Source organism: Amia ocellicauda, chromosome 8 (assembly GCF_036373705.1).
Source record: "Amia ocellicauda isolate fAmiCal2 chromosome 8, fAmiCal2.hap1, whole genome shotgun sequence".
NCBI lineage: Eukaryota > Metazoa > Chordata > Actinopteri > Amiiformes > Amiidae > Amia > Amia ocellicauda.
In genome coordinates this window covers 12,680,775-12,909,325 of record NC_089857.1, presented here as the reverse complement: position 1 = coordinate 12,909,325, position 228,551 = coordinate 12,680,775, and the positions used below count along the sequence as shown (strand labels likewise).

At 38.0% G+C, this 228,551-nt stretch overlaps 4 protein-coding genes across 5 annotated transcripts; 1 reads left to right on the top strand and 3 right to left on the bottom strand.

Moving 5' to 3' along the window:
- Positions 1-9,371: 9,371 nt before the first annotated feature.
- On the bottom strand, positions 9,372-27,494 carry snx18a (sorting nexin 18a). Its single transcript, XM_066712067.1, has 2 exons — positions 25,605-27,494; positions 9,372-10,284 (listed from the first exon to the last, which is right to left on the bottom strand). Exons 1-2 carry the CDS (start codon positions 27,139-27,141, stop codon positions 10,031-10,033), a joined length of 1,791 nt encoding a protein of 596 aa, XP_066568164.1. The 5' UTR covers positions 27,142-27,494; the 3' UTR covers positions 9,372-10,030.
- Positions 27,495-28,548: 1,054 nt separating this feature from the next.
- hspb3 (heat shock protein, alpha-crystallin-related, b3) lies at positions 28,549-30,007 on the bottom strand. The gene has a single exon (XM_066712070.1). It carries the CDS (start codon positions 29,940-29,942, stop codon positions 29,508-29,510), a length of 435 nt encoding a protein of 144 aa, XP_066568167.1. The 5' UTR covers positions 29,943-30,007; the 3' UTR covers positions 28,549-29,507.
- A 4,951-nt stretch (positions 30,008-34,958) lies between these two features.
- arl15a (ADP-ribosylation factor-like 15a) lies at positions 34,959-176,156 on the top strand. Of its 2 annotated transcripts, none has more exons than XM_066712068.1 (5): positions 34,959-35,317; positions 84,058-84,202; positions 85,488-85,547; positions 99,721-99,929; positions 174,156-176,156. In XM_066712068.1, the coding sequence occupies exons 1-5, from the start codon at positions 35,306-35,308 to the stop codon at positions 174,306-174,308; spliced, it is 579 nt and encodes a 192-aa protein (XP_066568165.1). In that variant the 5' UTR covers positions 34,959-35,305; the 3' UTR covers positions 174,309-176,156. The 2 variants fall into 2 exon arrangements, with proteins under 2 accessions (XP_066568165.1, XP_066568166.1); XM_066712069.1 differs by lacking the exon at positions 34,959-35,317 and adding an exon at positions 49,975-50,082.
- A 22,570-nt stretch (positions 176,157-198,726) lies between these two features.
- ndufs4 (NADH:ubiquinone oxidoreductase subunit S4) lies at positions 198,727-228,177 on the bottom strand. The gene is made up of 5 exons (XM_066712066.1): positions 228,023-228,177; positions 221,341-221,419; positions 202,463-202,635; positions 202,019-202,092; positions 198,727-198,938 (listed from the first exon to the last, which is right to left on the bottom strand). Exons 1-5 carry the CDS (start codon positions 228,103-228,105, stop codon positions 198,835-198,837), a joined length of 513 nt encoding a protein of 170 aa, XP_066568163.1. The 5' UTR covers positions 228,106-228,177; the 3' UTR covers positions 198,727-198,834.
- Positions 228,178-228,551: the final 374 nt, after the last annotated feature.

The following is a 228,551-nucleotide window of genomic DNA, read 5'->3' as shown; positions in this document are numbered from 1 at the left end:
CATGTTAAAAGAAGAATATCGCTACCTTGGGAAAAATTCAAAGAATAGTCTCAAAGGAATGTCTTGGACAGACAGATCAAAGGGAACTAATGTCTTTAGATACAAACTGTTGAAATTGTGAGTGTTAAATTATGCAAAACTGTGAAAGTCCACCCTGTGGATGAATTAAAATTCAGACTTTAAACAAGCACCTGAGGAAACAAGTGGAAATCTAGAGCGCTGTGAGGGAAATCTGTGAGGGCTGCAATTTACATAGAGCATTTGTGGCTGTCTGGAAAAACAAACTGCCCAGCCATGTAGGTGAAACTGGCTCTCTGGCTTTCGTGGAGCCACAGCTGGAAGGAATTCTGGGATTGATTACCCGGAGGCAACCAATCAGTGAGAGATAGGCCAAATGACTTCCCCTTGATTGGAACCATCATTATGTTCTTAAGCATTAAGCTGCTGCTAAAGAGATTAAAAGGTGATCTGAGACTTCCTTCAGAATTTAAAACAATCTCTGTAGCTGACTGCAATGGAGGTTGTTTATTGAAGTCCAACATTTAAATGCATTTTTATTACTTTTTAAATGTATTTACTTGTTCTGGAATGGGGCATCTTAAATTTTGAGTGATTTCCAGTTATTACATACTTACTGCCGAGTTAGCTGAAGGAATTATTATTATGAAGCAGTCAAATCAATCTGCAGGCTTTAAATTTAAACATATATAGATATACAGAGCAATGACTAGTGCAGACTGAGCCACTCATTATGGCCTTTTCTTATTTTTTTCCTTCTTCAGTAAAATCAATTTGATCTCTTCATTAATAATTCATACGATACCATATGGAGTGATCAGTCATATTTGGACATTAAGAGTCAATACAGAATAATGGAGAAACTCCCCCACCCCTCACAGAGTCCTAAAAAAATGTGTGGTCTACAAAGTAGCAGTCATCGGTTATACAATGACATTTAGCTTTTTCAGCTTCCTCTAATTTAAAGCTAAATTAAAGTGTGAAATGTAAAATCTTAATATTAGAAGACTCAACATGGTAAAATAAACTGGTTTCAAAAGATTGCATTAATATTAAATATTAGCAATGATCTAATTTTGTTAGATTATCACCTAGGAAAATTATTATACACTGAGGCCTAATAAAATGGGATTAAATATTTTTATGAAGCCTGCTTTATTGCATATTAGTGCATTGATTTCCTAACGGTTAATCAGAAAAAAAGGGGTAGTGATGTCAATAGTAACATGACTAACTTCCTATGTCTAAATAATAATAATGTAATATACTCCTGAAGAGGTCAAAGGTTATCCAAGGTCAAATGATATCCCAGATCAAATTCAACAGGAAGGAGTTTGTGGCAGGCAGAAGCCCAGTTTGAAGTTAAAAGTCTACTGTTACAAACACAAGAGCTAAGGTATCACCTTAAAAACACCACAAGTTAAAATTGCAGAGTCAATATGGGGGGCAAGGTCTAAAAACCAAAAGGAATCACTTGATGAGGAATTCCAAAGAGGCTATTAATGGTCTTCAAATGTCTTTTTCTAACATGTCTATATTAAGTGTGTGTCTGTGTTATTAAAATGAAAGTTGTCATGTACTAGTAATATTGACTTAGTCCAAGCACTAATGACCTCCAACGTCAAGATGAGCCCAATTACGGGAGGCCAGTCTCTGTGTTGTGACAGGGCATAACATTAACACAGCAAGATAAATGTCTAGTGTGTCCCAACAGCTTCAATTTAAAAGCATAACAGTGTCTGATGTCCTGAATCCAGCTTTACATTACAATGAAATCTAACTATTTCCAGAAAAAAAATTCCCAGCATGCTTGGAGCAAATGGAAAAATGCTTCTACAAAGCAATCCACAAAAGTCAATGATAAAATGAACGGTGCAAGTATGAACTTTTCCTCAATTTAAAATAACCGCTATAGTGACTCTTTTTGTTTGCTTAATGGAAATCTAAACATGATCAAACTGTAGTGCAGATTCAGGTTTCTTTACCATTTGCAACACAACTCACAGATGTTTAACTGTGTCTGCAATACTATGTGACCCAAAATGTAATTATGAGACAAGCTGGTGGTTTTCTCACTCACCAGGAACAAATACCACACTCAAGTGCAAATTGGACGATGTGTTCTTCTACTTAAACCATTCAGTGCTGCATTCCCCCTGCCTTCCTGTATATCTCGCTTCGCTACAGATAGTTGAGTGTTCTCCGTTCGTGTTTTCCCCAGCTCCACCTGAGTGACACACAGAGCAATTCAGCAGCAACACTGGGGTCTCTTGGCATCAATCTGGGAGTCACAGAGCCTTGAGCTTTTGTACCACTCATCCTGTATTCTGCTCAGGGCACTGAAACCTACAGCACTGCAAATCCATCTTAACTCTTTCATTTAAGGAAATCATGTACAGCTATCAAATACCTAAGGTTTTCTGACACACACACACACACACACACGCACACACTCATACATATATTTCAATTTATTGCTAAACTTCAAAAAGACTTGGTTAAATTCACTAGGAATAATTAGTACTCTGTCAGTGAGCCTTGGTAGACACTGCTATGAGGCATCATTATTGTGAATAGGGAAATTATTTTCACACCATTTGTGCACTGAAGTGATGACTGAAAGTGAAAGGCTCAGACTGTCTTTACCTCATAGAATTGAGATGTGAAAGTAAATGACTTACAAAGCTGCAGTATCTTATGGAGTGTATTGAACACAGGGCTCTCCAGATGTCTGCAATCTGAACTTTCGGCTACTAAAAAACTTTGGATACCAATTCAGAGACAGCAAGGAATAATAGCGCTCATGCTACCAGACTTTAAGTGCCAGCCAATGAGAGAATACTACAATAAGTTAGAAACAGTTGTGGAATAAACACGTCATCCATGTAATCTCAGACAAATTAACCCTGACCCATAAAGGGACAAGCTTAGGAAAAGATCTTGTGCCGAATGATTAGGTTTTAAATCAGGGATATCAGACCCACTTCCTGGAGAGCCAGAGTTTCTTTTGGTTTTCATTCTAGCTGGAGAACTCAGTTAATAAATATATAGAATTTTCTTAAGAAGGTTTATTTAAGATTGTATCATTTATTTATAGTTAATAGCTTAGACCATGCTGCTGGGTTGATGTTTTGGAGCCTGGAGAAGAGCACATCCATCTCATTGAGAAGCTGAGAGCTGGGCTGGAACCAAATCCCACAGACCCTGCAGACCTCCTGGAATGTTTGACACTCCAGGGTTAAACCAAACAGCACTATCCAAATACTGGAAATGCACTTTTGAGATGGCAAGCTATTTAAAGATAAGAAAGAGCTAAATCTGTAGAAAAATCTGTTTCTTAGCAACCAGAGAACTGGATTCACAGTAGAAAAATTCTCACAATACCAAACCAGAAAATATTCTCCTGTTCGCAAGACCCGCCACAAACTTTTGGGGGGTGCACAGAGAAATTATCCATATGGGAAACAAAACCACCTCCCAGAAACAAAAGGAGGCCAACACATAGGGGCCAGGCAGCCCACTCTCATCCTTGCACTGGGGGAGATCAAAGGGACTCATCGAAGCTGGATCTTACAGCACTTATTTATACAATCGGACATAGAAGGGATTCAATAATAAAGAATTCAACTGGGAAGTAAGCTGGCAGGGGTCTGTTGTTGTAATAGGACAGAGACTGGACTCTTGCCAGGAACAGAGGAGGGCACAGCGCAGGCATTCCAGTGTGCAGGATGTGAGCAAAGCCAAGGGAGAGGCAGATTTTACTAAAACCTCAAGTTTGAATCTCCATACATTGAAATGTTCTGTCATTTCATTTCATTTCTTGCCTGACAATTATATACTGAAGATGCTTTCAGGTGTCATAAAAACAGGAAACCCAAAGACTGCAATCTGTATTCTTGTGTATGACATTTGTTTCTGCTTTCCTGTAAGACTACATTTTGTTTAGAGAGAGAGAGAGAGAGAGAGAGAGAGAGAGAGAGAGAGAGAGAGAGAAAACTGTTTTCTGAATATCTGCATTTTTGTGATTCCACTGAGGATTCTGACGCAGTAAGAATACAGCCAGATTGCAATAAATGTTTAAAAACTATTTTTTTTAAGTTGAGACCTCTCCAAATTTCGAATCTTTAGAACCAGAGCTATAACTGAATTTTACACGGAAACAACAGGATGAATGCTTTGTGCTAATCATGTACTTTTGCATTTCTGTAGTTTCAAATGATTCAAATCTATACCCAGTTAATCTGTCATTAATTAATTGATTAATTGATTAATTGTGCCATGATCAATGCTATAGATCACATATACACGCACTTCTCACCCAAAGAAAAGCAGCTGGATTCTGAGGCTCAGTTGTTACCACTCAGTACTGATCTGCCTCATAGTGTCTTATCTTCATCTGTACCTGTGCACAACTGGAATAACCAACAAAATGGGACTGTGCCTATGGTTATGTCAAGCTAACTCATGCATTTATAAAATGCATCCACCTCTTGAGAAATCTTAATTCTGCAGAGAGATATTTTCATGTTTTGTTTTATTTTTTATTATTAAACATTATTGTGGATTATGGTTAGATTATAGACAATTCTACTCTTTTGAAAGCACCGGTTTCCAATGGTGCAAAAAATGTACTAATTTTGTGCCTCCACACTGCCAAAAAAAAAAAATCAACAAATCAAACCATCAAATAAAAACAAAAAACAGATCTGAAGTGAATTTCCCCATCACCACAAAAGCTTTTTGTTGTCAGGGCTGCTGTCTGACATCACACTGATGGGATTCTTTCACAGACAATGAGTCGCACTGAACTCCCACTAAATGAAACCTTTTACCCATAGTCACTGCTTCCAGCCTGCATCAGCAACTTTTCAGCGCTGTAACGTGTTTGTTTTCCTGCCATAGGAACTGACATTCTGACACACTTACAAAAATGTCCTGTGCCTTGATATGCCTTGGAAGCAAAGTCCTGTTTCCTGCCGCAACAAGTAAGACTCGCTGCTTTGTCAGTTAAAGGTTTCAATTCTGACAGATCCTTTGAATTCAAAGCTACTAAGATCTACTTAAAGCAGTGTTTATGCAGCTTAAAAACTACTAATAGGTGTTTAAATAAAAAATGATCACTAATGCTTTCTCTCTTGCTCTACAGGGTTTGGATGGAGTAGGTTGCCTGAGGAGGGCGATGTCACACAGACTCCATGCATAGCCCAGCAGAAGTAACTCAACAGACTGCTTCAGGTGCTGCCCACTCCATGAGTCGGGGCCTTGAACGCATTGTGCTGGGTAATGGTTGACCTTTTTCAGAAGTGTTGCACTAAATTCTGAACTGAAAGATGTGTCAGCAGACTAGTTTACTTTTCAACAGGTTTTTGATTTGCTGATGAAAGTGTTTAACAAAGCACACATTGACATGTTAATTAATACATGGTAATTAACCTTGAGTGAATAAAATCAGGCCTCTCCAATTTGCCAGTTCAGTTCACTTTTGTGACAGTTCACTTTGCACCGCCCACTTTGTCCTTTTGTCTATATCCAGTGTCATAGTTCGGCATTTCGCATGAGAAACAAGAGGGATGCATCTTCTCAGTTTAACTCATAGAAGACCAACCAGCAAGTAACTTCATTAATTACTTCATTAAGAAGCCTTACACCATTAAACACAACAAACTAGCCTGAAAAATCGAATTTCTTACTTTAGCTCTCAATTCCCGCACTTACCTACTTTCAAGAGCACTTTCACACCCAGTTAAATTGCAAATAATGAATTGTGGTTCACTTGCAAATAAATAATTAACTCAAGCTGGGTTCTGTAGACCACTTGCAGCTTCATGCAGACTAGAATTCTGTTGGCTTCACGTGATCCTTTACCAAATGCCAACTGAACATCATTTTTCTGAAGAGGTTTGGTGTGGTCTTGCTCTTACTTTAATTACTATTTAATTACTTTAATAACTTTATAGTAGTTTGTAGGACTTCAACGAAGCGACAAGGCCAGGCCATTTCTCTGAATTTGAGTACTTCACTTCAATAGTTTGGTTCACTGTTTGGAGCGGACAGCGCAATTTAATCAGCTCTGCAAATAAATAAAAAATGTTGTCACCCTATGCAAATGACATGATTCTCATCTGAAACTCAGTCAAACCATATTTACATTTTGAGGTGAGGTTCTTCCTGCTTTTGTATCGTTGCATTTTCAAATGGTTTGAATTGTGAAAAAAATGTAAGACAAAAGATCAGTACCTAATGTGTGGATTACACCACACGCACCTTTACAGTTTTAAACAGAGTTTACTCCTCTCAGCTTATTTTAATCGTCACTGTTGAAACCAATATAGCCAATGTGTTCAAACAAAAAGGGTTTAGCATCTTTATTAGAACTTCAGTAGATCCATTAATGAAGTGCATCTAAAATTGGGAACACCTATTTCTCAAAGCCATTAGCAACCCTCCTCCAGGCATCAGAGAGTTACATTTGGATGCAGAGTATCCCCCCCCAGTTAGCCCTTTCTGCTCCAAAGCCTCAGGACACAGACACTAGTTGCCAGAACAGCAGAGCAGTTTACTGGGAGCACAGGGTCCTCAATCTACAAGAAGCCATTACAAAACAGGAGCAGCTTGTGTGGTCACCATTTTCCAGCACCTATATTTTGCTTTTCAAACTTGAATAATTAACACTAACGTACTTTTACATCAAAATAAAATCTAGTTTAACACATATAGGGCATACAACCATCATTAATTCACTAACTATCCAGTGACCAGTCCACTCACAGTGAGAAATAAGGACTAATAACATCCCCTTCCCCCTCCAATGAGAATGTGTGTGTACTGTTGTACAGTCTTCTCTTAATATGTACAAAGATGTACAGACTCCCAGAATTATTCCTGAACTCCCCGTCTCACTTGTCCCACTTTTCATGCATCAATTGCTTTCCATGTTGCAGAAATGGACACACATCCTCTCTACCATGCAAGATGCCTGGAGATGCAATAAATCTGACCTCATTTCCTAAAAGCCACATCCTCTTAAATCTGGCACTTCGCGGAATACCTTATGAAGTTAAATTAAGTGTAAGACAAGACCCTTGAAATGGATTTGAAATCTATACTGCAGAGATGAGAGCACCCGGCATGGTAGTTTGAATCCAAATGAGCAGATGTATCCTATAGTGGACAAAAGATCTGAAATCCACCCAACACCAACACAAATCTGCACTTTATGGAAAATGATGATAAAAGTCCTGTCTCTGACCTAGAGAGTCAATTCACAGCATGAATTATTTTGGGAATATCGATATGTCAAATATTTGCTTTTACAGCCAGGCAGTAATCGTTTGATCATCTTTAGAGATTCAACAAACCTCACAGATGGCAATCAGATGGTGTCACAAGGCCTGAACACAGAGCGAGGGGTTTTAGAGAATCAGAGAGCACCCCAGCTCAAACAAATACCTTTGAAAATACATCATGAGAATAGTAATTTAAGATCAGGTCTGATTACTGGCATTTTTCTTCTTCTTCATTCTTGTTGATTCAGATTAAAATTACACACCCTTTAAAAAACTCAGTGGAATTCAATTCCATGATCTGTTTTCAGCACAATACTATACATTTTGCCCACCTGAGAGTATTTGAGCACATAGAATGATAAAATAAGATCAGAAAATACGTTTTTTGGTCCATTTAATATTGGTGGAGTTTCTGAAATGAAAATCCCATCTGAAAATCGAACACTTTCGCTCTGTTAATCCCAGGATAGGCAAAATGGGAGTCTCATTTTGTGTAGTTACTTTAAAATGAATGAGTGTGCACTTCATTGCACTGTGAAACTAAGCAGACGCTATAATGTTTCAGGGAGGTAGGCCTATACTCTACACTCTCGTACTGTGGGAGTGTCTGCACGACTGCAGGTTTAGCTTTTTCCCTTCTTCTTTTGAACAACTTTGTATTTGTTTTTCAGTTTAACAGCATCTGAACAGTTGGAGGGGCAGATTTAGACTTTGACCAAGAATTACAATGCATCTGTGTGTGCATGAAGAATGTGATAGAATGGGTTAGAATGGGTATTGCTCCGCTCTTCAAAACTTTTTGTGAATTTCACAATTTGGACATTTACTCCCTGCTAACAAATAGTCCCATGCAACTCTAATATATCAATACCCTTAAATAACATTTCCAGATACTCTTCCCACTAATACTTGTATTTAACAAAATTGCAGGGAATGCCACTCTAGCAGTAGAAAGACAAACCAGACAAATCTGAGAAGGAGGAGTTTATTTTGTCTCTCTCTTTTTCTTTTCTTTCAGTTTTTACACTAAACCAAGTTCTGTGCCTCGCGCACCACAGGTTACAGTAGAATAACTGAGGAGTTGCAACTTTCAATTCTTTATTAACTGCTAAAAAATACACAGAGACTCTTCTGTTTAAGAGACCACATACAGTGTTTCAGGAGCACAGTGCTAATCCCAAGGTGTGGATTGGCAAGATGTTCAGCCATCATAAAGCCCCGTTCAGTTGTGTTTAACTTCAGGGAAATGCAAACCGTTGTTGGCTTTGGTAATCAGACCCAGCATTACATCCACACAGATGAGCTATTACTGACTTTGTCAAGAGAAGAGGTGCTGTCCTTGGAGAGTCAGTGTCAGTGACAAAACACACCAAATCTGTATATATATATCCCACTGCTCTGTAATATTTGCTGTCCACTTGTCTTATTTTAAATCACCTACACTCCCTCCCAAGTCCACAGTTCAAACAGTTGGAATCCTGTAAAACATCTGTTTTGAATTGTCTTCTGTCTTCTTGAGTTGTGAAGGAGTATCACAGAAAAACCTACCCCACCCCCCCAAGGCACCTTACAGTCATCTTTGAACTGCTTGATACGATATTGGTGGGTCTTCTTCAGGGGTCGGTCCGGATGGTGAAAGAAGTCTAGCAATCTTTTTTCCGTTAGTTAAAAAGGTAACTGAGAAACAGATTGCTGAAAGGCACAAGATAGTGGCAATAGCTGCACTGTTAGGAAACTGTAAACATGACATTTTTTCTTAGATTTTGAAAGATTTTGTGGGATCAAGTTTCTCCAGAGGGATTATCAAAGGCAACTGAGGAAGGCCAGTCAATGGTGTGGTACATATATATATATACATATATATACACATATATATACACATATATATATATACACATATATATATATACACATATATATATATATATATATATATATATATATATATATACACACACATATATATATATATATATATACACACACATATATATATATATATATATATACACACACATATATATATATATATATATATATATATATATATATATACACATATATATATATATATATATATATAAAATCTGAGCATCCTTCTGTAAGCTCAGTAAGTACTGAATATCAAAAGGTTATTTTTCTCTTTTTTTCCTTAACAATGCAATAAGGCTTATAATGATACAGTCTTCAAATGTTACATTTGTAGTAGTGTAAGCAAAAATATAACTTGCCCTCACAATGTACTTCATTTATCTTTTTTTTTCCCCTAATACAGGAATATGATAGACATCCCCTCTACCCACCCACTTACATACCCACAAAACACTGCAGTATATTGTTTTGCCTTGCTAATAAATACTTTGCAGTTTTGCTGTTGCAAGGTTATCCTTACATAACCTCAAATGTCTTTGTCTTCCTCACTCTGGGGAAGGGCCGAAACACCATCTGTAATCCACTTTTGATTATGAACCATCCAATTCTCATAAATGAAAAAAAGGCCGGAGGAAATAAAAAATAGTTGTAAAAAGTCACAAATCCAAAATGCCGGAAACCAATCTCTGCTTGAACGTAGTGTGCAGGAGGAGTGCTTGTCCCTATTGGTCATGAGTGTATTGCTAAAGCAGTGCTCACTAATTCCATCTTGTTCAATTGTGTATTTGATTCCCCCCTCCCCCCCAGAAAGTGAAAGGCCACGAGTTGGCGTGAGTTTCAGAGCCAGGCCTGCTTTAGGCGTTGTCGTATTTCTGAAGGGCATCCTCCAGCTTGTGTGTTACCTTCTGGAAGAAAGATATCTGCTGCTGTAGGAAGTGCTGCATCTGGGCCTTGAAGTCCCGCACGCGGATCTGATGGAAGTGCTGGATCTCCGCCAGCGTGGCAAAGGAGATGATGTTGCAGCGTTCATTAATGCCCTCGGCGTGCTGGGACTCCATCTTGCCCTCCTCTACGTGCTTCTGGCTCTCCTTCACTTTGGTCAGGGCTCCTGTGAAACACACAATACCATGGGGTCAATCCTGGCAAAACATCATTTTGCATTTTTAATAAAATAAAAATACAAAAAAGTTTCTACATAAGCTTGCATTATCTTGAACAAAATATATTGTCCCCCAAATTTACAACAAAAATTAAATTCTTACTCAAATTCAATTTGGACTATAATGCAAGTAACTACCATAAATGCAGATTCTATTTAAAGCCTAACATTTAAAAGAACCGGTTTGCTATTTATTCTTCTCCTTATTCATTATTTTCAGTTTCTTGTTACGTCCTCTTTAGCACATTTCCTCTGATCAAACGTCATCCTGTTCAGAGGAAGAAAAACATCTTCATGGTCGTTTCTGGTTTGTTCTCATCATCTTTGTGATAAATAGTATTCTAGATAAGTATGAGCAGAGCTTAATTTGTGCCGGAGCCGAACCTCTGAATTTGACTGTCCACGCTCCAGCACTGCTAAGCCCCTTCCCTCCCATGAGTCATATCACATGATGAGACACATGGAATAAATGAACCGTACTAGTGGGGAAGAAGAGAGAACTGACAAGAACAACAATGGTTAAAAATGGAGGCTATCTTCCTCGTCCAATTGTTAGCATACTGTATAAGATCCCCTTTGGGACTGTTCCACATCACCACAATCTGGTTTAAGGGAGTGCCTCCTGTTATCAGCTCAGAAATAAGCTGCATTCAATTTCAATGTCTTGCTTTGTGCTCTTGCCTCTGTGTGAGTTTGAAGTAAAGATGTTATTACTGCACATTTGTGATGCTTTAACATGTTTCTTAGGGTGACATATTTCTAAAAGTCGTCCTGGATAAGGGCGTCTCTTGACAAACAAACAAATAATAAAATTAAAATGTGTGTTGACTTTTTTCAGAAAGGAAGAGTATTAAAAAGGCACAGATTTATTGGTTTGTTATTGTAACGAATATTTAACATCTGCACGAAGCCTGGGATTCACTGTGACCCTCTGTGAACAGCAATTTTGACACACAGTGAAGATGACTTTTCAACCAACTGTTCCTTTCACAGGTCTTACAGTGCAAACTGAGCCGGGAGTAAAAACAGATTGTTGGATTAAATAACTTATCAGTAACTGACACTGATTTACAAATGTAACTAACTTTACACGTAAGAGAAATCAGTCAATATGCGGAAGCCCTGCAAATATTGAGTGTCAAATCACAAATACCATGTTTGCTGAAAGCTGATAATTTTTGTATCCCATGTGCATTCATACCACGAGCAAATATTGCCAAATGTCATGAGCATTCCACAGAATATGCTGACCTTAACAAATCCCTCGGAAATATCGAAAGCAGAAGCCATTTTGACCAAACAGCATATTCAGACAATGAATTCTTCACAGGATCTCGCAGACGTCATGAATGATTTTCCACACCACCAGCTGTAAAGTTAAAGTTCTGTGCTCCAGTAATCAGTACACCTGAGAAGGCCAGCAAGACGCTCAGTGCGCAAGAAATTAGTAACTGGTATTTCAAGTATTTCAGTCAAATTAAATATGTATTCAAAATGCTCTGGACAGATAATACTTCAAACTAAATAAAATTAAATACATATATCAATACAAAAAGCAGAGTTATTCTTATCTACTGGAAAAATAATTGCTGATGTAAAACTTTATAGCACCATGGACAGCTCCAACATGTACTTTCACAAAGGTGCCATCCCTTTGTTTTCTTAGCATGACATAGCAAGTTAGCAAGTTTTTTTTTGGGGGGGAGGGGTGGTTACACTGGAGGTATTAATTCATTATTAAACAAGTCTACACCAATCAACCAAATGAATCACACAGAGGCCGTTTGACCTACTTTTAATGAAGTTTAAATTCTATGTTGAGTTGAAAGTTGGCCAGCTCTGGCCATTCCCTCACCGAAGAGGGGCTGCGGCTGCTTATGTTTTACAATGCTAACCTGCCAGCAGGAAAGCATTACAATATACGCAACAGGCAAAGTGCCACCAATCCTGGATTACTTTAACATGAACCCCCAGTCAAATGGTGTGATATCCTGTCACACAAACATGCATGAAGCCCCTATTATGCAGCTGAAACAGCACAGAAAAAAGGAAAGAAACTCGATAACCCAGTGTGCTCTCTCCCTTTGAAATTCTGCCCAGTGGACTTTTTTTTCCTCTTGTACAACTCTGTATACAGACTGGAAATGTGTCAGTGTAAAGTCAGCAAAAGAAAATCAAGGACTAGCATTTTTCCTACTTCCTGGACTGTAATGTCATGTTATAGTTTCTAACTATTCAGTGCATCTGGCATAATACAATACTTTTATTCATGGCAAAGTAAACAACATTTTCTCCACATCATGCAGCTCCTTGGGTGTATTATTACAAATGCATATACGAAACATTACAGGTCATTGTTTTTAATGATACAATGAAGATTTCTTTCTGCTATAGTTCCATTCAGCTAACAGGCATTTCCTAGCCTCTGCAGCTATATATTTGATGTGTGCATTAAATGAACCTCAAAACATTGTTCACTAACTCATTAGTTAGACTAAAATATAATATTCATATCCATATTTATCATTTGCTTTAACTGAGGAAGAATACTACATATTGTAACACAGTAATACTGAAATAAATAGATTGAAGACAAGAAAACATAAGTACAAATACTGTCATAGTTTATAAAAATAAACATTGGAGCTTGACAGATAGCTGACTTGTTCTGCTGTGCCATTGCAAAAAGACAGATTCAGCTACAATTAAAAAACAATACACCATATGTATGCCCTAGTGCATGAAATGAAGTTAATGACAGTCTATACTTGTGTTCCTATGGATAATGTAAAGGTCAAAGCCAAAAACTAAATCAGTTTACTTTTCCAGGATTAAATCTGCATTAAAGTTGTAGATCCATGGTCTAAAGCCTACAGTTTTGTCCTATAACAATATCCAGTGTCCAACTAACCAGAATATGATTTAAAGATTGGGTTTGATGGAAAGCACTCTGACATTTTTCCTTCACAGGGCAGGCACATCCTCCCATCCCCCATCCTCTGTGTGCTGGGCCCTGGGGTGCTCGGTCTCTCTCCTGTAGTTAACCCAGATCTCTCAAGTTCTTGGCATTACAACAGCAGTTCCAGTGAGGGCTGGAAAAGGTGGTTTTTGGCTCAGATGTTGTACAAAGTCACTATAACAATTCCACTGACCAATAACCACAGCTCGTTCACCGCAACAATGCTGGCTGCCTGCCCTGGCAAGGGCTCATTCCCTCCTCCGGCTTGTGATTAAAAGCTGATGGGAGCGGGAGGGAGGACAAGGCTATTGCCCTCATAGAAATACAAAGTGTTGATGTTGTGTCACAGTTAAAAGTTTACTTTGGTGTAGAGTTTCGTCACAGACTGAAATTGTTAGGAGAGGAAAGAGGAGAAGAGGAAACAGAAAGATTTCAGTTTGTGTGTGCTTGTTGGTTTGTCTGAAGTGCATGAGCTACAGTGCATTGTACTTTAACCTTTTCCATTGGATCATAAAGCAAGGCCTGTATTCAATTAGGAACTGCCTGCAACCAGGGCAAGATTTGAAGTATTTAAAAAGGTCACCAGCATTGGATCGTATTTAAAAAAACTAAACAAAAAAGCTTTGAAAAAGATCTCTGTACAAGGCAGAGAGCAGGGCTTTTTCGTTGATGATGATGGTAGAAAAATCTCTCCTTCACTTCACAGGCTATTCTATTGTAGAGGATTTTTTTTTTTTCTTCAAGGCCTGTGCTTTGAGATTGACCTTGTCAAGTGTGAAACAAGTCCAATGAGGCTCAGTGTGTGAGAAGGGGCTTTCGACACGGCCAGGCAGCAGCCTGGGACACCATGACTCATCTTTAGAGACTGTCCACCAATAAAACTGCACGAAGACCTGAAAGCCATGAGCAACACTGATAATGACATGGTGGTCTGGCTGGAACAATTATGGAAAGGCACTAATAAAACAAAAAATAAAAAATCCACAGTAAAGGTAGATAAAACCTTTTCAACACAAACCACTGAAGATAAAGGGAGGATTTTATATTCGTTTTATTAGCATCACCCACAACACCTGCCATGGATTTCAAAGCTCAATGTAAAGGCCTCAGAGACTAAACAATAACGACATTCCAGCCCAGAATCAGTTCAAGTCTATTTAAGTGCAGAGGTTACATTTCTATTTTAGCACTGAAAAGACTGTAAAACCTTGACAGTGAGAGGAGCCATAAGGGACTTTTTAAAGCACCGTCCCACCCCAAATAATTGATGGTCATAATAAGTCGTCATATCCGAGGATACAATATAAAGGAAGTGTTAAAGAAAATAGATCATGCTCTTATGACAGTTACCAGTGAGAGTTCAAGTTCACCGATAAAACTGCATGGCACTGCAAAGTACAAGATCTATTACATAACCGAGATTACGTAATTTTGCTGCACAAGGGGTTTGTATCATTTCTTTACTCATTAGCTCAATGTATTAATCAGATAAAATAGTTTCTCCCACATTTTGGAAATATGGAAAGTATTCCTCAGCACTCTACTAATACACTAAATACGGTTCAAACTTTACTGTGGTTGGGTTTATGTCATCTGTTACTTTGCTCATCTTTGACCTGAATATGAACCAATCCCAGGTGTAAATTGTACTGGCTTGTGCCAATATCATCCTTTCTTTTGAGAATGAAAAATTCAGAGAGGGTGGTGTCCATCTATAAATCTTAGAGTCCTTCCTAAAAAATTCCACATCTTTAATTCAAAACGAATATTTTCTAATCATCATAGATTTACATACCATATTTTCATCGTTGTTGTTTTTCCTCTCTACTTGCCTTTAACGGTTGATTATGGTTATTTACAGTTTCTAGCTGTTAAGGATACAATAATACATACTGGGCAGCAGTGTGGAGTAGCGGATTCAATCCCAGGTTGGGGACACTGCTGATGTACCTTTGAGCAAGGTACTTTACCTAGATAACTCCAGTAAATGCCCAGCTGTGTAAATGGGTAAAAATAATGTCATATACTGCAACAATCGTAAGTCATTGTGGATGAGGGTGTCTGCTAAAAAATCTAGTAATAATAATAATTATACAGCAAGGATACAGCTCCAATACTGAAACCCCCATAAATGCTCAACTTATGTAACGAAGACAGAATCACCAAAGGAAATGTACTCCAGGAAAGTACAGCACAAAGCAAACTGAAAACCACAAAGCTACATAAGGTCACAAAGTTACATACGGTCACCCTCTCTATAGAAATATGAGCACATACAAATCAATTACTCTCCCATTGTTCCAAATATATATGCAATACGCTGGCAACGAATCTCGTCAAAAAGCTTTTCCGAGTTATATAGAACATACTTCAAATTTTCCAGGATTCAGTTTTTTACTGGAATGACATTCAAATCAGTTTGTTGAGTCAAGCATCATTCAACTCAGAAATCAAGTGTAACATGCTTCAGATTACACCTCAGAAGATCTTGGAAATAATGGCTTTCCTGTGAATCAGTGAACTTGCCCATTTAAGAGCAGAGAAATACTATATTGAGAACATAAATCTGAATGACTCATTCAACAATGACTCATTGCTCTGCCAATGACTGAAAAACGATTAGAGCAAGAGCAATTTAGGAACATCTTTACGAGTTATAATTAGACCTTGATTTCATCTTACCCACGAAATTCAGCATTCCTGCCAGATAAAGAGGCAATAGGTAATTAATGTATTATCTTTAACTTGGATGTATATCATGCAATACAATACTGAGTTACTCATTCACAGTGTACATATACATAAGAGAAAAGATGCAAAACAAAACATGCTGTTGGATGGAGACAGATCAACAGTTCCTAAGAGACTAGTAGGTCTACTCTAGAAATTAAAGTTTCCATAACGTAGACCTACAAATAAAGATATTTTTGAATAAATATTTTGCATTTTACATTTCTGATATATGAATGAATGACCAGAATATTTAAATGTTCCTATTTTGTCTCTTGGACCTGTAGATCATTGCAGCAGAAACATGCAGCATTCAAAAACTGACTGGATGGTGGATAACATGCATCTTGTGTTTGGAAGGTGCTGGGTGGAAGGTCTGGAAAGATGCACCAGCTTTCCTATTGCAGGTGCTATTGCGTGCTGGGGGAGGAAGAAATGCTACAGGAGGGCACAGACCTCCATTGCATGGCACATATTCAAACTCTTGAGGAAGGAGCTGGCAGAATGTGACGGATTTCTTCTTTCACACAACTACAGTACTAGAGCTACTGCAGAAGGAAAAGTGTGCCAGGAGTGTACTGAAACCCGCTGTCGCTGCTTTCACTCCCAACTCATTGTGGATGTCTGGCGGTGATGTCACAGCAGAGCAACTCTGTGGTGTTCACAGCATTACTGACCACAGTGACCTTCTACAGAGAGTTCACAGAGGGCTCCGCCCCAACAGTTCTCACTTGGAAAAATGCAGCCCAAGTAATATCTGTTCGGTGCTGGGAATGTGAGGATGTCATACACACATCCCTGGGAGGTTTTATTTCTCATTAAGTAGCCCAGGTAGTGGAGTGGAGACTCCATGGAAGTAGTAAGCATGTTATGTGGCTTCTGTGCTGCAAAACACAGCAATGTAACGCCGTTTGCATTTTAAACTCTTCTGGATGCAGATTCCTATTCTCTCCTGTAAATGTGTTTTGGGATGTTCTTTGGGATTGTAATTTGTCGATCTGTCATATTGGTGCAGGGTTGCTACTTGTGCCATTTAGAATCTCAGTTCATCCAGTATTTTTTTCTTTTTAATGAAAGACTTAATGATCAGTTAATACAGTGCTGTCAAATCCAGAGTCTGGGATCAGGATTCAGACTACACAACAGGGTGTAACAGTCTGGCATAATACTGCTATTGCTCTTTGATTTTTAAAGTAGCAGGGGCCAGAACACATTTAGATTAAGCTTCCTTGTTTTAGTCTTGAGTTCCATCCAAGTGAAACCCAGTTTTGTCTCTTCAGCTGTAGAGTCCGTCGGTTATAATCGGTTTTGCTTTGAAGTCAAAAATCTTCACTCAATCAGTAATGAGTTGTATTTGTATTTATTTATTATTTAAACACATGCAAAATCATCATAATATTGCCTCTTTCCCAAAGAGCTGTTTTACACTAGGCAATTAAATATTCAAGTAAGGGCTGAAAGACATCACCACCAGTAAAGTCCATCTCTAAGTGGAGAAATTCTTGTTAAATGTAACCAATACAAATCACCCCCAGCCTTTATCCTGCTGCAGAATAACAAGTTTCTACTTGTATTATTGCTGTGTAATCCTGGACATTTTATAGCTTTCGCATTAGATTTCAAATTAGATTTCCACACTCATCAATTTATAACAGACTGATGTAACACAAGCTTCTTTATTTGATCATAACAATAGACCAAAATGTAAATCAATACCATTCCTCTTTATACTGTACTACAGTAGTAGTAGTAGTAGTAGTAGTAATCCACAGTAAATTCTTCATAAAAGCTAAATGCTCTATAGTGCCCTTTCACTTTGCTGCAGAGAACAGTCAACACCCCATGTGCAGTCAACACAGTTCAAGTCTGGGTTCAGGCACCTGCACCACATGACAGGGCTTTGTTTTCAGACAATATGAGATACAATGACCAGGGAAGGGAAGTCTACTCAGGGGGGATTGAGCAGGAAGTGACGACACAAACACCATTTTCAGATTCAAGCTCTATATTCATGTTATACATGCTGAGCTCTTACATAATAGAATTATGCAAATATAAATGTATAATTAGTCAAAGAAAGAATGCACTTTACCCTAACATCCACTCTAATTAGCCCATGCTAAATTGCTTTCCTTACGCTTCCCTCTCATCAACTGAGAAATGTTCAGCCACGTACAACTTGGAGTCAACTTGGAGTCTTATTGCAATTCTTTCCTTTGCAGCCACTGTAAGCAGCTTGCTGAGTGTTTTATAGTCTTTTGTGTTGTTGTTTGGTGTTTTACTGGGAGGTATTGGACCAGGAGAACCATTACAGTTTTTTTCCCCATAACATCATCGTGGTTTGCCACGAGGGTGGTAACTGCATGAAAAGGTCAATCCCAAAACACTGCCAGCACACCACGGCCACGTCTGTCAACAAAACCATTTTCTATGCATTTTACTCAGGTTAAAAAAAAAAAAATAGGTTCAAGAAGCACCCATACCTCGTAACACCTATGCACAGTGAGCACCATTGAAGATGCACCTTTAACATATTACACGTGCCTGTTTTAATTGCTGGGAATCAGCTTTCGTGGGACCTACTTCCAATGTAAAGCACTGAAGCTGCCAAAAATGTCACTTGTCATAAAGTAGCCCTACAGTTCATGGAGTACAGCATGTGTGTTCGAGAAAAAGAAAAAGCCTTACATCTCCCACAACTAGAATACCCAGCTACAGAAAGCTGTTTCTGCGACTCATCAAAGCAGTGGAGAAGTCCAGAGAGACCAGTGAATAGTGGGATTTGATATGGCAAAGGCAGCGTGGGTGTGTTGTTCTCAGGCAGCGTTTCAAGAACACAAAGCGGCATTTCTATTCTCCAGGTCCACATCACTGTGCTTTAAACAAAGACAAATTCTCCACAGAGGTCGGTTCTATTGCTTTACATTAAATCCACTATCCCCATCACATTATGTCTGAGCAGAATCATCCCATCAGGTTAAAAATAAAATAACTGATAGCTAGTGACAGACTATCTAGATACGTATGGCTTCTTCCTGAAGGAGCCTTCCTGTCTGTGAAATTGGAGGAACAAATTACCGGGGGTAATCTGTAACAGCAGGGGAAAGAGATAGAAAAGAAAATTAATTGGGAGGAAGGAAAACTTCCATGCACCTTCAGTTTTGGGAAGGGGGGGCTGAAACATTTTCTTGAGGTTACTTCAAAGTGGAAAACATAAGCACATTAAGGACGATGTGATCTAGTTGTCCGATATTTACTTAACACCTTGTGTGCAAGGCATAGAACAACAGATTCACAAATGTACAAGACTCCATAGAGATTCAGTTAGTCAGATGACATGATTCATATCCTGCCTGAACAAACAGGATCCATGTTTCTCAAGTGAGATTTACAGAAAAGTAGCAGCATTATTTGCAAACACAGCATTAACATTCAGACATTTGCACAGCACTGCACATTTTCTTAAAGCATATTTAGCAATGATTCCTATTTGTCACTTCAGAACCCTTCCCTGTAAATCCATTTGTTCCTTTCCCCCTTTAAATGCCCCACCACGTATAGCTTGTGCACCAACGTACAAGCCTTTTTTTACCCTTTCACAAAGACTGACATTAACTTTGAGCTGTTCGATTAGCACACACACACAGCCTGAAAAGCTTCTGTAATGCTTATCGAGATGCAATGGCCATAGGCTTCCCAAAGGTCTCAGCGTTTAATTACTGAAAGCTCTGACTCAGGCCTAGTATAGTTACTTTCAGTTCAATACATATATTTAGCCAATTTTAGGGAAGATCTAAGTTAAAGGAAGCATGTGCTGGAGTGGTCATCGTTACAGATGTGGTTAAACAGCCTCATTGTCTAGGTGTTAGACAAGTAATTCTCAAAAATTGTCTGAACAACTATAGTACTACAAGGCAGACAGTAGGGTGCCCTATTATAAAATAAAAATAATTTGAAAAGGAAGCTGTAGTGATGCCAATCCTTACAGTATCTTGGCCATTCACAATGCTCAGAACGTTTATGGTGTCCCACACTGTACTAGAAACCGAAGCTTCACAACATGCATGACATTTGACAGATTTCCTCATTGATGCTTAGAAAGCCTGCCATTCCTCTTTAATATCACTGAAATGGACCATTGATTTAATACATCTTTTCATCAGTGAAGCATTATGTCACATTTGACTTAAATAAATACATTAAAAATGAGCATCTCTGCCAAGGACATTACTACAAGCATTATTATTGTAAGTTAAATGGTCTTGAAGGTGTTTGGCTTGTGTAAGGCCTTAGCTGGACAACAGTGATCTCAGCATGATCTCACAAAATGTTATTTTTGGGGGTGGGGTGGTTTTGGGAGAGTTCCATCCCCTCATAAAGCAAAAAGCTTACCATGCTTTTTTTTCCTCTCTCTCTGCTCTCTCTTTTCTCCAGTCTCTGAATCAGGACTCAAATACTGCTCTCAGTATCTACATCTATAGATTTCTCTCTGCCAGGAGAGTGAACAAAATAACAGCCTGTGATGTTTAAAGACCTCAAAAAGTAGGTTTGACAGCTAATAGTCAGGGTACAAAATATAACCATACATAAAGCAAAATACAGTACAGGACACATTACTAAATCTAACACCACACCATGAGATGTTCTACTATATGTTGATTAGGGAGTTGTACCAGGGTAGGTGCTAAAACAGTAGCTGCACTGCTGTACTGTAGGAAGAAGCTTCACAACTTTATTTTAGGTTCAGAACCCAAAACTGATTCATGTAAACGGTGGTTCATTCACTCTGTATTCATTTCAGAGAGATGACGATCGTTAAACTAAAGATATGGTGCTGTCAAACTCAATGGAACAATTCAGTACAAAAAAAGGGATTGAATGGTCTCTTTTTCAAATATCTAAATAGAGAGACTGTTTGAATTACTTTATAGAGAGCAACATTTTAAAAACCTGCACTATAAACAGTGCATGTGTGTGTCATTTAAAAGACACACTGTGAGCAAACACATACAGTATTCACTGGATTCATTTATATACTGGTGTACAAGCACAAGCTGTTAAATGCAAGTGCTTTTTCCTGAAACATGCAGCTGTGCATTTACTGCCTGCTATCCAACCTTTATTAGGTTTTGTGAAAATAAAAAAATGTCCCAATTGGGATTAGAATCCTGTAGCAAGTAGCTGTGATAGTACAGTCACTGTGTACAGGACACCAAACACAACCCTTGTTGACTGTCTTGCTAAATATCAAAAAGGTTTGCTTGTAACAAGAGCCTTGTAAAGGCCACTTAGCGATGAACTGAACACTGTGGATCCTACCAAACAGGGTTTTGCACTCGACTCATTCATAAATTAAAAACATTTGGTCAAGCGTCAGTTTTAAATTTCTCTGAAACGCAGAGAAATCTTTTGTCAAATCTGGAAACTGGATCTATATGCAGCTGCAGTTACATTTACACACATCTCACATTTAAGTCTTCACTACGGTAGTGCAAGGTTTATTGTGCACATTACAAGCTATATTCTAATCCCCTTTGTTAACCAGCCATCCATAGATACCTAAATTCATATGAAAAAGACACTAAGAGGAACTGGATTATGAGAACTTCACTCTTCCCCTGAAGAACAAAACAGTCAACTGAAAACATTTGATGGTGCACTGTAACTGTGCTACCAGACTACTGTCTATCAGATTTACTGTACGTGCTTTGAATAACCAGAGAACAAAGAGATTACAAAATGCACATGGATTATTGGTAAAGTATAATCTGTTATCAGTGAATTCTGCAATATAATGCAAGTGGGTGCATGGCATTACGCAGATTGCTACTTGTGTGAGTGAAAACATGAAACATTATGGGGTGCTGACAAAACTTCCTCTGTGATCCTGTGTGAATGATCTGGGGTCTGTTGTAATAGAAACAACTGACATGGGCAGAAAAGTCAAAGTGAAAAGCACCACAGTATTTCTTAATGCAATATACCACAGGCTACTCCCTTGAGCCTGCCTGCTACATTACCCCTGTTTCAGAGTGTGCCACGTTATTGCAACACTGAGTACAAGGAGAGTCTACACAGTTTCTCTGCAGTAGCATTAACACAGTGACTGGTTTAATTCCAATACAAAACAAAACTGGTAGTCACAACTTTTTCCATAACACCACATTTTTTTTCAGGCTCAGAATGGTATTTCCTCCCTCACAGATGATAAAGCGAGGAGGTGAACCTTTCACCCTCTCCAGAATCTGAATTGCACAATTTCACAAATCAGTGTTTGTGAAAACATAATGCAACCACAGTGCTGAAGAGAAAATGTGATAAGGCCTCAATGTAGAGTATGTTTAGCTGCATTCAAATATTACATTGGCACTGCCTCAAGATCTATTCTGTCAGCTAAGCAACTGCAACCTGGTGTGAATCTTATTGACGAACAGGCCAAGTTTCTTAAACAGACTTGTTCAAACTGCAGTAGAAATACTCACACTGGAAAAACAAAACACGTTCCAGAAATGTCCACATTGTACACACCGCAGCCACCTTCAGCAAACAGTGCTAAACTTCACTTGATCCTCTATCACGTGATTAAACATTAGGATGGCACTGATTCTTTCATGACCCTCTTTCTTGGCTTCAAATCAAATTCAAATGATTTTGCGTTTACGAGGGAAGTGTCATGCAGTTGTTTACGGTTGCCCTGAAAGTAAAACCATGTTTCACAAGAGTGATGGGCCCGACATTCTTGAAAAAGGAAGTTTGGGGCCCACAGTTAATTTAGAAAAAAATAAAAATAAATTTCAAGAACTTACATACAGAGCCAGGTCTATGTCTCAACTTTTATTACAAAAATATTCAGAAACATCGACTCTCTGCTCTGGATAGAAAACAAAACATATTGCAGCCTAGGTATAATTTTTGACTAGATGTCAACAATAGTAATTCAGTTATATATTAAATATATATTTTTTCCATCAAGGGTAAACACATCAGTGTTTATTCCCTCATTTCTCACTAATTTTAAGATATGTTTATGCCCTTATGTAAGTATTGCATAAAAATGTTTTGTAATGTTCACTTATACCAATTAAACAGACTCCTTTCTCAGCCATTATGAATTCACTGGAATGCAATTAAAAAAAGAAAAAACTCAAGAGACACTGTTTTCAATAACCTGGTTTGGTCAAGACAGAGACTGTAAAAGCTTGTATTTCCTGGAAACTAGCAGCATATTCCGTTACCACAGGTCTAACAATTTAATAGTTTACCAGCCATGGAAAAACACATGGGGTGTCAGCAGAAGAAAATATTCAGCCCATGTGACTCAGCAGTCAGATGTTGCTCTGGTGTTACTGTGAGCTGACTTGGTGGTAATGCAAACATTTCAGTTTGTCATGCAAAAATTTGCTGCGATAATTCTGGAGAGTGCTGACGTGTTCACACTGGTAAAGGTTATGCAAACACAAAGGCAATATCAGAGTTACTATGATCAAATATAAATATACAGGCTATTTGTGCTCTAGTGCAATTATTTTATTTTGAAGAGATGTTGTAAAATAACCTTTCATAGGCCCAACATCCATAGGAGGATTCTGTGGTGGTCATCTCATCTTCCTGGAGTGCACAGGACAACCACAATGCATGCTAGTAATTTCTGCATTATGTTCAACTCATACCTGTATCATTCCTGTTGGTAATATAAAAAAAATCTGATCATTTTAAATATAGAAATGTATATATTCATGATAATGGAATATGTTGCCTTATTTTGATACTTTGCGAGAGACCACTCCAAGTTCAGAAATCAATGTTAAGTGGTCTTAATTTTTTCTGGAGCTGTGTTTAAACACATAGTTTTAAGTGTAAGTTTCTGGGGATTTCTTGCCTTGTGTCGCAGGTATAAACACATGCATGCTAAACTATAATAAAATATAGGCCTATTACAGGTGTTTTTAGTTGATGAATGTCGTGACTTTGTTCCACTGGAAATATCTTTCTATCCAACCACTGTTTTGTTTCTCAATTAAAATTATATTAACACCCTATCAGGGAGCATCTCAATGAGCCTACAAATACAAATCCCACCCCCCATCTGCACAATCGCCCCAAACATATGAAACCAGTTTCAGTCTTTCTCCTATTTCAATACTGACCCTTGTTGTCCTAATTCAAAAGAAATTTTAAATTGCAAAGTATTATCACACCCAATACTCAAACTGAGGAGAAGTTACTGCAGTTAAAGTACAGCAGACACAAAACCTACAGTAATGTAACTTAGATGCCGGATTTCAGTCAGTGACTGATGGACAACAGAGTCCAATTTAAGAATTTATAATACTTGCTTTGGTATAAAGGGACCATCGACTTATTCAGCTGGTCTCACAGATATCAATTAGCACTAGTTTGGACTACCCTGTCTAAAGTAACATTGGGTAGTCCAATATGTATTCTAATGTGGGTCATTGAAACCATCCCTTAGCATTTTATAAATATAGATAAACCTTTAATCATCAATGAAAGCATTATAACTAAAATAAACCTAATTATGTGGTAACTTCTTAGATACCATTACTGGCAAATACAATGTTGATCAAAATAGTAAAGAAACGAATGGCTAGTATAAGAGATCAAATTCAATGTTCCCTAAAGACACTTGAAGCCACAACAAATTAAATTCTGCATTTGGCAAACCATGCCTGTTTTAGTGCCAATATTGCTACACCTTCATTTTTGCTTTCTGGAGGGAAAGAAATCTGGAGTATGAATGTTTTCATACAATAATTAGAACAACTCCGAGAAACTTATCCTGAAGGTATCTTAAACCTTCAAATAAATCACTTTAATCAGGTTCCCAGACCATATGGACTTGCCAGAAACTGGGTCCAAATCCATTTAAAACTGAACTTATAGTCAATGCTTCCTTTAACAAGAGTGAATTCACATTAACAGTACACACACACACACACACACACACACAACTATGGCAGTTCAATACAAAAACTATCGTTTATGTTTGTTGAAAAACAAAAGAAATCCAGCCAATTCTTAAATAATGTCAATGAGTCATGTGTGCGCAATAGTGTTTGGACTGTTTTTATCTGATATGATCCCAACAAACTTCCTTACTAACCGTTACCCTCAATGCGTAAACTAGTGCGTATGTGTTATTAATTACACATTTTAACACTAATAGTTTAATTGTAGAATCTCGTCCAAGACCATTATAGGAAAAGCAATGTACAGCCAAAATGCATTTGCACATAAATGTGCAATTATTTTAAGAACCGAGAACTGTGTCCAGTGTAATACTCTATACTCACATTGTGTTCCCTAATCAATGGCAGTATCCTGGGATCCAAATCAATTAGTTATATTGATATATATCAGCAATACAACTGCCCAGACACTTAAAAGAGCAACGGGGACGATGGTATAAACACGACTGTATTGAATTGATGCGTTTCCAAAGCATGCACAATCTCTGGGCTCACAGACAGCGTGGGAAACAGTGTTGGCTACCAATGGGAGCTATGGAGCTGCATATTACGGTTAATTGAATTGAATTGGTTGATGTTATTAACTTTACCTTTCTGAACATGGATGATGTCTGGATAGTTGGCCAGATGCCCCTGGTAGAGCGCTAACAAGTCCATCACTGGGTCAAGGTCCTGTTTGGGCTGTTCTGCAAAATACTCCCCAATGACGTCATACGCCTCGCCGGTATAGGCAATGGCGTGGTTCAGAGCGGTGGAGTAAGCCTGCTGGTCCAGCTCGAAGGCCTGGCTGAGGGTTTTAAACGACTGGCCAACTTTCTGGTACTCTTTCTTGAAACCCGTGATCTGCTTCCTAGCGAACTCGTTGGCGGTGGCGTTGAGCTGCAGCACGCCGTCGTCCATCTTCTTGGTGAAGGCCTTGAAGCCGTCGATCTTGCTCTCCACCTCCTGCAGGTCGAGGGGCGCCGCCGGGGTGCTGATGGCGAGGAAGAAGTTGGCCCCCACCATCTCGTCCTTCTCCGCCTTCCTCTTGCCCTGCTTCCAGGCCTTCTCGTCGGTGCTGCTGCACGACAGAAAGTGCTGGAAGACGTCGCACCTGGCCAGCACCGGGTGGCTGGTCATGTGGTTCATCCACCAGATCAGGCCTTTCCTGCGCTTGGAGATGAAGTCCTCCTCGAACCTGCCCGTGGCCTGCTTCTCGGGGATGTGGGGCACCGAGATGACGGGGAACTTCTCCACCAGCCGGGCGTACAGCCAGTCGAAGTGCTTGTACCGCCGGTTGACTTGGCTCTGCGTGTGGGTGGGCGTCAGCTTGTACGAGATGTAGCTCTTCATGCCTTTGAATTTGGTCTGCTTGGTGGGGTCGTCGATGGTACAGGAGAAGGGGTAGGGGTTCTCCTGCCACTCGGGCCCGTACTGACCCATCACCACGCAGATCTTGTCCCCGTCTTTCACAAAGCCAGACGCCTCCCCCAGGACGAAAGCCTCGCCGCCGGACTTCACGAAGGTGGAGAACCTGTTGAGGTTGCGGCTGACCGTGGCCGAGCTCTTGGGCTGCTGCGCGTTGGTGCCGCCCCTCGACAGCGACGAGGCGGTGGACAACCTGTACGTCGAGGGGCCGGTGCCATCGTAGTCCTGGAAGTGCCCACCGACCACGCCGGGCTCGTCCGCCACCGTCGAGCTGTCATCCCAGTCGTCGTCCCAGTCGTCGTCGCTGCCCTGGCTGGCTTGGTAGTGCTGCTGCTGCTGCTGCTGCTGCTGCGGAGGGGCTGCGGGGAAGGCGGCGAAGGCTGGCGCCGCGGTGTGCGCCAAGTTCTCCAGCGGCGCCTGGCTTTTGTAGCCGGTGTCGTAGCCCCCGGTGGGCACGTTGGCATACCTTGAGGCCGGGTATCCGTCTCCAGCTGTGCTGCCGCTGCTGCTGTTGCTGTTGTGGGAAGGGGCTGCGTCGCTCTTCAGGATCTCCACGTAGGATGCTGGGAAGAGCCCCCTCTCCCCTCTGCCGTTCATCCCCTCCAGCCACCCCTCGATATCATTCTGGCTGTACAAGGTGACGATCTCGTTTTCCTGGACCGAAATCTCCCCTGGGTTCTCCGCATTGAAGTCGTACAAAGCCCTCGCCCTCAGCGCCATAGTTCCCACCAGCCCCAGCAACAGCACTAATGAAATAACTCCCAGGGACCAGCCAGCCAGACCAGGCAGGCGGACCAAACTCCGCGCAACTGTGCACACTTTATAGCAGCCCTCTTGTGTTTGGATTCCCCCCAGGATCCTTTCTTCTAGTTCAAAACGGCTCGCAAAGTAGCGCTCGTTTGTTTCCTTCAATGCATTTCGTCCTCTGCTCCGGGGAAAGTAAAATAATGCACACGTCCAGTAGTTTCGCCTGTTTCAATTGAAAGTTGCAGCTCCACTTCTGCCTATCCAGCTGCTGCTGCTGCCGCCGCGGAGCCGTCCTCTCCCGCACACTGCCACAGCGCCGCACGTCACCAGGCCGAGCAGTGGAGGGCGGAGCCTGGCCGCCTCGCCGGTGCAATCAGGCAGCACCAATCGACTGCGGGTTCCGCCTGCGTCTGCAGACGCGATTCACAGCAGAGCCTAATATATCCGAGGTGCTGTGTTTCAGTGCAGTTTAAAACACAAAAGCAAAAGTGCAATCAGTTACTTTGGCTTTGTGACCAAATGCGTCCTAATGAGCGATACCTAACATGTTTTATTGCAATAACAGTCAAAGATTGTCCTGTTCCCTATAATATTCCAGGAGGCAGCCTGCCTACATAAATTATCCTAATGTCTATTCTGCAGAAAGAAACAAGGCGGATTCACTTTTTTATGTACAATTCCTTGAACTAGTCAGTTGGTCAGGAATTGAGCTCGCCTCGTCAGCCATTGCGAAGGAGGAAATAGCAACAGGTTCCAATAGTTTATTTTTAATGAAACAATGGAGGAAGAAAACAAATTCCCTTGTAATGTCTTGTTGAATGGGTCCATTGAACCCGTTTCAATGACTCGGAGAATATGAGGAAACATTTATATCTGAAACATAATCCAAAGCAACCGACATTTAGGTCCCTCTTCACAGATGTAATTAATTTAGGTTCAAGACCAAATTTTACAATAAGTAAACTCTAGAAACAATTTTTGTTTAGGGTTATCTTTGCATTATTTTACAGATGTCCATCTACCCCCACTCCAACCACACACACACACACACACACACACACACACACACACAGATATAGGTAAGTACTTGCTTGTCAGAGTATGTGCCAGGGCTGTGATTTTATAAGAACAATGGATGTCACTAAAGTTTAATACAGGATGTCTTTGGTTTGATGTGCAGTTTGTGCATTAGGCCTCCCTTGATCCTATAACATCTTATTCTAAATTAAGCACAGCTGTCAGGATTCACGACTCTCTTCTAAATGATCATTATTTGCACACCAGATGTATTTGTAGCTCTCCTGTATGTACTTTACTCCTTACTGAGTTAAAATAAAATGTTTCCATCTGTTCACTGTTTAACACTCCAGCCCCACAATATGTATATTTGAGGTTTATTTTACAAAGAGTAGTTTGTAGGAAAATAAACAAAAAATACATAGACAAGTGAAGAACAATTAAATGCTTTAAGCGAAATGGCAAGTCAGGAAGTACACAGTGAAACAGTATTCGTGCAACATTTATTTTAAAGCATGACCATTTAAGTTTGATATCAACATCTGTATAAACGACAGTATCACAGCTGGAGTATATTATACAGCATTTGGCTTTAGCACAATACTCGACATGCCAATGCTATTCATAGATGTCCAATCACTCTCTGATAATGCACCAGACAGTACAGACAAAAATACTTCCTCTGTTCTCTCTTCAAGGTTTATCAGTTTTGAACAATGCTGACAAGGGCTGAAATTCACAGAAATAAAGGTCATTAGTTTAGCATAAACCCATCCTGACTTCTATTCAAAATCTCAGTCTAGTGCCTTTCTTAATCTGGCATGTGACCGTTACACAGTACAATATGCTATCTTTTAATTTGCCTGCACAGAATTACCATAAAGTATACTTTCATTTAACATCATATAGGTTTTCTGTTGCCGTCAATGTCCAAAGTGGGAAAATAAGCACATCTTTCTAAAGCAATAAGATAATTTCGTCATCTTGTGGTGTCTTTTGTATTTTAACTTAATTTGCAATCTCGGTCCTTTGTTTAAAACAGCCTTCACGTCCACCATCGTGTTAAAAAAAATATACAACACTCACTAGTAATTTTAACATGATCATAAGAATGAATAACAAGTATCATGTGGAATTCACTGTACTCTATCACTTCCTAAAAAAAAGATCAATTTCTCTGAAAAAGCATTCTTAACTGTGCAGAAAAAAAGAGGCAACAGCTTCCTGGCTTCCTGTGTAGGTGCTGGGTTTCGTCTCCTTTCATGAAGCAACTGCCAGATCTTCAAAGGATCTTTTGTGGTTGAAACAATTAATGTGACTCTTTAATTAGTTCCGTGGCCACAGTCTTTGGCTTCCACTACCAGAATCCCATCATGACACAGCATGGCTCTCAGGTCTCCCACCTGCAGGGTGTCTGGCAGCCTGTACTGTCGGGTGAAGCTCCTGGAGATGAATCCATGTTCGTCCATCCTGGGGCTGTGTTGGCCTCTGACCAGGAGCCAGCCCTCGTAAACCTGAATGAGGATATCTTCAGGGCGGAACTGAGCCACATCTAACAGCACCTGGAAAGCAGTCTCTCCGCCTTGTTTACTGTTACTGCTCTCCGTGGCAGTTTCACATCTTGGCCCAGCAAAGGAAGGCCCAGGCAGAGCAAATAAGCAGTGGTCCTCCTTGCATTCCTCCAAGTTCCTTCCCTCAAACAGAGCCTGGTAACGGACAGGGCTTCTCACCCAGTGTCTGATTGTAACTTCTGCCATTTTGCTTCCCCAGATCTGTGGCTATTGCTCGTTGGTGGACAGACAAAGATAGGAGTCAGTGAGGTCTATAAAAAGGCTAGCCTGTGGTGAATGTTTATCAGGGGTGTGTGTTTGGGGGGCGGGGGGGGGGTTTGTAGATAGCATGTCCTTTTTTTAGAGTTGGCACTGATGTGCTTTGATGATGAGGCTAAGCATACCCCAAGGATTCCCTTGTTCTTAATATAGTTGGTGACAAAAAGAAAACGTGGTTGCTGCCACCCTCGCAGAACGTTGCTGTTGAATCTCATTTTTCAATGCATGTATGAAAAGTGTTTTGACCACTTTTCCAAGAATCTTTAGAATGACATTTACTAGCTATCTAGAGGATTTACAATTATATCTACATTTTCACATTCTAATGCAAAGTCCTCTTCCACCTCATTAAGAATTATGCTTTTTAAGCTTAGTTTTTGTACTTTTTGAACACGTTAGGGATCTCTGTCTATTCCAGGCATATTATATACATTTCAACATTCTTCCAAGTTCCATTTTATTCTCAAGGAGGAGGATGCTTGTTATCAAAAGTACAGCTCATACTGCCAATAAACTGTGTATTTCATAAACATGTTAAGAACAACACAGTACAGATTTGAAATAGGATACGGTAGTGTTCGTGTTAAAAGTGTCCTGAAAGTGAATATTAGAATTTACAAATACATTAAATTGGTTATGACTTTTATTGGGAAAATGTGGCCACCTGTTCACTTTGTATTTTACAGGATTACAAATCCATTGTTCTGAACAGTTTCCTGTCATTTAAACACAGGTATAACTATGTCTGTACTTTTATTTTTTAGAACATTAAAAAATGCCTCAGTTCAAGGAAAAAAATATGTTCAATTTCTACACCATGAATTATGAATGCGAGGCTCAGAATTGTATGATTAATGTCCCACAACTGAATCAAAGATTAACCTTATTTGAGAAAGAATATAGTATATAGAATTAACATCTTAGGTCATGAATGTTTAATAGGTGTAATTAACTCTGCAGTGCATTCCCATCAATCTCTGTTTACAGTCAATTTTGGTTATAAAACTGGAAGGTATCATTATGTTATTTAACAATAATCTAAAATATGTAACTAATCGTTTGTATTTTGTACATATACAAATATTAGACATGTTGAGAGGTCCTCTATAATCTACTTAAGCAATATTTGATTCCATAATGTAATTATCTAATATTTTGTCATATAGTTTTTTAACTGAATATGTATTTACATTCTTTAGAAACAACTCATCCAAGAAATATAATTGGGAGAACATCACCATCTTGTGGATACTGATGGAATAAAATAATACGTCACATGTAAAGCTTAATAAGTTTATAAGATAGACTTATTAGATTGTCTTTAAAACAAACAAACAAACAAGAAATGTAAGCATATGTGTGCATTCTAAGTAATTTGAAAATAATCAATTTATAGACAAAATAATTCAGATAAAACATATTTTATGATCTGTAATTTTATCAAAGTACCAGTCTGCTCTAATAATGTACTGGACAGCTTGATCCATACTTAAGTTCTGCCATGACTTATTTCAGCTATCCTATCTAATAAATAACATATTACACACCTTTAAACACCTTTAAAAGTTTTGGCCTGAGAGAGAGTTCCAGGTTCCATATACATTCTAATGGAAGGCACACATTCCCAGTTATCTTGTTCCCCAAACACAATTCTGCTTATGTATTTATTTTGTCTCATTTAAATAATAGATGTATGTTTTAAATAACAAATAATTAATTAAAGTTGCTAAATATATATTTAATGATGTTGCCCAGGCTTGTGTATCTTGTGTCGTCAGCAGGGGTCAGTCATTCCTTCTTCATTGATTTCATAGCTTTCTCATTAATTTGTCACTGACCAACATACAGCCTGATCCTGAGTTAGTTAGTTAGTCTTTGGCAGTATTAGAGTCCGGTACATGATAAGGTATTTCTAAAGCTAGTTTTCCAAACTATGTGAAAAATGTAACAGTATTGGGCACTTCAGTGTTTGTTTGGTGTTTGTTTGACTGGCTGCAGGTCTAATAAGGGGAAGAATTCCTGGCATTTTCATGTTAGGAGTCTGTGAATTAGGCCTCCACCCAGCACAGACTTCTGGGAAGTCTTTGATTCACTGCCTGCTGTTTGGCTGGACCTTAAAATGACTGCTTAATTTCATCTTGAGTTAAGAAGAATTGTATCAAGAAGTTCACTGTTAAAGCTGTAAAGTACTGTAATAGTGCAGGGAGCCTAGAAAGAGATTCTAATAACTGTAATGAGACTGGGTGCTTTGAGAATTCTAGAAAAACCAGGTAGAATATGAAACGTGCTCTTCGTGATGATGATGATGATGATGATGATGTTTATTTATTTTTTATCAAGTCATAGAGTAGATGTTTTTTCTTTATGTACACTGTGGTTGCTGATGAAGCATGCAGTACTGTGTGCATGTTAAAGCTCACTCCCTATAGCCCAGCTAGCACAGTCAAGAGAGCACCAAGCTATGCACGTCAATGTTTCAAATAAATACATTGATTAATAAATATCTATATATGTAATATTTCTTTATTTATACAGGTTCTCTCAGTACAGTGCAGTACAGAATACACTCCAGAATTAAATGTAATTGATTCTCAGACATCCTGTCAGATAATTTTGCTATTCAGATGTGGTTTTTCCTGACCTTGGAGGTCTAAGGGAACATCAAAACTAGAATGGACAATATAGATGTCCAGAAACAAGCAATACTGAAAAATGCTACATAGCATTTGCAATACAAATCCCTTTGGAAGAGAATCCATTAAAATGTATTTGGGAGTGCCATAAATAATTGATAATGCTGCATGCAGTGTTAATCTGGCCATGTGAGGGGAGTGATGCATAATGAAGCTAAGGGAGGGACTCCCTTGAGATAAAGCGGGCAGTATGAATGTTTCATTCCAGCTTTTTTGACCAACAATTTCTGGCATGTCCAGGTCAGCTCCATACTCCAATCATGTTTCGGCAAAATACAAAACATCTCTATGCTGTCTGCAATTACAACCAGCTCTTGTGTTTGGTGTGAAATCTATTTTGCACCCCCGAAGAAATCTGATTTAATTTAATAAAATATGCTGACATTTTTCTCTGTTTCTTGCTATGTGTATTATGCATGCCTTTATGGTCAAAGGTTTGCTGCACACCTCTTGTCAATAATAATACATGACTAATAGTAGTCTAATCAAGAGGAAACATCAATTCTTATCGCACAAAAAACATAAAAAACAAAAGAGTATCAGAAAAAATAATATTACTAGGCCACATTTGGTATTATAATGAATGTGTATGCAAATGTTTGGACCCTGTTCACTTGATGAACGTTCTTTGCAATTGAATTAATTGAGAATAATGAGCTGTATGTAGGATTCAGCATGCCTGTAAAACAAAAGGCAGGTCATTTTTGTATCATTACCAATGTGTAAATTTCCTGTTTTGTGCTTACAGTCTTTTCCCCCCCAATGTGTCTGGCAGAAGTGTGATGCATGTGTTTAAAGATACAATTTTGACATTGATGTAAGAGTAATATCTAGAACAACAACCCATAGAAATAAAGTCAGCTGTTCAGTGCATGGTTTGATTATGCAGCATAAGCCACCTAAAAAGATGGATGCCCAATGAAATATATAGCAAAATCCCATATGTTGTATTCTAATCTCAAAACTAATCTTAACAATTAAATTATTATGTTTATTATTATATCGATGTAAATGATATTACCAAAGTGCTAGACGTGTTATACAGATACATTCAGCTATTGTTTCTGAAAAATATGGCTTCATAAAAATAAAAATGATATGGACTATAATGTCATGTAGACTAGCCTTTGATTTTGTGGATAATATGTCTGGTGTCACTCATCATTACTCTGTTTAGTTTGAAAAATCAGCAGCAAAGGAATACACATTGTAACATTTGCAGCGATCAATCATTAAAGGCTTGTTTGAGTTTAACAAATAAGTTTTTGTTCCCAGTTTTAGATTGAAGTCACCTAGAAAGGGCATGAGAACTCTACCAGAAGAAGAGCATTTAAAAAGGAAGACTATAAATCCACACTAGCCTAAGAGAGCTGTTATTATCTAGCCAAATGCTAGGTTTGTGCATTATGTATGATAAGCCTGAGCTGCCCAAGAAGCCTGTTAAGGAAGCAGATTGGAAACATCCTCCTTGGCTCTTCTCTCAGGGCATCGAGCCAGGAGTGTGTTGCCAGGATAGAAACAGGTTGTCCCAGAGCATCCCAGACATATTCAATGGGTTTGAGACCAGGCAACTGGGCCAGTTTATCCAAGTGATTCATTATTAGTCTTAGAGCATTTTGCCAACCCACAACTTGGACCTGCAAACACCCTGTAGAAGGTGCCTGTGGGCCAAATCTGTTAGACCAGGAGTCTGAAATGAAGACAAGGTGTCCTGTATAGATGAAAGCATATTTATTTTTGCTAATGGTAGGTTTGTTACTTTTTCTGTAATTGAAATATATGTATAAAATGCATACAAATTTATAAAATATATTTTACTGATTTTTTTTATTGGACTATATATATATATAATTTGAGAGCTTGATTTTTCATGGTTGTATATTTAAGTATGTATCTGACGAAAAATGTACTGTTTATTGTAGTGACAGTATTCACTACAGACTTCAAGCACCATAAAGCATTGCAATTGTGACTCCCAAACCTTCTCCTCCTTTTAGGCACGACCACCCTTTCAGGATACTTTAGCACTGAAAATAACACCAACATTATATGTTCCTGTGCGATGCAATGAGATGGAAAATACAGCAGCTATTCTTCAACCCCATCGCTTTAACGAACAGGGCTGTGACCCTGATCACATGACGGTGGTCGAGCCCCGCACGGCCTCGCAGCTGTGAGAGGCGTTTCCGTGAGAATGAAAATAGCACCACGTGTCTGGTCAGCTGACCGCGCTCCGCACAGCCAGGCTCGCTCAGTTCCTGTAACACTGCCTTTGCTCAAACACCGTGTTTAGTGGGCAACGTAGGGAGTGTGTCAAAAGGGGGGTCTGAGCTTAATGCTGCCAGAAGATTACACTGTCGAGGTGCAGCTTGCAACTGAGTAATAACAATTAGAGCTCCAGATCACCCGACTCCACAAAGCACACGGAATTATTATATATTTATTTGATTTCTCCTGTGGAAAGGCGGGGAATACAAAGCACCGTGCCGCCAATACAGTACTTTTGAATGCATCCATTATACACCAATTACACAAGCAAGAACCAACTTTGCCTTCAGGATTTGACTCGTTGGAAGATTACGGATTCTATCCCGGTACATGGATTATCTGGTATGCGTTTTGATTTTCCTTTTTCTAAATCCAATATTCACATGCACCTCCAGAAGGCTAAGGTGCATCTGCAACCCTGTGGTAGAAGCAGCTTTGCACCACAATGAAGAATGAATGAGCTCCTGTTTTCGAGCAAGGTCCTTTCGAGTCCTTATCGGGCTGCTAGATGCATTAAAGGCTGCGTTAATAGCAGTGTTTAGTATGGTCCGGCTGTTTTGTTGCCGTCTGATCAGGACGAGATAACGACTTGAGCGATTCATTTGGAAAAGCAGCACCATATGTCATGCTCGGTTGATTATGAATTGCATCCCCGGGCACTAACGTGGTACTGAACTCTTGAGTTAAACGCTATTTTATTTAAATGGCAAGTTCACTACCAGGCACATCTGAAGCTGGTGCTTTTTTATGTACAAAACAGACGACACAGGTGTTTCATAACGTCTGGCGTTATAGTTTTTATTTGTATTGCACGCTATTCCATTTTACTTTGCTTATTGTCCAATGTGTTGAGTGGTGTTGCATTATTGCAGGCGGTCAGAGAATGCATTTAGGAATAACCTATTCATGAATCAAATGCTGGTTGTTGATAAGGTTTACAGGGTAATATAAAATAACTAAATGTCCAAAATATCTTTTAAATATCCCCAGGTGATGGTGTTTTAAATCATATCCAATTCTTCAAAATGCAATAACTAACAGAGGTCTAGAGGAGGCTTATGTCAAAACAAAACAAAACAAAACAAACAAAAAACTACCCAAAAAGTTACATCTGTCTGCACAATATTCTTATGGCCTTTGACCAAGGAAGCAGGATGTGAATCTGTATTATATAAACATGAATGTTTCTGGAACCCCTGACTGAAGAGCCAGGTCACTGGGTGCTTTTGGGGAATGTCAGCTGTGATGTGCATTTCCTTCTCAGATATATACAGAACATCAGGTCAAGTTAAGAAAGCCATGCAGTTGATGTCAAGTCCGTGTTAGTTTACATAAATGTCTCTACTGTTCGTTTTTAAAGGCACTGTATAAACGGTCACATTATTGAAGAGAAGAATACAGAGTCGAGGAGAGGAGACCACTTCTGTTGCACTTCAGCCAAGTGCCCTTTTTGACTGAGCATCTTATCACCCAGACAAATATTACCCCTGTCTTCAGTGTAGTACATCGACATATGCCTGAGAATTCCTCTTCAGGAAGTGAAGAATAAGGTGACAATAAGGTGTGCCGTGGTGGCTACACAAGACGCAGGTCCTTGAAGTAATGGCCTAGTAAATTATGTATGAGTGGCTGTTAGAATTGCAGAATTGATTTTAAACTGTCTTGTCAGTGAAGGGAAAAAGTCTGGTCTTACTAGCATGGACTAGGACTCCAGCAAACAGTCAATTACACTGCAGTACTATATCCCAGTATTGATTTCTGTGTGTCCATAAAGAGATGGGAAGAATTTAAATTTGGAAGTATTTTTTAGACTTCATAAGATACCTAATATGTCGTATGAGTGTGGGGTTTCAAAGCTCAATTATCAATTTAAACTTGAATGTTTCGTGCTCAAGCTTTTTGCTTGCAAATGTTCCAGTCAGATCAAATCCATACTCACATTCCCACCTCTTTTCTTTTGTTTGCCAGGGTCTCCTTATGTTAACCCACCCAAAAGCCCCCTTGGAGCACTTGCTTTCTAATGTTTTTGTATAACAGATGGGTCAAAACAGTTGGCACCAGAAACCCAAAAGCTACTTCTGGATTTAGCTGTACAAAATGTTTTGTCATTCAACATTGACTATACAGGTATGGGCTTATATTGAGTTAGATAGGTGGCATCAAGTGGAAACACATTTTCATTTCAATCTTGACTAATCAAGATTCTAAAAAAATATGACATATTAATACTACTGAATAGGTTTCCCCATGAGTATGCAGACCTGATGCATCTTGCTTTTCCCTTTCTGCATGCTGGACATCAATATCACATTATAAGAAATACATTATTTAAATTGGAAAAAGGAAAGTTTGAGTCATTCCTGACTTACCTTCCAGGATTTCCATGTTGCATCACTGTGATAGAGGATCTTTGCTGTGACTGTATATTGTGTCACATTTAATATATCCCCATGGGAAACAAAGTCTTAATGGGCAGTGAGTTATTGGTTCCGTTGTGAAAATGATTTGCATTTGCTTTGTGCTTGAGTGTACATTTAAAATATATATGGAGTAAATCTAATGGTCATATTCCTCATCAGTGTACATAGATCTTTGTGAAATATAATCAGCTGATACAGAAAAATGCACTTGTTAAAGTAATTAACTAGTCCCATCATTTTTCAAGTTATAAGATTTGATAAAAATAAATGTTGTTTTTAAAAAAAAGCATAACTATACTGTTACAGTGGTTAAACACAACAAACCACATAATTAATTATAACAAAACATGAAGTGTTCTGTTTGTGCAATTATAGCCTTTATGTGTATTTGGAGTATTCTGGTATAAAGTCACACCTTTGCATGTGTGTTTAGTTTAGGTAGTGGAAATAGTCAAAATCTTATGTTTTAATTAAGATGGATGATAGGTATGGACTACTGAGATTGTCTATGCCGGGCAATCAGTAGAATTTCAGGCATATGTTGTTTAACTGAAGAGCTAAAGAAGTCACCCTACAAAAACTGAATGAATAACAGAAGGATTGATTAATTCAGTGCACAGTAATATAACCCATGGATCAGTCAAGCTTCCTTTAGGTAGGACATTTGAATGTTTGTTATAATGAATAAATAAATACATAACACATACTGCACTCTAAAGTTGATTATCTTCTGTGAAGGATTATGATAGCAATTCAAACATATGTAGTCACAATGTGGACATGTTTGTAGTACATCATGTAGTCAGAATTAGAAAAAGCAAGAAAAAAAACGAAAGCCAGCCACACTACTTTTACCTAGTTTGTAAAAGCCATGTCATCATGATGTAAGACCAAGGCACTAATATTGCTCTAATAAATAACAACATTGATCCAGTCTGGACTCTCGACCATTGGCAATATAGCAGCCTATCTGGACAATAAAGGCGTTAATCTGAAGATGGTGCCATGGCCAAGCTGTCAAGTGTTTTAGAAGTTGCACCTATCTATGAATGGTGGCAGGGAGCGTAGATGGACAGTGAAGCCATTTCAGCCTGAGCAGGCTCTGTCCATCCTGTTGTACTGTTCTGGAGCCTAGTACAACTGATGGAAACATGGTGCAAAAGACGCTCATTCCTGTTCATCTGTGTTTTCACTGACTTCACTTATTCTCTGGGCTGTAATCAGTCTGTTGTCAGCTGATGATAAGATACTTCAGGGCTTGGCTGATCAGGATGATGTTTATTTTCAACGTGGTTATCATTTCTGCGATAGCACAGACTTGAAGAGTACTTTGGAAAATATTGATTTTCCTTGACTCAATTTTTTTTTATATTGTACTAATTCAATTGTAGTTAATTTTATAGGAATAATAAAATCCAATGAATGGCTTTCAACTTCTGTGAAATTGATATGCACTTCCTCATCAGTAATGTTCAATATTGTTCAAAACTGTTACAATTTTGCCGTGTAAAAGTATTAAACTGATTAGAATAATGACCTACATTAAGCTAATTTAGTATATTTATTGTGGTTAGTTAATCCAGCTGAAGCTGTTTTCACACTACACCATCTAATCCCGGGTTGAGTGAACCCGGGGCGGCCCTGGGGTGACTTACCCCTGAGTTCAGCTCTGCTTGTATTCATGTTGGCTACAATATAAGAACATAAGAAAGTTTACAAACGAGAGGAGGCCATTCAACCCATCACTCTCGTTTGGTGTCCATTAATAACTAATTGAGTTTGTTCCAGATTGTGACGAAGTGTGTTCTGTTTTCTGTCTTGAAAGCCTTGAAAGCCAGTTTCCATTTGTGTCCCTGGGTGCGTGTGTCCCTGCTGATCTGGAAAAGCACTTCTGGTTTGATTTAGTCGATGCCTTTCTTGATTTTGAAGACTTGAATCAAGTCCCCACGTAGTCCCCTCTGTTCCAGGGTGAAAAGGCTCAGTTCCCTCAGTCTCTCCGAGTAGGACTTTCCCTTCAGACCTGGAATAAGTTTGGTTGCTCTCCTCTGAACTGCCTCTAGAGCAGCGATATCTTTCTTGAAGTGTGGAGCCCAGAACTGTCCACAGTATCCAGATGAGCACTAACTAGTGCATTGTACAGTCTGAACATTACTGCCCTTGTTTTAAATTTTACACTTTTGACAATATACCCTAACATTGTGTTTGCCTTTTTTATTGCTTCCCCACATTGTTTGGATGGGGAGAGTGAGGAGTCCACATAGACTTCTAGGTCTTTCTCATCTGTTACTTCATCCAGTTCTATTCCTCCTATAGTGTAATTATAGTGGACATTTGTACTACCTGCATGTAATACCTTGCACTTGTCCACATTGAATTTCATTTTAATCTGCCAGGCCCACAACTGAATGTTATCCAAGTCCCATTGAATAACCTGTGCTGCTAGGATTGTATCTGCTGAGCCACCTATCATCTAGTATCATCTGCAAATTTGACAAGTTTCCTGACTATCCCAGAGTCCAGATCATTATAGATTAGAATACTAATATTCCTACCCTAATACCCAATACTGCTGTTGTTGTATTGAAAGAAGCTCTTTGCATTAGTTTTAGCTCCAAGAGCTATGTTTCTTACTATTTCCCTCTTTGCTTTCCTGATCGCTTTTTAACATCTCTTTTGAGTTCTATTCTTGGTATTTTGTTTTGTCTCCATCCCTTTTGTATGCGCTATACAACATTTTCATTCTCTTGATATTTTTTTGATTACTTCTACTAAACCATTTTGGCCACTGTTTTTTGGTCCTCAGTTTGCTAAGTTTTGGTACAAATTTCTCCTCAGTATATTTTTGAAATGTAACCCTTCATTTTCTACTGAATCTGTATCCAATGGGCTCCAGTTTACCTCTTCTAAGTGCCGCCTCATACCTTCAAGGTTTGCTTTTCTAAAATTGTGGACCTTGAAACTTGGTCCTTATTTTTTTAAAGTATGCCTCAAAGCTAACCATATTGTGATCACAGTTTGCCATTGGTTCTCTAACTAGTGTCCTTCTGACTCTATCTGGTCATTTGAAAAGATCAAGTCAATGCATGCTCTCTCCCTTGTTGGTTCCCTGACAAATTGAGTTAGAAAGCAGTTATTTGCCATCTCAACCATTTCTATTTCTGCTTTTTTAGTCCCAACTGGGCTTTCCCGGTCTATGTTTGGGAAATTTAAGTCCCCCATTATAACACCCACATCCTTGTTACATGCAGTCCTGATTACACTGTACTATGCAACCTCTTTCTGAATATCTGAGTTAGGTGGTCTGTAACACACTCCTGCCACTAATCCTCCACATCTTTTATTCTAGAGTTTAAACCACAAAGATTCTGTTTCGTTACTAGGATCTAATTTGAGTTCTTCTGCCTCAATGTAATTTTTGACATATAATGCAACCCCACCACTTCTTCGATTTTGCGTGTCCCTCCTAAACTGTGTGTATCCTTACAACTTGTATTCATCCCCATCATTTTCTGTAAGCCATGTTTCTGTCATTCCTACAACATCATAGTCACATGTCAGCACTGTGGCTTCTAGGTCTAACATCTTCTTCCTTATACTGGCATTGAGGTACAAACATCTCCCATTGTCAGAGCTCCCTGCCCCCCTGGTCCCTAGTTTAAAAGATTCTCAATTACTCTGCACATACGCTCTGTCAATGCATTAGCCCCCCTTCTGTTTAGATATACACCGTCTGGTTTGTACAGGTCCCATCTATCCCAGAAGAAAGACCAATGCTTCATAAATCTAAAACCCTTTTCCCTACACCAATATTTCAACCACGTGTTAAACTTTCTTATCTCTGCCTGTCTCCCTGGCCTGGCACGTGGTACTGGAAGTATTTAGGAGAAAACTACCGTGGAGGTTCTGCTCTTTAGTTTCTTTCCTTAAATTTAAATTAAAAATGTAAGTGTAAATTTGTCTTGCAGAACCTCTGCCCTACCTTTTCCTATTTAATAGGTTCCAAAGTGGACCATGACCAGTGGATTCGCCCTGGCTTTGGCCAGAAGCCCGTCTGCTAGTTCAGGGAGATCTGCAACCTGAGCACCAGGCAGGCAAGATACCATGCGGGTCTCCTTATCACTAGAACACACTGTGTGATCTACGCCTCTAAGAATTGAGTCTCCTACTATAACTACCTCTTCTGGGGGGGAGTAGGCACCATGGTGCTCTGGTGCTCAACTGCCCTCCCATCACCCTCTGAGCTGTCACTGTCCAACTCGGTGTCCAGCAGTTGGAACCTGTTGGGCATTTCTAGCTCTTGGGGTGTTTCTAGGGGTTGTACACGCCCTTTTCTGCGGTTACGACCTACTGTAACCCAGCAGTTCTGTACACTTTCCTGCTCTAAGTTCTCAACTCTCCTAGGATTTGGCGTGCACACCATCTCTCTCATGGGCTGATTGACTAATTCTTCTATATCACTAATACAGCACAGATCATCAAGCTGAGCCTCAAGATCACGGACCTTGATCTTTAGGATTTCAACATGCCGACAACGTTCACAAATGAAATCTTCTTGGATGAGTTCATCCAGGAAGGCAATCATTCTGCAAACCTGACACTGTAGTGGCCACATACTGCTAAATGCTACAGTTTTTAGTCTCTTGGTTCCTGTTCCCTAGTCAACTGCTTAACTTTTTGTTACCGAGAAACAGCACAGCTGTGTCTCAACAGCTGCTTTAAGTAGCTTTTGTCTACCTGCCACCAATTCACACCTAACTGGCCCCACCTGGCTCCTCCTGGAACAGAATTCCTGCTAGTCCTTGACTAAATCTTCTTTCTACAACCTATTTACTTTCACCAACTCAGCAGCTGAACTGAATTGACTTCAATTAAGGCAAACTACAGAGAAGATTAACTTCAATTAAGGCAAAGTTAAAACAAAATGAGCAATGCCAAGACTGGTCTGAAACTAGGAAAACAACAAGATGGCTGCCTCTCACTTGTACTCTCCTGTGTCTGTCTGTGGCAACTTGTAAATACTTCTGTGTTATATATGGATTACGATTCACATTTAATGTTTTTCAACCCGATGTGAGCGCTTCATCTGGGTTGGAAAACTCACCCCAGCTTCAGAGTTTCAGCTCGTGTTCAACTGTCTTGTTTTAGAGCCTTTTGACTGAAGAATGTTCCATGACAACATAAGCAATATTGCAGTACATTCTTACCAAATTGTTTTTTGGCAATTACCACCAGGGCGCTAAATGAAATTGTATTAGCAGTAACACAGTAAGTGCACAAGGCATGCCAATGGAGTACACTGTTCATTGCTTAGTTTGCAGAGGTCTTTCAATTGCTCGTTCTGTATAATCTAGTTAATTGAACCACAGACACTGATATAATGTCCATAGTGCTGTTTACAACATATGTAATAAAACATAAATAACATTAATTTTAATTTCTCTCCTGAGACCCTTTAAGATAGCATGTAAATAAGTACCTATATTATTTGTTCCATCTCATAGAATTATAAAATTGACACTGACAAAGTAGTAGTTTACATGGGCAGAAGGGCACATCTTAAAGAAGAGAACATTTCCAGTGCTCCTTTGAATGAGAAACTTGAATGGATGGTATAATGTTTTGCCCAAAAGGAAAATTGGTCTTTAGCTCTTACATTTTTAAAGCTGCAAAGGTGTTGGGCTTTAAACCTCCCTCAGAATTCCGTTTTGCCTTTAGTCAGCACAGCTGTCTTTGTTTGTTCCTTTCTTTCTTTTTTTGCAAAAACTGAAGGAAAAATAAGTTGACTTTATATACATGTTATGAATAATTTAAAATACAGATTTTTCTGAAATGCTGTATTTTGTCTGTATCTTAGGTTTAGTTTCCCTGAACAGTTGAATACTAAGATCCCCACTGCGGGTGTCATCTCTCATAGAAAAGTGAATTACAGAACAGAGAGAAAGCAAATAATCCTGGAATGGCTGTTGGACTGGCAACATCTGTAATGATATAATTCATCAAAATTATGCACTGCAAAATTGTTTCATAAGTATTGTTTAATTTATGGTATATTTTGTTAATAGTCTGTAGTATTCTGAATATATGTTTGGTATTTATTTTTATTTTTAATTTGTAATAGTAACTGAAAACTTTAGGTTTCAAACTAAAAAAATAATTATTCAGTCCTCCATCTTCACCAATGAATTTCAGTGTGCCACCAAATATAATGCTTGACAGATACGTAGCAAATGGTATCTTATGTTGTTACTTTTTATGATGTGTACATCCTTATACTTATTAAATACATTCTTTTCAGTTTTATTTGTATATGATTTTCTGTCTAGTTATATAAACATTATATTATTCAATGTCAATCCAAACAAATTTAATCCTGATAAACTGTGTTTTGTGTTATATATATATTCAATCCCTTTTTTTGTTGTTGTGAGGCAATGGGGTATTTATGTCCTTGCTCCTGGCATTATGTGTCTCTCAGTTGTAATGTCACACAAATCTTGTTATTTCAGAGGGCTTGGTTAATTAATCAGGATGCTGCCCCACCTTCCCTTGGTTGCTTTGGAAATTTTGGGGCCTAAACGTCTATTTTGTATAGAATGAATCAAGTCAGAGGGCACAACTCTTTCCATTTGATATGCAGTGTCAATGTTTGCTTAGAAATGTACTTCACAGCTGTGGTTTTATTAATATACAGGGAGTAGAAAATTACCTCCATTTGAGGGGAAGCAGTGACTGTTGAAAGCCTCAATGGAAGTGAGCTTGTTTTCTTTAAATGACGTAGCTATAGAAACCCACTCGTAGTGTATATTAACTGTTTTAACATTGTTACAGTATTGCAGAACACTTGACTGTCCTCTTACTTCCAAGTTTCTTCCTTGTCTAAAGATCCCTGTTGATTGAACTGAGTTGACTGAGTTTGTGTGAAAACTTCATAGAAAACAATGCAGTAGTAGTATAAGTACTAATTATATTTATAATACCATCTCCTCTGATTGGGGGAGATGACAGCAGAGCTCTACTGAACCGACCACCAAAATAACTGAAAGGACTTCAGCAGAACGCATGTAACTGTGAAATGAAGGAGACACTCTGGTTGAAGGAGATATTGTTTAACTTATTAAGAGTAGGCACTTTTCTGTCATTAAAAAGGGAGGTTTTAAGCTGGGAAAACGTTCAACATTTGCCAGTCAAAAAAATAAAATAAGCAAAGATTCCACATTTTTTATTTAAACAGAAACTGCATTCTTTTGTTAGTGAGCTGATATGCTTTTAAAATAAAGCTGAGCATAGTTCTTATTTAAGTAAACAGGTATTAAGGCTGCTCCCCACATTTACTATTTTTGTGCAGTGAAATTCTTAATGAATGCATGCAATAATGTTAGTCTTGCATAACAACAGTGTGATGCAGAGCTTTGTTTTCGATTTTAATTTATGTCATACCAGTGAACCTACCTAGTCATCTTCAATATAATAAATATACAGCACTAAAAGGAAATAATCCATGACAGTACTGTAATTGCAGTGGTGGTGAAGAAACAATCGCCTAATTAATGACTCTTAGCCTATGTTGTTTTATCATCATGACTGGCATATATTCCTAACAATCTACCAATATTACTTATATTATTTAAAAAATACAGTCTAAGTCAATCTTTGTATGACAAGCATAGCCCTTCAAGATGTCTATGACTTGTAATGGAGTTGTAAACTGAGGTTTGGGAGGAGGCCAACCCCAATCTTGTTCTTGACTTCTGCCTTCCCAAGCATAAGTACCTGGCAACACATCACTTCCATTACTCATTCCATATATTGGCGAGGTGGGGATCCGATGGTCTTGATCTCTTGTCCAGGTCATTATTCCCTTAGTCAAGTGGGTCCAGGCCAGTATAAACTTTATTGGGATTTATTACGTCTATTGGGGTTGTCTGAACTCCTGAGATGTTTACAGCAGATGGACATGACGGAGGTTATACTTTTGTAAAAGCAGTGGTTGTATGTTTTTTGTTTTTTGTAATAGTATAAACCGGACAGTCTTACATATGTCTACCTCCAATTTGACATCTTTCTCTCAGCTTTTGTAACAAAATAAATAATAAAATAAAAAATCCTACATCACTGCTCCCTTTCGTGCAAAAGGGTTTGTTTTAAAACTATAAGAACACGTCCTGAAAGACCTCTTGAATAATTATGAAATGTTTTGCTTTACAGAAGAAATTATGATTACCCATTGTGCAAAGGTAGCATTCTTTCAGAAGACTCAAGCAATATCCCTTAACATGGAGTTTGGTGCTGTGTGTGATATTAAATGCTTTACCACACGTCATTGCATTTCAGAAAGGTCTTTCAGGAGACTAATATCTGTAGGTATTCGGGCAAATCATGGAAGTAATAAAAAAGACAAATAGGTTTCTCTGGTACAAAGCAAATCCCAATGACTACTAATACAAATGAAGGGAGTTTAGAGCATGTTGAAACTGTGTTATTGCAGTTGTCCTAATAATTAAAATAAATGCACAGAGGAGCTGTCAGATTTAGCCCAGGAGGTCCTGGTCTCTTCATCTCCTCAGTGGACATTGTTGTGCTCTGTCAGACTAAAGAAATGTGCTTCCAAAAGGTAGCCTATCATTGGTGATGAAAGAGGTTGGTGTTGCCCACTCTGGGGCAGAAGATCGCGGTGAGCGTGTCAGGCTTCCAGCACAGAGGCTCCCCAGGGCTCCAGCAGAGACTTCCACCTTCCTCAGCATCCTCGCTGTCATGTCCTGCTGCTTCTTGCAGACTAAGTTGTGCAATCAGCTGCTCTGCTTCAGTAACCTTCGTGTCCAACTGGTGTCACTCCACCAAATCAGCCAGGGTCAGCCAGTGTCGTTCCACAGTCTCCCTTTTCTGACAACAGTGTACCGGCTTTATGTCAAAGAACACAATCTTGTATACAAAAGATCTGGTCTTTATTAAGAAACTGCTCCTGTATACCTCTAACAAGAATCACTGGCTGGATTCTGGGACCCAGACTGAGACAGTCGGACACCTTCTGACTCATCCAAATTGTGATGGCTAGATGACTGGGTCAGAGCATCTCCAAAACTGCAGCTCTTGTGGGGTATTCCCGGTCTGCAGTGGTCAGTACCTATCAAAAGTGGTCCAAGGAAGGAAAAGCGGTGAACCGGCGACAGGGTCATGGGCGGCCAAGACTCACTGATGCACGTGGGGAGCGAAGGCTGGCCTGTGTGGTCCGATCGAACAGACGAGCTACTGTAGCTCAAATTGCTGAAAAAGTTAATGCTGGTTCTGAGAGAAAGGTGTCAGAACACACAGTGCATCGCAGTTTGTTGCGTATGGGGCTGCGTAGCCGCAGACCAGTCAGGGTGCCCATGCTGACCCCTGTCCACTGCCGAAAGCGCCTACAATGGGTACGTGAGCATCAGAACTGGACCACGGAGCAATGGAAGAAGGTGTCCTGGTCTGATGAATCACGAGTTCAAGGTGTTGACTTGGCCTCCAAATTCCCCAGATCTCAATCCAATCGAGCATCTATGGGATGTGCTGGACAAACAAGTCCGATCCATGGAGCCCCACCTCGCATTTTACAGGACTTAAAAGATCTGCTGCGAACGTCTTGGTGCCAGATACCACAGCACACCTTCAGAGGTCTAGTGGAGTCCATGCCTCTACGGGTCAGGGCTGTCTTGGCAGCAAAAGGGGGACCTACACAATATTAGGCAGGTGGTCATAATGTTATGGCTGATCGGTGTATATATATATATTTATATTAGTTTCTATTACATGTCCTTCCATTTGAGGAAGAAGGAAATGTTAAATATGTAAAATATTTGCTGTAACAAATGGTAGATTCAAACTTGAGGAGAAAGTTCAGATAGACCCATGCACATACACGTGCTTGAGCATCTCTGACTTCAATGTTATATCTTTCTGATCAGATTAAGTATCAGTGTATAGACTTTTGGGAATTTTAGATCATGATAGATTGGCTGTGACTCAAAAACAACATCCGTACCAGATTGACCTAGACAATTGAGGTAAATGAAACATTAAACCAAGTGTTTCTTCCTCGGGTCAGCACTGAGAACAACAGATGTGACTGAGGTAAATCATTAAGAATATGTATTTGGAACTTTCTTTTTTTTTGGTTGCAGCATTCCCTTTTTGTGTGAATTACTTTACCTTTTCATGGTATCTTGCTAACATGTGACTACAGAAGCAAACATCGCCAAGCACAGAGAGATTGTAAGACCAGAAAATGTTGTCGCTGACTTTCATACTTCTGAAAAGGGCACTGCCCACACAAACAATTCTCATAGGTATGTTTTTCATTATGGCCTAACAGAAACGTTAGATAATACAAGGAAATGCTGTGTTTGTTTGATATTTAATTCAACACAATACCCACGATGGAGATATATATATATACTCTCAGGAAGTCTAGATTTTCAATCTAAAAATAGAGAATTAATATTCAGGTTAGAAATCTGTAGTAACCCTGTGAAATGTGTTCTAAATCTACCACACTTGTCACAAGAGTGTAAGAACAGTAATTTAAACTCAACAAATTAATTCTGAAGCTATCCAAACATTAAAAACTAAGCGTGTTGTTTAATATACTTTATCAAATGCATTATGAAAAAATAACTAGAAAACGATCACATAAAAGATGGGAAGACTCTTAAGACTCTTTATTAACTCTTAAACTTTGCAGGTGTGACATGGAAAAGAGAAGCTGTAGATCGCATCATTTGGGTTTATCCACAAAATGTGGTTGTCATTGCTGTTTGACCTGTTTTGTCTTTACTTTTTATATCCTCTTAAAAAAGTTCTGGGAAGGCATGGTTTCATGACCCTGGATTAACCCTAACCATAAACTGTGTTTGTTTATGCAAATTGTGTACATTGTAGGTTTTACAGTATCTTTTTATCGGGTTATAAAACATATACTATAATTTATATGTTGGAAAATAGTTATGCATTAATTTCATGCTGTGTGGGTTCTGTGCCATCTTATCAGGGGGATATCGGTTGAAATACCAGAGGAGCTATCTATAGAATGGGCTTCTGATTTTCTCCTTTTCGAGACATTTATCAAAAATACAAATTCATTTTGATTTATTTTTAAGTTACGTTTTTTTTGTGGGGGAAAAACTTAATTTATAGGAAGTGAACTTATTTAACGTAACAGATTGTTATCATCTTATTATTCAGATTATTACTTTTGAACTTTTTTGATATGTAAAGTTGGAAACATCCTCTGTTTACTGATACATTTTAAAGTTCAAATATGACATTGTGCATTTGAACTGTTTTCTCACCGAAGACCTTTCCCGTTCTCAAAATAGCTGTGCTTTAATGCAATTGAAAGGGAAGTCTTTAAGGAAGCAAGCATTTCTATTAATAGTAAATTGTTGCTATTTGAATGTAGTCTTTTCCTGAATTGTAGGTGGATTCCTTTTTTGTATCCATGACAAGAAGGAGCAGTATAAGTAATGGATTAAAGTGAAACCATTATAAAGTTTTAAAATTATGGAAATTATGCTTTTGGCCATCTACTGGTTGTACCAAATGTATCTTATGATGAAAATCACTAATTGTTGATGTATATATATATTTCTTTACTTTCCTCTCTCTAAAATATGTAAACTTTGACACCTCTCAGGCTGAACAGTAACTGACCAATGTACTTTTTACCACATTGAATGTGTAAGAAACTGTTACTCATTTCCCCCAGTTCACACAAGAGCAAATAATCTTGCCGTCTCCAGTTGGTAACCTTTATTTATAACAAATACAAAAAATATACTTGTTTCAAATCAGTCCCAGAAAAAAAAAATATACATCAACAAATAGATAAAGGAGAGCTTAATAATAATAGGATTACAAATTAAAAACGCACAATTTACTGGATTTGGGTATAATTATGTGTAAACAGCTGCAATGATTTTAGGGAAGTCAAGTGCTCCCTTAAAACACACCCAAGAAGTCCCATCACAGTCAAAGACACACCAGAAGAATGTGTGCAGGTTAGAGATGTCCTGTTCTTATTTCCTTATAAACAACATCAATAATAAAAAAAAGCAATCATCCAAATCATATTTCCTACAACCTACATATTGCTGTTTAGAAGTAAGGTACCACGTCTGACTTTGACAGTGACAAATTATTGCAGATCATTATTCTTAATTATGGAGAAAAACAGAGGTGTGATAGTCTAGCTTAGTCCGTTTGATTTTCTGCCAGTGGGACCGTAAACAGCTGATGAACATTTCCCGCAGTGAATTCCGATAGGATGGTGTTTGGATTTGTTAATCTAATTCCTAGTTTTATTTTAGAACAAGATTTTGTCACTGATCCCTTAATCTCCATGGGGATATCCCACTCTAATCTCAAGTCTCTGATGGGTGTTTTTTTTTTTTTTTTTTGTGTTTGTTTTCTTCTTCAGCTTTCTGGTTGTGGTGCAAACATTTCCCCTTCTTTCCTTTTTCTTTTCCCTGTCTTCTTCATTCCTGAAGTGAGGTCGGGGACTCTGTTCTGGGATCTGTTACGCTGACTGTAGCCAGCTCGCCTCCTGGCCTCCTTCAGTTACTGTGTATCCCTTGTTTGTTGCTGCGGGCTGCACTGTTGCCTGGGACGATGTCTGAGTGTGTGCAGCTCTCCATAGCCCTTTGTAGGATTGGTTGTTATACGGTAAGATAACCAGCTGTCATAAAATGGTTATATGATAGAGGAGGGAGGTGTGGGGGGCAGGGGGGTTCTGTTAAATATATGCATTTTTGCTATTGCTTCTGTCTGTGTCTTTTATGCATATTACAGCTTGTAAAGCCGCTGCTTTTCAATGAAAGCTGCCTCCTCCCATAGCAAGTGTTTACATCTTATTAAGGTGGACCAGTGCTCTCGCATACTGTGCCTTGGATTGGTCTGCATGTACGGTAGTATCTTATAAACAGAATATATAGCAAATCAGGAAAGTCTGTCACAAAAACTGGGGTTGTAAGATTTTGTCATTTTTATTGAGCATTCACCACCTTAAGAGTACCTAGCAATGATGGATGCTGTTCCTGAAGGAAAAAATAAGGAAAGGAAGATGACCTTAAATTAAAGCCTGAATGTAAAAGGTTCTAGACGAGTGAAGTGGGGTGCACTTGGCCTCGTCCTTCTGGTCAGGCAGGAGCACTAACATGTCCCTGTTGGTTAATTTCACCAATTCTCAACCTGTTGGTTATTTGGGTCAGGTTTCAGGAAAACAAATCCATTTATTCTTTTTGCTAAACCTTGGACTACAGTTTTAAACACTCAGTCTGTTGAATATATAACATAGTTTTTTTTTTTTTGGGGGGGAGGGGAGAGGGGGGAGGTATTGTTCAATTGTTTGTTATCTGTGGTTATATGATATGCCTTGCTTATTTCCTGTTGTCTATAGGTCTTTTGTCCTGCAGAGGATTTGTTCTGTCAAACACATCGTATTGCATTTTCTGCTTTTTAAATAAAACAAAACAGCTTACAGTTTTGAGTGTTATGAATCAGATCGATATTTTCAGCACAGTCACACAATATTCGAGACACAATAGGAGCAAACATGGAAATCTCCACTTTAGATGGCTGAGACATTTTACAACTTGGTGTTTTACTTTGACAATGTTTTTGGTATAGATAGATTTTAAATTAACATTCTACTGAACTGTAATGATCATGTAGTTGAATGTCAATTGAATATCTATTTAAGATTAAACTGGGCTTTGAAATCTAAAGCGTTATTGAATTTACTTTAAATGAGATTTTGATACCGTCATAAAGGCAGTGTTAAAAGGCATAATACTCCTTTTTAAAAGCCAAAAATGCATTGTTATACAGTACAGCTCTTGCCATTGGATCTCCCATACTGTACCTCAATTTGTTTTTACAACTCTACCAGATACATTATTAATGGACACAGTGGGGCACAAACTGCGGTCTTCACAGGTCACCACCCTTCACCCTGCCGGCTGAGTTTAGAGGAAAAGACCACCCTTCATACAATGAATGTTGACTGGTGGAATATGTTAATAGTAGGTAACTGAAAACAAATCCCAATGTTTCAAGACATGTTCAGGAAAAATATTAGCATTTAAACATCACACTCTGTTAACTCACATTGCTGTTACAAAAAAAGGCCACCATCCCAATACAGGGTAAGGCTGTGGAAAGACCGTTTACCCTTAGGAAAGTCTGCCACAATCATTTTCCAGTGACATAATAATATAATAAATTATACAAATGTTCTGTATAATGCATAATATACTATCACACACAGACAAATCTTTTTAGAGACCTCAAGTCGTAGTTCTGTGATGGACTTCCTTGCTGGCGCATTGTGTATTAATATGAGGACAGGATGAAAGCCAGAGCAATGGTAATAGCATGTCAATTCAATATGTTTTCTTATGTTAAACACATACATTTTATGCTGAGATAGATTCTCACAGCTTGCTTCACCCCTATGCTAAACAAATCCTTAATATTTGTTTAAACTTAAAGGAGTTTGAAGTATAACCTAGTTCACTTTTCGCCATTGTTTTTGTTTTACTCCTAGATTCCAGTTTAGCACTCATGTGAGAACATGTTTAGGCACTGATATGAGTAACAGATATGTGCCTACGTGCATCTCCCAAAATCAGTTCTTACCATGGAACACTTTCCCCAGAGGAAAACCAATCAACTTTGATTAAAAATAAATAATATGAAATCATGAGTTTTTATTTCACATCTTCACAGGTACTGTACAGTTGATGTTATATGTCAGTATACGACACCTAGAAATGCCTAAGTGAAGTATCTAACCTTATCTGTAACCAACTAAAAAGTCACTGGACCAGATTGTTTTTGTTGTTTGACAGTCTTAAACCCTCACATGACTTGGTGAAGGACTAGAATTGTGGAAACTGGCTTTCTCTCGCATTTGATCTTTTGTTCTTTTTTCCCTGTCTGTGAATCTATATATTCCATTGTTTTTGTGCCTCCAGGCAAACTGATATTTTCATATGAAAATTAGGGTATTTTACTGCCTTAGTGATAATGTATGTGTATGTAGGCACAAATACAAAATGTGTAGGCAACAGACCTTGTAGGTGTAGTGAACCTGTAGTCAAGTTTGTTATAGCTTGTCATAATCCTGTTTACATTGCTAAGATCTGTTAACTTAGAATCAGAAACATCTTCCTAAGGACATTGTGTGGCTTCATATATATTTAGTGTGTCTTGAAGCATTTACAAATGATACTATGTGGCTCCATAAACACCTTCACCAGGTCCCTTTACCACAAGCGTGCTCCCATTCTCTCTGATCTAGCCAGCACTGCAATTACACCATGGTGATATCTGCAAGTGTATGCAGGTGTTAGAGGTTGTGTTAATGCAGCAAATGCATGCAGAAACAACACCACTTTAAAAGGTAACTTTGTGTAATTACTTTGAGTCTTGGGATATAGGCTTAGTTCCTACTGTGAATATCGGCATATATATAGTTTCTGCTGAAAATATTGCGATATATATAGTTCCTGCTGTGAATATTGGGATATATATAGGCCTAGTTCCTGCTGTGAATATTGTATAATGGCTTTTGGGTGTAAGTAGTTTATTCTGCTAAGTATTTTTAAGTCTCTAATTGCTGTGGCAATGATGCATAAAAAAAAGCTTAGTTAATAATTTCTAACTTTAGCATTTCCTTCCCTGTGCTCTGAAATCTGGTCCTGTGTGTTGCATTGCATTTTCCCCCTGTGTCAAAAGCCATCCAATGTATGCGGTATGCAGCGTAAATACATTTTTATTTGTATGATCAATCATTATTCTTGATTTGGAACGATGCCTGTCTTTCTGTGCCAATAGTTGACTGTCAACAAAACCAACAGTATTTTCAAGATTTGCTATGATGGCCTCCCTGCATGTTCTAGCAATGAGTTTGAGCTGAGCTGTAAAATGTGTTTTTTTAAAAACAAAGCGACGTTATTCTTTTTTATTCCATAGAACAGTTCAAGTATGTGTCTTTGAGCTGTTTACAGAAATGTTTAGAGTCATAATACTGTTTAATAAAAATGGCCAATTGCATGATCAAAGCGCCATTGATCAAAGTAAATATCGAACTGGTAGTATAACAACCTCTGTCTGAAGTGTAACTTGGTGTTCTGAACCAAAGATGACATTGTTCTTGGGTTCTGCTCTCTCAGTGGTTTTGGAGTGTAATTTAGCTCCAGAGAAAGTATCATGAACTTGGGCACTGGCTGAAATATTATCTGATGTTTGGCTGCCGTTGAGCCTCCTGTTTTGTCCTTCAACTCTCATTGTTCTTTGTGGGGCTGTTTCAGTGATGCTCGGTGTAAATTTGTCATGACAATGGCAGTGTAAACCTGAGAGGTGTCCATGCTTGATTTTTTACAAACTGATTTCTAGATCAGAGATGACATCCCCAGCACATTTCAGAACTGTCGAATCCTCCCTATCCTTTCTGAACTGTTGTCTTCACTACAAATCAACCAGTATCCCTCCAAATTCACAAGCAGGCTCTGACTCAGAAGTGAAGCCCTGCATTGACACACCTGTAACTTATCTGCATCTGTAGTAATGATTTAAATATTTTATCCAGATCAGTATGTTTTTTTCCCCCTTATTACTCCTTACATTAAGTTCCACATAAATATTTCACTTGAGCCACTTTCCATTTCTCTCAGCTCTTCGTCCTCATCGGTGCTGTTTGAGAGCCGAAGCAGGCTGAGGTTTTCATTGACATTCCTTGAAATGTCTCAACTGTCATAATATCATGTATTGTTCTCATCAGTTTTCAGTTTGCATCTCTCAGGCTGTCTATTAGTGGACTGCATTAAAATGTTAGAATATATCTGTTTAAGTGCTGGCCATTAATACAGCTGATAATAATATCCCTTTACAGTTCACAGAGTAAATTAACCAGCAGGGTTTGACATTTCTTTTGTGTTGTCCTTGAATACACTATATTATATATTATCCAATAGGCCAGTATTATATGTCTACAATATGTCCACTATTCTGTAACCTTTCAAAAACATAGACTGGAGACAGTTTGCAAGGCAAGATGATCTAATTGGCAAGATAATTAAATATTCATAGTTTAAATAGCATGTTTATATGGGACTGTATTCAATGGCAGGATCAGCCAGGAATGGATGTTTTTAGAGCAAGGGGTCAAATAAGAAGCCGGTTGCAAAATAACCTCATTCAGGTCCCTAAACTCAGTGGAACTTTTTATATAAAAGCATCATACATCCATTATCTGCACCATTACAATTATAAATGATCTGATTTGGATATGTAAATCAGGCTTTAAAAATCACTTTGAAAAATGGGCTATAAATGTTTTTTAAAACCGTTAAGTCTCTCTTTTTTTTTTTTTTTTTTTAAATGTGTGTTTTCTGGCCGAGCATTAATACAAATTCTCTGAATTTAGATCTTAAAATGAACCTAAATTACATTTATTTGTTTTCGCTGTTCATGCTGAATGTGAAAAGTCCTTAAGTCCTAAGCTGCTTAACAGTAGAGAAGGATATAGTTCAGGCTATATCATACACATAGTGCATTACAATATGTTCTTTCATCACCTGAAATACAGCAAGTGCTTTGCTTTTTGGGATTATTTTATAATATGCCATATAATCTAAACAAAACAACCAAAAAGGGAAAACATGACTAATTGCACTATTACAAATGTTTTGTTTGTCTGTTTCTGTTTTTACTAATTTTAAATGTTTGAATTTAAGCTGACACATTGTCACTAGCTGTGGTTCTTAATTTATTTCCCTCCACCTAGTACATTGAGCTTATAGCTAGCCAGTGTATACTGTAAGAAGCTTACATATTTCTCAATCTATTTAAAAAGAGCATGGAACAATTACATAAAATGTTTTTCTAACCATAAAATCAATTAATGTGATGTACATTCATCATCAATGTTTTTTTTTTAAATAATAAACTAGAGACTTGAATGCCTACAAGTCATTTTATTTGAGAAAATATATACAGTCGTGGCTGTCTTAAGTATTTTCATTTTATAGAAACATTATAACAATACAGGTCTGTACATTATTAACAGAGCTTCGTACAAATTTGTAGGATTTTCTTAACCTTGGAAGAAGAAGAATGCATAATAGGAGGAACCGGTGTTCAAATAATATTCACCATAGCTTTAGTCAGAGGGTATCAGCAGAGTATGTGTGCAGGGCATGTTTATGAGCAATAGAAAATTAATTATGGTACAAGGAGAGGACAAGACAATGGCAAATATCTGGTCCTGGTGTTCAGTGCGAGTCCCCTTGGACCACATTACAGCACTAATAGATTGGCTCTGGAAAGTCTGACGTGTGTTCCCTCAGGGCATTGGTGTTGGCTTCCTGTATTACTGATTAGTTACAGCAAGAGGAAATCTTACCAAAGGACAATACACACTACAAGGTGTTTTAGGGGTTAAAAATGAAGTATTATTGCCACTTCATCCCCACTGGAGTGAAAATGCATAATCACACCACTGTGTGCTGCTGTGTGTTCACGAGACACAAATATTAGGACAAGTAATGTTTTGTTGTTGTTGTTAATTATGCTTTATTATCTTTATTACTGGGTACTGCCCTGTATCAGCATTTCACAAGCGATTGTTTCTTGAATTGATCAACACAGTCTTTATTGTGAAACAAACACTAGGGAGAGGTCATACCTGCATAGCTAAAACTGCGGGAATTCTCCTCTCCCTCTCTCTCTCTTTCTCAGTATATAATTATATATTTCCCTCAGCAAAAATGAGTCTACTGGTTGTTTTTCTTAGATCACTAAACACAACATGGTCATACCTTTTCCGCTTCATGTCTGAAATGTTCCCAAACAATTCTCTGAATGAAGTGCTCCTGTCCACTGCACTGAACAGTGATGGTTCACTGATACCAGTGGAACAAGTTATAGTTTGCCCTTTGGACAGGTTTTCTTGCAGAGAGGTTACAACACACATGCATAGCACAGTGAGTCTCCTATTTCCCAGACAAAGCTACATGCACACACCTTATATGTGAGTCTGGGTAAAGGGACATATGAAGAACAGATCATATAGATGGGTGTTCTGACTAGATACAGAACATGCATCCTGTGTTTAGCATGTTATAATAACATAAGACATAAGGCGGTGCCATAAGAAAAACACAAAAAAGTGACCTGTTTTTAGGATTTGGTGTCCATTTTACACAATGTAATGATGTTTTGAATGTGTGGGATTTGTCTGTGTAGTTTTATTACACGAGTGGATGTGAAAACCATGGTCTGATGTGTATATATTTATGAAGTATTTCAGATTGAGCTTTTTTTTACTGAATACTTACCAGTTTGACAGTTATGACATGCATTATGGCTTGGTGATGAATGGAAAACTTGGTGATACACTTTTACTTAAAGAAAAGCTTAACATGCGGCATCAAATTCATGAAGTGTTTGAGGCAACATTTCTGTCTGGCAAGGCAGATAGCACATGTATTTCACAGCAAACTGTTAAAAAGTGATAAAAAATATTGTTTCTGTTCTGGACTTTTATTTCTTATTATGTAAATGAAAAAACAACCCGTGTGCTATTATTGAGATAACCAAGGGCCTATAATTGGTGCACTGTATGTCACCCTTTTTCTACAGGTATGATACAAACTATAGCTGAAAAACTAAAACTCTTAATATATTAAAAATGTAAAATATATTCTTCCCAATTCAATACCCAAACAGAAATGAAAATACAATCTTGTAAATACAGGGATACTGATCAAGCTTGAAAAGGCTGGACAGTTGTGCAGTTTTTACATGGCTAGCACGGCAAACTTGTGAATATAAACCTAGTTTAGAAAGATGCAATTAAATAACCAGTTTTTGGGAAGGCTGAGATTACTTTAAAGTTGCCTGTAATGTCTCTGTAATTTGATTTTCTTTAGGACCAGCTCAGCCTCAAGGTGCTTCAAAGGGGGGTATTTTTAGCTTAACGTTTTGGTGACTTGCTTCAATGATTTACAATTTTGACAGCTTCAGAAGATTATCTCTGGTACACCGATGACTTATTGTCGAAACTCCTTCTCTACTGCAACCCTGTAGCAACACGGTATACTGAAAAAAAAAAAAGGCAAAGAGTTTGAGGTTTTGATGCGGTTCGTATGTGGTGCTTATGTGTACGATAAATATTAACTTCACCAGGGGAAATATAGCTTACCACAGAGTAACACTAGGCTATTAGAAGGAAAATGGAAATCTGGAATGACAAAAAACACTTTATAATAGTTTAAAAACATAAAATAAACCAGCAAGAAAATAGGGGTGAAACCTGACCCCGTGCACATTGAGTTAAAAGTGTCTTTATATCGTAATGTGCCATGGAAAATTCCAGAGTCAGGGTAGAGTCTCGTAAATGTTCTCTCTGACAGTTTGATGGTGGCCACTGTGAAGCTGGGCTGCTGGGCGCTGTGACACACACATAGCGGGCTTCCGTGCTTTGAATGGCAGGATGTGAACAGCAGTTGCCTCCGTGTGTGCCTAAGTGTGCCACAGTCTGTAATAACAACATCGGGGCTGCACTGGATACTAAACTAACCTGCAAAAGAGTGCTGAGACCCTGAACTTTCCACAGACCTAAACAGGATGCGATTAGAAACAATTTGCTTTTTACTGCCCATTGAAACTAGATGCAGGGTGGGAGACAAAAAATGGGGTTGGGAAACAAAGAACAACTTCCTTTGAAACAAAACAAAACATGGCGTAAAATGTGGAGGATGTCTGCGTTCATGACTGAAACATTTTATTCTTTGTTGTGACCTTGGAAACCCCCCCAATATTTGTGGATCTTTTGTAATGTTTGTAACATTTTACAGAAGCTCTCAAGGTAATTTGATTCTTCTTTAATATCTTTGTCTTGGACACTGAAGACATTGGCTTTCTTCAGGTGAATTTGTAAATATCTTTTTCAGGTTGATATAAAACAGCTTACATACAATTTTGGTTGGTGTAGGTTTTATGGATTGACCTTGGGAATTTAGCACTCATTTCCAGGGTTTTGCAGATTATGAGCTGTCACACTAGGGCATATTTGAAAAAGAAGACAAAGCTTGATGACATATACAGTGAAATGGCTTTTCTGGTGACATAACAGATCATTATCAGAAATCACCTACTTGTGTTCCCTCCAGAATAATATGCTTAGCCCACAGCTCTTTTAATGCTGCGGGGGCTGACTTGCACTCGTTCACTGAGCTGCACCAAAAAGTGCACTTTTTTCAGGAAAACGTTAAAATTATGAAAAACGGCATCTATCTAGGCATATCAGTGATTCGTCAGGCTTTGCTGAAACCTAATGGTTTGCTTTAAAAAAAAAGATTATATATATATATATATATATATATACATATATACACACACTCACCTGAAGGATTATTAGGAACACCTGTTCAATTTCTCATTAATGCAATTATCTAACCAACCAATCACATGGCAGTTGCTTCAATGCATTTAGGGGTGTGGTCCTGGTCAAGACAATCTCCTGAACTCCAAACTGAATGTCTGAATGAGAAAGAAAGGTGATTTAAGCAATTTTGAGCGTGGCATGGTTGTTGGTGCCAGACGGGCCGGTCTGAGTATTTCACAATCTGCTCAGTTACTGGGATTTTCACGCACAACCATTTCTAGGGTTTACAAAGAATGGTGTGAAAAGGGAAAAACATCCAGTATGCGGCAGTCCTGTGGGCGAAAATGCCTTGTTGATGCTAGAGGTCAGAGGAGAATGGGCCGACTGATTCAAGCTGATAGAAGAGCAACTTTGACTGAAATAACCACTCGTTACAACCGAGGTATGCAGCAAAGCATTTGTGAAGCCACAACACGTACAACCTTGAGGCGGATGGGCTACAACAGCAGAAGACCCCACTGGGTACCACTCATCTCCACTACAAATAGGAAAAAGAGGCTACAATTTGCACAAGCTCACCAAAATTGGACAGTTGAAGACTGGAAAAATGTTGCCTGGTCTGATGAGTCTCGATTTCTGTTGAGAAATTCAGATGGTAGAGTCAGAATTTGGTGTAAACAGAATGAGAACATGGATCCATCATGCCTTGTTACCACTGTGCAGGCTGGTGGTGGTGGTGTAATGGTGTGGGGGATGTTTTCTTGGCACACTTTAGGCCCCTTAGTGCCAATTGGGCATCGTTTAAATGCCACGGCCTACCTGAGCATTGTTTCTGACCATGTCCATCCCTTTATGACCACCATGTACCCATCCTTCTTTCTATCAGAACCAGCATTCACTTTTTCAGCAATTTGAGCTACAGTAGCTCATCTGTTGGATTGGACCACATGGGCCAGCCTTCGCTCCCCACGTGCATCAATGAGCCTTGGCCACCCATGACCCTGTCGCCGGTTCACTGCTTTTCCTTCCTTGGACCACTTTTGATAGGTACTGACCACTGCAGACCGGGAACACCCCACAAGAGCTGCAGTTTTGGAGATGCTCTGACCCAGTCGTCTAGCCATCACAATTTGGCCCTTGTCAAAGTCGCTCAGATCCTTACGCTTGCCCAATTTTCCTGCTTCTAACACCAACTTTGAGGACAAAATGTTCACTTGCTGCCTAATATATCCCACCCACTGACAGGTGCCATGATAAAGACATTATCAGTGTTATTCACATCACCTGTCAGTGGTCATATGGCTGATCGGTGTATATGAGAAACCTGGTCAATTAATGCAACAATGATACAGCCACTGCTGATGACACAAAGCAGCATGGAAAGATTTATGCTTGGAAGAACAAGGAGAGAGAGAAGAATAAATGAATGAATCTGAGAACAAACATTGAAAGAGTGAAAATGTTCAAATTGCAATGGGCTGGACACACTGCAAGAAGAACAGATCAATGATGGACAAAGAAAGGTATTGAATGTATCACAAGAGATGAAAAAGAGAAAAAAGACTTTAAAGATGAACATATAGAAGATGGGAAGATGACATCATACACTTTGCAGGTGTGACATGGAAAAGAGAAGCTGTAGATAGAAGCAAGTGGAAACACCTTGTGGAGGCTAATTGTGATGATATATAGGAAGGGATCCTGTTGGGGAATGGACCTGGATTCTGTGGCCTTAATGCAGTGTGCAGTTTGTGTTTCCTGAAGAGCCCCCCGAAGCGAATCAGCAGGCATGCCGATATTTGACTCTGCTGTCAGGGCTTTGGCTGCGGACTGAATTGAGATAAATCATTACAAATAAGCTTTTAATAGATGTAACGAGTGCAGTGTGTTATACTGTAAATTCTGAAACAAGCAAGTCATTTTGCTGTTCAGCAAAGTTCAGGCCAGAGCAAGCTGTCCACACCACCATTGAATTGCTCATGTTTTTCTTTTTATGCCATGGAAATAGTCCTCACATGGACGGCAATGGATAGTCCTGTAAACCTGTTACTGTGGTTGAAGTATTGGATCTAGTGCTGAATGTAGAGAATGGCTTTTGACCAGTGAACTCTGACTAATCCTAAATAACAACACTTTTGTTTTAATTTTGCAGAGAGTAAGAATACAGCAAGGGTTTGACCTCAATGCAGAAATAGACAGGTACCATTTGTTATTTGCCAAGTGTGGAAATTGGTGGCAAATTTGCATTTAACCCTCTGTTAACATCAGTTCACCAAGTCTGTTTCTTCTTCCATGAGCATGTAAAATGCCCTGCTGTTCGGAGCATCATGCTTTCTGCCCCAGAGTACAGCATTCCCAGGTTGCTGGACATCATTAAGTAATACTCTCTCATAATCAGAGTGTTGAGAAGGCTGGATTATAGTCCTTCTTTACCAAAGTTTAACACTGCTTTTAATCTGCTTAGTGCCATCGACTGGAATATAAATAAACTCCGGAGGATGTTTTTATGCATGGAGGTTCGTAATCTGTGGTGAAAGGATGAATGCCCCGTTACCTTTGCAGGATGAAAACATGAAATCCATCTGATTCTCACAGTGGTCAGGATGTGGCTGTCATTTAGCTAGTGGTTTATCTGACACTACCAATTTGGCACTGAATGTGGTTCCCAGAAAATGAATCCAAAAACAAGCAAATGTTTTTAAAATCAGTTTTTTTTTATTTGAAAGTCAAATGATGGGCAGTTATGTCTCCTTTATTTCCCACCAGAATGGAACAAGGATAATTCTGGTTGTCAGGTTGATGTTTCTCCTGATGAAAAATATATTATGATAGACTAGTTCTGTCTCTTATTAGAGGAACCTTTAAGGTGATGTAAGAGTAGGGTGATCAGTACCTTCAATTATATTTCTAATTATCATTGACCTCAAAATCCAACTCACAATATCTGTGTACCTATGTCCCACAATTGAAAAATCAGTACAAATGGCATCCCGATAGTGCCTCGATCGGGATAAGGGACGAGGTCTCTAATATCAGAATGAACACGATTTTATGCTAGTGATAAAATAAATACATACAATGTTATGATCTCTACATAGCACAGTTAATCCAAGAACAAAAATCTTCGATTAACATGCCCGGGAATGGATGGCTTTCTTTTGCTGGAAGTTGACAATCACTGTCACTGCAATGGAATTATTGACATGGATTAATGATTGCAGAATGTCTGTTTTCTTCCTTTAAAAATGGTTTATTTCTTGTTCTTGGAAAGGGTGTTACACGTTTTTGTTCACATAATAATAAATATATAGTTGTGTGTTTAGCCCTTTTCCATCTATACTCATGCAGGCTATAAACACAAAAACATTAAAACCAAAAAATAAATGAGTGCCAAAGTAAGATGGGGTTAATCTGGAATTCTACACACAATGGTTGCTGGTTTTATATTCATGTCCTTAATTCATCCCACTGGGGAGAGATTGGACTTCTGCTCCTAGTTCCCATTCTTCCCTGGAACTCCACACTCCATTTGTTTGCTTTCCTTTTGCTGCTTTTTCGGGAGAGGAGAGTTACATACTTCCTGGCCGGCGACACGCTTTGTGGTCCTTTTGAAGTACTGAGGCTTTTTTTCGTGCCGTCAATCATAACACATCTGTTTCCTGTTTTTGGCATTCCAGCTGTTGAATGGCTGTTTGGCCTTCACCTGGGCTAGCTCCTCCAATCAGGCTGGCGCTTGCTATTCTTAGTAGTTTGCCCCTCAACTCCATTTAACACCTTGAACATAAGGGACTGCATACAGTATTCATTATTTTGTAGTTAAAGGAAATTGATCAATCTGTATAATGTCTGTTGATGCAGAATGATAAATATGTCATTTAGAACAAATACCAATATTTCCAGACCTGTTTAATAAAGATGTTGGCATCTAAATGTCAAGCTTTCATATTTTTTTTCCTGGTTGCTGTTATTTGGCCCTGTAGTTCAGTGTAATCAATACACACAAGGCAAGCAATCTAAACAAACCAAGGCAAGCAAACACCCTATTATTATTATTATTATTATTATTATTATTATTATTATTATTATTATTATTTAGTCTTTAGTCTTTTTGTGCCTGCTAAGGTTCCAGTGTAAAATTGTAACACTGCCAGGTAAATCCAGGGTTTGCATCAAAATTTTACAGGCTTTTTTTGTGAAGATCATAAAATCTGTATTTTAAATACATTTCCCCTGAATGGAAGCTATGTGCCATGGCAGGTGAATAGATGTGGACTGACAACATATGGTAAATTATTGATATTATAAATGAATGATAGGCTCATACAACCTGATATGGGCGAAGGTGCCTGATTCCTATTAAATAACTTTCTTCTTTGTCATAATTGATTGAAAATGTCAACATCCAGTGTTAAATGCAGCCGCTTGGATTGCTCACAATGAAAGGTGATTTATGAGTTAAAAGTTGTCCAACCACAATAGGCATTGAAAGGGGGGAGCCTATCTTTCTTCCTGCTGTGCTGCTTTAGTGGATTGTATTTATATTCCTTCGCCCTGGCGTGTCTCTCTCAGAATAATTAAAGTAGACGCAGTACCTTAAGAACAAAAAGCTTTATAATGCAGGAATAAGGCATCGCGGAAACAAAACTTAGAAGAACGTTCTGTCAGAATTATAAATTGTATTCTGATCTAATTGGACCCAAACAGTCTAAAAAAAATACTGCTGTCCTTGACTGAGATGAAGTGTTTTATTTCTGAAGCTAAGTATACCCTTTTTTGCTTCCCCAGAACCTCAGGACATAGTAAACTCTGCAATTAGTAGGATAGAAATGCCTTTTTTTGGTTGACTAAAAATAAAACTGATGTTCTCGCCTTCTGTGCTGCCAAACGATTCACTGAGATGAAAGGACAGAGTGTTCTCTAGTGATTCACTTGACGGCAACTTCCAGGGAAATGGAGTCGCTCCAGCAGGACACCGGTGAGATGGACCCAGACAGTACACTAGACAGTTCAGTTTGCCACACAATAATCTAACTTTGTGTAAAAAAAAAAATACAATACAAGTAGCTAGAGGGTCCTCAGTAGCAATGTGTGGGAAATTAAGTGCAAAAAAAGTGCAGAGTGATTTTTATGTTCGGGAAGCCACTGGCTCAGGGCCCAAACACATCATGTTGCCAGAGCAACTGGGAAACTACAGATGGACTTGGCAGTGTAAGGAGCAGGGAGAGGGAACCTGCTGGATCAGATTTTCCCTCCTGTGCTCTACTGTGTCCCAGTGAAGCGCGCTCTCCGTGAGGTTGTGCACACAGCCCAGGCCGAGCACGTGTCTCGTCGAGTTTGGCAGCATCTGCAGACGATCTCACTGGGCTAACGGGGCGTTCACAGCACAGCAGACACTGGCTCTGTCCCTCCTGTGCTGGGCTGTCAGGGGTGAAGTGAGGTTTGAATCAACATCCCAACTAAGCAGCAAAATATAATGGATATGCATAGCTAGTTATCCTAGTAATCTGCGTTATAGCCATCCATCTCTGTCCAGTACAAGAAATGTGTTTCTGGGCTCCTGAGTGGCACTAGTTATCTATATCAGGTGCATTGGTTGAAGATATGAATGTAAACCCCTGTCTGGAAAGAGCCCTCAATTAAAGTTTGCATTATTTAGGCTATACCTCATGTACCATATACAGCCCGAGGGTGTCCATGGTCTCCTGTTGTTGTCACGAGTAGAGTTGAGGTCATGGCTAGACTGGTGATAAAGCTAGGGTATATTGTCAAAAGTATAGAATTGAGAACAAGGGCAGTGATGTTCAGACTGTACAATGCGCTAGTTAGTGCTCATCTGGATACTGTGGACAGTTCTGGGCTCCACACTTCAAGACAGATATCGCTGCTCTAGAGGCAGTTCAGAGGAGAGCAACCAGACTTATTCCAGGTCTGAAGGGAATGTCCTACTGAGAGACTGAGAAACTGAACCTTCTCACCCTGGAACAGAGGAGACTACGTGGGGACTTGATTCAAGTCTTCAAAATCATGAAAGGCATCGACCAAATCAAACCAGAGGAGCTTTTCCAGATCAGCAGGGACACACGCACCCGGGGACACAAATGGAAATTGGGCTTCAGGGCATTCAAAACAGGAGACACTTCGTCACACAGAGAGTCATCACAATCTGAACAAACTCCCCAGTGATGTGGGAGAAGCTGAACATTTGGGAACATTTAAAATCGGACTGGATAGGATCCTTGGATCACTTAGTTATTAATGGACACCAAACGAGCACGATGAGGCGAATGGCCTCCTGTCATTTCTAAACTTTCTTATGTTCTTAATACTGTTGGAAGTGAAATTGGAGGAGTAATTGTCAGACACCATAATAATAAATTGCACTGTGGATAACTTCTCCTCCCACCCCATCTAGTGGTTCTGTTTAGAAGCACAACATTTGGTAAAATAGACTGAGAAAGGTAATATCATCATTGTCAAACATGGGGGAGAGAGAGTACTTTTTAGTTTGTTTGTTTGTTCACTGAAAATGAGCAGGGTGTCTGTCGATCTGTGATTCTTTAAGATACATCAGTCTGTCTCTATACAATGCTTTTTCTTTTTTCTTATTTTGTACAGGAAATAAGTGTAAATACAGTATCAACAATTATTACCACCAAATAATGCATAAATGGATGTTTTTAATATTTATGCTATTTCACCTCATAGTAAGCATGGAGTTAAGTAGCCTAAACAGATTGTGTCTAAATGGGGATGTTGTATGGTGGCAGGTCACTGTACTTGAATAAAAGCTGTCAATAGTGAGTGAAGGACACATAGTGTACATGTTGCTGAGAATGAAACTGCAGAGTAACTTAGTGATAAAAATAACTACACAGAAAGATAACTCAAACAATGCACAGCTTGTGATTAATGTATTTGTATGTGGTTAAGCTGGTACATGGCGCCCCAGGATCTGGCATGCATCATAGTAGCACACACAAGACCAATGTTGAGCTATATGCACAGCAGCGGTGTATGCAAGTAACGTGCTTTAATTGGTATAAAGATCATTGGTGTACTCCTACATTGTAGTCTGTGTAATGTTGGCACATACATGTACAGAAATAGGGAGCCCTGTATTTTGCATTGCCTATATTTTCTTACCTACAAAGTGGTGGTGTTGTGTATCCTCAGTGTGTTACAATTGACCTCTGTAGTTTAACATTTGTTCCTGGATGTTGTTTTCAAAAAGAAACACCTGGATAAGTGCACGTATGTAGTGAACCTACCCATGTTATGTGGTGCCCCGTAAAATATTTCATAACAAATAAAGGGATATGGGCCTGCAGTTTAAGAGCTCAGTGTTTAGAAAGAGCTACTGGTTGTGATTTCATGATTCTACAAATTGATTCATTTACTAACATGCAAAACAAAAACCCAAGACTGAATGGCAAGTAAAATGTATTCCTTATCTCTTGGGCCACATGTGACTGCTTTACAGGGTATCTTTGGCATTAAGACAATCTTTGTTTCTTTGTTTTTACGGACTAACAATAATACATTCCTGCCATGCCCTTCAGTTCCTGCCTGACATTGTTTTACCCAACGTTACTATGTTGCGTAAAGAACTGGTGCCGATCAGCCCAGCAGTCCTCCAATGCTCTTCTTAAGTCCTTCTTTGCGATCTTTGATTTGAAAAGCCTGTATTAAATGCATCTTTCCTCAGAAAATCCTACATTGTAAGTTGGAAAGGGCTGCACTTATGAATGTAACAAACAGGGGGCAGTGTAGCTCCATGCATGGGACCCTGTGTGTTCTCTATGGCAGTGGTTCTCACTCCTGGTCCTGGGGGACCCCGTGTCTGCTGATTTTCATTCTACCCTGAACTCCTAATTGAACCCTTAATTGTCTCATCAACACATTTTCAGTTGTTTTCAGCTCAAACAGGTGGAGATTATTATGTAACTCTTCATGGCAGATAACCAGGTTGGAATGAAAACGACACAGGTGTCCCCGGGACCGAGAACTACTGCTGTATGGCTCACGTCAAAGCCTGTTAAACATGCTGAAAAACAGTTATATACTCTTGAACCTTTAACACTATCACAGCTTCCTTTTTCACTAATCTTAAACTATCCCTTTGTCTCTTTACAGCACATTCTAGTGTGATTTAACTTAAATGTGTGTAAAACTTAAATGTGAACATCCATATAACAGTAATAAGTGAGCCCTGTTACATATGTAAGAAATCTTTTCCCTAATATAATTTCTATGAACTTGATTTCCTTCTACAGATGCACAACACACTGCATTTTGTGCTGTTCTGGCATTTAACAACAGAGGGCGCTCATTTGTTATTATTACTCGATGTCTTAGCGGAGACCCTTATCCAGGGTGACTTACAATTGTTACACTGTATCCCATTAATTTACATTTTACACATTTATACAGCTGGGGAACTGGAGCAATGGAGCAACATATGGAGCAATGTTATAAAGTTTTCAATGAAGAGAAAGAATGCAGCACACACTAAAGTTATTACACACAAATGCTGCCGGCTATAGGGTTGTTTATTAATGACTCAGTATGGTTGATTATATAAGTCAGGGCGATCTAATGGTTGTTATAAAAGTTTTAGCCTTTTGGGAAATTCTTATTGTCTTAACACTAGCAACAGGGTGAATTTTCCAGGATAAATGGAAATATTGCTGGAGATCTGTGGGCATTGCTGAAACTTGACATTTCAGAACTCTTAGGTGATCGTGATTGCGGTTTGTTTACAATGCTTGCCCACACAAACAAAACCATCTGCATCTGAATACCCTGCATGCATACATTGTGTTTTATTTCCCCGTATATTTGACTGGAAGAAAATATTAGGTTGTGTTTTGATGAATGCCTTACAAGGTTGAAATGTGTTGACGTGCGGTTGAGGTTTTTTTTTGTTGAAAGTTGCAGGTAGGTAGGTAGTAGAACAACAATCATGATTTCAATTCTTTCTCCTGGTTTTTTTTAAGTAAGTTCTCAATGCTTCGTGTTCTGTATTTATCTTTGCGGGGATTTGATTGAGATGTTTATTTCGTAATCCTGAAGAGATTACCAAAATCAGCCCCAACTATTACTTCTGACTCAACAAGGAAATCGCAGGACAAAATTAAAATTGTCAATTTCGAGACTGGAGAAAAGGTACTTATGACCAATTGATCAGGAGTGACTCAGTGGTGAAATTATATTCTCATCTAACCTGTTTTACGCTGTAATAAAAGAATACACTGTATGGCTACTGTTCATTCAACCACACTTCCCCTCCTAAAGTATTTGAATACAATTTTCTTTAGCAATTGTATTGAAAATAGTATATGAAAATATATGCCAGCATCTGTTTTGAAAAGATGAGTGAGTGTCCACTCGTGAATTTGACCCACCTGCCAATGCTAAATTACAACCCCAGTACTGTACTTCGCAGGTTATTGTTAGCCAGATGATTCTTGCTTCTAATGGAATCCCATCAATCCCATCAAGCCCTGGGATTGTAATATGGGATAGGCTGGTGGGCTGAAGTTTTTATTTAATCCGCCCTCTCAATGCTAACTCTGTTTACGTTGTTTGTATTTTGTTTACACCAGAGGAAGGGAATCATAAGATGTTCATCTTGGGTTACCAGCTGGCCCTGTAATAACAGAACTAAAATACCTTACGATTTAAGCCGATGATTTTGGATCATTTGGATTTTTCATTCAATAATCACAAAAAACAAAACAAAAAACGGGCAAAAGTGGACCTGTTTAATAAGTGGAATTCCAAGTTCAGTTTTTGACATTCAAATGTTGTATAGTGTAAGAAACTTTATTTGAAAACATCAAAAAGTGTAATTGAGTTCATGTTTTGTGCTAAAAATATTCATGTCCTTCCAAACATCTATTCAGGTAAACACATGAATGAATCAACAGACCAAAGATGTTGACTCTCCTGTATTTTAAGATTTTTTTGGGGTATGTTTTGGGTATGATTTAGTGTAGTAGCAGTCAAAACGTTACACACTGCCTGAGCCCCATTCAGCCAACTACAATCTTTATATTCTAGAATCATAATCACCAAACTCTCAAGAGATATTGTGGATAAATATGGATACTTGATAAAGAACAATATTTATTACACTGAAGGAACTGCAACATAACATTGTTTCAATGTGGGAGTCGCAGAATACCATTTCTGGGTTTCATGGTGGAACATTCAATTATTTTAAGCTCTCTTTGATGTGGCTCCAGTATGCCTTTGTTAATCTAGTGCCTGAATACTGATTAGGGCCACTGTTGCTGTGTGTTTCTCTAGGAGCCTAGCTTGGTACTTTTGGTTTTCATGATGTGGTCTGACTTGAGCTCAACAATAATCAAAATGTAAACCAAGTGGTACTGTGGAAAGTCCCCCAAGTATTGTATTAGCCTTTATTGTACCCCACCCAGGCCGAGGTTTAATGTATTGAGTGCTCCTGCCCAAAGTAGATGCTGTGCTTCGTTTGGACCTCCATTGCACTGACACTGAAAACCCATGACCGCATTTTACCTTTTTTTATTTCACAGTGGCTGATCACTTGGGCAGAGGGAAAAGGAGCAAAGTATGTGGGATGAACCTACACATTTTGCCTCAGACAAAATGAAGCTTTTGACTTTTCTGCAAAGTTTTGTTTGTTTGTTTGTTAGTTTGTTGTTTTTTTCCCTCCGCATAAGCGCTTACTGGTCGATCCTCCCACACTAGGTGCATCATATAGTTATAGAAAACGGATTCAACTTTTGTCGACTTGAAAAACAGTCTGTGCTGTGATTACGCGCTGTGGAGATTGTAACCTTTAAAAGGCACACATTAAAATTGTCTACACTACTAGACTTGAGTATTTTTTTTGTTTTAATATTGATATGTATACTGCAGCTCAGTCCAGGATTTGGCCTTATGTATATTCTTGTTGTTATGCATGTTTATAAATTAATATAATATCTCTTCTGCCTCCCCCTCGCCAGCATCATAAACCTCTAGGCCCCAGCCGTGCTTGAACCCCTCTAACCCCAAAATGTAGACATCAAACAGTGCCCCATGCATATTGTGTTTGCTTTTGCTCGAGTAAGTAACACAGATTAACACTGCGTGTAAGGTCATTATGAATCCTTGTGCATGTGCGTATGACCACGTCATTTCTGCGTGCTCTTTAATAACAAACCCGGATGTGCATGAGCCTATCACATCACAATCTCATTTAGCAGTGAGATTGTTCAAGTTTTGTGTGTGTGTAAGGGGACAGATGGATGCCGGGTTTAGATTTTTTTCGATTTCTTTTTCGTTTTAAGTTCAGGGCCTTCTAACAATTGTAGCAGCTACTGGAATAATAAGCATCAGCCTACATTTTAGATTTCTGCATCAATTCAGGACAGTGTTCCTCGTGGGGACAGGCAATTACTTTTCCTCCTCTTAATCAAGAAGTGACTATATTTAGTAATGTTCTTGGATCTTATTGAGTAAAATCATATAATATAGGGGGAAAAAGTCATAGTTGTGGTTTTGGGGCAGGATTGAGTCTCCGTTTCATGGGATTTTAGCCTTCATCCTCTAGTGCAAAAGGTAATGTGGAGTCGCACAGAAAAGAGCTTTAGTTTTCAGTGCTGTCCCATTTTTCGTAGTGCATAAATGTGAAGACAGAATATGGGTTTTCAGCAGTCAACAAAACAACAATAAACTCCTTGAGAGTCCTTTTCATTTTATTGTTAGCTAACTGTTCCACTAACTGACCAAACCAGAGTACATACACCAGCTTACCCTCCGCATGTCTTTCTCTATGAAAAGGGAAAAAAAAGAGCTTCTGGTTGCCACAACCTTATTTACTGTGAGGCTGGCTCTTAGCAATCTACAGGTGTGCCTCATTAACCCAGGTTATTTTCACTTGGCCTTAACGCACCCTGTGACCTTTTTGGAAAATGTAGTTCTAACCACCCCTGGTGGACACTACAAGAATTTCATACTTCATTTTCCTCCTATTCTTGTGAAAAAGGGGGAGCAGGCATTGGAATACATTCTGTGGGGCCAAATACCCCCAACCCCCCCCCCCCAAGTACTTAGATTTTTATCACTGCACACACATCCAGTGTGTGTATACATATATGCATTTATGTGTGATGATATGCAAATGTGTAGATGTATATATTCTTTAATGTGCAAACCGACTATTTTAAAATAGTCTACAACATAGTAGATTGAGAGAAATTGATATACCCCTCTCCCTAATATACCAGTCATATCATTAAACTACTACCCACATTGAATGTGCATTGCATTTAGTGTCTAGTGTTCTTAGGAAATAAGTAAATCAATAATATCTGTCCCTTACACACACTGACACTGGTAAATGAACACTATCCATTTTTGTTAGGTCTTTGCTAAAGCAAAAGTGAGTTTGAGTGGCTGGCAGTGTGATGCATGATGTCTGGTTATTTTAAGTGTGAAGTCAGAAGTAGCTGGTCTGCTTCTGGATTTTGTTTTCATTGGACAGTATGTGTTCAGGTGTGCTTTGCATTGAAGATGCTTTCCTACCTGAATCATTTTGTCGCTCCCTATATAAATGAGTCCCTGGTATTGTGTTTATGAGCCCTATAAGTATTTGCAAGTTCTTACCTAGGTTAGAAGCAGTAAACTTCAACAGAGCCCTGTAGTATTAGACACCCAGGCCAGTACCGAATGAACAGCTCCAACCTGCCTGGGTCTGTTTGGTAAATCCTGAGGGCTGGGTCCTTCATTTCAACACTGACTTGGGATTTTCATCTGTGTTTTACTGTCTTTTAATTAAATACAATTTTCAACTGAAGATCACAATTCCTGTAGATAAACTTACCAGTACAGCATATACTTCCATACATGGAGGCAGTTATGCATGAGGCTGATGGACCACAAATTTGAACTGGCAGCCTCTGTATCAGAGCAGCAGAGATTAGGACTCTACTTTGTATTGGTTTTTTATTTTTTCTTTCTTTCCCCATTTTATGTTCTACGTCTCTGTTCTACATAAAACAGACGATCATCTTTGGCCTGGGGAAGCACTGTGCAGTCTTGCTCCAGTGTATATGTGACCGTCAGTTTGCCAATAACAGGAAGTCTGCGTGTCATGACAGACAAAACACTCTATTGTGCTCAAACACGTGCATGTATGTCAGATGGCTCTGAATGAGACCCCCTCACCTCCCCTCCTTCAAATCTGGAGCAGCATTCACAGAGCAGCAACTAGTGGTACCAGATGACACAAGTCGACGGCAATCAGCTTATCGTGAAGTGGGCACTAGTTTATACCTAACATCCACCTAAGAGCTTCACTGACGGTGTGTAAATATTTATTCTGCTGAAGGTCAATATTTACCTCATGGGGTCAATCACTAAAGTCAGTTCCTGCAGAATCAACCTAGATTTCATATAGTCGAACATATTTCCCTCCGTGGCGCAGGCTGCTGTACGTGTGTAAATACCCCACCCCCACCCCCGTCCCCCCGTTTCATTCTTTAATTTCAAAAAACAAAATAGGAAATGGAACAAAAAAGGATCCGTTTTTTTGGAAATAATTTACTTTAATTTGGGTTCATTTTACATTGATTGATTTTTTTTTTTTTTTTAATTAAACCTCTGTGTTCTTAAGAAGACAGTGTTTCTGAAATACTTTAAGCGTGTAATATATACAGCTCTGGAAAAAATTAAGAGACCACTGCAAAATTATCAGTTTCTCTGGTTTTACTATTTATAGGTATGTGTTTTGGGTAAAATGAACATTTTTGTTTTATTCTATAAACTACTGACAACATTTCTCCCAAATTCCAAATAAAAATATGAATGGCATGGAATGGCTGCCATACATGCTGATTTAAGACAAATTTGCAGTGGTCTTGCGGTTTTCCAGAGCTGTATGTGTGCGAAGGTGGGGGTTTTACTGTATCTGAGAAGTCTATTGACAAGTGCTGTGCGTGAAGCTGGAGGTTTTCTCATCCATAATACTTAATAATACCCAGAGGTCATGACTGTACCCGTCCATGCCTGAAAATGTTCTGCATCTGTATGAATAGGGCTCATCTGCTCTTATTAATGACTTTTCCATTTTTGCAAGTCTTAAAAGATTATAGACATGAAAAGATTCGTCTAGACAAAACGTTTTGGCTGCGCAAGAGGTACCCTGTGCCTGAATTCATCTGCTCTTTTATTTTTTTTTATTTTTTTTTTATATACATCTAGACTGCTTGTTAATCAGGAACTTCCAGAAGCTGCATTTTTCTTTCACACTGGGTCTAACACACACTGTACGTATAATAAAACAATTCATGGGGTAATGGATGATTTCAAAATGCAGTTTTACACAATGTAGTATGCAGGATTTTATCTATTAACAAATCCATGCTCCTTCCCCCTGCTGTTGTGGGAGCTGGGCATTTGCATAAAAAGAGTTCAGAGGAATTAAATGCATTCCACTATGTCAGCCTAATTCTCTGTTCCTGGAAAAAACGATTTATTTTTGAGTCCATCCCCATCTTTTTTGTAACAATAGACCTGTAAATGGTTATTGAAGCTGGTGCAGCTGATGGAAGCATGTTCATCTCAGACATTTTCCCACACGGGTGCATACAAAAAAAAAAAAAAAATGGTGAAAGATTTGTTTTTATTAAAAATTAGGCCCATCTCAGATAAATAGATGCTGCATAAAAATGTCTAATAACTGATGTGGTTATGTAGCCCCCATGTCTAAGAGCTGAGAGCACCCCCGTCAACCCTCACATTTGTATTAGTCAGGGTGCTTCAATAGGGGGCCCCTTTGGCTTTGATCCTCTATCTCGGTGCGGAAAACATCTTTTCGACTATATTGTGTCGGAAAACTAAAGGTTTCACCAAGCTATGCTAATACGTTCAAGCTAATCACCCTTTCCAATTACAAGATTTATATTCCTAAACGCCTCACAATTGGCATCCCCCCCCCCCCCCATGTGTAGTAATGCTGAAGAGGATACCTCAGTGTGTATGAATACCAGAGGCGCTGTCCCAGAATGCCTGGACAAAAAGGGAAGGCATTCCTGTGGGTGGGCCTTTTCTTACCAGGTCTTCTCAGTGTCCCCATTATCCCCTTAATGAAGCTCGTTTTTTTTTTCTTAATAAGCATCCAAAGTTTCACATTGGTTCCGGGATATGTTTCAGACAGATAAATGTGCTCTCTTTGTTTTGGATTCATAAAGCTTTACATTATCGGTTTCCCTTGTGTACTGGTGTGAGACGGTTGTCTCTAGGACCTGCTGTTTGTCCAGTATTTCTCCAGGAGATACATCTTTTTGTGTTTGCTAATTATTCGAAAACAATCCTCACGTGAAATCAGCTTGGAATGCAAACTTACATGGCTGAGATTTTAATATCCTTCTTTATGTTTTTACATTTGTTTTTTCATTTTATACAATGAAACATTATGTAGTGTGAAATGATAATTATAACCTAATAATAATAAAGTTTTTTTGTTTATAGCTGCAAATGTGTTGGAGAGGTTTGTTATGTGACAGGGGGTTGAGAAGATAACATCAAATTGTTAGTGTTTACACAGACATTTAAACATTTTACTTTCTGCTTGTATAAAAATCGAGTGGCTACATGTGAGTGCCGATCCTGCGCTTTTCAGAGGCTCACATAATGTTTGGACCCAAACCAGACTCCCCTCACATGAACCCTCTGTAGAAAAGCAGGATGTTATGAAAGGAAGTCTCCTCTCACTCTGGCATCAGCGATCTATCTACCTTTGTTTTCTTGTTTGTTTTAATCCTGCATAAGCAGGGCTTTACACAGTATGCATAATAGGGCGAGTGCATCTAGATAGTTTTAAACATTCGCCATTGGTGTCTTCCTATGATGTATGTAGTTTGGTTGATAGAATTACTGGTCTTATTTTCCTCTGGTGTTGTTGTATTATCGTTCATACACATGCATAGGTACAGTGTATAGGCTAGTACTGAAGGTTTCTTGAATTAAACGAAGGCCTGAAAACTTTTTTTCTTTTCTTTATTTATTTTTTGGGTGTGGGTTGGGGGGGAACCGCACACTCCACAATGGCAATGGAAATCGCCCACTTTGATCCGTGTGTGAACTGCACCGGTTGCCCCTCATTGCCATATCCAGATGGTGTTACTGGGAACAAACAGTCCTGCTGTAGGATCTCTCAATAGACTGTCTAGACTGGCCTCGGACCAGACAGATACAGCCTCCCATCAAATTAGCGTTTGTCAGATTTATGGTAATGGTTCACAACAGCCTTCCTGTCAGTGACATCAAGATTTACAACACCCCCCCCCCACCCCCGCCTCCTCCACCATCAACTCCTCACACACCCCTCCAAACACTTCTCCTCAGGGCTAACCATGGAAAAATGAAGAGCATTAAAAACCCAACTAATTTCACTTTTTGCTGAAGACCTGAAGCGTCATGGTAACTTTGACGAACAATGCAAGCTTCGGCCTGTCCTTCTTTTTATTTCCTAAGGCTAACAGATTCAGTAAGAAAAGCGTGTTAGTGACAACAGAGGGGATTGCTGCCTCATTGTCTCGTTTGGTTCCCATTCTGGAATGAAAAAAAACAACCCCAAAAAGCCAGTGTATGTGGATTACTGTGGCTCTTTCATGTGGGCATACGGAGGTAACCGGAGCCGGGCCTGCGCTCAGTGGGAGTCACCTTTTGACAGGCATCCCGTCCATTCTCAGTAGAAATGTTTTTCCAAGGCTGCCCAGACCGTCTTTGATCTTGCCTCTCGTGGACTGAGGGTCACAGCTACTGTGTTAGGAAGGAGCCTATGGTGGTTACTGTGCCGAGCAGAAGGGGGGTTATTAAATAACAAAACAGTCTGATCTTGAATGCACTCACAGGGTCTTAGTCACTCCAGCTGAAAAGGGCTTGACTTGTGGTGGATGGCATGTTCTGCTTTATTTTAGGAAGTTTGAAACGGAGATCCTTTTTTTGTTTGTTTCCATATTCCATATTTTAATGCATGGCTCATGCGTTGCATGCTCTTGAAGAGGTTAGAATGGAAGGTATGCTTCAGCTAATACCCAAGTTGTATTTTCCTGCCCTCAGGACAAAGATATGATCTATAATAATCAGTGTTTGCTACTAACAATATATCAGCCACTTTCGTTGTCAGTTCTCATCCAGTTTCCTGGAAGGTGCGTATTAGGCTTTGTTTCTTGTTTGGCAGATGTGCTAACTGAACTCCTGTGAATTGAGAAAAGTCTCTGGTTAACTTAAAAAAGTGTTCAGCACTTATGACTCTGAGCCTGGTGCTATTAATAACAATCCATAATTGTTTAACGGGAGTAACAGTAGCTTCTCTTGTTGTGGAGTGCCGATAACCTGTGCAGTGACACAAAGTTGTAAATGTAATTGTTTGTGGCCCAGTTTTGAATCAGTGGGACCTCTATAGTTGACAGCCTCGAGACTGCTGCCTTGACACTCCTGTTTTCTAGATTGACTCCAAGAATTTCTCTCTTTTGAGTCATTTGCAGGTACCTGCCAGAGACATGTCTGTTCCCTCAAATGCAGACACAAACAGCACATGGAAGGGCCTGATGGACTCAACACAGTTGAGAGCATCCTTCAGACCAAACTAATACCAGCCAGGGGTGTGACACAGACGTTCACTTTAGCATGTGCAGTCCTTTAGACTCTGTCATCTTTCCACATTTTCTACACTCCTGCTTTGTGTTTGAGTTGCATTTATTTCCAATATTCAGGGGCAGAAAAAAAAAAGTTGTACACAGCACACTTAAATACTTAATCATTGTCTTGTGTTTTGAAAGGCCAACAAAGTGTCCTGTGAGTTCTGTTTCTCTTCTATGAAGAAACAAAACAGGCCTTGGAGAGCTAGGTGGTGCTGTGGGTTCACTCTGTAACATTCTCAGCTGTTTAGCTGTGGAAATCTTTGTTAAAATGACATTACTTTGATCACCTCAGTCTCATCCCCAGTACACAGTGCTTCACAGGGACTAGGCTGACATCTCTGTGCTCCATTAATTACCTCACTTTTTGGCACATTTACTTAGCTGTGGAGGCAGCTACAGATGGGAGGCAAAGGGAACTATAAGAATATAATGCAAACAATATCTCAACCTCTGTGAACAGTAGCACAGATTGTGTTGAAACAAACTGAGAGAGATGAGAAAGATCTAGGCTATATGTGTTCTCTGGATGGTTCAAAGAAATTCATCAAAACAAGATGCATGCAGTGCAGTGTGGGCCAAAATCACATTCTTACAAAATGTATGGAGAGCAATGTCAGCAAAATAATATAAAAATACAATGTACCTTTATAACACACGTTCAATGACCTGTTCCATACATTTGACATATGTATTCACTCAATTAATTATTTTATATTGTTTTTTGTATATATTTTTTATAGTGATTATGTACTAGGTAGATGCATATTGTTATTAAATATTTTAATATTAGTAATGTATACAAACTGTCATCATTTCCAAAGCCAAGCAGGTCCTGTCGCAGTTCACTTTCAGTAATTCATAGTGTGGTGTAAAGCTGGGTTAAATGTTCGAAATACTTTGAAGGGTACAACAAGATAAATTAGTGAGGACATGGGTAGAACATAGACACTAACCAGATACAGGAGACCAAGTCATTTTAAAACCTGTTATCTATAATAGCTGAGAGATTAGCTGTCTAACAGGTCAGTGAAATTAAACAAGAATAACAGACAAGTAGGTATAAAAAGATCTGGCAGAATGTGGAACATCAGTTCATTGGAGAGAGGCCCCCAGTGGGGAGAGTGGGGGGAATAAATCTGCTATGCTCTGTCCCTGTATATTAGGTCTTTAGAAAAGGTATAGCCTAGTGTGGTTGAGTGTGTGAGTGTCAAGCACCAGGAGAGGAAAGTCACTAAACCAGTACAGTGATTGTTGGCCCATTATTATATGTAGCACGACAATAATCTGTAGCACCTGGCAAAGCAAACGGCAAACTTGACAAAGAAATTAAAGACTTGAGTAGGGCTGGATTGGCCATCACATTAATCTGACCGAAATCCCACTGAATTGTTATGGTTGGATCTGAAGCAAGCTGTGGCTGCCAGGAAACCCACCAATGTGCATGCGCTCAAAGCAGCTTGAACTGAAGAATTGGGGGAAATATTTCACAGGACAGATGCCAACAGCTCATCCAGAACATAACTAGCATAAGGGTGCGCTTATGCTTTTGTCATTGGGTGTTTTCATTTTAATGAGAAGTACATGTAGTGTAATTAAATTGCATGTTTGTAAATTCCCCATGTTTGTCAGTAAACTTAAGATAACCGTGTGAGGTGGTTTTGCTTAATTTAGGAATGTGAAAACATTTGTCTGTGAAGCAGGTCAGTATTTTTGTTTTGCAGCAATACATGTGACACTGATTAGTCTACCATACAAGAGCTCTCAAGCACGGTTTCTCCTTTAAAAAGTTAAAGCAGCAGATGGAGAGCAAAGAATGAATGAAGGTACCCTCTGTCTCTGTAACACAGGCAAGTCTTATGTTACTTACTGTTGCTGGTGTGTGTTACGTACATGTCGTTGGGCAGCCCTTGTCTTGAAGGTTCAGTCTGTTATGAAGGACTGTCATTTCAAAGGTCGTGATTGAGTTCCTCAGACAAATGCTGGCTTTTGGACTTCGGTCGCTGTCTAGAGAGGCTGGGCACTGACTATCAGCTCCCAGTCTGTCCAACATCTTAATGCTTTTAGTCCAGTGCCAGACAACAGGCGTGTTCCCAGCTGAAAAAAGATCCTCCAGCCCTGTCCTGTGTATGCAGGCCTGAGTGGCAAGAGGCCTAGGCAGACAATGGGCTGCTTGACATTGCTTATTATGGAGCTAGGGGAGAGGGACATCTTGGCATCCCCAACTCGAGCGGCAGCAAAAACAAGAAACAAAGGCTGTTGCTGTTTGCGTTCAGGGACCCCAGCCAGCACTGCCCTACGTACGGCTGGCAGTCTTCAGGCATTATTGGAGATGGTCTCTGCCCGTTTCTATACTTCCTAGCATAACTTGCATAAAGATGAAGGGGGCAGTTTCTTGTTTTGTGGGCAGCTGAAACATTTTTGTTGATTGCGGAGAGCCCCTGGAAGTGTCTGTAAAGGTTTTAAATGTGAGAGTGTATCACAGGTCATGTAGGTATGGAAAACAGACGTATATTGAGTCGTTGCAAATGAGCTCAAAGTAATTTTGGAGTGGGTCCGGGAATTTTGCGCTAGAGAAAAAAGGTTTGAAAATTATGCTTTGTGTGAGATGTGTGCCCTTTTCGTTTAACTTTTTGTGCACTGTACATTTAATTTGTTTCTAGTACTGTAAGTGTTATATCACTTTAGAAGGACTTCAATTTGTTAGGCTACATTAACAGCACCTGAAGTCCATATTGCACCACAGTGTGTGCAATTATATTATAGTAATGTTAACAATAGTAACATATCAAACATTTACATCAAGATGTCCATTTCAAAGATCAAAGCAGTTTTTTGTCAGATTAATTATCATGTGCAAGTTACTTGCTTCGCTGTTTTTTGTCTGTACAAACAGTTAAAATTCATACACATCTCTCCTTCTTTATTTATCTGCTTTAAAAATAAAATCTACTTAAAGGCTAAATAACAATAATATGTGAATATCCGATAACCAGTTTTGTAGAGGAGTCCTGATTTTTACTACTAATTAAATCCCTCAGTTTCATACAAACTTAAGATAAGATTGAGCTGTTGCTCTCTGAGATGTAGGCTTGCGTCTTAAAGCATTTGTCAGTAGATAATTGTTTTGCTACACAGGTTTTTCCAAAAGCCACTAAATTAAGTTGATAAGGAAGAATCATCTCTGTAGTTCTTGATTATTTCCAGCTGTTGCATGTATTTTCAGTTTATTATCAGCCTCTGTGGCCAGTGCTGGGTCAGAGATGACTGCTGAGCTTGGCATCGTGGTTCTAAAAGTAACAATAAGCTTTCAATACTTTTACATAGCCGTCTTTGGTAAGGGTTGGAACGGTGTCAGTGGTTCTGTTTGTAAAGCTTTTGGGTCAGTGTGTTTAAGGCCAACATAATCCCAGTGAATGTCATACAGATTGTTTTACTGTTGCTGGGAATTAGCAGGTGGTGACTTAGAGCCAACACTGGCCTCACGCACTGCACCGGATGTATTCTCTGTAGTGTGCACGTGCATTTTGAAGATCGAGAAAAGGCCATACATTTCCATTCCTGCGTCTTTCCTCCATTACATTGTATTGCTTTGCGTCGGATGTCTGTGTTCAGTCTCACAGTATGATTACTGAGGTTGTGACTGCAGTTTTTCAGGAGAACTTTCTGTATGACTGAGGAATATGTAAGGACACATATGGAAGGCAGAAAACAATGTATTTATAATAAGAATAGTTATTACTATTATTGTAAAAGTAGATTCTAGGAAATAGTAAATTGTGTAATAATCCTGCAAGAGAACAAAACTTTTGCATGTGGCAAAGCAAACAAATACAGTAATTAAGAATTACAATTACAAAATATACCCATGGCTTTTCCTCAGAACATGTCTAAATTTTTCTTTGGAAGTATGCTAATCAGTACGATGTGTTCATGTCCTTATTTGAGCTAGTAGTGTGGAATTAAAATTGACAATTCAGATATTGCACAATTACTTTGAGGACTTTCCTGTTACTTGTAAAGGAGATGTCCCAGGGATACTAGGTTGTTTTTCTGCTGCTGTATTGTTCCATGTAGGTTACACTTGCAGTCAGATTTAATCTTTTGGCATTTCAGAGTGGATTTGTCCCAGCTGTGCTGCATGTCTGCTGCTCGCTGGTTATAATGCTGTTAAATCTTTGTGTCAGAGCCAGCACTGGCCCACAGCCAGAATGGTTAATTACATCAGGCGTTTGATGTCTTGACATCTTTTTTAAATTGTGAAGTGGAGAAGCCTTTGAGTGGCTATGTAGTGCACCTTTTAGCGTAACATTTAATTTAGAATGCAGTAAGGAACGACACATACAGTACCAGTCTGAAATATTTCTCCCCCTGCCCCCCCTCCCCTGCTTAATTTACATAAAACCAAACTAATCAGCTTTAGAACTACAAAAAGGACAATGAGGTAATGTCTCAAGGCCTTTTACAGAAACACAGTTGATACACGTCCAATTTAATAATAAGCAATCAATCAATTAAGATTTTAGCGCAATCAACTATTATTGAGAAGCTTTGGCAAGGTTTTTAAGTGCTTGCTCTTTCAGAGGCAGCATATACTGGCTGCTGAGGCACAGAACAAAAATGACCAAATAGCTATTTTTAAAACGTATTGCTAACAAAATGGAACAGGAGCTGGGGAGAGCTACTGAAGTTTTCTGCTGTTGTTGTCCAAGAGCATGCTTATTAACCTTTTCCGTCCTGGAATTTCTGAAAAGTCAATGTCCTGAGAGACCGTCGAGAGTAAAGTTTTCTAGCAGAGTTTCCACTGCATTAGCAGGGAGTGATAACTACAGTTCCTTCTTATTTTGCACTTTAAAAGGAATAAATAAAGGACGACTCTAAAGGAAGAATCTGAAGAGGTGTAGCCGAGTGACATTACACAGCTCTGCAGAGATTCCGTAAAGTTTCTAGATGTTGTTTTTTTGGCCTTTGGAAATATTTATTTTTCTTTTTCAAGGCTCTTGACCAAGCATCCTCATCAATCACCTTGTCGGCAGGCTGGGCAGAGACAGTCTGGCCTCAGAGGGGACCTGGTCTGTCCAGGGCATTAAGGTCACTGACTCGGCTCTTCTTAAACAACTGCTGTGAAATCCGCATCCTCTGCACTGTAAATCGGGAGCCGGTTTATCTTTCATGGGAAGGATGGCACATTCGGTTCTGTGATGCCTAAATGCACCATGCTGGTGGTGGTCGATAAAGCACCAGATGTCCAGGTCATTGAGTTGAGGGTGATCCTCAGACAAATCAAAAGCATGTGGTTTGGGCCTTTCCACTCCTTGCATTACTTTTTTTTGGTGTGATTGGGGTTGGGGGGTGGGTTGATGTAGTCCAATGATTTGTTTTTTTACTGTACTAAAGGACAAAAAAGAAGAACAAAATCTGAAAGATTAGAATAGATTTTGTGACAATGTAGCAATGAAAAAATAAGTACAATTTTACAAGTGAATGAAAGGTCAGGTTGTTTTCTATTGGATTGTATGCTTCTGTCTCTCAAGACCAGCATGTTTACTTTGAGAATCTGTATGTTGTTGTGTTAGATAATTACGCATACAGATATTTTCCTGGGGACAATAGTACCTTGCATTACAGCTGTATGAGTGCTCAAATCTTCCTTACCTTTCCACTGTTAATATCAAGAAGCTATGCACATGATGGATGATGTTGTCAGTCTGCTGTCTGGGATTTTCACCAAAAGTGTTTGCAAAGCAGCCACCTTTTTTTTTTTTTTTTTTAATACAAAACAACTTGATTGTTTTCTGATTAGTGGCTTTACTGGCAGCTATGTGTTCAGTCTTCCTTCAGATGCAACACAGATTCATGACACTTTATTGCGGTGGTCTGTTTAGCACATGTATAATTTCCCTTGTTTTAGCTGAATTGTTCCAGTTTAAGTTACGGTTATAGTTGTAACTATGCACATAAAAATGAATGGAGTGGCAGCCCAAAGTTTACAAACACCCTCTCCATCCCCTATCTTAAATCCACAGTGTATTGTTTCAGTCAGTACAGATCCTGTCAGATTATCTATTCCCATACAACTGTCTTTTTGTTTGTATAGATGTTTCTAGGCTCCTATTTGCACACGCATATCTTGTAAGTAGTGTTCCCATTAAGCCACACTGGCGTGCCAATGGGGCAACTTATGCTTGGCGGAAGAAAATCCTGGTGCTGCACCACATTTTTTGGTGCTAAACATTCTTTTACTTGTATAACTTAAATATTCAAACTGCATCAGTAAATTAGATTTTTCCTATATTTACCTATATTAAATGAAAATGTGTAATATAGGCCATCTTTGTTTAACTTCATAGCTTAGCCTACTGTCTAATGGTGAAAGTAATGACTTAATGGTTCACACAGATTGGATTGCAAATTAAGTGTTTGGTCATTTGTCACTCTTTATAGATGACAATTAACTGTTTTGACTACTGAAATGATTACCTAATCACTATAAAGCCCTTGTTTGTAGAGGTATAATTGTGTGAATTCCTTTGTTCTTGTATGCTATCAGTTTTTGCTATGTAGTTTAAAGTTTGTTTTTTATTGCTTTATCGTTATATTTAGTTTTAGATTTTGTAAATTTAGTTTTGCATAGTTTGTGTATTGAGTGTATTGAAATTGAGGGAAATACTTCTGCCTTCACATAACATAACAACAATAGTACTTGACACTGTAGTGAGAGGGAGGGTAAAACTAATCAATTCACAGGTTCAGTTCAGGATAAGCAAGGGTTCACATACTCTGCAATCACAACTGCTTAAACCTTATTTTAGTCTGTGAAGTTTGGTGCAAGTACTATGCACAACTGTGTGTGTTTTAACTTTTCAACATGCAGTACATACCATGCTGTTTGAAAACCTGTTTGAAAAATAGATTGAAGGAAATAGAAAATAGTGTTAGTCAGAAACCTTGGCCTTAAATTTGGGGTGTTAGATATATCTGATTATATATCAATAATAAATTATATATTAAAACTCAGTTGTTTGTGGAAAATCGTTACAGTAGCCAGACTGTATTACTGTAGCTCTAACTTGCTTTCACAAGATGGAGCCAAAAATAAAATTAAGACATACATGTGATGTATGAAATGCATCATCAAATGTTTTTTTCTTGTGGAAATAAAGCAATAACTTGTGGAAGGAAAAATAAAAAAATGTAACAAGCAAGTCTGACCCCTCATGACTAATAAGAGATCTCTTTTGAGTTCTGGATACTGATCTTTCCACAAGACGGCCATCACATTTCATTCACGCTTCACCCCTCATTTGCGACTTAATGTCTCACAGCAGGTTTCCAGCCACAGACTGAGTCATAAAGTGACAGGTCATTGTCTGTACCTGCAGTGAAAAAAAACAGCAACAAAAAACAAAAACTGCACCAGAACACCCACAATACAACAACACCATAACGAAATCAATTAACATGTTTAAAATAATTGAGACTTTCAATTTTGATGATGCTTTTACACAATGACTGTATTTATGGATGCATGCCTCTAAAACACTTTCTCTTTTATGCATTTTTTCCTCATAGTGTTTCAGAGCTCTCTGCTGCAAAGGACCGCCCCCTCCAAGACCTGAATACGATGTGGTTTGTATTGGTCTGACGGGCTCCGGCAAGACAAGTTTGCTGTCTCGACTTTGCAGCGAAGGCACTGACAATATTGTACCAACCACAGGTGTGTCCAACCCGTGCTGCTCCCACCCACCCAGCTTTCTTGGAAGTTGTTAATGTTATTAATAAAATGCGTCCTTGTTCATGCCAAGTGTACTTATACATCCTCATTGTAAAATACACCATAAATCTTTATAGTTAGGATTTGGCATAACGGAGCAATTTTTGTTCCCCTCTTTGCTTTTGGCAAGCATTGTTTTCAAAAATGTTTTGCATCAGGGTTTAGAACAAAATGCCCCTTGTTAAATTAATTCCATAACATTAAATAATGCGTTGATTTAAAAAACATTTGTTTTACCCTTTGCCAGACGATGGACCTGTCTGCCCCATGCCCTTTCATGTGATGGATCATAGGGTTGCTTTTGAGTTCAACACAAATACTACACAAGCCTCACTGGCTTCATCCTGTTTGTAAATCTAATTTAGATTAAGTGAATTAATAGAGAAGCTAGCTTGATACAGATGATATTTTATGTTTTATAAGATTTATCTCTCTGATTCAGCTACCATCATACACAATCATCAAAGGGGCATTTGTAAATTATGAAATAGTTTTCTTGTTCTGTAATGGTAAACAAGTGTAAGTTTTCGATTAAGGAAATAATAATCTGGTGCCCTGACACCATGCACGGTGGGGGCCTACAGCAGAGTGCGGGGGTTGTTATCCAGAACAGGAGGGAGCCATAAAAGATCCGTTCTCTCTCAAACACTAAATGCCTTTTTATTTATGCGTGTATTTATTTGTCTAAACTGGCCCGATTAGCACATATGCTACACATGGAGTTTCATTCGTTTTTTGGCGAGTGCTAAACATTCAATTCGGTATCACTGCACTGGTGTTCAGGACGGACAATACCCCTTCATAAAAACAAACTCCAACATGAGCTGTAGTCTCATCTTTTCAGTTCTGCCTTCCAGATGTACACTTTACGTTTTTTAAACTGGGGTAAATTAAACAGGGAGGAAAGCAGGGCTGACTGCCTGTTATAAGGTATAAGAAAAGGTATACTTTTTATATACCCCCGTTCACCTCCCAAAAAAATGGCAAGATATTATTTTAACACTTAGTTACTTTGCCATCTTCTGGGATTAGATATTGACCATTTTGTCATATAAACAATCTGCTGAAAGTAGTAACTCATATTGTCATAAGACGGTGAAAATGAATACCAGTCCACGTGCTCTTCACTGTGACCCAGTTCCAGTCTGTGAATGTAGCTGTTTTTAATTTTTGAACGTGATGCACACTAACCTCTTTTTTTTTTTTTTTTTTTTTTTTTTTTTAAAAGGTTTTAGCATCAAAGCTGTTCCATTCCAGAATGCCATCCTCAATGTAAAAGAACTCGGAGGTAATATTCTGACTTTTCAATTCATCTAAATTCAGCGAAGTATTTGTTCCCTGTCTATGATCCAGAAAATTGTTTACTGTTAATTAAGCATTAACCACAAATGTTAACATGGTCATTTAATATCATTGTAGCATGTTTTGATTTAAAATAATGACGTGCGACTCTTCAAAGCGGAACTTCATTGTGCCATTACCACTTCCAAATAATGATTTGGGAGAAAGGACTCCATTTTGTAACTGAAATAAAAGACTATATCAAAGCCTTACATATATTTTGTTTGTCTCTACTTGGTTAACTTCCTTTTGTATCAGTTTTCTCGTAACATATAGTCCTAAAATAAATATTTCCCAAACATCCACAAACTGAGGTAGATTTTAACATCATGTTCCAATTTTATCCATTATTTTAATAGCAATGTAATCAGTAACAGTGTATCTTCAGTGATTTTGTCCTTTTTATAACACCCCCAAAGACTGGATATGCCTTGATTTAAATTACAATTCAAATACTGCATCTCGAAATTGAGACTGAGATAAAATCATGGCATATATTGTTTAAACTGGAGATTATAGAAATGAGACTACTTATGTTTTTTGGTCGTTTTTATGTTAGTAATCAGCTTGAATGACAGAAACGGGACAACATGCACTCTCCTAAGAGTTATCCAGAACATATGCCTCCTCTGTTCATGTCCCTTACCAATGTATGTTATTGTTCTGCTTTGGTGTTGGGCATATTTCACTTAGATGCATCTCCAATCCAGTGATATCTGGGGGGTTCAATGGGATCGTCCTGTCAGATAGTCAGTGCAGTGACTACCCCTTGTGTCACAGAACAGGAAGGGAAATTGACATTGCTAATCTGGGCCCCCACAGTCTGTTTTGTCAGTCCAGGGTGGGCTGTTAGAATGATGTTGGAGTTTGGGAAAGGCCAGCATAAAGAAATTGGAATAAACTCTCTGAAGTATGGTCATGTTACTTACTGCTTTACAGCTAATATAACGGGAGCTGGGAACAACGTAAGAAACTGGCTTCAAGAGTTCAGTCTCCTTGCCAGTCAGTCCTCGACTTCTGTGTACTAAAGCATTTCATGACTGAAACATCCCCTTAAATATATATTTTTTTAATGTGATCACCTGCTTACTTATTTTAAATATACTCAGAAGCAATCTCTTTCTAAACCATTAAACCCACAGTAAGCTAATGTCCTTAATTTGTCTACCATCCCTTCTACACTTTTATTATTTTCCTTAGCAGACATACTTATCTTTTATTTTTATACATTTTTTTTTTTTTTTTTTTACTGGAGCAATCTAGGTAAAGTACCTTGCTCAAGAGCAGTGTCCCCCACCTGGGATTGAACCCACAACCCACAACCCTTCAGAGCCCTAACCACTACTCCACACTTGCTTCTTTGTGTGAGGAGTCCTGGTTACTAAACTGGGTAAGGATTTGATATTCAGGAAGAACAAGAGGTTCCCTGTAGTGGACTGAAACGGAGTGGCTTTATTTTTTTCATTACTCCCACGTCCATTTACTGGAAGGTCAGATATCTCCTTGATAGTCTTACCTTATAGGAACACGGGGGGGACAAAACACATTCTGAGAAACGCAGGTTATCTGGGCTGCACTGGTCACCCCTTTAGCCCAGAGACAAAATATTGTTGGTCTTCCGTTTCAGATTTTGGATGTTGGTGATAATACGGGAAACTGCTATCTGACAACATATGAGGAAACCGACAATTACATTCCTTCCAAGGCCAACTGCTCACTGTACACGTACACCTGAGCTCCCTGCCAACTCCCACACACATGGACAACATATTTTTAAGACATTGTAGTAGTAGAAAGTCTAAATCCATAAGGATGTTGGTCAATTCAATATGAATTAAGTTTTCCAAAACACTTCCAGGATTATGGCTTCGAGTTAGAGTACAAACATAGCCCCCGGGGCCGGCGTGGGAGGCTTACATTAAAGGGCTTAGGTGGCAGGCGCTGCGTCTGAAAGGCCACAAGAGGAGCGTGAGTCATTACTATGACTCTGTTTCCTAGTATCTAAATAAGTAAATGCTTTTTAAAATTGATTCCCTAATGACGTAATAGCGTATATAGTAAACATCTGATTCCTTCAGATTTATCTAATAAGCCTTTTAATATATACTGAGTTTAACAGTTTGCTTTAATAAGTATCCCCTTAGTGGGTCCTTAATATATATGTTAAAAAAAAAGTGCTTTTAAGAGCTGGTGTTTAGGAAACTGTAAGCGATGCAATAGACATAGACCATTATGTCCGGCTTTTATCAGGGTTTTATATTTAAGGCCATGTGTGCTCCATATTTCAGGAAGTGAAGAAACATAGTAATACAGTTTTCGATTTCATTAAATGTAGTTGATGTGTGTTCATTTAATACCAGAATCAATGTTCCAAAACATTTCAAGAAGAGAAAGAAGAAAGATGTTTAGAAAAAAATCTGAATAAATCATTTAAAAGGCAAAGCCTCAGCCATAAAGAACTTTGAAGATGTCAAGAAAGGGTCATAAAATAAAGTATAGATCTAAAATTGTGATTGTTTGTGGCTTGAGATTGTTAAAAGCTCCAATTGCTAGTATTTGTGGTGGCATGATGTATCTAATTTAAATTTGACTGCTGCACTGCATTGTTTCTGGCGGTGTCCAGCATTATAGCAAGTGATAGTCATGGGGTTCACTCATGCCTGGGAAATGTGTAGTTTGTTTACTGTTGTCATGTTTTACAAAGCTGAACGATAGCGCCCTCAGTAGTAGGGTATAAATCATGCCTACAAAGCACGTGCTCTTCTCTTCACATGCTGTCATTGACCATCGCTGGTTTCATAGGATGATCATTTTGCTGGGTGCCGTTGCCACATACTCACATTTGGAAGCGAGGACATTTTTTTGGCAGGGCTTAGAGAGTTTAGAGGTCAACAAAGTCCAAAGCCGTTAACATTACCGAGTCTGGGCTTTTATCCAGTGCTGCATGATAATGCTTACAGTGTATACAAGAATACAATGGTGAAGAGTCTGTCAAAGTCACAACCGCACTGCAAATTGAAGGTGAATTTTTTGGAAATAATCACTAAATGTAGCTTGGTAGTTTCTGTGATGACATTATTTTATTGTATGCGTTAATGATAATGAAAATTAAAAGCAAAATAACAGGAGAATGGATTCGACTGAAAGGAAGGGAGAGATTATCGAAACTTTGTTCCAGAGATTAAGAAAACAGTGAGAAATTTGAGATGTTTCAGATGCACAATAAACTTTGAGATTAACCCTGTGGATGAGAGACAACCTTTTCAAGTATTAACATTTTTATACTGGCACAAACATGTGGTGCAGACCATCAAAACTGGAAGTAAAAAAACAACAACTGTAAAATCTGAATGATTGTTGACTATTTTATAAATCTGCATTGTAAAACAAATGTTTTGACATCAACCTTCTCCTGCTCGAAGAAGAACTCGAAGAACCTGAAGAAGTGTAACACATAAGAAAGACCTGTTTATGTGGACTCCTCACTTTCTCCATCCAAACAATGTGGGGAAGCAATAAAAAAGGCAAACAAAATGCTAGGATATATTGTGAAAAGTGTAGAATTTAAAACAAGGGAAGTAACGTTAAAACTTGGGCTCCACACTTCAAGATAGAAATCGCTGCTCTAAAGGCAGTTCAGCAGTTCAGAGGAGAGCAACCAGACTTATTCCAGGTTTGAAGGGAATGTCCTACTGAGAGACTGAGGGACATGAACCTTTTCAACCTGGAACAGAGGAGACTACGTGGGGACTTGATTCAAGTCTTCAAAATCATGAAAGGCATCGACCACATCAAACCAGAGGAGCTTTTCCAGATCAGCAGGGACACACGCACCCGGGGACACAAATGGAAATTGGGCTTCAAGGCATTCAAGACAGAAAACAGGAGACACTTCTTCACACAGAGAGGCGTCACAATCTGAACAAACTCCCCAGCGATATGGTAGAAGCTGAAAATTTGGATAGGCTGGATAGGATCCTTCGATCACTCAGTTATTAATGGACACCAAATGAGCACGATGGGACGAATGGCCTCCTCTCTTTTGTAAACTTTGTTCTACTCCTCTTCTTCCTCCTCCTTCTTCTTCTTTTTCTTCTGCATCTCCTGATCCATCCTCTTCACCACTCATTTCACCTGATGTTGTCAATGTTGTTAGTGGTCTGAAATACAAAGAGTAAACAAGCTAGGAATGTGAGCAATCTTAAAGATGAGATGTTGTCTGATCTCCCTTTCTCCTTATTAACAAAGCCTCTCCAGTAGGGTCGATCACGCAGCCTCAGTGCTGGCCCTTTGAAATGCTCCAGAAACAGGATATCTGAAAGCACTTATCTGAAACTTTCTTTTTTTGTAATAATTACTGCTCCAATATGGTTTTTATTACTGTACAAAATGTGATGCTGTTTTCTTTCCTGATAATGACTTTGTGGAAAAATTGTTCTTCTCTATATAACCCCCCCAAAATAAATTAAATAAATAAATAAATAAATAAAATATTTTGTAAATCGTTATTAGGCTCAAAGCAGTGGGAACTTAAGTCAAGCCTGTTTTAATTTGCAGCTTTGGCTTGGCCCAGGAATGAAAGGGATATATCGTTTGGCCAACAACTTACTCTGAAATGCCTTATCAATGAGCAGTGCTCATTTTATGTGATGGCTTGGAGATCACCTTAACTTTAAATATTTCCAGTGCCCAGTTTCTGAAAAATGTTGGAAGCTAGAACAGAGACAACCTGGTTTCTAATTACATTTCTTGGAATAACACTAATAACAAAGAGCCTTTTCCTTGTTTAAGTCCCAGGTGAAGTCTTCGTTCTCCAGCTATGCGTCTTGACAGACAATTGAAGTACAAGTGCATGGGAATCCTTTTTCAGTTGGTTTGCTTAATACAAACATCTGCCTTGTATTCATCTATGCATCATTCTATTTCATTTTCATCTGGTCATTTCCATATACACTCACCTAAAGGATTATTAGGAACACCATACTAATACTGTGTTTGACCCCCTTTCACCTTCAGAACTGCCTTAATTCTACGTGGCATTGATTCAACAAGGTGCTGAAAGCATTCTTTAGAAATGTTGGCCCATATTGATAGGATAGCATCTTGCAGTTGATGGAGATTTGTGGGATGCACATCCAGGGCACGAAGCTCCCGTTCCACCACATCCCAAAGATGCTCTATTGGGTTGAGATCTGGTGACTGTGGGGGCCAGTTTAGTACAGTGAACTCATTGTCATGTTCAAGAAACCAATTTGAAATGATTCGACCTTTGTGACATGGTGCATTATCCTGCTGGAAGTAGCCATCAGAGGATGGGTACATGGTGGTCATAAAGGGATGGACATGGTCAGAAACAATACTCAGGTAGGCCGTGGCATTTAAACGATGCCCAATTGGCACTAAGGGGCTTAAAGTGTGCCAAGAAAACATCCCCCACACCATTACACCACCACCACCAGCCTGCACAGTGGTAACAAGGCATGATGGATCCATGTTCTCATTCTGTTTACGCCAAATTGTGACTCTACCATCTGAATGTCTCAACAGAAATCGAGACTCATCAGACCAGGCAACATTTTTCCAGTCTTCAACTGTCCAATTTTGGTGAGCTTGTGCAAATTGTAGCCTCTTTTTCCTATTTGTAGTGGAGATGAGTGGTACCCGGTGGGGTCTTCTGCTGTTGTAGCCCATCCGCCTCAAGGTTGTACGTGTTGTGGCTTCACAAATGCTTTGCTGCATACCTCGGTTGTAACGACTGGTTATTTCAGTCAAAGTTGCTCTTCTATCAGCTTGAATCAGTCGGCCCATTCTCCTCTGACCTCTAGCATCAACAAGGCATTTTCGCCCACAGGACTGCCGCATAATGGATGTTTTTCCCTTTTCACACCATTCTTTGTAAACCCTAGGAATGGTTTTGCGTGAAAATCCCAGTAACTGAGCAGATTGTGAAATACTCAGACCGGCCCGTCTGGCACCAACAACCATGCCATGCTAAAAATTGCTTAAATCACCTTTCTTTCTCATTCAGACATTCAGTTTGGAGTTCAGGAGATTGTTTTGACCAGGACCACACCCCTAAATGCATTGAAGCAACTGCCATGTGATTGGTTGGTTAGATAATTGCATTAATGAGAAATTGAACAGGTGTTCCTAATAATCATTTAGGTGAGCGTATATTTGAATTTCGGATATATGTTTTTTTTATTTTAAAACCCAGTAGTAGGGCGTAAGAGGTTATTCAGAGGTTCACCTGAGCAGTAACCAGCTCAGGCCATTCACGCTGCTGTTTCCAAGGCTGAGAGATGCTCGTGTCTTGTGTTGCTTGGAAGACTGGGATGCTTCTGCATCACAGATTTGGAAATATCAGATTTTTTGGATGAAATTTTAATATCTTACACTGCACCGTAATGGAGGTTCTGAGCCGACATGATCGCAAGTTTTTCATTCAAGATGCATAATTTAGAGTGATGTTTGTTTCCTGTGTCTGTCCCCCCAAAAGAAAGGTTATATCTGTGAAAATAAAAAATTTAGATTGCGTTACAGTGGAAGAAATAGAGTTACAGTCTAAATGCTAACGAAGTACAAGTATAGCTCTCTCTGTGATCTGCGCACTGGTGAACTTTAATGCTGAACCTCCGTACCATCTACCGTTCATTTTCTGGGCAAGATCCTGATTTGAACTCAAGTAGTAGCAGGTGGTAAACTCAAGAATGTACAGTATTGTATTCAATTTAAGCTGCCCCCCAAGGTTTGAACTGCTAGTATTGGAATTAACACAAATAGTTTTCTCCTTCGTTCATGAATGATATAGTGTACCGTATGCTAACAGATGTTTTTTGAGTGTTTTGTTAAGAACATTGTTGAATCGTGGCCCTAACAAACTGATCAACATTTAAGTGTTGATAGAGTCATTATTTTTCCCTCCTCCCACAATAAACAAACAAACAAACAATTTTTTAATTCAGGGTTGAAGCCATTCTCAGTCTGTAATGTGCTGATTGCCAGAGGGCCGCAGTGACTGGTCTGTTTTTCGTTAAATCCACTTCAAAGAAGATTGCTTGACTTGAGTACAACAATAAAAGTTAAACTTGCATTAACAATATGTTTGTGTTTAGTTGAAGGTACGGTTGTAGGATTCTGTCATCGGGGTCATTTTAGGAGAAGAAAAGAGGAACATGAAAGCTTTGTCTCTGTCTATGTTCTTTTTGGTTTTGCATGCATCTCTAATGCCCCTGAACACCCCCATCTGAACAGCACCCCATTTCTTAATGAAAATAATACACTCAAAAATATCTGTACTCACCAGAATGAAGTGCATGTGTTTGTGTCAGTAACAGGAATTGAGAGTCTATGCCCTGCCCAGCTGCACACACACTAAACTCACAGTGTGTGATACACTTGTTAACAAGGTTGTTGTATATCATTGCCCTGCATTATTGCTCCGACACATTATTGCATGCACTGATGGGCAGCCGTCTTGATATTTTGTTTGTGGCCCCAGTACATCTGATAGAGGTGGATGGGAAGCCTCATCTGAGTGCTCTTGCATGGTCAAAGTTCATGCAGCCAGAAAGCTGCCGTTCAGCCCAAATGATTTCAGTTGCCATATGTATTGAATCCATAAGTTTAAAGTGTTTGTTGTACATTAAGGAAACTGCAGTTGAACACTGCCAAAACCAGACCTGCTGAGGAACCTAAATGAAACAGAACAGCCCTGCAGTTGGCCGCTTAATGTGGCAGGATGCTGTCAGTTCCTCCTTCCCAAGCTGAAAGAAATGATGCAGCTCCTTTCGCTCCTTGCCTTTGCACTTTACAGGCTTCTCCCATCGAGATTAACATTGAATAAGAAAGGGGAAATTGTTCTCTTCCGACATGAAGACTTGCAGCTCTCTGGACATTGTGTTCCGCCAAGTCATCCAGCAATTTCATTTTATTTAATTTTCCTGAACAAAACAAAACTCCCCTACTGTATTCTTTCTAAAGGTTATGTCAGATTTCCATTGAAATGCTGGAATTGTATCTTTTAATTTACCTCAGTCTGTGGAAATAATAATTACAAAGGATATACAAAACTGGGGAAGACTAAAGTGTCTTTCTTTTAACTTAAATCTATATCGCCTGTGGTACTTAACAGGGCTGTGTATTGTGTAAGCGATATGTAAGTGATATCATGTGCATTCAGTAAAGGGTACAGACGGAGGGTGTCTTCAGCTACTGGAGGCCGACCAAGAAAGGTTATAATAGCCATGCTAGTCTATGGCTAAGTTTCTGACTTGACATTCATGGGGAAAGTCTATTGGAAAGTTGTTCAGTCTCCATTACAGTACTCAGTATCTAAAACATGTATTCATTCATTGATTTTTATGTTTATAATTATGCTGTCGTCTGTTAATTTCCTGTTGAGAAGAACAGCAGACCGATTGCAACCTGTCACAATTCAAGGTGGAATTATCTAGAAAAAAGCAGAAATTATCTTGCTTTAAAGCAGAGGACATCCTGTAGATTGACAGACGTCTTAATGACACTAGCTTGACATTAACTCAGAACAGGATGTGACAGACCGCTGCGTAGTTCCCGTGTTGTGGCTCGCAGTGAGCACTGCCATCTGTGGCGATGACTTCTTGGAGATTTTTTTTAATCGTTAGAATAACTGTCAAATGCAATTATTTATTATGTATGGGTATTTGTTTTTCATTACAAGCATTATAGTAGGGGGCAAGATTTATTGGTTTTGTAACATTAAAGGTTGAGTTTAACACAGTTACGCAATTCACACACTAGATGTGACGGACCAGTTGCAGTCTTGGTCTGTTCTCCATGTCGGATTTTATTCATGAGAGATTGTATGCACATAATGAAAAACACTCTTACCTGTTTTTAATCCATGTTAGGATTTCCATCCATTTGGTCATCCATCCATTAGTATATATGGTCAACTTTAAGCTGACAGACGGATATATACAGAGCCCTGTTAAAATGATCACCTCCCCCACACCCAGAATGTGAACTTGCCAAATCTGCCCACAGTAAAGCGCCTCTGGGCCCTTGATTTACACGCAAACCTTAAACACAAATCCCCTTTTTTTTAGCCAAATCAGCTAGACAGTTCCAGACAGACTACTCTCAGTTGTAACCTTTCTTATCTTTTAATCACTGTGAGATCTACGGTGCTGGATACAGATGTTGCGGCGGCATCATTGTTGTGTTGGTGTTATCGCGGGCTCAGCGTGCAGTCTACTCATTTTAATGTGGCCAGGCTCTACGCCGTGTCACGGCACTGATACAAGAACATAGCAGGGTTGAAGGATTCCTTTCAAGATGAAATGATTTCACCAGACATGCTTTGTGCAGCTGTTTGGCACATTAGCTTCTGCCTTTAGGCCATCGTGGAAGATGGTTATTGCCAGAGTTTAGCATTGAATGACTAAATGGCTGTGGTACAGATGTGGCTGAAACCAGAGGCCTCCTCTGTACATCGTGGTGTGTTTCTAGCCACCACATATCACTGCCGGAGTAATTGATTCTAAACAGGGACCATAAACTTAACGTCCGGAGAGGCATGGCAATTCTGAATGCTTTCATGCCTTCATAAAGGACAACACCGACCAAGATAAACTGGATCAATAGTAGAACTAAGCCAGAGCTTTTCATCTCCTTCACAGTCCAATATGTTCATAACCGCAGTTGGTCAGCACTGTACAGGACAGCAGTAGAAGAAAGATCAAGGGTTAACCCAGTATAGTTAACCTGCCACTCTGACCAGTCAATGGAGAACTCTTTTTAGCCATCTCTCATGAAACTGGCAAAAGGGTTGATCTTGTTTACATGGACCTTTGACTGCATTTTTGATAGTAAGGTATGAATTACTACATTATTTGTGGAAAATATAAAAATAATTGGCAAGGAGTATTTTTTTTTCTGCTTTCCTTACTAGTCACCAGTAGATGGCAGAAAGTGGCAGCACAGAGTCTTCAGCTGTAGGAAGGAATATTTTTCATTTGTCAATAATCAGATTGTTTAAAATTGTATGTACGCATCTATTTATGGTAGCAATTTCGAAAATCATATTGATAAACAATGAAATAACCAGCTAAAACTAAACTAAAAGTATTGTTATGGATTACACCAGAGTTTGTATTGTTTTCAGTAACTTAAACTAAAGTTGATAGACAGCTTTCACATATGCTAATATTGAGTGACTTTTTTTATGATGAACCGAAAATACTATTGTGGAGCTTAATTTTCTTACCATGTGTAGCTGTCTTCCAAAAATCACACTTATAAAATAGTTGTGGTGTGGCGAACTTCAGTACCCATATCCGAGTTATTCAATTGCTACATTAAAAAGACAGGGTCTTTATAAATTGCAAGCTCTTGAACAATGCTTTAGTGTAGCCAGCATAATCTGTACTTGAAAATAGCCACACACACTGATACAAAAATGTACAGACAGTCAAGATTTGTAAATCAAGAGTTTAGATCACATAAAGATGAGAGAACATCTTTATTCAAAGGTACTTTGCCAAAAAGCTTGAAAAGATGCATTTCTGTGCTTAATATCAGGAAGTAATGTTCCAATTGCTGGCACTTGGATAATGCTATCCAGAGCAGACCTATCAGTGGAAGTACAGTAGTTCTCATTCAAAGGTTACAAAACAAATGGTATCTGTATATCCAGACTTACTCCACTGTACGTTTTTTTTTGTGCGATGTACAGAATACCTCTATTTTATCAAGTGTTTGCTTGATATTTCCTCTTTTATGACTAAGGAAAGGCAGCAGTCAGGACTACATATATGTAATGACGCTACAATTAAATGTTGTTGTTGATGTATAGTTTTTAACGATTTTAATAGCCTTCAATTTAAAATGGATGTCAGATTTCCCGTCACTGGCCACAAAACAGTCATCAAAACACGCATCTTTCTTGTATGGTAAAAGGGTATTGCATTTTTACCTTCTAGCAGCTTCAGAGGGCATAACATGAATTTGACTCATCTTTATTAGCCTCTACATATTTATAATGAAGTATAATCACTCTGCTGCTGTGATGAAGAGATCACAAAGTACCTTAAAACTGTAAACAACGCTGTGTGCTGTTTTGTCAGAATATACTCAATCAACCTAGAAAAACAAATTGACACCCCTCTGGACAACTCATGAAGAGAGTGTGTTTATAACATTGGTAGCCACAGTGTAACTTTTCTTATAAGAGTATTGTAAAGATTACACAATTCTTTAAAAAAAGAAAAATTCAGTTCCTTTTGTCAAACCTTCAGTTTCCAAGAGAATGCAATTAAGGCTGGATCTGTTAACACGGTATATACTCTCAGATCTGTGATTCACTTCTTAGCATACCTAAGATAAGGCAAGATGAGAAAAATTGGAAGTGCTTCCTCTTTGCGGGCAGAAGAAGCTTGTTGGTAAAGAATGCGGACATTTCTGAAGGTGAATTGCAGTCATTGAATACGAGATCTTCTGTTATTCACCGTGAAGCCTCTTATGTTGGCTTTTGTAAAACTCTAAAAGAAGATTGTAAGTCAAAAATGTAATGGGTTGGATTGTACTATTAAGAATGTAAGATATTTGTTGTATTGACCTGTAGAAGTTGTGCTGAAGATTAAGAAAAAAATGAGTACTAATACAATTCAGACTTCACTACCTAGAGGGATTTGGTTTATGGTTTCATTGCTCCAACTACATAATGAATTTCAAGAGCAAAGAGTTATATATAATAAAACCTTTGGTGAAGAAATCGCTTCAGACAAAAAACGAACTGACAAAATGATTGAAATCCTGATTTGTATCGCATGACTTGTTTCCCAGATTTGGTCTTTATATTGGCCTGAGTTATGACTGCTCTGTAAAGGATGCCTTTGATTCTGAATGAAGATCTATTTGAAAAATAAATAAATAAAGCATAACATTTCTTGCACGTGTAACACATGCTCAAGAAAGGAGTTTCTTTAAGAAGAGGTGCATGTTAGAATTGGTTAAAAGAGGTGATTTCTCTGATTTCTCAACCAAACACAAAAAAGTGACCCAGGTTGCTACCACTATTTTAATGTATTGACCGTGTGTTATCATTGGTGAGTTTCTGTTTGTTTGTTGTTGTTGTGGCCCACCTATTCTCATACAATTTCTTTACGAGTCCACAGGCGGATTTAATTGGGTTTCACCATCACAAAGCCTCTTGACTTGGCTCAAGGATCACAGTGGCATTATCCTGTCAAATATGGAATATGTGGCAACTTGCAGCTTTTATTCTGTATGAAAATATTGGGCACAAAGGAAGTCGCTGGAGCTGACTAAGCAGGACAGCCTATATTTCATGGCACACAAGACCAATAAATGACAATGGTGGCCTGCTGTAATGAAATGAAGGACCAGAGATTTCGAATCCCTGCCGAATTAAAGCCAGGGACAATGGTGTCAAGCACCACGTCTAATCAGACACTCTACGCATTTAAGGAATATGTGCCATTAACTGATATATGTAGTAAAAGGCAAGGGGCCAGATTAAATTAAAACTTTGACCCACCCGCTAATAGAAAACTGCAAACCTGTATGTTATAGCAGTTACATTTATGATTAGAAGAAAGTGGCATCTTACTAAAAATGAAGCCGCAACTGAGTACAGTTCTGTAGTTTTGTATTAGCGGGTGGGTCAAACATTTGATTTAATCCCAGCCAAGGTCTAGCAATGTAATCCAATGTTGGAAGACACCTTCATTTTCTATGATCTCATGCGTTTAACTCACTATCATTTTAACATGACTTCCCAAATTTTGAGGCCGAAGTGAGGGCAAACTAAATTCTTCAGCTGTTTTACTGTAATATGAGTTTGAGTCATCTGCATCTGCTGTTTTGTGACATTTTAGGTTACTTATTAATTTTTGACTTTCAAAAGTTCTTGCATGTGTTGACGTGTGGATTTTATTAACCGTTTGAAGGAATACAGGATCTGTATGAATTTGACCTACGTTACATTTTTTTTTCGTCCTTCTTTTCTTTTCAAAGAAAGTATTACTTGTACACCTTCTCATGTCTTAACATTTCATAAATCTATTAAATATATGTGATTTTGTCTCTGGAATAGGACAGCACAGTTGGCTTTTTGCCTTTACCTACACAAATCAAATTCTGTCACTTGACTCTCATGTGACCCGTCAGGATATTTTGTTTTGGAGTAATTGCCCGTGATAGCCCTGTTACTACGAATCTTTAATTTTCTCATGTTGAAAATGAACCAGCTTGCTTCCCTGCAATGTTTCTAACTTAACAAACTGAGCGAAACACAGGACCACTTTTACGCCGCAGAACTATGAGAGACTGCATACTTCATACTAGATGAAACACATACAAAAACAATATATTAATACAATGTTGCATAACTTGTAGATCATCTAATAATAACCAAGAAAATACACACGCACGCACGCACACGCACACAAACACACACACACATTGCTTAGATCAAGTACAGAAGCTCTTCAGAACCTTGACAGAAAGTTTGAGTCCCTTGAAAAAGTTCAGTGTAAGAATAAAAGATTAATCATGAAACACTGACATGATTCAGATATTACGAATGTTAAGATGCTGTCATGATTCATATGTTACATCATAGAAGAAAAACAGAAAACTTTCTAGGAAGGAATTTCTTTTCCTTGTTGATTCAGGGGCACTTTGAAGTTCTCCGGCATAAATTAGATTGATGCTGGTGCCTCTTATTGATCAACTAACCTGTTACTCCTTTTGATTGTATATATTCAAAGTCTGTTTCCCACTAAAGTATTTCAGAGGGCTGAAGCAGTAGCTCTGTGATTTTTAGTGCAACATATATAGCCCCCCTGTTCCCCAAACTTTGTGTTTTTTTTTTACTTACCCAGTTCATTAAAAAAAAAAAAAAAACCTACAATAAATCAGAAATATAACACACAAATATATTGTATAGGGATTATACAGGGGCCGATGAAGGGCAAGGAACATCCATGTATTCTGTACTACATTGTATAGCATTAAACATGTAATTTGTTACCTGTGTAAGTCATTCTGATACAAATGTCCCATCTTGTGTAGGGGTGAGCAGAGCAATACAATCTCATTTGCTTGTTTTCAAGGCGCTGACAATATCAAGAAGTACTGGAGTCGCTATTACCAGGGATCCCAGGGGGTTATATTTGTACTAGACAGCGCTTCTTCAGAAGAGGACTTGGAGATTGCCAGGAATGAGCTACACTCAGCCCTCCAGCACCCTCAGCTCTGCACATTGCCATTCCTAATACTGGCCAACCATCAGGATAAGCCGGCAGCTCGCTCTGTACAAGAGGTAAGTTTCCAAGCCAAATATAGAAATCAACAGGTTGAGTCCCCTGTCTTCTTTTCTTAATGCAAGGTAACAAACTTTTTTTTTTTTTTTTTTTTCCCACCGTGAACTATTGAACAATGCCAGTCCCTCTGTACACATTCTGAAGTGTTTTTGTGGAAAGTATATGAAATGGGGGGGGGGGGGCAAGGGCTCTTATTTTTTTCTACCATTAGATGGGTGCGATGTTCTTCATCTTCTGCCTGCGTCACAGTATGTCACCGTTTTTCATAACACCACTTCTGCTGGGTTATATGAAAAAGAAAATGAAATAAAAATAAACAAAATGTGACGCTGGTTTGAATAATGAAATGTTTCCACATGCTGAGGAAATCCAGGAAACGGGTGAGTCACTCATTAAGGGGACAGAACGTAAGTATGTTTCAGCTCCAAGAAGACAGTACATGCAAGCTTCTCTGGTGCCATTTAACATCTTTGCTTTGAAGTGCAATTGTCTATGGCAGTGCTAATACGTACTTTGCGCTCTGTTGATGCAATACACACATTTCAGAGACTATAGATAGAAATAGGAACCTACAGGGGGCACTTTTCAGGCAGGGATTAATAGAACAGTAATGGGTATAACTCTAATTGTGTTGCAGAGGCAGAGAGTCATGGGATCATTTGTTTTAGTTCAAGAGTTAAATCATAGTCACTTATCTTAGTGGTGCAGTCAGTGTAATACATTCAGATTTCAATTTGAACATACCATGTGTAGACCGTGATTTCATCATGTTATTGATTTGCTGTGGACTCCTCAGCAGTTCTTTAGCAGCTACTCCGTCTGAGAAAAGCACATTTATGACTGGGAACTAGGGATGTGTAGCATGGATCACAAGAAGAGAGGACATTATTAATTATTACCCAGAAATGTTTATTTTATTTTTATATATATGTCAATAATAAGGATGGGAGTATTGCGTTACCCATGGATCTCTTGTTTTAACCACACCACAGACTTAATATCTGTAAGCAATTTCGCTTTTCATGGCTGTATATACTTTAGCATTTCGACTCTGAAACATCAAAAAAGCAAATAATTTCTGTTGTTTTCAGTTTGACATCATTCAATTCTGCCATTCTTGGAAGACTAATATCCTGTTTCCATTAAACACTGCCTTGGAATGGTACTCTCGAGCTCTGTTGACCAAGCCATTTGGTTTTCACTGCTCCCCTCCGCCCCTTAATTCCACATTGCGGTGTGCCGTTTCAGCACTGTGCTCATGTTGGTTTGTGGAACACCTCAATGTTGACACCGGATTCATCCTCTCTAGCTGTCAGAAAACCATCATGTTATAAATAAGACAAAGGAATTCAGTATACTTTCAGGGCATGCTGAAAACTGTACTGCACAAGCAGAATAGCTATTACCTAGGTGGTGTTTGTTTTATTGTGCATTGTATTCAATGAAAAATGCTGAGAGTATCACACATGATGATAGGGGGGCACTGGGTATAATCATGTAGGTTATTATAATTATGGATAGAGCTTATTTATATATTTAAAATGAACAAACAGTGCTGAGAAAATGAAAATGAAGGAAGTGGCCCAGGGGAAAAATAAATAAATTGAATGTCCTATTTCTATGCTGTGAGGAGTTCTTCGCTGATCATCCTGCCCAAGGATTGACATCAACCTGCCCACTGTGTTCAGACTCCAAAGAAATGGTTCTGTGAATGTGATCCTCATGAGGATTTTACTGGCTTTTCTTGTCTGTTAGATGGTGTAGAATAAGCAACTAAGGATCAGCTTGAGACATAAAACAAATGGGGCTTCTTCTGACATCTAGTCATTGGTGGCGGCTGGTCATATTTCATCATCTCTGTTGGACCTCATACGCTTTGATGTTACGGTACTGATGTGAGACCTTGTCCACTGTGTAGACAGGGATGTGTGTCAACACCAAGTGGATGCTGTTGCCATGGTTTAAGGTCTGTGGTTCAGATAGAAGAAGCCCCTCTGTGGTGCAGACCCCATAGCTAGATTGTTTAGCTGCGGACAGCAAGGAAAATATTTTGATGCAAGGTTGATTTGACTGTGATAAGACAATTGCACAAGTAGCACACACTTCTTGGGTGGTTAATGGCACTTGCTAATGCTTTCTGCCTCAGTGCTCAAATGACATTTGGGAAATAGCACAACATACTTTCTCATTTGTTATTGCTTCCGTAAATCACTGATTCCTGTGGCAGTTACAATAGAAATAAAACAGGAAGGTACTAATCTCTGGTGTCTTGTTCTGGTGTTGATGACTATTATGTAACTTGCACCTAAATTAATCAGAGGTTGTGACAAACGTAACTGCTAACTAATGAAAGTTTTTCAACAAATGATTGAAGCAAAAATAAGAAGTTACTTTACAGTATGATGCTGTTTTGCCAGACTGGTAATCTTCTGTTTCATCCTACAGATGATTATAAAGTGTGATTTGCTTACTGTAGCATATTCTTGCAAAAGGAATATAATCTTCTCTTTTATTTACCTATTGTTACCGTACATGTTTTTTACCAAAACATTTTTTGCAGTTATCATTCTTTGAGAAGAATGAAATGGAGTGTATATATTTTATATTGAGCCACAACTACAGAATCATTTATGAAAGCCTTACAAGATGTTTTGATAAACTCACTAGATTTGGGAAATCAGGACTTAATGTTGTGCATTATTGTCGTTATGGAAACTCTGAGGTTATTTCAGGGTCTGTCCTAGTCATTTAAGGTAAACTCATTATAATTGCTTCTTGATTCCCCTCATTAACTTAGCTATTTAAAGCAGTTTATTTGTAATTGCATTATTGTTCAGCCATGCATTAGTGTTTTCTTTTACGTTTTTGTGATTGACTGACTTTAGTTTGTAAACACTACAGTAGCATGTGATTTCAATTTTGAGATGTGATTAATGATGCTTTAAAATACATTTAAGGTTCCAGTTACCATAATAATAAAGTGTTTTTTTAATGTACATTACATAGAAATAGTCTTCATAAATTAAGACTGAATGTAGATCAAAACAGATTTCATTGTGTGCAGCATGGCATCACAATATATATTACATACACACACAGTTGCATTACAATGTATTCATCCTCTTAATTAATTGTAGCTAAATGTTGATTTAGCAAAGAAAATGCAGATTCATATTATTTTTCTATGTTATGTTATGTTATGTAAACATCAAAGCAACAATTCAGGATCTTCAAGAAAAGTCCCAAAACTACAGTTGCATTTATGTGGTATCCATGGGATGGAGAATATTAAGTTAAACCCAAAAGTCAAGAACAACGCCATTCTACCTGCGAAGCATGCAGGCAGATGTGTTTGGCATTGGGACTGTTTTATGTCCTCAAGTTCTTGTGCCCTTTTTAGAATTAAGGGATGGATGTGTTCCAGAGAATACTGGTAGATTTTAGAAAAGACAAAACAAACACAAAAAAGCCAACCTGTCATCCTCTGTCAAAAAGCTGAAGCTTGACTTTCCAGACACACACGTCCAGAAGCACACAACCATTAACAATTTGAAGCACACACCCCTGTCTCTGACGCATAACAGCAGTGTTCTTGCTTGCCCATTACAATCTCCAGACCTCCAAGCCAGTTAACATTAGTTTTCTGAATGTTAGTAAGCAGTTCACAAGTGCACGTCCCACAACCTGGAGGAGCTTGAGAGTTTCTGCATGGCCTATTCGTCAGCACAAGCCTGCCTGTGAATTTGCCAGAACTTATTTAAGGGTACAGGAAGCACTTTTGTCAAAGATGAATGTGTGAATAAAACTGAACCTTGTGTATTTAGATGCATGTAATTGTTTGTGAAAAATAAATGCAAAATGTACACCTGTATTATCTTTGCTAAATTATAGATAATATATAATATGTTACTGCCACTTAAGTAAGAAGATAAGAAAGTTTACAAACGAGATGAGGCCATTCGACCCATAGTCCTCTTAATCATGATTAGGAGGGTATATAATATAATCAGATATTGACTGGCTTCTATTTGCACCTTAACAAGCAAGCAAAACAACTTCCAGCACCACCTGCATTTATAAGTTTAATATGAACATTTAGTATGAGAAATCACCTACTGTTTATGCTGTGACTCTTAGCTTAATGGGTTACATTTTCAGCTAGTTTGCACAAGGCACAGGTTTTTTTTCCACCATGTGTGGCATGCTATATCTGGTGACACAAGTAAACCTCCTGGAAGGGGTTAATTTGAAATGTGCTACTTTGTTACATCCTACAAGAGGTTAGGAGTGTGTGAAGCTACGTTCTTTGACACTTCGTATGACCAGTATGTCAAAAGGGGGTGACTCAACAGTGCCAAATGGTAATATCAGTGGGCACTCGTGTATGCGGTCAGTTTTTTCATGCGTTTGACACGGCTTGTCTCCAGTATGTGAATGAATGTGAGGACTGGTTCCTATGCAGGTCGCCTGCCTTCCCCAGAATCAATGAGCAAATGAGTGAACATTTGCCTAAATCGCTCCTCTTGTTCTGTCACTCTAAGTTCAGGGAATGTGACATTACACTGCATCCTGTAAAAAAACCCATGTGAGAAATGCTTACGTAACACAGTCATATATTTTGATGGTTTTTCTTAATACCACTAAATGATTTTCTTGTGAATATCTGAGATTGCTGGCTTTTTGAGAATGTATATTACATTACAATATAACTAGCATGCAAGATGGCCTCATATAGTTGCACTGTACAAAAATATTTTAAGAGGGTTCTAAGATTTGATCACAAAGTACAGCTTGAATGAACCATATGGGTATATATACATTCACTGAAGAATATGTTGTATGTATTTTAAGTTCATTTAATGGCTATGAGTGTAAGGCACCTTCAAATTTTACTTTTATTTATTACAGAAATTTGGTTATTTGGAACTATTCAGCTGGTGGACAGTGGGCCCACATGTGATGTCTCATCATTGACGATACCTCATTTTGGCATAAGTTCAGGAAACTCAACAGTAAAGTATGAAATAATTCCTTGGCTCATTAAATGAGTTTCACTTATGAAGATAGATCAATTTTGAGGTATTGACAGAGCAAGGCTAAGAGCATCATTACAGTTCTTACTCCACGTTATTTGGCACAGAGAGTAGCTTTCAATGCCAATGGAGAATCTACACAGACAGTAGAATGTATCCTATGCACAGACTGGTGGTATTACAACTAGCAGAGTTACTACAACTGTGACAAAAAGAATGGAAAAAATAAAAAATAGAACAGACACAAACAACTGTATCAGGTGGCTTGACATCATGAAACTTGGCAGATAGTAACAGGAGAGCCAGGATTGGGAGGCTAGTGTCATATTCATGCATCACAGGGAGTGCTGTGTTGCCGTCACTCTCGGAACGCACAGGCAGGCCGGAACATCTTCCCATGATACAGTGGGAGGGTTTAATCACCAGTGTGTTGCTTGCACCACATTATCCCAGAGGAATATCACAGACAATTCACTCTAAGCACTCACCCCTACTCCAAAACTTTCCAAAACGCCAGTGGTTCCGGTAAGAGCACACATGGCTTAACATGCCGAACTTCAGCTCGTGTTGAGGGATGCAGAATACCTTTTGCATTATGCTTTCAAATAAACAACAGTATATATTACAATTTGGAACCTAACCTGTTTCAGTGTCTTTTCCCTGGCCTACGGTTGCAACCTGTCAAATGTCAGTGGTGTGAATAGGCTCCATGACAATTGAGCGTTGGCATTGTGTACAGACGTGGAACTCTTGGCATCTCGTGCAGTCACTTTTTCATAGTCCTTGTCTGTCTTTGTGTATCCCCTCGTTAATTCAGAGAGTACTGTGTGGTGCACCTAATCCGATTTAATTTTCCAAATTGCACTGTTCTGCATGTTTGTTTAAAATTCTACCCTTGGGTGGAACTGAAGGAAAATGTCCTCATTCTTTATGCAGCTCTGTAACGATTTTCATATTCTACAATTTCTTGGCCCTGTTTGTTACTTGTATTTCCAAAAAAATTGATTTTCTACAGAAGTATTTATATATATTTTAAATAAACATGAAACCTCATAGACTGTCGTCAGTACCACAGCAGACAGTCTTCTGAAGTATTTTGTCGCATACCTGAGCAAGTCTCCTGAGGAGAATCAGCCATATTGTGTTTTATGTGTGTGTGTGTGTGTGTGTGTGTTTTTTTATCAACAGAGGTCACTTTAATCTCTGTTTCAAGATGTCTATGGTGATTGATTCAGTAATGCTGTCTGGTAAACACAATGCTGAGAAGCAGGCAGTTTACTGTTTTTCCAGGGGGTTGTTATTTTAGCTACATTCAATCTGAAGGCAAGGAAATCAAAACAAGCTCAAAACGTATGTGGGGAACATCTTTTCCTGAAAAGATGTCATAGGCTGCACAGATTTTGCAGCATCTATATATCTATATCTATATATATCTATATATCTATATATCTATCTATCTATATATATAGGTATATATATATATATATATATATATATATATATATATATATATAGGTATATATATATATATATATATATATATATATATATATATATATATATATATTTTATATATATATATATATATATATATAGGTATAGATATAGATCGATCGATAGATAGATGTATCCAGCTTGGTATGTTTAACAGTTTAGTCATTTTAAAAAGAATAACAAACTCCAAAATGCTTCTTGAGGTATTACATAGAGATACACCTAGGCTACTTAAACTAAATTATTTTGCAGCGCACAGAGCTTTGTTTGTTTCTTTTTTGTTAAATACATAATTTAGTTAAATCTTTCTCACCTTTCAATAATTACACAGCACACCCGACCTTACCTGAAAGCACGCCAGTGGGACATTTTCCCCCTCCTCCTGTGAACTGCTTATTGAAATATATTGAGGTCCATATTTTAGCAGAACGCATTTCTTATGGTATTTCTAAGGCAATTTTTTTAAATGGGTTAGAGCTTAATTTATTACTTGTATCTTGCTTAATATTAGTATTTTTATTACTTACAGTATTTATGCATCATGTCAGTACTGATTAGATGACTCCTCTGGGTATTAAAGCCCTCACCTTTATTCATGTTTTGGGGAGCATGGGACAGGATTCCTTGTTGACATCAATCTCCTGCTGTTGGGGCCTAAGGAAGCAGGAGGAGAGCAGGGGGCTTCATGTTGATATAACACCTCAACAAAACAGGCCTGTTTGGATGTCTGCCTAATGGACTTCTCCCAAGATGTTTTTCATTTTGTAAACTCTTCTAGTCATTTGTGTATGTTTGGGACCGGCCTTCCACAAAGTTATCTTAGGACATAGCCGCAAATAACAGGTTTAAATGCGGTGCTTCAAAAAGCCGCATATGATGAAGATCAAGTTTTCAGTCAGAGAAAACCTTCCACAGGTCACAGCATGGCTTACCATGTCACCTCCGAGCCTGTTGTTGACAGAATAGATAGATCTGTTTCTGAATTCATGGTGTATCACTGTAGTCATTGAGCTTTTCGCTGATGGATTAAACTTTAGTCAGTCCTGAAGAGAACAGTGCATGTTTGGCCTCAGTGCTCTTCCCCGTTACATATACATTGTAAACGTGTTGCTATTTTCAGTATTACGAAGAGAAAGCTTGTGGAGGTATCTACTGCGGTCATGTAAAACCACATCATTCAAGCAGGGAACCTCTTAAGTGTCTGTTTTTGGTTTAAATTCTGTGTCATTTGCCAGTCTTTACATTTGTCTTGATAGACACTTGATATACATTTTGTCTGTCTGTGTTATAAAAACTGGACAGTAAAAAAAGCAGAGCCAGGGCACTAAATGGGCTTCACTTTCTCGCGGTTCACGGGGTACAAGTCTTGTGTTCTGCCACATGTATTGTAGTTATGTTTTTAGTGTCTCCTCTTATCATGCAATGGTATCCAGGAAAATATCTCTCTTCAACCAAGAACACTTTAAAAAAGCCTACATTTTCAGTTGGTTAATTTACTGAAATGCTTTAAGTATTATTTTAATGTATCATTTAAATACAGATACACATGTCCTTCTATTACACAGTCTTTTCTGCTGTACTGCTGCACCGCAAGGTGATGGCATGCAGCAAAACATAATTTAAACTCTGTAGACCTATAGGCCACGTTCCATCACGATGGCTGGTTCACAGTAAGAGTTTGACGGCTCAATTAGCTGAAGAGGGAGATGCTTTTCTTTTTACAGCTTGGGGAATATGTGGCACATGGCGCCCCCGAGCCGCAGTTACAGGATGCAGCAGGAGCCCTCTGCGGTGTCTGAGGAGCCTGCCTCGCTCTGCACAGGCCCGGATCCATACAGTAAACAGATCTGCGTGGCTCAGTGTGGTGGTCAGCAACTTTGTGGGGTGGGCGCTATGGCTCTTGTGGTTGACCTCTCTGTTTAACCAGAAGAAGTGCCTCAAGCACGTGGTGAGAAAAGCAGAGGTATGGGAGGTGGGTGGGGTGGGGGGGCTGGGGAGAGTGTTGAAATGAATGTGCATCTGCACTGTGGAGCGATGAAATCACAGTTGGCTCTCAGCCTTGTGGTTTAACCCTTGGCATCTAACTAGTAACTTTCTAATTAACTGGCTTGAGAATATTCCATGGTGGGCAGTAAATCTTGTTGTGGGGGGAGATCCTGTTGTATTATGTATTAGAGTGTGTTTTCCATTTCATGTTGTTTTTTTTCCTTTCACTCTTATGTACAGTATGTATATATGTGTTTAAACCTGCCTATTAATAATGGCAATGTAGGCTAATGTACACAAGATGTACTGTTATTTGTTCTTCATTACTACACAGCTAATACTTAATTAAAGACAGCAATACAGGAAAGCAATAGCATTTTACTTAAAAACAGTTATGAAAAATCACACTGTTAGGAGAATTAGTTACAGTTTCTCTGCCAGTGTGTGAGATTACACACGTTTAATACAACATTGTATTTTTCTTTGATTGTATTCATTTAAAAAAACAACAGTATTTATACCATTCAGATCATCTTTGTTTACAGCATTAATATATCGTCTAATGTAGAAATACAAATCTGTGGACGTGATTCAGGAACGTATTCCACGGAGACCCTGAACTCGACCGGCGTGCGCAGACAAAACTGATAGATCGTACGCTGTAGCCGATGACAGAAAGCTGAGCTGATGTGTGTGAGAGACTTGGGAGTTATTGGTGGTGCTGATATGTATAGTTAATTGAGTTTGAATGGATTCCTTCAGAAGCAACTCTTGCTCGATTCGAAGCAGAATCTTGTTGTTGGACAGGCATCTTTTCCCAGACTGCTCTCAGGCTCTGTCCTCTGCATATCAAACGGGCATTAATTAGAGCAGTTGGGTAAACAATTGTTTCAGACAGACAGGAAATTGGCTTAACACTTTTAAAACAAGTGTGGCTTTGCTTGCTATGCTCGTGCTTTCAACTGCTATTATTTTAGCTTTCGGCCAAAAAAACGAAGCTCTTTCGTCTCCTTGCACTTCATCATGCGTCACTTTGTTTTGGATAATCTTAGGGGCTGTATTCACCATTTCTTTAAAAACAACTAATGATCTCAGAGGTGAAGCGGATGATCTGACAATGACATTATACACACTCTTCGTCACCATTTGCATAACCTCAAAACCATGCCTGTGTCGCTATGTAGTGATACTCAACTATCCCCAGATTATGAAGAAGAGCCTCTGCAGCGATGCTGAGTTTTCAGTCATTTTGAACAAGCTCTACCGATACTGCCTTGCTGGTCTCGGTGATGCAGAAATATGATCCACTCAATGAAATTCTGACACAATGGCTCTTTCTTTCTTCTACTTTTTTGAGTGACGGCCACACAAATGTTAGGTTTGGAAATCTTATTTCTTTCTTCAAGATCAAAGTGTTTCAAATTAAAATGTTGTATAGCCTCATAAATAAGTCATCGTCCACATCCATCGCAATATAGAACACCCGTTTGGCTGCCATGATGTATTTTGTGCGAAGTTTCTGCTGCTGGCATATTATCGTGTTTAGCTTGTTTTTGAAAATGTTTTTTTGTTCCCCTTCGAATGAGAACCATGTGGATTTTCAGGATTTTGTCAGCCTTTTCTAGGCTTTTCTAATAAAACACCCGCCCTGTCCTTATCTGTCTATACATGGGTCTGCTTTCATGTTGTGCGCGAGTTTGTTTGCCAATACAATTCTTGAAGCAGATGGTCATGATAAAATAAATCTCTTTTTCTCTTCAATGAAATCACCCTTATATATCTAGATTGATTTATTATGTTTGAAGTGGTTCAGGAACTGTTACCAACTGGATAAATATGTATAATATTAATTTATATTTTGTGAAAGAGTTATTTTATTTTTGTGTTTTGGCACGCTTCTTTAAAGATTATATTTCTCTCTTAGATCTTGCGGAAATGTGCATTCATAAAATTTCCAAACGGAAGCACGGCTCATCCTATATGTAGTGTTTGCCTTATTTTCTGATTCAAGGTACTTTTTATTATTGTTTCTCGATTTCAATAACAAATATCTTTGAGCTTTCCTTTTGATCATTGATCTGTGTGACCTCTTGCTGGGATTGTTCGGTCATTTGACCTGGACAGATTTCAGAAGCAGGACCCTCCTTTGGGAATCCTGTGTTGTTCCACTTCAGTAAATTGGGATCTAATGAGCTGTATGGTGGGGGTTAGGGCTTCAGTTTGCAGGCTTTTGAATCAGGGTGACTAGATGGGGTGAGAGTGAAGGAAAGGCAAGCGGGATTCAGGAGACAAGAAGCAGACAGACCGAGCGGTGTGAAAAGAACTTGTTAGGCCACATTAGCGTGCCTGATTTACTTCCCACCAGAGTAAGAGATGAGGAGTGCAAGTAAAATCCTGTTCCAAAGTTCACAGCACATCGAAGAGCATTAGGTGTCTGTTTATTTTCCTTGAAGGTCATAGTTGGGTCTCCGTAAGGCCATCATTTCCCATAGGCCAAGTGAGTGTTATTTTCAAGTTAAATAAAAGGCTGTTTTTGTTTTATTATGGTTGTTTGTTCTTGAGATTATCCCCTCGGCAGAATGTCATGGGAATAAATGACTGTGCTGTAGGAAACCTTTTTTTTGTTATTAGCAATTAATGGCTATTATGGGGGTTCCCTATTTTTTCCTCTCTATGAAAGTACATGAATAAAATGTTAAGTCCTTTTTGTTGCTTTGATTTAAAACATCTGTAAAAAAGCAGGCTTTTGTCATCCCAAAACAGCTGGCAATAGTAAGCAACTAAAATCCACACTGGGTTCCTGTAGGTTTAAAGCATGGAACACACCTTTAAAACTGCACATGGAGATCCATGATATTTTTTAATTTGAAGGTGCAAAAGACCATCCTATACAATTTTGTTTCTGTTTTCTGTTGTATGTGTCATTCAGATGACTGAAAGTTCAGTTTGTTCAATGGCATTGTGAAACTGCAAGATCGTTTCTGTGGAGGCTAAAGCAGCATGGATTCTAACTACAGATAACATTTATGACAAGACTTCTTTAAGACTTAGTGATGATACATTTTGGGTAGGTAATGTGTCCTTCAGTCCTAAACATAAGAGGTAAACATGTTTGAAACACAAACAACCAAACTGTTATTACAAGCTGATGTTACTCAGTTTGAAATTCCCATACACCCGTCTTTCTTTGTTCAAAACAAAAAAATGTATTGCTGCAAAATCTCTGCATGAACCAAACTTAGAACGACATGGAAATAACCCAAAGGAAATTCAGAGTCTGAAAGTAATTACTATGCAGGCTTTCCTGTATTTTCAGTCAATAAGTGACTTCAGTAGACTATCATGTCAAAATCTATTTCATAGTCCAGGGTTGAAATACTTGATCTTCATTCAAATACATTTCAGCACACTGTTACTATAAGACTAAATGTTCACAATGTTGACAAATTTCAACAATTAGAAACAAAGAGTTTAGTTTAATTTAATTGTGTGCATAAAAGCACAGGCCACGTACTCTATTTTTAAAATACTGACAGAAAAGAATCCTGAAACATATTTCAATATTAGTACAATACTGTCATTTTTTTTTTGGGGGGGGGGCGGCAGGGGGTATAACAAAATCCTGTTTGATGTTACTTTCTTTAGTAATCAGGACTGAGAAAAATGTTTTGATTGAAATGTGTGTGTATGTATGTATATATTTATGTATGTGTGTGTGTATATATATAAAAAGATCTGTAAATCCTCATCATATATATATATATATATGTTATATTTGTATGATGAGGATTTACAGATCTTTTTATAAAGTTTGTTAATCCACAAAAACCTGTCTGTAATATGTCAGTTGTGTGCATATTTTATATATAATTACTCCAATATGAAGAATGCAAAATACGAAAGGTGCTGTGAGTAGATTAGCTCTCGTCACAGTTTTGAACTGTATGAAAATATGTTCAGACAGTTGTTTTGAAAGCAGACGAATAATTTCCTTATTTCACACATAAACAAGGCTGAGCTGGCTTGGCTGTTGTCCTTGTACAGTAGGATCTGGGGAGACAGTACTGGTACAGTACTTAAATTCAGATTGATACAGCCATTGTTCGAGGGAATTGAAAGCCGAATCTTCACATATTGTGGTGCCTTTGTGGCTCAGACACTCTTCTCCACCTCGGTAAGAGGATAACTCTGTCTCCCTTCTCCGTGTCTGAACTCATGAACGCACACGACAAGGCTCAGAGTGACTTAAACCCCTTCATGTTTATTTGTGTCTGGGATGAATTCGGCGATAATCTGTGCTGTAAATGGGAAAAGTTCCTAGAAACCTCTCTGATATAAAAGAGTGAAACTGTACACAAACTGTCATTGTGAAAACCCGGTGTGCCATGGCTTACTTGACATCAGTTATAGTCTATCACTGCATTAAGCTGTCACCCCTGAAGATCTCAGTTGTCAGGGATCGTGGTTTGATGTCTCTCTGACTAACAGTTGAGTGTGCTTCCTAGTTTTTAAAATTTTATTACGAATAACGGCAGGTAGTTAAGATTTGATGAGTATGTAGAGGTACAGTTTGTGGCTAAGAAAATTATATATTTGAGAATAAAAAAATAAATCTAAATATTATTTTGTGTGTATTATAAAATATACAATCAATGCAATTCTGTTTTTTTTAAATATGTTTTTCTCAGCCTTTTTTGGGGATGAAAAGTCCCTGTTACAAGAGAGATCTGCCCAGGATTTAATAGTATAAGATTAAATACCCCTCACAAAGACAGAAAATCAGCTGAAAAGCTGAAAAAACATTTTTTTTAAATACAGAACTGTAACATCAGATTTTATATAAAAGCATTTACCAGTTATCAGGAAATACATAACTGATAATGACTAAAATCATTAGTGACCAAGCTTCCCAATTTATAACAACTTTATATGACATTTAAAAACTTAGAAGCATGGTAATTATAAAATAATTTGCTTATAGTATCCTTGGATACCTTTAAGTTCACCTTGTAATATTGATGTTAAAATACATTGTTTGTTTTAGGACAAGATTTAAAATCTTTGCTGTTTATAACCATAAGCCTGAGCTACTTTTGGGAACCACGGCAATTGAGTCACCATGTCTGTTTTTTTTTAAATTATTTTTTATAATTTATGATACTGTAGCCAAAGACGGATTATGTATGACTTTATGATGTAATTGCAGAGTTGAATAGACTTGGAAAACCGCATAGATCTTCATCAAGATCAAGAATATTTACCTGGAATCTATAAAACCAGTAGAATAACCTGTGATTCAGCCATTTTAATGTTTATGTTTTTCAGATAATGCAGTCTTTTTTGTTTTAAAGTTGGGTTGTGTTCTAGACGGGCTGAAACTCTGCAGACTTCACGGTCAGTGAGCTGAAGCCTTTTCCTTCTGTAAAGATGCATGTATAATGGTTGAAATGTGAAAGCAGTCCAAAGGAGTGAGGAGCCACTGAATCATGATACATTCATAGAACTCAAAAATGTTTTTTAAGACAATGTGTCATGGCAGCCTTCAACGTTTCCATCAAAACATGCTACATTGAGCAACATTACATCTTAAGATTTCAGGCAAGTTAATGTGCGAGAGAGGGCGGGAATAAAGTGTCCATCTTGTATAAAAAATGTATATATATGTGTGTGTGTGTATATATATATATATATATATATATATATATATATATATATATATATATATATATAATATATAATCTACAGGTTGTATTCATATTATTATGTTTAAAAACCCTGTCCCAAGTTTCCTACTCTATGCCATTGTTTTTCTTTATAAAAGGCAGCACCAGTTTCATTTTAATAGTAAGATATTGTCTGGGGCAAGGCTTACTACTTTCACCTTGCCTTGCCTATACAGTGTCAATTGAAATCCAAAGATTAATCAGCTATCTAGGAAAGTAGTTACTCAAAGGAGTTAGTTAAAAGTCTGGTAGACTGTGAAACTTGTTGTTGTTTTTTCATTATTATTTGAAAACAGCATATTGAGTTTGTGAGCCAAATTGAGTTGGGTTCCTATTTGTTTGGGACTTGATTCCTACCAGGTATTTCTGCCAGTGAAACTTTGCCATGGCCTGTGAATAATATTCATTGGAGGCAATACATCTTATGGGAGCTGGGCCCATGCTTGGATAAAAGTGTCCTTCAGCCCCAGTGGAGCTCTGGGTCACATTGGTCAAGCTGCTCCTTAGGTTTTGACATTGTTTGCTTAGTTTGTGCAGCAGTGTAAGTGCTTTGGTCTTGTGTGTGCGTGCCAGAGTGTTTGTCTATAGGTACAACGATGTAGGTAGACATCAATATAGAGAGACAGATGAGCACATGGAATTAAAACCCGAAGGCTGGTAGCATGTTGTTGTTCTTCTTGATTGTATTGTTGCCCATTTGTTATAAGGCCATTCGATTGCTTGTTCAGTACTCTTTAATTTCACACTGCTATAGATCACATTAACCTTTGAAGTGGGCCACGATAATCCCAGCATTCCTCCTGTGTATCCGAAGTTCAAACATGTTGCTGTTTTTTCTTTATATAGAAAGAGGAAAAAACAGTGGCGCACAGTCAAGTGTTTATTTACTTGAGCGTGGTGTTGCTCAATGGATTTTTATTTCCAGGGGCAGTTAGGCTCTTGCTGTCAATGAGCTGTTTTCATTGATCAGTGGGGATTCAAGAATGAGAATTCACACACGCATGTTTCTACCTTTTCACGTTGTGTCATCGATGGCCGGTAATGTCCTTGCTGAGAGTACCGTGAACCATATAGATCACTAGAAATAAATTTGTTTTGCCGTTATTTTTGCACGTTGCTGTGTAATAATTTCTCTGTGTCAAGGATCCCGTAACTGATGCTTGTGCGTCAACTGGAGAGAAAAAACAAAAACAAAAGCTAATCACATCATTTTATTTTTTGTACATGTTATTGTTGCCTTTTACTTCCAGTAAATGTAACCCTGTGTAGATTCTATATAGCTGTAGTAATGAAAATAAATGAAATCATCAGAGGCTGTTTGCTCTAATACAAGTGGGGTAGAAAAGAAAAGGCCTCGATCGAAACATAAATACCAGATGTGAAACTTGTAAAACAATTATAAGAATAAATCTTTCCTTGGTGTTTTCATTCAAAAACCTTTGTTTGCCTTTTTGGAATTAATTTAATCAACAACAACAAAAGAGCTGGAAAGATTAAGCTTTCATCCTTGAAGTAAGGCCACCCCACTCTCTGCATTTATTTGACAGAAATCTGTGATGATAAATCTTGTTTGTAATTGATTAACAAAGTCATACCGGGTGCCAAATCAAACACATCCTGTCTGAGACGTGGTTGTAGACTGTTTTCATTGACTGGACATGAAACAGGTTTTAATAGAGGCTTATGGCGTTATCGGAACTGGCGTCAGCAATACCTGATGCTAAAGACGATATTATTCATTGGTGTCTCTGACCATTGAGTCATGACCTGAATTGACATCTGTTCCAGTCTGCCTGAATTGACATTTGCTTTAAAAAGAAATTAAAAATTAAATTGACAGCCTGTATGATTTACAATACACAGCTCATGGATCGTGTAGCACTTGAGGAAGTGATTTCAGTGGATGTTCCCAAAAGAAACCATCAATAAATGGCGACAATTTGGGTATACAAGGTGAAGTATTAAGTATTTATTTCTTATAAACCGTGTTGGTAATTGTGCACTGTCAAGAAATGTGCACAAAATAAAATAGTTTTGTTTGTTAAAGTTAAATGGACACTATGCAGATGATGTATAATAGTAAAAATGTACTGGCATGTTATCGATCAAATAATCATATATGCTGAATAGTGACTACTTCCAATCATGTGAACCCAATGAGAAGCACGGAGTATAGTGTAGTTTAGTATAGTTTCGTACAGTGGTTCCCAAACTTTATCCCACTGTGTCCTGACTATTTGTAGTATTAAAGTATCGTAGACATCTGCAATATGGACAATACAGCCAAAACACATTTTATTGCTTTTAAAACATGCACACATGCACTTGTGAAAAGGGGAAAAAAAATAATTCCAATACAGTACACTTGAATTATTATTTTTTATATATATATATATATATATATATATATATATATATATATATATTTTTTTTTTTTTTTTAATTGGATTTCAGATTAATGTGATAGGGTGCAGGAGAAAACATGCTTGTGAACCGGTACCCAATGTGCTTTGGACCAGTAACGGTCCACAGGTCACTGTTTGGGAACCAGTGGTACAGTATGTAGTTTTGTAGCTTATTTACAGCTTTTTTATATTAACATTTCAAGTGTAATGAAAATCTGTTTTCTTGTTTGAATATGTTCAAACCCTTTAGAAACCTTGTAAAAATTCTTTTTATTTGTCAGAGTATTTGGTCCACAGCCCAGCTGTAGTAGTTTCTTTGTCTAGTCTGGATAGCCTAATTTAACTGCATGACCTCACTGAGAGATTAAAAGAGCCATCTAAACAACAACACTAAAATGGAAACAGAAAAACAGTACTTGTTTTTATTAACTGATACGTTTTGCTTTCAAATCAAAGCTTGTTTATACCCTGACAGAAATACAGCATTAATGCATTACACCTGTCTCTCCGTTTGATAACATTATCCCACACATGGTGGACAGATGTTCATGCTGCACGCTGCCTAAACCCGTGGTAAATTGGTTGCAGTATTGTTGAGGGTCTTCGTTTACTCACCTCTCGAGGACTGCATCTCTGAAGTGTGGGGGGGGAGACATACTTTTGGGAGGTCGCTGGTCGTGCCAAATTGCAGGAAAAGCACAAAGCAAGGCCCAAGGCTTGTGTGAACCGATGGGTCAGGATGGGAAAATGTTTTGGAATGCTGGTGTACATTTAGATGCAGTTTTACCACAGTGTAGCTTTGCCAAGCTGAGAGCCCAGAGGGAAACATTGAATCAGTCCCGGAACACAGCACGAAATAGAAAGAAATAAAAAGACTTCTAATATCCGTTATCTTCACATCTGTATTCCTATTTTTCTTTTAGCAAGGAGAATATCAAGAGTGAGCTCAGCAAGTGTGGGTTCAACTGGGATACGACACGTTTTCTTTGTGGTATCCGAGTTGTGCTTGGCTGAAACTGATTTTGTCTGTCTTACAAGCTTCAAAGTGTGGTATTTTCTTTTACATAAAATGTGACCTGCTTAGTGGTGAATTAGAAAATATATCACAATGCCAAGAGTAACAGTTCTGTGAAGAAAAGTTTCCCATCATGAAACTGCAGATTTTACTTCTTGTACCATCTATTTATTTAAATATTATGCTATAATATTAGAACACTAACTAGACAATAAAGAAAAACAACATGTCTTAATCCTTGTGCAATGTTGACTTCATTTTTGTGAGTTAATTTCTTAATTCGAATGCTTAGATTTTAGCCTGTAGTACACATTGCAAAACCCTTGATAAATTATTTTTAAACAGACTGTATAAATATTTAAGAGTACTTTGTTATGCTTGTGGTTTTATCATCATTATTAATACCTAATCTGTCATTTTGTTTTTCCTGTCTGGTATATGGGCAATACATTGCAAATTAATATGTTTTAAGTGATAAAGTATATATTTCAGATTTTCTAAAAGGAAAGTCACATTCCTTAGTTTCAGTCCACTGTGTGTGAGTAAGGAGACTCATAATTTCACTAGAATTCAGTCTTTACTGATGATTATTTTTGGTGGCCTACTAAACTGTGTGCGCAGTCAGTTATTTCTTTTCCTAAGGAGATATTTTTAGCATAATCCTTATAGTCAACTCATACTACCATGCAGATGTCTGAATATGTGACCATGCAGTTACTAGGCATTGCATTGTCTTAGAACTAGGGTAGAGTCTGGCACACTCAAGGCAAAGCATTTGGTAATGATTGTAATTGCATGATTGATTTACTTTTTAGTAACCCCTCTGCCCTAACCTTTTCTGTTGTTTATGTTCTCCATCTCAGTGAGCAAGATGAGTCATTCTTCAGATGCAGCTTAAAAGTCTTTAGACACCATTAGTCTTGCAGCAATAAGGGAACTTCAATAATTGAATGTCATTTTTTGTATTTCCCCGATTGTGTAAATGTGTCTGCAGGTGTACGATTTGTTAGTTGTCAAGCTTTTGTTTTATTGTGCCTGTGTTCTAAAGCACATACGCAAGGCCTAAACTTCATGACCGTCCATGACTGGTAGTTCAAGTTTTAAATTATTCATTGCTACGTATCGAATGAAAGGGTGAACAATGGGTGAAAAATCAAATTATTATGAAAATGTATTATTTGGTTAAATTACCTAATTACCATTGGCGAAATAATAATTAAACAAACAAAAAATATATATATAAAGATGTGGTCAGATTCAATAATTTGTCATACTCATTAAAACAGGCATTCTTGGCAGAGGCACACAAAGGGTATAGATGGAAATGCTATCATGACGCAATAGAAGGGATCAACAGGAAGGTATAGACTAAAAACCCTTTTTTGGCATGAATTTCTCAGTTGCCTTCCAATTATTTGTACAAAGCAAACAATTGTCTCGATAGTTAAAGTATTACAGATTACACCATAAGGTGGGATAATGTTAACTGTAAACAAATAGATACACTGTAATTTGGGTGTAGACTATAATAAATGATAACAAGAATTATTTAGTGTAGAAAAAAAGACTTTAATACCAGGTATTCTTCTACCCTCCCAGTTTGTGATTCAACGGCTTAATACTATTTCCGTGTACGTTTGTTAAACAGCGTGCCCTTTAGCTAATGTGTTAGTGTTAGTGTAAAGGATGTGAGGATTTGACATATCTAAAAGTCAAAAGCATCTTATCAGAGATGAGTGTGTTGCTTTGATTTCTTAAAACAGAAACAGAAAAAACATGACACATGTATTGACACGGCCCTTCGTGAATTTTCAGGATCACAGTGCCATGCCACAAAAACTCCAAAACAACCCACTCAAAACACAATAGTTTCTGCATTCCTAACCTTAAAGCCATCCACATGTTGTGTTTTTGTTCTCATCCCACTCACCCTTCTCTGACCAGAAGACTAATGTAACCCACACAACTTAATAAAACTGTGGCTGAGCCAAGAACATTGTTGTAAGCTGTAGAATAATGTAAAACAGGTGCTTTATACCTGATCTAAGAAGCTTCACAACTTGACTGTTCTTTTGTAGTAAGCAGAGTCGGTCGTAATGGAAAAGTGTTATTTTATTTATTTCAAAACAAATCTGTAATGAGTGGCAATAGCATTGTTCTAAAGTGTTTGCTCTAGTGCTTACCCAGTTGACAATACAGTCTTGGTGTTTTATTTTTCAGAATGCCTGAGGAATCTTTTATGTCAGAGATTCTGTTTGTTGCAAATGGAGCTAAAGATGTACTCATTCCTAGGGGGAAAGCCGGTTACAAGCAGCCTCTTAAGAAACTCCACCCATTTTAAATGCACTTCCATCATACCAAACATGAGAGACGGCAGTAGAAAAGAAAGTTTTTTTTTTTTTTTTTTTTTCCCCCAAGTGGGTTATTATTCCTGATTGATAGTTAAATTTCTCCTACCTGTCTCTTACTGCCAAAACTGATCCAGATGTGTGTAATTTATCAGACTAGGTGCTCTGCATTAACACGCCTGTTCACCAACAGCTGTGACTGCACTAAGTAACTAAACAATTAAGTGTTTTATATCAACAAAATGATTGAACAATAGTCATTCACCAAGTTGTTTAGTGTTATGAAAGCTTCTTTCGCCTCTAGGAATTCAGCACAATTAATTATATAATTAGCTCCACTGTATTTGCTCACATTGTAGTCTTTTGAGCCTTTGTAGTTTTCATCTGGAAGAATTTAAAAACACCAACCATGTGAGGCCTGGGAAGGAACACATAAAGCATAAAGATATTAATAGAAAACAAAAGCAGGTATTAACTGAGACCCCTAACACTGCTCAGTTTTCATTGCCTAATCCTGGAGATTCCCTGAGCATTTTCCATTTTGTTGATCTTCTCAAAGGTGTCCATCTCTATATAGAGGGATGACTAAACTTGCATTCAACAAGTAAATTGTTTGATATGGGTGTCTCATGCAACTGTTTTAATCTTCAGAGTGGATTACACTGATGTAGTCATGAAAGATAGAATATAAATAAATAAATATAAATAAACTGAAATTTGCATTAGATCATTTTGTAGCCTCTCCGAAAATCTCTCCTGTTCCCACTCCTGTCTGTCTTTGCTCTGCTATATACCAGCCATTAGAATTGTCTGGAAATCAAAATGGTTTATAAAGAGCGGAGGGAGATGTTTTTTTCTTCTTAATTAACCATTTGGAACACGGTCAAGCCTCTTCAATAACAATACTATTGCATTATAGTATTATATGATTATACATCGTTGTCCTGTCTCAATCGCTGCTGAGAGACTTCTGCTGAACTTACGCTCTCAATTTGTAGTTGTACCTAACAGTCACTTCTGTGTCAGCACAATCATTCTGTTGCATATTATTATATAACTCAGTAATAAGAAAAACAAGGTATTTAATTATCATTTTCCATACAAATTGTATAATTATATTTATGTATTTAGATTAAAACCTGTACATATTTGCTGCAGTTCAGTATTTCAGTTCAGTTCAGTATGTCCACAGCAATTATGAAGATTTGATATTCCTGCCAAATTTACACGGATACTATAAAACCACCCCCTAAATAAACCAAAACATATATATTTGGATCTTGTTCTTCATACTTGGTATGTCCTTTCAATATTACCCTTCAACAAAGATGTCTTTATGCCATTTCAAGATGTGTGTAGCCAGTCATCAAATTATTGACTGTAATGATTTATGTGTTAAGCAACTGGAGCCTTTTACCAGGCATACAATTTCAGTATGTCTGAGAAGCCAGGATTCATGGTCAACAGAATTTAAACTTGAAGCCCACACACTCTGGATGTTCAAAGAAGCGTCTAGGACTGCATATTTTAGGGGCCAAATTATATATGGTTAATTGTGTTGTACTTAAGTGAATACCAGTTTCATTTGTTTGTGAAGCTCACAATGAGAACCTAGATTTTATGGTGAAATATGAGAACATCTGCTCTAAAATGCATGACATTATTTTAAAAGTTTATTTGTATTTGTATTAGTATTTGTACATTAAATACTGAGTGTATGTGATGTAATGAGATGCTGAAAGCAGGTCAATACAAATGGCTAAATACCAAATACTGTTAATGTAAATTAGTACAACATTTTAACATTTATTTATTTATCTATCTAACTATCAACAACTCTCTCAAACTATAAAATAATGTCATAACATGTTGTATGTTCAAGTGATGAAGAATGGAGACAGACAGTTTATTTGACTAGCTACAAGATGAAAGTAAACTTGCCACAATTATACAGGAGATCCAAAAGCTCGATTATATAGATTAACTGGTTTGCCTCATTATCTGTAATAACAAATCCTTACATCCCACATATAAAAACATCAGTTTTTTTTTTTTTTTTTTTTTTCCCTCTCACTGTTAAAATACTGCGGTAAATCGTGTCAGTCAGAGTACAATACATTGTGGATAGTAAGTTCCCAAGCAATCAGTTAAATTAACTCTCAAGCTTAAGCAGGTAAAATAAAACAATTAAAGATGTCAAGTCATAAGTTGTAATTATACTGAAGATTCTTTTGCCAAATTTAAAGTGTAAAAGTTAAGTATCTCCAGTGGGATTTGCACAACAGTAGTAAATCTATGAATCCAGAAGCCCAGCAGAACTACTAAACATGTATTTACTGATCTTCATTTGGTAACCTGTCTTAAACTGGCTTGTTTCCAGTCAGTTAATGTCTCTCTGCTACAACCACCCCCTACTATGTATCACGTTTGTACACTTTGTGGGTGGGACTCTGTGTTTACTGAATCCGTTTTAATTTGAAAAGCTTTGCCTACCCTCCTTAGCCAGCTGGTCCGATATTAACATTGTTAGCTTTTAAAGTTCATAAACAGTGACTTGTCTCTCAGTCCTGTCTTCAATGTTTTTACAGTTTGTCTCTGATTCACTTTTTTGATTCCTGATCTTGGAAAAGCTTCCTGTTTGCTGGCCGGCACCTGTGTGCTGACTGGGTTTGATGAGGACTGGAATTCCCGCAGGAGTTTCCTTCACTCTGCCGGGGTGATTACTGACCTGCTCTGCTGTCAGGTAGCATCATTGCAAAGTAGGTGCCATGTGACGTGATGGGCAGCCTGTGAAAAGCTAATTGACTCTGATCTCTGCTAATTGGCGAGAGCGAATCCCGTAACGAAGCTTTGAAGAGACCATTGAGCGCAGATGAAAGCATCGGCTTTGCTTAGTGTCAAGGCCTTGCTTGTAATTAGGAAGTCCACTGACCCAGGAGTAGGAAGGCCCAGCTATGGGGTGGTCACTCCAATTGGGCCTTCACCACTGAGGTGTTTTTTCTAAACTTCCTGTGTTTTCATGACGGTCCTTACCGGTCGTAAGCTTACCAATATCACGGTTGCCCTTCACATTACAGTAACTAATTGTCATGAGGGCGACAACATGTCAGCCTCCAATGCCTAGAAAACGACATGCATTTTATTTTGTGTCACAAGGCCTAGATACCAGATTCCCCTGTGGTTTTGTCTGCTCTGGTATGTGCTTGGTTTTGTGTCAAACACATATTATCAGTAAGTCCGGGCAGCTTGTTTTCATTTGGCAGGGCGATATATATTGCATTAATATTGTTTATTATGGGTCCCAGCAAAAAATGCACAATGAGACCGCAACTATGTAATGAGCAAAAGACGAGACGGAAAACACGTTCCGTTTCTCAGTTTATCTGTCCATTCATGAAGCAGAATCTGGAGTACTTCTTCTCTGGATACGCTGTTCCCATTCTACTATACGCAACCTTCAGAGTCTGTAACATATAAACAACAACAAAAATAACAAATATGTAAAAATCGTGAGTCCAACGGAGAAAGTGGCTTCTGGTAGCGCTATTGGTCCTCAGCCGTGGTTTTAACTTTTCTTACTCATTTTTTCTTTCCGTCTTTGGCTTTAAGAGCATTAGTCTCATACCACTTTCTTAGACATTGAAGAGTTCTGTTTGTATTGGCTGCAATTCTGAAGCTTTAGAGATGAGAACATATGCGTCTGTACGTGCCCAAGTCCAACACTGCTAGGCATTTCAAGTTTATTTAGAGCCGTGACAGCAAATTCTTGAAAATCCTTTAATATGCAGTATTAGTAAGTACCTCAGACAATCTATTTAAATCCCACAAGAAACTTTATCGCCATGAATTGTAGTTTTTTTTTTCCTTTTTCCCCCACTCCTATGTCGTCGTCTTTTTGTTGAACACCGGAAATGGTAAAGGATTTCTCCAAGCTCTAAAAACTCGTTAGATGACAAGGGAGTACCTTGGGATGGACAACCTGCTTCTCCTACAACAGTATTCAGAAATCGCAATTACAAAAGGGATTTAAACCTTCCCAGTCCTTGCTGGAGAAGGACTTCTTACGCTCAGGAAAAGGATCAAACTCTGAGGACGCTGCCAGCAATACTTACACCTGTTGCCTGAAATGCTTACTCAGTCGGGCCACTTGGCACGTATCCTGATGAGCCTGTAGATGGTATTGTTCTGTAAGCCAAGGCAAGGGGAACGTGATCAAATGTTTTGCTTTCGTTGGAAGATCCAACTTGTTCTCTGGCTGAAAATGGAAAAGGTTCCCTTTGCAAGACCTAACATTTAGTGGAAAAGAAAATCATGAAATAAAACCTTCGGCTCACCACCTATTGATTCTCTAAGGCCCGTCCCCCAACGAAAAACTGAACAAAAGAAAAACAGTGCTGAAATGCAGCATCCTGCTCTGGTTCTTTTTCATTCTGGTCACCCCACCGTTTTGTCTCGTTTCTCTTCCAGTTTTGGCTTGTTTGATAGTGAATGAGATATGGAGGAATTTGTTTATAGAGATAGTACGCTGAAGGGGGGGAGGTGGGGAAGGGTCCAAGTTGAGCCAGAACTTCTTGGTGCGAAGTGATAACCTAGACATTGTATCTTTTAACAGCCAGATAGAGGATCACTGAGTATTGGCTGTTATTGACCATGCAGGGACAGTCGTGAGGCACCTATGTGGTTACATCAGCCTACCTGCTGTTTAATCTCGTGCTTCGGCATTAATCTTGGGATTACTCTTCACTTTCCAGATACGAGACCTTAGTGACCCAGATCTTGGCTTATTCTCCACAGTTAGTACTTTCCCGTTTAATGACTTCCTATAACACTTCAGGGTTTGGCAAACTCTCTGTCTTTGCCTCTGAGCGGCTTATCCTCCTGCTGCCCGACCTCAGGCTCCAAGGGAACAATGAACAAGGATCCTGCAGATTAGCCTATAAATCAATGCATCCTTAATTGCAGACACTCGCAGTCTACTCCTTTCAGGACCAAGACCTTGAACTGAAGAAAGAAAAGAAGACACACACAATGAGTCTGAAAAAGTTTCCTCTCTCTTTCTCTGTTTTTTAAAGCATATGTGAGAATAGGAAGATCCGTTGACGTAAATCATATCTTTTGACTAAAATTCTAGTTTTTTTTTTTTAATCAACATATTGATTTGTTTCTTTTTTTCACATCATAAAAGAAGTTTTTATTTCTATCTATTGGATTTGTGCACATTGTATAAATATGATTTGGAAAGATTATTTTTCCTTGTCCTAAACGTGCATCATGCAAAGTGCTTGTGAGAGTTTTCAGACCCGTTCTCTCGTTCATCTTAAACAGGTGATTAACACTGTTTGTGACTGACCCAGTTCATATGATTCTACTCCTTACACCACAAGGCGTGCAGACAAGCATACTTTTAAATGTAATTAGTCTCTTATGTGAGTTCCTGCAATGGCAGGATATCCCACAGAGTGGAGTGCCCTGTGTGTAGTCTGTCAATATCAGTAACTTTTCATGTGCATTTACACTTATTTTTTATGCATATGATAGATATATATACTTTTTCTGTCTTTATAGTTAGCTGCGAAAGTGTTGCATATTAATGTCCTTCAGCTGTGCAAAATGCAAAGTGGTCTTTTATTTTTCATCCAGCGCAGTATCTAAGGTGAGGTAGCTGAATTTCTTTCTGAACCACCGTTTAAATGAACGATGATCAGAATGTGAAATTCTATCAGCCCCTCACTGAATAAATTCAGTGTCTTAGTTGCTTGGGCTCAGTGTAGAGATAGGAGTACAAACAAAGACCACCTGTATGAAAAGTCTGCTTACACACAATGTATAATATGGAAATTATCAATCTGCCCATACTATTGAAGTTTAAAATTAAATATATTTTAACAGGATTTGTACTTATACATGTATTAAAAAAAAAAAAAAAAAAAAAATATATATATATATATATATATATATATATAAGAATTCCACCACCCACCCTGTTTTCTGTGTGCAAGCATGACGTCATATTTGAAAATACTTGGCTCTCATTGTTTCTGCAGTACTTGGCCATTGCTCTCCATGTTGAGGGCAGGTCAGCCCCTGGGACCTGTCTTGTGGAAGCAGGCAGTCTGATTAGCTAATTGCAAGAGATCAAGGGACATTGGTATTCCTCGTCACTGGGGGCTGAGATCTGTCGGAGAGGCCTGTGATGACACTCGATGGCTGCTGCTTCCTACAGACATTTTGCACACACGCATGCATGGACACACACACTGACATACCCACTCACACACCCCACACCGCCCACCTTTGCCGGGTGCTCAGACAGTTTATTGTCACCCATTCAACGGCAAAAAGACAAAGTTGAGAACTCTCCGGTAGTGGCATTCAAACACACCAAAGTGTCTGAGAGTTCTCTCTTTAGAACTCCAAAAAGATTGGTCAAATTAAATTGGAACTATATATTTTTCTTTAGGTTTAAAAAGCTTTGCAAGGAATCACTTCAGTCAGAGGTGTTAATGGAATAAAATATTTAAAAAGCTCATGATTGTTAGTATTTGGGGGGGGAACATATGAATGTGTGAAAAGAGAAAAACAGCAAAAAGATGAAAGGCTGCAAAAATGGTCTCCATGTTCTCATTTAAAAATGATTGAGAATCTGCAACAAATATAATACATTCAGATGTTGTATTGTCGCAACCAATGCTTGACTGCTTAGCAAATATATTACAAAGGATTCTTCAAAGGGTTTGACAGGTGTGAATAAGAAATTTAGTAATATATTAAGTAAGAGAAAAAACCTGCCTAAATTAAAAACACCACTCGAGCTGGTTGGTTTTGTGCCCTTATTCAAAATGCATAGGTTTCACAGCAATAGCATATTTTGCTAGTTTTAATGAAATAGTTATTCAAATTCAGATATGATTTTGTCTGGGGAAGGAATGCTACTTACTGGCTAACAAGATGCCAAATGCATGTAAATGTATCAATAAGCAGACAGGCTTTAGAGTGCTTGTTTAGCTGGCTAACCAACTGTCCCCTTTAGGATTGTCTTTAAAGCTTTTTTATTTCAGCAGGCAATTTAAAAGGGTTGTTTTTGTCATAATGAATAATGACTGTAACATGAAAAATCTTTGAAGGGAATGAGTTAAATGCAGAACACAACAATTGAATGCAAAAATACTTGGCAGGGATTGGGCCTGGGGTAAAGTGTAGCTACATGAACAAGTAAACTGTCTGAGATTTGCAGACATTGCTCTAAGGCAGAAGGAATTACACTGTCATGCAGAGGATATGGTACTGCTGTGATTTCCTTTTGTCACATATTTGAAGTCTGTCCAGGTGTAAATTTGTGTGCTAGGTGAGAGGAAGGTAAAAAGAAACAAAACAGAAAAAATGTACATGCATACTAAAAAAAAAAAAAAAAGCAATTGTAAACTGTCTGGTCTGTGCACCTTAATGCTGGGGGATGGAAGGGGGGGTGGTGTAGTGGGTCTGTTTGATCGCTGTGAGGAGCTGGGGTTGGAAGGGGGCGCCGCTAGCTGCCGTCTCGTACGATGACTGAGAAATGCAATGTTAGAAAACAAGTTAAATCAGACATAAAAACAGGCTCCCCAGGCACTGTTTTACATTATGCCAATGTCTGTCTCTGAAATAAGCTTAAAAAAACATTGTTGTGCAGGTTTTGATCTCCAAATTAGGGCGTTTCAATTAAAATTAGCAAAGGATTTAATTGCATTTTGCTGTAGAATTTATATTTTGTAATTTTCTATTGCTGCTGCTGTTGGATATATGTAAATAAATACATGAAAACATTTATTTATTTGGTGGATGGGTAAATGCAAGTATCAGTGAATTGCATGTTTGTTCACCAAAATACGTTTGAATTTCAAGTTAATCAAGGTGCATTCCATCGACGCAGAGGGACAGAGATTTCTTAAATGTATTTGTCAGTCCCCACATTGAGTGTTCATTGTCACTGAATGTTATAGTAACAATTAAATAAATGCTTCATAGATCAAAAAAATGTACTACTTAGATTGGAATCGTATTTAACATTAGATATATGGTGGGGTTTTTATACCTGTTTTTCCATTCTTCCATTTCCTTCTCATGATATTATTGGCAAGTTGCAATCACGACTCTGATATTGTCTTAGAAATGGCACTGTTGAATAAATATCTACACCAGTTTTTATAATAAAACACCTGTGGTACTAAGTCAACAATAATGACAGGCAGTGACCTTTTGTTACGATTACCAGGATTTCCCCAGACTGCGTGGTCTGTATCTAGAGTCTGGTCCAATTGACTGTGCACAATGGGGGTAGAGGAGTAAAATCCTTTATTTAAAAGTACAATTTACAACAGACTGACATTAATGCAATTAAGACTCAATGGGGTGACTAGGAATATGTTACCATTTGCTTTCATGCAAAATAAAATGATATTTTTGAAAAAGCCACTGAGTGGACGTGTTATGCAATCATGGTGTGAATCCAATAGAAATTTAGACTTTTGTAGAAAGTGTTTCATAATCAAATGTGTTTGAACGGCTCAAGAACTTTGTTTGCTTATCCACTTGTAGCACCTCTGACATTTGGGGGTCCATTTATCTTAATTCTTAAAAAAGAAAAAGTGCTTTTCCCCAGCCAAAAACACTCTGTAGTACTTATGGTAATATGTCTGTTTAGTGGAATTGAACTGACCGATTCAAAACATCTAAAACAACCTTGCATATTGTTATTTTCACCTGTGTTTCTTTTCTGATCATGTTATAAATAATTTGACAGGTTTGACTGGGTTTTCTGTAATGGTGATCTTGCTCAGAACTATGTGAGGTCCATGTAATTTTCACACTCCTGTATTTATTTTATAGTTGTCAATTATTTTAATTTGCCCCTCATTTAAATGCTCTTAAGTATGCCCTCCATGGAAAACCAAAGTCACACCTGACCATTTTGAATTCTGAATTCTTACTGTAAAAACAACTGCACCAGCAAGCACACGTCCCCTCTCACTTACTGCATCGATAAAGTAGCTCTTCAAATAACAGAATAATCATGATTAATTAATTTATCTTGCTTCAGCACTCTGCCTTCCTTAAGTCCTTCTGTTTCTTTGAAAGGTTTGTCAGCTAGTGAGCTGAGGAGATGAGACGGTGCAAATTTTTCACTTCAGAGGGTATATGTCTGGCTGGTCCTTTTCATTTAAAACTCGTGACTTAAACATAATTTCTGGACTTAACTTGGTCGGGCATTCTAGCTTAGTAGATGGACTGACATCTTTTCAGTCATTAAGAAATGCATTTAAATGGAACATAATATATTGGAAGTGCAATGTTTTCTTTCAAGAATTCGGGAAGGTTAAATGCATACATTTTCAGGATTTTGAGTTAGCTTGAGGAAAACATCAGTAATTCCTATTATGATGTCAGCTTTTTCCTGGACATGCCTAATTGAGTAAAGTGGATCTGCGTAAATTCAAAGAACTGCACCATTTCCCCTAATGCTCAGCAATTAGCTGACGATTTTTGCACCTCCTGCTTTGAAATGATGTTTATAACAATGAGTGTTTATAAGAGGCTCCAGTGAATCTCTGCAATCCTGCCCTGATGGAGGCTCTTTGACACAATCTGCTGACTTCAGAGGGAAAATGAGACCCATTTTGGGGGGTTTGAATAAAACAGATACGTGTTTTAGAAGATCAAGTTCCAAATGCTAATATCACTGGGAAAGTGGCGGAAAAGTAATGGACTGTAAGCGAGACCCCATACAGGATTACCGAACGTCTGGTACTAAAATTAAAATATATTTAAAGTGAGCACGCCATATCTCAGAAATGTGACCAGCTATTGAGGAGCAGCTTTGGAAAAGGGTGTTCAAAATGATTGGGTGACACCGTTTATGCTTTGACCTAATGGTTTTAAAGTCTGATCTGTATGAAGACCACCCCCAACAGATGGTCTGCTGATCCTAGCCCACTGTCTGACATTGATCAAAATAGCCCCACCGCATCTAATGTCCAGACATGATTTTGTAACATACAATTCATATTTTTAGAACACAAACGCTTCCATTCTGCAAAGTTGAACAATTGTCCAAATGTTACACATACATGAATATTGTGGTTTGTAAGAGTTGCTTAATATGCGTATTATGTATACATTGAAATGAATTATCCAGTAACGTGTTTGGTTATGCAGTACTAGCAAATTCCATTTCATTATTTTTACTGTTGTTGTTGGGTTTTTATGTGTGTTGTTTTTGTGTGTGGCGCAGGATAGTGGATACATTGTTGAATGTTTCTTTATTCAGTCACAGGTGAATACAATCTCAATTCTGATCCTTTCACAGACTGATACAGACATACTCAGTTTGGTACATGGGTACATTGGAAGCCCATGTGTGAGGCAAATTAAACGCATAGAAAAGAAAAAGGTAACCGCTAAAGTTATACATGGCCCTGTTGGTAATATTGAATTTCATAAAGCTGTTCCCCACAGTCTGTTGAAAGTTACTACTGAGACAGTGTGAGATGTCAACAGCATAGGCATTTTAATCCATGCACAACGCTGGCATGGAGTCAGATGGTTTGTATCCACGTGATTTGTATTCTGTCCCCTGCCTTTCCAGACTTCGTTTAAATTGCTCATTAGTGCAATGAGGCACAATTCACGCTGGCGAAGAACATGTTAAACATGCCTATCAGTGGCATGTATAAGGAAACCCTGGAATGTTACCACCATCAGTAACTCAATACAGGCTGCCTTGGGCTAGGTAAGATCATCTTATCCTTTTTCTTATTTTCTTTCCAAGTCAACCCACTCTCCTCATTGCAAAGGTTGGAAAATAATCGCTTTGTGGCTGAGGTTTGCGAGAGGTAGACCGTGATAATTTGCCCATTCAAACTTAATTATGTGTCGTGCACAGCAGACTTGTATTTTTCCACAACCCATTTAGTAAATACTGAAATATATTATTGTCATGTTTTCAAGAGCACCCTGTGCAAACACAGGGAGCAGAAAGGGGATGTTTGGTCAGCAGAAAAGGAGAGGTACCAGCATCTAGGTGAAACCGAAATCAGAGTCATGGCAGATTCCATGTGACCATTTTTCTCCTGCTTTTTTGTGTGTCGACTCTCGTGGGGTTTAGACGGAATCAGACCCCCAATCTGATCCATGGGTTAAACAGTTTCAAACCACGCTCAACCGACATGAAGGCTTTCACATGAGGGAGTGGCCAGCAGGTTCTGTAATTCAAGTCCCAGTACAGATGAATAAATAGTAACATGTTATGGTATATATTTAGGTTGGGCTGCATCATTAGGAATAGGTTCGGGGAACAGTGGGCCTCTCGTCCTTTGATTGCCTGGGTTGCAGTGCCACACTGAACAGTAAAAAAAGGATCTAAGGAAGGCATAGGTTTTCAGTGAAGCAACTCTACTAATGTCGAGGTGATAGGAGCCCGCTTTTGCATTTATGCTTATGTTTATCCTGCTCAGGATCATAGGAGTCCTTTACCATGGGTATATGCTGACCCTTATCTTCGTTCTGACTATAAAAGTGTCAACGTAACTATTTACTGTTATTCTCCCTCTGTTTATGTATCTTTTGTGTACATAAATTTAGTTTTTTTCTCTGTCTGTGGCTGCATGTAAGTGTTATAAATGTGCATGTTGAAAAGGGGATTTGGGTTGTGTTACATCAGTTACGCAGTCATGCCAAGAAAACAGATTCTGGTGAGCGCTTCCATAATTCAGCCAGTTATTAATCTGCAGTGATTACACATCTGTTTTTCTGTTTTGTTTTTTCATCTTTCTCCAGGTACAGGTATTTCAACAGCAGTGCATTGCAGCTTTGAAACTAGACCACACACACACACAGGGAATATAATTAGAAAGCAACATGGCTTCTGCTTAAAAAAGATTGTTACATTTGCTTTAGCAATGAAGAAATCAGTTCCGTCAGTAGCAGTCATGGTGTATATATACAGTACTGCTATTATTAGTCAAAAGTAGGGATACTTCCGATAAGCGATTCTTTTTAGAAATGGATACCACATGTAGTGAATTGTGTACTGGTCTCCTTGTTTCTGTCTAGGCATGGAGAAAATTAGCTTTGCCTCACTGCAGTCTGTGTTGAGAAGTTTGAGAAGTTAGACCTTAGTCTAGGCTAATTTCAGAGAAAACATGATTGAGGTAATTTAAAAACCTAAACCTGCAAAGCGACACGATTCTCATAATATTGAATTACCTAGAAATAAGTTCCTATTACTTTGTGCAAGCTGCTCTACATGTTACACAGTTGTTATTGAAAATTCCACTATATTTCTGAATGTGTGCTTGATAAAATGTTATTTTTAATGAGCTAGTGATCTATAGAGAAAGGTTAACAAGAGTGTCAGTCAATGAGACACCATTTCCTCATTATAGATGAATGAATTCCACACTTTGTGTGTGTCATGACGTCTAGCAAGATTGATTGATAACATGCAAAAACTGCCTATTGTCTTATTTACACCCCCCCCCGCTTCTCTCATCCTGTACTTAGTTTTGACGTTCAGCACTATGTACTTAAAGTTATCTCTTACAGGTTATCTCTTAGGCCTTAATCCAGTCATTAATTCACAAACATGAGATAACCTTAATGAAAACCATTCAAGGCTTCTGACTACCTGTCCGCATTTCTAAAATAGTTTAACAAATATTCACTGTATAATGACATGTATGATTTTATTTTGTTTGTTTGTTTAATAATAAAATCGAATTAGGTTTATTTGAAATATTTCTATTGCAGTAGCTAATTTCGTAATATATTGATATCTTTTTTTTAATGATTTATGTGATATGTATATTCACGTGTGTATTTTCAAACCCTTTTCATTCCAAACAAACTCCTCTTGTTTCTTCAGCCTGAATTCGCCTGAATTAGATTTTTAAACAATTAGATTTGGGGCACGTTTGCAGTACAGTGTTAAACTGTGCTCAGAAGCAGAGCTACACAATTCATGAAGTCCACAGTGAAAGGGCCATGGGAAACACTCTGTTGAGTTCGATAAAAATGAACAGCAGACGGGTGTGCTTTGAAACATCTCCATGGTCACATCCGAGGGCCTGTTTTATTAATGTGCCGTTGTTACCCCATTTATACGGCTGTTTTGTCATGTCTAATTGTCTTCCAGTGCAATGTGTGTGATCCCTTCAATACGATATCAGTGGAGCCTGAAACTCTTCAGTGCTCATGGATCCTTGTGGAGTGTAAACATGTTGATGTGTTACAGCATACACTGAAAATGCCATGGCAAAGGGTTGGCTGTTCATCATTTTCATGCAATAAATCTTTCTGAAATTTAAGATATGCTCTGATGGCATCATAAGTACCCTGACTGCATGTGGATCATACAGGGAGATTTTTTCCTAATAGGATGTGTTAGTTTCAGTTGTGCTCAAGGACAGACTGTACCCATGAGGTATCCAAATGGCATCAGCCATCCTGTTTCAGAAAACACAAAGTCCTCTTGGCCGCTGATAGACAAGACATTATTGTTTGGTGATTTATATATAATTTATTAAACCCCCTTAATAAGCCTGTTTCTAACGATTGCAAATTATGAATATAGCCTCACTGAGAACTAGCTACGTCCATGACAAAAAGGAAATACAATTAAAAATAATTAAAGAGAGGAATTACTCAAGGCCGTTTATACTCTCGTTTGGACTTCTTCCCTCAAATGAAGAAAACTTATTTGGAAAGTTGGAAGAATGTACAGTTCAACAATGAAATAATGATTTGCACTCCACAGTAATGTGAGTAATGTAAGTTTAAGCCTGAATGTCATGCAGTGCCAAATCATCATCATTACTCATTTAATTCCTATTGTTTTTTAAACTAATTATTTCATTACCACTGCAACCACCGCTCGCACACTCTTGGGCTCTGATATGTGCATCGGGAAGCAATCTATTTTTTTAATTCCTGGAAGCTAACTATTTCCAGTCATGGGCAGTACAGGTTTGATCATTGCCATAGCCTGAATTAGAATTTTGTCGCAATATAATAATTCAAGCATAGACTTTTACCAAACCAGCCACCCGAAAGCCCCTGTGTCATCTTGATGAAGGAAATGTTCCAATTACACTTTCCCCATTGTTTTTCTAAATTGCAATATTCAACTTTGAAGACGGAGACCTTTTCGGTAACACTTTACAATAAGTGTTCCTAGTTATAGTGTATTTGCATAGTAGGTAGTCAGTACAGTGCAATTTTGCTTTATTACAATGTACTTAATGTGTAAAAAGTGGGCCATGCCCGGTAAAGCTCCAGTTAGCCTCCCAGTGGGAATCCTTACTACACAATTGTGTACTTACATATACTATTAATCATTATTACACATTATGTACATTGTAAAAATGCATAGTTACACTGTACACTATAGATGTAGTTACTCATTACCTACAATGTAAATACACTGTAACTAGGGAGACTTATTGTAAAGTGTTACCACTTTACTTTTCTTTTGCTGCTTTTAAAATTAAACATGTTAGTAGTAGGTTATTACTATATTTATATATATATATATATATATATATATATTTTTTTTTTTTTTGTGGCAGCAGCAGCAATAGGTAGAAGAATGTGCACCAGATCTTATTAGTCTCCCAACTGTTAAAGGAATTTTCACTTTGTAAACAATTGTGCATTGCCTTTTTACTCATTATGCTGTATAACTGAAAACAGCACCTCTGTTGAAACTCAACCCTGCTCAGACATAGCCCATGCTTCCAGTGATTTACTGCTCCTGTCTGTAGTCCCTGGCCTCCCACTGAGAGATAATAGTGGCAAACATCTTACTTTTCTCAAATCTAGTGGCATTTTACCAAGGTTCTCTGCATGTTTTTCTGCATCTGGAGACAAGCGACATGTCAAAAGCTCTTTCTGTGATTTAGAACTATCATAAATTTGTAATAATACTAAAATAAAAGCTGTGGTAGCAGCAAAAAAATCGATTTAACATCTGTCTTCAGTAGAGTTGAGACTGATAAGGACAGATGTTTTGAGGATAGTTGCTGGAATTAGATTGTCTGTACTGAGGGCTTTATTTTTAAAACTAAAGAAAAAAAGTTTCCTTTCAAGTCCAAAGCCGTGCACACGCTTTTGACACCAACTGCTATGTATTGAGCACTCTGTGTGTCAAAGCTGCAGCAGTATCTCAGGTGACCCATGCTCAAGACATTTCCCACAATGCACTGCATTTCAGGTGCCGCTGTGCTAAGCGACTGCTGACAGCTGAATCTTAGTCGGGCCCCTGTGACCAGCAGTGTGTCCCTCCAGCACCGGTCGCCTCTCACTACTGTCTGTCAAGCACCCTGATAATGCTAAAATACAGGTGTACACAGAATGCTACAAAAACATTCTAGCTCTTCTATTTTAAAAAGAGCTGAGTTATTTATATTGTGATAAGGGTCAATGGAAAAGTAGTATTTACAGAATTTTTGCATACGAGTAGACACTATTCATTAAAGAGTAACAAGCCATGGGTTGAATGTGCATTACTTTTTTGTTGTGCAAAGTGGAATACTGCCTAGATGTAAGTACTTAATGGATACTAATGCTACCCACATGGCATAACTGTCTTGTTATGCAAAGCTGCACCCTGTAACTTTAAGACCGTTTCATAGCCAACATGTAACCTATTATCCTCAGCTGACATACTTAACAATTGCTCTGAGTTGTAAGTGTACTTTTGGTGACATTTCTGGAGCTATCCACACATCTGATTCTTATCTTGTGTTTAAACCGTTCGCTTCAAATTATCTTTATTGTTAAAAAATACATACTTTTTCCATCAGCTCCCTACTATATACTGAGACATTGCCCCATAATTTATTTGTCTTATTGTGTAGTTATATATGAACTGTATTATGTGACTTAAGAGTTATTTGCATATCAGCAAGGCTCCAGCAAAAACCTGCCATTGGTTAATTAATATTTATTTCATAGTATTAATTCATTTAAAACTTGAAAGAACCTAGCAAAAAGACCAAATCCTTACTTGCAGCTTGTTCAAGGCAAGCAGTCCCTGTAGAAAGAAAGAAAGAAAGATGTGGAAGTGTTAATAAACAGACGCAGATAAATGCAAGTAATCTCTTCTATGATATCCATTGCTAAATCTGCTTAACACTGTGCACCAGGTTCCACAATAAGACACTGGCCAATCTCCCTGTTGTTTTGAACTAAGATAGCATGAGGCGGCAAAAGACTGGAGCCTTAATCTTCGAAAACAGACCATAGAAATCAGCTATGGGGAAAAAAAGCCGTTCTCTAGAAAGCAGAAGGCATTAAAAAGTAAGTAATCTGTTCTGTCTGGTACATTACCTCTGAATGAGCCCTTTGGGAATCTAAAGACTTGTAGAGGATGCACTATGGCCTTGGGACACAAAAGAGTGATATGGTCAGTCACTCTCACACTTTAAATGTCCCAGGCTTCGCCAGCTTTTTTTTTTTTTTTTTTTTTGGTCAACTTGACTGTTCAGTTCTCAAAGAGCACTTGAACTCACTGACTTCCACTTGCCGTTTTTTAAGCAGCAAGCTGAGCTCTAACGAGTGTCTTCATTTTTGTGGGAAGTGATTGTCTGGTTGTTTGACAGGCATTTTCTTTTTAAAGGTAATATCATCGTTTTAAGGTTTTCAGTCTCCTGAATTAATATACAAGATTACTTCCTGCAAGCTGTCAAGATATTCTCCTGTTCTTCTATCTCAGCCATATACCTGCAATCTCAGTGCTATAAAGAAATATAACTGGTGACCAAAACAGCTGCATTTGTAGCCTTATAGTTTACAATTTTGATTAACCATTTGCACTGTTGCAATTTGGACTGGGGTCAAATATAGGCAGTTGAACCCAACTTATTTATTTCCAAATAACAAGGCAAGGCCATTTTAATGGATTATATGACTGTCACTTCTCTCAAGCATAGTTGTCTCATGTTAAGGTCTTAAACATGGTGTGAGCGGGAGTAGTCTCATGTCACTTCTCTCTGGCCTGCCTCTGTGTTACCCATTGCATTTCCCATATGTAACATAACTCAAGGCCACCCTTATTTTTCTTCCCTGAGCTATTAGAAAACACTCTGTCATCCATATTCACCTGACTACCTTATTTATCTTAATGCGCTCTTAGCAGGTGGCTCTTTCTACACTCTTGGTGTCAGACCAAGACAGAATGTCGCCCTTTCACTAACCCCTACAGTTCCTGTTCCCGTCTGAGTAAACACTGAAAACGACTGGCTATTTGATCTATGTAGCTCTCTACTTTTAGATTCTGACAGCTCGGCATTAGGGTGACGTGGAAAATAGAACATGTTCGGACAAGTCGATGTACATGACGACAGGATCTTTTTTTTTCTTCAAGACATTTAAGAAATGATTCATTTTCCTTCCAAGAAATTATTAGCATTTTATTTGCCACTTACTCTTGACAACAGCATCTAAGTTAGATCCAATTTTAGGTTTAGATGTGTATTAAAGTAACTTCTCCATGATAACGTGGAAGTTTTATATACGTATGACGTACATTATTTTAATGATCTTAACAGTAATAGACCAAAATAAAATGTTTTTTTGTGTGTGTGTGTCACCATCACTGAATGTTTCTGCAACTGCAGTATTTGAAATATATAAAAACAGTATTATTTTTAAAATATTTCACAAATATAATCATACAGAAATGTGCCTTTTACTTGCTCATTGTGTGGAATTTTTAAGTTAGGCACACATTATTGTAAATAATTCCAAGCAGTTCCAGCTTAGATTAAAAGGATTTATCTCGGTGTTTGTTTGACGGTTAGTTCTTTAATTGTTTTCTTTCAAGAATACAGAACCTGAAGTCGGGACATTAATACTGTCAGAATTAAAAATTTACAATTTAAAATATATATATATATTTGTATTTGTGTGAAAATATATTTATTGAGCAATGAAGAAAAGTGTATGAAGTCTAGGCTTCCTTATATGTAACCTAATCTATTCCTTTCTGTTTGCATCTGTCAGGAAGTAAGGACATGCTTTCATAAATAACAAAGTTGGCAAAGCTGTAATCTCTTTTTAGAAGTGTATCAGCTGATACTATCTTTGTTGTTACATTAGAAAGATACATTATATTTTATGAAGCTTACGCCTTTTTGGTGTATGTATTTTTTGCATTAGTATACCCTATATATATATTGGTATACTTCGTGAACCATACTCACAAGCTTTAAAACAGGGAATTCATTTTTGTTCAATTATATGCTACAGGAAAAATGAAAATCCTGTGGTCTGCTTTCTTGCTTATTCAGGGTGCTAGGAAACATACAATTTTATTGTAACAGAGCTAATTAAATCTGCAAGGGAACTGATAGTAATCCATAAATAATGATTAATGGGTAGTTCCTATAACACATTTGTATGATGGGTCCACTTTTGAAAAGGTGAATTTGTTGTCAATATAAACACAGCCATTTGGTTTCTTTGTTGTTCTTTCCTTAGTGTTTTAAGGGAGGATTATAAAGTTCTGTGTTTGTAAAGTTGGAATTAACAATTATAGTGTTGCTCTTGTCTGAACAAGTGACCTTTTACTTCTTTGTGGAATTTTTTTTTTTTTTTGTAGGGGGGCTAAATACACAAAAAACACAAAACAACAGAAATGATGCTTTGCCAAGTATTAATCTGGCTTCCTTGCCTCTTTTCCTTTGCTTTGACTGGAACAGTCACACTGAGCTAGCGGGAACACAAAGGGCCAAACACTGACTGCTGTCACACTACTCTACTCCTGATCTAGCAGACCGATCTCATGTTCATTTTAATCTGTTTCTTTAACCATGAAGGAAACCTGCACAGTGTTAAAATTGTGCTACTGTTGAATGCTGGCTAATGATAGGATGTAATTGGGAATCAAATCAATAAGTTATCAAGTTACATGCATTCCAATATTTGCCTAATTCTTACTGTAATGTTTTATTGTATATTGTATTCAGGTAATGTAAATTCATCCTGTGCTTTGTGCTTACCTGCTTCATTTATCATGCAAGCATACGAACGAGTGCACTGAAATTAGCCACCATGAAGACCTCTGAAACATAAATGAAGGACTGATATGAGACCATCAATGTTGTGCAGGGAGCTAACAAAAATAAATCAGCAACAGGCATCATGAAAATGAAGATAATGTGTAAACTGTTCCTCTCGTCTTTTGATGTAACAAACCCAGACAAATTAATGAAAAGACTAATTAAAAAAAAAACAATAAGAAGAAAACCATTGTGTTCGTTCGTTTTCTCTGTTAGTGGGAGACTTGAAACACTTGGAAGTATGAGGAATGTGTCTCTTTAAAGAAAGAGACCACAGATATTTGGTAAAGCAAACAGCAAGTTAATCCTGGCAGAACCATCACTGATATAATAATGCAGAATTCCTCAATCTCACTCCATTGTGATTTATAAACATGATTTATTGCTAATTATAACTTCACCACAAAGAACCTGATCCCTGACGTATTTTCCCTGACATTACATTATTATGTGCAATAAAGGTCATACCCATCTTTATATGTACATGCATTGCTAATAGTTATTCAGGTTCTGATTGCAACACTCTCATTTTTCATTATCTTTTATATTAACTGGAAAGATTACTGAGGTTGACATTTTTTAAATTAAGTTAATTTAGTTGTTTAAAAAGTTCAGATGCAAACAAGGAGTCCCCTGCCATTGCTGCTTCTCATACTCCATAGTGAATATACTTGAATGGCCACGATGCATAAAAACTCAACCTAAAGGTCCAGGTATGATCAGTACAGAAATCAGAAATCAATTTTTTTTTTTTAAGAAAATATTTTCTCTATCATCAATGATAAAAAAATAAATCCTACATTTTAAAAAAAAAAGGAAGCAGCAGGGAATTATGTAATATGTTAAATTGATTTTCTTGCTTTGTAAAGAGATTGTTTCCTGAAACCCTGCAAGACACTGTGTTTAATGGTACAATGACATCCCTATATGCATATATATATTTTCAACTCAACTTTGACATTGTTGTAGGTATCTTAGATTCACTACAATTACTCTTCTCTAGTGTTTGTTTTCCATGGCAATTTGTACAAGCATGTTGAAAATATTGTATGCAACAAAGCGTGGGAAGACATAATAAGGAAGATTATGGTGTTGAATAAACTGAATGCGGATTATTATTTTTTGATGGGGGTGGACAATAATGAGTGAAATGATAATGACGTGAAAAGCTTGGAAGAACATGCCTGTAGCATTTTAAAAAAAATGAGGCAAGTTTAATTTACTAGCGTGTGGACATCCGTCCATGGGGTTTCTATACCAAGAATTAAAAATATTAAGGTATTGTCAGTCAAATAGCATCAAAGGCCTACTTCACATTTTTGGTAGTAGGTAAAAAGAAATAACGAAAAGTGCAAGTTAAATCAAGTGTTCATCATGATGGAAATAAATAAATGAGCATGCATGCATACCAGTACATAAATAAAGGGTGTTCAAGGTATTGCAAATTTGAAGTAGTCCTTCAGCATGAAACTTAAACTTTTACATAAACCCAACCAGAAAACAAAGGGTGGTTTATGAATCAAGATCTCAGCTGTGGTCAGAAAAGAGACATAGTGTAACAGGTGTTTCATTGCTTATATGACAGCAAGTAGGAAAGGCAAAGAAAACATATATACAGCTTTATTTTAGGTTTCAATAAGAACATGATCTTCCAGAAATAATGCCTGGTTTTAGTGTTTTACAGTGAGGTTGTTACATGACAAAAGCAACATCTCCCTCTTAAGGTAAATGGACGCATGGGGCTTCCCTCAAATTCTTACTTCCTTGGCATCCTTGAACACTACATAATCTTACCCTTAAAATATATACAGAGATGTGCTTGTGAAAGGCATATTGTGTACACAGAAAATCGAATTTACACAGTTCTCAAAATCCAGTCCATGAACCCCTCAAAACTCTCTGTGAAAGGGGTAGCATCCCTGATGCAAAATGAATACATGCATACTTTGAACAAAATCAAAATGTTGTAAATCTAGTCAGTTCCTTTTAGATTTTTACTTAAATTGCCAGATTTTTCAGTCTCCTGATACGGCACATAAAAAGCAGAGAGCATGTCGAAAATTCTTCACAGAACAAAGAGTGGAAAAACAACTTTTGTGTTTTCAGTTAATCTCAGATTCATTTAATAACAGTGAATTTTGAATAGCTGTGTACAAACACTTATGGTGAATTTCTTGGCACGCTTTTACAGATGTCTATAGACAAGCAGTCAAGGAGAACGATGTATTCAATGGTACAAGGGCCATTGTTGTAGTATTAGGCAATTATTATATTTTTTGTGCCCTTATTCACCTACGCCACATCCTCAATGACTTCATCATGTTTGGTATCCAAAGCACACATTTGTAAACATACTTTCTTAATCAATCTGCCTCTTGGCAAATACCTTATTATAGAGGTGAACAAAATGAACTTTTGAGCCTGGACAGCCTGGAGGCTTACACCTGAATATCATAAGTGTATCTTACGAAAACATCCCAATGGATTTGATGGTGAAGGTATGCAAGACCAGCATAGACAAGAATTTTAACAAGAATTCTCCCTGTCACATACACATCCACACACATGCACATACGCACGCACACGACGTCATATATTTTACCGTATAAAGGGCTGTTGGGGAATGTAAGTGTGCAAAGTGCAAGCCCAACTGATGCTCCATATTAAACTCTAGTCTACTAAAAGACAGTTGTTTTCTTAGAAACTGTACAGTTGCAACATTTCAACACAGGATATTTTTTATTCACGTGGTCCAATATCAGACGGTTTTATGATATACTGTGTGTATGTAACAAAAGCAGGCCTCCAGGGAGCATGAAGCGACGGTGTGGAATAATTCAGGTAGATGCATTCTTGAAGGCCTAAATCATTGGGGCAAGGTTAAATGTCTTGTAATTTATTTACACAGTCATTAGCTCGAGCACTCTCTTGTGCTGCCTTTGGGTGCTGGAGTCGCATTCCTTTTATTTATATATTTATTTAATTATACGGGGGGGGTAAAAGCATTTACACAATAGATCATGTGCACGAGCCTGACTCTGCCAGCAGGCTGATTTACAGAGGGGTCCTGTCCTGCAGAAAGGTTTACGGGTGAAAACACGAAGAAGAAGAAGAAAAAGAGTGACAAGAAATATTGAAATAGACTGGTGAAGTAGGAGCAGGAGTAAGAAGAAAGGACACCCTGTCTGGTAGACAGTAGAGGAGACCGTAGATAGATTACTAAATATGCTTTCCTAGGGATCAGAGGCGCTCCATTTAGCAGAGGGATGACAGTGTTGGTTATTGAAGAGAATCAATTTTTTGCATCTATGTTTATAATATTTATTTTGATGGTAAAATAATGGTGACCGCCTTTATAGACCTCAGAAATGCTGTTGAGTCTGGTAACACTACTGTCTCCTGCCTGTCCGAGCCCCAAACACTTGACCTCTCGATTTCAGGAATAAACCCGTAACTAACAATTACATCACAAACTGTTCAAACAGACCCATCCCCAGCTCCACAGGGGTCCATGCTGGGCTCTCCACTGTCTAGCACTGCCATTGGACTCCCGTCTGTCTGTTTGTGCTGAGTGCCTGGGGCTCGATGCTGCGCCACCAGTAAATCCTTTGCAGTATTCATCCCGCTGGCTCATGAGACCCACATTATCTCACACCTCAGGGTTGGGCTCACTTCCAAGCACTGATATTACTATTCCAACAGATGCCAGGGAAACTGAATTAAAACAGCAGCTATTTCAGCACGTCAAACTTGCCCTGCCGCAGGGCTACTTATCCGGTTGGGTATCTTAGGAAGGGAAGTCATTTTAATTATTATTAAGTCAATTAGTAGATACGTTTATCCAAGCTGACTAAAATGGTTTTAGAAGTACTAATGGACAGTCTTCTGCGTGTACACACTGCTACAAAAACAAAAGTGTCTTTAGCATGCGCCCAAAGGTAGTAAGACACAGTGCAGCCATGATGGTCACAGCAAGCTTATTTTACCACTGTGGGGCAGAGGAGGGGAGAAACAGGGAGCTGAGGAAGGTGTGATGTATCATGAATAACCAGGACAGACATTTTTGGACTTCGTGCATTCATGCATGTGTACATCGCCTCACCTGCAGCACTCAGGAGCAGTGAGTTGGACCATCTCCTGCCATCATAAACCAGTAAAATACAAGGTTTTAATTCTAACCTTTGACGATTTTTTGTTTTTGTTTTTACCCCAGTTTATCCCCCAGCATTCGTTGTAGAAAGAACAGCAAGACATTTTTTCCACCCCACAGCAATTTCACATGATGATACGTTTTTTTTCCCATTTTTCTTTTTAATTTGTATTTAACTTGTGATCAACACAATTTTCCCGTGTCCTGAAATCAATGTCTTCAGTGCAACTGTGCAGTGCAAGTCCGGAGACTGGGCTATAACTTCTCTGGTAATTTGGTTGATGGCAGGACGCAGATCGGTTGTATATAGCAATTGTTCTCCAAGGCTAACTCAACAAGGAGAGTGTACTGAAGGGATGCCCAGTATGGTTCAACTAACTCTGAAGGATAGGCCTTCATGTTCATTTGGCACTCTGGTTTAAGTGTTTAGGCTCCCTGGGTTAGACTGAGGGGGAAAAACCAAGGAAAACGGCACAAGCTATAAAGTCCTTATGGGACTAATGGGAAATGTGTTAAATTTCTTCAGTGATGTGATTTAATATGATTCGCCCTGCTTGGGTGATTTTGGGTGATACTTTAGGATTAGAAAGTATACCTAATGTCTTTGCCCGAGGACTCAGATGTACTGCAAGATGCAGTGCTGGCATTTCTCAGAATAGTTTGTATCTCAGGATTATATTTGGGCATTTAATGTCTAGAAATTGATCTAATTGTGAGGTACTTGAAAGGAGTAGTTATGTACCCCCAAGTTGGTGCATTGCTTGTCACATTTGCAGGAGGACTGTCCGTCTTTCCAGTTCTGTTCTGCTGAAGGGTACTCACACATGCATGCACATAAAGTGTACATTTCATTCTGTATGAAGCAAGATATGAATGCTCTGCCTAAGGTGACAGTATTATACTGATATAAGGTGTGAAAGTTAAATACAATGGCTGTGGAGTAGATTATTTGCAGGGGATTGTGGGGATGTCCTTAGGAACAATTAATTTATGACACAAACAATTGTGAGCATTGGAGGACTGCCCAGTAAACAAACAGAGCGGAAACACCATGAAATTAGGTGGATAGGGGTGAAATGTCCTTTGATTTGAATACACTGCAAAGCTTTTCCACGGAGCATGTGGGCCATCCTTCATAAGTTGGTCGAGCTGGACTCAAAAGAGGACATCAGAACAAAATGTAAGCACAACCAACACATTTATAAGATACCACTAGATGTGCTGGGGAAAACACAAATCAGTGCAATGAAAATCCTATGTATCTTACATAGTTTTATTCACATGATTATAATATATTGACATTTAGCTTGGATATGTTATTTTCATAGGTGTCACTTCCTCCCCTCATTCAGTAAAGTTCTCATTTTTTTCTGGCCATACCAATACCTCTTGTCTCAGTGATTTTTGTATGCTTATTTAAAATGCAAAACAATGGTTGCCTTTGTAAGAATCAACCCATGTACTTTTGAAGCTCAGGTGTTTGTGTTGTGTTTACTGTAATGGTGCCAGTATGATATCTGGAAGTGGTTTATGTCATTATCATAGACTCTGAAATAAGTGTATAAGTGTATTGGTTTGACGTCTTCATGTATCAATTAAGTTATTTAAGCATTGCACATATTGATTTGTGTGGCTCACACAATAGTGTGCGGTGCAGATGCCTTTTATTCCATTACTTAAAATGTAAATGTAAATGTTAAGAATGAAGCTGGTTCTGTAAACCCTAGATGGAAGAAGCTGTAGGTTGGATTCCCACTTCTATGAAAGCTACTAAAAAAAACATTAAAATATGGACTCCTCTTAATGTTTTTAATCCTCTACAGCAATTAAAATAGTCTCAACATGTTAATCCATCCTGGGAGTCCAGAGAACACCTGAATACCAGTTCTTTGCACAAAGTATTTGCCTGTGCCAAGACTTGGATATTGCCAGCTGCCACAAGGAAGTGGGCTGCATTTAGTTAACAATCTCGTATTATCTTTTTAATTTGATTCGATTTTAATTTTGCAATTGATGTTTCACGTTTGAATCCTGGCCAAACTCAGTGTTTGCTCCTTTAGGCCATTCGCAAATTGTAAAGAAGCCGTCTTTCAGTCGATCATTTAAGGAGACTGAGGTAATTGTCAACAACAATGGGCCCCTGGCTCTCCTCGGAACAGTGCTTCTTTCACAGTGTTCATTGTGCGCACAGCAGTCTCTTTCTCAAAAGCGTGAGATTACACTGAATTAAGTCGCTCTTGCCTCAAAGCATGGATATTATATTACCTGTGTAAGCTTTAGCTACTAAATCACCTGAGATTATTAACTATTTAAATACATTTAATATCAGGTACTTCAGATTTGTTTTCATCAAATAAAGTCTAGACTGTGAAGATTAGTTATTCAGCATATACACCCAGGCTGCCTCTGCGTCTGGCTGTAGGCTCACATCTGAGACAGAGCTTTGAGCTCAGCAGTTGCATGAATACATATTAATAAAGGCATAATCCAGTCCTTCAGAATAATATAGCTATAATATATAGGAATTGCAAGAGGCTTCTTTCACGGTTGCATTGTTGCAAAAATTAATATTTTCACCCCAGAAATCTTATTCATTTTTGACACTGTCAGTTCTCAAAATGGGTTGCACCCTTTTCTAGTATTTTATACATACACTTTCTGTTTTGCACTGACATGTAAATACTATATAAACCACCAGTTAATGAAACTATTTTGTATTTTTGTACTTCCTGAATAAGGCTTGATTAATTCATTTGCTCGTAGAATGACTGATTTGATGTGCATTTGCAATATTTGAAAAGTTGCTATTCATGTATTTAATTATTTAGCAAAAAGGCTTGTTGATCTGCTTACTATAGGATATTGGACTTAGGCGTTTTATGTTGATTTGTTTTACAAAGATTATTCAGATCGCCGAAAGCTTTGTCTGCTGGCTCCAGGAGCATCTCAAATCCAATAGAAATACCAAGCTATCTCCTTTCAGATAGAAATATGAAGCCCAAATACATTTATTTTCTTAACTAATTCTTAGAAGCTCCAGACTTCATTTTGTATTGTAGAAAAAAGTAAGTAATCTGCTCTTCATACGTTTGTCTACAAATAAATGAATGAATGTCACTTTTTTGTTGTTTTTGAGAAAAACACTTTCGCAGTAGACTGTCTTGCAAGAAATCTGGAAAAATGATCAAGACTAATCATGATAGCATGTCAAGATGAAATGAAGCCTAATCCATTTCCAAAGTGTTTGACAAAATAAATCCAGACAACCTCCACTTAATTTTTTTTTGAGAGATTAAACAAGCTGTGGACTACCTCACAATTCTCTTCAAAAAATATATAATGCGAAAGTCTTCCCACTCTGTCTCTGCAAGAGTGATTTAAATTGAACTCTTAGCAAAATAACATGTGTGGTGTAGTAAGCAGTGTATAAATTTCACTGATAAGGTGCAAATGGTCGCTAATGACAGAAATGTCTGAGAACAAAGCCCCGAGCCGAGTGGAAATAGTAAAGTAACTGATCCCATTTCATAGCTAATTTAGCCTGTATGCAGTTTGTAAGTACATGTAACACCTAGTCAAAACAACTGAATATTCTCCAATGGCCCCCAAGACCACATTTGGTGTTAAAAATAAACACTGGCGCTTTTCTTTTTTCGCCTTTACTTTTATTTCAAGAGCGTGAGACTAGACTTAACTGTTTGTGATTGTTTTGTAAAGAGTAGGCGAGATGAAAAAAGAAAAGCTTAGACACAGAATTGTAAAAAGGAATCCCACATGTACACTTTAAAATAAAAAAAATAAAAAAACGGTCATAAAGCTTTAAAAACACATGCAAGCAAACAAACAAACAAACAAACAAGAAAACAAGGCTAGGCTATAACAAGTAACAAAACAACAACAATACAAATAAATCCCAGGAATGAAAGAATGAATAGAGCTGTGGTGAAAACCCTGAAACAATCCGACTTAGAGTTATTTGCATGAAAAGGTTTAAAATCCTGTTTTCCCAGATCAGAGTACATTCATACGCACTCAGCAGGGAACTTTTTTGGATACATGCATCCGGGCCTTAGGTTTTTCACAATGTCCTTTTAAAAGTTGCAATTATCATCTTCAGAAGAGGAAAAGACTTCTTTTGGGAGCTGAATGCAGCCCAATCAGCCTCCTTTGTTTCCTTCTCTAGTGAATATATCCCTGGTTTTCAGCTCTCAGAGGTTATCTTGTTCTCATCATCAATGAGCGTAAACAGCCTTTTGTACAGAAATGTTTAAAGGGGTTGAGTGGGGCTGGGTATCTGAGGCAGCAGACTGAAGGCCTTCTTGTCTTCACCCAAAGCCTTTCCTCACCACGATCCTGAGTGACAAAACCGGCTATGGCTGACAGACAGCACCGTGGGCCTAATTATGTATTGGCATGGGCACAAAAATAATGCCCGACAGGCTGCACCCAAGTCAGGAAGGTGAGTCTTTGCATGGACCTCGGCCATATAGGAGTCTTTATATTATATGTATTTTTCTTATGATGCAACAACTACCAAAAGGAATAATCTATTGCTTTAATACACATCACAAGATTAGAAATGGCATGTAAGGAACAACTATGGCTAACATTGTGTGTGTTGTACAGGAGAGCATAAGCCCTGTGTCTCATGAGGCCGTGCTGTCTGGTGATGTGCAGAGCAATCGTTAATCAATAACACCATCAGATCTTCTGCTAACAGGGCATTGATTGAAAAGCCTGTTTGGAAATGCAAAAGAACATATGGCTTGTAGCTTCTATCCTTGTTATTGTCTTTACTGCAGTTAAAGTCCCAAACTTCAACTGTTCCTGAATAAAAGTTTATCGAAAGATCTTTAAAAGTATGATTTATTCAGCAGGAGTCACTGGATCCAGATGTTGAAGGACATAAATCTTTAACAGACTGAACTGTAAGTGGATCAGAGACTGGATTCAGTCAGCAGTGCTCGGCTGGCAGGCTGGGAGACGGGCTGTGTTTCTTAAGCACCGCACTTTATGATGCTCCTCTTGTATTATTGCTACTCAGAGAGCTAGTCGTTGTGTTCTCGTTTGTCAGACAGATTTCTCCCCTCTGTTTCTCATAAACATAGCCTCTATTTTTAGGTTAAAAAAAGGCATATTATTAGAAAAGGTTATCACTAGGCATACTATGCTCACTTTCGAGAAATTAAAAATGAAGTATTTGGACACGGACACCAGTTTGAACTCCCCCGTAATGAGACTGAGCACAACAGGGTGAGTCTGTCTGTTGAAGTGAGTCTGAAATACTTTAATTTGTGGAGTTGAACGTCATGCTGTAGTGCAAAGGACCATTAACTCTCATGTAAGTAAAATGACACATTGACAAGGGTGTCCCACAGTAGGCTGTTTGGGTGGTGTGGACAGCAATTTGGAAGCAGACCACACCAATATGGTTTTATAATCTTTGCCCTTGTGGAGCAAAGCTAAATGATGGTTTCTCCAACATGGACTGCCATCCATCCATCCCACGAGTCCCTCAGGAAACCTCTGTTTACACCCTTGTGAATCAATTCCACACCTTATCACTACCCTCACAGTAGAGAACCTGCAGGACCTTGTAATCCTTCATGGCTAGCTTGTCATTACTATTAGTGATGTATTGTATTTTTATCAAAGGATGTACAAATTGACTTGGGGGTGGGGATTTTGTTGTGATTTATTTTCCTCCTTCCTATCTCTTGCTAATTAAATAACTTGGGGTTGTAATTATACATCATATCCTCTTCAGGATTACTCAAGGAACTAATTAGCATGTAACCTGCCGTTAAGTCAAACAGATTGCAGTAAATTGAGGGTTAGGCAGAGTGGAAGAATGGATGTTTGCTGGTTTTTCCTTTTGATATCACTAAACACAGAATGTAATTAGTGTTTAAAAAAAAAAAGTGAAAATAAGGAGTTAACATTGACTCTCTGATTAAAGTTTCTGGCTTTAAACTAGTCAAAATCACATTGTGCAAGAGCTGGAAAGTCTAAATGGAGGAAACACATTTTGGATGCACGGCTGCTGTTTTCAGTACGATTATTTGGCACATAATTGATATCCAGAACATTTGAGAATGCACATCATAGCATAACAATGTATGACTTATGGGCTCAGTGAAATCATTTTTTTGTTTTGTTTGTTTTATATATCTAAATTGCAGAAAAAAAAGAAGAAAGGTTAACAGGGAAGGACTGAAAGTGTTTTTGTTTTTTCTACACAAACTGAAGTGTTGTTTTGTCTCATGATGTCCTGCGGTCTATATTCTGCTCAGTGACACCCTCATTGCCAATGACATCACTCTGCTCGAAGGAGGTATCATCGTTACTGCTCTCCGGCCTCAGACACCGATCCCTGTGTGGGGTGCGTAGGGAGCAGCTGGTAGGCAACAGGTTTTTAAATGGATCTCTGCCGTTTGTACATTCGATAAAGAACAAATGTATGCTTTGCATTTTCAGTCACAGTTTTAGCTCTATTGAACGGCCAAGCCGATTAACTTCCCTTTACGTCTCTTCGAGTGACGCTCAATACTTCTACACCCTTTTGTCTGATAATTACGTTCTCAAGTGGTGCAGACTGCCGCTGCTGCTGCTGTAGTGTTGATTCATCCCCCCAAAAAAAGAACACCAAATTAAAAAAAACAGTCTACACTGTTGTCAATATGTGTGATTCTTGAACCTTCAAAGTTCTGTGGCATATATGGTGACAATACACATTGAATCATTTTCCCCAAATATCTCATGAACGCAGAAGAGTTCTAAGATTGGCTAGCACGTTGTACAGGTCACTGTGAAATGTGACACTTCTTCATTGATGTGATTCAGCTCCTGTACCTTGAGTGCCATAAACAAAGGATCTGAAGCCATTCAGGGGTCCATGTTTAGCATGTCAGTGGGAACTGCCATTTTAAAATTAAAATAACGACTTAGAAAATGCCCTGCTGTCACATTATTCATGCCAGAAGAACTGTAAAACATTGGACTTCATGTAATTTGGGCCTGAAGTAATTGCTCTAAGTATTCCCATCTGATGAAATCCAAACGTATAAAGTTGAACCCCGTTAAATATGTGTGGGAACATTCCTCTGTATTAACACATTCCATTATAGGAAAAATTACACCAGCTCTCCTGCTACACTTTCATTCCCGTTCTCAGCAGGTGCCTGTGATAATGTGGTTAAAATGTTTTCCAAATGTATTGTTTTGCTAAAAGTCATGCAAGTCTGATGCTTCCTTCTATATATGCCTGCAATTTTTGTATTAGTGTATTGATTTATTTTTATCCTTCATGTCAAAATATGTGTTTAACTGTGGCACCTTTAAACATTATCTCTTCACTGTCCATAGTCCTCTATCCAGTTTTACACAGCATTGTGCATTTCTAGCAGCTGAAAACAAGTAGCCTAATCTTGCTTTTGCAGTTAGTCGAGATATTGTTTAAATCTCAGTTCCCTGACTCTTTTAACCTCTACTGCTTTTTTATTTTTTACTTTATTTTATTTTATTGCAGTCATTTTTGGCCAGCATCGCTTAAACACAGTCTCATAATATTTTTTTTTGTCAACAAAATTTGTTGAAAAATGCACAATCTTATTCCAGCAACTGCATTGCTGAGCACAAGTTTGATTTGTCAATTAGTGGCAGAATACCATTTTCAGTGTTAGTCAGTTAGACAGTTTACTTTTGTACCTCTAGCCTAAAATAGAGGAGAATTCTTCAAAGATCATTCCAGCACATGTACCACCTTGGCTTTTTTGTTTTGTTTTTCTTGCTGTGAACATTACCGAGAAGGGCTACTCAAAGTAGTTTAACTACAATGTTTTTGGACCATTTATTAGAATTGTTATTGCACTTACGGTAGATAATGCAAAGTGTATTTAATCAGGGATGCTACAGTACTGTAAAATTAAATGTAGGACTATCTGGAATTTAAATAAACAGATACTTGTGTGTATGTGGATTGTTTTGGCTATCAAAAGGAAAACTCATTTGCCATTTAAAATACTGTAAAAGCCTGTTACCTTGAATCCATTCAACCTGCATCACCTTTTTAACCAAGTTGCAGGATCGTCCCCCAACAAGTGGTTGACAAATGAAAAGGGAAAGTACTCATCCTAGCATGTGAAACAAAATAATATATTTGTATATAGAGAGCGGTTTGAAAATGGTGAAGATACTGTTCAACTTGCTAAAGTGTCTGATGTGGGGAAGTTTAACATTTTATTAAGATGGAATATGGCAAACAAATATTTTGTGTGGAAATGCTTTACATATCACACTTAATTTCCTTTTTTAATGGCTTAGTCAGTTCAAGAGTTATTATCTTTAATTGTTTGCTTGTCCACACTGCCCTAATGCCATCCCAACTGTGCTATGTGGCCCCTCGGGCAAACCACCAGGGCACTAGAAACCTGTAGCCTGGGCCCTCCTCTGAGCCAGAGCTTTCTGGCGACCACTATTGAGAAAACTTTGTGTCCATGGTTTAAAGGTAAGGATTAGATTAGCTCCACACAGCTCTAGCCAACCCCAAGTTTGAGAGATGTTGGACTTCTTTGCACTTAGGAATCCCACCGGTTAATCTAACGACTGGTGACTAGAGAATTTGCATTGGGGTAACAATTTTCTTTGGAATGCCTAACCAGTGCCGAGGAGAGCTGACAGTTATCTGGCAGTAATGAGTTTGAACACAGTTTTAAGGCTTTCCCTTTGGCTGTCTCCTTGCCGTGGCAAAACAAAATTTTCGAGAAGCCCATTGATTGCAAAAGACTGTTTACGTTTTACTTTATATGGTGGGCTTCACTGAATACTTTGCCATGGCAGTTTGCCTTGATATGATTTCTCCTGCCATTGTAAACAAGGCTGCGCCCCATTGTGTGGGTTAAATGCTGTTTGCTACAAATTAGTATTTATCTCATCTCTGTTTTCCAACTGCATAGTATGTACCTGGAAATCTGTTGGGAAAAAAAAAAATGGAGGCGTTTGTAGATTGTAGATTTTAAAGTTTAATGAGGCAGCTGCAGTTTGGATGTTTGTGGTGTGTTAAGTCTGGCCTCAGGGCTTACATTCTGCATCAGGTTTTCTCTTAACTTTAGAAACCAAATTCCTTTAAGTGTGGGCGTTGATAACTGATTTGTTAAGAGACACATGACTTTAAAGATATGATAAAAAATAAAATCTGTCCATTGTGTGTGTTTTAAAGACGTGCCATTAAGTTTCATGAGGCGAGTTGCTGACTCACAAGTCTCTGTGAAAATCTGTGTAAATGTGAACCGAAGCGTCCAAGCATGCTTCTGTGGGTTTCTATCATGGTATACTATGCCTCTGCCTGCTTTACCATGATTTCACTTTCCTTTGCTACAATTTACTGTTTTTCTTTTTTTAACCATGGTGTACTATAGTACACTTTTATTAGGGGAATTATGTTTTGGGCATTGCTTTCAGTCATTCGTGAGCTTGTTTTAATCACACCCTCTCTGTTCAGGCAATCACTCTTAATCAAACCTCAGTGGGGAAACCTGACCTTCTATAAAAATTGGGCCTGATTTTGTGTTCAGATTACACCATCAGGGATTTTTCAATGGTAAAAGCATCCCGTTGAGGAATCTCTGATGCTGCTATTTTGAAATTCTAAGTGAAATATTATTTAATCATTATGTAGACTTATCAGATGAACATCCAAAAATACTTCCAGAGTGAAAATTGAACAGGGTCACAGGTCCTCCGCGTGTCGGGCGCCTTTGTCTTGGAATCCATTTGACACTAATTTAAAAGAAACTAGAGATGCACGTGGCAGAGTCCCAGCATTTCAAAAATGATAGAAACAAACTGAAAGAGGAAAAAACTATTTGTGCAGAACTGACCAGTTTTATGGATGGGTGAAATAGGAAAACGCAAGATTTATTAAAACGAATACACAAGCTGTGCCTAAGAAAACAAATGGACAGTTTCACTCTTTGTTTTAGGCGTTAATTGTAGCATTGTTTGTTCTCCAGGTTATTTATTGAGTTTCACATAGCCAAGTGTTCGACGTGAAGGTTTTACAATGCAAAACACTTCAGGGAAATGTGAATTGCCTGCTTCCATACAAAGTGAAATCAGGACATGAGCTGATTGCCGTTGTTGCTTAACAGTGTTTCTGTTGCACTTTTGTACATCTAGCTGGGGTTTTGTTTTTGTCCTGCTGGGACTTATAAATAGTTGCTGGTGATCATATCTTTATATTACCTAAAGTTAAACTAAAAGTCTGAAAGGGGGCTGTTGAAATATTAAAAAGTGCAGAACAATGAAACTGTTGGTGGTCTAACCAAGTACGTTTATATGTTTTGTTTGTTTAATCAAGATTGATAAAACCCACATTTGGCTACTAAGGTAGAACATATTTACGTATCTGAAGTTTATTCCAGGTTATGTGTGCAGTGGACCCAGTTTACAATGAAACCCATTTATCAAAGCTAGATGTGATATTTGCATAGATTTATAATTTATATATATATGTGTGTGTGTAATACTACATTTGTTTAATTTTGATTCTACTTAAACCAAAAAACATCCCTCCACTTTATAAAAAGTAAAATAAGCTCTGTATGTTCCCAATATATAAAAATAAAATAATACTCCAAAAGACGACCAATTACTCAGAAATAAACCACTCAGCAGCTGAATAAGATATCAGCCTGTCTGTCACTTGGCACTAGGAACCCTGGCTCTTGTAGCTAAGCAGACAGCGCATCTGTCTTGGGACCTGATGATCCTACTTAGAGATCCCACTATTTGTCTTCAGTATAATGTCAAAACGCACTTTTCCAGATGTTTCATGATTATTATTTTTTAAACAATAATAGATTTTCTCGGCAGGGTATGTTCATGTGAAACAATGCTGCTGCTGGTGCATCTGTGAAAATACCTGCTACCTATATCAGCAACGGTGTTACAGAAATGCAAGTGCAGGGATTAGATTGCGGTTTATGGTTGCAGTTATAGGAAGATAAATAGAAGATAAATAGATTTCATTAGCTGATATGCAAAGTCTATAATTCTTTCACTTTTTATAGTCCCAGTCCCAGTTTTTATGTTCCCAGTATAGTTCAATGCAATGGGCATTTGCTTTCATAGCAAAGCCAGTATTTACTGTCAGTGCAGTAGATGGGAGAAGCAGGCCTGTTTCACATAAGCGCATTCCAATACAATGGGTCATCATTTCTCTCTAACATGTAGGATATCTCTGTATCTTGACTCAAATTCATGCCTGAGTTTAGAGTGATGTATTTAAACTGGCATAATGAAAAGACATACAAAACAACACGTAGCTTAACAATTACTCCTTTGTTGCTCAGAAAGAGAGGGAGCTTCCCCATGCTGCCATTGGTTCTCGCACCGTTGTGATCTGAGGTTGTGAAGTTGGTTATGTATTTCCAACACGAACACTGCTGATAGTGCAGGTGGAGACGGACACTCTTAATGCAGTGTTTTTCTTGTTACATCCTGTTGTCAAGAGTCTGAAATACAGTACGGTCATATTTATGTGTAGTCAATTTACTCTAGTGGTTTGCCTTTGAAACATAATCTTACAGAATGATGTTGTGCGATGAGACCAAGGCCGAACAAGTGCCTTTCATGATTAAGACTGCAGTATATCTAACTAAATGGGCTATTGGCACTAGCGTAATTTAAAATGAGATCATTGTTCATTAACAAATTATTCTTCTTTTCATTGAGACAATTATACTTGATGAAAATACACTGAACCCTCCTGCAATCAACATTGATTTAAGTAGGCAAGAAAATCTTTAATGATGTCATTATCGACTAATCCCGCTTATGCCAAATGGAGTTACATAATCTAAGAGATGGGGAGGTTTCAAATGCAAACCAAAAGGAGAGAAAAAAGAAAAGAAAAGTGAAATGTACGCTTCATGAGTTGGTTAGAAAGAGCAAAGAAAAGCATTCAACATATAGTAATAGACACTGGGAATTGTCTGTATTTAATCCTGTTCACACTTCAGTTTCCAACTCATACTACAGGAGTTATATAGCATTTGTAGACTTAAAATAAATCTGCAAAGCTACATTTACATCACAGGTGCCAGCCTTAAAGTGTATGTGTAAATTAACCTGACAGATTTGCTCTGGAGCCATGCATACAGAAAGTTTAAAATAAAATGTCTTGTTAACAAATAGTAAATGATCCCCAGTTCATGTATAAAATTCATAAAATCTAATGAATGCCAGACATGCAATTCTGCACGCTTTCTGTGCCGCTTCACTGTATGTGCATAGTGCTCAAATTGCAACACATTCAATTCAGAGTCAATAGACCTTTCTACAACTGTGTTAGATCCATATCATGTTCAATGTCAATCAATAGTGTCTGCTCTTATGGAAATGTGAATAAAATGCATCACAAGGAAAAACAAAACAATTGTTACCTAGTGAACACTGGAATGATTTTTTTATCTACTTGCAAATACCCAAACAAGGAAGTACCTGAAGGGGAAAGAGCTCAGAAACCTTTTATCTGCTCCCAGGGATCTCCCAGGTTGCATCTGCAATGAAATGAACAGTGCAGAGTAACCTATATTCAATGACACCAAATCATTAGTAGACAGTTTCCAAAAGAGGAATAATGACATATTAAGTATTTCAAAGGTCTTATTACCACTCTTCCAAAAACTTTAAATATCACGAACGTCTCGGCTACCCTAGAAGATATTTTGGTTCCGGTGGACTTTCACAGTCTGATGTTCAGTTTAGGGCGGCTTATAAGTTAGCAAATGCACATCTTAACCACTGGGCTTCAAACATACTGAAAGCACAGACCGTCATACATCCCTGATGCTGACTCCCACAGGCAATTGGTATTTCTGATGTGAAGCATGTCCTGATATTTAACATCTTACTGCAACATGTCTATAAGTCATTTAAAGGCTGTTATATCGCAGTTCCTGTTCAAGGTTTGTGGAGTGCTTTGGACTGACGTTGCTCACTGAGATGTCAATGTGGTGGTGCCAAATTGAAGGTGTATGTCCTTTTTAGTAATATTTAAACTTTTTTGTGTAACTTTTAGAGTGAACTGGAGCATTTTGAATTATACAGCACAACACAGGGTATGTAAAAGTGGAGGAAAATAAAACATTTGAAAAGTAGATCACTGATACTGTTGCATTTGGCCTCTGTGAACTGTTAAGCTTTTCCTGGGAGAATACTTCTTTAATCTCTTCTGCAGCCCAAGCAATTAATCCTAAAATCAGTTCGTAATAAGGTTGTCATTATTGGTAGACATTCTTATATTCAGGTTGTCATCAGTAACATTAAACAGAGCAAACAATTTTAAAATTTAGTTTTTTATCTGTCATATAAGGTCAGTATTGTCATGCACTAATTACATTTGATATGTGCTTTTTTGGAGGGGGACAGCAATGGAATTCTGACCGCTGAAATTCAGAGGTTTACTCGATATAACATAGTGTGTCCAATTGACTTTTGAAAACTATTACAGATGAACATTGAACATTAAACATGAAACCATGTTTTTGCTGTGAGAAAGAAAGTTTGTTCTATTCAGCTGGAATGACTTCAGGCCTAATATCAGAGTCATTAAAGGAACTTCATTTCTATGTGCAATCTGCTCATTTAAAAAAAAAAAAAAAAAAGTTTAAGAATCAAGATGTTTAAAAGCACATGCATGTCATATTACCACAAAAATTTACATCCTTGCAACTGACACTGGATGGCACTACCTCCCTGAACTGTTATAAGGGGCAGACTGTTGAGACGTTTTATCCATGCATTTTTATTTAAATCCATTGGTAACGCTTGTGCCCCCTCTGCATCTGATTGACACACACTGCAATGCACGTCTGCTCAGTTCATCTTTTCAGTCAGCCTCAAAACATATCCCATTGTAAATCATTTTGGATTACAGGTGCCCCTATAACACACACAAACGGAAACAAGGACAACTTAAGTAGGCCAAAATATACTGAAAACAAGGTGATCGTGTACTTTTCTTGGCTGTGCTGTGCTGTGCTGTGCGTGGAGTTGAGTAATTGTGGCAACCATCAGTGTGCTGTGCAATAAAACTTTGCAAAACAAATCTGGTGGTTCTCTTCTCACTTTTCTTCTGACAATCCTAGACATTCCAGCTTTCATTATGTTACTTGAGCTAATACAAATAACTAACAGTTTAATTAATTCAGCTAAAACATTATTTATTTAGGGAAAAATATTCTGTTTTGAAATGAAAAGTCTTTAACTAGATTCACAAACTTTTTAGTGTTATCCTAAATGTTACACGGAATGAAGTTAACCGCCATTTTCACATAATATCAGCTAACCTATGGAATCTCTTTACCGCAAGGAACATTTTCCTTCTTTCCTAATTGCAATGTGATTTTTAAGTGATTGAACACAAATGCAGTACTATTTGTCTAAATCAATTTCTGCCACTGAGTTGATTGACTTGGAGGGACAAGCTTTATAAAAGCATGTTAAATATAGCGGGCATCTCATACTGTCAAGCTACTTAGCTGAAAGTTGGTCAACACACATGAGGTCTGTGAGTAGCTTGAACCAGACTGTTGCTTTGGTGTGCTAAATTAAATTAAGTACATATTCAGTTGGTTAAGAAGCAAATTCTAGTCACATTAGTTGATATTTCCAAATAATGTGCGGTGCAGTATGGTGCAATTAACTCTTTGTGTAAGAGCACAGACTGAACCCATCCAACCTTTGTCAGAGAGAAATAATAATAATAATAATAATAATAATAATAATAATAATAATACAGTAATTAATTATTGCATTACTCAATAACATTTTTGAACAATCTCAGTTGCAGGTACACAGATTTTAGAGATCACATTGGTTCAGAAATGTGTGATTACATGCATTAAGATCCCTAATAAAATTAATAACATTTATTTTTACACCTGCCTTTATCCAAGGTTTTATCATTTATGATTATGATTTTAATTTATTGTTCAGCAAATAAAACTGAAAATGGGGTGTGTGCATGTGTGTGTGTGTCTGTGTATAATATTGAAAGTTGCAGGAGAATAAGTGGCGCATATTATTCTATTCCTGTTTCATGACCTTGAAAAAGACTCTCCTTCAGATAATCTTTAGTGTGAATCTGCTACCGTGCTATGGTTGTGAATGGAGTAAAGCTAAGCGTTTACCTCACGTCTGCTTTTTCAGACAGGGAGTATAAAAGTTAACACAATATTGAACTGTCTAGACTGAGATGGGATAGTGTAAGTCACTGCTGGGATAGAAAAATGGCTGAGTAGAAGGTGACATTATTGAACCGCGGTTGTATCTCAGTATACTGTGTAAAACAGCTCAATAACTGCATTATATAAACAAATTGAACACGAAGCATTGGTAGCATATAGCAGTTAGGGTTTTGCTCAGGCTACAGTTTTATTTGCAACGATTATATTTTATATTCACCCAGTTTACCTACATGTGTAATAAGATGCACTCTGCACAATTACAATCCTAACAATTACAAATGCAAAATCCATGACTGAAAAAAAGTAAGGTGAATAAACAAGAACAAATTAAATCGTTAAATTACTGTTTAACTGATAACAAACATTTAATTGACTATTTATTTGCTTTTGTGTGAGGCATTGACACAGGGTTTCCTTTTTACTGTAGAGGAGCTTGTGTCGGCAGCCATTATGATTGTTTGTTGTTTCTACAAGTGTAGTTCAAAATACTCCTGATGCCTTTTTTTTTAATTTCAATAATGGAGTTAGTCATTATGAAAGAACCCATAACTGAATTACATAAAATAATAGACCGCAAAACATCTCCGGAGCAGTTGTCAAAGGTTAGATGTGATTGAAGGTGACTGATCGAATACACGTGCAGTAATTGCAGTAATAGCTTTAGAAGGAACTGACAAACCAAACAGAATGGCTCAGCAAAAGCATATGTCCTTCTCAACCTATATATATATATATATATATATATATATATATATATATATATAATATACGAATACATTAATTGGCATATGTGGCCCTGTTTACCTGTTACTAAGCCTGCAGCCATAAATTAAATACTATATTTTATAAGGTGTTACACTCTTAAATTAGTACACACTTTTACCAGAGCTGATACAAGTGTCGTTGCCAACATCAACCTCCCATTGTATCACAGTGCCAGTTTGCTTTTGATGTTGTTTATATGGGTAATTGTGAGCTTGCTGTTTGGCAGCCAGTTGCAACGTGCAGACTAGTTTTTGGAACAGAACTACTGTAAGCGGGTCTGGAAGGTGGGCTTTGTCTGGAAGCCAACTACATAGGTTTTCCTTAACTATTTCAGGATCTCGTTCATTCCTCAGACTTGGGATTGCGGGTCATAGCCTTGACCTTCTTCATCCAGAAGTAGAGGTCTATCAGACATTCCTCAAATGCCAGGGAGACCATCCTGGCTGCCAGCTGATGATAACAGAAATCCCATTAAGAACGATTAGGAGAGAGGGGGATGCTTGAAAACCTATGTATTTGGTTTCTCTATTTAAGACACCCCTGTTTGTTAAATTAGATTACTGAAGGGCCGCATAACAGAAACATATGTGTCCATTATATTTTGCTTATATACATGGGATTTTTTAAATGTACTTGCAGAATGGGAAACTATTCTATAATGCTAATAAGAGAGGGATGAAATAAATTAATAAAGAATTTATGCAATTTAAGTGCTGCCTGAGGGAGAAAAAAAAAACATCATCAAAGCAAAATGGGTATTGTCCTGATTAATGTACATCATGTGTTTACATTAGGGACTTGTATTTCTTGATGGCAGACCATTATTAATGCTTGTTAGATACCATAGCCTGTTTTTTTTGTTTGTTTGTTTGTTTTGTGCATCCAGCTGTGTTAGTTTATTAATTTAATGGTGCTCTTGAAAGTGTGATTTTTATAATAAAAAAGCACTGATTGAAAGGAACTGTTTTTTTAAGAGGTGTCTAGAGCCTTCAGCCCATACTGATTTGGTTTATGTCCTGCAATAAAGCACTAGTTGTTGATAGTAGCATTTAGCAGACATATGTCCACCAGTCCAACATGTTATTCCTGTCAGTTCCACGACCTGAACAATAATTGTGTCACATGGTACAGCATCTCACCTGACGGCATTCTACCTGACAACGTATAGTGCATAGTCTCTAGTTCAGTCATGATTTTGGTCATACAAACACAGTAGATTGTAAAGATAAAATGAAAAATAATAATAATAAAAAATAGTTCCAATGTATTCCATTCATTGGAATTCTAGAAATGTATTTCTACTAACATAGGTGAAAAATTACAGAAAGATATACAGTGCACAGCAGGTAAGCCAATTGTAGTAAGGACTCTGAAGTTGTTTCTTGATACAAAAATAATTAAAAAAAAATACCATGTATTCATACTGCAAGATTTCGTTTGTTTTACTGAAAAGTGCTTTCTTTCTTAAAGCATTTTACAATGAATTAAAATAAAATTGTCTTTTACTGCAAATTTACCGGTAAATGTTTGTTTTTTCGACTTTAGCAATAAAAATCATTATTATAATAACAAAGCTGCAAATATGGTGTTATGCAATCTACTCTAACTCTATGCATTACTTATGATCATATTAAAGGCCCTGATCGTCTAAGTAGGCCACAGATTGAACGTTTTATTCAGAACGCATTGACTACACATGCTTGCGGTTGCGTGAGTGAGCATTTGCATTTGTATGTGGATGGATGTGTCTGTATTATACTCGGCTCCTCTTTTCTTTCTTGGAAAGACATCAAAGGGAAATGACAGGAAAGTTCCACGGTAACATTGGTAACCGGAAAACCCTTGGTCAATACGTCAACAACCAATTATCACATTGGGAGACAATAAAACTGCCCAAGGGGGGGTTAGATATTTCTCAGGCTGCCTAGATGTCCATAGAGCAGCATTGACCTGAGCGTGTAACCAAATAATGAGTCTCAGATCAGCCCCTTTTTCGCTCTCCCCCAGCAACCAAAGTGCTTAACACTGGTTCTCACATTCCCACAGTGGCAGGATATTTCCAGGTAAGCTTGGGCTTTGGCAACCCTAACAGGGTCTCCATTACACTTTGTGTTTCCTTTATGATGAACCTGACACCCAGTACAGATCCTGGGCTGGATATTTAGTCTGGGTTATTCAAAGGCAAATTAGTTCAGGGTCAGTCAACCAAATGTGGTCAAAGCTGCTTAAAAAATAAATCAATGCGGTTGATATTCCTATTAGTAGTAGTACTTCTATAAACCACCCAGACATGTTTTTCCTTTGCTTACTAGAATTCAGTCCGTCTTCACACAGATCTTCCTAACACTTGGTAGATCACCTTGTGAAAAACAAAACATACAAAGTTTGTTTTCAGATTACCTTAAGAAATCACCTTACTAAAAGCATGAAATGACATTTCTTAAAACGAGAAACACATAATTGCCTTTTAAAAGCACAAACGCATAATCCTTTTAGAGATGCAGTGGCTTTCACTTATTGGTAATTAAACACCATGAGTGTGGAATTTTCATTTAGTTATTTCCAAAATATCTGATGAAATGACATGCCTGGACTTGTAACTCCACTCTTTCCATGTATTGTTTTAACCAAATAACTAATCACTGGTGGGTGGAAGAAGCAAAATCAGTCAACAGTTATGGATTCCAACTTGTTCTACTCTTATCTAGTGTTATTACTTAGGGCACTACTTTCTAAACACATTTAGAGACCTTTGTTTTGTTTGTTTTCGCGGCGGGGGTTTCCATCCTTGTATGAGACAGTATTTCTTTTCAAAATCTCTTGGGGAGTAGGCTCTGAGGGTGGGCGATAGTGGGCAGTTTGTGTGGGCACACCGCTTGGCTTTTCCCACACATCTCTGTCAATGTGCCTGAACCTTGACCTGCAGAGACCACCGTCTCTCGGGGTGAGAGGGTAATTCAATCTCCATGCCTATTCAATGCAGGACTCCCTTTGAGGAAGGACCTCCAGTTGTGGTAAATCTGCCCCATTGTTTCTGAACCATGCAGGGTGCACGGCTGCCCGGCGGAGACAAGTCAAGACTTCCGAACTCTGTTTACGTGTGACTTGAGCCACAGTGGAGCTGTGATTAATTGTAATCAAACACTATGATTTAAAAAAGGATATATCCATATATATATATATCCAAAATAAAAAAATGTGTGTGTATGCATATATATATGTATTGTTAAATGTGTGTGTGTGTGTATAGCTTTATGGTATTTAGTGATTCATTTAGTTTAATAAATATTGTTCATTTATCAGTGAGTTTCAATGTAAAGTTTCCAACTGACTGAATTGTATTAACACAGTCGGTTTGTAAATGTTTGACTGCCTCGCCATTGATTTTATATATACATATATACATGTGTATTTATGGAGATTTGTATGTGTATAATGGTTGGAGAGGCAGTGCTGTTCTCTGAACAAAAACGCATTTTAACCAGATTACCACTGACTATACTTTGTCTAGGCTTTATCAATTAACCTAAAATACCAGTGTGTGAATTAAGAATTGACTGCAACCATTTCAACCATGCATGATCAAATTTGAAAAAGAGAACACAACCATTGGCTTTAATTACTATGGGATAATCTGATGAAGCTTTGGAAGTTGTCAATATTGGGGCTTGAAATGTTCTCCTCCTCACAGCATGGTGCTGTAGGCCCTAGATACAGCATGGATGTCTGTTTTGTTGGTTTCCTGGAAGTGATTAAGAGCAGTCAGAAAAGGTTCTGTACCAAAGGAAATAAATAGTGCGTGACAATAAACATGTTTTTTAGGCACATAAAGTCTCGCAGATATTGAGTAAAAGCAATATGAACTGTGCTATGTGCACAATCATGATTACCTGATTGTATTTAAAAGGATATGTATGTTTTAGATTTCCTCATAAACAGGGTCAGTTTAAGTTTTATTTATTATTATTATTGTTTTTCATTTATTTCATTACACTTTCATTTTTGTCTGGCCTTTTGTTATCAGGCCATCTAATTTGTTCTTTTTGTTAGGTATCAGGCCAAATTCATTAGACGCTTTGTTCCAGGGTATTCATTTTGTCGCGAAAAATAACATCAGAACTAGCACTGGAACAGAATGTGCCGCAAAATATTAAAAAGCCGTCCCAATGACCGGAGGAAAATGCATTACAGAAAACTAACAAGTAGAAAAACATGAGAAACCTTGAATTTCAAACAGATGTCCCTCGAGCCTGTGCGAGGGGGACTTTATAAGTTTTAAATCTTTTTCAGATGGACACTTTGATTGTTACGAGTACTGTATGTTGAATTAGTTTTTGCAGCTTGCCAGCAGGTCACCTGTCAGAGCAGAGCAGTTGTGCCTCTCAGCAGGCCTCCTGGCTTTGAGGTTTCTCCTACTCCATTGTGTGGGCCAGCCGAGAAGCAGCCCCCTCCAGGGCCAGCGCTCAACCTGGGGAAGGTGCGCATACACAAGGCCTGTTAAAGGGGCATGGCGGCCTGCCAGATCCCTATTCAAGTCACTGAGTCCAGATGTTAGCTGTCAGGCAGCTCATGGCCCTTAATAAATTGAGTTACTGTAAATCTGTAATAAGGCCAGGCAAACACAATTTTCCTATTACCTCCCTCATCGCTTTTTGTAAATGTCTTGGGTCACAATCAGCACGAGGGTTATGACACACTCGTTGACCTCGCTGTGTATGTTGAATTCGACAAAGCGCCGGGCTCACCGGGGCTGAAAAATGTGCATTCGCAGCACCAGCGAGGAGAACTCATGATCTCATGCTCTGAAGTCTTGCTGTGGAAACCATTCTCTGCTTTGGGGGAGCTCTGATCAGATTCCCATCTCTGATCCATACAAGACATGGAAAACGATTAAGCTAGACACACACACTGCTAATATATTTACCAAATTGTTGTGTATTAATACACACTCCAGTTATCCCCCACGTTCTGGGCAAGGTTATCATTTGCAGCTTAAATAGTCATGTGACTCAGGGAATGTTCATTTTGTTTCATTGTGGTGATGTACTTTTGTTCATTGTGAACATTATTATATTATATTAGACACTACACAATTAATTTATTTTTATCAGAAGTAATGACCAAGGACTTTCTTCATTTGGCAATCAGCTATGTGTTAAATGAGAGTTGATTAAACTAAATTAAAATAATGTTTAAACAAAGAACAAATCATTAACCATATTCTATATATATAGTCATATTTTGGAGAACCACAGTTGGAGAACCATATATATATATATATATATATATATATATATATATGGTTTATGGTACCTGATTAACCCAGATATTTAATTAATCAAATTCTTGGTTTGTATGGTCTGACACATCAATAACCATGCTAAGATTTGTTCAGTGGCCCTTCCAGATCTTGCAGAGTTGCTAACGTTCACTTCAACTGAAGCTGTTAGCCAAAATGCAATTCAGCAGTAAATAAAAACCTGGCATACAGTAGTAAAAAAAGAAAGGTTGCCCTCATCTTATCAATCAGATGGGAATCCAGCTGGGTGTCTTTTATTTTCATTGAAAGTCTCGGACTGTACGGAAAGTTCATTAACGCAGCCTGGCTTGAAGTGCAGTAACTGTTGTACTCCCACAGTTTGTCTGTTAAAATTATCTAGTAGCTTCTTCAGTGGATTTATGAAACCCTTGAGGATTGTTTTAATTTGGCATCAGTCAGCTCACCTTTCAGGAGAATGTATCGTCTGAAGGACTTTGAACCTGTGAGTTCTACTTAAGGGAAATTATGTCCAGTCTTCAAAGGGAGGACACTAAATCTAAACTCAACGTAGTCTTGGTGTAAGTCTAAATTTGGTGTTTCGCCAGATTCTGGCTCGGTTCCAGCCGTGGTGTGTTGATCTTGGCTGGGTTGTTTGGTTTCCTAGCAGCATTGTAGTTCCCCCTCAGGAACTATTTTGATATGTTCTTTCTGTGCATCATGCCACCTGCTTCGTCAGCTCAATATTCAAGAGAAGCTGTAAGGCTGTACTGTTCACTGTGTACGTGTTTTCGTCTTGATAGGAAGGTGTTTATCTCCCGGCCTACTCAAGCAGGGCTGCACCGGCGTGTTTGTTTTAGAAAGTAACATTTAACCCGGGGGTCTGTCACAGGGGAGGGGGGTTTCTTTACCTTTGAAAAAACACATCAGGTATATCGTTTGAAAACAATTTGGCCTCACTGTTGTGCAATGAAATGTCAGCAACAGTTTGAATTCTCCTTAAAATTGCAGAGTTTCACAGATACCATATTTTAAAGCTCTATGCATTGGTGGTCCAAAGATGCTTATAGAAGTTTTTTTTTTTTTTTTGGAAAGCTGATGGGGAGTGATATTGCAAATCTGGGATAATTGAGAAGCACCTTTTTCCACACAAACTTTTAAAAGGCACAGTTGGAATGTGCTTGTTGCCCTGTGCATTGCACATGACAATGATTTTAGGAGGTTTAGAATTAACAAATGAAGAAGGATCAATTTCATGGTAAATGCATTTCAGGTTATTTCAACAATATCTTTCGGGTGTGTAGCAGACCATTTTACAAGTGACTGATAGCTTTACAAGCCAGCGTTCAGACAGAGTAATTGGTTGTCTCTGATATTTGAGTGTGGTACTTTCACTCATTAACTACTCCCAGTGCTGCTCACATGCCAGGGGAGCTTCACTGTGAAGGGACCACATTAGGGCTTTTAAGACCTAACCAGAACATTGTCCCGTTGACTCTGACCCAGCTGAGCCACACATTGCAAACAACACGAGAAACCAAGAGGAAAATTGACATCAAAACATGTTTTTTGTTATACAAAGGAAGTGAGATCTCTACTGGGTCAATGTAAATTCATAAATGTATAGATTTTTTTTAGATTGGTGGTGGAGGCGTAATATTTTCTATCCACAATCTTGTGCAGAACTAGTCCACTGTTTTATACCATGAACTGCTCCATCTCTCCAATGGATTGTAGATTTATAATGAGGAAGTCTTAATGTTTTGGATATACAGAAGTAGTAAATGAAAAGAGTATAAATCTGTGAGTATAACTTCAGTTAACCTAAATATATACAAGCTACATCAATATGTCAGTTTCGTCTTTACTTTTCTTGTTAAACTGTTCTAATTTATGTATGTTTATGTAAACGTCAGCGGCATAAATAGACAAGTCTGTGTAATTCCCTCCTTCTGTACTCATGTTTCAATTTCGCTAGCTCTATCTGTTGTTCTGTTTTTTCTGTATTCCCAGAGAGAACACAATATAATTAGAAAGACATAATAGTACATCAAATGTTTTTAGTTTTTTTTTCCATCTCTGTGCCCTTCAGACAGAGAGCAGTACTTAAAAAGCTGAATTTGACACAGGTCAGATACTACAGATAGAAAATATAACATTTGCTATGAAAGAGTGGGATCTGGGATGAAACTTAGTAACTCCTCTGTCAGATAGTTGGAAAATCAGAAAAAAAACAAAAAAAAACATTCTCATATTTCTAATGGGTTTATTGAATGATGCCCAACCTGCAATGAAGTATAATCTAATGCTAGCCTAAAGGAAGATGTCAGTGTTTCAAGATTGATTCTGTGGGCAAATGTTTTTTGTTTTTGTTTTTTTCAGCTGTAATGTATGTTTAGAGAAGGTTTCTGTCTCTGGCTTTAGGCGATAGACTCTTAAATTGAACATTTCCCGTTTTTTTTCCTGTTGGAAGCTTATTTTGGTGACAGTAGCAAATCTTGTCTATGCTCTTTGTATTGAGGTGTACTTCTCTTCATATTTGACTTATCTGAAGTTAAAGCAGGTGCCGTTAACTAAGAGTCAAATCCACTCCACACCTCAGACTGAGCCAGAGGGATGGGAATTATAGGTTAACTATACAACATAAAAATGCACTGAAATGTGTTACCAAAAAAACCAAAACCGTTTCAAAAGCCTAAAGCAACCTTTTCTCCAAATTAATTTAAAAGTTATAAAACAGAAACACTTTTATGTATTTATTTTTGTATTATTGTTAGAATTTTTTCTGTATAACTCCTGTGGGATTTGTTGTGAGTGTGTTCATAGGAAACAAAGGCTGTGTGAAGAGCAGTGTTGTTAATTTTCCAATGAAGTACGAGGCAAGCACAAAATATTCAACATTCTCCTCTACTTATATGTATGTATTTATGTATTTGTTTATGTATTTATTCATTTATATGACTTTAGAATAACTCAAACTATACCCATTTGCATTCACCAATCTGGACAACCGAATATGCTTTTCTTCACGGTCGCCGCTGATCCGTGTCTGAAGAAGGATGGGCAAACCCTCCTCAGTAGTGCCCCAGTCTCTCAGTCCTCAGACTAGCAGAATGATACTGTGGCAAGTTGCGTTTCTTCCCCAGAGGCAAGACACCTCGGCAAGGTAGACCTCAGTCAGCTGCACAGTGGGAGATCTCCTCCACAGCTGGCCAGTGACACGGCCAGGATTGGAGTGGGAGAGCGCTGTACAGTGAGAGATGCATCTAGCCATCCGTAGTCTCCGATTACTAGGGTTGTAAACAAACTTAGGCTTATTGTGTCATTATGAGCGCAGTCTGAGGTCTGTCATTGGCGTTGTCCAGTCTACAAAGCACAAGAATCCTAAAAAGAGGATGACATTTATTCACCCAGATCATGAAAAGGATGATCCTTACTACCAGGAACAAAAAGTCCTGTAGTTCACGGTTCTGGATTAGAGCATCACCAACTGCCATGAAAACTACTGCAAGGTATCTCCATTCAGTCGGGGAAGGATTACTCCAAACCACAGACTATTCTGCCAAATTGGTGAGGATCCTCCATGCTTTTATTGTTAAACATTTTGCTGGTGCTTATGTGCCTCCACCAATTAATTTTCCTCTGAGCCTTATGTAGCACTTCTATACACTTTGGGTCTCTCTTTTTCAGACCCCCTTGTGTGTCTTTATATATTATAGTATATAAGTAGGTAGGTAAAAGGAGATCACTTGTTTTTCCCAAGCTGAAGGTCTTTATTTTTTGTGCTGAGACTGGTCTGTTTTTTTAATTTCAGTTTCTTATTCGTTATCTCTCTCTTTTTTACGGAACTGATATTGAATCCCAGTCCCCTGCACTCTGGCTCTGAACCCGGGGGGAACACAGACGCACAGTCTTCCCCTGAGACATGTTGTCAGACAGATAGCTTAGTTTTCTTTCAGCAGCTGAGAGGATGTTAATTGGAAGATGGACACAGTTCCCACTGCCCTACTGCTCAGTTCATCAGACGCCTGGGAAGCCACAGAGGTTACTGTCTGGCAGCCAGCTTACCACCCAGCAGCCAGCTCTGCTCCTCCTAGTCCCCTCTCATCAGTTTGTCCTATACATTGCATACCCAATATAAAACAGGAAAAAAAATGGACCACACACTATCGGACTCCTTTCAGTCATTTATCTCTGCATTAAAAAAAAAAAAAAAAAACTATTGCCTTTTACCTGATACGTTGATGATAATGTAGGTTTGTCTTTTTGTTATTGTGATGAAGACAGAGAGATTTAAATAATGTATATATAACCTCAATAACGTCTGCAGTGAGCCTAGCCGACCTTGCCTGACACAGACACACAGTCTGTAAATATCAGAGGCAATAGTGTTCAAAGACCAGCTGGGCGCACAACTGCACACACCCCTCTCCCTATGTTAAGCGGGCCTCTTTAGATTAGTGATGGTCAGAGATGGATGGCAAGGGAGGCATTTCGCTGCCTCAGCCGGGGACATCCTTGCACTATGCTGACGAAGAGGACCCACGTCTGTCAGGGTTTGAAATGACCCGATCTCTTTTTAATTAGCCACTCGAGGCTATGTGTTTGTATCACTTTCTTCTTAAGAAGCTTTTAACGAGGGTAGTTCCGACAGTAATTAATATTTTGTGTTATGTAAAGACTGCAATAAACAGCTTGCATTTAAAAATAAATCAATAATAAAAATAAAAAGTTTGATGGCACTTGGAACTGGAATGGTATGATCACTTAAGGGTTGTAGTCCCAGACAGGGGATTCGTTGGCAAGTTCTAGAAGCTTGGCTCAAAGAGTGTTTTGTATTATTTTTTTTGTAAATGGGAGGATGAACTCTGTCTCTTGAGGGCTGCTGTCTGTGTGACAATCAAAACCCCACACTGTTCTGCATAATTTGGCACAAGTACGTTTTGTTTTGTTTTTTCCTCCTCTCACTGAAGCCAGACTCTGGATCAAGATATAATCAAGGCAGTATACGTGCCCAATACTGTGGGAGAAGCTCCCAACAGACTGAGGCCAAGACGACTTAAATACATTGAGAGGGACAGAGCAAGGGTTTCAATAAATTACTGAACAATGTTGTTTTGGTTTTCTTGTTTCCTATTGTTTTCCCTGTGGTGTTGTCCTCATAGCAATGGCCAACGGTTAAAAAAATATACTGTAATACAATTTACCGGGGCAAATTCATTCGTTTCTTTCAGTGAACAAAATTGGTGTGAGTAAATGTGGTTGTGAAATAGCCTAATTCTTGGTCGGAGAACACCAGACCCCCTTCGTGGATCTTCAGATAATGCTTCACATTTGAAAACTCAATGAACAATGAAAGGGGATTGCAGGGTACACTATAGGTGGTCACCTCATGCCTAGTTAGGTGGCTGTGCTGCCCACTACCAAAGAGGACGCAATATTTTCCCATAAGGATTATAGTCCACAGTGTATAGAGCTGTCTGTCATGGTTATTACAACAAGAGTTAGATGCGGCTTTATTTTCTCAAGTTCTTGGTATTACTCTCCCTCAAAAACAGTGATTTCGCTTAGGGGGAACACACACACACACACACACACACACACACACACACACACACACACACAAACATGCCAGAGGATCACTTGCCACTGATGCTGCTTATCAGATACTTCACTTTGTTTTTAAATCTTTGTCACTGAGACGATTGGAGAATAAATGAATTATTTGGCAGACAGATGTCTGGGGCAGAAGGGCTACACGTGATGGGTTAGAGAGTAACTTTTGGAGATCAGTACACCTTTCACAGACATAATCAGCTTCCCGGCTAAACAAGTTCACGTATAGGCTCTCAATGACCTGGAAAAGGCTAGACTGGGTGACCTAGTGGTCCTTCGGAAAGCCATCTGGCCACTTCCTGAGGGGACTTACCACTGTCACACGAGGCTCTTAAGTAAACGTAAATGTACTTAAGAGGTAATCCCAAAGAAACTGTTTGGTTCACTGCAGTTAATAACTGGTTTGAGAGATTCCGGTGTTCGGCAGAGTTATGTTGTAAGCTGGAGATGCAAATGAGCTGCTTGTTTCTTTAATACGAAAATGCGGCTGCTGTCATTTTCAAGTCCATTTCTAATTCGACATCCCAAGCACACCATTTAATCCAGTCGCAGAATATTTGTTCTGTTCCGATTGGTGAAGGGAATCGTTTCAGCCCCGTGCCAGCTTTGTCTTTTTTTCCCCCCTCTCCTTTTCCCATGATGAAGACATCTGTATGTGATGAAGCGCTGGGAAAGGAGTGCTTGTAACAAGATGTTGTGCGCATGTGAATATAAATCGTGGCAGTGGCCCACGGTGTGAGCAGTAAAGACACAGGAAAATGTAACTCCTGTTTGGATTTCTCTGTTTGTTTTCACTCCAAACTGCATTGCTATGGTTAGGAGGCGTGTGCGTGTGTTCGGCGGGCGTCTTGCATGAGCGAGGGTAACAGTGAAGGTGTGATGGATAGGCTGTTCAACGAGGTAGTTTCCGTGTTTTGACAGATTGCCAGTGCAAGCCCTCAGACCTCCAGAAGAGGGCCTGACAGACAGCCGGGGAAACGAAGGTCTGCTGGGCTCATGTTACCCAGACAGATTTGTTAACAGTGTTTGGGTCTGCTCAGCTTTCCACAGACCCTCAGGCTAACACCACTGATGTGATTTAATCTGTCATTAAACCCCTGTAACACTATAATCAAGACACGGTTTAGAACTGAAGACTCCTTCAGAAGAAAGAGAAGTCTCTGGCCCTGATGCACGGCTGTGGCCCGGCAACATCCAGCGACATAAATCAGTGCATTTCATCGAGGGAGGAAGATGGCTTGGATGGATTGGAGGGCACTGACTGTGTTAAAGCCTAATTCCTTTATATTCTGTGGTGTTTGCAGGTTCGCTTAAATACTATATTAAAGTACACACAACCGGGCAGAGCTGGGGCCGGGATCCGCACCAACAGGCGGTTTTTCCTGTCTCTGCTGACAAATCAAATAATGAGTTTAATTTATAATGAATAAATGTGGCCCAGTAATGGATGGATAACTGTATTTTCTCTGACAGGCAGCAGTCTATAATCTTCCGAATACAAATTGCTTGTGATTACTATTGTGGAATCTGTGCAGGATTTTTGTAATTCTCTCATTTATTTCCAATGAACATTTATTTCCCCCCATTAATTTTTTTTTTTTTTTTTTTTAACTACTTTTCCCTTGAAACTGTGGTACAATGCAAAAGCAGAGCCAAATATACTTGGATCCCTTAAACTGCTCTCAAAATGACTTGGCTGCATATTTAACACAGTGCCTTTTTGTGTGAGAGTCTGTATGTGTGTTTGTGTGTGTGTGAGAGAGTATGTTTGTTTGTATATGTGTCTGTATATATACGTGCATGTGTGTGTGAGAGTGTGTATGCGTGTTTCTGTATGTGTGCGTGTGTGTGTAAGTTATTTTTGTGTGTGTGTCTGTACATTTGTGAGCAACGTGATATTAAGTTTCCTTATTTGACCATATTTGTGTTCCGTTCTGAGAGCTTTCTGAGTGATGGTGAGCCAGGTAAGGTGTTTGCTGGATGAAAGAATCTGAAATGTGTTTTTGTGAATTTTGGAAGTAATTTGGGTTACTCAGGGAAAGAACGTAACTGAAGAGGAATATAAATTAAGTCTGAGGGTAGCAGCTGGCAGAGCAATGGTGTGATTTGGCAGTTGAGGGGGAGGACATGCTGGGTGTGGTGATGGTGTCCCCGATATGCTGATAGCAATTTTTACCCTGGCTGTTGAAGGTCAAAGGGGAGAGTTCTCTGTCTGAGCCCAGTGTCAAAGGTGAAACTCCCCATAAATCAAGAACTCTTTGAGAAAGTGTGATGAAATATAGTCATAGTCTTGGTGGCTGGGTGCCATGCTCAGCAGAAATTTGGTTGATGTTTAAGTTCTGTCCTAAGTCTAAGGTCAAGGTTGACTACAGCCTGTGATGTCCCTCACACCACTGGGAGCGGCACTTAGAAACATCCCACTCCTCAGTGTCCCCGGCCTTGTTTCTCATTTATTATGATTTAATGCGTCTTATCTTACAAAAAAGGTCACAACGTGAAGGATACTTGATTTAATTTTGTGTTTTAAAACTACAGTATGTTTTATAGTCTTAATCTTTGTTCTGTGTTGTTTGATTTTGATTTTAAACACAACTACATTCTTAAACTTGTGTAAATACCTCACCGCTTAATGTTTCTCTCTTGTTTTCAGCAATGAATTAATGACTAAAGACCACTCATGTTATCAGTTGTAGATTAGATTAAACTAATTTATTCTTGCTTTTCTTTTGGTGTTGTTTTTTTATTGATTAACTAGACAGCCTTTTTATTATGGAATTTAAAAAAAATATATATATATATATAAAGTTTTGAACAGCCATTAAAAGATATTGGAATTCCTCCAGTCCTCATCTTTTCCTTAATTATTATATTGAGATTTATATATTTGAGAATTTGTTTTATGTTAATAAAAAAATAATGATTACATCTTTTCTGCATATTCTGGCCCATATTTTTTGTGTGGGTAAAATTCTGTCATGTTTTTTTTGTTTGTTTGCTCGTTTGTTTCTTTGATTCTTAGTTTAAATGTCATATATACGTAAACCTGCGTCACTCCAGAACTAATAACGACTGCATTTTATAGAGCCACAGTCATGTTACTCCAGCCTTTCTTTCTATTGAGGCTGGAGTCACAGCCCTGACTCTGCCTTTAGAAATAATACATGAAAAAATAAATTCAAAGATCACTTGATTTAAAAATTTGGCTAATGAACAGAGTTGATGTCATTACCGTCAGTGACAAAAGTGAATGAGCCAAGCAGTGCAGGCGTGTCACAGTGGCATTATATAGTATTTTACAGCTGCTTTAAGTGTACGGTTTGATTTCAATATCTCAGAAACAGAAATAAGGTTATTAGCACATAGTGAAATACACTCCTGCGGTACGTATCTGGAAAATTGCTCTCGTAACTCGGATTTAGACATGGTGAGACTCAGTGAACATAATATGGAATTACTGTGTTTTTTCTTCAGATGCATTTTATGCCACAGATGGTTTTGTTCTTCTCTCATTGTAATGAACTGCCAACACATTAAAATAAATCCAGCACTAAACTTGTACCAATACAGTTCTTATAATTGACTGTTAATAACACCGTCAAATGCCAGAATTCACATTAGGTTTTTTTTATATTTTATTTTATTTTTTAACTTTTTGTGTTATTCCTATTCCTCCTTTCTTCTCGTCAAGATTAGGTGTGAAGTTTCAGTCTTTCCTCATTGTAAATCCCCACTGAATTCATGATTTGATAACAATGTGTATAGTATGTCCAGGCAAAGTGTACGGATTATTTACTGTGTATGGAAAACTAATTGGAACAACAAGATTGCTTCAATCTTTCTGTTCATTGCGGTTCTGCTGGATAGTTTGATGCCTTTGGTCTCAGGGGTTGTCAGACCCATTTTTATTTCACAAACACAAGATTCATCACCAAGGATTGAGAGCACAAATGATCTGCCAAACTTGTCAGCAAATAAAACAATACACTGGCTTCATCAGCTTTATTGGTGCTGACATAAGTTTGGAAGGTGGTCTGCAACAACCGAAAAGGGAAATTGTTAAAAATGTACTTTTGTCTCTCCTTTTTCTCTAGATAAAGAAATATTTTGAACTGGAACCATTGGCATGGGGAAAACGATGGATACTTGAGCCCTGTTCGGTAGATAACATGGAAGCAGTGAAAGAAAGCTTCAGCCAGTTGATCAGTCTCCTGGAAGAGAAGGACTTGGAGCCCGGAAGAATATGAAAAAGAGCATAACCCCTGAAGAGAACAAAAATGCGACAAAACTAGAAACTGTGCTAACGATGTTGGTGTTTTCACTGTACTCTTGGTGTTACAGATCAGGAATATAGAAATGAACACTGACAACATATCTTCATGACAGAAAGTAGTCCAGTAACAAAGCAGTAAAGAACAAACAAGGGGAAAAAAGTAATTCAGACAAACATACTTCCTGTTTACCACTATTAGTGCCATCTTATTGAAACAATGTGGTAACATTCAAGCATAGGGCATTCTTTTGGATACGACAGTTGGCTCTTTGAATATACAGGTAGCTCAAATGCAAACTTGCACAATGCTACTGATTAGTCTGTATTATAATACATATGCCTGATTTATAGATTGGATCACAAGCATGGATGTCGAGTGCATTAGTAATTTATCTTGATAACAAGGAATGTTTTAGTTCTAGTCTAAGGCCTTACTTGATGTGTATAAAAATAAATACATTTCAGTGTCTTTAAAAAAAACGACAACCTCAGACTTATATTTTAAGGAGGAAACCCACCAAACGCAGCTGGCATTATATGGATCTGGATGGGTCAGATCTGAAACCTAACAAACTCATATTTAAGAGAAAATCGCAGTCATTTAGAAAAGAGATCTCTATATATTACCAAAAGATAAATATCTTGATATGCATGCAACAGCATTGAAGGCAGAGCATGAACTATCTGAAATGTTACAGATTAAAGGAAAAAAAGAGTAAAGAATAGGTTTACCCTTGAAAGTAAGTGGAGTTAGGGATCCTCATTCTCAGCCAATGAAATGTGTGTGTCTGTGTGTTGTAGATAGGAATTAGCTGGATCTTCGAAGTCTGAAAAAGTAATTAACTGGTCTGTTTTTTCTTGTGTTGTTTTGTTTTATCCATGGAACAGGTTGGTGGTATAGCGTTTTCTTCTTCATTGTGGTAAATTCTCTTCTGTTCACCTATAATGGAGCATTTAACTTAAGTGAAAGACCAAAATAATAAATGTAAATGTAAAGTCCTACATTGATTTAAGTCTGTACAATTTATGCTGGGCTCCGGATCTGTGTTCTGTTTTGTTTTGGTATTTAGAAGCACATAATCTTCTAAAGAAATTGTCTTTTAGCTCAAGTATTAAGACTCTGTGGTATGTGAGCTTTAGCATTTGGTTCAATTCCTTCGCCCCCACCCCCCCAAACCCCATGCCATTTTGTTGTTGATGGCAGAATAAAAACACTATCAATCATCAGCCACAACAGCTGTTTTTGACATGTCCCTGTCTGACGCCTAACGCCTTCCAACTGTCAGAGAGGTCCCCTCCCAGTCTACCACCTCTGTGCTGCTGCTGCCCTTCATGGTCACTCCTTGCTTGTACTATAAGAATTTGCATTGGTATTTGCAAATCCTGCCCCTACAACTCTTAATTTAGTTTCTTTATGCCCTCCTCCATCTTCCCATCCGTTAATGTGCCACAGGTGTCTCCGAGTGTAGTGTAGAACTCTTTTAATACATTCTGTGATGCTTTCTTTAACTTCTTTTTAGAGTACGCTTGGTGCATTTCATTGTATTTATAGAATCTACCAAATTTTTATACCCTATTAGCCAATTCAGCTGCCTTTTTTGTAATTCATTTATAATATCAGAACTTTGTACATTTATTACAGGTAGTCTTGTTAGGTGAATGGGCATAAGCCTGTGTTTGTATTGGAAACAAATAAAATCTATATTTAGCAGTTAACTCATTTGGGTGGGTAACCACCAGTCATTCACAAGTTATACTGTGTATATGTGTGATTTATACATGATTTCCACTGTCCAATAATGACAATAAAGGCTGAATAGAGGAGGTGTGTCTGTGCTGTCTGTTTTAGACTGTTTCATGTGGGCTAACGATGCCAAATTAAGACTTAAATACTTTTTGAATTTATACATCCAGACCAGTATGAGTAAAAGTAATTTTGACTGGTTTCATGCATGCACTTTTTCCATGGTTGCATCAATGTTTACTACACCTCTCCTTGCTTTACCATGATTTTCACTTTGCTCTCCTCGAGTTTACTGTGGATTGTACCATGGTATTCTACAGTACACTTTTAAAAAGCCAGTCCACAAAGACACAAATTAGACACATCTTCAGTTTACAAAACCAAGGAAAAAAAAAAAAAAACACAGCTCGATTTAGATGATTTATTTCCTGGATCCATTTGGATGTTCCAGTTGAAAGTGCAGTTGCCAGCTGGATTTGCCATGTCTCTGCAAACACAGCAGGAGTTTCACTGGGAATCTGAACTGCAGCATCTCTTCTGCATCTTTAACAGTTCAATTGGAAGACTCATTGTTTTGTAATGCAAGCCCCAGGTCTGATGTACAAGAAACATACCTACAGTAGGTGTTATCTGGTTAGTTATAACACAATAAACAACCAGCAAACTGTGGAATATATTCACCCAATCTGGACAATCGCTCACTAAGCTACATTTTAATGAGACACCAGTGTAGCAGCTCTGATAACTTTATTAAATACCTGAAGAAACCAAACACAAAATGCATACCAAATTTTTATACGAGACCGACTGTGTTTCAAACCACCTTTACAAAATGTAGAAATCAGATATTGCCAGGGGATTCGGCAAGTATTTACTTGCATGGTGAAAAATGTTTACCTCAGAATCCAGCACATCCCAAAGTGTGCAGAATTGAGCTCAGCAGCACAATTCGACAGTCTTTTATTAATGGAAGGCAGATTCGGGAGACGTGTATTTGTACATATAGAGATTTAAACCACTGGCTTCTATTGGCTCCACTGATTTCTATGGAGTGTTTCAGCTGGACTGAAATGCTACTCAACAAGCTCTGGAAGTATTGTTCTAAACAATATTTATTCAATTAAATGATTTGCCAATTAACACGTTTTGAGATTAAAGCAAAAGTTAGATCCACCATCTAATTGCAAATTATAAACCTGTTCAAAATTATGCCTTTGGTTTTCATCAAAGACTTAATTCTACGAAGAGAAAAAAATGCAATCAAATACTGGTGTATAATTTGCAATAAGCAGAGCGCTCAAAGTTTTGATTTAAACTCAGAGATTGTTTCAAGTGAAGGGTGTGAATAGTTCTGACTATAATTATTGATATTCATTTACTAGCTAATTATGTAATTTGTTTTTAATGTAGTTATCCCTCTTCTTTCTTCCCTGTTCCATGGCCTTCTGAAGTATGTATTTTAACAAGTTATCACAGTGAATGTGTGCCAAAGCATGCAGTATATACACATCATTCGGCAATCTAACATTTCTCCTTCTTTTTTTTCTTTTTGCTGAGCTATCCAGCCAAAATACTTGAATTATAATGGAAAAACCATGATTATAAAAGTAGCTAATAGTTCAACCCCCAAAAGACCATGACCATGTGTGGATTTTTTAGTATTTATGAACTATCAAGTCTCCAGTGTATTTTTTAAGATTATTTTTTAAGCATTGCATTACTGAGAAGATGACAAAAAAAATCACACAATTTTTTTTCATGAGAATAAGCTGAAATCTTGCTCGATTATATTTCATCAATTTGAACAGTTGTTTTTTTTCTTCCGTTTTCTCAATTTTATTACATTTGATCTGGGTGGATTTTATAAAGCCATACTTTGTTTTCAATACCCAGAGATAAACTTCCTAGCGTAGTGGTGTTATTATTTATCTATATCTACAGTTCTGATGTGTTATAGTTCAGTGGTGGTGGTGGCTGTTCCTGGAGAGCACCAATCCTGTCCTGTAGTTTTCTCTAATTCATCAAGCGCTGAATACCTTCAATACATGAGGACCAAGAGTGCTTGGCCCTGTTATCTTTCCTTGACACAACAGAAGATTGACAGTGATGTGAGAAAATGTAGATGTATTTTTCCTCATCAGGTTTAATTTGGTAAAATCAATCTAATATAATCAAATGTATGCTGTTAAAATATATTGTGATGGTGGAAATACATTTTAAACAGAGAAAGCAGGTTTTGAGAAGGGGAGTGGTTGTGTCAACATAGGTGGGAAAGTGTGGGATGGGAAGACATGCTGCCCTGTGTTTCTGTAGCATCAGTTTTCCTTGTTTTTGTTTTTTGTTTCTTTCTTAAACTATATAACTACAAATGTAAATACTTTTCAATTATGTACAAATACTGAGGGAGTGCTTATGGACACTGCCTTAACAAAGGCTTGAGAATGGTCATTGTTTGTTCACTAGGGGGAGGATTTTTTTTTACTTTGCTTTGCATATTACAAACTGTAATATAAAAGATACACGGACGTCCAGGACTAGAATCAATGAAAAGGGATTCCACGGACTGCAATGCTACTAAACAGGAAGTCACCAGAAAGGGTTTGACTTGAAATTCATTTCCATTGTTGACCTGGACACTGTTGATCACGAGTGTTTCGTTTCTCTTGATACACTCCCTGATATTGATTTGTACTATCTATTTGTACCACTATCTAGAAGACCGTTTTTTTACTGTAATCACTGATCATTCTTCTTTGATTCGGGTATTTATGACATGCAAGCCAAGTACCAGACTTATTCGGTGGGCTTTGAGACTCCCTAGAGTTTACCTTTAACATCGAATACAGAAAGGGAAAAGCATTTGCTTTCTGGCCAAAAATGGTAATGGACATTAATACTTATGTAAAGAATTCTCAGACTTGAGAATATGAGCTTGAAAATCAAAAACCAGCAGGTAAATTACAACAGACAAATGTGCATAAGCCTTGGGAATGCTAGGGTGGACCTTATGGGACCTTTTCCTTACATATTCTTTTGAGAGCTGCATCTTGTGATCGGTGATTACTACACAGAGTGGGTGGAGATTTGTCCCCTCCGCAAGGCCACAGCTCATGTAGTGTCTAACATAATGGTCACAGATATCTTCACTAGATGGGGAACTCCTTATCTTCTCTCAGATCAAGGGCCACAATTAATGTAATCTCTTTTCCAAGAGGTAAAGGCCCAATGGCAGGTGTCTGTGAAAATGTCTACAGCATAACATCTGCAGACTCATTTTACTGAGAGATTAAATAGAACCCCAAAGACCATGATTTAATCACATGTGGGCTCAACACAGAAGAAATGGGATCAACACTTGCATGAATTTCATGGGTCCTTTAAATTACAAATTGTTGAATTGAACTTCAAGTTGATAACCTCTGTGGAGTGATCCTAGTTGTGTTGCTCATTAGACTTAGCAAGGTGACCTTAACCCACTGTACAATGGTGTACACTATAAGCTCATATCTAAGCTGATATAGCAGCAGGAGATGGCCCAATATTCTTCAAGCGATCATTTGGAAACTGCCTGAACTCACTACTAAACTCAGCCTCTGCTCCTGACACATGTGAAGATGTTCATGCAATCTTATTCAAATACCCTCAAGGCCATTCCATCGCAAACTTTTGTCACAACCATTTCTTTATGTGTGATTCGTTCATGGTTGAATCTTGAATAGGATTTAATGACCTGGTTGTACCAAAGAAATAATCACGGCAAGTCAGTGCAAAATAATACAAATGTCTGACATGGATTTGTAATTCAGTTTATTATGGATGTGCTAAAAAATATGCTTTGTGTGCAGGGGGTTCGACTGGGCAATGCAAAGCTAGGTGGTATAGAAGGAATATGAACGAGGACATCATGAAAAAACTTTGAGGGTGTTATCTAAAGTGGCAGACTAAAAACTACAACTACAATGGTCCTCAAAGTGGAGCTCATAAGGCCCTGCTGCCACCGTTTGTGCATCTCAAAGGTGTGTTATGGCCAAGATTGTGGCGTTCACTATAACAGGACTTTTTTTTTTTGCAGGCCTCTGCTGTCAGGAAGGTGACTGGTAAATATTGGGGGAGAAAGGGTTTAGGTCTTACAGACAAAAAAAATAATACATTCAGATATAGTTTCTTATACTTTGTGTGCTCCTAGATCTTACAGAAACCCAAATATGTGTCAATTCTTTGAGGACCCCCAAACTATTAATATGTTACTTAATTTATCTTCACCTTTAAAACCTGTGACTTTTAGTTTTTTAGTTTTGTAAAGAAAAAATACACACAGAGAGAAAAGGTCTACCTGTTAATGTGCAGACTTCAGTCTTATGTCTTGTCTAACCTGCTGCAGTGTGCTGTTAAGAGTTTGTTGACTAGCCTACATCTAGAAGAGTAACAGATGTTTCCCTGCAATGCAGCTGGTTCTAATGATCCTGTTTCCATGATCTGGGCCAGTTTTACACTTACAGACGCTCACAGCGAGGGGTCAGCCTCCTGGAATTCTTTAAGCAGCGAAGGTACTGTACCACAAGGAAGTGCTTTAGGGGGACTGGAATTAAAAATAAACAAACAACAACAAAAAAACAACAACATCCTGAGCTGATCACGATTCATGGTTACGCACTACAGAGCATGTCAATAGTGTGATGGCGTTTTTTTTTGGGGGGGGGGGGCGGGCAGAATCAGGAAATTAATAGTAAACGCAATGAGGGTGTAAAACAATTCCTGTGCATGTCAACACTCCCTTGACATTAAATCAACATAATTTGAAAGCTTGCAGTGACATGAGCTGCAATAAAATGCACTGACTTGGCTAAACACAAAGAAAAAAACGCGATTAGAGTGCCGATACGATGCTTGCACTAGCTGCAATTGGGCATTCGATGTCAAAGGCAAGTTTAAAGCTAACTTCCCTAACCACTATATAACACAATTTGTCCCCAGATATGATCAAAATACCAGTCTTATAACAAATATTGTATGATACTGTAAACCTGCACTGAACTATTGGATTTTCACTTGACAGCAGTAAAATTAAGCTTGCAAGAGAAAATATAGTTTTTCTAATTGTAAGACAAAAGGAACAAAAAAAATCTCACCTAATTTCCTAAGGAAAAGATTTGAAACCTAACAGCCATGGAGCAGTTTAATATGCAATTTCATTTGAAAAGAGTTAAACAACCTTTTCTGATGCATTTAACTGGAGCATTTCTGTACCCCTGTGGGGATGCTTTTCATCTTGTTCCATGATCATAATCACTTCTCCTAAAAGTGACCAGATCTTCCAGCTAGTCTGCTAAAGGTAACATTTTCATCACAATGCTTATATTCTATTAGGGTCTGATGAATTGGGTGGTTTTGAATTTTCAACACATTATTTGATAAATTCAAAATGCATATGCTTTAGCAATCATCTCCAGTTCATCCAGTGAGGCATGGGATTAAGCGGTTTGTTTGTTTTTATTATTGCATAGTCCAGACTCTGAACTTCTCCCTGCATTTTTTAACATTTAAATTAATTTGAATAAAGGGTTTAATAAAGGGTTTCACTGTTACATTTTTTTTATTTTTTTAATGAAGTAACTAGCATGTTCACAAGCAACTCACCAGTCTTGCTCTGGCTCCATTTTGCTGGAAGGGGTGGAACACCTTTTTGAGAAACCAATTATTATACCTGCTTCGTAGAAGTGAATATTTGTGGCCAGAGTGAATAGTTTGAAAGAAAATCCCTCAGCTTTAAATCCTGTGTTATGCCATCACAGACAGTTTGTGTTCATGAATAAATCTGTGAAATATGAATTAGCTAGAGGGGTTCAATTTAGCTCTTTACTAGCCAAATATGGTAGTAAAGGGAAATATATAATCCCCTGCAGGATAAAAGGAAAGTGAACAGGAACACGTTCTCACTGAGAAAGAACAGAACTTATTTCATCCCATTTGCCCTTTCTGTCAATTTTATTTCGTAGCATTAGAGATCACATATGCCTCTTACTGTATATGAAACAAGGCAGTAACCATAATGCTTCAGCTTAAAAAATAACAACCGAACCAAAGGAAGGGTTGCAATAGATTCCCATCATGCACGTGTCTGTGTTTGTTAAATATATGTCCCTGTCCGTGCTCTTGTGTTTGTCTTCCCAGGAGCGCTGCGAGCTCAGCAGTGGGCGGTCACTGTTCCAGGCCATCAATCAGCATCTTACTTATATCTTTTGCTCTTCTCCTCTTTATGTTGATTGAGTAGTGATTCTTGGTGGATGAAATGTTGCAAAAAACAAACAAAAACAACAACAAATTGTAGGATTGAGCTCTTAATTAAGAAAAAACATTCAAGAAAATGAAAAACCCTCCTATTCATCAGAAAGACCAATTGCTTTTTCACAGAAGACAAAAACCTCCCCCCGGAAAAGCAAGAAAAACAACAACACAAGAAAACATCATCAACAGCAACGTTAACATTGATGTACATGGAGTGTCAGTCAAATCTTTATACACCCTCAGATAGGTCTTCTGAGATGAATCAGTGTTCAACACTGTAAATAAAATAAATAAATAAATAAAGCACTGAGAACTATAGTTTCATTCAAAATATCTATTAAACTGAATTAACTACCAAATAATATTGTTTCAAACCAATGATATGAAGAATTATTTTTGATAACTTAAAACATCATTAATGCATACACACTTCAAGATGTTGTATGTTTGTTTTGAGTATTTTTTGTTGTTCTTTGATTGTTTATGGGTTTTTTTTCCATTCCTGTATATTTTGTATTTTTGATGATTTGCTCATATAGCCGAGACTTGCAAAATCTCAGTGTGATTATCTGGGGAAATAAAATTTAAATTAAGTACAATTGATAGTTTTTGGAGTGGAACTAAAATGCATTCTTTGTTTTGGTATTATCCAGTTAATTGCATTGTATTGAAATGTATAAACCACATCAGTAGATATTACATCTAATATTTATCATTCATATGTAAAGAGTTGATGTACTTCTCTGATAAATTCATTCTCACAGATGGAGATACATTCCTTAAATAATCATGAATCAGGTGAGAAAATTAAATTTTTCCTTTTGTCTTATAAATATAGCCTAATTTTGTTTACTCATCATGGTATTTACATATTCTTAATTACATCCTTTTAGTATTACCTGTAAAGTGTTCCTATGTGTAGTCCAGGTTGATATGAGTGTCTTGGTTTTGATTATGGATCTTTAAAATTATACAATTTAGGCGGGTGAAAAATGTTTTTATCTCTAGCTTATATGCCTGTGGCCGATAAGTAACATTTTAAATTCCTTTTGTGGGGCTAATAATTTCCCAAATTCTTTGTCCTGTATTGTCTGCCAATTCAGTTGAAATTCATTATTATTTAATTAAATTGTATATAATGTTATTTGAGGTCATAGGTGTCTTTTGGCACCATGACGAACATAAAAGGTAAAATCATTTCCATACTACCATTAAAAATGTGTTTTATATATATATATCCATGTCCAGAAGTTGGTTTACTGTTGTTAAGATAACTAATTAGCATTGCGGATAATCTGAGCAGAAACACAAGTGAGAAAAAAACTCAACATTAAGACTTATTTAGATCTTGATTCCAAGGGCTGGGGTCCAAATCCTTTATGCAGAAATACCATTAAATACAAATTGTTTACAAAGGAAGTGGAAAACCGTCACTGTGACGACACTACGTGGGCTGATCTCGGGGATGAAACAGGAATGTTTTCATTGACTAAAGAGAAGCCATGCCAGCTTTTGCAAAGTATACAAGTTACTTCCTTCTGTAGAAATTCCCCATGTTTTAGATCATTGGTTAAATTGAATCTCTTGATTACATACAAGTGTATGCGTGTGTGGAACCCCCCAACATCACTGGAATGCATCTTTAACACTGTACATTAAGAAACCCCATTTAACCCATTAGCTAAAGTTACTGCTCAACTGATAATGAGTTGAGATAACCAGAGCCAGCTTGGGTTACCATTTCTGAACTGTCAATAAGAGGACACTGCAAAAGCTGGAGGTCTGGAGGTGCAAACAACAAAGAGTTATGATCTCAATCAAATATTTACATGCATTTTTTGTATTGTTATTAATGTCTGAACAATACGTTATGAGTGTAACATTCAATCCCTGGACCCTAATGTAACATTTCAGTGCAAATATATAAATATAGGTAAAATAAAAAACAACACTTATTTGTTCAATAGATGTATGGCAAAAAGGTGACAAAATGCTTTACCAAGAAAAAAAAAACAGAAACACTTGTGAGCTAAACCATAATTAACAATAATCAATAACAAGCAATACATAACGTGAACGATTAGTATTATTTTGTTTGTTTTAGTTCATAAATTATTGTATATAAAAAGTATTAAATGAAAATACATTGTAACACTATAACAAGGAATAGTACAAATATGACTCTAAAGAAACCGCAACAACTAAACACTAGTGATGTGAGGAGGTGTGAGAATATGTCCAGTCTGCTGTGACCCGCCTGTCTCTGCTGTCATTGTTTCTTCAAAGAACATCTCTATAACATCCTGATGATTTTCTATTCATAATCGACTTTCCGCCCCCCTGTCAATTCTGTCCTCTCACTCACACTCTCCCATATCGTCTCAACCGAACTATCCTTTTGTAGAGTGTTAATGCCCCAACAAAATAAAACCTTCCTGATTGGTTGTTGTAGCCTTTACAGACGCCAGTCATTTATTAACAACCAATAGTTGTTCAAAAATGCTCGACATGGGCGGACACTACCACCTCACACATCATCGTTCATGTCTGATCGATCTGCAGCGCTACCGGAGCGGAAGGGTCAAACTTGCACCCGGGACTGTAGCTCAGTGCTGGAAAGAGGACAAGCAGGCAAATCCCAGACATTTTTAGATCATTAAAAAATCCGACCGGACTGAGTTAAAGGACCGAAAATGTCAAGTAAAAACTGAATGGATGGTAACCCTGAACTAGCATAGTTTAGCTATCACCATTCATCAAATTGTCAGTGTCGTAGCAGAAATAAAATTCTGCACGGCAAGAGTATTTAAACGATCCACATACCATGAACTTGTTGTCTTGGAACGGATCTGTACTGTGGCTGTGCGCATGTGGAGTGTTTAATTCAGAAGTGCTCTCACGCCTGGATTCTCGCCGGGCGGTATACACACAACAAGGGCAAAATAAATAAATGAAATAAACTTTGGCAAAATGCACCACATTGTCCAGAATATGGACACGTGAAACTGACTATGAAACTATTATTTTTAATTGGCTTGGGGGCCACTAAGGGGGCAAAGTCAGATTTCAGCAGCCCCCACACCCCTGCTTGATAATCAAATTCCTCGCTTGACACAGAATTACCTTGAGGGAGATCCCAAATGTTTGTACAAAAGCAGACGCCTTGAATGAAAAAAGTCACGCATACCATTTTGCCAGCATGGCAATATCTCTATAGTCTATATTGTCAGTATACGTGGGGCAGACAGAGGGAGGGGAATGTAAGTTTGTCACATAATAATGTATGGATAGCGAGGGGATAGTTTCACAATGCTGAAGAGTTTGGGGAGACAGAACATGCCAGATAAACACAGATGTAGAAGAAGAAGTTTAAGCCAAAAGTGAAGCAACTTAAACTACAATATTTCAAAATGATTTGAAACAAAATAAGGGAGAGGTTAAAGATCCCAACCATTTCATAAATCTAGGAAATGTGATCGGATTGTTATGTTAGTTCCATAATATTCATCAGTGGACAACAATAACTTACATTAGCAGTCAGTGCTCAGTGTAGAATACTGTATGCTCTGTATAATGTACTGCCTGTTTTTATCTTTGTGAATCTTTGTTCATCTAGACTCAGGCTTTGGATGCAAAGTGACCACTGACCAAGGATCAGTTTTGATGGTCTTGTAAACGTGGCTCTAAATCAGTGGTTCTCAAACCTGTCTTGGAGTACCACCTAGCCTGCTGGTTTTTGTTCCAACCCAGCTCTCAATTGTATAATTGAACCCTTAATTGAACTAATAATTTCCTAAATCAGAGCCTTTTAATTATTTTTAACAGTAGGGGTTTTAAGTGAAGGATAAAATTGTGTAAGGAAAATATTAAAGAACCAACTTTTTATCAGTTACACAATTTTAAAGAGTCAAATGTAATCAAATTACTTAAATTAAGGCTTCAATTAAGTAATTAAGAGCTCGGTTGGAACACAAACCTGCAGGGTAGGTGGTACTCCAGGACAGGTTTGAGAACCACTGCTCTAAATAAAAGAAGAAATAAACCAAACCACAAACAAACAATAAATGAATTGTCACAGTCACAGATAAATACTGTATAATACATAAATTCAAGATGTATTTGGCAAATAAGCAAAACTCAATGAAACTTGACTATCAGAAGCCACCTGTGTAGTCACCATAAAGGATGTCTTAGAACAGCAGTTAATTGATCACTTGTTTATTTTACTTCTTCTGAACACAGGTTCAGAACAAGCATTATGAAACACACACCAACTGTAGAAAACCCCGACACTGCCATACATATATATAGATAGATAGATAGATAGATAGATAGATAGATAGATAGATAGATAGATAGATAGATAGATAAATCAAAATGTACGATACAAACTTGAAGGAGCTTTTAATAATGTCACCAATATTTCAGCAGTACATTGGTGGGGAATGCACAGCAAAGGTACCACTGCTTACTGCATTTTCTTCATATGCGCTATCACTTACAGTGAGACATTTCATTGGGTCTAAAGTTTCACTCTCTTTTCCATGGACTGAAATGAACCCTCTTACAAGTGGAGGCAGTGGAATATTCCCGCTGTATATTTTCATTGACTATCTGCAGATATTGACACTAACCGCCCTGATAATACCAAGCTCGGTCATCGGTCATCCCTGGCCCCTAAATGGTGGAACGACCTGCCCACCGAAGTCAAAGTGGCAGAGTCCTTGACCTCATTCCGGCGCTTACTCAAGATGCATCTTTTCCAACAGTACTTTTATCCCAGCTAGATAGCACTTCACAGTTTTATTATGCTCCTTGTGCTTTTGATTGATTTCCTCCTTGCTCCCTTTCCCGTAGCCCTTGACTGTGACCCTACATCTTGACAGCACTTAGCTTTACCATCCAGGATGTAGGACCTCACTTACTGTACTTGTGTAAATTGTAAATTGGAATTTGTAAATTGTATTTTGTATTACTATGTTTTAGTTAACTTGAATTTGTAATGATTGATGCCTTGTACTTCACTGTATTTTTGCACTTTGTTTTGCACTTATGTTGTAAGTCTCCCTGGATAAGGGCATCTGCCAAGAAATAAAAATAATAATAATAATAATGAATGCTGTGAAGTGGAGCTTCCTGTCCGGTTTTGCCCAAACAGTCAGAGCCCGCTGGCCAGCCAGACACAACCAACAGAAAGGAGAACAGCTGCTCCTTTAAAAACAGAAATCTGTCTGGGAATCCCTCTATGTCATAAAATAACTAAAATGGTTTGGTTGCTGTGCCCATTCATACACTGACGTGAGGAGGATGAAAAGGGGAGAGCAAGTGATGAGAGCTTGTAACAGTGAGGAGGCTGAATGCAAGGGAGAGCTTGACTTTACATGACACAAGTGGTCATTTATAATACCAATTAATTAAAAAAGGGACTAATCAACATCAAATCAGTGTCAGACCCAGCAAAGGATGATATAGGGGCCATGATTAAAAAGTTATTAGTAAAATCCAAGACCAGAATATGTAGGGTACCTTTCTTTTATCTTTTATGTAAAAGTCATTTGATTTAAATTCTGCAAATGGTGCAGAAGTGACAGATGAACAATAACATTTAAAAGGTATTTAGAAATAAATATTGGTCAATTTCAAAACAATGTGTTGGTAGGAACGACAAACAACTATTTATGTATTGTAATTTAACAACATGTATATTATTATTATTATTATTATTATTATTATTATTATTATTAATTAATCATGAAGTATTGTGACTTTTTCTCACCATCTACTTTTCCTGCTACTAAAAGGATTTCATTTTTCAATTTCTAAGCATTAAACAAAACAAGATCTTAGGAATAATATAGAAATAATCATTGTGTCTTTTTAAAGTGTTTCTGATATTTTAAACATATATAAATACAAATAAAGGTGGTGGTGGTGGTGAGGGGGGGTCACTCCAGCGCAATTTCCTTTTATCTGCCTCTCCTGTGGATGTCTATACAGAGCTGGACATGCCGGGCTGGCCAAACACGTCAGCCTGCTTCACAAACACAAGATTAAGTAGCCAAAGTGACACCCAAGACCAATCGGCCCACCCAGGAGGACTGCAGCCAGCGGAAAGCCTGTCAGAGCCCCCCTTTACACCATTAATCTTCAGGCCTTTTCAGTGCTGCCAACTTGCATCTCCTTCAAACGGGACAGGAAAGGGTGCCGATGCTGTTTGTCTCCTTTCTCCAAGCCATCGATTAACCCTTAATTCTCCAGACGACGTCACAGCTCACGGGGCTCCGGCACAGTGTGGCCAAGGTGGAAGTGTTTATTGAGCCTAATTAAGCGTTTATTGAGCCTAATGACAATATTCTGAAAATACTATCAATGGCATGTTGTTGGGAAGCCCATATGAGCTCAGTTCATGAGTGGATGAGTGCTATTGTTGTGGCCTCCCTGTGTGTTTGCAATAGTTATGGTTTGGACACAATAAACCCCATTGCACCGTCACAAGTTTTGGTGCTGATTTGCTGCTATACTCCACGTTAAATACACTAGATCATGGGGATCAATACAATGGCAAGCTTTTAGTTTATTTCATTTTTTGTTTTCTTTTTTGGATATTACATGACAAGAGGGTGTACCAACCATCTAGTATAAGAAGCAAAAATATGTTTTATTTTATTTTTAACATACATACATTCAGCAATAGTATTTTTTGACATTCTTGAACTGATTTGGAATATAAATTCAAGCATAAATGAATGTATCAATGAACAAATACAAATACTTTAAAAAATATTATTTTAAACAAAGCTAGTATTTTAAATTCAACCACACTCATGCCGAACAATGCAAAATATTGAATAGATGTTAAATTATATTACGCACTTTTGTAGGATGTCGATTCAAATAAACATAAAAATAACAAACAGTGTGAGTTCTATCCAATATATGAATATGAACCTAAGCATTATGTGTGGATATGCACTCAAACTATTTATTAATTAATGCCATACTTTTTCACTATAAGCAGTGAGGAGATTTTGTAATGACCAACTAGGCATATTTGTAATTGCTTCTGTTTAATTGTATATAGGCTTATAAAAATATACATATATACATATAAGACATATATTTGTATACATATATATATATATATATATATATATATATATATATATATATATATACAGGTGTTTGATTAAATATGTATTACCTTCATATATTTATGTTAAAATTGTACATGGTTTTCATTATTTTTCTGTAATATATTTTAGATATTATATTACAGAAATTAACCTCACCTTATATGTTCAACCTATAAAATAAATGTATGGATTCAAGAATATGAAATATATTTAAAATATTTCCCATATATTTTCAATATACAAAAAGCTCCTCATTTCAGCATAAAACATGAAGATAACACCTTTCTAAATATATGTTTGTTCCGCATGGGTTGTATCCATCGTATGTTTCCTTCAATATATAACTAACTGAATTTTCCTGTGTTTCAAATGCAAATGTGTTGTTTAATGTGAATCACCTTTGATTATACCCATTCTATATATGTATAGAAAAAAAAAAAAAAAATATATATATATATATATATATATATATATATATATATATATATATTACACATATATGAAGGCTAGAATAGAAATATATACAAATAAATCATAAATATGTGAGATTTCCACATAGGCACAAATATCGTGCTCCCCAGCGGATAAACATGTAAGTCATCTGCTAGCTGGAGACGTTTCTATGCTGAGTAAAATGGTAAGAATGGACCCTCATTAAATAAAATGGAGATTCCCATATCTGAAGGGATACTGATGGTCTGACACCTTTCACCCCATTCCTTATAGAGTCATTGATCAATTGTAACTTTGATCTCATCCTTGGTGGTGGATCTTGGGTTCTCTCTCCCTCTTTTAAAGTAAAACCTAATAGGGATGAATGGTAAAGTGTAAAAGAAGAATACAGGAGCTGATAAATAGCGGAAAATGAGTGTGTTATGCCTTAGTCCCAAGAGAGGGCCTTCTTCCTTAGTCTAGCCCTGAGAACTAAAGAGGAAGCCGACCCATCTAAAAGTGATCCTTTGAAGAGACCTGAACTCAAATTAAGCAGCATGCCACGGATGCTTTCTGCTGTTTTTTTTCTTCTTCGTGAGAACCTTTTTGGGGGGTTTATATATCTGTCAAGCTTAGTCTGCCCTTCCACAATGCCTGTCTTACAAGGTCCTAACCAAATTACAATCCCTTCCCCATGATTTATGCTAGCAGGTAGACTGAACACTGCGTTCTTATTTTTTTTAAAACAGCAATGCCTCTCTAGATGGAAATAAAAATGCTTCACACTCCATATAATTCTTGACACCAGCAAAGAGGTCTGTCATGGCAAGCTTCCATATGAAAGTTTAAGTATTGGGCAGTGTTTTATGGAAGGTCAATTATTTCTGACTTCTGACTACTTTAACAAATGAGCCCCCCACCACCGCCCTTTTTTTTTTTTAGGTAATTGGAAGCCATAAACTTTATTCTTTATAATGTTCCTGACAATGAAGCACTGTGCCCCTCTCAACACAAAGATAGGTCATATCATTTGAAAAAGATGTGGGCCTTGTTTCACATTTTCCTAGTCCTGCAGTCATGTAGAGTTTGAAGGTCTTATCCCCCAAAAAATATTTCTGCTGGAAAAACAAGAGAGAAGACTAGTTCCTTGCATTTAAACCTCTTACTAGACTTTCCCAACCTGTGTAACCTGTCTGTTTTCCATTTCCCATCATTTATTATGTTCATACTGATGTTGTAGTGTTTGATTAACATTTTTAATTAAATTAAATGTACATACCTTTTTAAAAAACAAATTTCCACATTCACCTTTTGCAAACTGCATTTTGTCAAGAAGGATATCGATAATTATTTCTGGTAGACTGCTAGTTTCCACATATGTCTGAATGTAAGTATGTTTATGTTGCATGAAACACACTGTTGGATCTTAAACTATTACAGGAAAGTGAAACTCTCAACTTTTTTTTTTTAATTCTCTGATGAATTTACTTCCCATCAAGTCAGCCAGATGTTCTGTATTGCATCTACAATGAATGCAAAGTGAAATAATTCACACACAAATATCTGGACATGGGTTTTAAAACATACCTCCAGGCATATAATTTACCTTAATAGAATGATAACAGGTCTGACGATGTTTCTACAATGGGCAAATATAACTGAATTACATTTTTGAGTAATACATGTATTTGTGCTTGGGCCTTCCCTGTCTCTGCACACAGGTCCTAGAGGAAAATAAAGGATTTAGTTTCTGCACTAAGGGGAAAGTAAATGTACAACAAATTAGGATGCCATTAAATAAAATCCCTCAATTAAGGTATGAAATGAAATCCAAGAAAGTTAAAACTGCATCATGCAGTTAGTTCATCTGGTCAAGGATTCTTTCAGATACTTTGATTAACAATCTCTTGGGCTCTTTGACCTGTTGGGAATCAGAAAGTCTGCCCAAAGACAGTGATATATTAGGTTTTCTAAATTAATTTTTTATTATGATTTCCACCAATTTCGCTGTGTTTTCTCTGTTTTTCCCATTAAAAAAGCAAGTTTAATCTAAACTAACAGCATGAGAATCAAACCCTGAGGTTCGTCTCAGAAATCTGTCTCGCAGTATTGTACTCGAATAATCCTGTAGTTTGGTAAAATGCAATTCAATATTTGTCTTGTTCCAAGAGGAACTGCCAAGTTACATAAGTCATATCCATGCCCACAGATATTGGAAATGAATGTGCTCAATTGCCAGCTCCATTAAACACAGTGGTCTTGCCAGTTGGACATCTTGCTGATGATGAAAATGGTAACCCTCCCCTCAGGGTATAGAGTGTTCTCTTTCTGCAGAACTGGGAAAGTGAAAGAGATTAAGTTTGTGTTTTTTAAAGAACATTTAACTAGAGAAATAAATTATGCATATACATGTAAAGCATATAAAGTACACTTAAAAGACAAGTGTTGGGTAAAGCGAGTGCCCTTGCCAAAGAAATATGTTCCAGGTCAAATGAAATACAGAACACAACAATCCCAGCATCCTACCACTGGCACGGCTCACACAATGGGCCAGTCTGAATGGTCCGAGCTGAAGCTCTGCAGTTTTTTCTCGGCATGATGGCAGACGAATGAGGCACCACACACAAACTTTGACGTCATAGATAAGGCACGAGTGGAAATGAACTAGCATGCTGTGCTGCAACATAGTGTTTTGCATCAGTGGCTCTAACATCGATTTATTTAATGAGTATAACTTTTTAGTGATTTTTGCAGAGCACTTCCAATATTCCTTAACTGGCTCCGGTTTTAAACAGTTCACAGATCATCGTGACGTCACTGCAAATGTGCCTCCACAGCTCACAGGACGCACACAGGAGATGGATGCAGGCCATTCGGTCGCAGGTGACCACAGCCCCGTCTGGAGCTGGAGCACAAGAACAGTGGCTCCCTTCACTTGTACTCAAGTGAGTTCATTACAAGTTCACAGTGGCTTGTCCTCAATTATCCCTGTAGCCTTCTGTTATCTGTCAACAGTGCAGCTGAACTGTGACTCATCTGAGGAGAAGCACTGATCGCCCGCTGCTGTACTGTCCAGAGCCTGTCTGCTGCAGCCCTCAATAAGGTCAGGGCTAGTTAAAGTACCTTGGGGACAGGTAGAATTGAGTGCATGGGAGATATTGTCTGTAGCAGTCAGTGTGTGTAAATTAGAGTATATCTTTGTTTCAGGGCACACTAATTACGCAGGCTATCCCTTAACTCTTTACTTAATGAATCATGTTGGGCTAGCTCTTAGAAGCTGGAAAGGGGTTCAGAATGAACATTACCACTGTACCAATAGCTGGGTTTCAGAACTCACTTAACTGGGCAGAACTAAAATGCAAGGATTTGCCACAGTCCCATTCCACACTGGAGCCATTTAGAACAGAAGCAACAATCTGTTCAACCAAAAAGAGTTACATTTATTGGCAGCTATGTACCTAAAGAAAGGATTCTTCTGAAAATAAGGACTGAGAGCAGTAAACAGTTAATAAACAAACAAATTAATAAATAGTTAAGATCTGAGGGACCAGGATTCAGAAGCACGTCTACAGTGAGAGGATGCCTAGTTGAAGAGACTGTTAATGCTTTGAATGGCATTGCAATACTGATGCAGGACAGCTATGATTCTGTTCTGAGGAACGCCCAGCTCTTTTGTCATCACCTACTTCAGTGCTTGCATTTTCCCCTGCATAGCTGTGTGGAAAAGTGGATTGTTTTCAAGGCGAGGAAAGGGAAGACATGCATTAGTATATAATCAAAACATGTACTGTGACATGACTCCTTGTGAGACTCTTAAAGTTCAAAGTTCACCATCGATGATACAGATCAGTTGAATGTGTTGTCAAACACTAAACGTAGGCGGTTCTCTTTAATATTTAATTTGGAACCAGAGGCTGCTGTTCAAGTTTTCGTTGTTGACTGTGATTTCCGACCTGAGAACAAAGTTACATAAACAAAACGTTCCAAGAGGTGTTCAGATCTGATATGCTTATTTGTTCAGAGATTAAAGAACACGCAGCTCAGTGTTGTTGTTTAATGGATTCAACACCATTCCAGCAGTTCCAAAAACAGACAAATATGTTTCATATTTTGATTCCTCAGTCAGAGGTTAAATATCCAGAACAGCTCATTATTGAGGCTAATGTTTCTGTCCTTCAGAAGCATATTCAGTTCACCTCTCTGTCTGGTTTGCTTTGGACTTTCAAGAGGAAGTCAATTAGTGAAGGGAATCCAGGGTTTATAACTGCATTAATTAAAGGTTATTTTACATAGACATGGTAAGACTATATGTTCACATGGAGGGTTATACAGGATCTTATTCTTCCGTTACAGATTAGCCATTGATCCAAAATATTCTGTATTGAACTGCCTCAGTTCAACCAGTGATCGCTCTGAGCAAGTATGCAGTTATGACAAGTGTTTCCAACAATGTTTTTGACAGTACCTGGTTATGGTTAATGTCCATAGAATTAGCTTCTTTGACATATCATCAATATTATTGTTCTACCCATCATAATGCGTGTGCGTGCTTGCATGCGTGTGTGCGTGTGGACTATATCAATATCAGCAAACTATTTCCAGTATAGACTCACTGAAGTATAACTAAGGTCACCAATAAAATAAAAGAAAGTGAATTTTTAAATCCATGAACATGCATTTCGTACCAAATTTAACATTCTTATTATCATTATTGTTTACTGTATATCTCATATACACTTGTGTAAATTGTCAATTTGTAAAATGTATTATGCCTTGAATTGCACTCTATTATTGCACTTTGTATTGCGCTTATAAGTCGTCCTGGACAAGCGTCTAAGAAAAAATAGGGGGGGTGGGGGGGGAAGTGATATCTCGTAACAATTGTAAGTCACCCTGGTGAAGGGTGTCTGCTAAGAAATTGAATAGTAGTAGAAATACAAATATGGTTAATATGGATCTTGTTTTCTGATCTGCACAGGCATATCTTAGAGAAATAAATTATACACAAGTGAAATATTTGCTTTACTGACTGCATGTATCCTTTTAAGTAAGGGAATACGTTTGGGAAGCAAACTACATGTTGTGCTGGATTTTCTTGTAACCTGGAGGGGAGCAGGAGCATATAAAAGTGGGCAATTTGGGTTCTTGCCAATAAACAAATCAATTTTTGTCTCCAGATTTCAGTTTTCTCAGCCACTGTGATGCATTATTACTAATGACTTTGAAGCTTACAACAGCCTGTCCAAGGGACCCTCTCCAAAGCACTTAGGGACACATTTACAAAACAAAAGCAGTTCACCTTTTCCCCCATATACAGTAAGTTATCACAACATACTAAACACACATATTAAAGAGCCTTACAGTACAATGCAGAGCAATAAAAGAGTAGGGATTATCAAACAGCTCTGTATTAACAGACGTTTTGTCCAATGGGTTGCTGCCCATTCCTGTAGGTTGCATTCTAACCTTTGAAGACTGTGCTATAGCACTGGCAATGGCACATTATATTCTGCCATATTGTAACCATATCCACTGTGCCATACAGTAAAAGCTTCTTTCGAGGAGTTTGGGACAAAAGGGCACACATGCAAAAGTCTCTCTCAAGAACATCGGCCGATCGTGTGATAATTAATGTGAGGCTATACCAATTAAAAGGGAGCGTTCCACACTGGGAACTGTGTCTGCTGCCCTCCTTTCATGTTCTGAACTTGGCCCTCTGCTTTTTCATGTGCACCGCGCTTTAGCAAAAACAACAAAATGCTGTGATTATAGCGACCTGATATAAACAATAGGGAGAATAACTAGATTGTTTGAGATTATGGACAAACCCATATTCCTGTTGTTGTTTAGACTTCTCTTACATACCACAATATCATAATTTGTTTACAATAAGTTATGCAGTGGAAAGATAAATGTGTTATTTCACCAGAGGAGTATGCTATTGAAATATCCATTAGATCAGATATTAACTCTAAATCAGACCATTTGATACTGTATTCAGCTCCCAGGTTTTAATGTCCATAAAAACAAGAAGTATGAAATTAAAAAACATGAAAACCAAAAGATTTTCTGGTCTTTAGTAGCCACTAAACTGTCAGTCCAGTTTAGTATTCTCTTTTAATGACCCATTTTTCGTTTTTTTGTCATTGCTGTGATTAATGTAACTGGTACTACAATGTCAAATAAGGACAGGGAGAATTATCAGATGAAATACGTACAAGGCAAGCTGGCAGTGCTATAACTTAAATCAAACAAAAACAAATGGGACATTTAATAGAGGAATAATATTGCGGTGCTGAAGGGAAATGGCATTTGAAACCCATTAAAAATAAATATTCAAAATAGCTTTCAGTCACTTGCCGTGCCAGAGTGATGTATTAGTATGCAGACGAACACTTTGGATTTGTCTTCAACTTTCAACAATTGTGAAATTGAACAACTTTTTTAAGCTGTCTGGAAAATGTATTTGCTAAGAAACTGCAGATGGTAAGGTGTCCTGACAGTCTTAATTTTTCAACACCTTTTTCATGTTTTTTCTTTATTTTTTTATCCTCCTTGGGTCTTGAAGACGGCATTAGAGTAATCTTCTTAAAAACCCTTTAGCCCAGATTGAATTCCCATCACACCTGTACTATCTCCGACAATATGAATAAAATCTGCCAGACAGATATTTGAATGTTATGCTGGAGAAATGTTAAATGATATTTAAAGATAGGGCGTCATGCTTTCGTGCAGCAGCTGAAGTGTCTCATACTTTCTGTTCCTAGCCATTCGAGGACAAATTACTTTCTTTAATCCGAGTGGCAGATCTTACTGCTTATTCAAACCGGGGTGTCTCTACAAACAGAAAACAGCTGAATGGGGTAAAACTGAACCCACACATCCAACAATGTTAGACACACAAGAAAAAAACAGTACAAGATGGATCTTTCAGAACATCTTGTAATTTCAAAGATAAATATATAAAATAAGGAACACTGCACTCTTCTTAAGATAGCTTCTAATGAAGCATGTTCATTTGCCTTAAAAGTTTAATAATTAAAATAAACAATTATTACAGGAGACCTGCCTGGCCAGACATTGGAGTCCTAAGGGAGGTTTCTGGTTCTCCATTCAGCCAGCACATTTTTATTACTAACAGTAATCTTAATGCAATATTTTTTAACCAAAGGTTAATGATCTAAAACAGTTCATGCAGGACATAGCAGCCTTGTGTTTAATGTACTAGTATCTGCACTTCAAACAATCGACATGTGTAAAAAATTAGAACTGAAAATGTTTCTCTTTGTGGTTTTGTTTTAGTTTGCTCTGTTTTGTTTGGGAGTCACTATAGCAAATTCATTTTCTAACAAAGTTGTCCCCCCCACCCCTCTACCACCACAACTGAAATGATCAAAAACCACAAATGTACATTTTGCAACTCATCTGCCATGGATTTACATGATCTGTTGTACAAAAGGTATCTTACTGATTTAAACACATACCTGATTTAACCCTGGTGACATTCTTGATTTTTACAACTTACCGAAAACATTTGGTACGTGTGGCATAAACTAGTTCAAAGGACTACTCCATTTTCAGGCCCTGGCCTATCTTGCTCCAATACCGAGAATTGCATATCCAAAACTAAAACACACACACACACACACAAACAGTACATCCATGCAAGGTTTTATCCCCCAAAAAAGGATACAGTTCATCCTCATCATTTTGAGGGCAAAAATGAATATAAAAAATAGATCAGTTCTAACCAAACATTCCACACACACCTCATACCCACAATAGAGCGAACCCGTTACATGACATACTTTCTGGTTGCTGCCATCTTGGTAGACAACTTCTGCCCTGACTGCATTAAGTTTACTTCCATATTTACACATAGAAATGTCTAGGACATGCACTGATTACATTTTTGAGTTAGTTGAAAGGCACAACAGAATCACAAACATTCATAAGTGCACAGCAGACTAAAGACCATTAACCTGTGAATCGCTTCAGTTGTCCTCCAACATGGCAGCGACAGGTGTTCGTGACATCACACGTGTTCGCTCTATACATCTATACACCTGGGCGCCAGTTTCATGAATGTTTCAGTGAATGAAGGACGCGTCAGCCCAAAACAAGATGTAAAAATACAAAGCTAATGAAACCTCCTTCACCCCCCCACCCCACCCCACTCACAGATAAAGACCCCTGTCAGCATTATTTCACATGAGGTTTAGCACGATGTCCCATACAAAAGACCCTCGTTACTCAATGAAGAACGATCCACCGGCCATCTCCTGAGGTGCAGATATGAGAGAGGTATCCCAACATCTTAGACTACATTGAGACAAGTGATGGCAGGTCTTCAGCAGGCGGCAGCTGTTCATCACCCAGCCAGAAGCCAATCAGAAGGACAAGCTAGGAACACACCCATGTGAACGTGCTTGAATTTCCTCATCATGTTTCCACGGAGATCCGTTCAATTAAGGCTGATCACCTGCAGGTACTGGACACCAGAGTGAAAAGGATCACAGGGGGAGCAGCACTCTTGTTTTGCTGTGAACCCTGTCCTCAAAATACCTTTGACACAACTAACATTAACCTCCTCTCATTTCCAAAATGAACAGATGTGGTTGTGGAATGGTCCTCGCGCCTTATGGAACACATGACCACAAATGGCATAAATGACTCAATACCAGTGAAGTTATTGCTACAGGCAGACAACTAGAAACCAGCGAGTTGCTCTTTACTCATCTGCAAGGTGATAGTAAAGACACGCCACCATTCTCAAAAAGGACTTGCAGCAAAAGACAATAGCTTAAAGGTCATTTTATTGAGAGATCAAGAATGCTATTATGCAGATCTATAAATATAACACAGCTGACTGTAAGTGGCCTGACAAACAGGTCGCCACTGCCAGTTTACTTCGTGGACACCCTTGTCCTTTTGTTCCAAGAGAAGTTTGCCCCGTAGGATTTCACCCTTGGCTTCGGAACTCTCTTTTCTTGAACATCATAGCTCCAACCTGCACAACAACAACAGAAAACAAACATTTTAGACAGTTAATGCAAACCTATAATTAAAAAACACAATATACTATAAAACACCTCATTTCCACATCATGTACATCTGGTAGTTATAGACGTTATAGAATGTAATAAGTGGTGGAACGACCTTTCCCACTGAAGCCAAAACAGCAGAGTCTCTGACCTCCTTCCGGCGCTTACTCAAGACACATCTTTTCAGACCGTACTTGTAATTTAGTCTTTTATTCTCCTGTAAGATTGCACTGACACAACGTTTTATCATACTCTTGCCTTTGCATTAATAGCACTTGCATTGTTTATTTTGATTTCCCTTATGCTCCCTCTCCCTTAGTTCTTAACCTTGACTTAACATCTTGTCTGCACTGCAGCTTTTACAATCTAGGATGTAAGACCTTATATAGTGCTTACTGTATCTCCTATACACTTGTGTAAATTCTAAATTTGTAAAATGCATTATGCCTGAACTGCACTGTATTGTATTGTACTGAATTGCACTGTATTACTGCACTTTGTATTGCTCTGATATTTTGTAAGTCGCCCTGGACAAGGGTGCCTGCTAATAAATAAAAAAATAAAAAAATAAAATATCTGCATTAAGTTGAGTAAAAAGTAGTGATTCCTAAAAAAAATGCATGCATGCATACGCAATAAATATTTTGGTTGATTTAACTGATGTGAGGCATTTTGGACTACTACTCTTAGTTTCAACTTTAGAAACATAAAACAGTTCAGTTTAATTTACAATATTCAACTAAATTAAATGACAGAATCTGACTGATCTGGATCAAGGGTATGAATACAGCCCCATTCACACTGGCTTTGAATGCCAAAAAATTGCCGGCAATGATCCATTCACACAGAAAACAGACTGCCGACAAGAGCACTGTAGACATGGGACCGAGACGCTACGGAAGCCTGTGGATCCAGAGAGGAGACCCGGACCGACACTCTGGACGTGTTTGTACAAGTTCGGTCATTTCCCCATTTTGCAGTTTCCTTCATTGTGTTTACGGGGCTATTGGTTCTAACCAGGGCGCCGGTTCGGTTGGGACTCACTAGCAAGAAATAGTCAGGAAGGCAAAGGCAAACAATCTAGGTGTGTTTTCGCGATATGCCTAGTTCATCAGTTGTGTGGTTGTGTGTTTTTGCGGTGTGCCAGTGAATCCAGTATGGGCCTCTCGGTTCATGGTCGCATAACGAGAGGCATTGTGTGGGTCATGACACACTGCAGTTAAAATCAACTGAAATAAATGAGAAAAAAAGCATGACATTACATCGTGTGTATATCTATATCTTCCAAAAGTCTGTTTGCAGATCTGAGATTGATTGATTGCTCAAGACGGTTCGATTGGAAAAATTGAATGTGACACTGGAGGGTCTCTGTTCTCTTTCAAAAAGAAAATGAACTCCACATTTCACCCAAAAACGAGTACAGTAGCAGTTCAGATTTAGACCTTTGTGCAAAAATGTGCCCCTATTCTGATTGGTTACAAATTGTATATTCAAGTATTTAACACACAAGCCACAGTAACAGACATGCGAAACCGCAGTCGTGCAATGTGCAATCACGGCACGTGTTGCATGCCTTGTGGTAGGAGGCTACAAATTGGACTTCAATAAAATACATCAATTAACGCCTGCGAAAATGAAACTCCGCATTTATTTTATAATTGTTTGATCAGTTCATTGATTAATCTCACATCTTTGCACAGTTTGAAAAAAAACACAAGATTTATTATAAAACAATATTCAAAAATAACACTTATTTGGGGTGTGGGGCTTAACATTTACAAGAAAGATCCAACAAATAAAAAGGATAATTCACTTCTGTTTCAAAGTGGGTGGCCTTTCTCAGTGATTACTGTTATAGCAAAAGGAGTCTGAAGTATGTGGTCATCCATTTAAACACTAAAGTCAAGGTATAGTAACACACAAAAGCAATGACAGCTGCAATTTAAAATACGTAAATTGTATACAGCATGCAGTATTATGAGGTTTTGTCTGGCAGGGAGTAGGTACAGTCACCTCATTACCTGTGTCGTCTACAGCCTTTTTGGATTATTCTTAATTGAGGGTGCCATATAATTTTGGTGGGGGCTGTCATATGACAATTTGAAGTTTGGGTCTGTGGATCCCACAGTTCTGCTGGTCTGGACCATCGTTAGAGGTTAAAACAGGTTAGAGACTGTTGCCAACACATATTTCAATCACACCTGTACGTTAAGTAGGCATTGGTAAATATGCAGATGGTTCAAAGTGTCCTGTACTGATTACAGAAGACAACAGCACAGACCATTGCTGATGTAGTTACTCACAGTCCATGCCGAGCACATTCGAGCAGCCACCACCACAGGTCGCTTTCTTCTGTGTTAATAGCTTTTGCAGGGAGACTATTATGATTGATGCAAATGGAAAAGAATTATGTTTTGTGCATCAACATTTTGACACTAGAGATCCATTTTAACATGCTCAAGGCATCAGAGGTCTGGTGACAACCTGGTTTTCTCATTTCTTCTACATCATTTGTGATCTACCCATATAAACAATGCATAAGAAAGGAAATAAGAAATCATACTTAATGTTCTGAATGGGGACTGTAAAGAGACACGACTGCGCCACTGCTGCTTCTCCTCTCGGATCAGGCTCAACCCATTTACAACCATCCTTGTAATTCAAATTCCCAAGTTGAAGTATATTAGATAGAAATATTATATTTTTAAACCTCAAATCAAGACCGTAATCTCAGGTTGAAGGATACTGCAAGGATATTGAAAGTTTAAAAAGTAACCATTTTACTTAAAGTAGTAGATTCATTAAACAAATTTACAAGGAGAGAAGTCTGGCTTCTGGTTTTGACCTAGTAACTTAATCACTCAAGGAGCCAGATTTTCAATTTTCAATTTTCAGACATCATTCTTCACCATTTCTGATATTTCACTTCGTAGGCCTTGAGTTATTTGCCAGATGTCAGAGTTATTTTGTCCCCAGTAAGAGAGAAGAAAGAAAGAGTATAAATTGTTAGTGATGCAGGACTACTTGAGCTCTTGCCTATAATTACCATTTTTTTCTGCAAAGGCGATTGCATCTTCTTTTGAACCAAAAGCCAAGACCATGTTGGACAAGGGATCAGCCCTGAAAAATAAAAGAAAACAATTCCAGATACACAGAAGACAGAGAAAAAGCAGTACAAGGGCTACTGTAGCTTTGCTAATGCCATCTTTAAGATGTTAAAATGTACCTAAAATTAAGATTCCAGGAAATCGCAAACATTAATTCCACTGACCCTTCCTGTGATCACTTTTGATGCACGATGCTAGTCAAAAATCACCTGGCTCCAATAATTAACACATCAAGCCCTTACAGTAGGTAACGGCCATATGAGCTGCACTAGTGTAGCTAGTTTTTAATTTAAAGTAATCTGGTTGGTTTTGTAAAAAATTACTTCCATCCAAAAATGCATCCATCTTCCTAGACCGATTTGCATAAAAAGATTAAATCTTACGTGGATGCCCAGCCCATCAAAGGATTCTCCCAGCGTTCTCTGGTATCGAACTCCAGTCTCCACTTCCGGGTGTTATTCGCCCCTGACTGCATGGCATTGCGAGCTGGGACACAGATGCGCACCTTACGGGACTTTATGTGTTCCTCGGGCACACCAGTCATAGACGTAATATCCTGGAGGAGAACAAAAATAAAAAGTTACTGTAATTTTCAAATCATCACAAGAGCAAGAATGGTACTTAATGTCAAAAACCCGTAACTCAGACACAGTTTGAGGTAAAAGACAAGAAGTAAGTCTTTGCTCTGAAAACAGCTTGTACATTCATAGGGTACAGTTTGACCATTTCCTGAATTGTTTTTATTTTTGCTCCATAAACATGAAAAACAAACCTATACAGCCCCATTTCATAGGTTTTTGGTTTTTTTTTGCCCCAGGAGAAATTTTGAAGAGATAAACCTACCACTGAGGTTTTGATTTAACTCTCCATCTACTTGATATTACATGCATGACTGGCTGCTTAATCAGAAAACATTCAGCATTCTTTCACATTCCATTGCTTTAGATTTAAAGGCTCATCAAAGTCAGATTTACTGAAGCATGGTGACTCATTTGGGTGTATTGTGTATGTTTCTGCCATGTGGATCTATTTCCCACTGGCTTCCATTATGCCTTAGCGAGTGAGAAAATAGTTCTCTTAATATAAAAGCGAGAAGAACATGAAACAGAAAATGGGCACAATGACTTCCTTTCTTTCTGTGATCAGGTTTCAAAGATGGCCGTCGTGTGTAGTTCATGAAAAAAAAAATGACAGCAATTTTCTTCTAATTGCTGAATAGATTATTTATAGCATGTTTCTTCCTTAATTAACTTTGTATGTTGTTTTCCATATACAATAATTGTATGGGAATTATCTGAAAGTTGTCCTTCCCCAATTTAATTAACATTTTTGCATGGCTTCCCAGATAGAAGTGGGATGACCAACACTTTAAAGTTCCTGTGAAGTGATCAGAATTAAACATATGACAGTGAGCAACTATAATGAACAGTTCAAGAAAGGAGTAAAAATGCGGAATATCATTCACATTCATACAAAAGGCAGTTAATGCAGAAATACCTGAGCGCTTGCACTGATAACATTGCTAATTCACACGGTTTGATTCATTTATTTGAATTGGCAACAAAATTATTATTTTTTATTCACTTATTTCTTTGCCACCTGTAATAACTTAAGGTGTGTCTGCATTGCACTGCAGCAGCAAGCCTACAGTTTCACCTGGTGGAAAAAACAAGCACAATCATAATTTTCCAGGAAGGCAAATGGACTTGGTTATAATTGGACACAAGCATATTATAGGATTTTTTTAAAATACAATATCCAGGAAGAAAGGATGTTTGAGTGAAGAATAAATCAGATGTACTTCTTTAAATGTACATATCACTGTAGGATAGAATAGTTGCCAGCATAGGAAACTTCCCAGGTCCCATTTTTATTATTAAAATAAAGCATTATTTCACTGGGATATCCTGTATCAAGACAAAATATGAACACATTTGTAGAAGATTTAAATAGACCAGATATAAAGTTACTTTAAACATAACGTAACTTTAACACAAGCACAACAGAATAATAGTGCCATTTTTATTTTGAAAAATACAATAAAAGATGGGACTGGGCGTCAACCTTTCTTTGCTGGGAACTACTGTATCCTACAGCGGGACATCTGAAAAAGTGCTCTAAGTAGGACAGATATGAAGGCCGTCCGTGCTGCTCAAAAAGACACAGGCGACAGTGATGGAGCAAACGATCAGATGCCAATAAAATACAGAAAATGTTTTGTGCTCCATGTAAAAAAACACCCAGAGTTCACACATAAAGCAAACCTGCTCGTTAATGGTAGTGTTGTGCCAAATGTTGCCCCCTGGCAAATTCTGCAGCTTGGCAGACACGCATATGTCAGCCATTCATTGAGTCTAGTCTGTGAGATTATTTATGCTTTAATACAATATCCATGGTACAAAATGTCAACTGTCGCTCACACATGCAAAACTCCTCTTTGTTTTTGTCATCCAAATACTTCAGAATTCATTCCAGGTCTATCATTTAAACTGTGGTGATGAATCAAAACAGCACAGAAACATTTTGTTTCCATCTGACAAAAATGTCCATTTGACTCAATTTAGCATTGCCTACAAACAATATCATTGGCATTGAAAGATTAAGAGTTAAATTTTTACTGATGCCTTATGCATTGCCCATCAATTTTAATCTAAATTTGACTAAATACTGATATTCCTAAAACTAAAAAACAAAAATCAACACCGTCTGGGATTGCACTGAAACATGTATTAAAGATTACAGGAGTTTGAAAATCATCTCAAAATTAAACAAAGCTTCTTGATAAAGACCATGATGTGATTCTGTGCATGATAAGAAGCTTCATAAAATAAAATAAAATCGCATTTGCAGATGTCATAGTACTACACAGAATACTATTTTTCATATTCGTATGTCAGAACCCTGAAACTATGGATGCAAGTCAAATAATTGTATATTAATAATGTTGACATTAGATCTGTTAAACTCCCAAATCTTAGAAGTCTTAACACCCAATTAATAGAAATTTCAAGATGTGTAAGGAAAAATATAAAATTAAATAAAACACACATACACACACATCCCACACACACTGCTGACTAAATATCCGTTTTAAGTCATGGGGTGGGTACAATATGCAAGAAACAAACATAACCTAAGGCAGATTCACCTTGACTCGAGAAGGAGGCATAGTTTCAGAATGTGTCGGCAGTTTCGATAACAGGTTTTGAATACCTTAAAATAAACGATGTCTTTAAAGTAAAATAAGACCTCTTTGTACAACTATCAGTTATGTTACACAGTTAAATTAAACAAAATGGGCATAACCCAAGTTTCCATCCCTTGGGGCTGTAGGGAAATTGTTTATTGATTTTTTTTTTCAGTGGAGTAAATACAGCAGGACTGGAACAGGGAGGATGCCTAGCAAACAGCCTAGGGAAAGCTAAAGATACAGTGCATGAAAAAAAATGGAAAACGAACAAGAAAAAGAAAAGAAACTATGAAAAAGCTTGGCATCTATCACATACTTGACACCTAAAGGGCAAAGAAGCCCAAAAAATTCCTATTGAATGTGGGTTCACTCAGTCTAGACAAGCTGATTTCTCACACTTTTAAAATGCATTGCAACACTCTATTGTGATCCATTTTCCCCATAGAATTGCAGCCAGTGACAAGAAAACGGGTCTTTTAAGGAACATTTCTATGGGTAAGAGCTTACTCCAGACTCCATCAAAATTATATAATACTTGAAAAGACTAGCTCCAAGCTATAAAATCTGATTTTTTTTTCCTCGCTCTTCTTCCTGCCAACTTCACATTTGAATTTCAGACAACTTATTGATGACATTTTCTGTGCTGTTAGACAAAATGACATCTGTTCTTTAGATTAGGAGATGTAAATCATTCTAAAAATGTATAGAAGTATTTTACAGAAAAAAAAAAAACGTTTAGTTTTACAACTTAACTGTCAATAAAAATGTAATTTATTAACCTTTAACCATCAGGATATACCATGGTCTTTGATAAATAGAACTCATAGACAATTATTCTCAAACAAAATCCTAAAACATCAAAGAAGGTTATGAAACAAAAATATTATTCAGAAGACATTATTAATTAATCTCATTCAGAAAACAAATTATATGTCAATAAACCTTACAGCTGTGCAAGATCTTCCAAAATACCACACCCAAAATCTAAACCATATTTAGGTAAACTGTTGTGGAAATTAGAACAGTCATAACAATATCTGTACAAAAAGTTAAAAATCAGTGTCGGTAGCTGTACATTATTGTTGTTGTAAATTAAATGTACAGTTTTAATTTGTACTCTATCAGGAACATAGATGCAGAGAATAATATTTAAATAAAATAACCAGTCTTTAAAATAAAAATTATTTCCATTACGCTTCTAAACCTATAAAGGGTGGGTTTTGTTAAAAGGGAATACATCATGCTGTAATCACATTAACATTTGCTTAAGTATTTCTCATATCAGATTCTGAATTTACTCTTTTGAAACCACCTTGGCACGTGATAGATTTCCACAGAAAATCACACAGATTGTTCATCATAATGCAGGTACACACCTTGCATATTTGACATTGAAGAAATTCCTGGTTTATCATAACGTATCATATATTTTAACGAAGACAATTGAGATAAAAATGTAACCTTACATTTTTTTCAGAAAATGCTCCTCAGCAGGTAGTGTAATTAGCATTTCAAAGTATTCTAATGATATGAAAGTATTCCTTTGCAAACAAGATAGTGCAGCAACTTTAATTTAATATTTAGTTATATTTCATGACATGCAATAAGATTTATTCTTGGTGGCTCACAAATAGTATAAAAGGCATGCAAGTTTTACAATATTTCAATCCATTTAACATGTTCTGTATACTGTAAACCTTCTTACAGATCATTATCTTTCAAAGCATAAATACTAGGAACACCTGATGACATTGCAGCCTAGTCTCTACTCCTCTCCTGTACTCGTACTGTTTCCTGTGCCCTATTACAGCATGACTTTGTAAAGCCAATTCATATGGTGAGCATAATGAAAAGGTGTAAAAGAAATGCATCACATGCTGAACAATGTATTCCACTAACATTCTCAGGGATTAAAAGTCAAATTTTTTCCCCCAGAAACAATTTCTTCTAACAGCATAGTTCTCTTCATTATGGTTGCTCCTTAACAAAAAAAAAAGAAAACATTCCAGGCCTACTAATTTATTGTGCAAGGGAACCAACTGTAAAGTCTGAAAACATTTTGGTAAGTATACCAAAATGTATATCAAAAGGTAGATTTGTTTGTTTGAAATTAAATGTATAAAAACTCTCTCTCACACACACAAAATACTAAAAGGGGAGGGAGGGGTGGGGGGGTTGGTATTAAAATATATGCATATTCCTGGGCAACGGGAACCCATTCAAAGACCTTTAGTGAACCTAGTACTATTCTTCAGGGAATTAGCAAACAAGCGATGGGAAGTCAGCGACAAAACACAGACAAACCTCCCAGCAAGCTACCAGCAGCCACCCAGGACTGAAAGTCTTGCAAGCCGCTCTCCTTTCAATACGAGAATTTCACACATTTCAATGACCATTACAACTTCAAAGAATCAAATTTTCATCATTGTCCGTCATCTGCCATTTGATTTGTATGAAGGAGGTCTTCTGCATGAACTCCACACAAAAAAGCAGCCTCACTATCACGGCTATATATATCAAGTTTATAAGTCCGGTGCGTGTCAGTCAAGGTCTGCGCTACATTACGCTCAAACTGAAAGAATGCAGCTGTGGCACCTCTGTTTCCTGCTTTCATTCTTTCCTCGCCTTTAGTTTAATAATGAACCAGCTCTCTCACCTTTATCAAATCACTAAGATACTAAGAGACTTGGTAATTATTTCCGATTGCCCCACCAACTTAACCTAGCAATCGTTCTCCGTGAAAGGAACAAAATGCAGCTTGTTTCGCTAAATGGGATATTGACACATCATTCATTAAAAAAAAAAAAAAATACAATACAATAAAAATAAATGTTTTATCATTTGCAGCAAGTGAAAGCAATGTGATATTTTACAGTGGAAGAGTGCATGCTTTCGATGTTGATTTTTCTATGGTTACTACAAAACATAGGTTAGCCTACATTATAAACTTAAAAAAAAAAAAGCCATTAGTATGGTTTATAATATACACATTTTAAACAACTGCAAAGTTAAGTCTCCATAAAAACTGGGAGAATATTAAGTATTAAAAAAAGTTAAAGAAAAAACAAGCAAATTCAAAAGGCAGCAAACACTTAACAGTTTCATATCAACTTCACCCCCACCCTCCCTCTGAAAGTTTCATTAAAGGCTAGTTTTGGCAAAGCACCAAATCTCATTCCAAAGCGTCAGAAACCACATTGCAGAACTCAAAGAAACATTACATTTCATTGCATTCTGAACATGCTTTTACTCATACGTGTCCTTACATTAAAAATCCCATCCAGCACACCCAATTTCCTGCCTCCTTGCATTGTAATTCTGCCGCCTTTAAAGCTCTTTCAACACTTTGAAGGATGAATGACAAAATGCACATCATGTAAAGTTACAGTTAATCACAGGCAATCTTCCAGTGACCTATTAAAACCACACCCATTAAGCAATGTTGACCGACAAGAAGGTCTTTAATTTACAGTTAAGGGCTAGGTGCTCAATCCACAGGTCTTTAGCTAGATCCGTTAAGCACCAATAATACATGAGGTTCAGTACATGAAGTTGATTTACTTTGAATATGGAGCTTTAGGAGTGGATCTGTCGACAACTCTTTCAGTAAAGCCCCTAATCGAATAGAAATAAGTAATTCTGCAAAAAATGGCAACTTTACAATTCAACCTTATATGTGTTATTGATTTATAATGAAAGTCTTCTCTAATGTAATTATATATAATACAAAACGAGCAAAAATGTTGATAAGAGTAAGATTCAGATTAAGGACGAGAAGATAAGATGAATTACCTGGAAATATAAGATGATGGGCAAAGACATTTTAGTATAAATGAAAAGGTGATGGAAAATTGACAAAAAAAAACAATTGCACTGCTTGCCCACCTGGTTCATCAGGCTTCAGGAAAATCAGCTATATGTCATAAGAACATAAGAAAGTTTACAAACGACAGGAGGCCATTCGACCCATCGTGCTCATTTGGTGTCCATTAATAACAAAGTGATCCAAGTATCCTATCCAGTCTATTTTTAAATGCTAGCCTTTATAAACCAATCACTACAAATTAAGACAAAATACATAATACTTTGGGTTATGCTAACATGAGTAAATTGCAAAATATACATTTACTGGTGTGACTGGCAAAGATTAGTAAATTCTGTGTTAACTATTTCCTATACCTAGGAAAGTACACTGTTGCTTAAGCAGCAAATTATGCTCACATGTAGGATGAAATCAGGATTGAAAACTACTTTATTCTAATCAGAACATGATGCTCAGTCTCCTCTTTTTGAGATGCAATGTGATGTATTCTCAGGATATTCTGCCAGCCTTAACTTAAGCAGGAAAATATGTTTACATGCTAGAAGGATGTACCTATAGCAGAGAGACTGCCAGAACACCCTACATTATACCATTATATAATAAGCCCTGAATGAGACTGGAATGTGGTTTTCCCAGGAAAATGAGGAAAGAAGATTACAAAAGAAAAACCCACACTGCTGGCACTTTTCTTCTTTCAAGTACAGGAAACCAAATGAGAACTATGAAGTTTGACACTATTCACAGGCCTACAATACCTGGATACGCAGACAGAATGCAAAGCTTAACAGTCGCGCAGAAGGCAAGCAAAGTCTTCGTCATGTGAAAGCGTGTCTATATTTCTGACACTTCTAGTCCTTCTAGGAAGAAAGAGCATGGGAGCGGGTTCAGACTTTAAAACTGCAAGACCTACCGCATTCTAGCACATTGTGAGCATTACTCCTCACAGAAGTGTACCGCGGCCATACGAAACTAGACAGCAAACATTTAAAAGAGTACAAACAAATACTGTACTTTAATACTCTGTATTCACACTTTACATACATAACATTTATATTTTTGGGGGAATCAAATTCTGTTATGTATAAAATGGTTGACAAGTAGAAACTGTGGTTTCATGATTCCAAATTACGTTACAGAAATAATTTGATTCCCAGCCCTTGTTCCCTACATATTATTAGACTATAGCCTGTAGTGTAAAAGCTACTGTAAACAGAAACCTGGAGCAATTATTTCTTCACATCAAAGAATGAGTCAATAGTGCTATACAATAATAAATTACAGCATTCATTCTCAGAAGGAGATGACTTCTGCAATTTAAAAGGTACATTTTTAGGTGATCAGTAATGTTAGGTTGCTAAAATCCATCTCTCTGTAAACTGAGTTTATTCAATTTGGACAATCTACTGAATTAAAGTACAGTTTATTTTGTTTATTTTAAAGTGTTTTTCCTACAATCTCCCAATATTTGTCTGAATTACTACTTTTTACTCAAGTAAAAGTCGAGTTCTGACACAGGACAGCCGAAGACCCACAGAGGAGTACGAAGGTCATTCGCAACTTTACACAGAGCTATTTCCCAAAAGCAACTAATGGAACTAATTTTGCCGACCAGAAGACAGATATAGTTCTCATTACACATACCTCGTCACTGACCAGGCTGATCTCGGGGGCCCCAGCTGACTCCTATCCAGTCTTGGGGCTACTAGATGAGCCGCTAAGGAAGTTTTTTTTTGTTTTTTTTTGGGGGGGGGGGGGGGGGGGGGAGTGGAGTGGAGTAAGCAGAGTAGAAGCATCAATTCCCTAGAGAATGAAACTTGAAGTATGACTCAACTGTTGAGTCTGGGAGGCCTCATTTTCAAGGGAAACCTTAGCCTGAGTCATAGATAGTGTGAAGAGTTTTCCTTTCTCTGTTTCCCATTATTTACCAAGTTAGAACTACAAGCACTATTAGAGTAGTTCTTATGTTTCAACACATTTTGAAGAGAAATAATTACTGCTTCACAGGTTTGAAGAATGGGACGTATAGAGATTCTTTAGCTTCTGTAAACTCACAAAGGACAGTATAATGTGCATGCTCTCTGAGACCTTTCTGAAACAATTACAGCCTATGAAGCTTAATGAAGGAAAATTTAACAAAAACTCATTTTTACAGCCTCAGTTTTGTAACTAAAACTCAACAGACAGAAACATGAAAGACTACTAACTAAACCAAGACTTGTGACAAAAGTGACCATCTCAACAATGGAAGTTCACCATAGTAACACTGTAGCAGATCATCGCCCAATGGGGCACTGGTGTACTGCATGATTCAGATCATGATGAAGCATTTGGTAAATTAAAATAAGATGATCATTTTACATTGCAGTCATTAAAATGTATTAAAAAAAAGTTAAAGAATTAAGTCCAATGAGAGAGGTTTGGAGTGTCAAAATATATTATTCACACACACTCTCTCTCTCTCATTAATTTCAACACACAATATGGTCCAAATAGAATTATTCAAATGCTTGCAGTGAATACAGGAGACTTCATTTTATGCACGGAGAACAGCCTGAAGGACACAGCCAAGTCCATGATTTTTAACACAAAATCTTTGTTCTTTGTAGACCATCAGTCCAATAAGTTTGTGGTAAGAACTGACAAGCAATCCACAAGTGCAAGCCACACAACCTGGAGTATCTGCAGAGTTTCGATGGAGGTTGCATGGTGGACTGTACTATTACTCCAACTGAGAAGATGATGAAAATATTAAAAATCTTCAAGAAGCACCTTCTCAATGTTGCCAAGCAGATACATAACATAATGATTGACAGGGTCTGACATTTCAATTTTGTGGATTTAAAAATATAAGCAACTACTGTTTTTAGATTTGCATACAATGTGAAAATCTGTCGAAAGAACACTATTGATACAGCTTGCTTCTTCTAAGGTGTATAGTAGTAATAGGTATTGCACATTCTGGAAAAAGTTTGAAATTAAAAGCTCAGAGAATTATCTGCTGCTGGTGCATAGTTCTACAGCTGTTAAAAGGAGTTGAATTATTAAACAAATGTAAAAGTTACATTTGGCAATGGATTTAGGAATATCACTTGGTTCTTATCCTGAAGAATCATTAGTATTAGTATTTTGTAACAATAGCCAGGTCCTCAACTACGTAAGCAATAATTAAGTTTGGAGCATGTGGATTGTCCATAATCCTACACACAAAACCGTACCTAATTAGACAACCATAGAACCACTGTGTTTATCTACCAGTCTAAGTTTCTGTCTCTTCTAGCACATACAGTGAAGAACACACTGACAGAATTTGTCATCTCGCAGTCTCACGTTTTGCTTTTCTTGTGCCAGTAGATAAACATTACCTGTCTCTGTGTGGTAAAGGTTTTTGTTTGGAGTGTTGCAGTAACAAATTACTTTCAGGATGTTATGACTTGAAGTCAGAAGAGCCTGGAAGACCTGCCTGAGCATAAGCAAGAGACAAACCACAGGAGAATAAAGTCAACAAATAAACAGTACGCAGTCAATGCTCAAAGGGGGTCAAGGGTCAAATGGGCTACTGTGATGGGGGGGGAGAAAAAATAACAACATACTCATCCACCCCTAGTACACCTCAACGCAAACCTTTCCTGCATCAGACTTCCCTGCAGCAGCTTCACAAACTCACTCACCACACCACGTCCCAGTGGTTTCTTTGAACCGAGTTAGCCGTGCTAATTAGTGCCTGCATACAATGTCGGTAACAACAATGAACAAAATGTAGACAGCATACATGTCGGCATGCACTCAACAGCCGGAAAAGCAGCGGCCGCTGAAACACATTTACTATGGCCACACTACAGCATTACTTTGAAGTTGAAGGGGTAACATCTTTGTTGAACAAATAAATTTAAACGATGTTAGTTCGCGATTAATTGAATGTTGTTAGTTACACTATAGTTACTTATCATTACATATTTTCAGATTTTGTTGAACACTGATTCAGCCTAGAGAAAATGGTCCAGATTCCTGCTGACTTAAGACCAGGAGGAGACCGGGGGGAGAGGAACTCTTCGACCAGCCACTCCATCAATTTCATTGTGAAGTCTACAGACTACAATTGTATGTTAAACAACTATTTGATTAGATCATACAATGTATTAAAAACAGACTGTTTGAAAAGTACAAAGTATCACTGACGAAATATCTCTCGTTTCCAAAGCAAAACATCTTTCCTTCCACCGATCATTTGCATACGGAGAAATAAATTATGAAGGCTGGTGTTCAGGAAAGCTACAGAATCTCCAGGCAATACTGTAAACTTCCTTTTCTGCTTCCTCTTTCAGGGGGCGTACTTTGCTTTACTCATCGGTTGGTGTGGCGAAAGTTCATTCTAAGGACAAGTCCCACACTGTACACCAGGTGTGCACTGTTATGTTGCAAGGGAAATAAAGAAAAAAAAATATTTAGAAAACTGCAGAAGTTCAAATTGGATAACTGGAATGAGGTCAGTCTATATGGCAGGACTGCACAAATAAATATATGCATGTGTAAATAAATGGAAGTCCATATAAAAAGGGTCATACACTATGTAAGCTATATATTAATTAAAAGAAAAATTATAAAATACAGTACCAGTCAAATCTCCCTGTGCACTAAAAAGCTGTGAAATTACTATAACTGCCCTGTAGAAATCTATTGATATCAGTTATAGATTTAGTATCTATAGCCATTCAAATTCATTATAGAGATAAATGCCAGAGTATCCAAAGAAAGGCATTGTCTTAATTTCATATTATTCATAAGGTTCATTTTATATTATAATTATAGTCTGGGGAGTTTATACACTTACATTAGAAAGATTTTTAAACAGCATGTCTTTCATACGAAATGCAATGAAAACATTACTCTAAGCTGAAGCATATTGTAGATAAAATATTATTTTGTTATGTAGAAGCTACATCTAACCTGTCAGATCAACAGTGTAAGATCAACCTGTCTTTTAGTCTTCTGGTGACCACAGATAATAATAATTATAATTCAATATTTCAACAGACTACTTAACTATTTCTTGTGTTGTGTACATAGTATATTCCATGGGAAGTTGTGCTGTACTAATTTTACCACAGTTGTGAGAATGGCTATACATAACTCCAATGTTAATAGGTCATTCTCACTCATGTGGCACAATTAGTATATCACCACCACTATAAATAAAGGTGTCAGATCAGGAACATCTGAAGAGCGGTTACAGTGACAGTAGGTATCGACCCGGGAGAAATTGTAAAACAATCAAAAACTATAAAAGTACATTTTCCCTGCCCCCCCATTTGTTTTAACAAATCACAACAATGCACAATATGGCTTTGCAGTACTGTATGTGATTATGTACAAAGAAGCTCTGCTTTATATCGAAATGAAAGTTATTTTATATTTTCTAAACCAAAAATCCCTTTCTATATGCCAGCCAATGCTGAAATATAATAAGTCTTTATTGGCACCAACATGTTGCTAAGGAAGCTTAACAGTATTATATAAACACTAAGTACTGAGCGTGGGCATTGTGAAATGCAACAGGTATGTGCATGTAAAAGGCACCTCTAAATGAAATGTACAAAGAAAAGTAAAAAATCCAGGAGAAAAATGCTTCCCAGAGTAAACATTCAACAGGCTGTAGTGTCCCTCCCTTTCTTGGGTGGTACAAAAGCGGCTGGTACTGGAGGGTTCTTTAAAGGTTACTTTCTCCTGAGTGTTAAGTAAATGAAATACTATTTAGTGGATAATACATAAAGCCTCTTGTCAACCCCTTCAAAGAGGCATATCCTCTGACCCAGCGCTCCAGACTGAAGCCTTGAAATTTTTGCACAAGAATGCCGTACGAGGGGAGCCCAGACAAAACAGACACTTGAGATGTGTGTGTAAAGGGGGAAGAAGGGAGGGAGGGTTATACAAATCCCAATCCACAACTCCTCCTCCTCCTCTGCCTGCCTGCAGCCTCATCGGGAGAATTCACACTTTGGGAACTGATCAACTTCTTATCATGTTCTCCCTATGCAATGCCCTGGACAATGCTTTTCCTTGACTTTTCATTTGCATTCTAGATGGACATCAACTCCAGTGGACAAAGCCTGTTCTGGTGTCACAAGGGTGCAAAGCTCTCCCCAACAGCATTAAAGAAACTCAGGACTGACCATGGGACGATTCACACGTACCTCTTCCTTCACATATTTTTGTTTAGGTTATGAAATTCATAAACTCAGTTTCTCCATTTAAAAAACAGAAGTGAATGATATTGACACCGAATGAATTAGTTATTTACTGTTAGCAAGACTTTAGTTTTGCAGCTGGCAAAATCTGATTATTTGCTTTAGCAATGGCCTGTATTGTGCTGATAATGAGATGAAACCATACTAAACAGATTGGACAGTCACTACATGCCAAGTCTGCAGGCTGGCATATAAAGCAGCAGGGCCCTGACTACGTATATACCTGTCCAATATGCTGCATCTGTCTTGTCCTTCACCTCCAACCCACCCCCCCCTCTTCTCTTCAGACTCGTTAAAAACTAAGTGCTTTTTGACAAGCTCTATAAAAAAGCTTCACAAGCAGTTAAGATTCTTGCGTTTCCTTTATTTGGCCATTCCGTTCAGCCACAGAAAGCTCCTCCTCTCGCCCCAACTGGAGAGCGGACTGCCGGCAGACATTCCGTGTCAAGCTCTGCATCACTGGCCAACTAGTCAGTCTATCTAACAGCACAGCATGCTTAATCAAACAGTAATTACTAACAAAAGCAAGCTGAAGCAGGCACCAGAAGGGGAACTAAGGACTGTGCCGCAATCACGCAGGTCTTTAATTGCTATAATTTGATATACCACAAATTAATTGTATTAGCACTGGTACATATACAAGCATTTACAATCAAGTGATATGCCTTTTTTGTTTTCATTCTTTATTTCCCCCCACCCCATAGCATAGCATACACCATAAAATATAGCTTACTACTTGCAACATAAGTCCATCCCCCTCAGGTATAAGAGACATCAAAATATATATTAACAAATATCATCAAGGGACTGGTTAATCATAATGGTGGAGAACATTTGGAGAAGGTCAGGTTCTTCACAAATTATAGTACAGAGGAAGATCAATACGTTCCTATTCTTTTCTACTAGACCCAGTTTATGTGGAAGGTTTTGTTCTATGTTTGTTATGTGGTAGTGCATCAATTACAGTGATATAATCCTATGGTCAATAATCCTATGATCAGTTGACCAATTATCAAAAAAATATATATACAGTGCATCCGGAAAGTATTCACAGCGCTTCACTTTTTCCACATTTTCTTATGTTACAGCCTTATTCCAAAATGGATTAAATTAATTACTTTCCTCAGAATTCTACAAACAATACCCCATAATGACAACGTGAAAGAAGTTTGTTTGAAATCTTTGCAAATTTACTAAAAATAAAAACAAAAAAAGCACGTACATAAGTATTCACAGCTTTTGCTCAATACTTTGTTGAAGCACCTTTGGCACCAATTACATCCTCAAGTCTACAAGCTACAAGCTTGGCACACCTATTTTTGGGCAGTTTCTCCCATTCTTCTTTGCAGGACCTCTCAAGCTCCATCAGGTTGGATGGGGAGTGTCGGTGCACAGCCATTTTCAGGTCTCTCCAGAGATGTTCAATCAGATTCAAGTCTGGGCTCTGGCTGGGCCACTCAAGGACATCCACAGAGTTGTCCTGTAGCCACTCCTTTGTTATCTTGGCTGTGTGCTTAGGGTCGTTGTCCTGTTGGAAGATGAACCTTCGCCCCAGTCTGAGGTCCAAAGCGCTCTAGAGCAGGTTTTCATCAAGGATGTCTCTGTACATTGCTGCATTCATCTTTCCCTCGATCCTGACTAGTCTCCCAGTTCCTGCCGCTGAAAAACATCCTCACAGCATGATGCTGCCACCACCATGCTTCACTGTAGGGAAGGTATTGGCCAGGTGATGAGCGTTGCCTGGTTTCCTCCAGACATTTGTTTCATCAGACCAGAGAATTTTGTTCCTCATGGTCTGAGAGTCCTTCAGATGCCTTTTGGCAAACTCCAGGCGGGCTGTCATGTGCCTTTTACTGAGAAGTGGCTTCCATCTGGCCACTCTACCATACAGGCCTGATTGGTGGAGTGCTGCAGAGATGGTTGTTCTTCTGGAAGGTTCTCCTCTCTCCACAGAGACACGCTGGAGCTCTGTCAGAGTGACCATCGGGTTCTTGGTCACCTCCCTGACTAAGGCCCTTCTCCCCCGATCGCTCAGTCTGGCCAGACGGCCAGCTCTAGGAAGAGTCCTGGTGGTTCCAAACTTCTTCCATTTACGGATGATGGAGGCCACTGTGCTCATTGGGACCTTAAATGCTGCAGACATTTTTCTGTACCCTTCCCCAGATCTGTGCCTCGATACAATCCTGTCTCAGAGGTCTACAGACAATTCCTTGGACTTCATGCCTTGGTTTGTGCTCTGACATGCACTGTTAACTGTGGGACCTTATATACACAGGTGTGTGCCTTTCCAAACCATGTCCAATCAACTGAATTTACCACAGGTGGACTCCAATCAAGTTGTAGTAACATCTCAAGGATGATCAGTGGAAACAGGATGCACCTGAGCTCAATTTTGAGTGTCATGGCAAAGGCTGTGAATACTTATGTACATCCTTTTTTTGTTTTTTATTTTTAATAAATTTGCAAAGATTTCAAACAAACTTCTTTCACGTTGTCATTATGGAGTATTGTTTGTAGAATTCTGAGGAAAATAATGAATTTAATCCATTTTGGAATAAGGCTGTAACATAACAAAATGTGGAAAAAGTGAAGCGCTGTGAATACTTTCCGGATGCACTGTATATAACACAGTAATGGCCTGACTATTTAGAAAATAATTCAGAGAAACATTATAAAACCCTATTACAGTCAACTCAGAGTTTGGAAAAAATAAGCAAGGTTTAAGCCTCAGCTATCTTTTCTCCCTCACTCGTCTGTGGCAAGTTTTTAATTTCAGCTTGAAACAAGATATTGCTAAACCAAATCAATCTCTGTCAGTAACAACATATCACCTTTTGCATGTCTGGTATGCCATGATTTGAACATTTTTAACTAAAAATAGTTAAGCCCATGTTTTATACAACTAACAACATTCAATGGGTTACAGAGAATTGCAGATAATCTGTCATTTAAGTAAGAGATCTTAAAGCAGTATTTAAGATCGCTTGATTACCAAGGTACTTTCAACCATTAACTGTTTTTCTTTTTATTATTGGAGCTATTAAACCATTCAATCACAATAATTAATCAACAATATTGAGGAAAAGACAATTGTTTTGCTTTAGCTGAAGTCTAAAGGGATGCTTTAAAAGTTAATATAGCAATTATTGTATTGTACAGAATATAATAAAAAATAAATAGGCCTAAATGTATTGTAGCCAAAACTAATTTATAGGTTATACAATTATAAAAGCACAAATACCTTAAACACATTCTGGACGTAGATATTACCATTCTCCGACAGAAATGTCACCCTTTACCACAGATGCCTTTATATATGAGATATACCCTAATGGTACCACCGACCCTTTCATATGAGTCCAATCTTTTGCATGCTATTAGTGTTTAATATAGCATCTTCTTGGAAACAGCATTAAAAGGAGCCATGTCCATTCAGTTCATTACACCGTATCACAATCTGCTGAATAATGTTACTGGCCTGTGTATTTTTACACAAAGCAGAACACAATGTCCACAATAGTGTTTATTTTTGTTGTTGGTAGTAATCAATCTTGCTTATCAAGCATCAAGAGTAAACAGCACTTCCCGTTAATGCAGAGCATCCAGTCAACTGACAGAGCAGACACCTGACTTCCACAGTGAGAGATACTGTAGTGTTACTTCATGTAAACATTGCTGGGGGGTGAAGTGAAAGTGGGTAGAGAGGGGAAAAAAAATAAAAGGTACACAAAAGACCAATGACAAGTATTAGACAAGAGACCATTGCAGTGCTACTTTTGTTAGCGTCTATTTATGGTTCTGTACATTTGTTCCTTTGGGCATCATTTTTCGGTCACACGCCGGTGGCCACCTGTGCCGGTATAACAACTACCATCTTTAGGAGAGTGTGTTGGTGTCTTTTTTTTTTTTTTTTTTTTAATAATTTTCATCTCCCGTTTCTCTGCCCCTGCTGGGAAATAATAGTCCACCGTGGCCACCGGCTGTCTGACACCATTAGCAGAGACTGGGCCAGCAGAATCGGTCTCTTGGCCCCGGCTGGAGCTGACACTGAGAGATGGTTCCAAAAAGCCCAGTTTCCTTGGCAGCCATTTCCACACTCAGATCTATCTATGCCTTGATGAGTTCAAACCAAAGCCTGAGTAATGCAAGCTCTGAACCTGGTTATCAGTGTTTATAGAACAGAGCTGTGGATAATGTAAATATACTTTCTAATTGTTATTAAATTCCTGATTTGAGAAAACAGTTTGGACCTATTACAGCACACTTAAAAGAGGCTCCCTGTCCCTAAACAGTCTACTTGAAAGATGGAGCTTACAAAGAACTTTAAAACATAAGAAAACTATTTTTGTATCAATTTTTAACACAAATAACATCAGTAGTGTACCACTACAAGTTCATGTAGACTAAATGGAGGCTGTGTTAAAGCAACATTTAACAAGGCAGAAAGACCCAGAAAGACCCAGTTCACATTGTACAAGGACAACTGGGGAAGAAGTTAATTTGGGTATTTGTTATGATAGGGAATTTCTCCTGGCCAAAATGGGAGAAATAAAGTTAATATAAGCTTTACATTTGTTTTATGCAGCATCCCAGAATAATAATATCATGAACCCTTTAATAATAATGACCAGAATTAAGAATCTCAAGTACAGATGATGCCGCTGCTCTAGCAATGCCAGTTAATGGGTTCCACCTCAGTAAATTGAGCACATGAAGGCTGTTCAGACAGAGGCTGGCATTATGTGATTTGAAGCTTTTCCTGATACTTTATAGAGACTCCCAATGCCCATTTTTAGCACAGCTATTCCAGCAGACAAAATTATATTTTTTCCACCATTTCCAAGGACAAGTGCTTTTGTGACAAGGATATGAAGTTGAATTATTATATTGGTACTGTACTTGGGGAAGCACTCTCAGTTGCAAGTAATCTGTTATGGTCACAGAAAAAGGGAATATAAGAATATAACCTTCAACAGACAAGTTAATAAAATGGAGAGCTTTATTAATGATGGAACAGATTTGTTTGAGTAGTGAGAATATTAAAACGCATCGCCAAAGAAGGAACTGCAGATACTTGTTACACATTCTTACGCAGACAGGAACAATACTGAACTGCAATGCAGGACACCTCTTGTAAGGTGCCATTTGTATTGAACTAATGCAAAAACATCATACATGTGATCACCACTGTGTGCATGACACCTGCATATTGATGCCAGGGAACAAACGCAAATCAAAGTCACTGCATTTTTATTTTTTCGCTAACAATAGCTCAGGATTTGTAACAACGCACATTAGGCTTGATACAATCTTTTCAAGAACATGCCTACATTAGTCATTTATCAACAACTACTTCTGTTTGCCGTCTGCCTCTGGCTGGCAGTGTGCAGTGAAACAAAATCAACACTGAAATGGCAATATTTAAGCTCCCCAACAATATTTTTGGTAGGTTTGGTAGACTGTTTCAAAGTGACATATGTGAATTGAAGCTTGAGAATGCCAATTTCCTACACTACATTTTTTTTCCCTTCTTTTTTCTGTGCACATGCAGAAATGGAGCAATGTGTTCCCACATAATGGACACCTGCCCAATTGAAACATCTCTGCAGCATCGCATTCGAGATGTTCACACAACCCCCAGCCATGAGTTGATCAGACATTCTGAGGATAAAGGCAGATATAGCTAGAAAAGGCATTAGATTAAATAGACCGCTGGTTTAAACAGGTCATAGCCAGGACCAAACAAGTTATTTCACTTTCAAAAGTTTTTCCAACAGCAAACCAGAAACATCCAGTCAGTACTCTAGACCATATATGACTGAAATCTTTAGCACCAATACAAAAAAACTACCTCAACACTCTCCTCAACCCTTAATCTTCATCTAACTGTAGTTCTTCCTAATTTTAGGAGTCTATTAATTTAGCATTCAAAGCGGAGTGAAACCAAACCTATGACAAATGCTTAAAGCAAGGAACATTGTGCTTTTTGGCGTAAAGGATCCTTACCAATTTCTCATTCACTGTGATTAGTTGTGCATCTTGGCCTTGGTTTTGTGCCAGTCTCCATCCAGACGTACTTGCTGACCTGGAAAAGACAAGAAGTTTAAAAACCTCTTTTAACGTCAGAGCAACAGGAGGAAAAAACCCTACATAAACAAGTTACTTTAACAATAGCCGTCTTAAAGGAGAGAGGGGGGAAAAAACAAAAATTGGAAGTAGAGAGAGGAGGGCATGAAAATCCTTTTTCTCCCCCATTAGTTCTGTCTGCTGAGTTTCTGGCAGGCTCCCATTTACCAGTTAACAACAGACAGCACTTTATGTCAGCCTACAGGCCCACTGTCATAGAGAAAGTGCCAGGGGCAAGGACTGTGCTGCTCTGTGTAAATGTACAGTAGCTGAATTGTCACGAACAGAAAATTATGCATTGCAGCCAGAGAAGCTTTCTTTGGACCTTTTCTACACACAGTGTCATTGAAGGGCGAGACCAGTCAAGGGCTCTGGAATCTGAACAGGGCACACATCCAACTGAGCAAAACGGTTCTGAATGGTCTATCTGCAGTTTTGATAATTTAACAACTGTGCACCACCAGAGGAAGAACATTGCAACAAAATTTGTATCTATTCTTTTATTCCGATGTTTCAAAAAGTTAGGAATTCCATATAATTATTTTCTCTCTCCATTTGAGGGGAACATCATATCTGAACAGTGCTTAAAGGTTTTGAGAAAGCCAGAAGGAAACTCAAAGACACCTGGATACATAACTGGGGCATTCGTCTTCAATCCATCATTAAAAATAAGACTGCAAATGTAAACCAGATGGAACAAATAAACTTTGGCACTGCAATAATGCTTGATAATGAGCTGCACTTTTATCTAATGTAATGCATTTAAACCTCTTGTGATCCAACCATTTCTATTTTTAATTCAAAACTTCTGTCTGAATTGATAATTTTGAGTTGTGAAACATTAGGAAGGATGAAAAAAAAAAAGTTTATTACGCCGTTCTGGCTTACTTAAAACGTATGTGAATAAAATCGGCCATGTGTGGTTCCTTGAAACCATTGCTTGGCTACCAGTGCTTATTCTGTAATAGTGGGGCTATGACAGTTTATTTCACAGAATAACAAGGACTTTATGCTTAATTGGGAAGTTTGAATTATATCTTAATAAGTTGGAATCATTCCAATGCAAGGTGCACTTTCAAACTCTACATGACAGTATCTCTTCTCTTAACAGGGGAATGAAGAAGGGAAAAAAAAAAAAGATTTAGGCTACGTTATAACTTCATATCTTCATATAGTACCTACCTACTCCGCTTTCCGTGTTATTGTGTGCTTTACCTTGCAAAGCTCGAAATCCATTTTTATGCAGCACTAACTGAGCTTAAAATAGTATACAGACAGCTTAAGTTTAGTCTGGCTCTCTCAGTTGACACTTTCTCAGACACTGATGGAGGAGAATAAATAATATAAATTGCTCCGTTATCCGTAAAGGAAGCGAAGATTACTCTCAATACTGAGAAAACGCTCTGGTATATGTCACACTCTTGTCTCAAACACATAATGAGGAGATTTCCCAACACTGCCAAACCAGAAGCTTTTAGTGAAAATCTGCTCTAGTAAATCAAACCTTCACATTGACAGTTTTTTGCTTTGATTCTAATCAGATCTTCTAAGGAGCTTTCCTCCCGTCAACACTTCTTATCTGTCCAACACTTAAAAACTTCCTAATAAAGGGCCATAACCTACTGATCACACATACTGTGGAAAGATCTTGAGATTGGAATATGAAGCTACTGCATTGAAACACTTATAGCTGCAGCCTGCAAGAACGCACATTTCTCTGCATTGGATACAATTTAAGGTGCATGTAGCTTATGCAAGAGAGTAAAGCAGGTGGTGAAATTATGAAAGACAAGTCAGAATGCTTCTGCTTTGAAGAAGCCTTATAACTTAACATGCTGAATGTGTCCCAAAACAGAAGCTTTATAATACAGAAGTAATACATTATTACTTCGGCTGCTCTTACTCTAGTATGAATATTATGAAGCAATGTGGAAGGGTTAAAATACAGATCTGAACAGAGAGGTACATCACAAATACCGCGTTGTATATCGTAAGGCATCCTATGAAATCAGCCCATCCCCACCCTGCCCAAAAGATATAGCCTACTCCACGGCATTTATTTAACACCATGTTTTGGGACGTTTTGTCATGTTCTTTTGTCTTAATCACATTATGAATGTGCACTTTCAAATGTTCAGATGTTGCCGTCCTCCACTTTAACCAGATTAGACTGGGCAAAATCTGATTAGCTTTACTTGACCTTGCTTCAGAATTCATATTGGGAGAATGCAGCGGAGGCCTGTTGTCACAGAACTCACGTGAAGCATGCCAAGAAACGGAGAAGGTTGATTTCCGACAGCACAAACTTAGTTTGAACGTTTACAGAATCCACCTACCTAAGCTGTAAGGCCAACAGCCCACGCAGTTATACAGCGAGTCACAAACGCGATTGGAAAAGGTTGCCTACTGAATGAATTACAGTCCCGTTTTCTTCAGCAGCCTCCCTTTTTATGTCAATAGAGAAAAAGCTGAAGGTTAAAAGGTTTGGGGGTCTGCATGTGATTCACAGCAAAACTACACAAAAGCAACAAGAAACAAAAGAGAAGGTGTTGTGTGTTATGATTCGTCAGGATGGACTGGCTAACTGTAGGCAGAGCAAAATAAATAGATAAATAGTTTTCTCATTTCTCTTGTGAGTCTAACTGAAAGGGAAAATCAGTAACGAAAAACAGGGACATCAAATATGTGATGAATGATATCAGTGATCAAATTAACAGTCTCAGACATGAGAGAGAGATCTTAAAACAAAGTCAGCTTACATTTACAATGTTACGTAAAACATGACTTTTAAGAGTACTTTAAGACTACCAGCCAGTACTGTCTGCATTTCATTTCTTCATTGTTGCACATTTGCACAGTGTGTTTTCGTAAGGATTCTCTGTTTGTTTTGTTAGACTCAAGGTGCAGAAATGTGATGAGGAGCCCCAGTGGTAGGCTCAGGGCACTACATGCTCCTCAGGGGTTTAGGAGTGCCATAAGACACTTATCGTATTACCACACTTCCTCACCACCACTTTAGAAGGCATTTGTGCTGAAATGGTTAGAACTGTGAAATAATCATATCACGACCACAAAGAATCATATAGAAAGTGCACTGTACGACACCAAGATTTGTATGATAATTTATTAATAAAACTCAATCCTGAAATGCAACTGGGGATATAGCCAAAATATTGGGCAAAATGATTTTCAGAAGACAAAATCATACCATATTATTTTAATCATTTGACAGTGGTCTGTACCTATTTAATGCATTTCCTCTTAATTTCCCTGACAGAATGGGATCATCTTTAGAGGAGTAAACATAGATTACATTTAACACCCTTTCTTGGAACCAAGTAAACTTGTTACAGAATCCTATATGGGAGGATACCTGTATGGGTGTAAGCCAATGAGATTTTCTAGCTTTGATTAGGACACACAATGTAAATAATGCATCTTGATTTCCCACAGAGATCAGACTGAATAATTAATTTTCTTCAGTCTGAGGTCTAACTTGTTCTGTAATCATTTTACAGTGCCAGAAAGGAATGGATACCTGCTACTGGGTGCTTGCAAAGGTCCTATTTTACTCATCAGCCACACACAGACATATGGATTTGAATAATCCCACACAACTCTTAGGCAGGCTATACTACATTTCAAGAGCTGTTCAAATCAGTATTGGGGGGGGTGGGGGGGGTTAAAAGGATTTATTGCCACTTGAAGCTTTTTACTTCGAATACATTCTTTTCTCCTCTCCATCATCAAGACATGATGTTTAGATTTACTTACAGAATGAAATGCAAAACTGCATCCCCCGGCTTAAACCAGGAAGCATACGTTTTCAGTGTTGTCAAAAGCATTAGAAACCAGACCAATTTCCCAGCCAATTGTTTTTTTTTTTCTTCTTGTCCACTACAAAGCATAAGTGTAAAATGCTAATACACTATTAACATTAATCAAGTAACATTTGCATGTATTAATTACATACTGATATTCATATAGGAGACATACTATATTGTTTTTATAACAGTTTACATGCAGAGAGTATTCTGAATACCCACATATTTTGAATAGTAATTATAAAAAATGGATGACATGAGTGCTGGAAAAGACATTCCAGACTGTGATGTTTCTTTAAACGTGGACTAATTAACTTACACATATGCACACAGCAATAAACATTTTGCTCTGAAGAATTAAAAATGCTTTCCTTGAAACTGGTCTTTAGTTAACATGTCCCTTATTCAGTGCCTGAATATGTAATTATTTCTTGGTACAACAGCAGCTGATGCAGTCTGCAATAGTGATAATTTGACTTTTTCAGGAAGTGAAATATTTATTTAATTCATTTTAGTAAATTCATAGTCTGTGTGTAATTTGAAATGCTAAAAATCTGAATGCTCTTAAGAGGTCCTATAAAGATAACTTTTAATATCACAATAGATTGGAGAAACAGTAGGACATGCTAGGCATGTCAAGGCCGTCCTATCCAAAGTACACATCAGCTACCAGATGAATAACAGTTAGACAGTTGCAAATAAGTGCTAATTATGTAACTTCATTAACAGAGATGAATAGAAACATTCATTTCTAACATTTCCCCCAATCCTGGAGAATGCCTTGAAATAGAGAAGGCTTTGCTAATGGGCTTCAGGTTTCTCAAAAAGCTTTCTAATCTCTCATTTTGTACAGAAGCTATCAGTATAAATGCAAAAAAACCTCAACGTTTAATAATTAATCATTAAGATGGGAGTGTGCTGCTATTAACCAGATCAGTTCAGCACCAGATATTAAAACAATCCAAAGGATTCCCACAGACTTTTTGCCAAATACCAAATGATATCAAATATTCAAAATGCACAGGCCAGCCATGCAAATAATTAAACAGTAGTCCTTAGGTGTACAACATCTGTAATTTGTGATTGTATTTCTCTCATTTCTTCTTATCCATAGTAATTTAACAAACATATGAGAAAAGGGGCCAACACATGAAAAATGATTAAATAAGTCAACATTTTAGGTTGTGTAAAAACACAATTCACCATTTTAAAAATCACAATCCAATTTCTGGTGAATAAAGGCAACACTTTGGGATTCAAAAGGTGTGCTATATTCCTAGGTATCCATTTGAAAAACATTTCACACGATTTTTCATACTACACAAAGCTACTTGAGCTATTCCAAAGTATTCCTCATTTTACCATGTTGTAATTTAAGGATGAATTCCATCCTTAAAAAGGCAGAAAATGTTTGAAAAGAGGTGGTCTCAGCTAACAACTCCTACCGATGTTACCACCGTATGTAACGTGCTTGGACACATTACCTATTCTCTAGAAATTTCTGCTGTCCGCAAGAGACGCTTTGTGTCTAGACAGTCTGTCACTCACCAAGCGCAGCTCCTGTGGGATGTGACAGCTAGGCACTTGCATAGATAGGTTGAGAGGTATTAAAACTGAGGATTATTTTCTGTTATTGTTGTAACAGGTTAAAATCTTTATTAGGAGAAATAATTGTGTTGCCTGTGTTATGAACATATTCAAACTAAATATTTTATTAATTGAATCAGACAGACTATACATATGTGTTATGCAATGTTAGTGACTTGTTAAGAAATGAGTATGCATGAAGGGGGGGAATAACAAAAAAAAATGGGTGATTAAAAAGATCTCAACACTAGCAATGATTGCACAGCTCTAGCAACAAAAGATTGTCAAGGGACACATATAATAAGCATTTAACCTCATGATTATGATCTGGCACTTGGGTAAGGTGAATACAAATGGTGAAATGGGAATGTGTTTTCTATTTTAAATAAAAGTAATCTAAATTGTATTTGAATACGTATCAATAATAACAATTACAACAATGTTAAATACATAACCGATGTACACTACTGACAGACTGCAACTGTATCACGTCTAGTCCGGGAAAGGGCCTGGACGTCACTTGTTTAGCAGGTACACACATGCAATTCATTCATTTCGGAGTAAACACAACTGATCAACTGTGCAGCACATTTCTGACAACTCATGACGTGTGATGGACCCCAATACGAGAACCGATTGAGCTTAACACACCAGCTACAAGTACTGTGCATATAGTAACATATAGGCCTATCAATACATTGAATGAAGCTCTCATAGACGTTCATCCAGTTCATGTCATTCCTGTATTTTCGGTGGCGTTTGTACACAGAAAAACAATGAATCAGACGCACACAGCACAGCGGCCGTCACTGCAGGCAGCACAATCCATACTGCCGGCAATTTGGCGGACAAGGCTGTCGAGGTCGCAACAAGGACGTTGTTGAAAGTCTTTGCCTTCAACTTAAGTCCCCGACTTTCTGCACATATAAACATGCACAGCAGCTCATACGTTAAAAAACAAAGTTCAAATTAACTCAGACTGGTCCAAGTCTACGAGCGGTAGAAAAGCAAAGGCCAAGATGAAACAAAACCTCGACTGTAGCCAGGACATATCCACACATAGCGCGTATTGGCGTATGCTCATACTACGATCCCATACCAGGGCAAACTAGTTATGCATCAGAATATACAGAAAACATATTCATATTTACCTGGTGGAGCTCAGTACCGATTTGGTAGCAGCGTTAAGCAAAGAAACCCGTTTCCAGACCAGGAGTGACATTGAAGACGCCATACCTACAAAACAGACACAAACCTACGGCAACTGAAGAGGTCCAAACTTAGTCTCTCGCAACGCGGAATGACAGCTATATAATCCCACTTGAGAAATGTCCTTAGCTTCAGATGTTTAGGTACATATTAATTGTTATATAACTGTTTTATTAATGCTATAATGCGATATATATATAATATAGTAAAAAGATGTATTGTATTTTATTATATCTTTACAGAAAAAAATGTCAAACTAATTTAATTGCACATAGCCAAGTATGCCTGTTATATTATAGATGCATGACCAGTAGGATGAAATTAAACAAATTACGGGTCAAGCTATGTACCACCACTAGAATAAAGAGCATACATTTACCATATACATCTTCTGATCCATGGTAGAAGCCAAGTAAGCAGTAATGTAGGATGGAGACAGGAACATAAACCTTATAAACAAACCATTAGAAT

Excerpts from the sequence above, each read along its gene's own strand:
- snx18a (XM_066712067.1), bottom strand. The coding sequence starts at position 27,141 with ATGGCGCTGAGGGCGAGGGCTTTGTACGACTTCAATGCGGAGAACCCA. Across the intron at positions 10,285-25,604 it reads CATCATCCATGTTCAGAAAG|GAGCCCTGACCAAAGTGAAG; the intron begins GTAAAGTTAATA and ends TGTGTTTCACAG.
- arl15a (XM_066712069.1), top strand. The coding sequence starts at position 50,029 with ATGTCTGAGTGTGTGCAGCTCTCCATAGCCCTTTGTAGGATTGGTTGT. Across the intron at positions 50,083-84,057 it reads GTAGGATTGGTTGTTATACG|TGTTTCAGAGCTCTCTGCTG; the intron begins GTAAGATAACCA and ends TTTTCCTCATAG. Across the intron at positions 85,548-99,720 it reads CAATGTAAAAGAACTCGGAG|GCGCTGACAATATCAAGAAG; the intron begins GTAATATTCTGA and ends CTTGTTTTCAAG.
- hspb3 (XM_066712070.1), bottom strand. The coding sequence starts at position 29,942 with ATGGCAGAAGTTACAATCAGACACTGGGTGAGAAGCCCTGTCCGTTAC.
- ndufs4 (XM_066712066.1), bottom strand. The coding sequence starts at position 228,105 with ATGGCGTCTTCAATGTCACTCCTGGTCTGGAAACGGGTTTCTTTGCTT. Across the intron at positions 221,420-228,022 it reads TCGGTACTGAGCTCCACCAG|GTCAGCAAGTACGTCTGGAT; the intron begins GTAAATATGAAT and ends TGTCTTTTCCAG. Across the intron at positions 202,636-221,340 it reads TCACAGTGAATGAGAAATTG|GATATTACGTCTATGACTGG; the intron begins GTAAGGATCCTT and ends GTTCTCCTCCAG.